General features: G+C 48.8%; 8 protein-coding genes and 1 long non-coding RNA gene across 30 annotated transcripts in view; 3 read left to right on the top strand and 6 right to left on the bottom strand.

Moving 5' to 3' along the window:
- BPIFB3 (BPI fold containing family B member 3) overlaps positions 1 to 167 on the bottom strand; it is a 16,661-nt gene extending 16,494 nt beyond the window's left edge. Inside the window, exon 1 of the mRNA XM_058686364.1 lies at positions 50 to 167. Coding sequence (XP_058542347.1) covers positions 50 to 164 — 115 coding nt within the window. The 5' untranslated portion in view covers positions 165 to 167. The remainder of the gene's footprint in view (positions 1 to 49) is intronic.
- A 6,562-nt stretch (positions 168 to 6,729) lies between these two features.
- BPIFB6 (BPI fold containing family B member 6) lies at positions 6,730 to 19,570 on the bottom strand. Its single transcript, XM_058686363.1, has 15 exons — positions 19,413 to 19,570; positions 17,781 to 17,880; positions 16,634 to 16,738; positions 16,012 to 16,161; positions 15,790 to 15,853; positions 15,301 to 15,361; positions 14,412 to 14,503; positions 13,444 to 13,620; positions 12,342 to 12,395; positions 11,541 to 11,714; positions 10,718 to 10,785; positions 9,245 to 9,290; positions 8,061 to 8,124; positions 7,554 to 7,630; positions 6,730 to 6,942 (listed from the first exon to the last, which is right to left on the bottom strand). Exons 1-15 carry the CDS (start codon positions 19,507 to 19,509, stop codon positions 6,904 to 6,906), a joined length of 1,368 nt encoding a protein of 455 aa, XP_058542346.1. The 5' UTR covers positions 19,510 to 19,570; the 3' UTR covers positions 6,730 to 6,903.
- Positions 19,571 to 26,454: 6,884 nt separating this feature from the next.
- BPIFB2 (BPI fold containing family B member 2) lies at positions 26,455 to 45,003 on the bottom strand. Its single transcript, XM_058685304.1, has 15 exons — positions 44,861 to 45,003; positions 42,273 to 42,366; positions 40,341 to 40,445; positions 39,346 to 39,492; positions 37,486 to 37,546; positions 36,091 to 36,151; positions 32,058 to 32,149; positions 31,626 to 31,811; positions 31,350 to 31,403; positions 30,666 to 30,836; positions 29,764 to 29,831; positions 29,531 to 29,576; positions 28,712 to 28,775; positions 28,322 to 28,398; positions 26,455 to 26,799 (listed from the first exon to the last, which is right to left on the bottom strand). The coding sequence occupies exons 1-15, from the start codon at positions 44,967 to 44,969 to the stop codon at positions 26,758 to 26,760; spliced, it is 1,377 nt and encodes a 458-aa protein (XP_058541287.1). The 5' UTR covers positions 44,970 to 45,003; the 3' UTR covers positions 26,455 to 26,757.
- On the top strand, positions 31,825 to 36,054 carry LOC131485625 (uncharacterized). The gene is made up of 4 exons (XR_009248944.1): positions 31,825 to 32,262; positions 34,087 to 34,123; positions 34,333 to 34,539; positions 35,504 to 36,054. It is a non-coding gene; the product is annotated as an uncharacterized LOC131485625 (long non-coding RNA).
- A 3,440-nt stretch (positions 45,004 to 48,443) lies between the features above and the next one.
- On the top strand, positions 48,444 to 63,578 carry SUN5 (Sad1 and UNC84 domain containing 5). The gene is given in 14 exon segments (XM_058685303.1): positions 48,444 to 48,637; positions 50,162 to 50,220; positions 50,412 to 50,486; positions 51,473 to 51,539; positions 52,458 to 52,519; positions 53,396 to 53,445; positions 54,751 to 54,785; positions 55,346 to 55,454; positions 60,001 to 60,079; positions 60,982 to 61,097; positions 61,606 to 61,773; positions 62,270 to 62,356; positions 63,413 to 63,535; positions 63,537 to 63,578. Coding segments are annotated over 14 exon segments (1,137 nt in total). The 5' UTR covers positions 48,444 to 48,572.
- Positions 63,579 to 85,222: 21,644 nt separating this feature from the next.
- EFCAB8 (EF-hand calcium binding domain 8) lies at positions 85,223 to 160,368 on the bottom strand. 10 transcript variants are annotated; one of them, XM_058685291.1, is made up of 28 exons: positions 153,013 to 160,368; positions 150,704 to 152,602; positions 148,904 to 148,955; positions 146,306 to 146,474; positions 138,379 to 138,497; positions 137,576 to 137,679; positions 135,106 to 135,241; positions 132,247 to 132,352; positions 131,944 to 132,028; positions 131,280 to 131,404; positions 128,540 to 128,613; positions 125,238 to 125,368; positions 118,043 to 118,110; positions 117,567 to 117,718; positions 116,009 to 116,146; positions 115,440 to 115,553; positions 114,030 to 114,257; positions 113,190 to 113,260; positions 111,999 to 112,203; positions 110,925 to 111,137; positions 109,668 to 109,802; positions 100,651 to 100,872; positions 99,952 to 100,089; positions 93,829 to 93,997; positions 88,309 to 88,441; positions 86,932 to 87,136; positions 86,748 to 86,846; positions 85,223 to 85,809 (listed from the first exon to the last, which is right to left on the bottom strand). In XM_058685291.1, exons 2-28 carry the CDS (start codon positions 150,832 to 150,834, stop codon positions 85,384 to 85,386), a joined length of 3,948 nt encoding a protein of 1,315 aa, XP_058541274.1. In that variant the 5' UTR covers positions 150,835 to 152,602; positions 153,013 to 160,368; the 3' UTR covers positions 85,223 to 85,383. The 10 variants fall into 10 exon arrangements, with proteins under 10 accessions (XP_058541274.1, XP_058541278.1, XP_058541281.1 ...); XM_058685295.1 differs by having other exon boundaries at positions 148,904 to 150,754; positions 152,534 to 152,602; XM_058685298.1 differs by lacking the exon at positions 153,013 to 160,368 and having other exon boundaries at positions 146,306 to 146,459; positions 150,704 to 150,754; positions 152,534 to 152,839.
- A 146-nt stretch (positions 160,369 to 160,514) lies between these two features.
- On the bottom strand, positions 160,515 to 191,467 carry MAPRE1 (microtubule associated protein RP/EB family member 1). Its single transcript, XM_058685302.1, has 7 exons — positions 191,340 to 191,467; positions 185,023 to 185,146; positions 173,807 to 173,952; positions 171,260 to 171,467; positions 168,623 to 168,744; positions 163,860 to 164,012; positions 160,515 to 162,259 (listed from the first exon to the last, which is right to left on the bottom strand). The coding sequence occupies exons 2-7, from the start codon at positions 185,141 to 185,143 to the stop codon at positions 162,203 to 162,205; spliced, it is 807 nt and encodes a 268-aa protein (XP_058541285.1). The 5' UTR covers positions 185,144 to 185,146; positions 191,340 to 191,467; the 3' UTR covers positions 160,515 to 162,202.
- Positions 191,468 to 195,478: 4,011 nt separating this feature from the next.
- DNMT3B (DNA methyltransferase 3 beta) lies at positions 195,479 to 237,720 on the bottom strand. 11 transcript variants are annotated; one of them, XM_058685281.1, is made up of 24 exons: positions 237,396 to 237,720; positions 233,312 to 233,417; positions 231,918 to 232,063; positions 222,306 to 222,468; positions 221,269 to 221,330; positions 219,423 to 219,530; positions 218,324 to 218,449; positions 217,455 to 217,664; positions 216,136 to 216,294; positions 213,264 to 213,371; positions 212,231 to 212,375; positions 210,054 to 210,179; positions 209,850 to 209,894; positions 208,382 to 208,461; positions 207,967 to 208,079; positions 207,152 to 207,335; positions 206,504 to 206,588; positions 205,370 to 205,515; positions 204,274 to 204,364; positions 203,811 to 203,959; positions 202,654 to 202,739; positions 199,535 to 199,604; positions 198,661 to 198,779; positions 195,479 to 197,075 (listed from the first exon to the last, which is right to left on the bottom strand). In XM_058685281.1, the coding sequence occupies exons 4-24, from the start codon at positions 222,460 to 222,462 to the stop codon at positions 196,934 to 196,936; spliced, it is 2,511 nt and encodes an 836-aa protein (XP_058541264.1). In that variant the 5' UTR covers positions 222,463 to 222,468; positions 231,918 to 232,063; positions 233,312 to 233,417; positions 237,396 to 237,720; the 3' UTR covers positions 195,479 to 196,933. The 11 variants fall into 11 exon arrangements, with proteins under 11 accessions (XP_058541264.1, XP_058541265.1, XP_058541266.1 ...); XM_058685282.1 differs by lacking the exon at positions 231,918 to 232,063; XM_058685283.1 differs by lacking the exons at positions 231,918 to 232,063; positions 233,312 to 233,417; positions 237,396 to 237,720 and adding exons at positions 230,561 to 230,680; positions 230,827 to 231,825.
- Positions 237,721 to 255,714: 17,994 nt separating this feature from the next.
- COMMD7 (COMM domain containing 7) lies at positions 255,715 to 275,409 on the top strand. 3 transcript variants are annotated; one of them, XM_058685275.1, is made up of 9 exons: positions 255,715 to 255,901; positions 262,628 to 262,681; positions 262,775 to 262,877; positions 272,444 to 272,500; positions 272,586 to 272,623; positions 273,265 to 273,355; positions 273,664 to 273,713; positions 274,065 to 274,140; positions 274,664 to 275,409. In XM_058685275.1, exons 1-9 carry the CDS (start codon positions 255,818 to 255,820, stop codon positions 274,738 to 274,740), a joined length of 630 nt encoding a protein of 209 aa, XP_058541258.1. In that variant the 5' UTR covers positions 255,715 to 255,817; the 3' UTR covers positions 274,741 to 275,409. The 3 variants fall into 3 exon arrangements, with proteins under 3 accessions (XP_058541258.1, XP_058541260.1, XP_058541259.1); XM_058685277.1 differs by having other exon boundaries at positions 255,716 to 255,901; positions 262,631 to 262,681; positions 274,092 to 274,140; XM_058685276.1 differs by having other exon boundaries at positions 255,720 to 255,901; positions 274,092 to 274,140.
- The last annotated feature ends 8,834 nt before the right edge of the window (positions 275,410 to 284,243 follow it).

Genomic DNA, 284,243 nt, shown 5'->3' with positions numbered 1-284,243 from the left:
TGTCTACACTGCAGCTGGGCCCCTCACAGACCGCCCGTCTTGGGCTCACCTTTGCCAAGTTCATCTTTGTCAATCCGAGCCAGCGTGCCCACCGTCTCAAGTAGCCCCTGGCACGGAGTCGCCAGACCCCAGAGGAGGAGCAAGGACCACATGCCCAACATCATCGATGGCACACCTGTCAGGGGCAGAAGCAGGAACTCTGAGGCACTGCTCGTGCCCAAGACCTCACCTGACCCCCGTGCCGCATCACCAGCCTGGGGCCCTCCCGCCTGCCCGGCGCAGCTCCATCCAGCCTCACTCCCAGGAAAACAGCAGCTCACGTCAGCCCTTTGCGTCTCTGGTGAACATGGACCTGCCAGGCCTCGGAGGGAGAGTGACAGAGGGGCCTTCCTTTCCAGGACAGCAGGATTGGGAGCTTTGTTTCCTGGACCTGCTTTCCCGTTGGCTCATGAGACTGTTTCAGAAGGTGTGGCTGACTGGGGACCCCCCTGCCATTGACAGGCCCCATTTCTCTCCTCCTCCCTGGCCTCTATCCTTCCATGTTGGAAGGAATGAGATGGGAGGTGAGAGCAGGGCTAACTTACTAGTTTCATAGCATGGCACTTGTCTTTGTGGAGTGACTGCTAATGCGGTCACATATCCATCTAACCCCTCATGTAATCTCTGCTTAAACCCCACTTCCCACTGCCCTTGGGATACAACCCAGGCTTCCTGCCATTCCCCACTAGGTCCCTGATTGCCTTTTTGACCTTCTCGGTCTTAAACATGCTAAGCCCCTTTCCACCTCAGGGCCTTTGCACATGCTGTTCTTGCTGTTAAGAAGGCTCTTCCTCTGGTTCTTTGCATGACTGGCTCCTCATCCCAGGTTCTGAATAAATGTTGCCAGCTTGGAGAAGCCTCCCTCCTTTACCTTGTCTAAAGAAGCCTGTTTGCCAAGCATCGCTTGGCGTATTTATTTTAAGGTGCTATTATGCTATCATACATTATGTGTTCGTGTCCTTGTTTGCCATCTCTTTAAGCTCCCCGAGGGCAGAGACTGTATCTAGGGCTTCCGTGCATGATGTGTGCTGGATGGGTGTTTGCTGAGGGGGCAAGAGGGGATGGAAACCCAGCTGCATTTCACTAGCCCACTGTTTGCCCTGGCACAGGCTGTGTCTGCCCAGAGAGGGCGCTCTTCCTCATCTGCGCAAAGGTACATATGGGTGCTATGTGCACCAGGAGCAATCTCAGCAGTGTCTGTCTTCTGTCTCCAAGACTCATCCCAGAGTGGCTCCCTGTAACCTCGGGGTCCCTTGTGGAGGGAAACAGTCCCACAATGGGAAACCAGTTGGTTTCCATGGCTTAGAGAAAAATGCACACCCCTAGAGCCCTGTCCATAGGACATCCCTGCCTTTGCCCCCATCTGAGCCCCAGTTTTCCCATCTGCAAATGGGCTTTTTCTCCCGTCACCCTCCAGGCAGCCCCAGTGCCCTCCTATGGTGAATTCGTTCTGTGCCCATTATTCAGATGGGATAGCCGGGTGGTCGCAGGGTCAATGGTTGGGGATCTGGATGAGGCTAGGGCTGCTGCAGGCTGCCTTACCCACACCTGCAGCTCCACGAGGGGTGGGTGGAGGCTCCCAGCCTCTTGCCGGCTCCTCCACCCTCTTGGGCCCCGGGGCGGCCCTTATATGCCCACATCAGCTCTGGGGACACAAAGGGGCACAGCCGCCAGAAATCCGTCAATGTGTCATGTCAGAAGCAAATTGCGGTTTTTCCTGAGGGCCTGGGCTAAGCCTTCCTTCTGGGGGGAGAGAAGGGGGAGCGGGCGGGGGCTGGGGTTAGTGCCCAGGGGCGGGAGTGAAGGTCTGGGGCTGTGGAGAGAGCCACCTCCTCCCAGAGCTGGGGGCAGGGTGGGGCGTTCTGCCCGCCTATGGAGTCTTCCTCCAAGCTTCTCCAAGGGCCCCCTGATGGCACAGAATCTACCCTGCCTCCCACCTACTCCAACTAAGGCCAGGGAAGAGAAGAAAGGAAGACCCCTGCCACCCCTACCCCAGGCCTGGCATGGAGATGGCCATGGGACCTGGAGAGAGGAACTCTGCACCAACTTGGGGGAGGGGCACCAACTCCCCCCCACTCCCCACCTCCCAAGGCCCCGTGTCCCCCGGGCTCCAGAACAGGCACTTTTCCCCATTCCTGAGGCTGGTGCCAATGATGGTGGAGAGAAATTCATTCATTCATCCACTCATCCATCATCCGTCATCCATCCATCCATCCATCCATCCATTCACTCATCCATTCATTCACACATTCTTCAGCAGGCATTTGTGGAGTAACTACTAAGGAGATGACCAATAGAAATACAAGGCAATTTTAAATGTTCTAGTAGCCACATTTTTAAAAATAAGTATTTATTCATTTTTGAGAGAGTATGAGCTGGGGGTGGGGGAGGGGCAGAGAGAGAGGGAGACTGAGGATTCAAAGAGGGCTCTGCACTGACAGCAGCGAGCCTGATGTGGGGCTCGAGCTCACGAACCTCAAGATCATGACCTGAGCTGAAGTTGGGCACTCAACCGACTGAGCCACCTGGGCACCCTCACTTTCTTTAAAAAAGTAAAAACATACAAGTCCACTAATTTTATTGTTTTTTTAATTTTTTTAACGTTTATTTATTTTTGAGGCAGAGACAGAGCATGAACAGGGGAGGGTCAGAGAGAGAGGGAGACACAGAATCTGAAGCAGGCTCCGAGTCGTCAGCCCAGAGCCCGATGCGGGGCTTGAACTCATGGACCGCGAGATCGTGACCTGAGCCGAAGTGAGCTGCTTAACCGACTGAGCCACCCAGGCGCCCCAAAGTCCACTAATTTTAATAGTACAGTTTATTTAACCCAATATATCCAAAATATTATCGTTTAACATTTAATCAGTATAAAATTATTGATGAGATGATTTATAATCTTTTTCTCATAGTGTATCTATAAAATCTACCAACAGCACGCCGAATTTAGACTCACCACATTTCAAGTGCTAGATTGTCTTTTAGGGATATTGCCACCCTATCGGACAGTGCAGCCCTGGAGGAAACAGATAAACCCGTGATACAGTAAGTCAGAGGCTAATGACAAAAATACAGCAGGGGTGGGATGCAATTTTCAATATGGTGGTCAGAGGAGGGCTCGTACCGGAACAGGCATGACTTTTGACCTGCAGGACGAGAGGGAGTGGGCCCAGGATGTCTGGGGAAGAGCCCACCAGGCACAGAGAAGGGCAAGAACAAAGGGCTGCGATACTGTGTTCCAGGAACACCAGGGAGGCCTGTGCGGTCAAAGGGCAGTGGGGAGCATATGGCCGAGGACACGATGGGGCCCTACAGGCTACTGTATGTACGTAGGGTCTTAGGCTTTTGTGTGCCATTCTTCTCCGGGAACTGGCTTAGGCATCCCCTCCTCCGGGAAGCCTTCCTGACCCCCAAGCTGGCTGTGATCCCACAGCCCCCTGGGATTCCCTCTGTCAGAGTCTGTGACCCGTAGGGCTGTCGCCTTGTTTCTGGGTGTTTGTAGGTCTGTCTCCTGCATGGAGCCCTGAGCCGCTGCCTGGTGAGATGGGAAGGTGGGATAGTATTTGCCTCATTCACCCCATAATCTCAGAACCCCTGCCTGTACAATGTTCATCCTGATGACTTCAGACGCTGAGCCAGGTTACTCAATCACATCACTCTTTAAAAATCAACTTTAGGGGTGCCTGGGTGGTTCAGTCAGTTAAGCGTCTGACTCTTGGTTTCAGCTCAGGTCATGATCTCACCGTTTATGAGTTCGAGCCTCACGTTGGGCTCTGTGCTGACAGCTCGGAGCCTGGAGCCTGCTTCCGATTCTGTGTCTCCCTCTCTCTCTGCCCCTCCCCTACTTGTGCTCTCTCTTTCTCTGTCTCTCAAAAATAAATAAACATTAAAGAACAACAACAACAACCTGAATCAAAGACCTGCTTCCTTCTCTCGCTGTGACCTTGAGCCAATCACACACCTTCTCTGGACTTCGTTTCTTTAAAGGAGGATGATGCATCCTGCTACTGAATGTGGTGTGCGGAGGAAGGAGGAGACTCACACTCGGGCAGACAGGGTTCACGTCCCATTCACACACACGTATGCCCTTGGGCTGCTCACTTCACCCCTCTGAGCTTCCACTTCCTCATCTAGGGCTGGGAGAGTCTTGGAAGGTGAGCCATGCACATGGGTAGAGAACCTCCATCGTTACCTTCCCAGGGGGTGGGGTCACAGCACAGGGCTCCCCTTGCCAGCCCGGCCCCCATGTCTGCCCAGGGTAACTGACCACTCATATGATGTTGAAATCAGAGTGGAGGTGAGAGCATCTGACCCCTCTCTCATTTCCCAGATGGGAAGACTGAGGTCCAGAGAGGAGCTGGCACGCACAACGTGCCCCTGGTCGTACCAGGGTGAGAGCCCAGGCCTCCTGACTCCCACAGATCTGTGCCTTGGTTTCTCCACCTGAGCATGGGCCTGGGGAAGGTGGCAGCGAGGCTCCGGTGGCCATAAGCGTACCGTATGCACATCCAAGGGCGGGACTGGGGGAGTGGAAGGGGCGTCTCTGGCATATCCAGGGAAGAGTATCAGCCACCCCTGGATCACACAGGACTCTGTATCTGCCAGGCCTGCCTCAATGCTGCCATTGTCCCAGCGCTGGGGAAACGGTGGGTGATGGGATTAGGCCTGCGGCAGGAGACAAGAAGACACAGCCCTGGCGTCTGGGCCTGGGCCAGGGAGGACCCCCTCTCCTCCCTCCCCTCTCCTCTCCCTCCTCCCTCCTCTGTGGCAGGCATGGGTTGGGGCCAGGATGGGACAGGATGGACCTGTCCAGGCCCCACAGGCTCCGGGAGTGCTGGCCTCCTGACCAGACTCTGGCCACACCATACCACCCACAGACACCTATGTGTGCCCAGACATGGACCCCCCACCGTCACAGACCCACCCAGACCCCCCACATACAAAGACTCATCCCCGAGAGGGGAGATAAAGAGATTCTAACGGACGCATGCACCAACACCGAGAGATACAGACACATGGCCACCACCCCAGTAATTTCCAGAACTGGAGTACCAACCAATCTCCCCTCATGTACATTTTTTTTCAAAGTTTCAGATTTTTTTTTTTTTACCTTCTAGCAAAAGACACTGATTTTGAGGGTCCACATAGAAGACACTTGTTTTAAAATGTATTGTTCACTTTATTATGTATAAACTACATTTTCTTTTATTTTTTCTTTCTTTCTTTTTTTAATATCTTTTTAAAAAATGTTTATTTATTTATTTTTAAGAGGGAGCACGAGTGGGGGAGAGGCAGAAAGAGAGAGGGAGAGAGAGAGAGAGAGAGAGAGAGAAGAGAGAATCCCAAGCAGCTCCGTGCTGTCAGCACAGAGCCCGACATGGGGCTCGATATCACAAACTGGGAGATCACAACCTGAGCGGAAATCGAGTCGGACACTTAATCGACTGAGCCACCCAGGTGCTCCTTTATTTCTTTATTTTTAGTTGAAATATACTTGGTCTATTGCCTTGTGTAAATTGAAGTGTCCCACATTTGCTATTAAGGGGAGTCGATTTGGAGACTAAGATCAGTGCCAGTCTCGGGAGAGGTGATGGGGCAGATATGACAAATATTGGGAGCCAATCCCCCCACGAGTGTTGTCTGTGAGACGCGGAAATGCCCCCGGCACAGACCGCGTCCACAGGAACACACAGACACACAGACATGGGTGGACAGGACACCGGAGGTCTTTTCACACGCAAACCTCTACAAACGGACCTTCCCGTCTGCACACACGGCTCACACTGCCCCCACCCGTGGGCTCTTCACACACTGACGGGGGCTTGAAAACACACAAGCTGGCACTTGGTTTTGCACAGTTAGCACCCCTTCCCCGACCCTGACCAGACACACCTGTTCACATCTCTTTCAGCCTCAAAAACTCATCTGTGCTGAGCGCTTATTGAGCACTTACTGTGTGCACAAGAACTTTTCATCGCTTGATTCATTTAATCCTCACGACAATGCTGCAGAAGTTAGTACCGTCATCATTCCCATTTTCCAGGTGAGAAAACAGAGAGGGAAGTGACTTGCCCAGGGCACACAGCAGCGAGGAGGCAGAGCCAGGATTTGAACCCAGACAGACAGGTTCAAGAGCCCAAATTCCAATTTGAGCCCTGTCCTGTGACTTGCCAGGTGGCACTGGGCCAGTAGTTCTACTTCTCTGAGCCTCAGTCTCCTCATCTGTGAAATAGGCACAGTCCTCACCTCCCTTAATTGTTGTGAGGATCGGAGGGGGTGACACAGGAGAGCTGGGAACACACTGGGCTTCTGCAGGCTCCCTGTCGTCAGAGCCACCCTCAAGATAAGATTTGGGGCAAGTAGATGAGATGGGCTGCAAAGAGTTTTGCTATTTGCTAAACTCTGTGACCTGGTAAAGGGAGCTGGCCCTGTGCCTCAACTTCCTCGTCTGTAAAGTGGGAATGGCAATGGTTGCCCTTCTCTCATAGGGTTATTGTGTGGATGAAATGAGATAGTACAAGTAAAGCCAGAGCATGGCATTCAGCAGGTTTTCATGAGGGAGCCCGTGCCTGCCCCCCAAGGCCGTGACCAGCATCCCTCGAACTCCAAGCTGGTCTGATACCCCAAAACCCACAGAGGGGGAAGAAAAGGCAGACGTCAATTTATTACAGATAAAGAGATCAAACCATCAGATGTTTGTGAGGATCTTTCTCCTGTTTATTGACAAGACCCAGCCCGGCCTGCCCCGCTTACTCCTCTTCAAAGGAGGTGTCTACTGGTGGGAAGGGGCCAGGCCCACCGGCTCCAATCGGGGGCTCCTCCAGAGGGCACAGCCGGTCGGTGGCATGCGGGCAGACCCTGCCCCCGTCAGTCCAGCTTCAAGTCGAGCACCAGCACCAGGGCATTCTGGCAGGAGGCAAAGGGCCAGGTGGGGATGAGTGGCCGTGGCAGGGGATAGGACCGGTCGGGCTCATGGCCAGGAAATGGATGCCAGGAGCAGAGGCTAAACTAGACCCGCCTGTGGCCCTTCGTGTCTCCGGGTGTCAGTTTTCTCAACGGTCAGGTGGGGACAGCATCCCTCCCTCTCAGAGTGGAGAGATCAAGTAAGAAAAATGTACATTTAATGCCCCAAGCACAATACTTGGCATGTAACGTAAAGCTGGTATTTATTAAGCACTTACTGTATGCCTTTAGGTGAACTATCTCAATAGCTCTCTGATGTGGGTACACCCCTATTATCAATGGAAAGACAGAGGGATAGAGAAAAGTGAAGTAATTTGCCCGAGGTGACGGAGAAGGAAGGCAGCAGAATCCAGGTTCCCTCCTGGGGAGCCCCTGGCCAAAGGGGGCCCAAGTCCTGAGGGGCAGGGTCTTGCTCAAGGGAGTGGCAGGATCATACTGATGGCCACTGCCCTCCTCAAGCCTCCTCCCCCCAGGCTGAGAGAGGAAGGCTTTTGCTCCTGATTCATTGGCCAAACGTATTGACTGACACGGCTTTTCTCAGCTCCTTTCCTCACCTCTACTATGTCCAGCTCCGCCAGGTTGTAATCTATGTCCAGCAAGTCTGGAAGTGGGAACCCGACTTGGAGCACATCTGAGAAACACAGTAAGAGTCATTTCAGCGACTGCTCTGTAGCTGACTACTCCTTAAAGCCACTCCTTGGCTGTCTGGAACAGAGTAGTGGGAAACAGCACGGTGAGTGATGGATGACGTCTGCCAGCCGCACAGGCACAGAGCGCATAAGCCTCACCACCGTGTATTTTCACCCCAGGCCTGGGTCAAGATCGGACCCATGGCATAGGGTCAAGGGGCAAGGGTCCCAAGTTGTGGGAGGGGCCTTTGTCCCCAGGTAGGTGACATTAGACTACATCAGCCTCAAAGACCCAGCAATGACTATTCACTCCCATTTAGCCTCCCTTATCTGGGGTCACTGAAAGGGCCTTGAGAGCACCCAGGTGGCATCCCTTCCTGCTTACAGTGCTTCTTAACAACAAGCAAAATCAAAGCCTACAGGAGCCCTCACCATTGACGACTGGGACATACGCCTCTTGGAGATAATCAGTGATGAAGCCAGTCAACTCCTTCTCCTGGGGGTGAGAGAGGAGAGGGAATACTCACATCCATCGTTCACTTCACTTCAATTCACTTCACTTCACTTCACTTCACTTCACTTCAATTCATCCAGTGTGAGTAACTGGATGGAAAAGTAGGATGTTGAAGTAGGAAAATCTGATGCTCAGATTTTTGCAGCCCTCACCTCGACTGGGTCTGGGGACCACAGGAATGCATATTAGAGACATCAAATAATTTGTCCACCTAGCGTCAAAACTGGGCTGGACCCTGCTTAACTGTAGGCTGATGCCCTATACCTCCACTTGGTCCCTGTTGAGTGACATATGGGCCTGGGGTCATAGTGCAGGAGGAATTCAAGGTGGGTGGGTGACCTGTGGACTTCATTTTGCTCCTACAGAAAACTCAGTAGTTGCAATCAGTCATTCACTCGCCACCACTCTGTACTTCAGTTTCCCCATCTGTGAAAGTGGAATGTAATAGCACCTATGCACAGGGATTCGGCGAGTTTGGGTACAGCCCAGAGCAGAGTGAGGACTCAACAAGTGCTGTTGTTATTATTGTTGACCAGCTGCTCAGCTTCCACCTTGGGCCCTGAGGCTACAAAGACTAATAAAAATGACAGCCGGGCCAACTGAGCCAGCCTCAGGCTGCTGCTATGTATGACAGCGTTATTAAAACCAATCCAGGGAAGGGTGCCTGGGTGGCTCAGTCGGTTGAGCGTCCGACTTTGGCTCAGGTCATGATCTCACGGTCTGTGAGTTCGAGCCCCGCATCGGGCTCTGTGCTGACTTCTCAGAGCCTGGAGCCTGTTTCAGATTCTGTGTCTCCCTCTCTCTCTGACCCTCCCCCGTTCATGCTCTATCTCTCTCTGTCTCAAAAATAAATAAAACGTTAAAAAAAAAAACAACAAAACCAATCCAGGGAGAAGTCCAGAATTTATCCAGAAAAGGAGATGGACTCAGAGAGGCTAAGTGACTTTCCCAGGGTCACACAGCACGTCAGCTGCCCCAAGCCCCACAGTGGTCGCTCTATTCACTCTGCCTCCATTTCAGGGCCCGTCCCCGCAGTGCCGAAGGAGAATAGGCACAGTCTTGCCCCCACACCAGGTCAGGCAGAAGAACTTGAGATACTTACACTGAAGGCACCAATCGAGGAGGACTCCCGTGATAGGCTCAGTAATCTGCATGGGGTGTTGAGGGGGACAAGGAGCAGGCAGCACAGTCAGAGCCACTGCCCCTGGCCATGGATAAAGGGGATCACAAATACCCACAACCCCTCTCTGAGACAGAAGTCCCTGTACAGCCTTCAGACCAGGTGCTCATAAGCCTCTGCTTGGATACTACCTATGACGGGGCACTCATCACCTTTCATCGTAGCCCATATTATTTGCCACAGCTCAAATCACTTCCTCATCTCATCGGTCCTGACTCTTCCCTCTGGGACCCCCAGTCACATCTATTGCTCCTGCCCAAGGCCAGGTATGCAGAGGTTTGCTGCCCAACCAGTCAGCTCCAGATCCTTGCAGGGCACAAGATTAGGACCCTTCACGTGACCTCCTTCCCTGCACAGCCTCCAATAAGCACTAATATATATGATGGCACCAGAACAGGCCACGTGATGGTCGTCTGGGAGCTTTATCTTCCCAAATTCTATTCTTTATTCCAGTAGCAGACCCTCCATTTTCCACTCTCATTCCAAGGCCTGCAGAGTCGCAGCGTGAGCACATGACCCAGACCCGGCCCATCAGAGCATTCCATCTCTGGTGTCAGTGATTAGTTTAGGATTGGCCATGTGGTCCACGCTAAACCAATGAGAAGCAGCCTTGGTAATTTAGTTAGAACTATTGGCTATTGGACAACAGGCCTCTTTTGTTGTTGGCCTCTTTGCCACCACGGGGGGGGGGGGGGGGGGGGGGGGGGGGAGGCTGCCTGAGAATTTAGCCAACAAAGTGGACAGCAAAGGCCAAGGGAGGAGGGAGATCCTGAAGACTTTGGGCACCTAAGATCTAGCCATGCCTGAAATTAAGATCTACCCCTAGAGTCTCCAATCACGTGAGCCCAAAGATTCCCTTTTGGGCTTAAGCCAGTTAAGTTGAAATTGTCTCCTGCACTGAAAGAATCCTGGCCGAATACAAGTCAGATCAAAGATTAAGACAAATATAAAAATTAATGAGTAACTGGATGGAAAACTAGGATGTTGAAGTAGGATAGTGAGTATAATATATGTAGCCACTGCTCCCATATAAATGTTAGCTGTTGCTAGTAGGACAGGCTTCCAGGAGGAGGTGGCATTTGAAGTGGCACAGGGAAAAGTCTATTAAGGAAAAAGGGGACATGGACCCACGATCAGACGTGCTGTGCAAGAGCCTAGTGGGAGCACCGGTGGGAGAATTTGAGAAAGGACTTGAGGGCCAGGCTAAGGTTTGAGACAAGATCATGCAGGTAACAAGCTAGTGAGGATTTCAGGACAGGGGTAGTGACCAGAGCAGCCTGGCAGTGTGGGCCACGCTGGATGGACCAGTGGGAGACTATGGAGCAGAAAACCAAGCACTGGTGGTAATGCCCACGCGGGAATACAGGGACGCCGGCACAGGCAGCAGACTCTTACCTGTCCAGAGAGGTGAGCATCAGCAGCCGGTCCTCACGAACTGAGTACTGGATTTTCAGGTTGAAGTGCTGGTGGGTGGTGGGTGGGGACAAAAGCAGGGAGAAGGCAGTGGTAAAACCAGGGGCCCCACCTTCCCAGTACCATTGCCTTAACAAAGCAGAGGTCTTCCTCTCTGCCCATCTTATCTGCAGGAACTGAATCCAGTAGTCTCCCCTTGCCCCAAGCCCAGGCTCCTTATCTTCTCTGTAGCTGCCCCAGGGCAAGACTCTCAGAATACCTAGCACATTTGTAGGTCCTTGTGCACACCGCATTATTGCTTCAGCCTTTGAACATCCTGTGATCTCTACCTGGAGTGCCCTCCATCACCAGCCTCCCCAGCATCAACCCTTTCCCTGGCCAGCTCCTGCTCAACCTTCAAAACACAGCTCAGGCATCACCTCCTCTGGGAAGTCCTCTGTGATTTCCTCAACTAGATTTGGGTTCTTCCGAGGATCCCATAATCCCCTGGGTGAGCCCTTCTCTGCCTTTGTAGATGCTAATGAAGGGCGGGGGGGGGGGGGGGGAGGAAAGGGGGGGAGAACAAAAGGAGAGAGGAAGGAGAGAGAAAGGAAGGACTGAACTCTTGACCTCAGTTTGTTGATCTTTCTAGCCATTCAAAGGTTTAGTGGCAGAGCCAAGGATCAGATGCCAGGTGACAGTTCCCAGGAGGTTAGGATCACATAAATGACAGTAATTAAGGATTCTTCAATCCATTACTTGGGTATTAACTAAGATCCTACACTCCAGTCTTGAATAGCCACAAGGCTGGGCCTGTTCTACTCACAGTTTCCAGGAGAAAGAGGGATACAGGAGCCTTCCCTCGCCTCCGAGCAGCAAACATCTCCAGGGTGCCATGGAGGTGCAGCAGGCTCTTGCCTGTCTTCATGGTGACCTTGGGAGGCTTGTTTATCCTGATCTGGGTCACCAAGGGCTTCGGCTTGGGATAGGCCTTAGCTACCTACAGAAAGCAGGAAATTCTCCTCAGGGAATGCCACCTCAGACTGGTGGCTTCAGTTGAAACCAGGAGTCCCTCCTGAAATAAGGCGATTTGTACCTTGGACACAGGAAACATGGCATGCAAGGGCTGGAATGTGTTTATCAGGAAATAAACAAAACAGACAGTCTGGCTATTTCTTATTGGACATAGAAAGTAAATCTCACAAAACCTGAGCTGCTTCTATGCTGGACCCAAAGAGCACTTTATGGAGACGTTGGGATGATTTCACATCAGCCAAGGGAAACGTGGCCTTGAAAAGCTGCCTCCCAAGGGTGCCTGAGCAATTCAGTCAGTTAAGTGTCTGACTTCAGCTCAGGTCATGATCTCACAGTTCACGAGTTCAAGCCCTGCATTGGGTTCTGTGCTGACAGCTCAGAGCCTGGAGTCTGATTCAGCTTCTGTATCTCCCTCTCTCTCTGCCTCCCCCTCCACCCCCGACTTGCACTCTGTCTCTCTCAAAAATAAACATTAAACAAAAAAAATTTTTTTTAAGAAAAAAAAGAAAAGATGCCTCTCAAATCCCTTGTCCCTTCAACTGGAAAACAAGGCCAAGTAGGCATGGTAGTCATGGCAGGTCAGGGCACTCACTTTAGGGATGAAGCCAGCCAGTGTCTTAGTGGTTTGTGGGGGCAGCTTACCAATCTACAAAACAAAATCAAGTTTAGGACTACTAAAGCCCTCCCCCACCCTTCCTAACAGACTCTATAAAGTATGCCTTCTGAGGTTCCCTTCATCATAACCTTATTACTCTGTGATTAAGTAGGTAAGGAGACCCTGGCTAGCCCAGACTGTGGCTTATACATCCCAATGCCCATGGCTCTTAGCGTAATGTCAGATGCTGAGAAAATGTTGGATGAATAAGTGGCAGACAGATGGATGGATGTGATGTATGAGAGGGGGTGGGTGGACAACTTTGTGGATGGATAGATGAATGGGAAATGGATAAACAAATGAGTGCTGAATGGATGCATGGATGGATGGATGAACACTTATGTAGAAGAATGAATAATAGATGGGCAGGTGGGGGGTGGATGGAAGGATGAAAGGAATGACGTATGGGAGGAGAGTGGATATGAAGATGTGGAATGGTCTGATAAACAGGTGGGAGAATGGATGATGAATGGATTGATTGGTGGGAGGATGGATGAGAAAGTACATGGATGGATGGTGGTTACATGGATGGGGGGATGAATGCCTCGATCAGTGATGACGGATGAATGGATAGATGAGTAGGAGGATGAATAATGGAGAGTTGGGTGGATAGATGGGTGTTTGGGTGACCAAAGTCAGATACGTGGACTCACTTATTCAGTAGTACCAGACCCTATTCTAGGTATGGATGGCATAAAGGGTGGATGGATACTAGCTGGAAGGCTAGAGTCTACAGCATGAATATATGATAGCGAGATGAATGAATGAGTAGCTGATGACTGGATAAAAAGAAGGTGGATGGATGGCCAGTATATGAGAGTTGTAGGTTGATGGATATATACCTGGCTGTGTCAACAGTTGGATGGACAGATGAGTAGATGGTGGTTACATGGACAGAGAGATGGTAGGTTTGGGGGCAAACTGATGATAGAAACCCAGATCAGTCCTGGCATCTCCCAGTCTTGGTGTTGCCCATGGCCCCAGGATAATTCTCAGAATAGACACACCAGGCAAGGACTGTCATTACAGGGCAGCTCACCTTCATATCCTGGACATTCACATTAAAGGACTTCTGCAGAAGGGCAAGCTCTGTGGTGAGGAAGGTGGCCGAGAGCAGCAACTGTGAAGAGCCTTCAGCATACCCCTCAGGGAACTCGAGGGCCTCCCCGGCATCAGCACGCTGGATGGTGTTGCCCTCTTGCTGCTGCACCACAGGCTGTGGGACAGCGGGGAGAGACATGCTTAACCTTGGCCATGAAGAACTATGGCTGCGGGCAAGGCCCTGTCCTCAAAACTAAATCAGCCTCCAAGTTGGCAAGTCCCTAGATGGGAGAGCCAAGAGCAGGCTACCTTCCCAGTGTACAGATGGGCAAACTGGGACCTGTGAAGATAAGGGAACCAGTCACTAATCGATGGTGGTTGCTGATGGGATTGCTTAAGTAACTTCATTTAGTCTGACTGACCAGTTGGAGCACTCATTGATACAGACCTGCTTTCTGTGTATTCTGAGAAGAGGTAAATAGCAAACAACGTGGGGCCTGGAAGAACCACACTGGAGGGAGACTTCACAGGGAGATGACATTGTGGGATTTTTCTTCCCATTCCTGGAAGAGGCATCTCACCTAGTCACCTGGAGATCTGGAGACCTGAGTGAGGACCCAACTCTGCCACCAGCTCACAGTGAGACCCTAACCAAGTCCTGCCTCCTCCCTGGGCCCCAGTGTTCCCATCTGTACAACTGGGCGGGCCACTCATTGGGAGAAGCAGACAGCCTCGGAGAAGGTGCATGTGTGGGGTCAGTGGTCCTGGAAGTCAGCTCAGGACTAAGGGTTCATGTTGAGAGCAGAAAGAGGGAGAAGCTTTCAGTTTTGGGGAACACTTTCATGGCGGGCCTGGTCTGCCAGGGCCCAAGGAGCCCTCGCACCCTCCACAACCCAGTCCAGCCACCTCCCCTGGCAGAGGCAGGCTGGTGAGAGCCCTGTCCCCTGGTGGCCCCCTGGCACTTACACTGAAGGCTACTTGGAGATAGTTGGCTGTGGTGGTTGGCATGGATGTCAGGACATATTTGACAATGCCCATCTGGCCCACGGGCATGGGAGCTGTGCAAAAGGAGGTTCTACTCAGAGAGGCACCAACTGCGGGCAAGCCATAGAGGCTGGCACCAGTCAGCTGCCACCTGAGCTGGCTTGGGTGCCAGAAATCCTTGCCCTCTGTGTGACCCAAGGCAAGTTACTTGAGCCTCTCGGGGTCTTAGTAATTCCATCTGTAGGAGGGAGGCCGTGGTGGCTGGCCTGGAAATCCTCCTCCCACACACCTCTCTGCAGGCACAGAGCTTGAGAGTTCCCGAGGGGTGTTGTGGCTCAGTTCCCACAATAGACTGGCGTGATTAAGATTATTGGCTCTGTTTTACAGATGAGAAAACTGAGGCTCAGAGGAATGAAATGATTTGTTCCAGGCCACACTACTGAGCACACGAGCCAGTTTTCTTCAGGCCCAGCCATTGGGCTCTCCTCTCACCTGACTAGGGAACCCTATGAATCCTGAGAAAACAGAGGCAGTAAATCCCCTCGACAAAGGAAAGAGTTAGAGGTCACCACTATAGGATTACTATTCAGGGTGTAGGCTTTGTGGATGAGCCTATGATGGCTGCTGTTCTTGGAGTCTAGGGGGTGAGGGGTAGAACACTGGATGGAAGGCGGAGACCAAAAGCCCAGAGTCCCTCAGGGCCTCAGGCCTCCCATCTGGACAGTAGGCAGATGGAGGGACACCATGACCTTAGACCTCCTCAGTCCCAAGCCTGGGCTTGGAGCAGGTGCTTGAATGGAGAACGGGGGTCTCAAAGTCCAGCCATCCTGATGTCCCCATGTGTGAGCGAGGCATGGCTAGGGCTACCCACCATTCAGGTTGGCCCACTTCCTGTTCACATACACCAGGACCGCATCAATGGCTGGACACATCTGGAAGCAGAGAAGGTACTGGGCTGAGGGGGCCCCTGCATGGAAGGCCTCACTTCTCACAGCTGAATGGTACTCCATGGGGAGACCCAAGAGCCCTGGAGGGACAAGGGCTGAAGGGGAAACCGAGTCTACACATCACATGGAAAATCAATGGCAGAACCTGGACTAGAATCCAGAGCTCTTGACCACAGCCTGAAAATCAGTAGACTCATTCCCCAATGAGAGGAATGAGTAATGGAGGCGGGGTGGGGGGGCAGGCTGTGGTGTGTAGTCTGCCATTTTCTCCTTCTGTGCTCATGGCAGACATCACTAGAGACACCAACAGCCTCAGAATCCTCCTCAGCTACCGTCAGTCAGCCAGGGTCACAGCACTCGCCATGGTCTGAGCACACCTATGGATGTGGGTTGACACTTGCCCTGGTACTCACCAGGCTAGGAAGCACTTTGTGTAGGGTGCTGTCCAGGAACTTGTTGACAACCTTAGGCAGCATGCTGGACTCAGAGGATGGGGACAGGGCACAGATGGCAGGAAATTAGGCACAGGACATTCAGGGACACAACAGGGGAAGCGCAGTGGCTCGGGAAGTGGGAAGCTGGGCAGGGGTGGTAGCGTGGACCCCAACTTCCTCCCCAGCCACAGAGCCCCTCACTTGCTAGGCAGGTTGGTCTTCACGCTGACCAGGACGACCTCACAGCCCTCACTCTTGAACGTGGGGAGACCCGTTTTCTCATCCTGCAGAAGCCGGTTGGTGGCTGTGATGTTCAGAACCACGATGATCTCCATGTTCCCACCTATGAAGCTGGAGGAGAGGGCAAGCAGGCATCATGGGCATCTTTGCCACTGTGGCCACTCTCCCTGTCTCCTCTTTGCCCTCAGTCTCAGCAGCTCTGGGAGGAGGAAAGGGTGAGTCACCACCCCCACAGGATAGAAAAGAAGATGGACTTGCCCAAGGTCACAAAATGGGTCTCTCCTGTTCCCTCTTGCTTTGGTAACCTCCTACACATCCTTCAAAACCCTACTCAGCTATCATTATCTCCCCCAAAGCCTTTTCTGATTCCCCTCACGCTGCCAGTGCTTCCTCTGTCCTAGGCTAGTCACTGAGTCTGTGATCATCTGTGCTCAAGTCTGGTTCCCAACAAATGCAGGAACCCAACATGCACTATCTCAGACCACAGTGCCCAGGTGGCTCCCAGTAGGTATGCAATACATGTACATGTAAGAGTAAGACGAGGCCATCTCCCTTCCCTCCCGCCCTCCTCTGCTGTACTCACCTCTTGCCAGTGATGGTCATGCCGGTGGACACACACTGGAAGATGCCCACCCCAGGTAGGAAGCTCAGTGTGATGACAGGCAGCTGCACATCCTTCACCTTCAGACTGGGAGGCGACAGACATCCACAGCAATGAAACCAGGCAGGTGAGAGCCAGGCTCTTAACCCACTCCTCCACCCCCTGGCTGGGGAAGTCTTGCGTTAATCCCCCATCTCATGTCATAGGGAGAAGCCTGCCTGCCCATTGAGAAACGCAAGGGCTGGACACGAACCAGTTTGTACACAGAAGTACTTGTGTACGACTTGGCCGGGTGATCTGGGGCTGCACCCTTCCCCTTGGTGGGCCTCAGTTTCCCCACTGGCAAAATGGGGAGGTTTGCCTGGATCAGGGCTTTTCAACAGTGGCACCGTTGACATGTGGGCAGAATAATTCTTTGCTGTGGGGGGCTGACCTGTGCCTTGCAAGATGGTTAGCTGCATCCCTGGCTTCCACCCCTGGAGGCACCATATGCACCTCCGCCTACCCTCTCCAGCAAGTCGCGATAACCAAAAATGTTTCCGGACATTGCCGAATGTCCCTTGGAGGCAAAACGCCCCTGGCTGAAAACCACCAGTCGAGATCCAGGATAACAAAGACGTGGCCCGTCTAATCCTCCCCTCCATCCCTCCATTCCTGAGCTCTTGGCAGACATTGCTAATTGATCACAGTCTGTGCCACAGAGCCCACCCTCCCCAGCACCTCATTCCAGGCAGCCCCTACCAATGGATCCCACCGAGCACTTGCAATGGAACCAATTTGCCTCATCATTAGATGGTGGTTGATACCTTTCTGGCTCTGTCATTTGAGAAATTTTCCTTCAATTTCACGTGCATTCAGTGAGTCCCGGCTGCATGCAGGGAGCTGGGATTTGACTTCTCAACCTTACTTCCTCCTCCCAATGCTCACAAGAGGCAGGAATTGTCTCCAGTGGATGACTGAGGCCCAGGTAGGAGCAGTGACCTACCCAAGGTCACACAGCAAGCCACCGGCAAAGCAGGGCAGAGGCCCCAGGCCCTGCCTCACCTCTCCCTCCTGCCTTCTCAGGTCCTGGGCACAGCATTCCCCACCACCCTCTCCCTGCCACCCCCAAAGCCCTTCCCCTGCTCACTTGGTGATGCCCTTGATGGGTTTCATTCCCGGCCGCTTCTTGCCCGCCTCAGCCGCCATCTGCTCCAGGATATGGCTCTCATCCATGGCACTCTGTACCTCTGGAAAAGGGGGGTATCCAGAGAGACACTTAGCTGGTCTCCCCGCTACTTTCCTGCCCTGGGCCAACCTCTCAGGCATCCCAGGCACGGGCCACTCACAAGTGACACCACTCTGTGCCCAGAGTCACTGTGCCCCACCCTGGGCTGGGTGATCCAGAGACCCAGAGAGGAATCATCCCTGACCCCTGTCCTCCTCCAGCCTCACAGGGGAGACAGTTGCCAGCAACGGCAGTAACAAGTGACAAGAGCCATAATACACTGGGGCAGCTGGAGGAACCACAGGAGGGGTTTGGGCCAGAAGAGAAGAGGTGGGGAAGGCTTCCAGGAGGCGGTGCCATCTCAGTTGGTCCTGATAGGAGCAGGAAAGATAGGAATTTTCACCAGGAAGCAAAGAGGTAAAGGAGGCCACTGCAGGCAGTGGGCATACAAAATGCAAAGGTGGAGAAGCAGGGAAGAAGGTGGCAGGGTGAGGCAAGGGTGAGAAACCCAGCATGGCTGGAGGGTGGGGAGGGGCATGACGGAGACTAGAACAGTTTGCGGGGGGGGTGTATCAAGAGGGGGCCCTAAACCCCAAGCCAGACTGGTGACTTTATCCTTTGGCCCAGCCACTCTCAAAGCCGGGGGACTAGGGAACTCGTCTGACAGCTTGTTAAAGATGCAGATTCTGCTGGTTCCCCAGGCCAGGAGGCCCCAACCCTGAATGCCACGATGCCAGAAACAAACACCTGCACAATGGTCATAGGCCGATTCCCAGAGAGGGGACAAACACGGAGACGGAGACGGGAGAGCTGTCACCACCTCTTTGCACCTCCGTGCGACTTCATTTCCCTCAAAGTCATGGAGCTGGGAGGTGGGAAGTAAGTTTCACTAAAGCCCCTCCAGGAGGTTTTAATCTCACATTTCATTTCATCTGCCCAAGTAAGGACCGGTCACCCTATTTTACATTTCTTTACATTTTTTTTTTTTAATATATGAAATTTACTGTCAAATTGGTTTCCATACAACACCCAGTGCTCATCCCAAAAGGTGCCCTCCTCAATACCCATCACCCACCCTGCCCTCCCTCCCACCCCCCATCAGCCCTCAGTTTGGTCTCAGTTTTTAACAGTCTCTTACAGAAACCCATGGGGGAGGGGAAGGAAAAAAAAAAAAAGAGGTTACATTTCTTTACATTTTATATTTACAGATGAGCAAACAACACTTTGCCTGAGGTCACACAGCAAATCGGTAGCTGAGCTGGGATTTGGCTCACGTCTGTCTTCCCCACAGCCCTCTTAGGCCACCAGCCCTGCAGTCGGGGCCAGGAGAGGCTCCGGGGAAGCAGGATTTCCTGTTCTGCCTCCAACTTGCGGAGGGACCTGGGCCAAGTCACCCCATTTTCTCTGGGCCTCAGTTTCCTCCTCTGTAAGATGGCAGAGTAATATCATTGCTGCTCACTTTGTTTTGAGGCTCATAGGGTGTTCACGGCCATGCAAACATGAGTGATCGCTACCTGCCCCTCAGCCCCGGCCCCGGGCCCGCCAGCTTACCGCGGTTCATGATGTCCAGGCCCAGCCGCAGCAGCGCCCCGGGGTCAGCTCGTGTGTGGGTCAGCAGGCCACAGAGTGCCAGAAACAGGATCCGCAGCATGGCTCCACCTGTGCCGTGGGGCCTGAATTGGTTCCTAGACCCTGGTCCCCTAGACCCTGTTTCCTCCGGGGACCTCCTGTGCTCCAGAAGACAACAGGCCCCCTGGATGGTCTTGGGGGTCCAGGGGCCTCTGAACTCCAGTTCAGCAAACCTTATTACTGACTTCCAAAGGGGTCAAAGAGTGTCCTGATTGAACACGAGGCCTCTGCGTCACCCCAGGAAGGTCACTTCCCCCTCTAAGCCTCAGTTTCCCCATCGGTCGGCGTGATGCGTGTTCTGACCAGCCCGCGTAAAGGGGGTGGTGGGAGGTTCAGCTGCAGTTTTGCATGAGTCCAAGTGCAGCTCAGTGCCAGGCAATGCTGGGGCCGCAGAGGGGACTGGGAACTCCCAAGGCAGCATGGGAACGGGGGCCCTCTGCTCCCCCGACCCTGACACTACAGCCAATGGCACCCCCACTCCCTCCAGCTCAGTCTCACCTCCAGAAATCTCAACTTACAGCCCCTTAAGACCCCTTGAGATGAGACATTACCACACCAAAAGAGAAACTGAGGCACACACCCACAGTCCCACAGGCAGTGAGTAGACCTCCTACTCCAGGCCCTTCAAGGTGCCCAGAAAAGCCTCACCCCCAACCCTGGGCCCCCAGAAACCCCTCCCTCTCATCTACTGAGACCTGAAATGCTCCCAAGCAGAGGCCAAGTGTTTATTTCAGGTTTGAGCTGTGGCTGAAAAGAATCCAGAAGGGACCGCAGGGCCTGGCCCATGTCAGCCAGAGACGGGAGCTCTAGTTGGACTCCTGCTAACAGCAGGCTCGGCCACTGAGGGCTGCGCGGATCCAGAGAGAGGGGTGCCTACCGGGGCCGCCTCCCCACTCTGAGCCCATCTGCGTTCATTCATTTGCCTCACATTTATTGAGTGCCTACTATGTGCCAGGCAGGCCGGGCTACAAGGTACATGTGGCAGAGAGAGTCCTGCTCCTCCTAAATCTTAAAGAGAAGTGATAGAATGGGATAAAATGCATGAGTTGTGTATGTGTGTGCACGGGGCACGGGGTGGGGTGCTCAGGGAAGGACTCTGAGGAGATATTCAGGCTGAGATCTGAAGGATGAGAAGCAGGCAGCTTTTAAAAAGCCAGGGAGGGGCACCTGGGTGGCTCCGTCAGTTGGGCATCCAACTCTTGACCTCCACTCAGGTCCTGATCTCAGAGTTCGTGAGTTCGAGCCCCACTGCACTGACAGTGTAGAGCCTGCTTGGGGTTCTCTCTCTTCCTCTCTCCCTGCCCCTCCCCCACTCTCTCGTGCATGCTCTCTCTCTCTCTCTCTCTCTCTCTCAAAGTAAATAAACGGTAAAACAACAACAACAACAACAACGACCGCCCCAGGGAGACCATTCAGGCCCATGATCACAATATTTGCTAAATGAAAGTGTGATCTACTTCTCCCTCATCCCATTCAATTTGTAAAGCTCTATCTGGGCTTGAATATAATCACTCTTGGTGTTTTCTTGACCTCTATGGACACACACATTCGTGTGCCACGGGCATGTGCTGGGTACATGCATGCCCAGTGCCAAGTGTCTTTGAAAATCATCCCCAAGGGAACTGTGAAGTTTGGTGTCAGGGTGTCAGAGCTGGTAGGGGCTTGGTGAAGGTCTCCTCCAGCCCCAGCCCCGGCTCCCAGCTGGGGAGACTGAGCCCCAAGAAAGCATCACCTCAGTCTCCACATTCCCAGGCCAGACCTATTGCCAGGCAGTAAGGCTACTCGGGCAGGATTTTTTGCCCTTGGGGTAACAACGTCGCGCAGGTATTTCTAGGACAAACGGCCAATGCCAGGGTTTTGTTTCTGACTTTGCTTGACTTTTGCCTGAGCTGTTCCATCCTCTTAGAATGCCCTCCCCCCACCCATCCACAGCCCGCCTGTCCATCAAGTCTTAATTTCAGTCTTTGCCTCCTCCGCCGGGAAGCCTCCCCTCCATCCCCAACCACCCTCAGTTTCAAAGATCACAGCTTGAACTTGATTGTATTCTTAATCCATCCCACCCAAAATGAGTGTTCCCTGCTGCCCCCACCCCATCCTTTGCTCACACATTTTCCTCTACCTGAAGTCCCTTCCTCCCTCTCTTTGCCTGACAAATGCCTAGCTGCCTGCTCCCTGCCGCTGTTGTCCCAGCTCAGCTGTGAGCTCCTGCAAAGAAGGACCTCCATGGTCTTCCCTCAGCTTCAGATGGAGCCCAGGGAGGCCCCTCAGGTCTTCTGTCTCCTTGATCTTGCCTAAGTCCTGCAGCATCTGAAGATTTCAATGTCCAGTGGCTTCCTGTTAGGTGGGGAGCACTGGGTAGCCGTCAGGACATAGATCCAAGCCCTTGCTGTGTGATCTCAGGCAAGTCCCTTCCCGTCTCTGGGTCCCAGTGTTCTCAACTGTAAAAGACATTCTCTGGGGAGAGTTCCACAGGTGGGGCCTGTCCTTACCTTGCTGAGCCCAAGGATATCCTGCAGATGACCGACCTCTGCCTCCTGACCCAGGAGTGAGAAAGTCCTTATATTCGGGAGCCTGATTAGCTGTTTGGATAATTAAGGGCTTAATAAGGCCCAGATAATTATCTAGAGGTCCAAAGAACAGAGCCCTGATGTTCACGTGATGCTTCAGTCCGTTCCAATGTAAATAGCACAGAGGAGGAGAGTGGCTGGGGAGCCTGGGTGGCTGCATGAGGGTGGGCACTGGGGAGGGGATGCGGTTGCCTTAGCAGGCCACAGGGCTCACGCTGCCCCCTCCCCTGGACTCAGCGCCTCCCACCAGGCTGGACACATAGTGGGCACTCATCTGTTTCTTCCACATTGATTGAGAACCTGCTGCATGCCAGGCCTACTAGGGGTGCTGCAGTGAACAGGGTGTTGGGGCTCCTCATGGAGCCTACAGTGTGAGACGGGCATGTGACAAATCAATAATCATAGAGCCAGGTCTATTCCTGGGGAGGTAAGGGTGGTGGAAGCCGCTGAACCAGGGGGATGGGATAGGAAGGGAAGAAAGGGCTTGACATTAGAGCCAAAGATTCCTGGAGCAGAGGGTGTTGGAGCTGATGCCTGAAGGGTGAGCAAAGCCAGCTCTTCAAGGCAGTGGACAGGTGTCTCAGGCAGGTGCCGGCGATGCAAAGGCCTGGTCAGCATTGCCTGGAGCATCTGAGACTCATACAGGGCACCGGGAGCTAATGGCCCTGTGGGTTATCATCAGAGGGACCCTCCTGGAGGAAATGCCAGGAGCTGGCAAATACCAGGTGAGCTTCTCTCGAGCTCCAAACCTAGAGGACAATGAAGGCAGAGTGATCCCAGGGCCACACGCAGGCTGGCCACAGAGCTGGGGCCGGAACCCAGGCCTTGGGTGTCCAGCCTCTGGTGTGCTTACCATGAGGCCCTCGGGGGGCCTGGCTGGGGGCACCTCGAGAGTGAGGGAGAGTCGCAGGGGGGTGCTGGAGGCCTGAGGTTTTCCTCATCTACCCACAGGGAGCCCATAGGTCTGAACGTTGGAGGATGCTGCTGTGCCCAATGTGCACATGAGGCCACTGAGGCCAGAGGGGGCAAGGGCCTGCCTGAGATCAGCAGGACTGAAGCCAGGTTGGGACAGGAGGAGAGAAGGGCCTGGTCCGGCCCAGCCAGGCTTCACCCTGATCCGAGCCCTGAGCTGGAGGAGTCAGTCTACAGATAGCATCATTTTATCCCTGCTGATCCACCCCCAACAGACAGAGGGACAGACAAGCCTCACCTGCCCTCCCCCTGCAGTGCAAATCCGCCCTGGTGTACCTCAGGTCACCTGGCTTTCCTTGCCTCCCCCTAGGGCCATCCCAGGTACTCTGGGGAGAGCGGGAAGGCTGGAGAAGCCCCCTGCCTAGTGTCAGCGATCTGGGCCCCAGCCCCAGCCACTGTCCCCACAGTGTGGCCTTGGCTGCTGTTTTATTCTCTCTATAATTGTGAGAAGAATAACAAGACGCTTTCCGAGAGGGAAAAGGACCTTCATGTCATCCCCTGTCCCCCCAAGTTCAAAGTAAACTGGTCCTAACTGACTTCCAATGGCCAGGTAGGAGGCAAGCTCCCGAAAAATGAAATTATTGTAAGGAAGCAGAGAGTTTTTCCTGGGGCGCTGGGTCGCCATGTGGCTTCAGGGTTCCCGCGGGGAATACTGGCCCAGCAAGCTTGTGGCTGGACCTCTCAAAGCTGCTCTGACCCAGCTTTCATTCAGCCAATAATAAAAGCAATAAGAGGGCCGTTTACTGCGCTCGTGACCTGCGCCAGGCATCCTGCTAAGTGTTTGATCTGCACTAGAGCATTTAAACCTTAGGACCACCCTATGAGACGAGCACTTTGGCAGTTTTCTCCATTTTACAGATGGAGAAACTGAGGCTCAAGGTCATACAGCAAGTGATGGCACAACCAGGAGTTAAATCTGGATCCAAGGGACTCCAGATCCCAGGCCAAGACCTTCCAAGGCACACCCAAGAAGGCTCCCGCCTGCCCGTCTGACCTCCCTTCCACACACCCCAGGATCGCCCTGCCTGGTCCCCTATAACACCCGCCCACCACTGCTCCAAATTCAGCCTGCTTCCTCCAGGGAATCCTCCCAGCCCCCCTCCTCCCCCTACGTCTCTGACACAGAAGACTGGGCTGGTTCTGAAGTTCGGCGCCATCTTTCCCCTTCCTGGAGATGCTTTGGGGACACAACAAAGGTGGCTCCCCCATTTACCTATGGGGCTTGGTCTCCACGCGGCTTCTTGGGGCTGGGGGTTGGGGCAAGCCCGGACCAAGCATATGCAACGGTCAGCAGCTCACTAACCACACATTTATATGCACCTGCCATGCTAGGCTCTGTGAGGGAAGCCACAGGCCCCAACGACAGTGGTCTGAAATTGAAGCACGTCAGAGTCACCAGGGTGGAGGGGTTTGGGTGTGGCCAGGGGAGACTGCATTTGAGCTGGCGGACAGGGGTAAACTGGTTCAGATTCAGGTGTCCCAGGGGGAGAAAGAGCAACGGCTCAGAGAGAAAGTGTGTGCAAGGTGTGTGTGGGAGGCGGGGGGACGCGACCCGTGAAGGAGCCAGACCAGACCTGAGAGGGCGCAGGCTTGCCTTCTCTGCCCCACGTGTCAGCAGTGACTGTCCCACTGCTCTGCATGCACCCTCCCACACTCAGATTTGTTTCAGCGTTTCCCCTTTAGAGTGAGTGTGCCCTAAGCTGCGGGCATGGGAGGGGCGTGCAAGAGGAAGGGGCTTCCTGCACTTACTTAGTCGTGTGGCTGCGAGACCGTCCAACTGGCCCAGAATGTGACCCCCTCTGCCACCCTGCAGCCTCAGCCTGGGACGGGCTCTCTGCAGCCCTTTCCAAACAAACCAGAGCGCTTACCTCACCCCCCATCCCACCCCTCTGGTGCATCCGATCTGAAAGCCTCTTGCCCGTGCCAGGGCCCAGACTCCCTCTGTAAGCACCCACACGTGTCTGCATGCAGCCGCCACCTCCCCAGTGCTCATCCTTTCCTCTCAAAGGAGCATCTATTATAGAACCAGGCACATAATGGGTACAAACAAAGGCCTATCTGGGTGAGGAAGCTGATTGGATAAATGGGTAGATATGTGGATGGACAGATGGAAGGAAGGAAGGAAGGAAGGAAGGGTTGGATCACTGGACTGGCCACTTAATAGATGGACCCTATATACCGAGCTTACAATCCTTTTCTAAGCTATTAACTTTCTCTCTTGGTTGGGTCTGTATTCTTAAAATTTTTGCCTTTCTCATATTCCAAATCACCTAGCCCTGGACTGAGCCTATTTTAAGTCCAGATAAAAGTAGGATTAATGAATGAATTCACTAAGCAAGCAAATGAAATAACAGCCGTGCTGTCCTGAGCACAATCGTGAGGTTGGATGTTAGGGTCGGGCCCTCCCTTTTCTCAGCGCTGCCCGTGCCCCTCCCTACCACCCAGACCCTGGGGTCGCTCCAAGCCCCTCAGCCTGTCACACTGAGTCGGGATGAACCTGTAACCCTTAGAGGGTGACCTGTTAGTGTCACACTGTACCAAAGGTCCTGGTGGGAATTCAGGCCTTTTCCCGCAGAGAAATAAACAGAATGTGAATCCCGTATATCTAGGCAGGAAGGAACACCCTGTCTGGCTAAGAGCTTAGCTTATCAAGGGAAGAAAATCACATGGCTTTGGCTTGCCAGGGTTCGCGTCCCTTGGTCTTCCCTAGGCCATCTTGTCGTGCGTGAGCCGCTGAGTCTGAAGAGCTTTCAAAGGGAAAGGACTTAGACACACTTGAGACCACAGACCCAGGAGGAGGCAAGTCCCTTCCTTCCAACAGACCCTTACCTGTGTCCCAGTAAGCCAAAGACAGAGACGCCGCCCAAGAAGGCAGTGCACTCCCTGTCACCTGAGGCTTGTGACCCAAGGACATCCCAGATGGGGTGCTGGTGATGGAAGAGGGCACTGGACATCTTATTCCTGGAGTCCTGGAAGGGCCCTGTCCTAGAAGTCTGCCACCATCCCACTCTGCCACTTGCCATGCTCCTCTCCTTGCTGGGCCTCAGTCCCTGCATCTGGCAAATGAAACCCCACAGCCTGCCTGCCTGACTCATGAGGCTCTTCTGAGGTGCTAGGAGCAAGATGGGACTTGACACTGTAGAGGGGAAATGCCACCAGCTGAGGACACAGTGCCTAAAGTCCCACTATGACATTGGTAACTGCCAGCCATCTGTGCTGCTCTCCAGGGTCCCCTTTCAAAATATGAGCTTCCCGGGGCAAGGAGGTTAAGGGAGTCAATAGATACAGTCAGCAGAGATGTGGTCACATCCTCTTCTTCTGCCAGGTGGCTCTGGTGGCTCCGGGGACAAACAGGACCCAATAATTGGACGTAGGCAACTAACCTCAGGTTTGCACAGAGTTCACTGGGTCTGGCTGGAGGTTGCAGCGAGAAAATGTTTAATGCGAGAGGGGACAGGTCTGTACAGCCTGGAGAAATGGTCTGTGCTCACAGGGACGGAGGAGGGAGGCGGGAGGAGGGGAGGGAAGGAGGGCGGGGGAGGGGGAAAGAGGGAGAGGGGAGGGGGGAGGGGAGCTCAGGCACTCAGTGGAGATTAAACAGACTGGCTGGATCATCTGGCTTGCCGGTGATGGCTAAATGTGGCTTTGCCTCAGTTTCCCAAGTGGCTTGAGGTAAGAGAGACCTTGAAGCAGGCAGCTGGCCCACTCTCAGCTCCCCTGGTGGTCCCACCTCAGCGCTGGTATAAGAGTCCGCTGGATATCACGACGTAGCCCTGGAGGGCAAGGAAAACCATGGGCCAGGTCAAAGGCCACACGAGGGCCAGTAGGACCTCCAGCTGCCCCATCAGCCTGGCTTTGAGCTCATGTTCTGCCACTCTTGCTGCGGGTATCCTGAGGGCCGTCTTTCGCCTCTCTGGGACTCAGCTTCCTGTTGTCGCTTGGGAGTGGCCACTCTATAGGCCTACAACAAGGATGCAGCCAGGGCACATGGGCAGAGCCCCCAGCATGGGGTTGGGGCTCAGTGCATGCTTGTGGACGCCGTTGGGACCAGCTCCTCCACATCCGGGTCTCCCCGGGAGAGCCAGACGCCTTCCCTATATCCTCCCTCCCTGCACTGCAGAACTGTGCCCAGGGCCTGCCAGTCATGCAGTCATTCCTTCCACAAATCTTCATTGAGCATCTGCCGCAAGCTGAGCCCTGTTCCACGTGCTGGAGACAAGCCAGACCCAGGCCCTGCCCACCTGTAGCTCATACACGGTCCGGTGCAGTAGCCATTATTAAATTAAAGCCAATTAAAATTACATGAAATTTACAGTTCAGCTTCTTAGTTGTACTGGCCACATTTCAAATGTCCAACAGCCACTTGTGCCCAGGGGCTGAGAGCAGCTACCGTGTTGGACAGTGCAGATTTCCATCCTCACAGAACGTGTTTTTGGACAGTGCTGGTCTAGAGACCTTTGACTTTGGACCAGTTGGCTAGATTGGTGAGCACCCTGGCGGGTGGGTCAGCCACTGACCTTGCCTATCTGGGAGAGTCTCCGGGAAATTTTCACTAATAGCCCAAGTTCCAACATGTGATAGTTGTTCCTTTTTTGGGGGGTGGGGGAGTGGATCACCCAAGTGCCTTCGGACCATAGTTCTAAAGCAACATGGGCATCATCCCTGGGAAAACATCAGTGGTCCCACTCGGAAGATGTGAATAACACACACAGATGTTGGGCTTGAGGGACCTTGGCTAAGCTTTCTGTCCTTTGTACGTCTTGATGAGTGAATAGAAAGAATATTATCATTTATATCTCAGGTGACACGGCAAGAAGTTGTAAGGTCTTACCCTGGGCAGTGAAGATGGAATTTCACCCTGGGCCCACAGTTTCCCAACAGGGAAGGTGATTTTAGAGGGGTCTGGAAGTCCCCGTCCCCCATCCAGCCTATGGAGGTTTGTGTACAAAACCGGAAGAAGCCTGTATGTGTCATCTTCCACAGACACCAAAGAGGTTGTGCCCCCAGCCCAGGGCATAGATCGTGGGATAACTGAGTCCCCTAATGTGGCCTGGCATATTTGTTGAGGACCCTTGTACCAATGTCTCTAAACATCTGAAATTTTCCATCTCGTTACAACCAAGGATTCATGGCATGGTCTTGACAGGAACAGAGGACATCCCAGGCCTGGCTGACCCAGAGACCCCACTGTTCATACTACTGGGAAAGAAGGGTGGGAGGCACCCCTGCCTCGCTGAGCCCAGCCTTCCCCCGAGGGAGGAGGAAGCCCATGTGGTCACATCCAAAGGCTCTCACCTCATAGACAAAGACCTCAGGGTCGACATAGTGGAGGTTGACCACGTTGGGGAGGGCAATCCCCATGCCCAGGAGAGCTGCAGGAGGGGAAGGAGAAACAGGTCAGCCAGGGGGCCGCAAGGGAGCACCACCAGGAGACAGCCCCGTGCTGAAGTTCCCACGTGCCTCGTGACTGAGTCCCACAGACAGCCAGGGAGCGGGAGCCATTATTATTAGACTCATTTTACAGAAGGGACACCTGAGGCTTAGGGAGGGGGAAAAAAACTTAAAAACGCCCACCCTCATAACCTCTGAGCCCTGGCGGTGGGTAGGGGGCTAGAAGGGAACCTGGAGCAGAGGAGGGTCAGCAGGCGACCGTAGGGGCCTACTGGCATGGAGGGCGGGGCTCACCATTGAGGTGATCCAGCAGGGGCTTCTTGAACACGGCGTCCATGAGTGGGTGCACTTGATCTGTCTACAGCCACGTAGTCGGGGAGGCCGTCGGCCCGCTCCAGTGAGGGGCCGAGAGAGATGGACAGATGGGCCACACATGAACACGACGACAGACACAGACAGGCACACAAATGGCAGAGGCACGGGTGCGGGGAGGAGGGCAGGTCACCCCAGTCCTGCCTCCAAGCAGAGCCCAGCTACTCCTGGGGTCAGGACAGCTTTCTGAGCATCTGGCCCCCAGAAACCGCTCTCGGGAGAGGAGACAGACCAGCACCTGGCTGACACTGTGTGCCCAACAGGTGGCTGGCAGACTGCCCGATGCCAGGGGACCGGCTGCCTTATTGGTGCTGGCCAATGGACAGATGGACTGATGGTGGATAGACTGATGGACCGTATTGACTGACAGGCCGGCCAGCAAAAGACAGCGTGGTGGCTAACGACCCGGCCACGGCACATGACTGAAGGAGCAGCCAACCCTGTCCAACGCTGGCTTGTCTGATTACCGACAGACTCAGTGATTCTTGGCCTGACTGGTCATTGACCACCAGGCAGTGACAGGCAAGCTAACTGACGGGCCCCACTGAAGAACCGAGGCTGACGGACCGACTGACCAGCCGACAGACAGCCTGGGCAAGACAGACTGGCCACTGTCCCCAGGCACCCCAGGAGGAAGCTCGATCACGGTGGTTCGTACAGGTGCACTTATGTGCAAGCACACGGCTCAAGGCCTGCCCAACCCAGTGAGGGGGTCTCTGGAGACCCCAGCCCCACACTCACATCAATGAAGCCCACATTGGAAGAGGCCATGGCGAGCTGGATATCCCTGGAAGAGAAGCAGGAGGGTTAGTGCTGGGGCCTAGTCCCCCCCCCCCCCGGCCCCCACCATGTACCACGTGCTGCATTCCAGGCTCCCCTGCCAGACACTGATGGGTGACACTGTGACAAGGGGCTGCAGGCCCATTGCACAGAGGAACACACTGAGGCTGCTGGATCCAAGAGGCCTTCCTTACCCCAGCACAGATGTGGTCCCCCGAAGCTTCAACTTGGACACAGAGAGCTGGAGGCTCAGGTTCACAACCTGGCACGAGGGGAGAGCAAGGTCAAAGAGCACAGAGCCACGTGGGAGTCCTCAGTTGGCCACCAGCTCCCACCCCTTCCCTGACTGATTCAGGTGTTTGTGGAGCCCCCGGAGGTGCCAGGCCCCGCACACAGCCCTGGGACAAACACAGTGTGAACGAGACAGACCAGGTCTCTGCCCTTGGGAACCCTCACAGGCCAGGGGAGGTGAACAATAACCAAAGTAACCAGACAAGGGCCTTGCAGAGAGTGGCAGGTGCTGTGAAGGCAGAGTGGTAGCATGGAGAGGGCTGGTGGGCCTATCTTTCTCACGGTGGTTCAAACAGCCTGCCCTGAAAAGGGCTGAAACTTTAAAAGAAAAAATTTTTTTAATGTTTTTATTTATTTTTGAGACAGAGAGAGACAGAGCATGAGCAGGGGAGGGGCAGAGAGAGAGAGGGAGACACAGAATCTGAAACAGGCTCCAGGCTCTGAGCTGTCAGCACAGAGTCCGATGCGGGGCTTGAACTCACACACCTTGAGATCACAACCTGAGCTGAAGTCGGACGCTTAACTGACTGAGCCACCTAAACGCCCCCAAAAAAGGGTTGCAACTTTTAAGCTGAGACCTGAAAGAGGAGAAGCCAGCCATGCCAAGAGCTAGGGGAAGAGTGTCCTGGGCACAGGGGACAGCACATGCAAAGGTCCTGTGGCAGGAATGTCATGGCATAGTGAAAGAACAGCAAGGAGCCCAGTGTGAACAGAGCAGAGCAGAGCAAGTGAGGAAAGTGGTGCCGAAGTGGGGTCTTGGGTGTCACCACCCTCCCAGCCAGTCCCACCAGCCCACCTCACTCACCATATCAAAGGAGAAGAGGGACCGGAAAGCTGAGTTGGAAGCCACTGCCCGGACCTCCACGAAGGGCTGCAGCTGAAGCGTGGCATTGTGGGTATGGAGTGTGACCACGGGCGTGGCGCCCAGCTGCACCTTGAGCGCCACAGGCATGGGCTTGGGGAGCCAGCGGGCCACCTGGGGACGAGGGGAGGGAGAGAGGGAGGAGGGCACCTAGGGGCAAAGGCCGGGTGGACTCTCCACTCCTCACCCCTCCATCTCTGCTCAGATGTGACTGGGTCTCAGGCCGGCGTCCTCAGGGACACCCCGCCTGAAGGGGTGGTAGCCTTGTGATCTGTGCCAGGAGGGACAGGAATTCAGGGGCCGAGGGAGCTTGAGAAGGCTCCTGGACCAGGCTAGGGGTCGGGGCCTCCCCTAGGAGGTAACCCCAAGCTTGGTCTTGAAGATGAATGAGAGAAAAGGAAGCAGAAAAGGCCTTCTGGGCAGAGGGCAGTGCCTGGATGAGGGCATAGGAGGGAAACAGCATAGGAGCTGGGGGCGCTCCTCAGATAGAGCAGGTGTAGCTACAAGGACAGACACTGAAGGCCGCATGGGACACATACGAGCCAGCAGAGACCCCACAGCCAGAGACTCCCCCACTCCAGTCCCAGCTGGGCCTCAGCCCCCGAAATGATCAAAAATGTCACCAACCTCGGGGATGAGCTGGCCCAGCACAGATGTGTTTAGTAGGTTGTCACCCGACTCCTGAAATCAGTCCCCACATCACGACAGGTTTGAGGGCAGCCACTCCCCAAGCGAGACCAGCTTTTGCCTCCCCGTAACCCCCATTTAACCTTTCCAACAGCCAACCTGTGGCCCCAGATCTCGAGCTGCCCCACCCACAATTTGACCTTTGTGGGGCCTCCCCAGGCTGGGCCACTGGGCGTGCCTGTCCCACGTGCCCTGGGCAGCAGGTCTGACCCTCACCAGCTGCCCTGTGATGTCCAGGTTGAGGGCACCAGCCTTCTGCAGCAGCAGGAGGACAGAGTCAAACAGGTCCCGGGAGAGACCCACGGTTGCCATGGTTCCATTGGCACCCACGTGCAGTGGCAGCACAAAGGGGGTGGCGTCCATGGGCAGGACAATGGGCTTGCCCAGTAGGAAGAGAACGGCCTATGGGGTTGGGGGGTGGTGAGAGGGAGAAAAGCAATGGGGCCTCAGCGGGGTGGTGGCTCCATCACAGAACCTGGGGCTCTGAGATGCCACCCACCCATATGTCACATGCTGTCCAGCCTCACACCTTTGCCCGCATGCCTTGCTCCCACCTGGAAGGCCATTCCAGCTCCTCCTCCCTCCTGTAGACCAAAGACGTCAGAAGCAACAAGCCCAAGGACCCTGGGCTGACAAGGTGGCACTTACATTGATATCCAAGGAAATGTAGTCCTTAGTGATGTTGGGCACACTGATCATGGAGTAGCGAATCTGGGACTCTGGACCCACAGGGTTGAGGCCTAAATGAAAGCGGGATAAAGAAGAAAACATGGCATCCTTAGCCTTACCTACCAATGCCTCACCTATCCAGAAAACTCAATTATCTGACTACCCAGGCCAAGAAGCCGAGGAGGTAAGAAAAAAAAAAAGGTCTCTGAGTAAGTGAACTTATGTCACAAAATGCACGCACCCAAGATTCAGCCGCTTACAACCTGTGGACTCTTACTTTACACACAATTCTAATAGTTTTGGTTTCTCGCTTTCCGAATCAATGGAAGACTAGAGACCCCAAGTTAGAAGGAAAGGGAAGGGTTACTCTAGACACAGTTATCCCCTGAAGAAAGCAAGAAGGGACGGCAGAAAAAGAACGGAGCTCACATGTGTCAAGGTCTGGACATTTGACTTACACTGTCCCATTCAATCCACGAGCCTGTAAGGTTAGGAGACCGTTTTACACACACACACACACACACACACACACACACACACAGTTTGGTGAGCTCAGTTGTGCCCAGGACTGGATACCTGTCTGTCTCTCTCCGCCTGATCACACAGCCTCCAACAGAAAGTCCAAAGGCACATGCCCCTGGGACCATGCGCTGTGGGAGCAGAGCAGTGCTGCTCCCCAAGAGACCCTCAGGGAAACTTTTGTTCCAATTACAGTCCAATTGCTATAAGGCAAGTTCTCCCAAAGCTCAGAATATTGTGACTGGGAAGGTTGCAAAGGGTGAGTCACTCGTGGGAGCCACATCTCTGGACACGGCTAGGCTAGCCGGCGTGGCAGGTGAAGGCTCAACCCTGCGGTCAAGAAAACCCAGCTTTTAGCAATAGGTCCTCCAAGGCTCTGAATGACCAAAGTGTGTGTGTGTTGTGTGTGTGTGCGTGTGTGTGTGTGTCTATCAGATTTTGGTCTGATTTTCTAATGTCTCCTCCGGATTTAATTTTGTTTCCTCAGTATTCTGGAAATTTCTTGTGCATGTAAAAACAATATAGTATGACTCCATTTCTACAGCTCCGTGGCCGTCAGAAGATTGGGGTGGGAGGAGGGGGACAGCCCAGAGGAATCTGCGGGGCTGGCGAGGTGTTCTGTAGCTCAAGTTTGGAGGTGGTTACGCAATTGTATGCATTTGTCAGAACTCAGAGGACTGGACACTTAAAAGAGAAAATTACTATATGTTTTCAAAATGAATAAAAACATTAAAAATGTTTAAATCCTGTACTGTGGACATACAGAAGGGTTTTTTTTTTTTTTGAAAGATGGAAAAAATATAGCCCAGAATCTCAAATTTATTTTTGTCGGTATTTTCTCCTGCAGAGACTAACTCCCTGCCATCTGTCCTCCCCTCAGCAAAGCTGCACTGAAGCCGTGTGTGGCTTTGGGTCCTTCTGTGGTTTCTTTACGGGGTGGCGTTATAGCTTAGTCAAGAGCACGGCTCTCAAGGCAGGCTGCCTCGGTTTCTCCATCTGTAAAACGGAGCTAATAATACTACAGTAAATATTAGCTTTTATTATACTGTATTTTGCCAGGCATGCTGCTGGGTGATTAAACGCCCTTTTAAGCTATGCCTTTTCATGGCTCCTGTCACTCCACGCTGTAGGTGTACGTGACTCGTATAAAGAGTCCCCTAGGGCTGGACGTTTAGATTTCCTTTACCAGATTTTTTTTAATTCCTCAAAGAAAAGGGCAAGAGCTGGTCTTTGCTATGAGCCCAGCCACAAGCATCTTGATGGCGCTAACTCCACGAGGGAGAAGGGAGGGACGAATGTTTGTTGAGCCTACTGCCCGCCAGGCACTTACCCTGTGCTGTCCCATAGCAGCACACGGGAGAAATAGGGATTTTGAGCCCCATTTGTTTGGATTGAACTCGTCAGGCTCAGAGAGGTGGAGTGACTTCCTGAGACCACACAGCATTTGAGCAACAAAGCCAGGATTTAACTTCATGTCCTTTGGTTCCAGGTCCAGTTTCCTTGACGTCTCGGTGCCTCCTGTTAAGGTTAGTATGGGGGTTGGGGGGCTGCAGCAATGAGGGGAGGAGGCCAAATCAAGGACTGTTCCCTGTGGGGACGGTGAGTCGGGCCATGACGTGTGGGCAGAGCAGTGGGTGGACACGTGCGGAGGAGAAAGCCAGGGTGAGCCAGCTTATGGGTGGTTCTAGCACCATGCCGAGGATTTTAGACTCGGAGCCTCCAATTTCCCGTCTAGAAACTGGGGGGACGGAGGCCGCCTCACGGGACTGTTGTTGAACGTTTGCCCAAGAAAGCCAAAGCTACCCTGATACGAAAGTCTTCACTGAAGAACCCACCACAGATAAACATGGACCCTGTCGGCCATCCCTCCGGACCTGACACCAGCATGCCGCCCTGCCTCCTGTCCCCGCACACCTGTCCCACACCGCGTGACAGCTAAGAGGTAAAGCCCTGACTCCCATTGCAAGGCGTATCTGCCGGCAGTCAACGCCTCTGGATTTTACAGAGGCAGCGATGGTGACATGGAGAAGCACTAGAGTCCTGGGCAAAGTGCTCAGATAGAGGAAGGTGTGCTTCCAACAGGAGCATCTTTAAGACAGGTTTGCGGCGAAACGGAGGGAGCCCTGGATTATGCTGAGGCTCAGGAGCACATATAACCCCCAGATCAACAAAGGATGCACTCTTTGACCCGACCGGGGCAGGGCAGGTGATGGCCAGAGTGGGTTTTTTTCTTTTTTAATGTTTATTTACTTTTAAGAGAGAGAGGTGGGGGGAGGGGCAGAGAGACAGGGAGACACAGAACCCTAAGCGGGCTCCAGGCTCCGAGCTGTCAGCACAGAGCCTGATGCAGGGATCGAACCCAGAGCCGTGAGATCATGACCTGAGCCAAAGTCGGACGCTTAACCGACTGAGCCGCACAGACGCCCCACCAGGGCCAGCGTGTCATTAATGCGGATAAACAACCGCTGGAACAAAACGAGGCCTGCCTGCTTTCACAGCTTTTAGCTTTGTGTCGTAAGATCAAGTCCTGACCCAGCCTTGTTCAGGTCACTACTGCAGCCACGCTTCCACGTGGACCATGCACTGTGGCTCCGAGCCCTGGGAGCCCGGCCGTGGTAGCGGAGGCAGGCGTGGGGGGCAGTGGGGATGTGACCGGTGTTGGCAGATGAACACCCCAGCTCTTGTCCCTCGGGCAGGATGCAGGCACGTTGGCCTCGGCCGCCAAGAGCCCCCCGGTGGCATGAGCCCCAGTTGCCCACCATAGCGCCTCTGCTCAAGAATACACCTTCCTTCCCCTCCCACAGGCACCCCTCCCCAACCAGTACCCCTAGGACCCACCCCATTCAGGCCACATAGGCTAGCAGCTTGTCTCAGGGTCTGCTTGGGGGGGGTGGTTATCCCCACAGGCCTTGCTCCTAGTATACTCCCAGTACTCCTGCATATGAAGACCCCTGGAAAAATCAGAGGCCGACAAGCCAGACGGAAGATGGAGAGGAGAGGGAGGCTCGCCTCTGGATGGGTGGATGGCGGCTGAGAAGGCAAGTGGGGGCAGGGGCACTTGGGAGCAGACGAGCTTGAGTTCACGTGCTGAGTCAGAGAAGCCTGCCGGAGAAGGTGTCCAGCGGGAAATAGAATACACGAAGCCCCAAACTGCCAGTGGGGAGAGTCTGGCAAAGAACGTGGGAGATGTGGGAACAAAACCAGGGGACAATGGGGTCTCTGAGTCTCCAGGCAGGGGAGGAGGCAACTGCAGACTGAATGTACTCCCCCACCCCGCCCCCACACGCATGTGCACACTTGCACGCACACGGCAAACATTCGAAGACATGATTCTAGAATTTGGAGATTCCCCAAGTCCATCAATAATTGTTCAGTCATCCTACGGTTGATCTCCCAGAGGTCAGCCCTGACTGGGGGGCCCTTTGAAGGGTCTTAGGGACCCCAGAAGGGGCTCAGAGGCCCCAGTACCCTCCCCCTGGGCCCCAGTTCTTACCAATTAAAGTGCCCAGGTGGACGTTGAGGCCCTGCACCAGGTTGGAGACACTCAGGCACAGCTGTGGCAAGACAGAGGCGGAGGCTGGTTAGGGTGGCACTGGGGCTAGAGGGGTGAGGCGGGGAGGGTCTAGGGTCCCAGTCTGGAAGCCTCCTCTGGCCCACCAAGGTCCGGAATCCTTTCCTTCCTCGGCCACCCAGTGGGCATCTTCTAGCACCTCTCCTGGGCACTGAGGATTCAAAGAAGTTGGGGCCCATGAGCGTCGAGGAAAGAACGGGGGCAGTGGGACACAGCAGGAGGGGACCACAGCTGGTCCCAGACAATCGGGTCAAGGAGCCTGCTGCACTGGGGCCCAGAGGCCAGCTGGGGGATGGGTGCTGCACACGGGGAGGCCAGGCAGTGGTCAGCGAGCAAGTCCAGAGTTCTGGGCACAGTGGGCAGCCCGAGAAGTGTATTAAGCTGGGGTCAGTGTGATAGAAGGTGGGGCAAGGAGAGACCACAAGGCCAAGGGTGGTCACAGCCTGGTCCAGACAGAGCTGCTGGGGCTGGGCCAGGGGAGGTCAGGCGGCAGAGGAGAGGGCCAGGTCGGGCTGTACTGCCTTCAGCCCTTGGGCCTCAGTCTTCCCATCTGCAAGATGGGAACACTGGGGCCCGCCTCTGTTGGGTGTGGGATGGCACCGAGTGGGTTGATTTGGGGTTGTAGGGACCAAATCAGGAGATGGGGTGGCATGGGAAGGGGCAGAGGTGGAGAAGCGGCCCGCCCTTGGCAGTGCGACCCTAGCTCCAGAGGCACTGTCTCTGACGAATGACAAGGGTGGAAATAGCGACAGGAATCACAGCGCTCACTCTGCCAAAACTGTTCGAAGCTCTTCACAGATGTTAATGTGCTCAACTCCACCCTACCTGGCTGGAGAGGGAGGTTTACTCTGTGCTGCGCATGTGGAAATGGGGTCCGAGGGAGGTTCGGTGACTTGTCCGAGTGTCACAGCCGGGAAGGAGGGGACGAGGATTCAAGCCCAGGCCACACCTGGCTCCAGTGCCCATGCTCTTGTCCACCTTCCTTTTGTCTTTTTCATAAGCCCCACGGCCCCTGATAGCACTGCCTCCCCGCCACCCTCCGGCACGGAACTGGGGCTGGCCCAGGAGCAGGGGCCTCCCTTCCCCGCAGCCCCCAAATCCACCCTTATTTCGTCCTCTCTGTCACTGCCCCAGACCTTCCCCTCAGCCTCTTTCCTGCCCTCGTGGGAAAATTGGAGAAGTCCCATGGCCTTCTATTTTAGAAAAAGCACTGACAGTCCCAATGCCCCCATGCTTACAGTCCCCCATTCATGCACCACGCCTTCACGGGGAAGCAATGGCCTGGCCCCGGGGAGATCTGGCAGGAGGTCTATTTACCTTGTTCCGCAGGACAGCTCTGACGTGCTTCTGCACCAGGGCCAGCGGCCCCGGGGCCACGCTGAGGGAGAGTCACAGAAAACGCTCCTGAGCTCCGGGGCACCCATTCCGGCCCGTTTCTCCCGGCCCACAGTCTCAGAGACAAGGGTGTCCCCTGAGCCAGGGGGGGCCAGTGAATCCCATTCTTCACTCCCATGTGCCAGACGCAGTGCTGGCACCATTGTCCCCGCAGATGAGGAAACTGAGCCTCAAAAAAGAGGTCATTGGTTTGGAGGTTCGGAAGTGGCCAAAACGTGATTATGAGGTCAGGCTCAGGGGAGACAGAGAAGACGCTGTGAAAGCCGGACTCAGCCCCGTCCTTGGCCCGCTGGCTTCATGGCCACTCTGAGCCCAGGGAGCTGGGGGTGCTTCCTGCTCAGGCTCCAGTTCTCGGTGACACAGCCAGGAGAGTCCCTTCCTCATTCTGCACCTCAGTTTCCCCTCTGAACAATGGGAGATGGGTCTAAGTTGTTTCTCAGCGGGGATCCATAGGACTATAGTTCTTCGGGGTTTTTTACTTTAAGTTTTTATTTAAATTCCAGTATAGTTAACATACGGTGTCATATTAGTTTCAGGTGTATAAGTTAGTGACTCGACACTTCCGTACATCACCCCGCACTCCTCAAGGCAGGTGCACTCCTTCCTCCCCATCACCTGTTTCCCCCCCACACCCCCTCCCCTCTGGTAACCATCAGTGTTTCTCTATAGTTAAGAGTCTGTTTCTTATTTTGACTCTCTCTCTCTTTTCCCTTTGCTGGTTTGTTTTGTTTGTTAAATTTCACATGTGAGTAAAATCATATGGTATTTGCCTTTCTCTGACTGACTCATTTTGTTTTGCATCCATGTCATTGCAAATGGTAAGATTTCTTTCTTTTTTATGGCTGAGTAATATTCCAGTGTGTGTGTGTGTGTCTGTGTGTGTGTGCGCTATATCTTCTTTATCCATTCATAAATGTTGATCCAAGCCTCAGCCCAAGCTCACTGAACTGCACCTCAAGGGAGGTGGGAGAAGGACAGCTGTGTTTCTAATGTCTTTAACTTCTGGGCTTTCCTCTCCATGAGAAGCCCCTGCCCGCGAGGACGGCGAGGGGTCATGTGTTACACGTGAAGATCATGGGACCCAAGATGGGCGGACTTATGCCCAGCCCCCTCTGGGGGGAGAAAGGCCAATCCCAAATGCCCACCCAGCTCACATGTGAGAAGGTACACATCATGCAGGAGGTGAGTCAGGCTACGGGGGTTTGAACGCACTCCACCGTTTGCTAGCTGTGTTACTTGGACAAGTTACTTAACTGTTCTGGGTCTCCATTTGTTCTCTCATAAAACAAGGGAATACTTATATCTTCCTGGTAGGACTACTGTGACGTCGTGAAGGGCTTAGAACCTGGACAGCACACAGCAGGTGCTCTGGAGGTGGGAGCCCCTGTCAGCTTTAGATGCAGCCCTGACTCACAGTGAGGTTGACGGGTCCCAGCCCCCTGGGCCTCAGAATCCCCATCTCTGCAGGGAGAGACCTCTGAGGTCCCTAAGAGTCACGTCAGGCCAGCATCCTCCCTGAGCAGTATGGTAATGGCTGTGCATCCTCATGTGCTGTGGGTCGGGGGGGAGCGCAGTAGAGGGGACATGGCCTCGCCGTGTGGCCTTGGGCAAGTCCCTTCCCCTCCCTGAGCCTCAGTGTCCTCAGCCATAAAACAGGTGTGATACTGGGGGTCTCTTAAGCCCCTTGGGCAATTGGATGAAAGCTTGAGCAGGAAACTCGAGAAATGGTACCACAGGCTGGGCAGCTGGGACTCTGCAGCCCCGCCCTCACCAGGCACTCACCTGGAACTGCCATCGGACACACTGGCGTTGCTGAAGAGCGGGAAGCAGGCAGAGATGCTGACCACGGGGGTCCCGATGGAGCCCTGGGCCACATGGGCATCGGCCAGCACTACCACGGGCAGCATCAGCTCCAGGGGCTCTGGGACTCTATGGGACACCATTCCTGAGCCCCAGCGGCACCACCCAGCGGAGCCTACCCTACAAACCCCCCCACCCACGGCCCGAGCCCGCCCTCCACTTGACGCAGGCAGGTGTGAGATGGCCCCGCCTGGGGCAGGCTCAGAGCCCTCCACACTCCACTCAAGGTCACAGCCATTGCAGCAGATGGGCTTGAACTCTGGTTCCCCATACCCTCTCACTGCGAGACCCTGGGCCAGTCACTCCCCATACTGAGCCCCAGTTTCCTCTTCTGTGAAATGGACATAGCGTGACGGTACCTATCTCTTAGGGCTGTGCTGAGCTTTCTATAAGGTGGCCATGTGAAAACACCCTGCATGGAGCCTGGCCCACAGCAAGCACTCATACAGTGTTCGTGTCAGCGCAGAGGGGTTGAAATAAGAGATCCCTCTGGATGCCCACGCTGATCGTTTGGAAATCAAACACACATAAAGTGCCTGGGACACGGGGATAATTCTGATAGCTGCATCTACTGAGCACCTGTAGGAGGTGTGATTTTAATTATGGCAACAGATCCGTTCACTGTGTCCCTCACAGTCATCCTGCAGAGTTTCATCCCACTTCACAGAGGAGGAAACTGAGGGCTGCAGGAGTGAAATGGCTTCCCCGGGGACACAGCTGTTGAGCAGGGTCCAGGTTCTCAGAAATTCTCTCATCGTCTCGCTCCCCCACTGGAGGGTGGGAAGGAGCACTGGACAGGAAGTGGAAAGCTTGGGTGCAGGTCCTGGGACTTGCTAACTCCCCTCCCCTCACTCTGCCCCTTGGAGCTTCCCTGAAAATCCTGCTGCCCACCCCTGCCCCCAGGGAGATTCGCTCACCGAAAGACCTTGAAAGTAAAATTAGCTGCTACCAACAATCGCACCCCGAAGTCGGCAACGAATTTCAGGTGGAAGTGAGGCACACGGATGTTCAACGTCTGGATCCTGTAGGGTGGGAGTGGAGGTGATGGGGTGGCCTCATTAAACCTTGGAATCACCTCTGGGGTGGGTGTTCTGAGCCACGCTGCTGATGTTATAAAGAAGGACTTTCTGACTGTGGGAACCATGGCATGAGGAAGAGGTAGTGAGTTCTCCATCCTAGGGGGCATGCAAGTCACTATTGGACAACCAGCTGGTGGGGAAAGGATGCAGAGAGGATTCCCAGCCTTGGGCAAGAAGTGAGTGGGATGATTGTTCGGGTCTTGGAGAGATTTTGGTTTCTGACAGAAGTGGGGAAATCTTGGAAGGTGGGCTCCAGAAGGCAGAAACTCCCCTCCATGGCATTCTAGTCAACAGCTTTGGCTTGTAGCCCTCCAGGGATGGGAAACTCATTCCCTTCAAAGCTGCTTATTCTGATCGCTAAGCAGTTTTCTTTCTTTTTTTTTTTTTTTTTTTTTGAGAGAGAGAGAGCAGGGGTCAGGGCCAGAGAGAGGGAGAGAAAGAATCCCAAGCAGCCTCCACACCCAGTGCAGAGCCTGGGACTTGATCCAGGGACTTGATCTCACAACCGTGAGGTCATGATCTGAGCCGAAATCAAGAGTCAGAAGCTTAACTGACTGAGCCACCCATGTGCCCCCTCTAAGCACTTTCTAGCTATCTTTTCCTTTTTTTCCTAAATGAGTCATGTTTTCCCTTGCACAGTTGGAGGTGGGAATTCAGACAATACAAAATGACATAAATTTTAAAAGTCACATCAAAACTCCACCCGCGAACAGTCTCACTGTTAGCACTTAGCTGACATCTTTCTGTGACTCTCTTTGGGACACAGGCTGACCTAGAACCTGCTTCTTTTCACTTGACATCCGCCTTGGCTGTCTTCCCGCTTCTACAAACAAGGACACGTGTGGCCAACTATAAAACATTAAGGAATCCTTGACTCTTGGGTATTTATGTCGTTCTCAGTTCTCCACTGTAAGCCAAGAGCAGTGCCCCAGGCCTACCCTAAGAGTCTCAAACTGGGGGCCTCCACACCAGCTGTCGTTTTATCGTGTTTTAAAGTTTTAAGTGTTTTTTGGTAAGTTGCTATCATTCAAAATCGATAGATTTTTTTTTTATCAAATTTTTTTTAATGTTTATTCTTGAGAGAGAGAGACAGAGCATGAGCAGGGGAGGGGCAGAGAGAAAGAGGGAGCCACAGAATCTGAAGCAGGCTCCAGGCTCTGAGCTGTCAGCACAGAGCCCGATGCGGGGCTCAAACTCACAGACCGTGAGATCATGACCTGAGCTGAAGTCAGCTGCTTAACCCACTGAGCCACCCAGGCACCTCCAAAATTGATAGATTTTAAATATATATATATATGACTTCTCTTGGGTATCCAGAGATCTGGCAATAGTCAATCTGTTCCCACATGGATGGGGACAGATGGCTCAGCCCCTGGGGGTGTCTGAGCTTGAGATGGCCCCCATCCACCTCTGCCTTTGAGTCTCTATTCATTACAGGAGTGTGGGGGTACTTAGGCTCAGACTTGTGTCTCAACTCAGTGTCTCGCTTTTGGAGGAAGTAGCCAAGGCTCTTGCCAGCCCTGGGGACCCAGAAGCTACAGTCTTGACTCCTGGGGGCAGAAATCTGCTAATTTAGAGGCCCCAGGACCACCCCCACCCCCATGTCTCCACCTTGGTCCCAGCTCCTCAATCATCTTGTGACCACTCACCTGAAGGGTGGGCGTACCTGATGGGGGAAGCCCCCCTCGAGCTGGTAGGGAGCACTCCCCAATATGTGGGGCACTCATCTAGTGGACTGAAGCATTTTTCCCAGGAGGTGGGAGCACTCACCTTGTGGGCTGATGCACCTCTCCATTCCACTCCAGGAAATACGGGACCGTGACGTTCAGGGCCTGCTGGAGCGGGGCTTTCCCAATTTCAGACACTGCAGGGTCAGAGCAGGTGAGGTCAGACTGTCCTCAGGAGCTGCTGAGCAAGACCGCACCACCCACCACCGCCTGCCCCACATCTTGGGCAGAGGGGACTTGGAGACTGGAAGGGTGTCACATTTGCTCACGTGCAGGGAAGGGGTGGGGGATGCAGTTGGGTCCCCATGAGTGTTACTCACACCAGGCCCTGCAAGGCATGCCTTTCCCCTTCTTGCTTCTGCCTTTCGAAATCTTTTTTTTTTTTTAATGTTTATTTAGTTTTGAGAGACAGAAACAGAGAGCGGGGGAGGGGCAGAGAGAGAGAGGGAGACACAGAATCCGAAGCAGGCTCCAGGCTCTGAGCTGTCAACACAGAGCCCGACGCAGGGCTCGAACTCATGGACCGCGAGATCATGACCTGAGCTGAAGTCGGACGCCCAACTGACTGAGCCACCCGGGTGCCCCCTGCCTTTCTAAATCTTGTCTGCCCCACTCCTCATAAACAAGAACATCCTTTGCCCTTCTGCAAGACTCTGATCGAATCCCATCTCTTCTGGAGCTTTCCCCCAAGTCCCCAAGCAGAAGGAGCATTTCCCAGTAGAGTGGGACAGAGAGTGGGGGTGCTGTCCTTGGGGGGCCAGAGGCTGAGGATTCTGGAGTCCCTCAGATTCTGGGTACAAATCCCAGCTCTGCTATCACCACCACTGTGGCTGCTCTGTGCCTCAGTTTCCCCGTCTGTAAATTTGCAATGATTATAAAGGTACCTGTCACACAGCGTCCTTGTAAAGCCTCAATGCACAGTAAATGTTAGCTTTCACTGCTATTTATTTGTATAATAATAATGACTGTCACTTCTCTAGCACCTCTTTTGTGCCCAGCACTGTTCTGAGGGCTTTGCCTCTCCTCACAGTTCCATGACGTAGGTACTACATTGTGCCCGGTTTACTGAGAGTGAGGACATCTGGCAAGGGGATGCTGGATCAGCTGAGGCGTCTGGCCTCCAAGCCCTTGAGCTTCCTCATGCACCTGTGCGGCCAGGCGAGGGAGGTGCTCATTAAACCATCCAACATGAGTGGGATGAAAACGAGAGGTAATGGTGCTGGAAGGGAGCACCAGATGAAGAGTCCAGAGGCCTGGACTTCACTCAGACTCACTGTGGGAACCAGGAAACCACTGTGCCCCTCTGGACCTTGGTTTTCCTTAGACCTGGAGCAGATGGCCAGCGGCCTCTATGTTCTCGATACTCCTCTCCAGCCTGACCTTCTGTGGCTGAGCCAAGACTCACACCCAGGCCCCTAGACTCCACCTACAGTGCTCGCCTGACACAGGTTTGCAAGATGGGATTGGAGAGACACTGTTAAGAAGCCACCCAGTGCCACCTTAGAAAGAGGTGTGTGCGGTCTGAGCCTCCTGCTGGATTTCCACCAAGAGCACACGCAGGTACACCTGGGATGGCTCTCGGGGACAAAGGAGGCTCACACAGGACAGGCAGAGCGATGACGGCCAGCGGAAGGCAGCAGGCCTCATGTCCCTGCCTGTAGTTTCCACGCACGTCTCCATGCCCCAGTGACAGACTAACACGGGTCACTGACCTCTTTCACTGCCTGCCTACCTGCCCGGATACAAGGTCCCGGAAGGCTGTGTGTGTGCCAGGGGCGCTGCTGCCTCCGTGCTTCGTGGCCTGGGCCACTGAAAGTCCCTTCTATTGTCTGACCTGAGTGCCCCATGCTGTAATCTGAATTTGGTCTGGACTTGGGGGAAACGGCTTCTGATTTCTCACCCCTGACCCAGCTCTGGTGGGATCCCGGGGGCAACTGGGAGGTAGCTTTTGTCCCTCCCTGGGCCTACGTCTTCTCATTGTGCCCTCCCCGGGGGGATGAAGCAGGTCTTCGAAGGACGGGCAGAGTCATAGGATAGAGACCTTGCCCGAGAGGGGCCCAGAGCAGCGCTGGTCTTCTTCCTGTGAACCCCACAGAGCTCCAGCTCCGGTTCTGTGCCAGACGTGCCTTCCCCCAGCACACGTGTGTGCACCTACAGCCCACCCTGCACGCACACATGTACATGTGCAGGCCTGGCAGCCACACCTGTATGCTCACACCCAGGCACGTGCGTGGTGCTTGCACGCGTACAAGTCAGTACACGTGCTGACACTCAAGCGCACACATGGGCATTTGTATCTCTATGAACTCTCAGGCTTGCACGCAGACACGCACGAGCAAAAGCAGACACCGACACCAACCCTTGCCCACCTCGCGGGGCCACACGAGTACAGCCGTGCGTGCGCACACGCGTGGCAGACAGGACATATACCCCCACTCGGGCATTAACTTAATAAGCGTTTGCCGAGCCGCACTTCGTCAGCCATTATCTGGGGGCCAGGGACACAGAGGCCCAGGAGATAAAACCCAGGTCCCCGTGCGGCTTTTGAGTTCACAGATCCGCAGGCACGCTTGGGACCATGCCCATGCTCGTGCCCTGTCACACGGGGTAGCCCGGCAGCACGCCTCTTACCGTAGCTCAGCACGGCCCTGTTGAGTCTGACCACGGTGCCCGGCATGGAGGCGCTGACCACAGGCAGCAGCAGGGACAGCAGCAGGCCCACCCTGCGTGCCGGAGCCATGGCTGTCCTGGCCACTGCCTCCCCGAGATCTGTGGGCTGGGGCGGGGACGAGCATCAGAAAGCTTGCCCAGAATGCGTTCCCACCCCGCTGGCCATTTGAACCCCACTCCAGCCCGGAGGTCGCAAGCCCTGGGTGGTGATCGCAGCCCTACCCGAGACCCTCACACGTCCGTTTTGCATCTCTGCATTGGGAGGTATCATCTTCCCAGCCTGCTTCCTCAGGAGCCACAGGGGGATCTGGACTGGAAGCAGGCCCCAAGGCCCAGAGAAGACATGGCTTTGCCTAAGGCCATACAGCAAACTAGGCCTGGCGGTAGGACCCACGCCATGCCAGAGGAGGTGGAGGAGATTCCTGGTTAGGGAGACTGAGAGCAGCCTCCCGCCCCAAGGAGAGAGCCCGGGCCCACCACCCCCAAGCCCAAGGCTGTTCTTCCTGATGCCAGGAGTCCAGCCCAGTGTGACAGCCCATCCTAGTGTCCAGCTGTTCGAACCCAGCCAGGGTGGCTCCTGTCCTCACCTTATCCTGTACCAACTGAGGAGTGTCCTAAATGCAGGCCTCTAGCATGGCCCCAAACCCCTCCAGACCCAGCCCAGCCAAGCGGATGGATCTGTGTCTGACTTAGGAATGAGGGGCCACTGCTGAGATGGGCTAATGGAGGCCCAGCAAGGTGACACTTGCCCAAAGTCCCACCACAAGACCGGGGATAGACCCTTCTGTGGAAGGCGCTTGGAAGTCGTATTCCCGTTAAACAGATGGGGAAGTCGAGGCTCCTCCCCGGAGGGGTGCCAGCCCCATTCCCATTCCTACCTCAGGTGGTTTTCTGGGACGGGTGGATTCTCAGCCCCTAGCAGGTGTGGAAGCTGTTTTATGAGGCTCCCAGGTGTGTGGGGCCCACTGCAAAGGGACCCAGGGAGGGGCAGGTTTGCTTGTGGTTGCGAGTGTTTTCCCTGCAAACACGGCCTGTGCCAAAGTGTTTCATCCTATATGTGGTGGGGCGGCCACGTAACCGGGCTGCTGCCGAGCGCCGCAGGACCCTGAGGATGGGCCACCCTGGGGCCTCCTAGGCCAGGAGATCTCTGGAAAGAGGACCACTCTTCGCGGGGCCCCCTCAGCACTCCAGCCGGGCCTGGCCAGGCCCAAAGTCAGGGACACGACTCACCGACCTCTCAGGCCTGGTAGCTCTAAGCTCTCTCAGAAACGTGGCCCTTTCGGGAGGAGCAAGAGGCTACCTGATCCCTGACCCCAGTCACTGACTGAGCCCTGCTCCTGGCCACACCCTGAACCCTAACTCAAAGGGCAACGGATGAGAGGGTGTGTGGATGACCGAGTCCCTGCTACCTAATACCTCAGGCTCTCTCCGAACGCATATTTCACGCGCCATGGGTGTGGCCCGTCATCTCTTTCCACATTACAAACTCCAGGCCCCACCTGGGCCATCTGGGGCCCGAGGAGCTGTGTGTATACGTGAAGAAGTTTGTATATATGTGTGTATGAGGGCTGTGTGTGTAGTATGTGGTTGTGTGCGTGTAGTCACACACACACATGTGCATTAGGTAATAATCACTAGCATCAGAGGAAAGTGTGTGTGTTGCAAGCGTGTGTGTGTGTGTGTGTGTGTGTGTGTGTATGGGTGAGTAGTTGACTGTTTCCTGGCATTGGGAGGGTGTATACGTGTTTGTGCGTGTACACACACATACGCACGGGAAGTGACAGCACAACCACAAGGCGCCCCTGTGTTCCTCTGCGTGGCTTAGCTGGAGTGTAGGCACAAGGGGACTTGGAGCCTTCCCCCACTCCAGAGCCCTTCATGGCTCCCGCTGACTCCACACCAGCCCAAATACCAGGCCCAAGCCCACCCTGTGCTGGATCCCCACGAGTGCCCCCAGAACTGACAGGGACCACGGACATCAGCAAGCCCTCCCCTGAAAGGACGGGAGCTCCCCTGCCCTATTCTTATGCCAGCCACAAGCTCCCTAACATCCGACTCCTGGCCGCCCGGCCCTCGCGGTAGCCGGGGCAAACAGCTGACAATGGAGAGGGGCACAAATATTGACCAAAGCCACTCTCAGTGTTTGCTCTCAGCACAAACACTTCCTCTTCCTCGACACATCCAGCACGGGGGACACTGACTGACGACCAGTGGATACAAAGGAGGGAGATTCTCACCAGCCCCTCCTCCCTACAGCAATGGCAAGCGTGGGCAGGCGCCTGCTACGTGCACAGTGTAGCATCCTGGGTGATCTAGCCCCTTGACCCTCCTCCCCAGGGATGGGAGCTGGTTCTGCTCACCTCTGCAGCCGGTGCCTGGAACTTACCGGGTGCTCAGTAAATATTTGTGGAACGAATGCATGTATGTACCCTTGGAAGACCCTTGGAACAATTATAGTGGCAGCATTTCAGCACTTCCCCTTCACCGAAAATTCTTAAGAGTACTGTATTAGTTTCCTATTGCTGCTGTAACAAATGACGACAAACGTCGTGACTTTAAACACAAATTTCTTGTCTTATATCGCTGGAAGTCAAAAGTCCAAGAAGTCCAAAATGGATCTCGCTGGGCTGAAGTCAAGGTATTGGCAGAGCTTTGTTCCTTTCCAGAAACTCTAGGGGAGGATTTGTTTCTCTGCCTTTTCCAGCTTCCAGAGGCTGTTTTCACTGCATGCCTTAAAGCCTCTTCCTCCCCCTTCAAACCAGCAAGTAGGGCTGAGGGCTGCTGGTGCAGCCACCCTCTCCCATCTGCCTCCCTCTGCCAGGTACAGGACCCTGATTACACTGGGCCTGCCTGGTGATCTAGGATATTCTCCTACCTCATGGTCAGCTGACTAGCAACCTCAATCCCATCGGCAAGCGTCACATCTTTGTTCTGTAACCTAACACACAAACACATTCTGGTTTTGTATGCCGGACTCCCTGAGGGACCCTTCTTCTGCAGACTGCCAGAACTTAGCCTACAATTTGCTCAACTACCATCAAGGGCCAAAAGTGAGTTCCTTTAAGCTTCACAATCCAAATTGGCTCTCCATTGGCAGGGCTGACGGAAAAAAATATCTACAGCCAGACATTTCCACTCTGCTATGCGTTTATTTTTCTGCAGGAGAAGAACTTGATTAAAGCAACCACATATACATTATTTTGTGTTATGCAAAACCTCCACTAGCGAGAAGACAAGCATTATAAACCTTCACGGACAGCCTAAGCAGGTAGCAAGTCCGGGAAGCTGGAGGCAGGAAGGGGTCTGGGGGCAAGAACAAAGCATGGCCTGGATATGGGAGCCTCGGTTCTCGCCCCTGCCCAGGCCCTGAGATCCTAGCACGGCCCTTCCCGTCCTGGGACCTCAATTTCCTCATCTTATAAGTAGAAAGGGAGTCAGAATGGGCTCATCCAAGGGGAAGTTCTGGGGCCAAGCTGGAGACTGGGCAGAGCCCCCACCCCCACCCCCTGCTCTGTGAGGTCACAGTGCCCACGACTCCACTTGACCCGGCTAGATCCCACATGGCACCTTCCAGGGAACACTAGGAGGTGGCAGCAGTGGTAGTCTCTCCCCCCTTGCCGACGCCCAGAGAGCCCCAGCACCGTTTCCCTAGATTTCCTAGAGAAGGAAATTGATGCCACGGTCCTTGAGGAACCCCAGGGACCCGTGTGACCCGCCTGAGAATGCCAGACCCAGGAGGTGAGGACGGCAGCCCCCCTCTCTGCCCAGTTCTTTGTGGTTTACAAACTGCCTTTGCCCTCTCCTTGGAGGTGAGCGGGCGGTCACCGGCCGCACTTGACAGAGGCAGCTACTGAGGTCAGAGAGGTCTGACTGTGGCTTTCCTAAAGTCTCCCAGCCAAGGGAGACCCTTTCCACATGTGTTTATTGAGCACCTGCTAAGCACTGAGCAGGGGGCTGGGGACACAGGGCCGCGCCAGGCGGAAGTGCTTCCTGCCCCCTCGGAGGTCACAGTCCAGTGAGGGAGACGGTAAATGGGCAAACAAGCACCTCTGCCATCTGTCTGCCCACCTCTGCGCCCCCAAAAGGAGTGTATATCCCAAGAGGGTATACAAACCAGGGGCGCCTGCGTGGTTCAGTTGGTTAAGCCTTCGACTTCAGCCCAGGTCATGATCTCACAGTTTGTGAGTTCGAGCCCCGCATCGGGCTCTGTGCTGACAGCTCGGAGCCTGGAGCCTTCTTCCGATTCTGCGTCTCCCTCGCTCTCTGCCCCTCCCCCACTCACACTCTGTCTCACTCAGAAATAAAATAAAAACATTTTAAAAAATATTTTAAAAAGAGGATATACAAAACAATCTGCTGGGGTGAGGGGACAAATCATCCGAACTTCAGCGTATATTTTTAGCCCACCCTCTTTTAATTTATAGTCCTCAAGAACGTATAAATATTTGAAAAAGTAAATAATATGTTAGCACACTTGGAGCTATGCACATATATATGTATATATGGTATTATATATATAAAATTGCTTCATAAATAAACATAAATACATCAGGGGAGTATGATAATAAATGTTTGGAGACCTTTGCCTTAAGAAATAAAGACAATTTGTTATCTCACATGCCAAGAGGTCCCAAGACGTGTGTGGTTCCAGAGCACGTTAGTTCTGTGGTTCTGCAATGTCCCCTAAGATCCAGGTCCCTGCCACCTTTTTGCTCTTCCTGTCGGCCTCCTCGCTGTCACAGGCCACCAGGGTTCCAGAAGCACGGAGAAGCATGGCTGTATAGGGTGCAAGGAGAGCGGACGTTGCTTCCTGTGGGTCTCATTTTAGCAATGAGAAAGCCTTTCCCCCAAGGCCTCTATACGCAGCCCAGCCCCACACCTCACCCCGTGGGAACTCCCCCCCCGCCCCACTAGAGCCAGTCACAGCAAAGGCACTGGGAGTGTGACAGCAGGGCTTGGAGCGATCGGGATTGTCTAAAATCACATGGGGTAGGAGTGGACGAGGGACCAAAATCAGCCTCCTGCCAGTGACGGGAGCGATTGGCTTTGCGGGGATAACCACCTGTGACTGCCACCGCAAACCGAGTCCTCTCCTCAAAACAGACTTGCGTTTGGGGTCAGTCAGACCTGGTATGTCCCTGATTCGCAGGCTGGTGGTCTTGGGCGAACTTGTCCGCCACTCAGTCTCTCAATCTGGAACGCGGGGACACCACGTTTCTTGAAAAAATTATAAAATGGGATTGTGAATCTTGTTATCCCCAGGGTCGCCCAAAGAGGCCGGAACACCTGCAGGACGGCTCAGGACGCCTTGCCAAACGCGAGTGAGCAGGGAGGGACGAGAGGGGCCCTGGGGTCTTCGTGAACAGCGAGGGCCCGAGGCTCAGAGATGTCAGATGGGCAGCCCGGAGTCACCCAGCAAGGGGCGGGCTAGGGAGCAGGTGTGGCCGCACCACGTTCTGGGTGCTCCCCGTGTCTGTGGGCGCTGACGTGACAGGCCCTGTGCTCTCTGCAGGTGATGCCATAGTGTTGCCCATCCGCATCAACGCCCCGGCCCTGAGCCTGGCCCAGTGCGTGCTGGCCTGTATCTGTACGTATAAAACGAAGAGATGCCCTGGCCGTCAATGTGGGCCTGGGTGGGGGTAAGGCCTGCACTGGGCTGCAGGGGAGGGAGGGAACCCTGGAGGACTTCCCAGCTAAGGTGGCAGGGGCGTCATTCCAGCCAGAGTCTCTTTGGTGGTTGGGGAGAGGGGATAGGAGGCAGACTTGCTGTTTGGAGGGGCTGCCTGTCGGCCCTCCGCTACTCTCCCGCCAGCCTGGCCCCTGGGGCCACTGATGAAGCCACGGAATGGTGTGACGCAGTGTGCCCTCCCTTCGGGCACGGGGTCTGACCACCCCCTAAAGATCAGCCTTCTATGCCAGTGTTCACCCATCCACCCCTCCATTTCCTCATCACTCAGTCATTTCTCCAGCCATCTGTCCTCGTATCCATCTGCTGTAATATCCACGCACCCCCTGGGTTCACTGCATCAGCCATCAGCCACCCGTACCTTGATTTGTTACTACTCACACCCATCCAGTCACCCACCCATCCGTCCTTCCATCCATCCTTCCGTCCGCCCCTCCTCTCAACCGTCTTCCATTTCATCCACCTTCCAAACCATTCTCTTACCATTCTCCTGTCCGTTCACATGTCTCCCACCTACTCATCCATCCTGAACCCCAACTTTTTACCTGGCTCCATGGTGGGCAACACTGGGCACCTGGGGATAAACCAGACAAGGACTCTGCCCTTGAGAAGCCCCCAGTGTCTGGGAATGGGCATCGGCACATCCCAGGCTTCGTGTGCCCCTGAGTCTATGCTAGGTGCCTATTAACTGCCGGTCGCAAGCCGTGCCCACCTCTAGGGCCCGTCCTCCCTCTGAGCGGGTGCTTACCTGTGAGCAGAGCAGGGCTACCCTGGGCTCGATTACAAAATTGAGAGGGTCTCCCAGCAGTAGGACCTCGCCTCCTGCAAGGGTTGGTGGGATAAAAACAAGGGTGTGGCTACTCCCTGCTCTCCTGCCTCCTTTGCAGCCTGGATCACCTGCCTGGCCTGCTTCCTGAGGACTCAGGCTCACCAGATTCTGTTCAACAACTGCAGGTGAGCGGGGGGCAGGTGAGGGGAGGGTGATGGGGGCTGGGAACACGCAGCCCGTTCCTATGGCAGCCCCCTCACTGGTCTGAATGATCCCTTGATCACCGGACCAGACCAGCCATCCCAAACCTGGCTTTTAGCATATTCTCTCACCTCAGAACCCACTGTGGCTCCCCAGGGCTCCAGCACCTCAGCCCGCAACCTTCTGGAATCCTGCCCCACCCTTTCTTTCCATGCTGCTCTCATTCTGCTTCCTGTTGTGGACCCATTGGGCCAGCAAGACTAGGGCTCTCACCCCCTGGGCCCGCCGTTCCTGCTCCCACCTCAGCACCAGGCACAGGCTGTTTTTCTTCCTGGCATGCCTGTCCCTTCCTTTCCCTTCACTCTCCTGTCCCACGCAAACTCCTCCCAAGTGCTGCAAAGCTTTCCCCCTCATTCATCCATTTAGAGCCTGTATCCTAAACATCTTAATGCCTACTCTGGGCCCAGCCTTGACCCTCACCACTCCTGAGCTCCCAGTAGGGGAAGGCAGGCAGACACCAATCCCGGTGTTAAGGGTGAGGGTGGGCAGTGTTGACTCTGAAGGTCGTAGGAGGAGGGGACGTTTGTTTGAGCCGAACCCTGAAGGGTGCGCTCACCAGGACAGAAGGGAGGGAACAGACAGTACGTAGCTGGAGACGGGTGTGAAAAGGACGTGGTGGACCACGGTCAGTGTATCTCTGATGGCCCCAAATGCTGGGGTGAGAGCTTTCTTTCCTCCGTGAGGCTGTGCAGTCACAGAAGGTGGTCAGCATCTTGGAGGGGGTATCACTGCCCAGGGAGGGCCCTGCCCTTCAGGGTTGGAAGAGGACAAGGGCCAGGCCAGGACTTGCTAGCCTATGCAAAACCCCACTTCACCTTGACCTCTGCTTCTCTCTCTTCCAGATGCAGGCTGTTCTTCCAGAAGCTCATGGAAAAGACAGGTGTTCTCATCCTCTGTGCTTTTGGTAAGTCTCCAGGGCCCTGCCCCATCCCAGGTGGAGGTATCCCTGCGCTCTTGCCCAACCTGGGGAGGAAAAGAGTGAAGGCTGTTAATGAGTATTGCTGTGAGGATTAAATTAACTGATGACCAAGAACATGTTTTGAACACTAAGAAAAGCGCTGAAAACTCAAGTTCTCCCCCAACCGTGGTATGATCATTATTACTTGTTTCTGAGCTTCAGCAGATTCCTTCCAACCACTGCTGTCACCTCCCAGGTCACAGCTTTGCTTTCTCGAGCAAAGGAGTCTCCTCCCTCCTCTCGAGTACACTGGCCCAAGGAGGCAGGGCAGTGGGGTGGGGGTGGCAGAAGAATTCATCCAATATTTTACCATTAAGTGTTTTTTAGCTGGGGGATTTTCATAAATGGGCTTTATCAGATTGTGGGAGTTCCATTCTATTCCTGATTTGTTGATTGCTTTATCATTAACAATGAATAGGTTTTAAAGAGCTTTAATAATGGTTTGAATGGTAGGATTTAAGGCAACACAGAGATTATGAAATACAGGGAACATCATCCCATTTTCTTCTCTTCATCGATTATCCCCAGTAGAATTGGAGCCGGGGAGAGAGAGGGGACATGGATTATTTGGTTTATGTGAGACACTCTACATATATGATATCATTTGATCATGAAGTGGATATTACTGTTGGTCCCATTTTAGGAGGAGGAAATTCCCAGAGGAGGAAATTGAGGTATAGAGAGGTTAAGTAAATTCTTCCAAAGTTGTACAATGTTAGTAAGTGCCAAAGCTGGGATTTGAATCTAGATGCCTTAACTCCAGAGCCTAAGCTTTTAACCTTTCATCTTAAATGTCTCACTCTCATTCTCCTGGCCCCACAGGATTCTGGATATTTTCTATGCACGTACCGTCTAAAATGGAAGTCTGGCAGGTAAGTGTGTGCTCTCTTCAGGCCTCAGCACTGACTGGCCGCACCCCAACTAGTCAATGCTGCCTACATCAGCTTCTCTCACTCTCATCACATCTGGAAGCTGATCAGTTCCTGACTCATTCCAGCCCCAAATCTCTGTCTTTGCGATGCCACCCACCTGGAACCCATCTCTCCCACCAAAATGTGGCTTTAAAGACCAGATTCAATAGTCCATCCTACAAAATGGCTCTCCTGCCTCTCCCTCCCAGAGGTGACCTATCTTTCCTTTATCAAATCTCCCTCCTAGAGAACGATAGTGAGAATGGAACACAATTCTCTCTACTCAAGGCAGTTTGTTCTGTTCAAATGAAATGAGATCATTTGCTTTGTGGTTCCTGGGGAGAAAGGAGGAGGAAATCATGGCTATTGCTCCCTGTCAGAGGACAACAAAGAGTCTCAGAATGCTTAAGGAGAAAAGAGATCTGATGAGCTTGTCCTTCCCTCTACTCTTTTCTCCGTATAAACTCCATATACTTCAAGATCCAGCTAAAATGTCACTTCCCCCAGAAATACCGGGTGAAGGTGATGACATTCCCCTTTCCTCCCACAATTTTCTCTAATCATGAAAGCAATCATGACATTTTCCCAACTTTTTTGGGTGCTCTTGAAGGCAGAGCCACGTCTAATTCACTCCAGTGATGTCCACCTCAGGACTGGGCAGAAAGTTGCCACTATCAGTATTGGTTAATTGGATGATCAGATGGAAATGTGGAATGGAGGGAGAATGGATGAGACGATAGAAGTGGTGGATGTAGGGATGTGGGAAAATGGCTGGGAGGATAGATGGATGGATGAATGGAAGACTGAATGGATGAGAAAATGGACAGATGGACAGATAGGAGGGCAGATTAGATATATGGATGGATAAATGGATGGATGGATGGGTGGATGGATGGACAGACAGTTAATGGGAGTTTGGATAGATGGGAGGATGAATTGATTGATGAAAAGGTCAATATATAAGGTAAGTTATATGAATGGGAGGGTGGATAAGAGGGATGAGGCAGGTTGGATAAATGGAGGAGTATATGTGTGAGAAAGGGTGGTTGGATGGGCTGGTGGATAGGTGGAAGGGTGGATGAATGTGGATTTGGATGGATCGACTTAAAATGGAGGATACACTGGATTTTGGATAGATGGAAGAGTAAATGGGAAGGCAGATGAATGGATGGATTTATGGTTGTGGAAGATTGAATGGAGGAAGTTCTATTGGGCCCAGATGAGGCCATCTGAAAAAGATCCCTTGTTTCTGCAACACCCTACCAGGATGACAGCATAAATAGTCCACTGCAGAGCTTGAGGTAAGAAGAATCTGCTAAATAATCTTACTATCACCTAAAAAACAGAACTATATCCAGGACCTGTAAGGTATTGGCTAAGAATGTGGGCTCCACAGTCAGATAAACCTAGGTTTAAATCCCAGCTCCCATACTTCCTACTTGGCTAAACTTTTGCAAGTCACTTCACCTCTCTGGGCCTTCAACTCCTCATTTATGAGATGAGACATAACACCCACCTTGCTCTGGGTAATTATGAACGTTAAAGATGTCAACTGTCCTGAATAAATCACACTCAGCAAGTGGAAGCTGAGAAGAAATTTTAACCAACAGTATACCACCTGGTGGCATCATCCTTAATTGCAAACAAAATAGGAATATTTGGAAGGAATGAGTTAAATTTAAAGGTATTCCAAGTAGGAGGAAGAGACAAGAACCTGCTGGGTAGGGCCAGGGATGGGCCCAGAAGAGTGAGGAAATGTGAAGCTAGTTCTTTGTAGGTTGACTGACACAGATAGAAGCTAAGGGTGACAATAGCAGCATTGTAAATCAGTCACTCCATGTTCTCACTCCTTTCTTGTAAGAATGTACCAGGAGAAGGTGCAGCATCACTCTGGGGAAATCCAGGACCTCCGAGGTAACATGACCCAACTCATTGCCAAGCTCCAGTTGATGGAAGCCATGTCAGATGAGGTGAGATACTGGCCATTCTTCTCCCAAACATCTGACTTCTTTGTTTGATGCCCTTTTTCCTATTTCCCAACTTTTGGTGGAGCACATCCCCCAATAATTTCCTGGGAAAGAGTTAAATAAGAGGCATATTAATTTGCTTAGAACTTGCACACTTGAAAATATCTTTATTCTACCCTTGCATTTGATTGATAGTTTGGCTGGGTATAGAATTCTAGATAGGAAATATTCCCCTGAACATTTTGAAAGAATTCCACTGTTGTGTTCTAGTTATACTGCTGCTTTTGAGAAGTCTATTAGTGCTTTTATTATTGGTCCATTGAGTGTGATCTGTTTTTTTTTTTTATCTCTGGGAGTTTGTATGATGTTCTTTTTATCCACAGTGTTGCATATTTAACCTGCTTGGGATTGGATTGCTGAGCTTATTGGATCTACAGATTTATTTCTTCAATAGTTGCTAAAAATGCTTAGCTATTGTTTCTTAAAATATTGTTTCTTCCCCATTATCTATCTCCTCTCCTAGAACTCCAGTTACATCTATGCTAGACTGTTAGAGTGATGTATTTGATCACCTGATGTGTTTGATTTTCATTCTTTTTCTCCGTGTGCTTGAGTTTTGATATTTTCTATTCACATTTCTTTAAGTTTGCTACTAATCCTGTATTCTGTTCTGTCCAATCTACTGTTAAATTTTTTCATTAAGTTCTTAATTTCATATATTGCATTGTCTTAGAATACATATTTGATTCTTTTTCATAAATTTTTTTTTCAACGTTTTTTATTTATTTTTGGGACAGAGAGAGACAGAGCATGAACGGGGGAGGGGCAGAGAGAGAGGGAGACACAGAATCGGAAACAGGCTCCAGGCTCCGAGCCATCAGCCCAGAGCCTGACGCGGGGCTCGAACTCACGGACCACGAGATCGTGACCTGGCTGAAGTCGGACGCTTAACCGACTGCGCCACCCAGGCGCCCCTCTTTTTCATAAATTTTAATTCTATGGTGAATTAACCATAGATTAACTCTCCAACATCTTACCTATGTCGTCCATTTTTTCTTTCTTTTATTTAATATATTGTTGTAGTAATTTTTATATCCTTATCTTCTAAGTCCAATGTCTGGATCATCTATGATCTTTTTCTATTGTTGTTTTTCTTTGGAGTATCAATCATATGGTATTGTCTTTTCATGTCCAGTACTTTTTTAGTGTTTTTCTGGACATTGTATACAAAAGAACTCTGTGGTCCAGATAGGTATAACTTCAACTAGAGAGAGTTCCCCATTTTCTTTGTAAGGAAGATGAGTACATTTATCACTTCTATGTAGATGTTCATTGAGCTGTTTCAAACCTGGGTGGCAATTTGTGTAAGATTTAGTCAGATTTTTTCAGCTTAACCCTTTAGTGTCCTTCTCATGCAGCTTCAAACTTTTGGTAGATATCTTGATGGGAAAGACTGACCATATGTCTGAGGCTTCTCAAGTCTCCAATTAAAAAAAAATTAAAAAAGTTTTTGTTTGTTTTAAATTTATTTATTTAATATGAGAGAGAAAGGGAGTGAGCACGAACAGAGGAGGGGAGGAGAGAGTAGGAAAGAGAGAATCCCAAGCAGGCTCCACACTGTCAGCAACAGAGCCTGATGCTGGGCTTGAACTCACGCACTCTGAGATCACAACCTGAGCTGAAATCAAGAGTTGGACACTTAATGGACTGAGCCACCCAGGCACCCCTCTCAAGTCTCCAATTTTGTCTCCCAGCCCTGCATGAATGCAAAATCTGCAGCCCTAGTGGTAACCTTCTCTGCCAGGGGCAAGCTTGGATTCTCGGCCTCTAATTGTGCCCATAATTGGTTTAGTGCCTCCAGGTGTGGCTACAGCCTCTCAGTATTGATTCACCACTCCTTCTAGGGCAGCGGTTCTCAAAGTGTGGCTCCCATATCAGGAACATCAGCATTACCTGGGAAGATGTTAGAAATTCAAATTAATGGGCCCCCTCAGACCTACTGAGGATGGGAGCCAATCATGTATGTTTCAACAAGCCCTCCAATGTTTCTGATATATACTAAGAAGATGTTTGTAAGGCTTTAATCTCTTGCTTATTTTGTTTTGGGGTCCCTTCACGGAAAGGGGCTTGGTTTCTAAGCATTATGAGACTGGGAAGTTTTAATATGTCTTTCAGAAGCTTTCAAGTTAGCTCTTTGGCCTCTTCAATAGTTCTGGGTTTCAGTTAACATCTTATGGGGAAAACTGTTCAGGTTTGAGGTTCATCAAGTCTCCAATTTTGTCCTTTTAATCCTGTGTGTCTATTAAAATCTTTGCTGCTTTCTCTTTCACCAATAGCAGCCACTGTCCAGCCTATACCCATGTCTTCAGCCCATGCCCAGAATCATCAAATGCCCCCAGGCATTAAAAAATTGTTCATGAATTTCGGAACGGTTCTCTCCTCTCTAGAATTTTAATACATCTGGTCCTCATTGCTCCCATAGCTCAGTGGTGGCTTTACAATATGATTTCGTAAACTATCTGGTTTTACTAGTTGTTTTTAGTGGGAACATTGATCCTCTGTAACTTACTATATCTTCCCTGGAAGCCCTACATCTCACCTTATATCTTAAATGTCATGATAATTTGCCTATGGGCTAGCTACCCTTGGGGCCCTTTCAATCTGGAAACTCATGCCCTTTAGTCCTAAAAAGTGTTCTTTAATTGTGTGATTAAATGGATGTATCCCCTCCCAGCCATATTTGGTTTATTCTCATTTTTGAAACTCCTATTATTTGGATGTTAAATTCTTGAACTAATCCTCTTTCTCCCATTTCTTCCTGTTTTCTTCTATTTGTTATGATATGAGAAAATAGTCTCAGCTTTATCTTCCAAAACTTCTATTGAGTTTTTCATTTCTGCTAACATAGTCTGAATTCCTAAGAACTTCATTTTTGCTCTCTGGGTGTTCTTTTTCATAGATCCATATTCTTGTTTTATGGATACAACATTTTTTCTTACCGTTTGGAGCTTAGGCAGGTCATCAACCTTTCTGAGTTTCCATATCAACAAATCCCTGCCCTGTGGCACCGTGGCTGGTCTAGGTACTACTGCCACATAGCAAACCACTCCAAAACTTAGTGGTGCAAAACAATTGTTTTATTATGCGCAGAGATTCCATGGGTCAGGGATCCAAACGGAGTGCAGTGGGGATGGTTTGTCACTGTTCCACAATGTCTGAGGCCTCACCTGGGAAGACTTGAAGGCTGGGGGTGACTTGGCATCTGGGTCTGGACCCATCTGGAAGCATCTTCACTCACATGTCTAGAAGTTGACATTGGCTATCAGCTGGGAACTCAGGGCTGTTGACTAATGCAACCATAGGTGGGCGCTCAGTGTTGTGTGGGCTTCCTCACAGCTTGGCAGCTCCAAGAATGAGCCTCCCCATGAAATAGAGCTGTATCCCCTTTTAGACTTAGCCCAGAAGTCACACGGCATCACCTCTGCCATAGCCTCAGGCCCCCCCAGACTTATGGGAGGGAACCTTAGCCCCACCTCTCAATGGGAAGAGTGTCAAAGTCATACTGAAAGAAGGGTGTGGAGTGGGAGACCTGGTTATGGCCACAGGTTTGAAGAGTCTAATAAAAATAATAGCCAGCATTGGGGCGCCTCGGTGGCTCAGTTGGTTAAGCGCCGACTTCGGCTCAGGTCATGATCCCACAGTTCGTGGGTTCGAGCCCCACCTCAGGCTGTGCTGACAGCTCAGAGCATGGAGCCTGCTTCGGATTCTGTGTTTCCCTCTCTGCGTCTGCCCCTCTGCCGCTCGTGCTCTGTTTCTCTCTGTCTCTCAAAAATAAATACACGTTAAAAAAAAAAAATAGTGGCCAGCATTTACTGAGTACCAAGCATGCTAAGTGCTTTGCAGTCTTTATCTGGCAGGAGAGTGTAGTAGCTCAGAGCCCAAACACTGGAACCAAACTGCCTGGCTCTGCCTCTTACCAGCTGTGTGACCTTGGACACCTTACCCTTTTGTGCCCCAGTATTCTCATCTTTAAAATGGAAGTGATAACAGCACATACCTCCTGGGGCTGCTGTGAGGGGATAAGAGTGGACTTATGTGACACTGAGGACAGTCCTGGCACACGGTAGCAGCCTTACAAGCATTAGCTCTAGTCCTCACAGCGGCAGGAGGAGGATGTAATTATCATCCCCATGTTACAGACAACAAGGTCAAGACTCAGAGAGGCGGTAACTAGCCCAAAGCCCCACAGCGGTAAAAGTCTGTCTGACTCCAGACGCCCTGCCCTTAACTTCCCTGAGACTCTGGTCCCACGTGTGACTCTGTCATAGACCCGGTGGGTGGGGTAGCGATGGCACTGTGTCACCCGGGCCTCCTCACAGTGTAGTGACCGGTGGTCTTGTGCCAGGACCAGCCACGGCCTCCACAGGCAGGGGCAAGCAGTTAGGGACACGAGGATATCTGCTGCCACCTGTCACCGGGTGCGAACCCGCACGTGGACAGGATCTATAAGAACACACCGGCACACGGTTTGTGTTTTCTGCCTTCTCAGCAAAAAATGGCCCAGAAAATAATGAAGATGATACAAGGAGATTATATTGAAAAGCCAGACTTTGCCCTAAAGTCTATAGGTAAGCGACTCCCCCTCACCGCCCCCACCCAACAGCCTGCCTCAAGGGTCCTCAGAAACTCTTCAGTGGGTGGATTTCAGTTCTGGTCTGGTATCCTCTGCTCCTGGCAAGTTCACGTTCAGAGCTAGCCTCTGCCCCCAGACGGCTTTTTTTTTGCTACAATTTTCTGTTTTCTCTAAAGGGGGCTGAGGTGGGGATGGGAGGCCCTCCAAGCCCCCCCACCCCGCCCCGCATCTACTCCCCCCCACTCCGCCTGCCCACTCCCCCCCCCCCCTCCAAACCCAGAGGCCGGCAGAGCCGGGGAGACTGACCGTCTAAAAAAACCAACGCAGGCCCAGTTGTAGTTGGGAATCAGTGTTGCGGAAAACCGAAGCAGGTGACTGGCATGGAGGGGACCCGGGCAGAGGCCTGTGCGGAAGGATGTTTGAGTTGAGACCTGGAGAGGAGGGAAAAGTCTTCCAGACCCAGGGGAACCCATGTGAACGGTCCTCCTGCGACAGCGCAGCAGGAGTGTGTGGGGGACACGCGGAAGGAGGAGAGGTGGGGCCGGCCAGGCAGCACCAGCTGACCCAGGCCCAGGGGCACGGGGGGTCAGAGGGCACTGGCTTACGCTCTCGGGGCCTCACTCGACCTCTCAGAGCCAGAGTGCCCTCCTCTGTGAAGCAGGCACAGCAAGAGCCACGGAAATAATAATGAGGCTGGCTGGAAGGACTTTGTTGTATTGACTCACCTCAACCTCACAACAGCCCCGTGAGGTAGGGGGGTGTTATCACGATTACGGCTTCTGTTATTACTCCCATCACCCAGGGAACGTCTGAAGTTTACAGAGGGCCAGTGACTCACCTAAAGTGTTCGCCCGGCACGTGGTCAGTGCCCATTCTGACACCGCCACTCCCACACAGGGGCCTCCATCGACTTTGAGCAAACGTCTGCCACATACAACTACGACAAGGCTCGCTCCTGCTGGAACTGGATCCGGCTATGGAACTACGCGCAGCCCCCGGACGTGATCCTCGAGGCAGGGGGAATGGGGGGACTGGGGGGGGGGGTAGTGTCAGGGTCTTGGGGGCAGGACCTGGAAGCAGACACTGGGGGTGCGCACAAAGTGGGTGGGGGCCCGGTGTGGGGCTAGGGATAGGAACAGGAGACAGAGACGCGATAGGGGCAAGAGGCAAGAATAGACAGCAGGAACCACGGGGGGACTGGGCAGGAGCAGGGGCGGGCGCCGGGCAGGGACAGTCTGCTTTGGCACTGGAAGGGGGCCCTTCAAGACTTGAGGGTCAAGGAACCCTCGCAGCCCCAAGCAGGCCCCTGCCTGCCCTGCACTGGGCTGACGGGAAGGTTCATTCTTACCGTCAGCAATCAGGGGAGCTTCCTGGAGTTGGTGGCGCTGGAGCCAAGCTTTGTAGATGGAGGGATCCGGCTCACCCAGGAGGCAAAGGAGGTCTAGGGGAGCCAGGGTGGGATGAGGAATTCACCTTAACCCACCCACCCAGCATGGCCCCCATCGCACCTGCCCCTTCCAGCCCAACGTGACACCCGGCAACTGCTGGGCCTTCTCGGGTGACCGAGGCCAGGTGACCATCCGAATGGCCCAGAAGGTCTACCTGTCCAACCTGACGCTGCAGCACATCCCCAAGACCATCTCACTGTCGGGCAACCTGGACACTGCTCCCAAGGACTTTGTCATTTACGTGAGCACGCCCCCACAGGAAGCAGTGCCTAACTAAGGAGACAGCCTCGTCTGGCGGGATTCCAGGCACTCTGTCTGCACAACCCAAGCAGGCTAGAGGGGCTGGATGAGGCTTAGTTAAGGCTGAGAATGGCCAGGTTCGGCGTTGATCACAGCCTTTAAGGATAGGAGATAAACAGCCACTTTATTTCAACCCAAGCTTTTCAGAGCCAATTTAGTCTTCAGAGACACTGATAAGGAAACTGAGGTCCAGAAAAGGGTCAGGGAAACACCCAAAACCTACAACTCAGTGGCATAATTAGAAGAGGACCCTCAGCCTTTTGATTCCCAATCCAGTGCTCTTTCCTATCTATTCCTCTGTGCTGCGATGCAGTGGTGCCCAAAGAGGTAGGGAGTTCCCCATCCTGGGAGGTATGCAAGTCTCAGCTGGAGAGGGGCAACACCCTCTGAAGGCCCTGCCCGTACCTGACCCTTTTGCCTCGGTTCTGGTTCCACAGGGCATGGAAGGCTCTCCCAAGGAGGAGGTGTTCCTGGGGGCGTTTCAGTTTCAGCCGGAAAACATCATCCAGATGTTCCCGCTCCAGGTACCTGAGAAAGGCTGCCTACGTTGAGCACACAGCAAACGTGCACCATGTGCAGGGCTTTCCCCGGGAGCCCCATTTCATCCACCGACAGCCTCGCAGTGCACACTTGTCACTAACGCACGTGACAAACGAGGAAACCGAGGCTCAGAGTATGGAGCCACTGCCCAGGGCCAAAAGCGGGACCCGGAGGAGACCTGTCCAGCTTCTAGCAGTTCATTGTCTCCCTGACTTGCCCAGGAGCACTCCCGTTGCAGTTCCTCCCGTGGCAGTTCCTCCTGTGGCAGTTCCTCCCGTGGACAGGAACTCTTGAACAGGGGGACTGCTTTAGCATCTCCGTACTGGGAGGCCCCGTTGTCAGCACCTGATCTAACCACAGCAGGGCAAATTGGGGCCTGAAGGGGAGGGAGTCGGGGACAGGAGCAGGACACAGCAGGGTGGCTGCTAGAATGGCCCTGAGACTCAGCGGAATGTCAACACTTGGGAATCAGTGATACTGCTCCAAATCCTGGTACCACAAATCTACATGATCTTGGGCCATTCCCTTCGTCTCTGCGCCTCAGTCTCCCCTTGTTTAATTCCCTGGAAAGTTAAGAGCATCCAGAGAGATCTCAGAGGCCAAGCCCCAGCTTCTGCACCGGGATCTGTCCCCTCTCAAGGAGGAGGCGTGCTCACCGAGCATCTCCTACAGGCCAGCTAGCTCCAGGACCTGGTCTCATGGGAAGATATTACCGCCCCCCCCCCCCACACCCATCTTACAGAGCGGGGAAACTGAAGCCCCACGAGGGGCAGTGACTTGCCCCGGGGTCCCACAGCCATCTGTCCAGGGCCCCGAGGCTGGGACTCTTTCCCCATCACGGTATACCTGTCTTTCTCACCTCAGTACCTTCCATCCCAACTCCTGAGTACCAACTTCCTGTGCGGCTTCGGGACAGTTCATTCCACTCTCTGAGTCTCAGTTTCTCCACCTGTGAAATAGGAGGGTTCCTTTCCACTCCCAAACACCTCTCTGGACAGGCAGAGTGGAGGCCAATGGCCCCATGTCTGTGACTCTTCCAGAACCAGCCTGTCCGAGCTTTTGGTGCCGTCAAGGTGAAGATCTCAAGCAACTGGGGGAACCCACGCTTCACCTGCCTGTACCGAGTGCGCGTGCACGGCTCCGTGACCCCACCTCGACAGCTCTAGAGAGCAGCCTGCTCAGAGCTCCTACCCAGAGAGAGATTAAAGTTTATTCTTCGCAGCCCAGCCCAAGTCGGAATGTCTTTTTGGCTCCAAAGAGTGAGGGTGGGCTAGCATGTGACGTCTGAGGCCACACTTAGCGATTCTCAGTCTCATCCTGGGTGTCCAGGCACCCTCGCAACAGCCCCATGAGGCCCCATTTCACAGATGGGGACAGTGAAGGCACTGAGCAAAAACTTGCCAGAGGTCACAGCTCACAAAGGGCAGCACCAGGATTCAAACCCAGCCAGTCTCATCCTTGTACATACGTCATCTCCCTGGCTTCGAGTCACGCTCTGCCCCTGACCAGGGGCGACTTTGGGCAAGACCCAGCCCTCTCGGGGCCTCAGTCTCCAGGTGTACGACAGGAACAAGATTATGGCTGTTGTATTAGATGAGGTGGGAGATGAGAGGTCCCACCCTTGCCCAGCACAGAGTGTTTCAACATCACACAGACCATTTACTGGGTGGCATCAGACAGGACACACACCCTCTCTGGACCTCAGTTTTTCCAGGTATACACATATCTATTCCATGTTGTGCCTCCAAAGATAGTATGTAAACAAAGTAAAAAGACAACCCACGGAATGGTAGAAAACATTTCAAATTATATAAGGGATTCACATCCGGAACATATAGACTCCTAAAACTCAACCACCACCACAACAAAAAAATCAATTCAAAAATGGGCAAAGGGGGCGCCTGGGTGGCTCAGTCGGTTAAGCGTCCAACCCTTTATCTTGGCTCAGGTCATGATCTCTTGGTTTGTGAGTTCGAGCCCCACCCTGAGTCGGGCTCTGTGCTGACAGTGCGGAGCCTGCTTGAGATTCTCTCTCTCCCCATTTCTCTCTCTCTCTCTCTCTGCTCCTCCCTTGCACGCTCTTTCTCTTTCTCAAAATAAATAAATAAAATAAACTTAAAAAAAAAATAGAATTACCATACGATCCAGCAATCTCGCTTCTAGGTTTATACCCAAAGGAATTGAAAGCAGAGTCTCAAAGAGGTATTTGAACACCCGCGTTCATCACAACATTGTTCACAACGGCTAAAACATGGAAGCAACCCCAGCGTCCAACAGCAGGTGAACAGATAAAATTTGACATATACATACAACGGAATATTATTCAGCTTTCAAGAGGAAGGACATTCTGGAACATGCTACAACATGGATGAACCTTGAGGACATTATGCCAGATGAAATAAGGCAGTCACAAAAAGACAGACATGGTGTGATTCCACTTACATGAGATCCTTAGCCAAATTCACAGGGACAGGAAGTGGAACGGCTGCCAGAGGCTGGGGGTAGGGGAGAATGGAGAGTTAATTGTCTAGTGGTAGAGAGTTCCCGTTGTACAAAATGGAAAGAGCTGTGGAGATGGCTGGCAGAGACGGATGCACTTTGGTATGAATATAGTTAATACCACTGAACTGTAAATTTTAAAAGTTAAGATGGTAAATTTTATATTGCGTGTATTTTACCACAATAAAAATTTGAAAAAAAAATCTATGAAATACCTTAAATCCTTTAATGGAAAAAATTTGAGATACTTCAGGAACATAAGAAAATCCTATAAATTCTGATAGCACATTCTGTCATTACTGTATACTATTAGAAACGCAGATGTAAATTTTTTTAAGTTGCTGTTCCCTGAAGCCGTCACTCATATTTTGCATGCAATATCTTTGCCTTAGCTGAGTCCCACCTGTTTAGTATTTACTCAAGAGCTTACAGAAATGCTAAACGCAGGGGCGTCTGGGTGACTCAGTTAAGCATCCGACTTCAGCTCGTGGTTCATGAGTTCGAGCCCTGAGTCGGGCTCTGTACTGATGGCTCAGAGCCTGGAGCCTGCTTCAGATTTGTGACTCCGTCTCTCGGCCCCTCCCTGCTCACACTCTGTCTCTCTCTCAAAAATAAAGCATTAAAAAAATTTTTTTAAAAAAGAAATGCTAAAAACTGTACCTACCGTGACTCTGTCCACAGAGCTCTCACACGGAGCATGGCACACAGTAGGTGCTGGGTAAATGATCACCAAGGTAATTGTCAACCTCCATCCCCATGCAGGTGATAGGAGGCCCAGTCCTCTGGGGGGAGAGGGGGTGACACTGCCCCTAAGCAGGGCCCCAGAAGGGGACAGGCTAACCAAACCGGAAAGGGCACAGGGACTGGAGTCTGCAAGGGAGGGAATTCATACGAGAAGGGGCAGGCAGGTGTAAAGGCTGGCAAGGGTCCAGCTGGGCATTAGAAGGATGGATGAATCGGAAATGTGCTTGTCTCTTGGGAGGGCATGCTGGACTGGCACATGCCCTGTGCCAGAATCTGTCCCTCTGGACATCCGCCAGGCTCCTCACTAACACCTGGCCCCAGGACCTGCCATCCAATGGTCTCCATGGTGGGATGGGCTTCAGGGGTCACCTCATAATCCTGCCACTCTCTGGCTGCTACCAGCAATCAGCGGACCAGGGAGAGACAAGTATCCAACCTGGCATTATTTCTGTAGATTTTATGAGAACCATTCTTGTTATTAAAAAGCTATACCGTACCAAGATTTGATGAAAAGCAGAGCCATAGACACCCCACTTCCTCCTCCAAATGCCCCTCCCAGCCTCACTCTGATGTTCTACATGTTTTCTTCCAGTAATTTGTCTTTTAACTTTGTTTAGAGTGTATTTTGTTCAGCAGGGATTTTTGAAAATTTTATGTAGTTAAATCATCTTTTCCTTTATAGATTCTTAGTTGTATGCATTGTCAGGAAGGACCTGCCCAGTTCCAAGATTCTAACAATATACTCCTCCTCTTTCTTCTACTAATCTTATTATAAATATTACATATGTAAGAATAGATATGTGATAGATAGATGATGGATATGCTCTGTGGTGCACACACACAAGGTTCAGATGTATAAAAGCTCTTCAGTGCATCTGGAATTTATTTTTGTGCATGGTGTGAGGTAGGGGTCTAGTTTAATTTTTGCTAAATTACTACCCAAAGGCCACAGTATGGTATCATTATTGAATAGACTATCTTTCTTCCGTAGCTTGGAAACAGAGTCAATGCACAACTCCTGGTCTCTTCTTCACCGAACCCCCCACCTCACCCGCACCAACACCATACCTTTTGAGTTACTCTAGCTTTGGAACACGCGTTGGTGTGTGTGCTTTCATGAGCACCCTGCTCTTTATTTCTGTTTCTCAGACTCTTTCTCTGCCAGGCAAACTTTCCAATCAGCTTGTCAGCCAAGTGGCATTCTTTTTGGGAGAGTAAAGCTCTTGCCCACGTCAGGTCCTCGCTTCCTGGAACATGGAATCTTCTCTCTGTGTCTTCAGATTTTCCTTCGGCGGCTTTAGCAACGTGTCATTGCTTTCTTCGTATGAATTCTGCGCTTTTTTGGTCAGATTTAATCCTGGATGTTTTACCAGTGGTAGGGAGATTGCCAATGGGATCTTTACCCTCGAGGAGGTTTTCTATGGTTAGGGCAGGTGTGGAGGAAACCCCTGCTGTTTGACATTCACGTGGCACTCCTCTCCTCCATGGTCCCCACCCTCTGGAGGATTCCGGTAGATTCTCCCCAGTGTTTTGGAGGGATGTTCATGTCACCCCCACAAACATTCCATGATGCCCAAGTGTGCTCATACCCACCACCTCATCTCGTCCCCACAGCACCCCTGCAGATGAGGAACCGGGCCTAGGAGAGGCAGAGCCACTGCCTCAGGTCACACAATGAGTTATGGCGGGGCTGTGACACCAGCCCAGCCCTCAGGCCCCAGAGCCCTTACTCTTCCTTCAACCCTTCCCACAGTCATTTCAAATTCCAGCACCTTCGGGTGTACCGACCGTGGAACCATGAGTAGAGGCAGGATTCCTGCATTTTGTCCCAGCTGGGCCCCGAGAGCTGCCTGGTCGCCTCATCCCACCCAGGTCCCCCGTGCAATGACACAGATGGCACAGAAAGGCAGTGCCTAAGGCGCTTGATCCACGGGGAGCCTTGCTCTTCGTGAGGGCACCCATGGCTTCAGCCCAGCCCCCCTGCCTGGATGATCAGGCTTCCCTTTATTCACCTGTGTCTCCCCTTCCCCTGCTGCACAGCCCATCCTCCAAGGTCAATGGGCTCTGGGTTGGTACAGTCCACAGTGCACTTAAATGCACAGATAAGGGGACAGGCCCTGAGAGGGACCCAGTCTCATCCAAGACCCACAACAGAAACCCATTAAGCCCAGCAGGGGGCAGGGGCTGTCCCTTCCCTGGAGGGGCTCCTTGCTGTGGCAGCATCCTGCAGGAGAACAAAGGCCACCCCTAGGCTGCATTCCCCCCCACCCTCAGTCCAGGTCCACAATGCACAAGGCTGGCTGCCTGCCCACCACTTGGCCCACCCACGGGACTGGAGCAGAGGAGTGGGCCGCCGGCCAGGGTGAGAGTCAGCTCTCTGCAGCGACCAAGGCAGAACCGGAGGTATAGGGTGCCAAATCACGCCGCTAAGGCCCCCAGAATGGCGCCTCCACCTCCGATAAGCCTAGCTCAAGCCGCAGGATTTGAGCTAATCCCACTAATACCCGGATGCCAGGCTAGGTAGGGCAGATGGGAGGGGCCTCGGTTTCTCCAAGACTCAGAAACCCCTGGACCAGCGATGACACAAAGCCCTGCCCTCACCCCTGCCCTGTGCTCCCTCACTGTGTGACCCGGATGAAGTCACCTTGTTTGCCTCAGTTTCCCCATATGGACCCAGGAGAGGCTAGTCCTCACCTCATCCCAGCCAGAGATGGCCTGAGGCCCCCAAAATGCTGGTTCTCCTTGACCGCGGTGGTGGGTATAAACCCCTCACATACAAAGTGAAGGAAGTAGCACATTACCCTCAAGTCAAATCCGGCTCCAAGCCCCCATACAGTTTTCAGGTCACTGTCACCCTGTCAGGACTCTGGGGATGACTTAACTCAAAAAGGAGGAGTCAATACTGCTAGTCACCGTGCATCATGGTCACAGGCAAGGGTCCGAGAAGGAAGCGCTCCATCTACCCCTCTTCTCACTCACGGGGCCCAAGGGTTTATGGGAAGCTCTGGGAGGCCTGGAAGGCCGGCCTAGACTCTGGGGCCCCCAGCACCCCTACATCCTCCTGGTCTGTGGACACACAGAAGCTGCCCCTTTACCACAATGGTGGCAAACCACCTCCTGGTCTGTTCCGTTCTCAGGGGCAGTTCCAGGGGCTGGGCTCCAGGAGGGTTCAGGCCAGCCTCCTGCCCAGGGTCAGCGAGCTTCTGCCCCCCAACATGCAGCCCTGAGTCCGCTGAGCCCCTCGGCTTTAGCAGTGGGTCTGAGGTGGGAGAGGAGAGGAGGGGGAGGCCTGGTCCGTCCCCAGGGCTCAGAATAGCAAAGCTCCCCAGTGACCTCTCCTTTCTCTCCTTGCCAGCCTGTTCATCAATGCCACCAGCCAGCCATGTGTCTGAGGGAGGGTCTGGACATCCAGAAGGCCCCTCTCGGGTGGGACAGAAGTTCCCAGATGGTCCTTTCCAAACAGCACAGATAAGCCAGGTGGCATCCCAGGAGGCTCTGAGACCCTGGGCTTTGCAAGGGTGGGCGGAGATACAGAGGACAAATGACAAGCACCCTTCATGGAGGGCTGGCCCTCCTGGGCCTGGAGCTGGGCGCCTGCTGCGTATCTTCACGTCCACGTGAGGGAGGTGCCGTTGGAGCAATGGACCGGAAAGTGGCCCGAGTGTGGTCACACAGCTTGTGAGCCGCGGAGCCGGAATTCAAGGCTGGCTGTCTAGCTCTGGAGTCGCTGCTGGAGGCGCTGGGAGGGATCGGGGTCCGTGGCTGTGGGTCCACAGGGAGGGGGAGGCAGGAGGCTCCGGGGCCCCCGCTGCCCCTGTGAGGAACTGAGGGAACACCCCCATCCCACATGGCCCTCCTGGGCAGAGCTGGGCCGGAGCAGGAGGTAGAAGTGGATGCCACCCAAGGAAGGACTTTCTAACAATCCAACCGTGCAGGGACTGAGCCCCCTGTCCCAGGAGGTGTGCACGCCTGTGTGGGGTGGGGTTACTCCGGAGCCCAGAACTCTGTGGATTCTCAGACCTGGTTTTAGAGGTGGCTCCTTCTTCCTCCTCCCTGAGGGGTCCTCAGCCCCGGATGGTGTGTCGAGGGCCACCCATTTGGACGTTGGCATTTCTTATTGGAATCACCAGAAGGGGCTGCTTCACTTTCCAGATGAAGCTGGAAGAGATTTAGCCATAGGATTTAGGCCCATGGTCACCTAGCCAGCTAGGGGCAGAGCCAGGTGTAGGGGTCAGCCTGGCCTGGGTGCAAATCCCACTCTGGCTTCTGTGCTGGGTGGCCTTGGCAAGTCACTTCCCCTCTCTGAGCCTCCACGCTCTTCTATAAAGTGGGAGAAAGACCACCCACCTCTCCAGGAGCTCAGGGGACCTTATGGTGCACAGGGCGTCAGGACAAACACCAGAAATTTGAGTGAGACACCTCCCTTCCCCACACTTCGCTCCTGCAAAGGGGTACAACCGGCCTCCTCCTCCTGAATACCTCCCCACTCCCCTCCCCTCCCCACAGGGCTCCACCTCCCTGGCTCCGCTCCAATCTGACCAAACCCCTCTTACTTGGAGTGACCTCCAGACTCCTCTTTATCCGCAAGGCCCTGCCTGCCTGGCTGACCTCCTCTCCCCACCTGCTTCCCCCCACCCCCCATCCCCCACCCCTGCTGGCGCTGCATCGGCCGCCTTGCTGCTGCTTGAAACTGGCCTCACTCCCGAAGCACTGTGAGGTCTCAGCTGTGCCCCGCCCAAAACTCTCTTCCCCTGAACGTCACCCAGCGGGCTCCTGGGTACTGCAGGTTGCTGCTCAGCTGCTCAGAGAGGCCTTCCCTGATCATGTGTCCAAGTTCACGTTCTGTCACCTCCCACCTCCTCATTGTCTTGCCCACCCCCGGCTTTATTGGCTTCTACATCATTTGATCATTTTTACTCTTCTCTCTCGTTTGCTGCGTGTGAGGCCCGGGTTGGTCTTATCCCTGCTGTGTCCCCGGAGCTAGCACAAAGCCTTTATACGTGGGTGCTCCAGAAACAAAGCCTGCTGGGTGAACCTCACACAGGAGGGGTGCTGACACCACTGAGCTGCGGTGGGCACAGCATAGGCTCAGACTCTGGGAATCCGGGAACAAACAAAGGCATTCACTTGCAACAGAGCACTGGGGTAGCACAAGGCCCATTAAGACGGGCAGGTTTGGCACAGCCTGGCTTCCCCCAAGTCTCAAGGGGACACTCCCTGAGGGTCCTCACCAAGTCTAGGGCCAGGGTCTTGCCAGTAGCATTGCTTGGAGAACGTGGGGCTCACTGCAAACAGGCAGGAGGGAGACAGGTCTGGAAGGTGGAAGGCCTGGGGTCCAGCCACATCTCCCTCTGGACCTCAGTCGCTGCACCTGCAAAGAACATGCTGATTTCTGCCCTCCGGCCACCTCCGGGTGATGAGAGGTAGGAAAGGCCTCTAGAGAGGCAGAGTGCTGTCACTTGTCACCCAGGAGGACTGAGTCACCGCAGGCCAGGGCCCTAAGACAGCCCCGAGCTCCTGCATGCAAGTGGGCCAGGAGTCAGGGGGTGCCCGTGCCCAGGGGGCTCACTTGGATAATCTTCATGGTGACGCCACCATCTCGGTACCCAGGACATGAGCCAGAAGGGTCCCCGGCACCAGGCAGAAGTGCTGGCGGGACCGACTGCCTTGCGGTGCCTTGCACTGCCTGCCCGACACTGCCTTGGCAGTCATAAGAGATGCCGCCCCTGAGACAAGCCACACCTGTCACCTGCTTTATCTCCCCGCCACAGGAAGTCAGTGCTTCTGCTTTACTCCACTTGACAGATGAGGCCACTGAAGGGCAGTAACCTGCCCGTGTCACACAGCAACTCAGGATTTGGACCCAGATCAGTCAGGCACCAAAGCCTGTGTTCTGAAGCCACCGAGGGACACAAAGCTCACCTCCCCCCAAACCCTGTGAGTGGCATCAGGACGGGACCCTGCATTCCTAAGGTGTCTATACCCTGCAGTGGGTAGGGAGGGATCCCCCGTCTCAGCGGGTTTGGAAGAACATGTGGCTTCTCCCAAGTCCCAGCTTCCTGGGGCTCAGGCAATGAAAGGGCAGGCAGGAGGTAGGTCTGGAAGCTGATGTGTCCACGGTGACAGTGAGTTTGCACCCAGAAGCCATACACTTGACTTTGAGGACTGGGTCCTGCAAAGGAGGGTGGGGCAAGGCAAAGAGAGGCTGCCAAGTGATGCCCCGCCCCCCCAGGGCCCTCCCAGCCTCAGTTTCCTGTGGGATGTCCTGTGATCTGCCTAGAAGTACAGCTCCCTGAACCTGCTCTGTGCCGCTCTCAGTCACTCACACCTCAGTGGGGAAGGGTCCAGCAAAGCCTTTCCTAAGGGCCACTGAGGCAGGGATGGTGAGGGAAGGAGCAGGAAGACAGGGTGCCCCTGTGCAGCCCTCACCACCTGGAGTCTAAGCAGCAGGACCGGTGAGCCATTGGCCACTCACTGGCTTCCCAAGGGCCATATCTTCATAATCGCCCATCTCTCCTCCCACACTCTCTGCTCTAGCACCAGGGGCCCCAGGGGAGGGCACGGGTGGCACTGAGGGCCATCCACTGCCGACCTCAGGCTCTATGGGAACCCAGAATCTCTGTTGCCAGGCCACGTCCCCTTCTCCTTCCCTCCAGGGAGTTCAGCCACCAAACATTTATCCTCAGTGTATAAATATGGAAACTGAGCTTCTGGGAGGTTTAGTCACTGGCCTCGGGTCATTCCAGGAAGGAGTAGAGAAGCTAAGATTTGAGCACGAGTTGGTCCGGCTCTGCAGCCCGCATTCTGCAGAGCATCAGCTCAATCCCAAGACACCACCGGCTCCAGGGTCCTTAGGGCACATCCCACTCCCTCACTCCCAGCACCTCTAATGCCTTAGGGAGCCGGACAAAACTACATAACTCCTCAGAGCCTCGGTTTCCTCATCTAAAAATTAGCATAAAAATACCCACGAAGGCAGAGTCCATGTAATATGCTCAGTCAAGGATAACAGGTGGGTTTTCCTCCCCTAATGATGTCCCTTCCTGGACCCTCCCCCCCCCCAAACACACACGCACACTTGAGACTACCTCTCCCACCACTGCCTTCCCCTCTAGACTCCCACAAACCTTTCACCTCTTCCCAGCCTCTCAGGCAGAGCCCCAGGACCCACTTACCAAGGCAGGGAACATCAGAAGATAACTTTCTTAAGTGAGTCACAGTCAGGGTGCTGTTGGGGACAAGCCAGTGTCACTGTCTTCAGGGCCCAGGACCTCCTGGTGCAAACCTACGTCCTGCCCTTTCCCAGACAGGAAGATAGGGTGTCCAAGAGCAAGGACTCCTAGCCCTGGCTAGTGAGATCAGCTAACTCAGTGGCCCCCACTGCAGCCATTCCTTTGGGCAAGTCTGTGAGCTATCTCTCTTCTTGCTAACTCAATAGGTTTTTTTTACATTAACTATTTCCCTCTTTACTTAAATAAATTTGTTTTTAAAGGGAACTGTAGCTGCCTAGTATGAATGGAAAATCAGAATTATTCTCCAGAGATACAAAGCAAACTGGAGTGAATAAACTTTCCCCAAAACGTAATTAAACTGTAGCTGGATGCTAAAGGCCCTGACCTGCTTGCTCTCCCTCTCCCCTTCTCCCCCTCTCCTTCCCTTCCTGCCTCCCTCCACCTCTTTAAAAAGACAAGTAGTGAACATCAGAGCTATTTTTGAAGTATTATCAGCACCACACATAGACTTCCTTTTCAGCTTCATGAGAAGGATTGAAGAAAAATTGAAAACTGATGCCTCTAGCTCTTCTAATCAAGGGGGGAAAAGAGAAGATACAAATTACCAATATAAAAATTTAAATGGGACATCACTACCTATCCTACAAACATTAAAAGGAAAATGAGGGAATATCATGAACAATTTTATGCCAATAAATTCAACAACTTAGATGAAATGGACAAATTTCTTTAACAACATAAATAACCAAAACGAACTCAAGAAGAAATAGAAAATATGAATGGTCATTTATCAAAGAAATTAAATTTCAAGTCCAAATGTTTCCACTGGTGAAATCTATCAGACATTTAAGGAAGAAATATCAGTTCTGACAACATCCACTCATGATGAAAACCCCTCAACAAAGTAAGTTTAAGGGAACATACCTCAACATAATAAAAGCCTTGTTTGAAAACCCACAGCTAACGTCACACTCAATGGTAGAAAATTAAAATCAGAAACGAGACAAGGATGTCCACTCTCACCACTTTAATTCAACATAGTACTGGAAGTTCTAGCCACAGCAATTGGACAAGAAAAAGAAATAAAAGGCATCCAAATTGGTAAGGAAGAAAAAGAAGTAAAACTCACACTACTTGCAGATGACATGATACTATATATAGAAAATCCTAAAGACTCCACCAAAAAACTACTAGAACTTATAAATGAATTCAGTAAAGTTGCAGTATACAAAATCAATGTACAGAAATCTGTTGTATTCCTACACACTAATAATGAAGCAGCAGAAAGTGAAATTAAGAAAACAATCCCATTTATGATTGCCCCAAAAACAATAAAATATCTAGGAATAAACTTAACCAAACAGGTGAAAACTATAAAACACCGATGAAAGAAATTCAAGACGACACAAAGAAATGGAAAGATACTTCATGCTCATGGGTTGGAAAAACAAATACTGGTAAAATGTCTACACTACTCAAAGCAAGCTACAGATTTAATGCAATCCCTATCATAATACCAACAGCATCTTTCACAGAACTAGAACAAATAATCCTAAAAATTTTAGGGAACCACAAAAGACCCTGAAAAGTCAAAACAATATTGAAAAACAACAACAACAACAACAACAACAACAAAACTAGAGGTGTGACAATTCCCAGACTTCAAGTTATATTACAAAGCTATGGTAATAAAAACAATATGGTATTGGCATAAAAATAGACACATAGATCAATGCAACAGAATAGAAAACCCAGAAATAAAGCCGCAATTATATGGTCAATTAATCTTTGAGGCAAGAATATGCAATGGGAGAAAGAGTCTCTTTAACAAATGGTGTTGGGAAAACTGGACAGCTACATGCAAAAGAATGAAACTGGACCACTTTCTTTCACCATATGCAAAAATAAACTCAAAATGACTTGAAGACCTAAGCGTAAGACCTGAAACCATAAAAATTCTAGAAGAGAACACAGGCAGTAATTTCTCTGACATCGGCCATAGCAACATCTTTCTAGATATGCCTCCTGAGGCAAGGGAAACAAAAGCAAAAATAACCTATTGGGACTACATCAAAATAAAAAACTTCTGCACAGCAAAGGAAACAGTCAGCAAAACTAAAAGACAAATGGGAGAAGATATTTGCCAACGACATATCCGATAAAGGGCTAGTATTCAAAATATATCAAGAACTTATACAACCCAACACCCAAAAAAACCAAATAAGCCAATTTAAAAATGGGCAGAACACTTGAACTTACATTTCTCCAAAGAAGATGTACAGATGGCCAACAGACACATGAAAAGATGCTCAACATCACTCATCATCAGGGGAAGAGGTCAAAACTGCAATGAGGTATCACCTCACACTTGTCAAAATGGCTAAAATAAATAACACAAGAGACAAGCGTTGGCGAGGAGAAAAAGCAACCCTTGTGCACTGTTGGTGGGAATGCAAACTTGTGCAGCCACTGTGGAAAACAGTATGGAGGTTCCTCAAAAAGTTAAAAATAGAGCTATTCTATGACCAGTAATTGTACTACTGGGTATTTACCTCAAAATAAAACTTAAAAACACACTAATTCAGAGGGATACATGCACTCCTGTGTTTGTTGCAGCATATTACAACAGCCAAATTATGGAAGCAACCAAAGTGTCCATCGATAGATAAATGGATAAAGAAGATATGATATGGGGCACCTGGGCGGCTCAGTCAGTTACGCATCTGGCTCTTGGTTTCAGCTCAGGTCATGATCTCGCAGTTTGTGGGTTTGAGCTCCACATCGGGATCCACACTGACAGTGCAGAGCCTGATTGGGATTCTCTCTCTCCCTCTCTCTTCCTCTTCCCCACTTTCTCTTTTTCTCTCAAAATAAATAAATTTTAGGGGTGCCTGGGTGGCTCAGTCAGTTGGGCATCCAACTTCATCCCAGGTCATGATCTCACAGTTTCTGAGTTTGAGCCCTGCGTCAGGCTCTGTTTGGACAGCTCAGAGCCTGAAGCCTGCTTCGGATTCTATATTTCCCTCTCTCTGCCCTACCCACCTTGCGCTCTAACTCTCTCTCAAAAATAAACAAATATTTTTTAAAATTTGAAAAAGTAGGGGCGCCTGGGTGGCTCGGTCGGTTAAGCGTCCGACTTCGGCTCAGGTCATGATCTCACGGTCTGTGAGTTCGAGCCCCGCGTCGGGCTCTGTGCTGACAGCTCAGAGCCTGGAGCCCGCTTCGGATTCTGTGTCTCCCTCTCTCTGCCCCTCCCCCGTTCATGCTCTGTCTCTCTCTGTCTCAAAAATAAATAAATGTTAAAAAAAAATTGAAAAAATAATTTTGTTAAAAACTTAAAAAAAAAAAAAAAAAAGATGTATCAAGGCCGCTGGCCAGCTCAGTCAGAAGAACATGTGACTTCTTTTTTAAGTTTATTTATTTACTTTGAGAGAGACAGAGGGAAGGACAGAGAGTGAGGGGGAGAGAGAGAATCCCAATCAGGCTCCACACTGGCAGAGCAGAGTCTTACGCAGGGCTCGAACTCACAAAACCATGAGATCATGACCTGAGACAAAACCAAGAGTCAGTCAGTTGCTCAACCAACTGAGCCACCCAGGTACCCCGAGCATGTGACTCTTGATCTCAGGGTCATGAGTTGAAGCCCCATTTTGGGTGTAGAGATTATTAAAAATAAATAAACTTTAAAAAATATATTTTATTTATTTATTTATTTTTCATTTACATCCAAGTTAGTTAGCATATAGTGAAACAATAATTTCAAGAGTAAATTCCTTAATGCCCCTTACCCATTTAGCCCATCCCACCTCCCACAACCCCTCCTGTAACCCTCTGTTTGTTCTCCATATTTATGAGTCTCTTCTGTTTTGTCCCCCTCCTTGTTTTTACATTCTTTTTGTTTCCCTTCCCTTACGTTCATCTGTTTTGTCTCGTAAAGTCCTCATATGAGTGAAGTCATATGATTTTTGTCTTTCTCTGACTGACTCATTTCACTTAGCATAATACCCTCCAGTTCCATCCACGTCATTGCAAATGGCAAGATTTCATTCTTCTTGATTGCCGAGTAATACTCCATTGTGTATGTATGTGTGTGTGTGTGTGTGTGTGCGTGTGTGTGTATATATATATATATATATATATATATATATATATATATCATATCTTCTTTATCCATTCATCTACTGATGGACATTTGGGCTCTTTCCATACTTTGGCTATTGTGGATAGTGCTGCTATAAACATGGGGGTGCATGTGTCCCTTCGAAACAGCACACCTGTATCCCGTGGATAAATGCCTAGTAGTGCAATTGCTGGGTCGTAGGGTAGTTCTATTTTTAGTTTTTTGAGGAACCTCCATACCGTTTTCCAGAGTGGCTGCCCCAGTTTGCATTCCCACCAGCAGTGTAAAAGGGTTCCTCTTTCTCTGCATCCTCGCCAACAAAAGACAAATTATTTTTAAAAAGAGAAGATATGGTATCTGTATACAATGGAATATTATTCAGCCAGAGAAAAGAGTGAAATCTTGGCATTTTCAACAACATGGATGGAGCTAGAGGGTACAATGCTAAGTGAAATAAGTTGGTCAGAGAAATACAAATACCATTTGATCTCACTCACATGTGAAATTTAAGAAAAACAAATGTGGGAATGCAAGCTGGTGCAGCCACTCTGGAAAACATGGAGTCTCATGTTTTCATAATACATATATATACATATATATATTCATATTCATATATGTATATTCATATATACATGCATATATATACATATTTATACCACACATATATATACATGTATATATATACATATATATATATACATATATATATATACACACACACACACACACAATGGACTATTACTCGGCCATCAAAAAGAATGAAATCTTGCCATTTGCAACGACGTGGATGGAACTGGAGGGTATTATGCTAAGTGAAATTAGTCAGAGAAAGACAAAAATCAGATGACTTCACTCATATGAGGACTTTAAGAGACAAAACAGATGAACGTAAGGGAAGGGAAGCAAAAAGAATATAAAAACAGGGAGGGGGACAAAGCACAAGAGACTCATAAATGTGGAGAATGAACAGAGGGTTGCTGGAGGGGTTGTGGGAGGGGGGATGGGCTAAGTGGGTAAGGGGCACTGGGGAATCGACTCCTGAAATCATTGGCACTAGATGCTAACTAATTTGGATGGAAATTTAAAAAAAAATAAAATTAAGAAAAAGAAACAAAACAAATGAGCAATAGAAAAAAGAGACAACCCAAGAAACAGACTCTCAACTACAGGGAACCAACTGGTGGTCACCAGAGGGGAGGTGGGTGGAGGATGGGGGAAACGGGGTGAAGGGGATTAAAACTATACTTAACCATGATGAGCACTGAGTAATGGATACAATTGTTGAATTACCATATTGTACACCTGAAACTAATGTAACACTGCATGGTAACTATACTGGAATCAAAATAAAAAACTTAATAAAAAAAGAAATACCAATCTATGCAAATCTTTTAAATGAGAAAACTAAAATCAAAATATTTGTTCTAAGTGTACATCGACTGTTATTTAACCCCACATCCACCTAAAATCATCTCACGTACCATATATGGTTCAAGGTCCTCACTTTGAGAAACACAAATCTAATTCAAGCCCCACATGGTAAACTGAGGCTAAGAGAGGCCCAGGGCTCGCCTGAGGACGCCCAGGATGTCTGGCAAAAATGGACATGAAGCCAGACCTCCTTGAGCCTTTCTTCCTGTGATTCTATCGCTGGGATAAAGATTCAAGAAGCTGCAAACTGGACATGCGAGGGCCTAACAGTCAAACCCTGTCTGGGCTTCAATACCAGGAGCTACACCAGAGGCAAGGACCCAGGCCTCTGCGTACCCGTCTCCTGTAAAAGCAGAGTAGCTGTGCCCCATGTTGGATGTGTGAGCATTCCAGTCTGGGGGTAGAAATCAGTGCAGGAAGCCAGAGTGCCATTGGACAAGTCAAACTCCTCTCTGGGCCTCAGTTTCCTAATCCATAAAATGGAGCAGTCATTTTGCCTGGCAAGGGCTGTTCTGAGGCTCAGACAAGACCGCAGCCATTAGGCCGTGTAAAGAGGTACAGTGTTCTCAACAAACATCGGAGGGGCGTTGGCAGGTACCATTTCATGGTGGTGTCACCCATGTGAATTTCCATGTCAGTTTCCTGCCCTCAAGGGTCCAGCTCCGGCAGGTGCCACGTCTCTGTTTATTCTATCTTGATGGAATTCTTTCCAAAAAGGACGTGGCTCCTCCTGGCACATAGAGGAGCTGTTAACCCCTTCCCCACTGAACCATGGAACCATCTTCGGCCTACACACCTGATTCTTTCAGCGTGTCGGTGCCCTGCAGTCGACTTGCCCCTCTCCCCAAGCCTCCAGCCTATACCTGTAATAACAGTGATAGTAATAATAATACAATAAAACAATTACGGGGCAGTAAGTACCTTCAGAGAATCAAGGTGATGTGCTGATCAAAAACACAGCCTATTTAAAAAGAACAGAAAAGGAAAACAAAACAAAACAAAACAAAACACAAAGCAGGCTCTGCAGCCAGGCTTTTTCCCAGGTTCGAACCCCAACCTCACCACTAACCAGGCACATTTCTCTGTGCCTCTCCATGCCTCAGTTTCCTTATGTAGCAGATTTGGATAATATCGGTATCCACTTGTTTAAATTGTGAGGATTAAAAGTAAAGACTTTAGGGTGCCTGGGTGGCTCAATCAGTTGTGTCCGACTTCAGCTCAGGTCATGATCTCGCAGTTCATGGGTTCGAGCCCCGCATCCGGCTCTGTGCTGACAGCTCCAAGCCTGGAGCCTGCTTCAGATTCTATGTCTCCCTTTCTCTCTGCCCCTCCCCTGCTCACATTCTCTCTCTCTCTCTCAAAAATAAACATTAAAAAAATATTTTAGGGGCGCCTGGGTGGCTCAGTTGGTTGAGCATCCGACTTCGGCTCAGGTCATGATCTCGCGGTTTGTGAGTTCGAGCCCCGTGTTGGGCTCTGTGCTGACAGCTCAGAGCCTGGAGCCTGCTTCGGATTCTATGTCCCCCCTCTCTCTCCGCCCCACCCCTGCCTGTGCTGTCTTTCAAAAAGGAATAAACATAGAAAAAAAAATTTTTTTAAAGCTATCATTTCTCTAAAAAAAATTATTTTAAGTAAAGACTTTAGAACATGTAAAGTCTTTTGAACAGTGCCTGGCACATAGTATGTGCTTGATAAATGTGTCATTATTACCACAGATGCAGCATAGAGGGCTGGTTAGGAGTATGGCTACTTCCTAGCTATGTAACCTTAGTCAGTTACCCAACTTCTATGAGTCCTATTGTCATAATGGTTAAATGTGATCACGCCTGGTACAAAGTAACTACTCAATAAAAAGTTGTTACTCTTCCATGCCAGGCACTGTGATAATCTCATCAAATTCCCACTACAGAGGCACATTCTATCCTACTTCAGCAGGGACTGAATTCTAATTGCCCATAGCGGTAATGTGCTTTATTTTCTGGCTTCCTGTCTCTCTAAACAGAGACACCCATGAACTGACTTCAGAGTAAAACTAACCTCTTGCAGGGGGATTGGGCAGCTGGGATAACTGAGTTGAATCTCAAGTGCCAGCTGGGATCGATTGGAAGGGGCTGCCTAGGAAAGGAGTTTGAAGTCATATGCGGGCTCTGCAAGAAAGTGCATGATCCAGTGGTGTTGTCTTCCAAGGGCAAGAGTGGGGCTGGGAGGAGGTTGTCTTCCAAGGGCAAGAGGGGGGAGGGAGGGGCTACAACACATGCCACCTATTCATGCCCACCCATCACCCTGAAACAAATAAAATCAAGAGGTCCCAGGGGACTTAATTCTGTGTGTGAAGAAGTAAAGACTGAGAGAATGTTGGGAGAAGATGACATTTCTGTCCAGTTGTGCTGGCTCCTGTGATGGAGTGGGCAAGGAGAACATTGAGGCTGGATGGGCCAGATGGGTTGGACACTCCCTTTCCTGACCTTTGACCTTGCCTGCCACAGGAGGTGGAGGTCTCCTGTCATAAGGAATCTTTCCACCACTTTTCTGTCTCCAGTGTCCAAGGGATGCCCCACCCAAAGGCAGCACCCCCAAATCCTGAGCATCTTGGCCCAGAAACGGCAGAAACACCTAAAATCCCTGGTTGGAAACCTAGCTGTGACGTTTCCTGGTTAGGTGGCCCTGGGCAACTCATCCTGTGTGAGCCTCCGTTTTCTCATCTGTATAATGGGGATAGATGATCTACGACATAGGAACCTTGCGAGAAACTGTGTGTAAAACATCTGGCGAATTGGAAAGTTACTTCGCCCCCCCTCCCCGCCCCGTCGCATCCCTTCAACAGCCTCCAAGGAGAACTACAGGTTCCCCACCTCCCTCACTCCCCGCCACGCCACTAGCCCGACTCCTCTCCCCGGGAAAGAATGAATCCCCTCCTCCGCGCCTCTGAACCGGCCGGGGGCTGTAACCGCATCTCGCTCCACCAGGGGGCGCTCCCTCCCCAGCAGGCGTGCCCTCACCGCCTTGTTCGTATCGAAGTCGTACCAGCTTTCCAAGCGGGGGAAAAAATCATTGAATTATGAGACACATCCCAACTTCTGAAACCTTAAAAACCTTGTTTTTAATACAATTTTAAAATTATGTCTGAGAATTGAGGAAATACGATAGTTTTTAAAAGCTCTTGAAGTCGAAAGGGGGGAGAAAAGGGTTTTGAAGGAAAAGCAGCCCAGAGCAGCCCAGAGCTCCTCTCCTGCACAACTCAGAGGCTCCCACAGTCAGCTCCTGGCCATGAGAGTCTGCCACCCTCTCGTCCAGGCCACCCATGGTGCCTGCCTGCCCCCACCCCGGTCTCCCAGAACCACTCCTGCCCCCACAGTCCATCACCACTAGGCAGCCAGAGGGGGCTTTTCAAAACACCAGTGAGACTGTGTTGCACCTTTTATTAAAATGCCCTCAGGATTCCCAAGAGAAAAAAGCCCCGTGTCACTGGCCCCTTAGGGTCTCTCCCCACAGCCCCTCCCTCCTTCCGTTCACTCTACTGAGCCACACTGGCCTCCAAAAATGCCAATTCGTTCCCACCTGGGGCTTCTTCCCTGGCTGTTCTCTCTGCTGGAAGGCCCCCTCTCTACCGCCCCCACTGGCACTGGTCTGGAAACAGGTCACAAAGCCCAGACAGCACCGCTCAACAGGAAAGGGCCCGGTGACCCCGGGCAAAGATGCACCCTCCCTGGGCCCCCGGCTGCCTCTCATGTGCTAGACACATGATGGATGTGGTGCATGTCCAGGACGTGGGCGACACGCCGTTCCACATCTGCACTTCGTTCCCCGGCCCAGGACACAGCGGGCGCCATGTCCGTGGTGAACTTGGCACCCTGAACACCCGGCCTCGGTCGGGCCTTCAGAACAACGAGACCCCCAGCCCGGCTCCCAGACTCTCCTCGTTGCCCCACTCCCAGGCCTTCGCCCCGGCAGTTTCCCTTGACTGGCACCACCACCAGCCGGTCCAAGACCTGCCTCCCCTCCCCGACCTCAGTCAGGATCCACTCAGCATCGAATCCAGAAAGAAGCCCAGATACCAGAACCGGGCAGGACCTCAAGGCCCCGGTCCTCTGCTCCTTCCCAGCAGCCCCTTGGGGCTCACAGACAGGGTCTGTCACTGGGGAGGGACGCTCCACAGTCCATCCAGGGCTAGCAAATAGGGGACACCCGGGCCCAGAGGAGAGAAAACCAGGGTGAGAGCAATCTCAGGGGACCTCCTGGTAGGTAGACTTTGAGATAGATTTTGAACTAATAGTAGACAGTTATCCAAGGCCTGCTGTGCACCAAGTACGGGGCCAGGTATGGGAACAAGATAGACATGGCCCTGCCCTGGGGGCGGGGGTACTGTGGTGAGAATAAAGTGGTGGGGGGGGGGGGGTAAAAAGTCCAGGGGTACCAGGCCCTGAAGCGATATTTGAGGAGGGCATAAAGGAGAGGCCATTTGATGGGCCAGAAGCCCTTCTCAGGCAGAGCAGACAGCAAACACAAAGGTCCTGGCTGGCTCTGGGCTAAAGGCCCCCTCCCCCAGGAAGCCACTTCAGATTGCTTCTCTTGGTCCCCACTGCATCTGTACACTGTCCCACGAGCTCCGCCTGCCTCCCCCTGGATGCCCAATCCTTGCGCTCAGTAAGAGAATCTATTGGATACACTAATGAGAAGGTGCATCCACGCTACACAGGCGTGGTCTGTGTCCCCAGTAGGCCGAGGCTGAGCGCTCCTCATTCTGGTGTCCCCGGTGTCCAGCGCAGTGCCTGGCACACCGCAGGTGCTCAATAAGTGTTGAACAAGTGTGAAACAGGGAAGCGATGCCGGAAAACAAGGTCAAGGATGGCTTTTCTGAGGGCAAGGCTGTCTCCAAGCCCCTCGGTGCTCTCTCGTGCCCCATCTGCTGGTGGAAGGACGCCCACCCTCAGTCTACCATTGAGGTCATGACCCCTCAGGCCAGCCGGGCCCAGGAAAACGTTTCTGTTCCACTGGAGACAAATGTCTGTTCCTTTGTCGGACTGTTAGCGGTACATCGTGAGGGGGCGCACAGGAGGCACGTGCCTTCCTGCCTCTTTCAAGAGCAGTGTGGCGGTAGCCCTAGATCCTGAAGAAAGCGACCCAGAGCAGGGCTGAATGCAGCCATCACTGGCGAGGGTCGCGAGGAATTACAGCAACACAGCGATGTCATTTGCTCATCCTGTGAGAAAGGCTGCATTCAAAGCCGGGATGCCAAGGTTACGGGCCGTGTGGGTGTGAGCATATGAGGAGGGAGTGAGCGGGAATCGAGGCTGGGGGCACACGTGTGCGTAAAGACAGAAAAACATCTAGAGGAAAATGCACCAAACTGATCTCTGGGAAATAGAATCCAGATGGTTTTTATTGGCTCTTACGCTTTTCGGTATTTTCTTGATTTTTCTATACTCAGCCTCTGCTACTTTTAGAATCAGAGGAGAGCTAAATATAAATAGTTTTTTAAGGCCATTGATGCAGAAGGCAGAGAACAGGCAGAGAGGAGACTGGTGTGGCTGTGTAGACACCTGGGCCTGGTGAAGGTGAAGAGGGGCGCTCAGGGAAGCACAGATGACCAGGAGACAGGACACTGGGCCACCAACCCAGCTTCCTCACTCACCAACTCCAGTGTGACACTGGCCTCCAGTTCTGGGCTCCCAGCATCTGGGCTCTAAGCTCCATCTGACCCTGATGCTCCAGAATTATCTGTCCCATATCCCACCTGGGGTTTGGGCCAGGAGAGGCTGGGTGGGAACAGCAGGAGAGACAAAGCATCACTCACATCACTGTAGGTAGAACTCAGCCCCGCCGTGCCTTCTGGGCCTGGGGTTCTGTATCGTGGGTGCCTGCCAGTTGGAGGGACGGCCAGCAAGCCCCTGTGGCCAGACATAAATCCCCACGGGCAGCAGCAGCTAGGGTAGGAGTGGAGACTCAGACTATTATTTTCTTAAGTGCCTACAATGAAACACGTGGGCAAAGGCAGTAAAATGTTGTAAGGGGCTGGGTCCTACTGAGAGGAGGATTCACCGAGCCCCAGAGTCTCGCGGAAGTCTTCCCCTGAGGCTGACCTGTCCTGACCCCTAGTGTCCAGCCAGATGGCCCCTAAGTCAGGATCTGAGGTCCGAGAGGGGACCCCGAACCTCCCTCCAGGTGAGGGATGTGCACGGGCCTTTAAGAAAATTCCCCGAGGCCTGGTAATTGCCACATCCCATCCCTACCCCTCAGTACCCTCCTCCCCCCATGTCCTTCCCTCCACCTCTGGGCAGAGGCCTTGACCCTGCCACGGCTTTTACCACCGCCCTGAGTTCTCCACCCAAGATGCCGCCCAGAGCAGCACACAGCAGAAGGATCAAGGGGCTTTGGTTCAGAAAAACCTGGGTCCAAAGGGACAGTCACAGAGCCAGGCCAGGATGCCCCTCCACCATCCTTGAGGGGCAGGACAGTTTGTAAACACAGAGTTCCCTGGGGTGGAGTACCTGGTGGTGGGGGGGAACAGGCACAAGGCAGGGCAGGAGACAAACCACCTCCGGATGGCTGCGGGGCCTCACTCCAGCCATGAAGCTGAACCAACTTTCAGATGCAAACCACTCACCCAGGTGGCATGACCCACTGACCACAACACCAAGGAACCTCCGAGGCCCTGTCCCTATGCTTCACCTGCTGGACAGCTGGGCCAGGTGTCTCGGGGGAGGGGATTCTCGCTGCATCCAGCCAGGGCCTCATCAGGGGAACGCGGCCAATCTCCAAGACAGCCTGGCGCTTAAGGGGGTAAAGGGACACACAGCCTGACCTCCCGGCCTGGAGGCCTCTGATATCTGCAAATATTTATTTTCTTCTCCGGGACTCTAGTGAAGAAGGAGGTCAATAGAAGGAGGTCTGTATCCTCTGGGTCTGGCAGGGGTGAGCCAGGGACAGACAGGACCCCCATGGGCCTGGTCACTGTGCTGGACGACTGGAGACACGGTGGGCCACCTCAGAACCCGATGCGGGAAGTTTTCATGGAGGACAGAAGGGTGGTATTCGGGGGTCTTGAGAGCTGCTTGACGGACGAGGCAACAGGCATGGGTGTGGCCGACCTCTGCACGATGTACCTGGATGCCTGGGACAAGACCGAGGGGGAGGACTGGAGGTACGGGGAGGTGGACAGGCCAGACTCCAGGAACCTGAAGCCTGAGGCTGTCCAGGAGAGGGAGTCGCTGGGAGAGAGGGAGGCAGTGGGCGAGCTGGTCGTGGTGTTGGGCATGGTCTCCCTGTCAGCATCCGGGTCCTTCTGGCGGTTGTGGGTCACCGGGTGGGTGCGCTGGCCCTGCTGCCCCAGGACGTTGTGCAACACGAGGTCAGACATGTGGGTGGGTGACAGGTTGTTGAAGTGCAGGCTTTGGTAGATCTGAGGTGAAATCTGTGGGGAACAGAGCAGGGGAGTTTGAGGGGTTCACCCAGGACCAAGAGCAGGCTCACAGGGAGGATGGGCCAAGTCTCCAGAGTACCGTGGTTGTCACTGATGTCCACAGCCTTCCGGAACTGCAAGCCCACTGTGCTCCAGGCCCGGCAGCCAGCCCTTCTCCTGGGGTTGGCAACAACGCTTTGAGGTCAGCACTGGACCGTCCCCATCTTAGAGTGAGGCCTCAAGCTGGGCCTGATTGAGGCTCAGGTGGGAGGAGTCCCCCAGACAAGCTCCCACCTCTCCTGTCAGCACTCACCAAGCTGCGCTTTGAGGCCCATCTCCAGAAGGCAGGGATGTGGCCTCCCTTCGCACTGACCTCTCCCAGCCCGGGACAGAGGGGTTCTCTCACACCACTCGGTGCCCATCACAGAGGGAGGAAGTTCTCATAAATGCCCCTATGGCAGATGCCTCTGAAAGAGGCTGGAGTCTGCCCAAGCAAGAGGCTTGCTTAGATGGGGCTCAAAGCTGTCTTGCAAAGTCCCCGGCTCTCTCTTTCTTTCCCCAAGCAGAGCCCCCCACCTTCCATTCCCTCTGTCTCTCACATGGCACCGGGAGACCCCGTGTCTGCTCTAGAGCAGCCCACAGTACGGAGACTAACAACCAACCAAACGCACAGCCACAGACTTTGGGAAATTCTTTGAAGGCTATCAAAGTCCCAGGTCCACAGAGAACCTCCTCCCATAGGCCCGATGAGGTGTGTCCTCAAGGACAAAACCTGTGTCCGTGGCCTTGGCAAACAAATCAACCCAACCAGCTTCATCCCAGAATTCTGTTAAAGGGCTGGTGCTTCCCTCGCCCCCACGAGAGGGCCCTGTGGGCTCAAGGGAGGCTGCTAATGGAACTGGGGTCCCCAGCCTCCAGCATCTCAGGGAGCGAGCCCCACCCTGCTTCACCTGGTACTTCATCCAGCCATACTGCACGTTGGTGGACCAGAGTCCAGGACTCCGTGACCGGTCCTTAGGCTTGTACGCGGCTCCCACAACTTTGCTCTCCTGCAGGAGTCACGGGCAAGACTGAGGCCTCAGGGCTGACAGCGGAGGGCCCCTCTATGCCCCCGGGTCCCCCACCCAGCCTCACCTGCTTGCCCTTGGACTCCCACTTGCACCAGCTGCTCTCGACGTCTTCCTGGGAGCGCTCTCCAGCCCACGGGGACGTCTGGGTTATCTTCTGCAGGTTGGCCCAAGCTTCAGCCTCCGTGTCTGGCTTCCCATTCAGGAGAGCCACGAGTGCCACCTCCTCCTGCCGCTGGTACACCAGGGCCTCAGCCAGAGCCCGCTCCTCCCTGATGGAAGGCGCTTTCCTTCATAAGATGCCCTCACACCACAAGCAGCCTTCCCGGGGAGCACAACGGGTTTCTCCCGCCTGGGCCCCGATCCTCTTCTACCTCCTTATCTCTCTCCTGAGGTCATACTGCCCAGGACCAACACTAAACCGGTGTCCAATTAACATCAGCAAAGACTAGATTAAACGGACCCCCAACAAGTCCTGAGACCTTTCCTAGCACCCTGAGCTCTTCCCATGGAGGTCTAATACCCCATCTTGATCTTACCTGGTCCCCCCAAATGTGGAATATTTAAACACCCTCTCCCTTCCAAGGAAACCCTACCTCTACCTTGTTTGATAACCCCACACAGGACCGTAAAGAGGTATGCCTTGACAAGAGACTAGGAGCCACAAGGACTGTATGGGTGCCTGGAAAACTCCTACTGACATATCAAAACCCAGTTCCAGAATCTCTTCTCTTATGAAGCTTCCCTTTTACTTGATCCACCCAATGAGGTGATTGTCCTCTGAGCCATTCCTATTCTTAATAGTCTCATCACTTATCAGATAAAACAACAACCATGAGTTTGTGTGCCAATCTCCCCAAGTGGACTCTGAGTTCTCTGAGGCAGGACTTGTATCTGGACCTCTAGAACCTAACACAGAGTCTGGAAGTCAGCAGGACCTGGGTAAATATTTTTTGGGGATGACCCCAAATTATCTGAGACTTGGTCAGGAATAAGAGTGGAACATGGATGGAGAAAGAACCTGTAGAGGAAAGAAGCAGCAAGCAGCCTGACTTTCCTGTGGATCAGGGAAATAACACAAGTGTGTGTTCAGGACCAGAGCTCTGGGCACTGTCCTACCAGGGACCTCTAGCCACATAGAAATGGCCCCAGCAGGGAAGCCAGCCCTGGCAAATCTGAACCGGGCTCTGGGGCAGAGGCCCATCTAACGGCTTGCCTTTCTATACTTTCTGCTGATTTGTACCACTCAAACTTTCAGCGGACCTGGGCTCTTAGGCCATAGCTGCCACCTGTAGAGTCAAGTTGCCTGCAAGTCCCAAACCTTTGGCCTTTACCAAATATGCCCAGTGCTACCCAACCCAGATGAGGCTGCCTGGGACCTGGGGAGGCTCCCAGCCTCCCCCTCCTTGGGCCAGCAAATACCAGCTGGGCTGTGATAACTCACTGCAGCTCTGAATGGAAGGCCTTCTGGGCAGCAACTACAGTGTCATCCTCCTCCTTTGAGTTTCTTCTCAGTTCAGGATCACCAACCATCTGAATATCCCGCAGCCTTTTCCAGACGCTCAGGCCGAACGTCCCTGTGATTTAACCAGAACCAACTCAGTCACAAGAAGTGGCCTACCTCCCTTTCTCTGAACCTGCTACCCCTCACCCTCCACCCTCAAGACTCAGCTAGCAACCCCTTACCCTTGGCCCATACTTCATGATGCTTACCACATGCCAGGCATTATGCCGGCTACTTAACAAATACCTGAGGGAACTAGCCTTAGTCCTACAATACACTTGGAGCTCAGGCCAAAGCATCCTGCCCCACATGTAGGCTGAGATGGAAAGACCTCGATGGCAATGACTGAGTGATCTTCAGTTGGGCTTAAGCAGCTCATGTGTAAAGTAGCAATGACATAAAGTGATCAGGCACCCACCAGACATGAGATTGGGGTGGCACCAGAGAGGAGAAAGGCTGGAGGAGAAAGCAGGTAGTAAGAACAGAGAAACATGAGTCCTGCTTTGGGGCAGGGCGTGGTGAGTAGTAGGCAACTGCCCTGCTGCAGAATTTCTAAAAATTAAAAAATATAGTTAAAAAGTCATATTTTAAAAACTCTTGGGGAGCTGTAGAAGCAAAAACAGAGTAGATGAACTAGGGGTGCCAGGGTGGCTCAGTCAGATGAACATCCGACCTTGATTTCAGCTCAGGTCATGATCTCACAGTCTTGAGATTGAGCCCCGTGTCAGGCTCCGCACTGGGTGCAGAGCCTGCTTGGGATCCCATCTCTCCCTCTTCCTCTGCTCCTCCCCCACTCGTGCACATTCTCTCTCTCTCTCTCTCTCTCTCACTCTCTCAAAAAAAATAGATTAACTAAAATTACAGAAAGGGGGATGGTGCCTGAGTGGCTCAGTTGGTTAAGGGTTTGACTTCAGCTCTGGTCATGATCTCACATTTCATGAGTTCAAGCCCTGCATTGGGCTCTCTGATGTCAGCACAGAATCCACTTCAGATCCTCTGTCCCCCCTCTCTCTCTGCCCCTTCCCTGCTTGCTCTCTCTCTCTCTCAAAATAAATAAACATTTAAAAATTTTTAATAAATAAAAAAATAAAATTATAGAAAGGGAAGAATCCTTCCAAGAAGAACTGAAATTGAGATCTGATTCCTTCTCTGGGAGTCTGGGCACAGGCTGAGTGAGAATCAGGCTCTGCTTAGGCAGAAGGAAGCTCCTGGAAGCAAAAGAAACCATCGGAGCTTCTGCCAGCCATTCTGGCTGGCAGGATGGGATCAAGTCTAGTGAAGTCCCAAATGCATAGACGTGTTTTCCATAGGACATTTGCTGAGCACTAGGGGAGCTGAGGGCCTGGAATTTGGGTTAGACAGATAGAATGAGGTTGTTGGGAGACAAAGTCCCACTGGAGGAAAAAACCTTTGACAAACACAACAGACTTCACCCTTGAGACGATTGCACAATGGAAGATGGAAGAAAACCAAGTCTTCCTAAAGCTGCAACCCAGACCCAATCCAGCTCAGTTCCTGACAGCAATGAGATGAGCAGCCTTGTACAGAGCAACGAGCACATGTGCTGGAGGAAAATCCATCAACTTCTGTCTCTGTGGTTCTTTTATACAAAGTCTAGAAAAGTCTTGGCTTTGGTTTGAGGAGGGGTTGTTTCATTTTGGGGGGTTTTGGAGAGGTAGGTTTTTTATGCATTTAACATATAAAAAGACAGAAAAGTCCAACCAATAATAAAGAGAAGAAATAGGCATTAGAAATAGACCCACAGATAATCCTGACACAGGAGTTAGCAGATAAAACTTTATTGCAAATAGTTACATAAAATGAAGGAAAATATGAACAAAATGAAGGGAAAGAAGGAGAATTTCAACAGTGAATTGTATTCTACAGGAAAGAACCAAATCGGTATTCGAGAACTAAAAAAAATATGAAATTAAGAATTAACTGAATGGATTTAATACCAGGCTGCATACAGAAGGAGACAGGACTAACGAATTGGAAGGCAGGTCATCAGAAAATATCCAAACTAGAAGGCAGAGATAAAAAACAGACAAAAACAAAAAAGAAACAAACAAAAAAACCCAGAAAGAACAGAACAGAGCATAATAGCCATATGGGACAAAGTCAAATGTTCTAACATATATGTAAATTGGAACTCCATAATGGGAGGAGAGAGAGAATGGGCAAAAGCAGTATTGAAGAGATAATATTTGACAACTTTTCAAAACTGGTGAAAAATACCAACCCCCAGATTTAAAAAGATCAGTGAACTCCAAGTGGGATGAATACAAATAAAAGCACACTAGGAACATCGTAGTCAAACTGTTGAAAACCAGAGAGAAAAGAAAAATTGCTTTCAAAGTAACTTACAGTTGACTTAAAAAAATTCTTTTTTACATTTATTTATTTTTGAGAGACAGGGTGAGACAGAGCACAAGCGGAGGAGGGGCAGAGAGAGAAGGAGACACAGAATCTGAAGCAGGCTCCAGGCTCTGAGCAAGAGTTCAGCACAGAGCCCGGCGCAGGGCTTGAACCCATGGACTGCAAGATCATGACCTGAGCCAAAGTCAAACACTTAACTGACTGAGCCACCCAGGCACCCCTACAGTTGACTTTTTGAGAGAAAATATGGAAGCCAAAGACGATAGAAAAGTCTCTTTTTCAATATTGAAAGAAAATTAACTTCCAGCTGAGATTTCTATGCCCAGTAAAAGAGTCTTAACATTTTAAGACAAAATAAATATGTTTTCAGATACAGAAAGCTTAAAGGATCAGTACAGATGGACTCTATAAGAAATAATAAAGGAACTTCTTCAGACTTAAGGAAAATGATAGCAGACAGAACCCCAGTATTACAAGAAGGAATAAAGAGCATCAGAAATGGTAAATATGGGTAAATATAAAAAGAAATAGGCTGCTTACAGTAACATTAATAACAGTGCCTTGTGGGAAGACATAACATATTTGAAATAAAATATATGCTAGAGATAGCATAAACAGTGGGGAGAAGAAAGTAAGATTCTTGCACAAGAAGTGGTATCAGGTCAAGAGTGTATATTATAACCTCTAAAGAATCTCTAAAGAACACTGAAGAATAATATAAAAACCTACAACTAAAAAGTTAATAAAGGAATAAAACAAGATAATTGATTTTTTAAGTTTATTTATTTATCTTTGAGAAAGGAAAGCACAAGCAGGGGAGGGAAAGAGAGAGATACACATGGAATCCCAAGCAGTCTCCAGGCTCTGAGCTGTCAGCACAGAGCCCAACACAGGGCTCAAACTCATGACCCACGAGATCATGACCTGAGCTGAAGTCAGATGCTCAACCGACAGAGCCACCCAGGTGCCCCGATAATTGTTTTCAAATACTTGATTAATGCAAAAGAAGAAAGAAAAAGAAGAATAAAGGAACAAAGAATAGAAAAACAGTATCAAGATGATAGACTGAAACCATATAAGTAATTCCATTAATATTTGAACGGACTAAATATACAATTAGAAGGCAAATATTGTCAGGATGAAAAAAATAAAACTAAATACAATGCTGTTTAAAAGAGGCACATATAAATATAAGGACAGAGATAGGTTGAAAAGTCATGTTGGCAAATGTAATGAACTTCCAGTGGTCAGATGAATAAATTCTGGGGATCTAATGTATAACATGGCAACTATAGTTAACAATACTATATTGTATACTTTAAATTTGCTAAGAGAGTAGATATTAAGAACTCTTACCTTGCACAAATACTATGTGAGGTGATAGATGTATTAATTATCCTGATTGTGGTGATCATTTCACAGTGTATGCATATACCAAATCATCATGTTATACACACAAAACACCAGCTTACTCAGTCTTTTTTTTCTATATTTCTATTATTATGTCTTCATAGTCAGTAATCCCTTCTTCTGTAGTGTCTAATTTGCTATTAATCCCATCCAGTGTATGGTTATCTCAGACACTGTTATTTTTAATTTCTAATTTCAATTTGGGTCTTTATATATATATATATATATATATATATATATATATATATATTCATTCGAGTTCTCTCCTTAACATTTTGATGTTTTCTTCTACCTTTTGTAACACATGAAGTATATTCATAATATTATAGATTTACTTATATTATATATTATAATATTATATCTATATTTCATATAATACAGATGTAATTTATAATATTACAAATATATACAATACATACTAGTATATTATGTATAAATTATAATACCTCAGGGATTACTATTCTTTGCTGCCTGCTGTCTAATGTCTGGAAACTGTCACATATACTTTGTTCATGTTTTTAGTTGTTTAAAGCGAGAATGTAAATCCAGTCCTTGTTAGTCTATCATGTCTGGAACCAACAGAAACGATAGGCAATAGAAACAGACCCAGAAGTGAACCAGATATTAGAGTTATCAAAGACTTTAAAATAGCATTGGCAATATGTTCAAGGATATAAACTATAAAATGAGGAATTCCATCCAAGGACAGGAATAAAATAAAAATAATCAAAGAGTTTTTTACCCATATAAGAGCTGAAAATGTGAGGAAAGGAATAAATCTTTGATAAGAGACAAGAGACCAAGGCTGCTTTCAGCCCTGACAGAGTAATGAGAGGAGGATAAGCCCAGATAAGTGCTTAGTGAACTTTGAACAGCCTCACATGGCATGACATACTATAATCCAGGATGTTCAAGCCACAGGGCAAGTCTGTAGCTACCCACCAACTCTTTCCCTCAGGCCTTCACAGGGTACATAGTGGCAGTCCAGTGAAGGCTGGGGGCAGGGCAGAAGAGCTGAGACATACACCATGCAAGTATCAAGTGCAAGAAAGCATACGGTGCTTTTTCTGTGATGGCTATAAGGATATATGTATACTTTCTGAAAATTCATCAAGCTGAACCCTTTTGGTTTGTGTGCTTTACCTTATATAGGTTATAACACAACAATTAAGTTTATTTTTTTATTATTTGAGAGAGAGGGAGAGAGTGCACATGAGTGTGCAGGAGAGGTAGAGAGAGAGAATCTCAAGCAGACTCTGCTGTCAGCACAGAGCCCGACATGGGCTCGAACTCACAAAGTGTGAGATCAGGACCTGAGCCAAAATCAAGAGCCAGACACTTAACCAACTGAGCCACCCAGGCACCCCAAGTTTATTTTTAAAAAGAGAAAGGAATGTGCCTTCTCAGATACGTGATTTGCAAAAATATACACAGACAAATAATGTTGGGTGGATGGGTGGGGGGTTAGATGGACAGCTGATGGATGAATGGACACACTGCTGAATGGACAATTGGAAAGGCACATATCCTGTGATACTATTTGAGCAAAGGCAGCTGCTATGGCTTGAAACTCCACCCCATAGGATATAAGGTTTATGCCAGTTTATGCTCTAACAGGGACAGGACCACAATGGGCCATGTGGCACGGCTGAGCTTCAGTAGGACCCATACCAACGGTGTCACCGGAGAGTTTCCGAGCCTTGACATTACAGTCCTGGCCAGCACTGATAACCAGCTGGAAGGCATCTACATACAGGATGTCTGCCACACTGTCCAAATGGTCCTTCCAGGTATTCAGAAGCTTGGGAGGAACCAAGGAAATGGTCTGGCCAGCCACAACCTACAGGGGACAACACAGGAGAACTACTTATCCCAAGACACAGGTTCACCAGAGGGCACATGACACTGGAGGCAGCAGAGCCCTTTGGAAGGATCCTGGGACACAGTCCCTTGGCCCACGTCCCAGGGTCCTAGTTCTAGATATGTTCCCACATTAGCTTTCTGGTGACTTCAGGTAAATCCTGGTACTTCTCTGGCCCTCACTGGTCTCTGGTAAAATCATAAAAAAGCATTCGCATATTGCTATATTGTTTACCAGATGTGTCTATACAGATTATTCCATTTGAATGTCATAACAACCTTACAGGATGTGTATGAGTCTCACCATTTCGTAGAGGAGAGAACTGAGCCCAGAGCCACATAGTGGTGAGGCTAGGACAAGAAAAATGAACAAAGGATGTGAACAGACAATTCCTAAAAGTATACATGGCCAATAAAATAAGGAAAGATGTCAACATCACTAATAAGCAAAGATAGCTTCATTAAAATCAAAGGAAACCATTTGTATCTAAAAATCAGCCAAAGGTTTGTTTCACTTCGAACATTTATTTATTGAATGCCTTCTCTAAGCAAGGCACTCTGATAGACCCAGGGAACACTCACTCGGATGAATACCGCTAATAATAAATACTTTATGTTGGCAAGGATAAAGCAGAATAGGCTAATAATGTGCAAAACTCTATAAACTTTCTGGAGTGTAGTTTGGCGGTACACATTAAAAGCCTTGGAAAGATTTATGCTTTCTCCCCATATTATTTCCATGAGTTAAATTACCAGATGCACGAACAACTACAAATAAACAAAAAAAGATTTGTGAAAAGGAAAAATTGTTCTACAATTTTTCTACCTTTTAAACACAGTTTTATTGAGATATAATTCACAATTCACCCATTTGAAGTGCTCGCTTCAGTCATTTTTAGTATATTCACAGAGTTTGCAACCACCATCACGTTCAATTTTAGACCATTCCATCACTCCACAGTTGGTATAAATGGAATCATGCAATATGTGGTCTGTTATGACTGGCTCCTTTCACTTAGCATAATGTTTTCAAGATACATCATGTTGTAGCGTGGATGAGCACATCATTCCTTTATGTATCTGTTCAACAGTTGTGGACATTTAGGTTGTTTTTACTTCTAGGCTATTGTAAATAATGTTGCTATAAACACTCGTATATAAGGTTCTGTGTGGACACCTCTTCATTTCCCTTGGGTGTATATTTAGAGGTGGAATTCTTGGGTCATATGGTAACCCTATGTTGAACTTTCTGAGAAACTTAAATCGTTTTCCAAAGTGGCTGTACCACCTTACGTTCTTACCAGCAATGTATGAGAGTTTCAATTTGCCCACAACTTAGCCAACATTTATTATCTACAGCTATCCTAATGAGTGTGAACGGGGATCTCATTATGGTTTTGATATACATTCCCCTAATGGCTAATGATGTTTGGCATCTTTTCATATACTTATTGCTGATTTGTGTATCTTCTTGAAGAAATGTCTATTTAGATTCTTTGCCCATTTTTAACTGGGTAATTTGTCTTTTTATTGTTGATGTGTAAGATTTCTTTGAATATTCTGGATACTAGTGTCTTATCATGTACATTATTTGCAAATATTTTCTCCCATTCTATATGTCATCTTTTCACTTTCTTATATGGTGTCTTTTGTAGGCCAAAAGTTTTTAAATTTGACAAAATTCAATTTATTTGTTTGTTTTGTTGTTTGTGTTTTTGATGTCATATTTGAGAAATATTGGGCACCTGGGTGGCTCAGTCGGTTAAGTGTCTGACTTCGGCTCAGGTCATGATCTCGCGGTCCGTGAGTTCGAGCCCCGCGTCGGGCTCTGTGCTGACAGCTCAGAGCCTGGAGCCTGTTTCAGATTCTGTGTCTCCCCCTCTCTCTCTGGCCCTCCCCCGTTCATGCTGTCTCTCTCTGTCTCAAAAATAAAATAAAAGTTAAAAAAAAATTTTTTAAAAAGAAATATTGCCTAACCCTTGCACCTGGGTGGCTCAGTCAGTTAAGCCTCTGACTTAGCCTCAGGTCATGATCTCATGGCTCTTTCAGCCCCACAATGGGCTCTGTGCTGACAGCTCAGAAGCTGCAGCCCACTTCGAATTCTGTGTCTCCTCTCTCTGCCCCTCCTCTCCTCTCTCTCCCTCTCTCTCTCAAATAAACATTAAAAAAAATTAAAAATATATTGCCTAACCCAGAGTCATGCAGATATCTCCCTATGCTTTCTTCTAAGAGTCTTATAATTTTAACTCTTCCATTTAGGTCCATGAACACTGAAAGTTAATTTATGAAGTAAAGTATGTTTTCCTTTATGTTGTGTGTTCATTCTTTGCTGTGGATATCCGGTTTTCCCAGCACCATTTGTTTAAAAAGATTATTCTTTCTGGGGCCCCTGGGTGGCTCAGTCGGTTAAGCATCCAACTCTTGATTGTAGCTCAGGTCATGATCTCACTGTTCGTGAATTTGAGCCCCACATCAGGCCCTGCACTGACAGCATGGAGCCTGTCTGTGATTTTGTCTCCTGTCTCCCTCTCTCTTTGCTCCTCCCCTGCTATCTCTCTCTCTCTCTCTCTCTCTCAAAAATAGATTTTAAAACATTTAAACAATTATTCTTTCCTTCATTTGATTGTTTTGGTACCTCTGTCAAAAATAAATTGATCAGAAATTTGACAGTTTATTTTTCCACTCTTAATTCTATTTTATTGACCTATATGTCTATGCTAATGCTAGCACCACACTATTTTCACTGTAGCTTTGCAGTAAGTTTTGAAATTGGGAGATGTGAGTTTTCCAACTCTGTCTTTTTTTCAAGATTTTTGGACTATTCTAGGACATTTGCATTTCTGTATGAATTTTAGGATCAGCTTGTCAATTTCTGCAAAATAAGGAGTGGGGATTGATAGATTACACTGAATTAGTTTGGAAAATATTGTTATATTAACAAGATTAAATCTTCCAATCCATGAACATGGGATATCTTTCCATTTATTTAGGTTGTCTTCGATTTCTTTCAGCAGTGTTTTGTAGTTTTAATAGTACAAGTTTTGTACTACTTTTGTAAATTCATTCCTAAATATTTTATTCTTTTTGATGCTATTATAAGCTGGATGCCTTTTATTTCATTTTCTTGCCTATTTGCCCTTCCAGTAAAACATTAGTAGTTGAGGAAGTTCCCTTCTACTCCTTGTTAATTGAGCGCTTTTATCAGGAAAGGGTGTTGGATTTTGTCAAATGCTGTTTCTGTATTTATTGAGATGATTATGTGTCTTTTGTTCTTTATTCACTTAATATGGTGTATTACATTAATTGATTTTGGATATTAAACCAACCTTGCATTCCTGGGATAAGCCTCACTTGGTCATGATGTGTAATCCTTTTCATATGTTGCTGGATTCAATTTGCTAGTGTTTTATTGATGGCATTTGCATCTGTATTCATAAGACATATTGGCCTATAGTTTTATTTTCTTGTGATGTCCTTGTCTGGTTAGGTTATCAAGGTAACAGTGGCCTCATAGAAAACTCTTTGGCAAGAATTCTTGAAGAATTGACATTAATTCTTCTTTAATTATTTGGTAGAGTTCACCAGTAAAGTCATCTGTACCTGGGCTTTTCTTTGTGGAAAGTTTTATTACTAGTTCGATCTCTTGTGATATTCAAGTTTTCTATTTCTTTAAATTTTCTATTTCATTTTGAGCCCATTCTGGTAGTTCATATCTAAGGATTTATCCATTTTCTATCATTTTTTTGATAATGAAAAATTAAAAACTGTTCTAATGTCTGACAATAAGTTAAATAAATGATTGTACCTCTATACAGTGAAATATTACTTCATCATTAGAAAGTCTGATTTTCAAGAATGTTTGATAATATAGAAAATTCTAGTTACATACAGTATAATCCCAATTTGTTTAAAATATATCATTATAACACTAAGTGCAGATGGTCGGGAGCACAGATTCTGGAGTCAGACTTGAGTTTACGCCCAGGTCCAACACTGGCAGTTGTGTGAACTTAGGTCCCTCCAGCTCTTCAGTTTTATCTTCCCCATCTGAAAAGTAGCATCTCTCTCCCAGAGCAATTATGGAGAATCAGTGAGAGAACACATAAAAGCACTTATCACAATTCTTGAAACACATTAAGCAGTAAATAAATGACACACATTGTTGTTAATATAACGATTATATTAACATTACAGATTCCTCATATAATGAACCCATGGGTGACTTACTCCCAACCGATTTGAATGCAGTGACATTTTCTTCTTACTAAAACCAGACTAGACATAATATCTTTGTGCAGAGATTCAAAAAGCACCTAAGACTGCGAGATGGCTATCAGAACTGCAAATGCATACAACCCTTTAATCTAGAAATCCCACTTCCAGGAATTTATCCTTCAGGCATATTTTTCACACATATGAAACAACATTCACTCTTCACTTCTGTTAAGAACAAAAGATTGAAAACAACCTCAATTTCCCTTCAAAGGGAATTATATCAATAACATGTCCTATGGTTTACTATACAGCTATAAAGAATAATGTACTCATATGCAAAGATCTCCAAGATATATTATGGAATAAGAAAAACAAGGTGAGCACCAGTGTGTATGACATGCTACCTTCATGGTAGAGGTGAGAAGGAGAGTTCCACAAGGAGAGAACTTTACACATTTCTGTTTGCATAAATAAACACTGGAAGAATAACCAAAAATCAGCAGAAGTGGAACAAGAAGTTTTTCTTGGTTTTGGGCAGCAGGGAATAGGTGTAGGACTAAGAGTCCTTACTACAGGCCTTTTGCCACCCTGAGTTTTTAAAATCTTCACTAGTGTATAACATACATATAGAAAAGTGTACATATCATAAATGTAACGAATAAACTTTCACAAACTGAACACAGCTGTATGACCAGACCCAGATTATGAAACAGAACATTGTCCATCCACCAGAAGTCTCCCTCATGGCTCCTTCCGACCAATCCATGCCCACACAAAGATAATCACTTCTAATAGGGTGTGTTTGTTTTGTCTGTTTTCGTACTTAATATAGATCGAACTATAAAACTTACAATATATACTCTTTCATGTCTGACTTCTTTAACCTACTTTGTTCAAATAATTACCCACTTTGTAATCAATAGTTACAAACCATTCATTTCTAATGCTGGGTATTATTCTATATGGTGTGTATAGCACAATTTATATTTCACTCTACACTGATGGGCATTTGGGTTGTTTCAAATGCAGAGTTATTGCAAATGGTAATTATATCAATGTTCTTATTCATTATCTTTTAGAGCACAGGCTTCTCTTGGATATAAACCTAGCAGTGGAATTGCTGGATCATAGTGTAGACACATATTCAGTTCTAGTGGGAACTACCAAACAGTTCCCCAAAGTGATTACACCAATCTACATTCCTGCCAGCAATGGAAATTCCAGTTGATCTACATCCTTGCCAACATTTGGTATTGCCTGTCTTTTTAGTTTTAGTCATCCTGGTAGGTATATCGTGGTATCACATTGTGGTTTTAATTTGCATTTTCTTGATAACTAAGGAAAAGGTTCTCAGCTTCATTAATCATTAGGGAAATATCAAGTGATTTTTGACTATGTAAATATATTACCTACTCAAGAAAATACATAAACATTTTCATTATCTTAAAACGAATTCATGAGTCCAGGGCCTTCATCACAAAGATTAAAGCCCATAGAAGTGGTGTGTGTGTGTGTGTGTGTGTGTGTGTGTGTGTGCGCATGTGTATGCAGGTATGTATACTTGTGTTTGACTGGTTCATGGTGACTTCTGGCTAACAAAAATGTTTCCACATCAACCAGACAACATTGAACAAGAAACACGAAAGACTCAGAATCTCAGGAAGAGAGCCATGGGCCCAGATCATTAGTGGGGTTCAGAGTCCCCCAGAGTCTTCCTACCTCCTTCTCCTTCAAGGGGATGTAGTGTGGAAGGTTGATCTGGACCCGTTCAGGAATTAAGAACTGGAACTTGCTTGTTCCATTGGGTTGAAGTGGACACTTGTCACTGAATGTGCAATAATCTTTGATGTCCCAGATCTAGGCACAAAATGTGGGTTAGTGGCCCAGCATCCCTTGACACCAACACCAGCTCATGCTGTGGGCCCCTCCCAAACTACTTGTCTTCACTCTGAGGTGTGAGTGGGGCAGTTCTCACTTACACCTCTGAGATACCCAGACACTCAGGTCAGAAGGGGTCCAAGGGAACTTGTAGGCCAGACCTATTAGCCGGCAGGCAGAGAGGGTGTGACTGGCCCAAGGACAAGACATTGTTGCCCCATGGCTCACCATAAATTACGAAGTTGGCTGCTGAGACCCCTGTTCATAGAGAGATGCACAGCTGGGGGGTGAGGGAGTTGTAGGAAGAGAACGATGGAATAGGGGACCCACCGGGAGAGGCTTCTTGGAGGGCCTTTTGGAACCACATCCTCACTCATTTCCTGGGCACACCAGAGCAGAAGAGGACTTTTACTGCCCACTGTTTCACAAATGAAACCAGTACCCAGAGGGAGCAGAGACTAGGCTAGAGCCACATTTAGTGAAGAGGTGGCCGGAGCTTGGCTGACGCCGCCCCTCAATCTCAAGCCAGTTCCTCCTCACCTTGATGTATCCTTTACAATCCCCTGTGACGAGGATCAAGTCTTTTTCATCAGTGGCCATGGCGCCCACAACCACATCCCCCTTGTCTTCGAAGTCCACAGGGAACTTCCCGAGCAGACCTCCGCGTCCATGGATGGACCAGGCATAGATGTGGCCATCCACGCAGCTGCTCAGCAGGGTGGCTATGTGTGGCAGGCGAGGCCTGGTCTGCAGGAAGATGATCTGTGCGAGAGAGGCGGGCCAGCTCAGCAGTGCTGTGAGCCGGGACTCACCCTGGCCACTGTTACACGGTGCTGAGGGGCTCAGGCAAGTCACCCCGCCCCTGCTCCCCCAATTTCCTAGATGCCCAGTGAGGATGGTGATGATCCACCACTCTTCCTACGAAGCTGGTAACGAATATTGGCTGCACTGTGAGCTCCTTGAGGGGAGGAATTCGTGTCTTTTTTGTTCACTCTTTTATCTTTAGCAACTACAGTCGAGTCTGACACATGCTACATGATCAATGAAGATTTGTTGAATGAAGACATACAAATCTGATGCATCCCAAGACTCAAAGAAGAGTTTCTAAGACCTGTAACTCCACTCAAAGCGATTTGAAGAACACAGTCGTTCTCCTTCATATACGTCTATGGTAAGATGCCATATTTTCCAGCCAACTGCCAAGAAAGCATCTTAACCAAATTCTCACTCAAGTCTTGTTGTGATCATGCCTTTTGTTAATTCCCCCCTCTGCTCACTTTCACCTTACATGTCACTCTGTGGCCCAGGCAGGGGTGATGGGGGCAGACAGCTATCATGCATGGCTGGCATGAGAAGAGAGCTGCTCTCCTGGCCCCCATCCTACGTGAGGCAGAGAGCACAGGCGGTAGAGTGAATCGGACCAGACGGGGGAAATTGGAGGCTATATCAGAATTCCTGCTATATCAGAAATTACAGTGTGGTGGCTTATGTGTCCCCAAAACACGTCACCGACAGCAAAAATTCTGAAATATCCTGATTGTCACACATGTCCAAAACAAAATGCTTAACCTACTTCCTGTTGGCCCAAATGCCAGGGTCACAGAACCAGGAGTCCCTAAACCAAAGACAAAGGACAAGCATTTCCCCCATTTTATGCAAGTGTACTTGCACGCAGTACAAAACGTGGACGGCACAAATGAGAAGAAACTTAAATCACCCACAAAATGCCAATATCCAGAAATAATCACCATGACGATTTTAATGCAATGTCTCTTTTTTTAATGTTTTTATTTTATTTTTTTGAGAGAGAGAGAGAGAGAGAGAGAGAGAGAACATGAGTGGGGAAGAGGCAGAGAGAGGGAAACACAGAATCCGAAGCAGGCTCCAGCCTCTGAGCTGTCAGCACAGAGCCCGACGTGGGGCTTGAACTCATGGACGGTGCGATCATGACCTGAGCCTAAGTTGGACACTTCACTGACTGAGCCACCCAGGCACCCCTAATGCATCGTCTGTAAAGACTTTCATTATATTTTTTAATTATTAAATATACATGCAAGAATAGACGAAAATACCAATGGAAGAAGAGAGATCCCAGAAATAGACTATAGAAGACTCTAATATTATATAAGAATGATAGAATTTCAAGCCAGTGGAGAAAAGATAAACTATGCAATAAATGGCATTTGAACAACTGGCTATCAATTTAGAAAAACATTTTTAGATTCATGTATCACACCATACACAAAACTACTTAGATGGGACAAGAAGATGACTAAATAAATATATAATTATAAATGTCTAGAAGAAAATATAGCAAATGTTTCTGTGATCTTGGGATAAACAATGCCTTTCTCTCTTGTCACAAAGGAAAATAACAAAGATGGCTAGATAAAGACTAAAACCTCAGTGTGATATCACAAAGACAGATGAGGTGAAAATATCTGCAATACACAACAGCAAAGGATTCACTTTCCAAAGCACATCTAAGGAGCTCTAATAAATTAATGCAAAAAAGAATAGACAAGGGATATAAATGGATGTTTAATTCATGGAAGAAATACAAATGTCTAACGAACATATAGAAAGCTCAATATTACGAATAATCAAAAGAACTTTTTTAATTTCCACCCTCCAGACTGGCAGGAATTAAGAAAAGGCTAATATCGGGGCGCCTGGGTGGCGCAGTCGGTTAAGCGTCCGACTTCAGCCAGGTCACGATCTCGCGGTCCGTGAGTTCGAGCCCCGCGTCAGGCTCTGGGCTGATGGCTCGGAGCCTGGAGCCTGTTTCCGACTCTGTGTCTCCCTCTCTCTCTGCCCCTCCCCTGTTCATGCTCTGTCTCTCTCTGTCCCAGAAATAAATAAAAAACGTTGAAAAAAAAAAATTTAAAAAAAAAAAAAAAAAGAAAAGGCTAATATCCATTCCTGGCTTAGTGTAAGAACAAAGGCAGACTCACACACTGTTGGAGGGAAGTCTTCTTGGAGAGCAAAATGGCTTCGTCCATTGAAATGTAAACTGTGCTCACTCGGTGAGCCATCAACCATACTTATGGAAAATCTAGCATAACTGCACAGATAAATCTATAAGGATTTCAATCACACCTTTGTTTATAATAGCAAAAAACTAGGAACAACTTAAATGTCTAATCAACTGGGCATTCATTAAATAAATTATAGTGAATCCAAAGAAATATACCGCAGCCAGGGGCAGATTTACCAGTGAAGTTTATAAAGCTTAAGGCAAAGTTCAAGGTCAGGTTCAAGGCCCTTCCAAGGTCCTGGGAAGAATTAGCAACTTGTGGAGACTGACTTATAATTGTCAGCTGTAAGTTTTAAAATTCATTGTCCTTTCTCATCCAGATGGCTAACAGACACATGAAAAAAATGTTCCACATCACTCATCATCAGGGCAATACAAATCAAAACCAGTGAGATACCACCTCACACCTGTCAGAATGGCTAACATTAACAACTCGGACAACAACAGATGTTGACGAATCACTAAATTTTTTTAAGGTATTTGGTTTTTTGTTAATGTTTATTTTTGAGAGAGAGAGAAACAGAGCACAAGTGGGGGAGGGGCAGAAACAGAGGGAGACACAAAATCCGAAGCAGGCTCCAGGCTCTGAGCTGTCAGCACAGAGCCCCATGTGCGGCTCGAACTCACAAGCCGTGAGATCATGACCTGAGCCGAAGTTGGACTCTTAATCAACTGAGCAACCCAGGTGCCCCATGAATTGCTAAATTCTATTCTTGAAATCATTATTATAATATATCTTAACTAACTTAGATTCAAAGAAAGAAAGAAAGAAAAATTTCTAAATAAAATGTAACCACATTGATCTCTATATCAAGAAATAGTAATAATAATAATAATAATAATAATAGTTCTAGGAATAATTTTTTAAAAAGTATCTCCTCTGAAAGACTTTACATACACAAATCTATAAATGACTAAATGATGTAAATATTTCGGAGTTTCATGAACTTGAGAGTAAATTTTAAAAATCTTATCACAGCTCCCTGCTGCTGTATTTCCAGACTGGAGGAGGGAGGACATAGGGTAAAGAAGGAAATAAAAAGTATTCAAGGTGCGGCCTCTCAAAAAAAGAAAAAAAGAAAAAGAAAATTTGTCATTTCTTTTCTCATTTTAAGTAAATTTTCACTTTTGTATCTCATTTTTTATTCATAATTTTGTGTTATTTTCCATAAATGTGCCAACCAAATTGTGTAAGTTTTAGGCTCAAAAAAGCATAGATTGGCCTTCTCTATGAAGCCATTAACAAGAATGAAGTAGATGGATTTATATGTATTGACAGCAAAGGTTGTCCACTCTACATTGTTAGATTAAAAAAAAAAAAAATCCAACAGCTGAACTACAGTCTCAAATGCTCCCAGTCTTGTTTAAGAAAAACAAAACCAGGGGGCGCTGTTTGGCTCAGTCGGTTAAGCGTTCAACTCTTGATTTCAGCTCAGGTCATGATCTCGCGGTTTGTGTGTTCGAGCCCCAGATCCGGCTCTACCCTGACGATGTGGAGTCTGCTTGGCATTATGTCTCCCTCTTTCTCTGCCCATCCCCCGCTTGCACCATACCTCTGTGTGTGTGTGTGTGTGTGTGTGTGTGTGTGTGTGTGTGTGTCTATAGCGGGATAGATCTATCAATAGATCGAGATATAGGCATATAAAAATAAATCTTGGAGTGCTTGGGTGGCTCAGTTAAGTGTCCGACTTCGGTTCAGGTCACAATCTCACTGTTTGAGCTCTGTGTCAGGCTCTCTGCTGACAGCTTCTGACAGCTCAGAGCCTGGGGCCTATTTCAGATTCTGTGTTTCCCTCTCTCTCTGCCCCTTCCCTGTTTGTGCACACTCTCTCTAAATAAATAAATACAATAAATAAATAAACAAACATTTTTTAAAAATCTCAAAGATGCACACTTAATTTTTTTATCATTGTCATTATCACTGTTAAAGTAAATTTTGTCATACTCTAGATCAAGTATTCTCTTAAAATGTGACTCCTCATAGCTACACAGGATTCACCAAAATGAGGTGCCACAAAGATCTCCCATTTCTGAACTGGGGAAAACTGAAGCTTCCTTCCCAATCCTTTCTGCACCAGCCCTGGGACAGCTTGAATGGGCAGGCTGAAGGTGCGTGATGGGGAGGGACCTTTGCAGGCTCAGAGAGGGCCGTGGGCCTGAGAGAGCACACAGTTGGGGCTGTGCAGCCAGTGATCAGGAGTGGGCACAGTGAAGAGGGGCACAGTAGGATACCCCACCCTGGACAGGATGGAGCGGGATCCGTGTGGTCGGAAGGCAGGTAACCAACACTATGCCTTTTGCACTCTGTACCTGGCCCCTGAAGCCTCAAAGATAGTCTCCTGCCCACTTTGGAAAGAGCTTCCGGACTGAGGTTGGACATTCCAGTCTCACTCCACCCAGTGGTCTCAGACAGTTCTCAAGTGCAGGGGGACTAAAGGTCTGCCCGGAGACCCCTTCAGAAGAAGCTGAAGCTACCCATGTCTTTCAGAGGGATTTGCTACTCCCCACCTATCTGGTCCTTTACCACTAAGGAAAGGGCCAAGGACTGGGGTTCATCCACAGATGGTAAGAGACACGGCTGTGCCTGGATCTATTTCCTGTCTCCTTCCACGTGCCCTTATCTGCCATACCCCACAGTCTTCGGACATGGCCAGACAGAAAGAGTGGCAAAGGAGACCTGACAGGTAAGACTCCCCCAGGAGTCCTTGCCCCAGTCCACCCTCTCTCTCATCCTAAGGAAAGAGGATGAGGAAAGGCTGGGACTGAGGGTGACCTAGGAGCTCTGGACCCTCTCCAGGACACCATCCTGAGAAGTTCCACGGTCTACCACCCAGTAACCCAGAGGGAAAGGACTTTGCTGCTTAGGAAACAATGGGGGTGGAAGACAGAGTATTTGGAAGCCAGGAAGGAGAGTCAGCATCAGGAAACAATAGATGCTGGCGAGGACGTGGAGAAATGGGAAGCCTCTTGCACTGTTGGTGAGAATGCAAACTGGTGCAGCCACTCTGGAAAACAGTGTGGAGATTCCTCAAAAACTTAAAAATAGAACTACCCTACGACCCAGGAATAGCACTGCTAGGAATTTACCCAAGGGATACAGGAGTGCTGATGCATAAGGACACTTGTACCCCAATGTTTATAGCAGTACTTTCAACCACAGCCAAATTATGGAAAGAGCCTAAATGTCCATCAACTGACGAATGGATAAAGAAGATGTGGTTTATATGTACAATGGAACACTACTTGGCAATGAGAAAGAATGAAATCCTGCCATTTGCAGCAACATGGATGCAACTGGAGGGTATTATGCTAAGTGAAGTAAGTCAGCCAGAGAAAGACAGATATCATATGTTTTCACTCATATGTGGATCTTGAGAAACTTAACAGAAGACCATGGGGGAAGGGAAGGGGAAAAAATAGTTACAAACAGAGAGGGAGGGAGGCAAACCATAAGAGCCTCTTAAATACAGAGAACAAACTGAGGGTTGAAGGGGGTTAGGGGAGAGGGGAAAATGGGCGATGGGTATTGAGGAGAAGGGCACTTGTTGGATGAGTACTGGGTGTTGTATGTAAGTGATAAACCATGGGAATCTACCCCAAAAACCAAGAGCACACTTTACACTCTGTACATTAGCCAATTTTACAATAAATTATATTAAAAAAAGAAGAAGCAGGCCAGCCTTAGACATGACTGCCAGCCCCCCCGCCCCCTCCCACACACACACCAGCCATAGTACCTGGAATTTCACCAATAGACATTCAGTCCTTTGCATATAATCTCCAAAGATCCTGTCAAGATTCATGATACAAATCCTATTACACTCAGATCACCAGGCCAGATTACAAAAAGCCAAGGAATTGCCAACAGTAACAACACAAATAGTCAAGGATGCAGACTTTGCAAACAAAGAGATCTGGAATCAGGCCTTGGCTCAGCCGTTTTCTGACCGTGAGAATCTTGGGCAGGTCACTTCACCTCATTGAGCCCCAGTCTCTTTATCCACAAAATGGAAATAATAATAGTACATGCCCACCCGGGCTGTTTGAGAGAGAGAAAAATAATTCATGTAAATGTTGAGGCTCACATCTAGCAGATACTAAGAGCTCAGTAAGTATTAACTACTCTGATATTATTAATAGGCTGGAATATAACACAACGTATCAAAAGCTTCCTAAGAGTGCATTTCTAATCCTGGGAAATAGACAAGAGAGCTAACAAATTCGTGTACAAAGATGTCCATGGCAATGTGAGCTATAAAGGCAAAACCTAGCAATCTAACCTTCTACCAGCGAGAGCAGGCCAGCTGGATAGGTACCACATACACCAAAATACCACGCGGCTGCTAAGAGAGGGGCCGTGGCCTCCCAACCACTGGCAGGGAGAGATGCCATGAGGTGTTGGGTGAAAAAGAGCAAATGGCAGAGTAGTGTATGTATAATCTGATGCTATTTGGTGAAAAAATATTTAGAGGTACATATACACATTCGTACATGTATATACTTGCGTATGCACAGAAAAATGTCTACAAGGCTACAACACACCTTAACACTAGTTACCCCTGGAGACGGGGGAAGAAGGTAAGTCATTGTTTTACTTTAGACACCCCTATAAGGCTTGAATTTTTCATTTTAAGTGAAGGACATGTACCACTTCCTAATTAGAGAGAGAGAAGTGCTCTTTCTTGAACATTCCAAATAAGCTCTTCTCTGAGGGCCTTTGTGCCTGCTGCTCCCTCTGCCAGGGTCACCATCCTTCCAAATGACAGCAGGCTTCAAGCTCTGTGAAAATGTCCCCTCCTCTGTGAAGCCTTCCCTGATCCCCCTATGTAAATAGCTATGCCCTCTCTACCTCCCATGCCACCCCCTACCGTCGCCTTGGTTTTCTGGGTTCTCTGCTGCACTTGCTCACCCTGTGACCTACCATTTATTTTGCTAGCTAGTTAATCGTCTGTCTCACCCCACTACAATGTCAGTTCCATGAGGGCACAGGTTTTCGTTTCTGTTGTTATTCACTGCTGCCTGCCCAGGGCCTGGCACATGGAAAACACTCAATGAATAACCGTCTGGGCCCTGATGGGACCAGGTCACAGTCAAAGGTTGGGCTTTGAGTCATCTACTTCGGTCAGACTCAGAGGCTGAAAGGGATGGGATCTTTTGAGCGACCCTGGTTCCAGGAATCCACCCTTTCAATTCACTCGCACAAGCGCATAGGGGCATCTGCACAAGGATTTTCCGTGCAGAGCTGCTCAAAGTTAAAAACTGGAACCAACCAACATGTCTATCAAGAGAAGGCTGGCTTAAGAGTCTGTGATACATGCAAATTATGGGGCACTATGCAACTGTTAACAAAAAAGAAAAAAAAAAGATAAGTTAACAAAAGAATAAGCTGGATCTAAATTACTGATACAGAAACATATCCATGCCATGTAGTTAAATTTTTAAAAAGCAAATGGCAGGACATAGCTATAATTTTACATCACTGGTCTAAAAATAAAAAGGATGTGAGCATGTAGACAAATTTAACACTGAAGAAGAAAAAAAAAAAAGAGGAAGGCTAAACCAATCTACCAATTCGAGCGGTGACTAGGGCTGCTACTTTTGGGTAATGTGTGGCTGCTGCCTCTTTTTTTTTTTTTTTTTAACCAGCTAGGATTGCTACTTTTAAAAGGTTTTTTAAAAAAAGGTTTTTGAAAAGTAATCTCTACACCCAACGTGGGGCTCGAACTCACAACCCCAAGATCACGAGTCACATGCTCTAAGCCAGCCAGGTGCCCCTAAGGCACTTTTTTAAAAGAGGGGGAAAGCACATTTGCAACCTGGAGGAGAGACTGTCCAGCTGCTCGCAGCTCTCCACTCCGCCACCGCAGGACCCAGCCCTGCCGGCACTGCCCCCCTATTCCCAAGTCCCTGGCGCCCTGGAGCTGGGGAAGGGGACGGTGCTGCCACACCTTAACACAACTATGATTTGGGTTTTCACTGGGCCCCTGGTAGGGTCTTAGGAAACCCGAAGAGCCTCCAAATTACCTTATGTTTGCACATCAAAGCTAGAAGGGGCCTGAGTGGTCACTTCATCTAGTGGTGACGGCACAGTGAGGGGCGTCCAGGGTCAGAAGGGGAAAAGGTGCAGGAGGAAGGGAGAAGAACAAAGATGACCCAAACCCTACTCACATATTGTATGAAACACCCTCCCAGAGCACAGGAGGACATTTTAACAGTGGCTTCTGACAATGCTGCTTCTCCTACATCCCAGGGCAGCCCACCAACCGGGGGGGGGGGGGGGGGGGAGCCCTGCACCCTCCTCCATGCATACACTCAAGGAGCTTCCCCCAGACACAGTGGCCCTGAAGCCGGAGTCCTGAGTGGTACCTTCACCTCCACCATGCCTCTCCAGGTCCCGGGGAGAACGAGGTTGGCCCGTTAGGCTCATAGGCCCTCCCCTTCCAGCCCATCCTGATTGATCCCAGACCCACCCACCCCCAACCCCAGCTCATACCCCAGACCCTGCCTGAGCGTGGCCCACCTTCTCCACCGATGCATTGGATTGCAGCAGAACCTTCTTCTGGAACTCCCCTCCTCTCCTTTGAGCATCTCTGAGAACTGACTGTCTGCCATAGGGTATTCTAAACAGCTTAGGGCTTTCAGCACTGAGAGGTTTCTGGAAAGCAAAATGGGCCTCCCAAGTCATCATGCGGGCGGCGGGGGCGGCGGGGGGAGACCAGAGGCAGATGCTGAAAGAACGAGCACCCCAGCCCCCCGTCAGTAAACACACCGACCTGTGAAAGGGACAGCCAAGTGTCTAATGGATCCTGCAATAAAGACACGCCCACGCTGGGGAGTCTCCATTTTGAGTAACCAGGAGCTTCCTCTGTCGGGGCAGAGACTTCAGTCTGCCTTTGGGGAAACCCTCTCCTTGTCCTGGAAGAGATACCCTGGCCAAAGGGGAGGACTGGGGAGCGCATACTCATGGTTCTGGAAAGTGTGCGTGCGGTGGCGCAACCCTGACACTCCAGAGGTGGTCCGAGCGTCCCTGTAGGAACACACAGTGCGTGCGTCTTACAGCAGAGCGGGCCACGTGGGATCTAGGTCTGCACTGCTTACGCCGGACAGGCATCGCGTGGAGACTGTCTCGAAGGTGGAGCTTCTCTCTCAAGCCTCAGTTCCCAGGAACAGGAATCGGACTTCAATCGCTGAAGTATTCTGACCCCAGACCCACACGAGAGATACCGTATCCACTGCTGAGAGTCAGAGGCCAAACCACCCTGCTCTATCTCCTTACTCCCCCAAAATGAGAGCATCAGTCAAGCCTGGGAGGGTGAAGCTCTGCTCTCTCCTGGAGCAGAGAGGAGGGCTCAGAGAAGTAGTCTGCCTCTGCTGAGGCCTCAGACCTCTGGAGCTTGGTCTCCAGGGAGATGAGGCTTGGGTGGGGAGGCTGGCGGGCCCCAGTGGCTCATCTCTGCAGGACACACACGCTGGAGGACCGAGAAAGTAGCCCAGGATCGAGCCTGTGACTCTAGGTTCCCTGGATTGTCTTCCCTCCAGGTCCTGCCCCCAAGCTTGTAGACACTGGGGTCCGGTATTGGCCATGCTCTGGGAAGGGACTGTGCCCAGGCTGGAGGCAGCAGAGGGCGATGGATGAAGTGAACCTAACCAGGGAGGTGGCCCGCCTGGCTGCAGTGCTCAGAAGGAGCCGAGGGACCTAAAGGGGCTCTGGAAAAAGTGCCTCCGTATAAGAAAACACACACACAGCGAAGCCACCTGGTTCGGCTCCCGCTCCTACCTGCAGGGGCACGGGCTTCTCTGGCTCCCTGTCTCTGGGGCGTTTCATCACTGGGGGAGCTGACATCACATTCCGCTGTAGGTGAGCGTTGGCCGCAGTCTTGGCCCTGGGGCCCGGGGGCTGTGTGGGGGCTTTGTGTGCCCACTTCTTGGGCTCCGCATAGGTCCTGCTGGACCTGAAACCCTCTGCCGGGGAGTTGTCCACTTCTTGGATCTGTGCCAGGGAGATAACTGCCCTCAGGGCACTGCAGTGTCCCAGAGGGAAATGCAGGGCTTCCTGGGCCTAATGCTAACACTGCAGGGCCCTCCAGGCACCCCAGGACTTGCTCCCTAGAAACCGAGTACCCTTAGGGGCATCAAACCAGAGCTTATAACCCTGTCCCTGGGCCAACCGCGAACGCCGAGTACCCACAGGCAGGAGACTGCTCCCGTGAGGGACTCAGTCTCCCCATCTGTAAAATGGACAGTGGATTCCAAACATTTTGGAGGGTTTTTTTAATCTTAAGGGAAGCTCCGAAGTGTAAAATAGATAAAAAGCTGAACTGCTTTAGGAGCCACTGCAGTAGCCTCAGAGAATTTCTCCATGGCATGTTTGGAAAATTCTTGGATGAGGTGACCCCAAAGTCCCCTTGTAGCTTTGATCTACAAAGATAGGGTAATTCTGAGATGGTGTGGGTTTCCTAAGTCCCTACCATGAGCCTGGTGAGCCCAGAGTGGTAATGTGTAATAGTGATGGGTAAGATGTGAGCCGCCTTCAAGAAGAGAGTCATCTACTAGACAGAACAGGACCAGCAGTCCACAGGCTCTGCAGTCAGACTACCTGGGTCCAGACCTATCCCTTCTTGGCTGCGCAACCTCAGGCAAGATGCTTAACCTCTCTGTGCCTCACTTTCCTTGTCTGTCAAATGAGGATAATTATAGAAACTAGCACCCACTTACCCAGCTCCCAACCTCCTGCAAAAGAAGTCATCCCATCCCTTCTCCTTCCTGGGGGTCCTTCCTACCCCCCTGGGCCCTACAGCTAACTCTGGCCCACCGCTGAGAGAGAGTGGGGGGTGCCCCCTGTTGACCATACCTTCTTGGGCAGCAAAGGCAAGGGGCTCTTAGAGGCGTTGAAATTGAGGATGGGCTTGAACAGGTTGGCGTTCCAGAGGAGGACGTCCCCGTTGTAGGAGGAGGTCCCGAGGAACTGGTTCTGGTACTTGGCCATGCTCAGGACATCTTCCTTGTGGAAGTTCTGCCAGTGGTGGCACCGAAGCATCGGCTTGGTCTCGTGGAGCCTGCACACAGGGCCAGAGGCGGGAGGGCAGAGCGCTCGGCCTTAGTGCCGCCCCGGGTCGGGGGATCACCGAGGCCTTTAGATTCCGGGAGGCGACTCAGAAGAGGACACTCAGGTGGAAGCTCTGCCCCGCTGAGCTCATTCACTAAGCACCCACCATGTATCTACTACAAAGGCCCTGTCCTAGGGGCTTGACATCAACTAATCTTACAGATTCGCCCCATTCAGACAGCTGAGTAAGGATTAAAGCAGGGCAGCCATGGCCCTGGAAAGGCCCTCTGAAGAGGAAGAGGACTTGCACATTCTGTTCCCTCTGCCTGGAATGTTCCTCCCACCCCAAGTCCCTTGCTGCTTCATTGAGAAGATCCCACTCCACCCACAACAGCTTCAGATGAGCGTTTCCTGACTGCCCCTGAGACTAAATCCGATTTCCCTTCCCTTCCCATAGAAACCTATACTTTTGGGGTGCCTGGGTGGCTCAGTTGGTTAAGCATCCGACTTCAGCTCAGCTCACGATCTCGCGGCTTGTGAGTTCAAGCCCCACATCAGGCTCTGTGCTGTCAGCAAGGAGCCCACTTCAGAACCTCTGTTCCCCTCTCTCTGCCCCTCCCCTACTCACTCTGCCTTTCTCTCTCTCAAAAATAAATATTAAAAAAAAACAAACCGGTACTTCTTCCTGCCCACAGCACTCAACAGACTTTACCATTATAAATGAAGTTATTTGGTTAGCATCTGCCTCCCTCTAGGAAGATGGGGACACATTCTTGCTTATACCCACCCCCAGCATGTAGCACAAAGCCTAGGACATGTTATACTCAAGGAACGGTGGACAAACGGATGGATGAGCAAATGAAGCAAGGGACATTACCCACCATGAATTTCTTGCTTGACTTCCAAAGCGAGTGAAGCTAGGAATAGGGGAACCCACCCAAAGCAGAGAGAACCGTCAGCCGCCCTTAGCTCCCCACACACACCCTTGCCACTCACGTGAAACAAGTGATTCTCTTACTCCATCCTGTCACGTAGAACACCTTGTTCATGTGGACAATCCCGCTAACCTGTTGACAATAAAAGAAAACAGAGCCCTAAGGTGCCTCAGAGAAAATGGCCCTGGGCCCCCAATATCTTCTTAATCATACCGAGCAAGAAGTCAACCCTCTCCACAATGATAAGAGTTCTCTGGTGATACCACCATACGTTTTTCAGAGCGCTCTCACATCACATGATTTCACTTGATAGACTCGGAGGAGGTAGACAGGGTAGGAATCCATGGCCATTCAACAGGGGGATAACTGGGAAGGTCAAATAACTGATAGGATCTGCACCAGTACTCAGATCCCTGGCTACTTGGCCAAATGCTCCTTCTGAGTTGGTTCAAGGATTTTCATAAGAGTTAGTAGTGGGCTCATGTCCCAAAGTGAGACTGCTGGCTTTGCTCCATGCCACACCCACAGACTGTCTTTATAATCCTGTCCCTTTGACCCAGCATTTCCCAGACAGGAGTGAGCATGGGGCTCACCGGGCCCCACTGTTGGAAATGCCATCCAAAGCTCTCATACCTGGGGTGAGGAGTGCCAACAAATTAAAAGAACAAGGGTAGCCAGCCCTCGTAGAATCCTTATTAAGGACAGACACTGTTCCCTACCTTCACCTTACAGGCAAGAACACAAAGGCTCAGGGAGGCAAGAAGCCAGGCCGTCTATATGCACAGCCTTAAAAAGAGGCATAAAAAGATAGTGCGCCCCCAGGGTCATGAGAGGTGCGCTTTGCTTCTCACAAGGCACCCCCCCCCCTCCCCCCCGGGCACCGCTGACACACCACACCGACCTCCAGCTGGTCCGGGTTGGGGAAGGTCATCAGGCATTCACCAACGGCATAGTTCCACATCTTTATGGTGCCGTCGCACAAACCCGTAAGGAGGCGCCGCTCTGATTCATCCAGGCACATGGTGGTCAGCTCCACGTGCTGGTCCCCAGTCACACAGAACTCCATCATCCTCCTGCCCGTCGTGATCTCCCACACTGTCACCAAGCTGTTCAGGCAGCCGCTCACCACCTGTGGGGGAGCACACGGCTGGGGCTCCTGGAGAACAGAGTGTCCCCACTCTGAAGGGTGGCCTCCCCGTCATGGCTGGGGCCAGCCCAGCCCCCCACTTCCCCGCTATGCACTGAGAAGACAGGCATTCAAGGCGTTCCTGCTGCTGGATAAGCCCCTCTTGAAAACAGGCCTTCCTCTGCTCTGGAACACAGGCCAGTGCAAACTGGCACAACTCTTTTAGAAGGAACCACATTGGTGAAATCCCCTTTAACTCAGAATCTATCCAGAGAAAATAATCTCTAAGTCAGAAAAGATGTTTACTGAAGCATCATTAATGGTGGGGGGAGAAAACAACAGGAAACACACTAACTGCTCCCTAAGAAAGGAAATACTGAGAACAAAGGATAGTCACTCCACTTCAATGCAACAGTAGCAGGTGAGCCTGTTTCAGACCAACCCTCCTGCTGAGAACAATCTAGAAAAACTGGGGATTTTTTTGTTTAACTGTTGGAAGGCATCAAAGGGCCCTAAGGTGTGTGGGATGGTGGTGCCGGGAACCAGCCTGAGAGAGAAGTGCAGAGAGGTGAACGATGGCCTCGTGCAGCCAAAGGCTATCTCTGCAGCAGATACAGCCTGTCTTGCTCAGAGCCCAGGCCAGAAAAGGGGTCCCAGTGGAAGTGGGAAGAGGGCCTGGGAGCCCTTTCTGTCCCCACCCCTCAAAAACTATATGCCCAGTTGCTCTGCTCCACCCAGAGATCTCTACTCGGGATGAGGGTGCTAGACTTCCCTGGACTTCCCTTCCCTGGACTGGCTTTCTTGGATAATGACACCCAGGAACAGCACCCCCCTGGGGAACCTTGCAGAGCGGCCCACACCTAGTGTTCCACCTCATACTCCGCGTCCAGAGGTGGCGCGTCCAGAGCTGACCTGCGGCAGTGGCCAGGGGCTTGCAGGCTGGGGGGAATGAGGTGATCCACTGACCAAGTGGTAGAGCCCCTGCCCCCCTCAGGCCGCCGACCCCTCTTCGGGGTTGCTTCTCACACCCAAGCAGCTGTCCCACACCACCATCAATGCTATGAATTCCACCCCACCCCACCGCTGTGCTGACCGCTCTCCGGGCACGGCAGGAGGTCTGGGTCCTGCCCTGCGTCACCCGGCACTCCTGCCAGCCCGAGAGACGGCCGGCCCCAGCCCGCTCACCTGCTTAAAAATCTTACTGTAGAGGATGGCACACAGGGGTGTGCTGTAAGTCGAGGTCTTCTGCCCTGCTTTCCCAGGCCCCTTGGTCTCCAAGTACCCTTTTAGGATCCCAATCTGCAGGTGAGGAGAGGGGCAGGCAACTGGGCACTGGGTTCTGCCCTCAGTGACTGGCCCCAGGGGAACACTTCCAATTAATTGCAACATTAAGACATCCTGACTGTGCACAGGCCTGAGCCCAGCAAGGCCTCCTGATTCCTCAGCATGCTTGCCGATACCTCTCACCCCTACTCTGGGGGAGTCCCAACGTCCCTCATAACTTCTAGGAAGCAAAAAGCATCAATCTGGTGTCTCCTCCTCCGGGGAGCCTTCCCTGACTATGCCCTGCCTCAGGCTAGGCTAAGGACCCTTTCTCTATGCTCCAAGAAGCACCAGACATAAATCTCCATCACCACGCGGAGCATTTTCTGCGGGCATTCTCTGCTCTTCTACATCATAGGTTCCTTGAGGGATGGGCGGGGTCGGATTAACGTAGTCTCTGCTCCTGGCCTCCCTCCCCGCGCAGCACTCACTGAGTAGGTGGTGCAGATGAGGCTGTCTTTGTTCTCGTGGAAGTAGGCGCTGGTGATGGGGCAGTTGCCCAGGGCAAAGAGCTTCCCACAAAAGGACTGAAGGCATATGTAGTCTTGCATGTCCCACACGCGGATATTCTGGGGGGTGGGAAGCAGGCAGAGGCCGAGAGTGGGCCCTGGGGGACACGGCCGGCCCCTGAGGCCTGGGATGTGAGCAGGGCCAGCCGCGCGCAGTGTAAGCACTTCCCGTACGCGCCCGCTGCACGGATCCCGACCGCGTAACAGAGTTGCCATTCTTACGCTCAGATGAGAAAGTTGGGGCAACCGCCCCCCGCCCCGAGGCCTCTTCCCCCCATGGCCTCCCCTCAATGGCTGAGGATGAAGACCAAGCAAGACGGCACATGCCCCTGCAGACCCTCACAGGCTCCACTCCAGCCGACCTCGGCTAACGCCAGGCAGGACACACAGTGGCTACCAACGTAGTTGCCGAAAAAGCCCACCTGTCTCCAGGGCAGCCCGTCGAGTTCATCGCAAGTGAAGGAGCCGTCCCTAGAGAGGCCCCACGAAGTCCCTCCGGGACACACGTTGCTTGGAGACACCAGCAGTAAGTAGGGAAGGGCAGGGACTGGGACCGACCGGACTCCAGTCCATATCCTGGCTCTGCCCATCACTACTGTGAGGACTGGGGCCCGCCCGCCCCTGCCGCCTGCCCCTCCAGCCTCAGATCCTTCAGCATAGGCCATGATGCCCGGTTCTGGGGGCTGCCGGGAAGATGCCAGACAACAGCCAGTGTGGGCCGTGTTAGGGAGGGTGGCCTGGCTGACCCAAGGGTCCCGCCAATTCTCAGTCTCCTGAGTCCCAGAAGACACAAACTTGTGCCCGGATGGAGGGCACCTGGAGCCATTGGCCTTCATCCCCACACTGACCAGAACACCCGGCAGCCCAGCAGATGGGGGGTACTCTGAACCAATCGATGCGGGGCAGCAAAGGGACAGGCCCTGAGCGAGGGAGCCCCAGGCACTGGAGAAGTTCCAGTCAGGCCCTGAGAGCCAGGGCAGCCGAGAAGGGGTCACTAGGAGAGCTAAGGTGTGAGCCTGGGTCCGGGGACAGAGGGAGGGCGAGGGAATGGCTCCCACGTATCGCGCACCTACTATGCGCCAGACATGACACCGCGGCTTTACCACCAGCTCTTCTCCTCTAACTCCCAACAACCCATCCTGTGGATGAGGGGACGGAGGCTCAGGAAAGGGAAGGGCCTGGCCCAGGACCACAGAGTAAGAAGCCAGGCTGGGCCACACGGGAACCCAGCTCTGGCGGACCGCTCAGAGCGGGCGCAGGCCTCTGGCGGGGCCTCTCAGAGACCCATGGCCCCTTCTTGGTGATTCTACCTGGGGCCTCTCCCTCTACGCCCTAGCCTAGGTGTGCAGCCACAGGCAGGGAGGTCACACCACTCCCCTGGGCCCCGGCTGGCCAAGCTAGATCAGCATCCCTGGGCCAGCGTCCTTGCCGGGGAACAGGGACCAGTGGGTGTAAGAGCCATGCTCCACGAGGACAGCACCTTGTCCTTGGAGATGCTGAAGAGGATGCTGCTGTTCTTGCTGTTCATGAGGATGTGCGTCACGGAGGTCTGATGCCCCTTCATCAGCCACATGGGCCTTTTTGAGAAGAAGGGGTTCCACAGGCGGATGAGGGGGTCATAGCCGCCAGTCACTGGGGTCAAAAAATGGGCGTTAACCACTGGGGTCCTATGCTGAGAACTTCTCCTGGGACCATGCCTTGGACCCCAGGCAGGTGCAGCAGATGGGGGGGGGGAGGGGGTGGTCGTGACAGTCCGCCCCCCTGCTGCCCCATCATGCCAAGCAGAGACTGAGTCACCACCCCACCCCAGGTGCCCACAGGTGGGGACCAGAGCAGCAGGAGAGGAACCCGGGCCCTGCAAGCCCTCCTCCTCAGCTCTGATAGTCCCCACGCCCCCAGCAGCCTCACTCCAGTTCCACCAGGCCAGCGGCTTCGTGTGCTGTGAAGATTACTTACCCACCAAGTTCTTGTCTGGGCAATAATCAAAGCAAAGAATCCCTTTTCTTAAGTTCAGCACTGAAAACCTACAACAGCAAAGGGGGAAGGCTGCAGGCTGGGAGCCAGAGCCCCAGGGAGTCTCTGAGGCTGGGGTGGAGGGGAGCTGGAGGCAGGGCTGCAGGGAGGCCAGGGAGAAGTCATCACCTCTCCCACGAAGGGCAGGAGCAGCCTCAGAGACCCTGTCCAGGGCTCACCCTGCAGCCAAGTCGGGGCTGAGCGCTGTAGCCAGAGCGGCTGCCGTGGGTCTCATGGAGGAGGTGCCCACCCCTCACCTGTAGGGGAAGCAACCCCAGGGCACAAGCAACAACTCAGTGCTGGGACACATCTGCCTCGTTCCAAGGGCAAACCTAACATGATCCTCGCTCCAACCGTACTGAGACGGGTGTTCCCCCAACCCGTGATAAAAATTTTTAAAAAGAAGGGGATTCCATGGGGCACCTGGGGAGGGCTCAGTTGGTTAAGCATCCGACTCTTGATTTCGGCTCAGGTCATGATCTCACGGTTCACGAGTTCGAGCCCCGCGTCGGGCTCTGTGCTGACAGTGTGGAGCCTGGAGCCTGCTTCAGATTCTGTGTCTCATTCTCTCTCTGCCCCTCACCCACCCATAGTCTCTCTCTCTCTCTCTCTCTCTCTCAAATAAATAAACACTAAAAATAAATAAATAAATAAATAAATAAATAAATAAATAAATAAGAAAAGAAAAAGAAGGAGGAGGAGGAGGAGGATATTCCAAGGGCCGAGGGACGGGAAGAAAGCTACTGAGAGCTGTGCCCCTACCTGATCTGTGCTTGTTCCTGTTTCGTGTATCACCCGCACCCCTCACATAATCCTAGAAAGCGTCATCAGCCCTGTACCGTGTCATGAGGACACAGAAAGCAGAAAGTAAGGAGTTTGCCTAAGGCCACAAGGCTGGCAAGGTGGGGGCATCAGGATTCAGACCCAGGGTGAGTGTGGCAGGAAAGGAAGAGGGCAGCAGGGCTGGATGGGGCTCAGGAGGGCCAGGGTGAGGCAGGCAAGAGTTTCAGGAAGACCAGGCCCCAGAGTACTTTGCATCTGCTATTCCCTCCTACCCATCCATCCCACTCTGCCACCTCCTTCTACTCAAACTCTCCCTTCTAATGAACTCAACTCAGAGGCCCCCATCGAACGGTACACCAGCCCCGTAACACAGCACGCCCTCCTTGAACCTGCCCTTCAACTGGTTCCTTTGACACTCCCCAGGGCTCTAACCCGGTTGCCTGGGGGTCATCCTGCAGGCTCCCTCTCCAGCATTCCCATCATCCAGCTGGGCCCTAAACCCTCATGGCCCACATCCCACCATCGCCCCGGCCTTTGCTTAGTTCAGGCCTCCTCCATTTCTGTGCAGCCTCCCAGCGCGTCTCTTGACCTCTAGTCCTGCTCCCCCTCCAAACCTGCTCTCCTTTCTACTGCCAGAAGGATTGCTCGAAAAATTGAAACTTCAAGAGGAACATAACAAATAAACATATTTCATTTGTTGTCAAACCAGATACATCTCCCTGTGTGCATATACACACAGAGAAACCTTCTGGAAGAACGGCCACTAGAAATTATTTCAGGCTGACTCACTCACTGGTGCAACAAAGATTTGCTGGCTCCTGTGCCCTTCCAGGATTACCGGGGACATAGATGTGATGGCCCTGCCTTCGTGGAGCTTTCCTTCCAGAGAGAAACAGCAGGAGCAAATAAATGAACAGAGACAGGGAGATGGACATTCACAAATCATGGTAAGTCCTGCAGGGAAATAAACAGGTGGCTTTGATAGGTGAGCCGAGGGAGACCAGTCTGCAGATGGCTGCTGGGCAGAGAAGGGACTGGAAGCTCAGAGGGGATGCAGGGAAGAAGGCCATGGCAAGCAGCTCAGGTGGCTTCAATTAGGTGGCGGTGCAGAAGTGAGAGAAGAAGGAGGGGAAGCAGGGGAGACGCTGTGGGCCGGTCCACACGCTCGGCTACACGCTCCCTCGGGCTCCACCAGGGCTCCTCCACTCAGATTCACTGCTGGCTGCAAGCACCTCAAGAACTCAGCTCAGGCTGGCTGCCAGGGAGCCAAGCTCTCAGGCCCACACTGCCTCGGAAGCTGAGGCTTTTTCGGTTTTTTTCAGGGAATTAGAAAACAGTTAATTTTTTTTTAATATGAAATTTACTGTCAAATTGGTTTCCATACAACACCCAGTGCTCATCCCAACAGGCGCCCTCCTCAATGCCCACCTCCCACCCCCCTATCAACCCTCAGTTTTATTCTCAGTTTTTAAGAGTCTCTTATGGTTTGCCTCCCTCCCTCTCTTTTTTTTTCCTTCCCCTCCCCCATGGCCTTCTGTTAAGTTTCTCAGGATCCACATGAGAGTGAACACATATGGTACCTGTCTTTCTCTGGGTGACTTATTTCACTTACCATAACCCTCTCCAGTTCCATCCACGTTGCTACAAAAGGCCATATTTCATTCTTTCTCATTGCCACGTAGTATTCCATTGTGTATATAAACCACAATTTCTTTATCCATTCATCAGTTGATGGGCATTTAGGCTCTTTCCATAATTTGGCTATCGTTGAGAGTGCTGCTATAAACATTGAGGTACAAGTGCCCCTATGCATCAGCACTCCTGTATCCCTTGGGTAAATTCCTAGCAGTGCTATTGCTGGGTCATAGGGTAGATCTATTTTTAATTTTTTGAGGAACCTCCACACTGTTTTCCAAAGCGGCTGCACCAGTTTGCATTCCCACCGACAGTGCAAGAGGGTTCCCGTTTCTCCACATCCTCTCCAGCATCTATAGTCTCCTGATTTGTTCATTTTGGCCACTCTGACTGGCGTGAGGTGATATCTGAGTGTGGTTTTGATTTGTATTTCCCTGATGAGGAGCGACGTTGAGCATCTTTTCATGTGCCTGTTGGCCATCTGGATGTCTTCTTTAGAGAAGTGTCTATTCATGTTTTCTGCCCATTTCTTCACCGGGTTATTTGTTTTTCGGGTGTGGAGTTTGGTGACTTCTTTATAGATTTTGGATACTAGCCCTTTGTCTGATATGTCATTTGCAAATATCTTTTCCCAGTCCATCGGTTGCCTTTTAGTTTTGTTGATTGTTTCCTTTGCAGTGCAGAAGCTTTTTATCTCCATGAGGTCCCAATAGTTCATTTTTGCTTTTAATTTCCTTGCCTTTAGGGATGCGTCAAGTAAGAAATTGCTGCAGCTGAGATCAGAGAGATTTTTTTCTTGCTTTCTCCTCTAGGGTTTTGATGGTTTCCTGTCTCACATTCAGGTCCTTTATCCATTTTGAGTTTATTTTTGTGAATGGTATAAGAAAGTGGTCTAGTTTCATTCTTCTGCATGTTGCTGTCCAGTTCTCCCAGCACCATTTGTTAAAGAGACTGGTTTTTTTTCCATTGGACATTCTTTCCTTCTTTGTCAAAGATTAGTTGGTCATATGTTTGTGGGTCCAATTCTGGAGTCTCTATTCTATTCCATTGGTCTGTGTGTCTGTTTTTGTGTCAGTACCATGCTGTCTTGATGATTACAGATTTGTAGTAGAAGCTAAAGTCTAGGATCGTGATGCCTCCTGCTTTGGTCTTCTTCAATATTACTTTGGCTATTTGGGGTCTTTTGTGGTTCCATACAAATTTTAGGATTGCTTGTTCTAGCTTCGAGAAGAAAGCTGGTGCAATTTTGATTGGGATTGCATTGAATGTGTAGATTGCTTTGGGTAGTATTGACTTAGAGGCAGAGTTTGGTGACAGTGCCAGACCCCACCTGCGGAGGCCACGCCCCAAGAGGTCCTCGCCTGGAACTCAAGACCAGCAAGCAGTCAATGGTGCCACCTGCTGGCTGACATGTGTACTGCATGCAGACAACCAGAAGCACAGGGGCAGGTTTGTGTATAAATACATTCTCCAACCTGCCCCCAAAATACATCTCAGATCTCTCTGTCTCCTCTCCATCGCCCGATTCCAGGCCATCACCATGTAGCTGAATTATTACAATGGCGTCGCCACTGGAGTCCCCATCTCCACGCCTGCTCACTTCACTTGCAACAGAGCGGCCCAAAGGATGCCGGTATGCATCAGACCTCACCGTTCCTGTGCTCAAGATCTAGAAACTTGTTTATATCTCTTTCCAAATAATTGTAAAAAGACACGTTTGAGATAAATGGGAGAAGATTAACTTGGACTAGGTACTAGTGATATTAAAGCATTATACTATTTTCTCTACTTTGGTGTGTGTTTGGAATTTTTAGTAATGAAACGTTTAAAAAAACAAAAAAAAACCCCACACAACAAAAAACAAGGGCGGGGCGCCTGGGTGGCTCAGTCAGTTACGTGTCTGACTCTTGGTTTCAGTTCAGGTCATGATCTCACGGTTGGTGAGTTCCAGCCCCACATCAGGCTCCGTGCTGACAGTGTGGAGCCTGCTTGAGATTCTCTCTCTCCCTCTCTTTCTGCCCCTCCCCCATTCACTCTGTCTCTCTCAAAAATAAATAAACTTAAAAACAACAACAACAACAACAACAACAAAAAAAAACCAAGGGTATACCAGGCAGAGAGAAGCAATTCAAAGGCCCCGGGGTAGGGGCGCCTGGGTGGCGCAGTCGGTTAAGCGTCCGACTTCAGCCAGATCACGATCTCGCGGTCTGTGAGTTCGAGCCCCGCGTCAGGCTCTGGGCTGATGGCTCGCAGCCTGGAGCCTGTTTCCGATTCTGTGTCTCCCTCTCTCTCTGCCCCTCCCCCGTTCATGCTCTGTCTCTCTCTGTCCCAAAAAATAAATAAAAAACGTTGAAAAACAAAACAAAACAAAGGCCCCGGGGACAGGGAACGGCTGAACCACAAGGGATCCCCGTGTAGCTGTTGAAAAACAAAACAAAACAAAACAAAGGCCCCGGGGACAGGGAACGGCTGAACCACAAGGGATCCCCGTGTAGCTGGAGTGGGAAGGTAGAAGGGGTGAGGTTAGGGAGGCAGCAGGGACAGACCACGGATGCCTTCATGGCCAGGGTGAGGTAATCCTGTGATATCCACCTGCCATTTAGACCCAATAAAATAAGAAGCTGAATGAAACACATATCACAGGCATGAGGTAATACTTCCATCAAAGCAAAGATGAGCCTCTGCTGGAAAACAGCTCCAAGTGGAACCCCACCACACTGCCCCACTCCAAGCACAGAAGCCAAGACCGAAACTTCCCCACCACATCAGCCTTCTCCGAGGCCCCCTCCCCCAAGCAGCAGTTAGCTCCAGGGCTCGGGTGGGGATATGCACAGAGTACTCTGGTTAACAGGACACTGGGCATACAGTGAGGCCTGGAACACGTCCCCCGCTCAGACGTCAGCTCCAACACAAATCACTTCCTCCCCCTGAGTCTCAAGTTTCCAATCTATAGAATGAGGAGTTCAGATTAAATTAGCCTTACCATCCCACCTTACCATCCCAGGATTGAATTTCCCTCTGGCAAACAACGAGGACAGGAAGGGACAGAGATGGGGCCTAAATGGCCCTCCATCTTCCTGCTGTGCCTCACCCAGCTGCTCCCCCCAACACAGGCCTTGAATCTCCTGCTACTCCCCCCAGGGAGACGGGGCTGCCCTTCATGGTTCCACCTGCCCAGGAGCAAAATGTCACAGACCTGAAGGGTCCAAGGAGTAAAGACGTGCAGCAGGAAGAAAACAGCAGAGGCAAGAGGGGGAAAAAAAACCCTCAGGGGAAAAAAAACCTACTGCAAAATGCACAGTGAGAGGTACACACGAAAATGATAGAGGTGAGACATTTGAGAGCAGAGTGAGACAGTGGGGACTGAGCAAGGATAGGATTGCAGCTTTATTTATAATGTTTTTACTTTTTTACAGGGACACATAGGTACATAGACTTGTGTGACTAATCACTATTGTGAAGGAAGGAAGGAAGGAAGGAAGGAAGGAAGGAAGGAAGGAAGGAAGGAAGGAAGGAAGGAAGGGGAAAGAAAGAAAGAGAAAGAAAGAGAGAAAGAAAGAAAGAAAGAAAGAAAGAAAGAAAGAAAGAAAGAAAGAGAAAGAAAGAAAGAAAAGGAAGGGAGGGAATAGAGGAGGGAAGGAATAGAGGGAGGGAGGGAGGGAGAAGAGAAAAGGAAGGAAGGAAGGAAGGAAGGAAGGAAGGAAGGAAGGAAGGAAGGAAGGAAAGAAAGAAAGAAAGAAAGAGAAAGAAAGAAAGAAAGAAAGAAAGAAAGAAAGAAAGAAGAAAAGAAAGAAAGGGAAAGAAAGAAAGAAAGAAAGAAAGAAAGAAAGAAAGAAAGAAAGAAAGAAAGAAAAAATGAAGGGAGGGAATAGAGGAGGGAAGGAATAGAGGAAGGCAGGGAGAAGAGAAAAGGAAGGAAGGGAGGGGCAGAGGAAAGGAAAAGGAAAAGGAAAAAAAAAAGAAAAGAAAGAAAAGAAAAAAGAAAAGAAAAGAATTGACTCTGGGGTAGAGGAACTTAGAACAAAGGAACTAGATTAGAACCATCTCCAAAGGGTGAGTGCTGCCAATCAATGACCATATACCACCAACAGCAGTCATTCCACTAAGCCTCGAGACTTAGACTAAGACTAAGGGAAAGAAGTGGGGCCATCACCGCCTTCTACGGACGGGGGCACCGAGTGAGGAGCACGAGGTAAAGCAACTCACAGTCACTCCTTCATTGAGAAAATATTTTCCTGCCACCTGCTCACACTATGTGCCAGCTTCTGCGCTGACTGTTGTGTATAAACTGGTGGATAAAAGAAACCTATCACGTTTTTGCTGCTGACAGTGAAACCAGACTCCATAAAAGTTCTTGTAGCGGGAAAAACAATTGTAACTGTGTGCTAATTGTGGTGATCGTTTCCCGATATATACAAATACCAAATCATTCTGTGGTACACCCGAAACTAACATAATGTCATATGTCAGTTACATCTTAATTTAAAAAATAATACACCGTAGAGCCCAACTGCTAACCGCCATACCCCACTGTTGGCCCACAGGACACGCGCTGCTTCCTCAGACCCAGCAAGATCCGTGGGATGCCACCATCCTAGGGGCGGGCCCACTCTCAGCAGGGATGGCCACATGTGGCTGAGGCGAAGCTAGACCCTCGAGGCACCATCACACCACCCCCTCCCAGCCCCACCGCCCCAGCCTGGAGAGAGATGCTCCTTACTTGGGGCTCTCTAGACCTTTGGACGGCAATAAGGTCAGCACCAGAGAGGACTTCTCAATGGCTGAGCAGGAGGCCACCATGTTCAGCTGGGGGATGAACTTGACCTGCTGGCACCAGTTGGGATGAAGAGCCTAGAAAGAGAGTGGCAGTGGTAGGGGCTGGAAGGGCCAGGAAGTCACCACGTCTAATACCCTCTAGTGATCACAGCTCTGACACAGCAACATGGCCCCAGGATCCCAGCCTAGTCCTGTGGCATCACTTGGTCAGTGAGACAGGTGAAAAGCGCCCAAATTTATAAGTTAGAGGACAGGCAAGGTCAGGCCCATGTGACATCACTGTCACCGCATCCCACGCAGGAGAGAGAAGGGATTGGAGTCAGCCAAGCCCTCAGTCCCTCTTATCCACAGGGAGCCTTGGATGCTTCCCCGTGGGAATGTTATCTGGTGCAAGTTAGGCAACGAAAGGCTGAGACCCACAATCCAGGGGGCAGCCTTGATGGCACAGGCTCAGAGTTCTCTACCTTTGGCTCTGCGGGTCAGCCCTATGCTTGGCCTCTGCATTGGGGATCTCCCTCTTCAGAACAACATGGAGGGGGCTGCGGGCACTGGGCTAGGTTTTGCATATGCTGCCTCACTGAGCATCTATCATGGCGAGGGTGCCAAATCCAGGGCACCAGACAGAATGTGGGACACTCAGCAACTGGGACAGAAAACCAAGCCCAAGATGAGACTCCCACAGAAGACAGAAAAGACAGTATTTGTGGGTGACTCTCCCTGATAGGGTCCCAGGGCCTGAGGGATCCAACCTGCCAGAAAAGAAGCATTTAGGAGCCTGGGACCACACAACTCAGTCTGCCCCTAGTGTCAGATTCATTCATTCATTCGTTTGTTCATCTGTTCAACAAATGTACAGGGAGCCCACTAAGGCCCAGCCCTTTTAGGCACTGGAGATAGGACAACAGGCCAAGTGCCTGTCCTTAGGAGCTGTCAATCCCGAGAGGGTAACAGGATGAGAAACGAATGGGTGGACAATACAAAGTTGGAAGGTGGTAAGCTGTGATACCGTGATTTGTAATAAATATGTATTTGGGGGCGCCTGGGTGGCTCAGTCGGTTAAGCATCCGACTACAGTCATGATCTCACTGTTCGTGAGTTTGAGCCCCGCACTGGGTGAGCTCAAGCCCTGCTCCGGCTCCGCACTCTCTCTCCCTCTCCCTCTGCACCTCATGGGATTTTCTCTCTCTCTCTCTTTCTCTCTCTCTCTCTCCCTCTGCACCTCATGGGATTCTTTCTCCCTCTCTCTGCCCCTCAATTGCACGCTCTCTCTCAAAAATAAATAAATTTAAAAAAAATTTTTTTTAACGTTTATTTATTTTTGAGACAGAGAGAGACAGAGCATGAACGGGGGAGGGTCAGAGAGAGGGAGACACAGAATCTGAAACAGGCTCCAGGCTCTGAGCTGTCAGCACAGAGCCCGACGCGGGGCTCGAACTCACGGGCCGCGAGATCATGACCTGAGCTGAAGTCGGCCGCTCAACCGACTGAGCCACCCAGGCGCCCCTACATTTTTAAAAAAAGAAGTATATATTTGGTCTTCATGCCCATTTCTGGCACAGAACTCCTAAATCCCTCGGAACTTCCTAAGAGGTAAGAAAGTGTTCCTACTCATAACAAACCCGTGTCAACCACACTTGAGTTTACATTAATGAGATGACTTTTGGAAAGCCCTTGAGGATGGGGACTGGTTGCCAGGGAAACCGAGCAGGAGATGGGAGGGTTGGAACTTTCAGCCCCACCCCCCTGGCCCCTGGGGAGAGGAGAGGAGCTGGAGGATGAATTGGTCGTCAGTGGCAATGATGTGATCAATCTCATACCTATGTGATTAAACTCCAAAAAAACCCCAAAAGGACAGGGCCCAGAGAGCTTCTGGGCTGGTGAACATGTGGAGGTGTGGGGTGAGGCTTGTGCCCAGAGATGGCAGAGAAGCCCCAGGCCCCCGTTCCCCACACCTTGCCCTCCGCATCTCTTCAATCTCGCTATTCCTAAGTTGTATCCTTTTCTAATAAAGCGGTGCTCTAGTAAGTAAAATGTCTCTCCAAGTCCCGTGAGCCACTCTAGCCATTTAATCAAACCCAAAGAGTGAAGGGAAGCTCTGATTTATAACCAGTGGGTCAGAAACACAGGTGACAACCTGAGCTTGTAAGTGGTCTCTGAAGTGGAGGGCGGTCTCGTGGGACTGACCCTTAACCTGTAGGGTCTGACGCTCTCTCCAGGTAGAGAATTGTAGGCCACCCAGCTGATGTCTGAGAATTGCATGGTGGTTTGGGAAAAACACATTGCAGTTGGTGTCAGAATCGTATCAATGCTGCAGCGGGAAGGGCCAAGGGCAGAGGCAGGCAGCAGGGCTGTTCCGGGCTGGCTGGTTAGGGCCCTGAAGGGAGAAGAGAAAGGAGCAAACAGGGACCTAAGGGAGAACCTAGCAGTCTGAGGGATAGAGCGTGGCAAGGCCCTGAGGCGGGAAAAGGCTTGGCGTGTTCAGAGAACAGCAGGATTGCCTGTGTCTCTGTGGCTGAGTAAATGGGAAAAAGAAAGGTAGAAAGCAAGATGGGGGGCAGGCAGGGGCCAGGTCACCTTGTGTCCTGATAGTCATGGTAAGCACTTGAGATTCTGTTTGAACGTGATGAGAAGCGATGGGGGATTATTTTTTAATGTTTTTTTTTTTAACTTTTTAAATGTTTTCTTATTTATTTTTGAGAGAGAGAGAGAGAAAGGGACAGAGCGCGAGCAGGGGAGGGGGCAGAGAGAGAGGGAGACACAGAATCTGAAGCAGGTTCCAGGCTCTGAGCTGTCAGCACAGAGCCTGACGCGGGGCTCGAACTCAGGAACGGTGAGATCATGACCTGAGCTGAAGTCGGACGCTTAACCTAGGCGCCTACTGGGGGATTTTGAGCAAAGGAGTGACATGGCTGGTTCTAGCTCATAATTCCTCTGGCTGCTGAATGGAGTAAAGCACTGCATGGAGAAAGGAAGGTAGAGACAGCTAGAAGCCACTGCAGCCATCCAGGAGAGAGGCGGTATCTGCCAGGACCAGGCTTGAGCACTGGAGGTGGCGAGAGAGACAAGCCACACTGGGGACACCTATGTTCTCTGCACAGAGAGCTGCAGGACCCGACAGCTGCCTTCGTCCTCCCAGTGACCAAGCCTCAAGGCTTAAGACTGAACCCAGCAGGCGAATCCATTTTTGAGTGGCACATGGGTACAGATAATCACCATGGTAACAGGCCAAGGAAAGCGATGACTTACTTTCAGCCAGTAACTTCTATACAAAGGGGACTTTTCATTTAGGAGCTTCCGTGCGGAAACGTTGGTCCAGTGATCTGGTAGGAGAGAAAACCGAGGTCCACATCACCAGCTCCCCACCTTGCCAGACCAGCAAAAACCCCAGAGAACACCTCGAGTTGGTTTGCCACTCCTGTATGTCTCAAAACTTTTCCATCCAAATGCTCATTCCAGCCTTACTGTGTCCTGGTGAGTTCAGTGGGATGAACTCGACACAGAACACAGACACAGGCAGGTAGACACTGTTGCCCAGAGCCCTATGCCAGGGCTCACAGAGCTGGCCTCACATCTCGGGCCTTCTCCCTCTCCCCACATGCTGCAATCTAAATGAGGTGATTCTCTCTTTTTTTTTTTAGTTTTTATATATTCATTTATGTTTTAAAGTTTGTTTATTTTGAGAGAGAGAGAGAATGCGCAAGTGAGGGAGGGGCAGAGAGAGAGGGAAGGGGAGAATCCCAAGCAGGCTCCATGCTATCAGCATGGAGCCTGATGCGGGCCCAATCTCACGAACTGAACTGTGAGATCATGACCTGAGCCGAAATCGAGAGTCGGACGTTCAACCGACTGAGCCGCAGCAGGCGGCCCCCAAGGTGATTCTCATTTAGGGAGCTCCAAGTCTGCTGGAGTGGAGAACAAATTGAGACCCTAGGCTCTATTCATTCTGAAAAGGATCATTTGGAAGTCTACCATCAGGCTTCAAACTACATGCCCTGCCTTGTCTTGCAAACACAAGTTCCAAGGGGGGCACCCAGCAAGTGTGCCTGGAGCAATCACACTGAGCACAGCCTGGCCCGCATGGCGGCGTTCAGGGTCTCCTGGCCCCCGCAACCTCCCATGGCCAGCCGGCGGCCTGGGAGCCTCCAAGGAAAGGCCCCGGGTGCAGGCAGATGGGGCTAGCAGTGATGGGACAAGCACGGGTCTCCCTGTAGAGCAGGCTTTAAGGAGGTGGGTCCCAAAGTCTGGGACAATCTGGGCTCAAGTCTGAGAGAAACTCCCAGGTTTCTGGGAGAGAAGGGGACCTGGCGGCTTATGCCAAGCATCTTATGCTGCAAAGTCACCAGCCCCATCTTGCAAGGGCAGGAGGAAGCTTGAAAAGGAAGTCCCAAGGGGTGGAGTGTTGCAGAAGTGGGGCAGGCACGGGAAGGCAGAAGCTTAGCCAGGGGCCTCACTTCTAGTGTCTGCCTCGACCACGAGGCTGGGAGAGCCCCGGGAGGTCAGGAGAGGGAGTCCCCCTGTCCTTACTGTGCACCTCACCCCAGATGCCCTCCTCCCACCTTATAGGAAAGCCATGAATTGAGTATGCTCATCCCTGTTTTAAAGGGAACTGAGGTACAGAGAGGTCAAGCAACTGGTTCCAGCTCACACAGAGCTGGTCTGTCCAACTCCTCCCAAGTCAACACACGGGTGAGCCCACCTTCATGTTCCTCCCCAGCCTTCAGGCAGCGTGTGGCATGGAAGGACTCCTATCCTACACTCCAGCTTCATCCGTACCCACTCCGATCTCCCATTTAGCACAGCTCCACGACTACCACAACTTCCCACGCCATTTCCCAGGGTGCCACAGCGTGACCACGGCCGGGCAGGGCAGGCACCAGGAGCAGAGGCTGATGAGGCAAGGATATAGGAGGGTGCCAGCCCACTGCTGTATCCAGGGCGGGATCTATCTTCCATCCGGCCAGTGGGGGGAGTGGGTCACCAAGGCCGGGGAGCCCTTGCAGGGCGTCCGGCTCAGAAACTCTGACTGGAAGCCCTAGGGACTGCTCTGGTGTCCTGGATGGAAGGGGAGTCAGTGTCCCCATGGGCTGGTGCCCCTGGTGGCCCGGGGCCTCCTCTAGATGGATATGAAGCAGACTGGAGGCCTGACACCACGCACCGAGGGCTTGATCCTGGACAGGATCCAGTTCAGGCGCGTCCCTGATAGTCCCAGGCCCCAGAGCCTTGGGCCCTAGTGCCCCTGGCAGAACAGCCCTGAACAGCGTCCTTCAGTGTTTAGTGAGTTTACGGTATAGCCCAGCAAGGGGTTAAGGTGCAGACTCGGGCAGACTGCCTGCTTCGGGACACTTACCCTGTGGGGCCTACACAAGTCCTTCACCCCCCGAACCTCCATTCCTCCTCTCTTCATGGGCTGTAACAGCAGCAGCTCCCTGCTGGCCATGGGCAGGGGGAGGGCCATAGGAGGCGATGTGCCCAAACCACTCGGCACGCAAATGCACAGTAAGTGTCACTGTGCTTATTCAGGTTTATGGCCATGCTGAGCCAGGCTTTCCCCCAGGCCCCACTGAGCCCACCTCCAGGGCAGCCCTCCTGCCCCACCCCCACCCCCCCACCAAAGGCGGCTCCCAGCTGAGAGCAGAACCCTCCTCACGACCTTGGAGAAAGTTAGTGCTGGCATCCCAAGACCCGGGAGGGGTGAGTGACTTCCACAGGGTCACACAGCTGGCACAGGTTGGTCCTTGCTGGGATGAGGTGGGTCCGGAAGCCTCTCCCCTCCACCTTCACCTGTGCAACCTCCCACCTTCAGAGAGATTGCCCCGCTTCTCAGCCCCCTCTGGCTCTTGCGGTCACCTCCCCACCCCACGTCCCACGGGCCACTCTGAGCTGAGCCTACAGGTGTACTCCTCAGCTGAGCTGAAGTAGCCAGAGGCTCCTGAGCTGGGAGGAAGGGCCATCTCCCCACCCGCACATTCCCCAGCATCTTAGCTACCCCATTTGGAGGTCCTGGGGAGGATTCGGGGGTTGAACAGCCCGTGGGTCACATTGCTGGAGGTGAAGACGATGACATTGCCTTTGGTGTCCCCATAGCAGAACACACCTCTGTGACAGTCAGACCTGAGGGAAGGTGGAGACAGAAGAGGTGGGGCTGGGCGCAGGGCTGTAAGCCTCCACCTTCCCGGCCCCCATCAGCCTCCCTGCACCTGGGAACGAGGGGCAGTTCCCACACGACTTGCCAGCTTTGCCCTCAATGGCTGACAAACATGGGCCCAGCCGCCCAGACCCAGATCACCGGTGAACTGGGGCCAAAAGAAATCAGTAATTTTTTTTGAACGCTAAAACAAACGAATCCCTGGTCCTCCAGCTGCTTGTTACCAGCTCACCATCCTGCGGATGGACCACGGCATTCCCAGAGCCCTCAGTCACGGCGGGACAAGCCCCTGCTGGGGTTCGATGGCTGACTTGGTCAGGCAGTGGGAGGAAGAGGGGCAGACGACTGAGTAACCCCCAAGGCGGGGCAGCTTGGCGAGGAGGACACAGGCACACAGGGTGGGAATCATTCCGGGGCTGTTTCCAGAGAGGCTTTCTGGGAGTCCCAACCGCACCGAGTGATGCGGCTCCTGCCAAGACTGTACCTGTCTCCCCCCGAGACTCACCAGTAGTCTATGGTCAGGACACAACTGTCCAGATCAGTGAAGGTGAAGGCCCGGGCACAGTTGTGGTTGCTGATATCAAAGAACTCTGGGGGAGAGACGGAGGGGGAGGGCATGCATGGAGCCCAGGCCCACGTCCCAGGCCTCGGGGGCCTCTGGGGACGACACGCAGCCTCTGCTTACCAGCCACAGCACCCCCAGAGGGCTCTAACCCACGCCCACAGTTGGCCCGGTGACGGGTCCCCAAGCGCAGACGCACACCTTCCAACGGCTGACGGCAGGCCCGGGGCGCCGTCAGGGACTCACCTATCTTCTGGTCGGTAGATGCAATCGCTATCAGGTTCATGTTGTGGAGACAGACCATGTCGATGACCCACATCGGCTGGTGGTGGGGCTGCTGGATCTGGTTAAGCTGGCCAGGGGAAGAGCAGAGGCGACCGAGCTGGGGAGGCTTGCCTGGCAGAGCGCACCAAGGCGCAGGGTCCCGTGAACCCTCTCCCGCCACCCGAGGCCCTGGAGGGGGCAGCAGAGCTGGTTTGGAGCCCAGCACCCCTACCAGCTACTGATAGGGCCTTGGACAAGTTCCCTAGCCCGAGCCTCGGTTTCCACATCCGCGAAATGGGCTTAAAGAACACCCGTCCTCACAACCCCTTTCTAGAGCCACTTGACAAGCTTCCTCAGAGTTTTAACTGTGCATGACTTGTGATCCCGGGATCTATCTCCAGGACACATCTGCAGATGTGTTCACACATACTCACAGAGAAGCGTGTGTGAGGGCAGGCCCCGCCACACCGCTGTGATAGCAACAGGCCACAGACCACTTGGAAAGGAGAGCGGATACAAATCCACACCACAGGACACCACCCAGACATTACAACGAAGGGGACTGTGCACACGCCATACAGAAGAGTGTCCAGGATCTATTAGCAAATGAAAAGGCAAGGGGGAAAGGAGCACTATCGTGTGTTACTATGCGCATATTTAAAAAGAAAGGGGTGCGGAGGGTGCATGTACAGGCTAACCGTGAAGAGTGCCCCAAAACTGGTCACAGCGGTTGCCTCCAGGAGAGAATTCGGGTGTGGGAGAGGGAGAATGACTTTCCACTGACTGCCCCTCTGCAGGTCTGGCTCTGTCCCCCACCCCAGTTTTACTGAGATATAACGAACATGTGACATGGTATTAGTTGTTGCTTGTTTGTTCTGTCTGCACTTTGTTTACCATCTGCAGATGTCCCCCGGCTCAAGTGGCTTATTGACAAGAAATCACCCAGCCGGGCTGTGAGGTGCCAGCCTCACGTAACACTCAGGCAGACGGAATTCGAGCGGGCCCTCAAGGTACGGGACACCACACACAAAGTCATGTCCGCAGAAAGGGGCTTTGGAGTCCAGAGAAAAGAGGAGGCCGGCCTGACAGGCTCAGGGTCAGGGAGGATGAGAGATGAGTTAGGGGTGGTCAGCTAAGGCATTTGTAGTTTACTCCCTGTAAGAAGGCCACAAACTCTGGACTGGAGAAAGCAGACAGCAGTACAGACTGAAACAGAAGAGAGGGCGGAGAATTAAGGCAGTTCCTCTAGGTGGCTGTGCAGAAGGGATGGCGAAGGCAGGGGCAAGAAGTGGACCGTTCCATCACAACTCAGAGACACCAAGAGCAGAGAGGTCCCTGCTGGCGGCTGGGCAGTGAGGACAGGGGGCCAGGCCCCCTGGGGTCTCTAACCCACACGCAACAGATGGAATGCCCATCACCTCCACGTTCCTTCGAGAAACCCCGAGCCCTTAGGGAGTTCCAGTGACTTGCCCAAAGTCGAACAGCTGGGAAGTAAAGCCCAGCCCCCCCTCCCACCCCAAACTCCAGGGCTTTCCATCCACATGACCATGGATGGCATGCAGTGGGTTTCACGGATGGTGCTTAGTGGATCAGTCTTGCCAACATCTACTTTCCCGAGCAGCCCCTCAAAGAGGAATGCTGGGCCTTCCGGGGAGCCTCCCTCTGTCCTCCTCATCCCTCCCAGACTTGGCCTCTGAAGGATGCTGAGGTGACCGAGTAGCAGCCACAACCAGGAGCTCAGGCTATAATGTGCCCTCTCACACACAACAAAATAAACACACAGAGAAAAAGGGTGGAAGGTGCCGGAAACCCCAGCCTCAGGAACTCGGGTGTGAGTCACCCCTGGTCCTGAGCTACCAAGTACTCAAGAGTCACTTGACCTCCACAGACCTCAGCTGCCTCCAGAACCCTCCAGCCCCAAGGGATGACCCCTGAGGCACCTGTGAAACACTCTTCTCTTTCACGGGCTTAGGAAAGCCTTCATGCTGCCGGCAACGTTCTCAGTAAGCCTTTCTTCTCGGGAGAGCTGCGCCTTCCTCATTTGCTGGAGGATTCTGGACTGGCCTGGCAACACTAAGTACACAGCCAGCTTTCCTGAGTGTTTTCTCACTCGCTGCCCTCGGCCAGGAGCTGACAGCACAGACAATGATGAGGTCAGCTTGTATTTGTCGGCACTTGCTGTGTGCCTTGCCCTACTCTGAGGACCATATATGTATCAAGTCATTAAATCCTCCCAGCAGCCTGAGGGGGTAACTGCGACCCCACTTGGCAGATGAGGAAACTGAGGCACAGGGAGCTATCTACGAAGTGTCCACAGTCACAGAGCTGGAAGGTGGTACAGTCAGGTTCTAAGTTGGACTCCAGAGCCCACACAACCACTGCGATTTCCTGCCTGGTCCAGGTAAAGGATTTGAGTCAGTAACACTTGGTGACAGAGGGGACATGACAGGGAAAGGAAAGGTAGCTGACTGCTAACACGGGAACCTTGGTAGATAGCAACACCATTCACTGAGATGAAGCACAGGAGAAGTAAGCCTGGTGGCCAGGGAGAGCTACAGTGACATTCTATTTGGACAGACTGGGTGTGAGGTGTCTGGCTGTTGGACATCCAAGTCGAATGGACATCCAGATGCAGTCCTGCTTACAGAAGAGAAATGCGAGGGTCGTGGTCCCACGTGAAGCAGAGCCTGGCCCCAGGAGCAGTGACTCCACGTGCAGGCTGCTTAGACTGTGAACCCCCAAATGAGCCCACTCTGGGCCCAGGTCACCTTCATTATTGGGGTACAAAGGCAAAGGCTCTCCGACCACCCTGTGTGTGCTCCACGTGTGGGTCCCCCTCACCCTAAAGGAGTTAATCAGCGAGAAGGTCTCAGACCAGATCTGCAAGATCCCGTCCTTGGTGACAGTCAGGAGATGCCCAATCTTCTTGAACTGCTGGATTAAAATCTGCACCTTCACAATCTCACATCCATGGTTCCTGTGGAAGGTGACAGGACAGAGAAGGACCCAAACAAAACCAGAATGAAAAGCACAGAGGAGGAAGGGCAAAGCAAGACACACACACACACACACACACACACACACACACACACACCACCAAGAAACTCAAGCTGGCTCCTCCAGAGGTGGGGCTCTGCTAGGCGGGCTTCTACCATTATCAGCCATGGCCGAAAGAAAATGACCCAAGTAGGCCGCTGGTATGAGATAGGGCTCCACAAGCAGTGGGCTCTCCTTTCAAACAACCAGCTGGCTTCCTCGTGATGGGATGGGGTCAGAAGGCAGAGAACAGAGGTCTTTTGCAAACCTTCCTTTATAAGAAAAAGAGTCTACGGGTGGTGAGTGGAGGGGGGATTGTGACTGAAACCTTCAAAATAACAGTTTTCGGCATCTCAGGGTAGAGAAGGGAATATAAGCCAAGCATGAGATAGAAGTGGATGAGGGGACAACATATCCAATAGAGCCCCACATACCCAACTCCTCATCTCCAAGGTCATGTGCTGAGCACAGCAAACAGCTCCTGCGGCAGGCCGGGACTCAGGTAGCCACCATGAAGCCTTCCCAGCAAGCTACAGTCATGCCTTCCAATGCCTTCTGTCCTGCCCCAAGTTGGCTAAGCTGGCTCTCTGGCTACTAAAGGGCACCGCCATTTTAACTTCTGGACATGGCTCAGCACACACTCCTGGTGCTCCCATGCCTCCAGGCCCCAGCAGGGCAGGAAATGTCACCTCACCTCACAGGGACCCAGGGATAAGCATTTTCCTGGAGTTATGTCCTGGCTATGGGCAGAGCTTCAACTAGAACGTAGGCACCTCGATCCCTACTCCAGCCAGAGTCTTTCCAAAAAGGTTGCTGTGGACACCGTGTGACCTGTGGCTGAAGGCGAACCCACACTGAAATTCTACCTCAAAACATTCTCAGCAGAAGAGAGGGCAATGGTGTGTCTGGATATGGCTCTTTTCTCTCCTACCCGCAGCCCCCAGCTCTGCCCAGTCTGCCCTCCATCACTCCCAGTGCCACCTCTGGCATCAGGCCCACGAGACTCAGGGGTAGATGCAACAGGTGAGAGCCATGAGAAGGGAGGGGAGCCCTCGGGAGGCGTTATCCCACGAGGCCAGCACCCAGGAGACGGGTGTTTGGTGAGCTTGGTCCAGGCTGAGGAAAGGGGAGCCAACTTTTAAGGTGACTCTTTCATGAAAATAACTAAATATGATTTGGCTATTTTCTCTGTCAAGCTGGAAATACTCTCTGGGAACAAATAAATAGGGGAAAATAGGGACAGACTTCTTGATGTTTTTGGTTCTGGCCCTTTAAGCACCTTGGGAATCCAAATGCCCCAAGGAAACAAAGATCCTTGAAGGTTTGGCTGTCTCTAGCAAAGTTTTAGGTCAAGACATATGGTTATAAAATCCTTCATTATTCATATTTGCTGACTATTCAATTACATTTTGACCAAAATTTTTTTAGTTGCCCGTTCATGGTTTTCATTACCATCCTTCTGAATCTCCAGGTGCTCCAGGGCAGAGACTGCCTCTGGTTCATGGTCTTCCCCACGGCCTGCTCCGGGGGCAGTCCCCTGAGGACCACAGCCCCTCCTAAGCAGGCCACAAATGCACATCACCAAGCGTTGGACCACAGGACCCAGATCCCTGGCCCTGGCCACCAACACGAGGCAGGAGGTGTGCAAACCCAAGGTGGGTTACGGGAAGAGGCCTGGGCCATTGGCCAGAGCCACTGGAGGGCTCCTCTTTCTTGGGGAGTTCAGAGGGGAGGGGGCAGACAGGGCCATGGCACAGAAAGATGAGGTGAAGGTCCAGAGGGCACAGTGTACAGGAGCCAGAAGGAGGAGCAAGCAGGCAGGGTCGAGGAAGTCAAGGCATGGACAGAGCCACGTGCTCCAGGAGTGACCAACGGCCCATCTGGAGGCCTGGTGTGGCCTCCAGGAGCAGTCTCCTATGATGGCTTTTACTCCCTGCCCTGTGAGCCATCTGTGCCCTGACCCACTGGGCTGCAGGGTGGGGGAAAGCAGGAGGAGTAGCATATGCTGCAGGGACAGGGAAGGCCGAACACAGCAACCCCATCACCGTCCTTCGACCTCTCTGAACCTTTGTTACCTTGTCTGTAAAGTGGGGACACATCACCTACCTTCATGCTCAGGCTCGCCTGCAGGGTTGAGGGGCTGAAATGAGCCCAGTCCCAGACCCTTGGTGGCCCCACAGAGAGTGGCTCAGGTATCTAGGGAGGGGCGCTCACAGCAGGGCCAGTCCCCACCCTGTTCACACACACCCCTTCGGTCAGGGGAGAGACTCCTTACAGGGGGATGATCCTCATGGGGAGGTGGAAGCGCAGGCGGTACTGGCTTGTCCTCATCATCTCCTTTCTCTGGAACTCACGCATCACGTAATCCACGTACTTCTGCTGCCTCAGGAAGAAACGAAGGCAGGACAGCGCTGGCCAAACGCTCGGTGCACTGGGCTTCGGGAACCCACACCCGGCTTCTGGTTCCTCCCCCATCTTTACCAGCCCCTTCCAAGGGACTCTGGTTGATGCTTCCCGAGGGTGGCCAAGGAGAGTAGCCAAGCCAACTGAGCTGTTCTGGAATCTGGGACGTGTGAAGGGCCTATTAGTAGGTACATAGCCACACCTCCCTCCTTAATGAGATCCTGTAATGCTAAATGTATCTCCGCATCACCCCCACGTTCAGCATCCTGTTTGAATCTCTTTATTCATCCCCACTTTATGGATAAATAAGACTGAGGCTCCTAACAGTAGAGATGAATTGTCTCAGCTCATATAAGATGTTAACAGCAACGGAAGACCCCGAAGCCAGGTCACTAGGGCAATTCTAGAATCTATTAACCAGCCTCATGAAGGCCAAAGTAGGCCACCATACACCATAAACTATATAAGAAAGAGGGAGTTATTAAGAATGATAATTGTGTAGATAGAGGAGAATTCTGGAAACACATTTATTGTAGGATATTAAGAGAAATGAAAAAACAACCACAAAAATCAAAAATTTTGATCAAAAACCAACCAGAATGTACACATAAGCCAAGGGGGAGGGATGACAGAGCAGTTAAGCCACGACTCCTGAAGCAGGGGCCCCTTCCTCACCCAGGTGATGGAGCCATTACAGTTTGTGTCCACCTTCAAAAACAGCGCCTCCAGCATCTCATCCGACACATTGCTCAGAATCTTCTTCGTGGCCTTAATGAAAGCCTTCATGCCCAGGGCTTCAAAAGAGAAGAAAGAACATCATCCACTGCACAGCTAGTCACTGGCCCCGTCAGCAGCCGCGGCGGTGTCCTGGGTGTCTGGGCGCTGAGGGAGGGCACACGGAGAATCCTGTTTGCGGGCTTGTCTTCTGCATCCCACGTGTTCAGCATTCAGCCAGCCCACAGACAGTGGCCACACACCTTCCACGCCAGAGCAATGTGATGGCCCCACAGCACCACTCTGTGAGAAAAGATCAGATCCCAGTTCTGAACAAGTAAGACGGGCCAGGCACTGAGACAAAGGAAACAGATGAAAACTCAAAAAAAAAAAAAAAGAAAAGAAAAAAACTCATAATGGCAACAAAGAAACATAAGTTAATTCAAATACACAGAGGGAGAGGTGAAGTCTTTTAAAGGCAGTTAAAACGCAAACTTTGGCTGGAGGGCAAGATGGGGAGAGGAGGGGAGCAGACGGGAGGGATAAAATGTTCTCCCCCTGCTGGATTTTGTGACTATAAGGGAATCTGGCTGCCTATGGGCCAATATCACTGCCTAGATTTTCTTTCTTTTTTTTTTTTATAGTCACAGTCTATAAAAAGTGCTTCTGAAGTCCCCAACAAGTATCTGGAATCCTCGCCAGAGCATGAAGGCTGTGCATTTTCTGGCTCCTCTCAGACCTCACCTCCCACTGCTGTCTCCTTCATTCTCGACTCCAACCGTAATGTCCCCAGGCCATTTCTCACACCACCTAGTGTACTCCCACCTCAAGGCCTTTATACCATCTGGTCCCCTCCACAGGGAAGCCTTCCTGGGTACTATCTAGGGAGGCCCCCACCCCCATCACCCGACTTCACTGTCCCTCCCCTGCCATGACCTTCCTTGTTATCACCCTAGGCCATGGGCTCTGTGAGGGCAGGGGGAGCCTGTGCCCTCTGTGACTGCTTGGCCAACAGCAGATGCTTGTTCCCCAGGTGTTGCTGTTGACCCTGGGATGTGCACGAGATGATACTGGGTGCTTCTCTGTGTTTATTCACACTGACCATTTAATGAGAGGGGCTCGTGAGGAAAGTGTGGCACGCAGTGGTGAGCTCATGTGCCCAAGGTCACGGGGTGGTGCCCAAGGCTGACCCCGGCAATCTGGTCCTTCTGTGTGCGGATTGGGCATCCGTCAGATGGCAGTCCGTAACACAGAGCCTTCCACATGGGAGGGAGCCAGGGACCAGAGAGCCTTTGTGCAGTGTTGAGTGAACAAATGCCCCTTGAGAGCACCACAGGTGCCAGCCCCTCTCTCAGGTGTCTAAGAAGCCGTATATACTGTTCCCCACCAAGTTATTTTATTTTTTATTTTTATTTTTTCTTTAATGTTTATTTATTTTTGAGAGAGAGAGAGAATGAACAGGGGAGGAGCAGAGAGAGAGGGAGACAGAATCAGAAGCAGGCTCCAGGCTCTGGGCTGTCAGCATAGAGCCCGACGTGGGGCTCGAACTCACAAGCCATGAGATCATGACCTGAGCTGAAGTCTGACACTTAACCGGCTGAGCTACCCACACGCCCCCCCCCCGCCAAGTTATTTTAATACACTTCTTATAAACAGTTTACCAGACAGTTTTTTGAGAATAACAATAGACGCAAAGATACTCTGGAAAGGAAACGTACACTGTGGGGTCCAGGCAGGGCCCCCTTTCCCCTCTAAAAAACAGCTCTCACCCACCTCAAGCCACATGATTAATTGGTCAAAACTTGCATGTGAAAATACCATTTCCCTGGGGAGGAGGGTCACCACTAGAACCAGGCAGGACACTTTGTGGGGGGCAGAAAATGTTCCATAGCTTGATCTGGGTGGTAGTTACGTGAATGTATGCACATGAAGGACTCCTTGAGCTGGATGGACCCTAAGACCCGTGCATTTTGTGGCAAGTGTAAAGATGCATGTATTTCACTTCTGAACTGCACTCCGTGAAATCTCTCACCGCCCTTCCCTGCGCCTCCAACCTTAGCCAGCTCTTCCCCCTTGCCACCCCTTCCAGCTCAGAAGACGAGGGGGTGTTATGACAGCCAACTCTCCCCAACCTGGGCGGTCCTGGGACCTTTCCTCGGGGGAGGGTCCACCCTCACTCCCACCCTCCCAACTTATACCTATGCCCCACTGGCACGTTCCCTCCAGCGCCCAGCACTGGACACCCCCTCTATCCACCACTTCCTGACTTGTACCCACTCACTCTCCTGAGCCACCAGTGACCTTGGAGCACACCTGATGGGGCCCTTCCTTGCCTTAGGGGCCTCCTGCCTTCAAGCAGCAACCCCACTGGTCACTCTCGTCTCCTCCAGGCTCCACTGTCTGCCCTGCCCTGTCATTTGGCATCTGCCTCCGCTCTTCTCATCACTGTCCCCTTGCTTTTCTGACACTCTCCAGCGACCTCACCTATTCACCCATCTCTGCATCTCAGGAGAGAATGTCTCTCCCATGTCTCTGACTCTCTTCCCAAGTGTCCCCCTGACCCGTTCAACTCAGCATGTTTAAAATCCAGTTTAGGGGCGCCTGGGTGGCTCAGTCAGTTAAGCATCCAACTTCAGCTCAGGTCATGATCTCATGATTCATGAGTTCAGGCTCTGTGAGGACAACTCAGAGCCTGAAGCCTGCTTCGGATTCTGTGTCTCCCTCTCTCTCTGCCCCTCCCCACTCGTGCTCTATCTCTGTCTCTCGAAAATAAATGTTAAAAAAAGAATTTTAATAAATAAATAAAATAATAAAAAATCCAGTTTATTATCTTTATCCCAACACACTCTCGCCTTTCCTGCGTTTGCCATCTTTGCAAACGGCGTCACCTCCGGCTAGTTACCCGGGCTGGAGACTCGAGGGGGGCACGCAGCGCCCTCCCTCCTGAATCCTCACAAGAATCCCATGGTCCTAGAGGGTAGGTACTGACGTTCTCCCCATCTTGCAGGTGAGGACACAGAGGCACAGAGACATTCTGGGTTTACTCAAGGACACATAATGGCGCTGGGAGGATGTGAAACCAAAAGCCTTCCCTCACCTCCATCGTAATGTCCACTACCTTCTGTAGGGTGGTCATGGGAGGAGCCAATCCCCTGCCTCCCACGTCCCTCCGAGTCGCTGGCAGAGACTCTTGTCCTTCTCCAGCAGCTCCAGACGTGTCACCTCCCTGTCAGATCGCTGCTGGGGCTCAGGGCCCCTCCTGACCTGAGTGCACCCATGTCCTCTGTGGCTGCCTCCCTCCCAGCCTTGCCCCCAGGACACCCCTCACTGCCCCCCAGCACAGCAACACCCCTATACCTCTCCTCCACCGTTCCCTGCTGAGAACTGCCCTCCCCCCATCTCCTGGGAAACTCCCACTTGACCTTTCTCTTTCTTTTTTTATGATGCCAAGAGGCAGGATTATGAACTGTTTACCTCTATTTTTTTTTATATATTCATAAGCATTTTTAAAAATAAATGCTGTATTTAAAATATTTAAGAAAATGTCTTCTAGCCTCCCCTCTGCTGTTCAGGGGGGAGTACGTATGTGCCCCACAGCGCTTGCGTTCCTGGAACACGGTCACCAAGCACGAGCACTGCATGGTCATACCCCCTGGCTCTCCTGGGAAAGGGACTTCCTTCACTTACTTTGGTATCTGAAGTGCTACACTCAGTATGGGGTGCCCACGGGAGCAGTTTCCATGTCAGGGCACCCAGGCCACTGCATTTGGGCCTGTCATCAGTGTCTGGCCCCTCCTGTGTAAAGTCATAAGGAAAGTCACAGGGTTTCGTGACAACTGAATCAAATCTGACAGATGGCCTGGTAACCCAGGTAGCTCTGTACCAACACTAATTCTTTTTTTTAAAGTATTCTTTTAGGGGCGCCTGGGTGGCTCAGCCGGTTGAACGTCTGGCTTCGGCTCAGGTCATGATCTCACAGTTCACGAGTCTGAGCCTCGTGTTCGGCTCACTGCTGTCAGTGCAGAGCCCACTTTGGTTCCTCTGTCTCCCTCTCTTTCTCCCTCTCCCTCTCTCCCTCTCTCTCTCTCTCTCTCTCTCTGCCCCTCCCCCACTCGTGTGTACCCACATGTGCTCTCTCTAAAAAAAACTTTTAAAAAATTTTAAAAAAACGCATTTTTAAAGTTTATTTTTTAAAGTAATCTCTACACCCAACATGGGACTTGAACTCACAACCCAAGATCAAGAGTTGCACCCTCTACTGACTGAGCCAGCCAGGACCCCTCAACACTAATTCTTACCGTGCCTGGCAGTGCTTGATGAAATGTCTGTTGGCGAAAGTGGAGGCACACTCAGCTTGTGTGCCACCCATGTCCCCCCAGGAGCACCTGTATGCAAGGTCAGTGCCACACCGGCTCACAGGCTCAGGGCTGCAGGACCGCCAGCTCAATGGCTTTCCCTCGATCCCCACCCACCCCCAGCAGCCCACAGCCTCCCCCAGGCAGGCCCCAGAGGCGAGGGTCAAGGGCACATGGACACTCTGAAGACCTCCTGGGAGATGCATGGGACTCCCCCTTAAGAACCACGGACCTTCAGGGCGCCTGGCTGGCTCAGCCATGGAGTGTGCAACTCTTGGTCTCACGGGTGTGAGTTCAAGCCCCACATTGGGTATGGAGATTACTTAAAAACAAAATCTTAAAAATAAATAAATAAATAAATAAATAAACCACCAACCCTTCTCAAAGACCTCCAATCAACAAATAAAAAAACTAAGGCCCCAAAAGGGAACCTGCAGAACAGAGAGCAGAACCCCAGTATCTCCCCTTTTCCCTCTGACACAGTCACTTATGGTTAGGGTTCCTAAGAAAGGCTTTGGAGCCCTTGTTTATAATCCACCTTTTTATTTTATTTTTTTTTTATTTTTTTAACGTTTATTTATTTTTGAGACAGAGAGAGACAGAGCATGACTGGGGGAGGGTCAGAGAGAGGGAGACACAGAATCTGAAACAGGCTCCAGGCTCTGAGCTGTCAGCACAGAGCCCGATGCGGGGCTCGAACTCACGGACCGCGAGATCATGACCTGAGCCGAAGTCGGCCGCTTAACCGACTGAGCCACCCAGGCGCCCCTATAATCCACCTTTTTGAAAGACTTTTGAAAGAGAAAAATGATCTTATTTTCTTTTACCCTATATCAACAAAAGGTGAATTTCCTTTCCTCCATTTAAAACATGGCCATTTTTGTTTTGTTTTGTTTTTTTTATGCAGAAGTTCTTTTTACATTGATATGAAAAGATTTCTTTTTTTTTTTTTAACGTTTATTTATTTTTGAGACAGAGAGAGAGAGAGAGAGAGAGAGAGAGAGAGAGAGCGCGCATGAACGGGGGAGGGGCAGAGAGAGAGGGAGACACAGAATCGGAAGCAGGCTCCAGGCTCTGAGCCATCAGCCCAGAGCCCGACGCGGGGCTCGAACTCACGGACCGCGAGATCGTGACCTGAGCTGAAGTCGGACGCTTAACCGACTGAGCCACCCAGGCGTCCCGATATGAAAAGATTTCAAGACACATTAGGTAAAAAGCAATAGGGGGAACTTTATAAAAGTTATTTTTTTTTTTTTTTTTTTTAATTTTTTTTTTTTTTCAACATTTTTTTTTTTATTTATTTTTGGGACAGAGAGAGACAGAGCATGAACGGGGGAGGGGCAGAGAGAGAGGGAGACACAGAATCGGAAGCAGGCTCCAGGCTCCGAGCCATCGGCCCAGAGCCTGACGCGGGGCTCGAACTCACGGACCGCGAGATCGTGACCTGGCTGAAGTCGGACGCTTAACCGACTGCGCCACCCAGGCGCCCCTAAAAGTTATTTTTTAAAAAAAAAACAGGAGTAGACAATTGGGGAGATCCTTTCTCAATACATACAGATATCGGGGCGCCTGGGTGGCGCAGTCGGTTAAGCGTCCGACTTCAGCCAGGTCACGATCTCGCGGTCCGTGAGTTCGAGCCCCGCGTCAGGCTCTGGGCTGATGGCTCAGAGCCTGGAGCCTGTTTCCGCTTCTGTGTCTCCCTCTGTCTCTGCCCCTCCCCCGTTCATGCTCTGTCTCTCTCTGTCCCAAAAAAAATAAAAAATTAAAAAAAAAAAAAAAAAAAAAAAAAAAAAAAAAAAAAGAATACATACAGATATCGAATCAGCATGGTGTGCACTTCAAATATATTAAATTTATGTCAACTACAGCTCAATAAAGCAGAAATTTAAAAAAGCAAGGCGTAGAACAGCATGGACAATAGGCTGCCACTGCGTAAAAAAGCGGGGGAGTGACTACCTGAACTTCTGTGCCTCCACCGGTCACAGGAAACCGAGAACAGTAACCAACTGAGGGAACAGAACTGGGCAGCTGAGGGCCGGGCCCAGGGTATCATGGGAAAAGCACCTTTTGACTTGTGAACTGCATGGATATATTGCCTGCTCAAGACAAACACAAACACAATAAAAATCGTGACCAAAGTTGGCACCCTCGGGGTCCTCCAGGCACAGTGGTGGCAACTCCCAGCTGCCAAACACGGACACCAAAGAGCTCCAATGAGGAACCACGTCATCTTCAGGGCAGACACTCACCATCCCTCCCTGCCCCTCACTTTTTGTTCATTTGTACACTGGGCGTTTGTTACCCTTTCCCGCCCACATCGCAGTATGGCTGTAAAACTCGAGTTGACGGGGCAAGGAGCTATGCCCCCAGAGTTGGTACTCAGAGTCTAGTGGATATGAACAAAGATGCCCTTTAAGTATTCCTATTATTGACCTTGATGCGTATCATCCCAAGGAGAAAAATGAAGCTCCAAAGAGAGAAAAAGTTTGATGCACAAAGGATGTTCTTAACAATGTTATGTAAATTCAATGAAAGCTAGATGTCCAACTACAGGGGAATGGCTTAGTCCACCAGTAGAACGTGTGTATTCATTAGTAATGATGGTTTGGAAGACGACACAGCAGTATGTAAAAGCCCTTAAGGTGTTACACACTAAGAGAAAAAGAGGGGTCTGAAGTTACATACGTGGTATAATTACAGACACGTGAAAGCACACGTAGCCATCTGTGGCAGAGATACTTAAGGTGACCCCAGGACGCCCACCTCCCGGTGTTCATGCCCTCCCGTGATCCTCTCGAGTAAGACAGAACCCATGACTCGCTGCCAACCAACAGAATATGGCAGAGGTGACAGATGTACGGGGCCATGTGTACACGACTGCACACTTACAAGACCGTAGCACACATCTTGCTGGAGTTGTGAGCTCCCTGGCTACCCTGAGCCTTGAACTCTGCCATGTCGGTGAGTCCCACATGGCCAGGAATAGAGGGCAGCTGTAGGAGCTGAAAGCAGTTGCCGGCCAATAGCCAGGAAGAAACAGAAGCCCTCGGTTCTGCAGCTGCGAAGAACTGAATCCTGCCAACAACCTGAGTGAACTGGGAAGCGGATCCTTTCCCCGTCAAGCCCCAGATGATACCACAGCCCCAGGCTAGTGAGCAGAGGAGCCAGCAAAGCCATGCCCAGACTCCTGACCCACCGAAACTGTGAGACAATAAATGCGTGGTTTACACCTCTCGGTTTGTGGGAATACTGTTACACAGCAATAAAAAATAAACCATACATGTGAAACTGTTTGGAAGAAAATACACCAAAATGCTGACAGTTGGTTACACTTGGGTGCTTGGATTGGGGGTATTTCTTTTTTTCTAGATACGAAATAGCCTCCAATGTGCTTATAATACTTACATAATGACAAGGTTTTAAAGGAGACACTGAATGCAACAACTGCTTGTCAAATCTGAACCCTCCACACACCCAGGTATGGGTCCCACCCTGTGCAAACACCAGAGACTGAGTCCACAAGGCGGCTTTACCTCCGGTTGAGTCAACATCCTCCTCAAACATCTTCTCCATCTTGGCCATGGGTAGCTGGGTAAACAGTTGAGACTCATGTTGGCTAAGAGTGATGGATGACGCTGGGGAGCTAAGAACCTCCTCGCTCTTCTGGAATCCACCTGGGGTGGGTGCCTGGAACAAACATGACTACAAGAACCAGGGACTGAGAAGGTTGATCTCCTGAGCTGAACATTTCTAAGCACATCATATTGAAAGAGAGACTCTGGGGAAGGACAGGGTATGAAGGGTTATAGAGAGGCCGTCAAATAAATCCTAACCACTTTAGACCTAAGAAGACCAAGAAAGATCTAGATTGTCTCTCCTGACTTTGGGGAGTTCACTACTGTTTCCGTTTTGCAGATGCCATGACTGAGGCTCGGCGGCGTTAGTGGACAGAGCCAGGTCTCTCACTTCACTCATACCAGGACTCCAATTTGTAACGCTTCTGTTCAGTGACTATATTGTTTCAATCTTCAGTGCTTAGAATTCAAGACCTCGAGGAATCCAGCTGCATCTGCCCCAGCCAATCTGATTTGGTCCTGAGCATCCCAGACACCTGCCTGGGTCAGGGTCAGATCAGATCGTCTGCACGCACACCAGGGCTCTAGCAGACACCCCTGATGGGGGGCCTTCAGCTTCCTCCTCCCACTTGCTTCCCCAAGTCCCCACATAGCTGATCCCACCCCTTCAGTCCTCAACAATGAATGCCTCTTCTCTGCAGGACTCATTTTGACAAGCTAGCACAATGCTTCAGGTCACAAAAGGCTTAGGTCATCAAAGGCCGTTTCCCCCAAAAGACTCCAAGAGTGGACAATTAACCACTGAGTGTTTCTTGTTCACTGAAATGCACTGTTTTGGGTCTTGGGCTTTCAAGAAGCCTGGTTTGGTTCAAAAAGCCAAAAGACAAGATGTAAATTAGATGGCTCATTCTCCCTACACCAACCCTACCAAACGAGCAAACGTGCTCATCCTCCTGTGTAATTCCATTCATTCCCTCATGGTCTACACACATTTGTTGAGTGCCAGGCACCTGGATACACGAGCGAACAGAGTAAAAGACCTGCTTTCGTGGAGCCCAACCAATGAGCTCGTTAAGACTCCTACAGCCATGCAGGCCCTATATTAGACATCTCAGCACTATCTTTGGCTCGTCCCTTCCCCTATACGTTCGTACTGTCCCCCGTTCTTACTGTGATTCTTCTCCTACACGTAAGTCCTCCTCCCCCACATCCCTGGCTTATCCCAGACACTGGTCTTGTGCTGGGGACAAGTACAATGATGTCCCCTAACTGGGACAAGAGTTTGGCCTTCCTTTCCAATCCACCTGCCAACACTGGCATCAGTCGTCTTTCTGGAAGGCAGAGCTGATTATGACTTTACTCCTGGCTCTGACACTTTCCAGGCAACCACCACCACCACCCGCTGCTGAGTGTGCCATTCAAAGCCCCTTGCATCGCAGCCCTGACCGGTCTTTCTAGTTTCGATGCACACACCATGGTCCAGGCACACCAACTGCTCCCCACCATCCCCAGACACAACAAACAATCTACTTTTACTCACATGTTCCCTCTATGCAACGCAGACCATCTCCCCTGGATATGAACTCCTACTCATTGTTCAAAGCCTGGCTCAAATGACGCCTCTTCCAAGGAGTTTTTCCACAGCTTTCAGGTGACATTCATCACTGCCACCTCCACGCTCCCAAACTGTTCCTCTCTGCCATGCATGCATGATGCTTTGCATGTCTGTCTGACCATGCAGACAGCAAGGTGTGATGGGAAACACACGGCTGTAGCGTCCCAGAGCTCTGGGTTCAAATTCTGCCTGACTCTCCACTTCCCAGCTAATTTATCTCAGGCAGATCACATCACTTCTCTGAGCCACACACCTCTCATCAGCAAAACGGATCTGCAGCGCCCAACGTGCAGGGCTGTGGTGAGATCTAAACGGCCCCCAAACGTCTTGGAAGGCTCGGCAAACTGTAGTTACACAAGAAATGACAGCTCCTCCTGTTTCAGATTCTGTGTGTCTCCCTCTCTCTCTGCCCCTCCCCTGTTCATGCTCTGTCTCTCTCTGTCTCAAAAATAAATAAACGTTAAAAAAAAAAAAAAAAAGAAAAGAAATGACAGCTCCTGTTATTACTCCTGTCTCCCAGTGAGCTCTTTGAAGGCAACGGCCTATTTAATTTATCTTAATTTAATCTTAATTCGTACTAATTATCTCCCTATTCCCCAGCCCCAAGCACACAATAGATGCTAAATACTTATCTGGCTTGATAGTAATTTGTACAGCCTATTCCACCGTTGCCACAACTTGGCTGGACAAAAGGAAGGATAGTCCGTACACAGACTGAATTGGTAGCCTCAGATCTGTTGCATTTGGCCAATACAACCCTTTTAAAAGGGAAAACAAGCCTGCAGCAGTGGCCAGATAAGTTACCTACATGGCCTTGTGAATATCGGAGTTTGCTACCCTGGTGCCGAGATGGGTAACTGGTAGACCTCTGTGCTGATGAGCAATGTCTGGGCAGCTCTGGAACACCCCTCCCCTTTATCAACCTCTGATGGTCTTCTTACCTTTTGAGACTGAGAGTTCTCTCTTAGGTCCTCAGAAGACACTGGCTTTGACCTAGAATAAGGAATCATGGTCACTTTAACTTTGTAAGACCATGTGGGGGGCTGACCTAGCCAGGTCACAAGAGGGTGGAAAAGGAGTCAGGGCCAGGGTGGAGGGTGCTGCCCTGTACCCATAGACACCCCCAGCACACATTTGGTGAGCATCCCTTTCCCCACGGGAGCTTCTCCGGCAGGAAGCTGTTCCCAAGCTTATGCCTGCAAGCTTTCTTTCCCCTGATGGGAATGAGTCATCTTATTGAAGCTCTACGGTTTCCCAAGTGAGTGCCAGAGGCTTTCTAAAGCAGGCCACACTTTCCAGAGGGAGAAGGGGCTTGGGAGGCCTGCAGTTAGACCATGTAGACTAACTACAATTCACATGTCAGGAAGATAAGCTCCAGGGATGGGCATCTGTCCAAAGGGTCAAACATGCTCTGGAGGTAGGGAGGGATTAGGATGGGCCCGCTTGCCACTGCATGTAACCCCCCGCCCCCCATCTGCCCTCCAGTGTGCCTGGAGACAGGACTTCTTTGGGAGAATGGACAGAACTCTCCTCACTGCAACATGGGCTCACACGAGCGTGTGGGTGCAGTCCAGTCCAGAGTTCCGCTCCGAAAATATGAAGGGCATATTTCCACAGGGTCAGTGGCTCCTCCACGTATGATGGGAGAGAGCACTTTGTTAGGATTATTAGAGTGTCAGTCTGCCTCGCCAGCTAGACTCGAAGAGCGCTTTAGGATGGCAGGGGAATGAACGGCCAGGAAAGAGTCAAGCCGCAGACATGCTCAGGGGACACAGCTCAAGAGCCAGCCTGGCTTGACAAAGGGCTCTGGGGGCTGAGGGGAAGGGAGGCACAGTGGGAGGGAAGAGAGAAAAGAAAAATGGAAGCAGAATGCAGAACCTGCAGTATTTCACCGGGGAGTCTGAGCAGGATGAGGGGCAACTGTGGAAATTCATCAGCGTACGTGGAGGGAAGATTGAAGACTGGCCAACAGAGTCTCAACCTAAACTGTGTTGGCGACAACTCAGATTTAAAAACCAAAGGAGAGATAACAGCCAAAGGAAAGGAGATGTGGAAGCCAAGAACCAGGGTAACTGAGGGAAATGCCAGGAACATTTCCAGGAAAGGAAGCAAGTAGGGAAAGTGGCTTCATGCCAATGACGTTGGGTTGTCCAATTAGAAATGAAAAACAAATACCTGGAGATATGAGGCCTGAAACTGAGAATTGGCTACACTTAAGGGATAGAAAGAGGAGGGGAAACACACAAAAGACAGGAGGAAGGGATGCCACAGACGGGACCAAGATGGTAAGAAAAAGACAAGGCCACTGAACAGGGCCATTTAAAGGTCACCGAGGAAAAAAGCTGCAGAAGTGTTATTTAGAAGTCCACTTCTGTCAAGAATATTAGGTATGTATATGTTGGCACATGCACAGAAAGAGAGCCTGGAAAAATATACTCCAAATTTAATGGTGGTTATCTCTGGCAGGTGGGTTATGGACGATTTCTGTAGTCTAAATCATGCATTTCTCTATTTTTAATTCAAAAAATTTCACAGCAATCTTTAGGATTTATTGCAGTGGAGTGGGTCAAGTGGTGGATAGTGATTTACGTGACTCATCTGCGAAAGACCACTGGAGTGGAGTAGGAGTGGTTGCTGCAGCATTTTTGATAGTGACAAGAAAAATAAGGTGAATGGCTATGGAAGAGGCATGGCTGAGTAAATCCATACACCTGCGCTCAGAACATCCCCAACGTACTCACAAGGATGAATCTGGCCTTCGGCAGACAACCAGCAGGGATTTCCATGAGATACTAATAAGTAAGATGCAAAAAACAGAACACACAATGCCACTTTTTATAAAAGAATGACAAATAGGCATGTATTTACACATACAAGAACACGTGTTGATGTATATACACACATTTGTAAACAACTACCCTTAACAGTTATGGGACCGAGGGCAAAAGAACAAATATAGGTCCACATAGCAAGTCTTTTTAAGTGCTTAGAAATCAAGTTACTGTACTACCTTCATAACAACCTGGCAAACCTGGTTCAAATTTAGAATTCTTCCTCAAGAAACTAAAAACAGAACTACCCTACAATCCAGCAATTGTACTATTAGGTGTTTACCCAAAGGATACAAAAATACAGATTCAAAGAGATACATGCACCCTAATGTTTATAGCAGCATTATCAACAATAACCAAACTATGGAGAGAGCCCAAATGTCCATTCACTGATGAATAAAGATGTGTGTGTATGTATATATATATTTATAGATATACATACATACATACAATGGAATATTACTCAGCCATCAAAAAGAATGAAATCTTACCATTTGCAATGACATGGATGGAGCTAGAATGTATCATGCTAAGTAAAATAAGTCAATCAGAGAAAGACAAGTACCGTACGGTAACATTCATATCTGGAATTAAAGAAACAAGACAGACCAACATATGGGAAGGGGGAGAAAAGAGAGGGAAACAAACCACAAGAGACTCTTAATGATAGAGAACAAACTATGGGTTGAGAGGGAGGTGGGTGGGAGATGGGCTAGATGGATGACGGGCACTAAGGAGAGCATTTGTTGTGATGATGAGCATGGGGTGTTGTATGTAAGTGATGAATCACTGAATTCTACTCCTGAAACCAAAACTGCCCTGTATGTTAACTAAAATTTAAATTAAAAAAAAAAAAATTAGAATTCTTTAACTCCTCAGCTAAGTGCCAGAATTTGGCCGTGTGGAGACAGCCAGCCTCCAAGACCTCTGTGCACCTACCATGCCCAACCTATCCTGACAAGGGGCTTCTGCATGGTGGCATGTGGGACGGACACCTCAGCCCACATGCAGGCCACACCTCACCACTACTGCCCCACGGTTACCTTAAACCTAGGGGGCTGCCTTCAAAAGTTGATGCACTGGGGAACAGGCCCACAAAGAATCAGATTCAAAGCACTTTGGGCAGAGAATTCCAGTATTTAGAGCTGGGGGGCTGGGGGGGGTTCTAAGGGCCATGAATAGGTCCACTGGTGAAATGTGAACATTTGAAATTTGAACACTATCTATATTCTTAGATAATGACCAAGTTAATGTTGTTTCCTGCTTTTGACTACTGTACTGTGGTTACAAAAGAGAATGTCCTTGTTCTTATGAACTACACATTTGAGTATAGTATAAGGGGCACAGTGTAATTTATTCTCAAATGTTCAACAAACATATACAATGATAAAGCAAAATGTTCACAGTCTGGACAAAGGGGGAGTTCTTGATACCATTCTTCTAACTATTTAAATATTTTTAATTATTTCAAATTACTAAAAGTTTCATTAAGAGAAAAGTATGTGTCTGACCAAAACACACTGTTCTGTGTATGTCTGTGGACGGAAACAAGGGAAAAACACTGGTTGAAGGCAAGAGACCTCGAAGAGAAAAGGTCAAGGGTAAGACTAAGAAGCAGAGAGAAGTACTAGTCCTCTAATACTGGAGGAAGAAAAATCGAGATAGAGAATTTTCTATTTGGAATTAGAGAACAGCTATGATCAGGAAAAGCCATCCCCACAACTACACCCTCACAGTTACCTGTTCTAGGGCAAGTGGCGGGGTGGGGCACGGCACACACCTGGAAACGAAGAGAGGATGGAGTAGCCACTAGGGGAGGGAAGGGAAGAGAAACATTGGTTTGCTGAATTCGTTTTTAATTCATAGGGGCAGAGGCACCTGGGCAGCTCAGCCGGTTGGGTTGAGTGTCTGACTCTTCATTTCTGCTTAGGACATGATCCCAGGGTTGTGGGATCAAGCCCTGCATCGGGCTCCACATTGAGCATGGAGCCTGTTTGGGATTCTCTCTCTCTCCCTCTGTCCCTTTCCCCGGCTCATGCTCTAAAAAAAAAAAAAAAAAAATCATAGGGGCAGATGACTTAAGGCCAAAAGCAGTTACAGCTGCCCTGGAAACAGCTAGGAGATGCCCTCTTGTTCAGCTTTCAGTTGCTGGCAAACGCATCTTAGGGCCCAGGTGTCTGATCTTTGGGAGACAACTTCAGTCCCAAACCCTCACTCACCCTGACCCAATTTGTTCTCCCCAGGTAACCTTGCTGGCTATTTTTGACAGAGGTATATTGGTTTTCGACTTCCATTTCAACTGAGACATCTTGGCAGCTGTCCCCGAGTCCAACGTAGCTCCTCTATGAAGTCATCGTGGAACTCCGAGGGCTTCCACCTGACTCCACCAGAGTCAGCTGGCCACGTTTCGAAAGAACCAGGAAGAGGAGACAATTCCATGTACAGAACACGAAATGGAACATCAGACTCCATCCCACAAACCATACCACACAGCCATCTGTCATCCAATGTGAGACATTCTTTTTATTGACAAAGTTGAACTTACAACAATGACAGGAGCTACAGCACACACAGCCAGGACGAGTATGAGTACAAAATGACCCATAGGACATATACACAGCACAGTGCCCACCTGTCACAGAAACTGTGGAAAACGCCAGGGAGCCTGATGATCAAGCAGGATTCACCAAAACCAAAAGGCTAACTGACCCCCACAGTTGGGACACTGGAAGGCACAGCAGCTCTCTACACTGTCCTCTGCATGAGCTCCAATGCTTTGGAAAGAGGAAGGCCACAAGGGCATTGTGGATGGGGGTCCTTCAGTCAGCCTGAGAGAGGCCTGGACTAGATGCAGCAGTGTTCAATCTTGGTCCAGGGCACAACACAACAGGGTGACTCGGCCAAAGGTAGATCTCGTGGGAAGATCCCACTCAGGGACATGGATTCCAGGTTTAAAGATACCCAGCTAAATCGCATTTCATTACCGAGATGTTACCAAAATGTTACTTTACCACCAAACAAGACCTTCTCCCGAGACCTACACCACGAAGATAACACCAACAGACAAAAAGTCTGCTCCCATTTCATCAATAATGGAAACACAATTTTGTCACAACGGAGAACATCAAAAGTAAAGTGGTTCAAGGAAAGGTCATAAAAGGTGCACGAGGTCTTTAAAATCAGAGTTTTATTGAACTAGATATTAATAAACTAAAAGGATTTATTGAAGAAAAAAAAAAGAAAACATGGCTAATGCCCCCACATTTAACTGCTTCCCACTCATTTTGGGGGGAATTTTCATTTTTCAGTCCAATGTCCCATTTCTACTCACAGCAGCTCCTGCACTTACCAATGTTTCCATATGGGACTAAAATATGCTAAATTCTGTCATAATAAATATATTTCTCCTTCCCTGGGAAGAAACAGGAGAAAAATGGAGAAATATTAAGATGAATTTCTCTTTTTAGGTAAAGAAAGTTCAGAAAACTTCTACCTAAAAAGAGTAAAAATATGATCATCAGTAACTCAGGTTAAACAAAAGACCAAACAAAACAAAGCAAAACCCAAAAAACCAAAAACAGAAATGGGAAGGAAGATGTTTAGAAGTAAAATCTTCTAGATCAATCTCTGCACAAAAACGAATTCTGGAAAAAGCTACCTGAGACTAGCTCGGGCATCCCCCGCCAATCCGAAGGAGACAGTGGTTCCCTACAGCAGAGATGCCAGGGTGCTGCCGGAAGGAGCAACTCCCAGGTCACCAGGGCTGGGGTGACGGACGCAAGAACCCACTGCAGGGGTGGTACCTCTGCTCCACTGAGTAGCGGTGTCAACACCGTCCTTCCGGCTCTACCACTGTAGAGCTTCTAGACATCAAAACCTGTGTCCTAATTATGTGTGTCAATTATTCCTCGACAGACTTTAAAACAAACAAAAACTTGTTTTCTTCTCTGCTTTATATAATTTGTCAACAATTTTCAGATACAACCTGATATCCAAGGAGAGAGGCTTTTCCTTTTCGAACGTGCATAAATGAGAGGGAAGTCAGTGACTGCTGGAACTGGAGGGGACCCTGAAGATTAGTATCAAGTTCAAGATCACACCTTAGTTGAGGTCAACAACTGTACCCACTCGCATGACATTTAAAACCATGCTCTTCCTCTCCACACCAGTGCCAAACTCAGGTTCAAATGCCAGAGACTTCAAAGTACCATGATGCAAGAAAAAAGGCAGATTCTCAATGTGGTTCAGTAACTACTTACCCACCTCCTCCCCCAAAAAAGAAAAACACTCCTTAAAGACTGGGGGGGGGGGGGGGAGAGAGAATATTAAGTCACAGAATTAGAAATTCTTAGGAAAATTGTTTTAATTATTTTTATTTCATTCGACATTATTTCTTCTCTCAGCCTTTAAAATTAATAGGGAGGGAGGTGCACACAGAAGCAAGCTGGGATAGCCTAGAGTTACCTGTAAAAAACACAGTTTATTCCATTCAACCATGCAGGATTTAAATTTCAAACTAAAAACAGCACTCATATATAATCATACGTTTTAACTCTCACATCATTTTGTAGAAAAACATAAAATACAAAAAAAAAAAAAAAAGGCGGATATTGGGTTAGAAACCTTTAGAATGTTAAAATCCAAACGACCATGAGGTGTGACAGACCTTAAAACCACTAGAACTACTTCAAAATCTATCAACGGGCCCCAATGCAAGAAATGCAAATACGAACACGATAAAACAACTGCCAAGACAGCGACAGAGGAAAGGAACCTGAAGGCAACTCATGCCCACTAGGATGAGCCATGGCAGGTCCTGGGTGTGGGCTGTTTAGATTCTTGTACTACACAGGGCGATTCAGGGACAGGCACACAGCAGTCCCCCTTCATCCACGGTTCCCTCTCTGCAGCCCCCGCCACCCACAGTCAACTGCGTCCTCCTCCTGACATACCCTCAGAAGGTCAATAGTAGCCTAATGCTACGTCACAGCCCCTGCGTCGTCCCCCTGACTTCATTTCACCACGTGGGCAGTTCATCATCTCACATCGTCACCAGATGGGTAAGTACGGTACACAAAGATACTCTGAGACCACGTACCTTTAACTTTTATTACAGCATACTTTTCCAACTGTTCTATTACTAGTTGTTGCTAATCTCTTACTGTGCCTAGTTTGTAAATTATTCCATCATAAGTATATCTGTACAGGAAAAAAACATAGTATACATGGGGACCAGTACTAGCCACGGTTTCAGGCAGCCCCTGGGGTCTTGGAAATGCATCCTCTGAGGACAAGGAGGGACCTGCTGTATTACTGGCAAAGCTCTTCCTGCAGCTTGCAGTCAAACACGTGTTGTTGAACCACTTATTACTTCTGTCAAAGCTCCTTCTTTTAGAGTCAAAACTTGCATTAAAACACAGAAGTTGTACACTTTACAATTTCATTGTCAGTGAGATTTTTTTCAAGATTTCACATGCTGAAGACATCCAGATGGTCAACAGGCACATGAAAAGATGCTCAACGTCGCTCCTCATCAGGGAAATACAAATCAAAACCACACTCAGATACCACCTCACGCCAGTCAGAGTGGCCAAAATGAACAAATCAGGAGACTACAGATGCTGGAGAGGATGTGGAGAAACGGGAACCCTCTTGCACTGTCGGTGGGAATGCAAATTGGTGCAGCCACTCTGGAAAACAGTGTGGAGGTTCCTCAAAAAATTAAAAATAGATCTACCCTATGTCCCAGCAATAGCACTGCTAGGAACTTACCCAAGGGATACAGGAGTACTGATGCATAGGGGCACTTGTACCCCAATCTTTATAGCAGCACTCTCAACAATAGCCAAATTATGGAAAGAGCCTAAATGTCCATCAACTGATGAATGGATAAAGAAATTGTGGTTTATATACACAATGGAATACTATGTGGCAATGAGAAAGAATGAAATATGGCCTTTTGTAGCAACGTGAATGGAACTGGAAAGTATTATGCTAAGTGAAATAAGTCATACAGAGAAAGACAGATACCGTATGTTTTCATTCTTATGTGGATCCTGAGAAACTTAACAGAAGGCCACGGGGAAGGAGAAGGGGGAAAAAAAAAAGAGAGAAACGGAGGGAGGGAGCCAAACCATAAGAGACTCTTGAAAACTGAGAACAATCTGAGGGTTGATGCGGGATGGGAGGGAGGGGTGGGTGGGTGATGGGTATTGAGGAGGGCACCTGTTGGGATGAGCACTGGGTGTTGTATGGAAACCAATTTGACAATAAATTTCGTATTTAAAAAAAATAATTTCACATGCAAAATGTAGGTAGCTGATGCTGAGAAACATTGTGCTTTTGTCTGAAAAAATCCTATACTTCTCCTGATGAAAACTGGACTTCAGGGGCAATATCTGCCGGAACTTAGGCATTCTTCCATTCTTTTCTGCTCCAGTACCCTATCAGCTTTTTACAGACCTAAGTTAACTCTCTCCTGGCCCAGAAGAGATCTTGGGGAAACCATCCTTGCTCCACTCCTCACTGAGCCAGTGGAAAGCTCTGCTCTGCAGACCCGGGATGCAGGGCCCTGGAGAAGGGCTGTGGTCTCTCAGCTCCTGGTCCCTGGCCTCCTGGCCAAAGCACTGACTCCCTCATTCATTTTGGTAAAGGTCAGAGAAGGACTCTAGCCACACACTCCCTTTATATATTCAGTCTACCCACTTGTATGCTTGACCTTGGACTTAACTTTAATAGTCTACCCTGCAATTTGTGAATCATCCATTAAGGCTGCATCTTAGAAACTCACCTCTGCCCCCACTGGAAACTAGTAAGAACCATCCAGCTCTGTTAGAACTTACGCAGATGGGCTGAATCACACCTACCAACTTCCCAAATCTCATTCTACAACCAGAACTGAAAGTTAAAGACATCAGTAAATGTAATAAATTCTTCTTCCTCCTCGTTCCTCATACCTGCATCCAGCCTATCCCCACCAACAATTCCTGCAGACTGGGAAAAACATTCAAAATAAACCAGGAAAAAGGAGGATTTTTTTTTTTTTTTTTTTTAAAGACAGACATCAGACAGAACTGCAAACCAGTGACATCACTTTGCAATACTAAATCTCTCTCGATACCATCTACAAAGTTCTAAGCTTTGGCAGCTAACCTGGTTTGCTTACAAACAGTCACAGGACAAAGATTTGCCTCTCCCTACCTGCAGAAACTGGTCTGTGCAGGCTATTTTCATTTTACATTTCAGTACCTCAAAGCCTCCAGTATAAATACAGGTTATTTAGATTTTAATTTTTATGGTCCTGACTTAAAGGTCTTGGATTAAGGGGCCTACAAAAGCCAACTCTAAGGGTAGACCTGCTTATCTACATAACCAGTTTAACGAAACTACCCTAACCACCTCAACTGAGCGCCTCTGTGTTCCAAGGACTAAGATAACATTTCTTTCCAATTCAGATTCGGCCAAAAGGGAAACAGACCTACAACAGTTGTAACTGCATAACAATCCGGCTGAAGTCATCTGGGTTAATGGTTCTAACCACAGACAAGCGCTGCATGTGTTAAGTACAGAATCCCTCCATGGACTTTCTTTCAGACAAAAGACCCTGTACTCGGTTATATCCTCAAATGTTAAAACAGTAAGAAAAAATCAAGTATCAGAACTAAATATGAACTCATCTGATCTTAAAATTTTATAACTGCAATGTGTGAATTCGAAAGTATGACACAGTCCTACTTCTAAGTCAACACTGACCACAGGCTCGGCTTCAATGTGGTTCAACTTCCACTCTCTCTGCTGACACTGGTCAGATTTGGGTCACCCACACGCTACCTAGCAAGCTAATCTGATTAGGTTCATCAGGCTTAAAGCCTAGGTTTTGTTTGTGGACTGTGGTGAACTGGGGTCAACATCACAAAAGGAGCTCCTCATACCAAACCTTATAAAATTCTTACAGAAAAACTTCTCTAGAGTCACTCTGATTATAGCAGAAGAGAACTGCTTCCTTTCCCAAACCACATTACATTCTAGAGAGTACACCTTGAAGAAAATACAAGTTTTTTAAATCCATGAATCTGAATGACTGAATCACCGAATCTTTATTTAAAAGAAAATAGTGAAATGTGTGTTTAGACTTCACTGTCACTTGGGGAAAACAGGATCAAAATCACTGTCTGAAAACCTAAAGGAGCTGGACTCCTCAATACCACCACCAAGCTGAACAAGAAACAGTAAAAGAACTTGTTACTTATTTTACAAAGTATTCCAAGCCTATCTTAAGCAATGCCCTCCTGGATTTTCAGGATACAAAAACCCTCTCCAAGCTTTTCTCATCTAAAAATTCTAGAGAATGTGAGCTGGAGCTGAAGAACCTATGTAGGGCTTTCTTAGGTTGGGGCTGCTTTTTCTGTCAGCTCATTCTGATCCCCACAAGAGGCCGGTGAGGGAGGCATTTCGGCCAACCTATCATCATCCCCATTTTGCAGGTCAGAACAAGAGAGATCCATTAACTCAGAAGTCACAAAGCTAAGAGGGGCCTGCAAGGACTCAAACCTGATGTTCCCCCCTGTCAGACTTAGACTTGAACTTGCAGGCACATACGTAAGGCCAAAGTGCAAGTCTGAGGGCTGCATCAAACCCGGGTCACCTGAGGTACACAGTAAGATTTTCAATCTTCCAACTCAGAATTTCTGGAGATGGACTTCAGAAACACGTTATGTCAGCCAAGTTTCCCGGATGATTCTGAAGCCCATCCGTTTGAGGACCACCAGCCTGAGTGAATCCTAAAGCCAAATCCAGCCAGAGGACCCGTCTGTTTACCTATCCTCAAACAACACAGAACTTGCCAAGCAAACCAAGCAGCTTATTCGAGTTAACTGCACCAGTGACCTAACCTGAACCAGTCAGATCAAAAGACTTCACAGTCCTCAGCCGAAAGGACGAGGTCAAAAGACTTAGGTCAGAGGTGCAGGCAGTAGCAGCTTCACTCCTTCCAGGGTAACTTCTCAGCGCACCTTACCCAACAGTATCTTCACAAACTCTAAGCATGCCTGGAGGCATCTTCTTGTAGATTACCAACACATGGGGTATCAAATTCCTTCTGAAGGCGCATACTCTTAACTTCTAGAGGAAGTAATATGGATTTAACCCTACGCAAAATCATCAAGTTGGGTTTACAGAGCATCCATGATTGTGGCAGGCACCCTAAAGACCACACAGAAAATTACCTCCTACCCATTTATTTCATACTGAAAATGGCAGCAAGTCTCCTTCTGAACTCACTTCTTCTGGCACAGAATTTTTAAAAAGGAGGGAAAAATGATGACAATTTCAGGTTATTTCATAGATTCAGACTGTGTCCACTGCCTTTGAAACATACTTTCAGGGGGGAAAAAGCTATCTCCCCATGGTATCCAGCAAGCACTATCCAGCAGTACGTTTCTCAGGTGGAATCCGCCTGAAAAGACTTCAAGGCAGATGGGCCAAGCCTTGGACTTCTCAAAAAACCTCTCACAGTAACATGAGAATGTCTAACAGCAGGAAGCCGAGAAATGTAATGTCAAGAACAGAGAAAAAAGGAACAGGCTTAGAAATCAGCACATTTGAAAAAAACAGTGAAAGATTTGAAAAGATCAGTCCAAATTTAAGAAAGAAGAATTGGCCCCTTACCATTTGAACCTAAAAGAATATACCCAGGGCAAGACAAACTTCAGAAGACATGACACTCTTGAAATACAGAATTTTATTTAGAAACTGTTTAAAGTAGAAAAAAACCCTGTCAAGAAAGACCAGGTGGAAAATGGGTTCCCAATAAAATGGAATTTTAGGGCAACAAAAGTCTAAAAGGCCACAAAAGAGAAATAGCACCACTGTTATTTGAACAATGGCTAGTTACTTGCATTTTTTGGCATTGTTAAATCACTGAATCTGGGTTTTCCTCTGAATCCCACACAGAGCATGCACTACACAACAATTTTATCATAAAATATCTGCTTTCTACACACATTTTAGGACAAGCTACCACCAGAAACAAATCAATACAAATACATCAGGGGCTGAACAATCTTCAGTAGTGGGTGACACACATTTTGCAGAATTCTGCCAAACAAAGGAACTGAATAGGCTAGGGGTAAAGCAAATGAGGAAGAGTTAAGGAATGAAATATTTTAAATATTAATAATTAATTCAGACACGGCACTGTATTTTCTGCAAAAGAAAATTAACATTTAGTAACACGCTAACGAATTTTATCTCCAAAGAGATTAGTGCACTGGCAAAGTATTCCGATAACAGTGGAGGGCTGTGGACAGCAGGTACCAAGAACACCCAGCCTTGCAGAGCCCAAGGTAGCGATGGCCTTCACTGGTCACTCCCTTTGCCAGAGGTCCAGAAAGAACTTGCAGCGTGACCACCTGCCTGCTGAACTTACACTCTAAGCAGCAAACTTTAAGGAGCCAAAGAGGAGTCCCCAGTGGGCAAGGGGAGCAGAGAAGAGAAACATGTTCAATGTAAACTTAAAAGACAGTAAAATGGGACACGACCCCCATTCAAATCCCAGAGATGTGGGCAAGTCCCCAAAAGTAGTTGTTAGATTTAAAAACTGGACACACCTCATTTCCCAAAAAACACAATACATAGAAATTTCAGGGATAACTGGAAAAATGGTCAGAGAAATGTTCACTGAAATTGAAGCTCTACAACTCAAACATGTCAGGGCTGAAACACACCCTCTGTTCGTCCAGGCAACAATGCCTCTTGCTTCTCAGGGCAGGGATACAACTGGTCAAGGACACCAAATGGCTTTACAGAGCAACTTTTTAAACTTTCCTTCTGGGCCAAGGTGTAGGCCTTTGCAGATTCAAACAGCCCTGCAAGGCCTGTGAACAGCAGATACCAAAGGTCCAGAGGTCTGGCCCTTCCTTCCCAGACACAATGTCAAACACGTAAATCTGTCACGTTCCATTTTATATTTTGAAATATGGAAGCATATTTTAAATACTCTTAAGGCATTTATTTATTAAAACGTTCTCTGCCAAGATTTCACATTAGCTTAAAATTCAAATCAGTCTTTACATTTCTCTACTGAGGTCTCCACCTCAGTGCATTACATAAAAACACCGTCTCCAGCAATCAGTGTTACCAGCGTCCACACGGGGAGCCCCATGGTCGGCCTCTCTGCTCCCTAGGTGAGCCAGCTAGGTGTTAATACTGCTCCGCTACAAGGTGAAAGCTCCTAACTCAAACTCATTGGAAAAAGAGTGAAACTTCTGCAAAGTGCACTTTAAGAAGAGGTACTTTTTGCTCATGAAAAGAAACCAGTGAGTCCTCTAAGAATAATAAAAGGGAATATTTTACAGTTAAGCACATGATTTGGAGTGAAGAATTCGGATGTTGCTCTGCTGGTCCAGGCTGTTAATACTCTTCTTGCTCCTCCTGTGGGCCCCCTTCATCAGGGATCACAAAGCCTTCCTAAAATGGGAAAATGAGAGGGGAAAGCTATTACTCAGCACCAAGCAAACCATCAGTTTCTACTGTGGGGTCTCTTTCCTCATACTGAAAGCCTCTCAAAGTCTACGGCTCTTCCTGTCTCTACCACACACTTGACATTTAATAGCACAAGGCCACTGACCACTACTTTGCTTAGACAGTAGAAACAATCTCACAAAAGGCAAAAAAACTGAGCACAAATTTACTCTCAAAAGTTGATTTCTTGATTCTGGCGATGATTTCACACATCAAGTTGTACTTAAATGTGTACGGTTCGTTATGTCAATTATACCTCAATAAGGTTGTTTTAAAAAAAAGAAAATTTACCCTCAAAAATCCCTGAAGTCATGATGGAGTTCAATATAACGCCATCTCCCGTCAGTAAGCTGTCCCACAGCCTGCTTTTCCTTTCCGCATGCTTTTGATCACACTTGGGAACCACTCATGCAACTGCAGGTGCTGTGGGTTCACCCGAGACACTCCCAATACCCACAAGAGCGGTTAAGACCGACTCCACCTCAGTGGCATGGGAAAACAGCAGATTCACGGCTCCCGCCTCACACTGGCTCCGGGCATTCTGGCATGTGACAGTGGCTACACCACCGTAAAAATCCGACTTCCCCTTCAACCACCATCTTTTTTTTTTCTTTTTAAACTAAATCTCTACAGCTGGACTTACCTAAGATATGACACCACTAAAATAATACTCAGACTAGCCCAAGGACCCCTATATCTTCGTCACCTCTGTTTTCATTAGCTGCCCAGAGCAAGCCCAGAATAAGGATTTATTGAACAAAGTATTTTTTTCATCATGTCTCGATCCCCCCCAAATTCACTTGATATGTTTAGAGAACAGTGTTAATGACAATACTGATATTACCTTATGTTTGTATACTGCTATACCATAAAACACTCAGATATACACTGCAGCTTGATCCTACAGACCTTGCTAGGTATGCAGATTCACACAAAAGTAAAGCCAGTCAACAGTGAACATAGCAAGATAGCAAATCCTAAATCTAGGGAAAATCAGTCTTCCATGATCAGCTAATGTGTCATGATTAATATCAGCAGCTTCAGTTGTGTAATAATACACACGGATCCCAAGAAACTGGCCCATAAAGTACTGGGAGGAAATGGGAACCAAGCACAAAGATACAATCGGACAGGTGTGGGCAGGGAACATCAAAAAGGGGCCAGCACCTGGTTCCCAGGTCATGATAAAATGGAGCTAGCACCTCAGGCTGAGGGGTCCAAGCCGTAGGGGGTGGAGTGGGGATGGTGGCGTTATGAGCATTTTGTAGCACTCATCGCCTGTCAGGGGCCATGAACTACAGAAGCAGGGCAAGCCAGCCACCTCCATGTCCTTTTCCTGACTCAAAGGCTCACAGACCTCAAGGCAGAGGCAGAGGTTGAGCAGAGGTGTTCTCTAGCTGACTCTGAGGGGTCAAAGTTCAAGTCTTTTGATAATTGATACGCTGGAACATACAAGCATCAGCACTGAGTTGGCTGACACCAACCAGATGAAATTTATTTTCTCTGGTGGCAAATGGCAAGAAAACATCCTCATGTCAACACGTACGTCTGTGGCGTAGAGAATGTCCACGATCCTCTGCAATACAGGGTTGTTTTCCCCCTCGTTCTCCTGGCAAATCAATTCAATGTTCCTTAGCTTTCCAAAGTAGAAATCTCTCTCTTTCTCCAAGTCTTCAACAGTAAGTTTCAATACGTTGACCTGCGTAAGACATCGAAAAGGGTGAGATACTTGGCATTTATATACCAGTAACATATCACACCACCTGCTAACCCAGAAGAAGAGGTGGCCTTCCATCAAACTCTCTAACAGGGACAAACACCCACTTTAGTTTAATATCGGTTTTCTTCATCTCCAAAGAAATAATGTGGGCCTGTTCGTGGCCATCTTGACTCTAACAACCCCAAGGAAAAGGCAGGCCACACCATGAAACATGAGGGAACTTCTCAGGGACTGAGAAAAGATCAAGGAGAAAAAACGATGGGATCCAGAGACAAATACAGAAGCAGAGTCCACAACCCAGCAAAGCAAGGTGGCCAACAATCATAAACTGTGTGCTTATCAGGGCACTGGTCAGTCAAATCCAAGTCTTTCTGCATGTGAAGGTCAATGGAAAGAGACAGTCTGGTCCAGAGAATCAGGATAGAAATGGTGAGCCAGGAGGGGAAGACTAAAGATGACTACTGCTAGTCAAACACAGCTACAAGTGACAGAGGCCTGGGCATGGAAAACTCAATGGTTCTTACCGGGCTGCCGTATGTTGGGGACGGGGGAAGCGATCCATGACTCAAAAGAAGAGGAGAGGATCCTGGCACCTGTCTCTCTCCCAAGAGAGTTTCAAAAGGGAGACAGGACACGGAAGCAAGGAGCAGACCCACCATGTTCCACAGCTAGCTCCACTGAGCATCCCATCGGCTCACCATGCGTGCTGCAGAATCCTCCAGGCGCCCTGCTGAGGGGCTCTCATTCCCCCCAAAAGGTCCATGAAGAAATAAATTGCAGTGCTTAGGCCAGGTCTATCCAACCAAGAGCAATAAAAGTCGTAACAACTCTCAGGGCCCTTTGCGTATTTGAAGCACGATACATATCTTCATTCCAGTGTATTCAAATCCATGACATGTGAATTTGATTTAACTCTCACGACATGCAAATTAAAAGGCATACCACGCAGCACAAAATCCTCACAGGACACACAGGCCGGGGCCACAGGGAAGGTCAAGCCAGGAAATCAAAGGTGCAGCTGCGGAGAACAATTGGGTAGCAGGGAATTCTGAGAGCCAGAAAGGCACTGCAGAAATCTCGTCCAACCTTCTGAACTGGCTGGAATCTGAAGCAAACCACTTCTTTAGATTCCCCATGACCTCACAAAGCAGCCAGCTACAGTCAAAGGGATCAAGTCCTGTCCCAGGGTGGAAGAAAACTCCCCCTTCAGAAGCTGCCATCACGAAGCCTCCAGAGATGAGGAGCAGGTGACAAGAACCACCAGGACCATTCTGTCAATTACTTAATTTCAATGTTCATCATCAAAGGCCTGAACAGACCAACCCGAATCAAGGTTCTAAACAGTCTTTCGCTCATCCTTTATCAACCACAGAAATCACTTCACTGCTGCTTGTTGCTTTCTTTAAACTATCAGCCCCAAAGCAGAACATGCCAGGGGATAGCAGGGCAAGAACTGACCAACCCCACCAGTAGGAAGCTGCCTTAAATCCTCAGTTCCAAGATCCAAGAGCCAGGGAAGAGGCCTTCTAATCACATCAGTGACAGGATGAAAAGGAAGTCAAAATGGCTTCAAAAGGTATGCTATACTTTGGAGTCTACCACTCACGATTCACTAGTGCCTCACCCACAAACCCACTCAAACCTCCTCAGGCCTACAAATCATCAAGGGCACCAGAACCCAGCCTTCTGGGCCCTACCTGTGGGGCCAACGCAGCACTCCTCCAGGATATCACTCAGTAACTATGTATCCACAAGAAACACACACGAAATACTCAGTATACACTAATAAGTCACTGGCTTTCACTCCCCACTCCTCTAAATGCTTACTAATGAGGTTATTAAAACTCTGTGGCAAGTCATCAATGCCACTCTCAAACCTTCTCTTGTAGTTAAGTAATAGCCATAATCTAGGAAACCCAAGGAGAATGCTTTGGACCTACACTGGCCACTATGGTAGCTGGGGGCCACAAGTAGTTACTTGGGCACTTGAAATGTGGCCAATGCAATTGAGACCGGCTGTAAATATTAAATACACACTGGATTTCAAAGACCTAGTACAGTCTTCAAACATAAAATATCTCATTGATAATTATTTGTAATGATTACATGTTAAAATGATAACACTTTGGATAGATTCGGTAATGGGTCATGAGAAGAAATTTCATGTGTTTCTTTTCACTTTTTTAAATGTAGCTACTAGAATATTTTAAATTATAGATATGCCTCACATTTCTGGTTTGCATTCTCCTTCTTTCGAACAGTGCTGCTTTAGACTCAACCAAAAGTAAATTTCTCCAGGATGCCTTAAGAAGGTGCAATCACTGCAGCTCTCCTAAGGAAATGAACACTACGAGGAAATCTGAGAAGAATACACTGTTGTCCTCTTATCGTAAGAAGCGCATCTTGCTCTATTTCCCACATCAGTCACGTTCCCCAGACCTCTTCACCTTCATCAAGGGGCACAAATTCAAATACTTCCAAGGGGCCAGACAGATCATGTAAATGAGCCAAGGGATCAGTGACAGAGTATTACAGGTAAGGACTCTGGCAACCTGGAGAGAATCTAAAAAATCCTTCACATTAAAAAAAAATTAAAATGGAAACCCCGTGCAAGCCAAAGTACTTCTGAGGCAGGCGTGAGGCAGCTGGCTCAAACCCCAGCGCAGGACCCGTAACCTCCCCAGGCACACTGTCCTGGTCTGCGAGGCCTCACAGGACTAACACAAAAGTGCAAAAGTGAAACTGAAGCACTCGGGAGAGCAATGGCAAACCGCTCTCAAAACGTCAGCTATTTTTGTTTTTATCATTAACATCTGTATATTTCACCAAGACAATCGGGCTCCTGTGAACTTTTAAGAAAGACAATTCAGGGGCGCCTGAGTGGCTCAGCCGGTTGAGCGTCCGACTTCGGCTCAGGTCACGATCTCAGTCTGTGAGTTCGAGCCCCGCATCGGGCTCCGTGCTGACAGCTCAGAGCCTGGAGCCTGTTTCAGATTCTGTGTCTCCCTCTCTCTCTGACCCTCCCCCGTTCATGCTCTGTCTCTCTCTGTCTCAAAAATAAATAAACGTTAAAAAAAAAAAAAAAAAAAAAAAAAGACAGACAATTCAGAATCTATTTCACTCTATCAAGACCACAGACAACAGCCATAATAATTACAATGGTCTCTTATCCACTGCCATTTTCCCCATTTATCCCAAATCCCACCCTAAGAACCTGACAGCACATCAGCTCATGTGGCCCGCTCAACTACCATGAGCAAAATATTAGCCCCACCTCACACAACACACAGTCAGTTCAGAGAGGTTAACTGACCCCAAGAAGTTAAATGGCAGAGTCAGGAAAATCCCCAAATGTATAGAACCCAAAGCCTGTGCCCCATCACACAGGACACGAGCTGAGTGAGCCAAGAGCAGCAGTCTCACAGAAGCCGCTGTGTCTTCTCCTACACAGTACAAGATCAACCCTGTGCTGGCCACCCAGCTTTGGCCTCAGCAACACTGCTTTTCTCTGAGATTGCTTCCTGTGTACATCCTTGCCTGAAAACCAACAGTTTCAGGGAAGTCTTTTTCTCCAGGACTTCTGTACTTCACAGTGACCACGCCCAGTGGGCACTCAAGGCAGCCACACTAATGGGGACGGTGACCCAGTCACCTTGACATTCCCATGGCACCTAGGAGCACAGGGCATGCAGAAATCGAAGACTGAAACAAAGCAAAACAAAACGAAACAAAACGAAACAAAACAAAACAAAACGAAACAAAAAACTGTGATCTCTTGGCAGGTTCTTACGTCCTGAACTCCAAGGAGCAGGGTTGGGGTCACGAGAGGTTCCAGGTCAAAGTGAGGCCATTGCCTCTAGGTTTTAAGACTTGGCTTTTAGGAAAGTGAAAGGATTCAATCTCAAACTCACAGGAATCATAGAGCATCCCTGACTTTAAAACTGGAATTAATCAAGAGAATCATCCAAAAGCAAGCCAACAAACAAAACTCTACGGACTGGTGAGAAAACACGGAAAAGCCTAAACTTTGTTCAGATCCACAGAGACCTCTGACAAGTACCTTCAGGACATCTAACTAATCCTGAAGTATGCATTTCAAATCACTGAACTGATTAAGAACAAAAGAGCAACAGCGGGCTTTCCATACCAGTTCCACCGTAACTTGGATCTCTAGTGACCCAGGATTTCAGCAGAGAGCCCGTGCAGTCTTCTTTTTAATTACAATTTAGAAAGGAACTCTCCTTCATCTTTTGTCAGAGCCAAAATTCAAGAGACACTCTCTGAATCCCACAGAACCCTAACAGTTCCAGAAACCTTCAACAGGGTTCTAGCGTAGGGGTGGGCTTCCAAAGACATCGGTCTCCGTCACACTAACAGATCTTAGAAACGCCTGACCCCTCTCTTCCACCTCCACCTGCACACTCACAGTCCTCACACAGCACCCAAAGTGCTCACATGTCACGAGGACTGCTTCAGCAGGGGGACGAGGCAGGTCTTTCTACAAGAGCACCGACAGCCCTCCCGTGGTCAGTGCTGCCAAGAGTCCGTCCCCCGAAGTGACTTCCGTCTTGGACAGAGGAGGTGCCTACCTGCTGCATCAATTCAGCTGCTTCGTCATCCCCGTTGCCCACACCAGGATTCTTTCGCACCACACCTGGGCCAGCCTTAGGGGTTGCAGTAGTTCTGTGGGTCGCAATGGGCCTCTGTGGAGCTGAGAGAGGAGCAGAGCTTTTTTTAAGAGGAGAAATTTCAAGACCAAAAGAACGGACGGCGCAAGAGGAGGCTGTGAACAACTGCCCTCCACAGCTGTGTAGTGAAGGGACCCAACGTAGAGAGCCCAGCATGCAAGACAGCACTCCCACGTTTGTCCAAGGTGGTTTTTATCTTGGCAGCAGAGTCAAGTACCGACTTTAGCCACCATCTTTGGTGCTGGGAATGAGTCCCTCTGTGAGGTCTTTCTTCCACTGGGGTTAAGAGGACTATCACCTGAAAGAGACACAGTCATTCTGACGCATACAGACGGTCCACCTTAACCTAGCTCCAACCAAATCCACTAACAGGGACAACTCCATGGAGCAAAGGCAAACTTCATGCCAGGAGTGAGCTCACAGCCCCAGCTGCTGTCAGGTGCCCAAGGTTCCCCATCTGGGAAGTCAGATGCCCTCTACCTTAGAACCTCAAGCTTCTTGGCTTGGGAAGGGGAGGGTGGTAGAGACTGCTGTTACCGCTAATTACCTCAAAACCTGCACCTTGTTCACTTTTAGAAGGTGTTTAGGAGGGTTATGAGAGAAAAGCAACACCCTGACTAGGATTTACAGACTTCTCTGTACATAGAGCCAAAAAAGGTAGTGAAGTTAAAACATGGAAAGAGCAGTCAAGTTAAAACAATCAAGGATGGGCTACCTTGAGGTATTTATCACCCATGATTTTAATCATGTATTCAGCAACTATTTTGTAAAGCTGCACATTATGCCAGGCTTAAAAATATCTGATCTTCCTGATACCCCAAACTATTCAGTAACCATAAGGCCTTTCACCCACAGGTACAGGCATTCCTCTGGATGATTTCTAGTCTGCGTTCATCCCCAAGATTGAATGCTTACTACAAGTCTCCACTTGCCTGTTACCAGCACCTGAAATACGAAATGTACAGGGTTACCTACACAAATCCCTACTCTAAGAAGCTAACACCCAGTATTTGGAGAAATCAGAACCTTCATACACTCTGCTGATGGGAATGTAAAACGCTGCAGCCACTTGGAAAATAGGTAGTTCTGCAAAAGGTCAGAGTAACCACATGACCCAAGAATTGTGTTCCACAAGTATATACCTTTGGATATATGCCAAGAGAAATGAAAACATAGGCCCACACAGAAACCTATATAGGAGTGTTCAAAGCAGCACTACTGATAACAGCTCAAGAGTGGAAGCAACCCAAATGATCATCAAGTGGTGAACAGATACATGGTACGTGGTACAGCCGTACAATGCAGTATAACTTAGCCATTAAAAACCACCAAGTACTGCCACGTGCTACAACGTGGATGAATCTGGGAAACATTATGCTAAATGAAAGAAGCCAGATACAAAGACCACATACTCTATGATCCTCTTTATGTGAAATGTCCAGAATGGGTAAATCCACAGACAACGCAGATCAGTGGTTGCCTGGGGTTGAGGGGAAGGGAAGAGCTAGGGGAAAACGGGAAGTGACCGCGACAGGGCACACACGAGGTTTCTTTTTGGGAGTAATAAAAATATTCTAAAATTGGATGTGGTGATAGTTGAACTTATCTACAGATATACTAAAAAGAACTCAAGTGTCTATTTTAAATGGATGAATTGTACGGCAAGTGAATCACATCTTAATAAAGTTGTATATCCATAAAGCTATGAAAATTAAGAGTACTCAATGTCCCTCTCTATCTACCAGATGGATCAGCCTCTCTCTCAAGGTACTATGGGATCTTAACTAATATTCTTGCTACCTTCTGGAAAAGGAGGAGTTAGCATTTGTAGAACACCTGCCCTGTCCCAAAGCGTATGTGTGTTTTATGAATACACTACAGGTTTTGGGAAACCTACCAGGCCAAAACCTTCTAGAGAAGGTCTCTAAAAACTGCCTCCCAGATTCTGCTGGCATCACAGCAAGCCAAAGCCACTAAGCAGCTCAAATTTTAGGGAGGACAGGGAAGCCTGAAGTAAGCACAGGAAGCTGGTCTGCAGACAGAATGATGATGCAGAGAGCCAAGCACAGTCCCTAAGAGACCTAGGAAACTCCTTCAGTTCCTAGGTATTCACATCTGGCTGTAACTTCCCATCCTAGGGTCCTGTGAAATGTCCTCATGTTCAAACTAAAGCTCTCTTCTATGTGAGCTGACCTGAAGAATTTCTACCCCACACAAGTAAACAGTGTTGACAAAATTAAATTCATTGAATTCATTCAGGCCTCAAGAATAACCCTCTGGGGCAAGTACTGAAATTCCCACTTTATACACAAAGAAACTGTGGGGCAGAGATGAAGTGGCTTAAACAGGGCGACAGTGACCCAAGAACAAACACAGGTCTGCTTGGTGCCACAACCCATGCTCATACCACATGGCTGGGAGTGAGCTGCTTAATCTCCCAAAGCCAACAGCTGCTCAAGAGATTCTGACTGAAGGCTGAATGAATGAATACTTGGAATACTATTATTTGGAAATGGTGTTTTTGTTTTGTTGTTTTACCTGCACTGCTAGAGCTGAGAGGTTTCTTCGGTTTGTTCAGAGCTGGAGCAACAAGGGAGGGAGCCACTGCAGTTTCTTGACCTTGTCTGGCAGCTACGGGGTCATAGTCTTTTCCATCATAGTTTGCATCAAAAAACTTCTTGAACCACTGAACAAATTCAAAATTGTCCTGAAACTTTCCTTTTACTAATTTGTCCACAGGAATTATCTGCAGAGAAATATCAAGACTATTTAGCCCAAAGCAAGAGGCTTTTGGCAAGCATCAAACATGTCCATGCATCAAATCAGTATAAAGCTCTGCCAAAAGGAGAAAAAAAAATTTTTAGAGGCAAGAACTTAGTGCTAAGTAAGCCCCTGAAAGTTTATAGAGCAAGTTTAATTCAGTTTGCCTTCCACAAAGTACTTAGACCTGGCAACCACCCTCCCAGTCCATCAAAAGGAATTAGAAAGGCAAAAGAATAAGCATCATTTGTATCATATGGAAGTCACATACACATATCCAAAGGCATCGTAAGACATGTCACTGCACTGTAAGGAGTAAATCTCCTATGCAACCTGCACGGCCACAGTGCCTATCACAAAGTATGAAACCTAGAGCACAAACCAACCACCGGTACCTACAATGAACTGTTAAAGAAAATTCTGTCATGTCAACCATATCTCAGTAAAACTGGGAAAAAAAAAAAAAAAAAAATTCATCCAGAAAAAAAAGAAAGGGGGAAAAAAATTCTGTCTTAAAAACCGCTCAAGGTACATAATCAGTCCCAGAACAGATTTCTACAAAACGGTTATGTTTTTCAAGTAATTCCAATCCTATTAAAATATACTTTAAGGGCCCTGTAAACTTTTTTATTGTACAAGGATCGTGTTATCAGTTATGACCTCAAATTGTTGGACCGTTGGCCAGAGTGTAATTATCTTTTAACTCTTCAAGGATTCCAGTGGCAATTGTATTTTTATAAAGAAGAATGTATGTAATAATCTGAACCATATCTACCCCTCTAAGCAAATAAATACAATTTTAAGAAATTACTTTGTATGATACTGAAGCATTTACAAACAAAATGTTACATGTGGAACTCACTTCTCAATACTCCCTGACTACAGCAGGTGGGGTAAAGGTATATCTGAAACAAACTGGCCATGATTTGATAATTGCTGAAGATCATGAGGGATCATCGTACTATTCGCTCTACTTTTGTATGCTTTAGAAATTTTCCTTGTTGAAAAAAATAAAGCATAGGGATGTATGGGTGGCTCAGTTGGTTAAGTGTCCGACTTTGGCTCAGGCCATGATCTTGCAGTTCATGGGTTTAACCCCCGCATCGGGCTCTATGGACAGCTCAGAGCCTGGAGCTGCTTCAGATTCTGTGTCTCCCTCTCTCTCTGCCCCTCCCCTACTCATGCTCTGTCTCTCTCAAAAAATAAAATAAACATTAGAAACATTTAATAAATAGAATAAAATAAAATAGAACTCTATGAAAAGAAAAATGACTGCATATAATCAGCTACACCTAGTTTAAACTATGCCTGGTAACAAAATGATTTTCATTCAATACAAATGTATGTTCTATGTATTCTATAGAGACAAAACTAAAATAAAAATAAGACTGATTTCATAGTAAATACAGACCAGAGACACCAGCAAGATAATGAGTGATTACAAGTTTTACTAAAAAAATTTTTTCCCCAAAAATGACTTAAAAGAATAAACCATTCTAGGGGAGCCTGGGTAGCTCAGTTGGTTGAGTGTCTGACTCTGGCTCAGGTCATGATCTCATGGTCTGTGGGTTCAAGCCCTGCAACAGGCTCTGTGCTGACAGCTCAGAGCCTGGAGCCTGCTTCGGATTCTGTGTCTCCCTCTCTCTCTGCCCTTCCCCCACTCAGTCTACCTCTCTCTCTCTCTCAAAACTAAACATTAAAAAAATTTTAATAAAAAATTTAAAAAAATAAAAGAACAAACCATTCTAATGAGGGGGGAGGGGAGAAACATTAATTTTGCAATAATACATTATCTATTAAAACAGAGATAACATTTGTCCTTAATGAAGTCTGGTGGACTGTGTTTCTGGTACCTTCAAACATCACTGGGGGCAAAAGGGAACTTGCCAGCACCCACAAGGGATCTTCCCTATACCCTGCTATAAAAAGCAAGTATTTCTAGAATCTTCTCTATTAGAACTACTTATTCTACCATATGTTATGCTTTACAGATGTAAATCCAGGGATAAAAAGGATTAGATCTCAGACTAATAAAGATTAAACAGTATTATTAAAAAAAAAAAAAATCATGAGGACAGATTTACAGGTTGATTCCTCCAAACGCTAGTAACTTCAAAATAAAGGAGAAAAACAACAGGAGAACCAAGGATAGGAGGGTAGAGGGAAGCTTTGCTCCCAGTAAATTCTATGTTAACTGGAGAAAAGATAACTATATGAATTGGGCTGGGGGAGGGGGGAAGGGGAGCAAATGTCCACTGGTAACAATTACTAGTTAAGAAACAACCTAAAAAGAAAAATCTAAATCAAAGAATAAAATTTACTTACTTTGTCAACACCCATTCTCTTAAAACCTGCTTGTAGTATTTTGAAGTTCTGGATGTATTCGTGTTCTAGCTTAGCCTGGAATTTCACTTTTTTCAGGGCAATGGAGCCAGGGAACAGCATGTCCATAAACTGACAATAGGCAGCCCCTGAATGAACAACAAGAGAATAAAATACACACTTAGGTCATTAAATGCTATGATTAAAAAAGCAGGATGAACTTTTACTCAGACCTATTTAACCCATGTACAATTCAAAAAATTGTTAATTGGACCCTACTGGGGTGCCTGGCTGGCTCCATTGATAGAGCATGCCACTCTTGATCTTGGTGTCGTGAGTTTGAGCCCCACATTGGGGGTAGAGTTTACTTCAAAAAAATTAATTAAAAAAATAACAAGGTAGATCTATAAAACCCAAAAGCTTCATTACCACATGACTTCAAAGTCAATTTCTCAAAATCAGTAACAAGACTGGTTTCACCTAAGTTCTAACACACTTGCAATGCAGAAGCCTGTGATGAGGAGAAAAGAAATTTCTATGAAATTTTAAAACTATTCTTTGTAACAAACCAGCATGACAATAAAATGACCACTATAAAGAAAAATTAACCCTAGTGGCACATAGGTGGCTCAGCTGGTTAAGTCCAACTTCAGCTCAGGTCAGGATCTCAGGGTGTGAGTTCAAGCCCCACATCGGGCTCTGCACTGACCCTGTGGAGGCTGTTTGGGATTCTGTCTCTGTCTCTCTCTGCCCCTCCCCCAATCACGTGTGCTCTCTTTAAAAACAACTTAAAAAAAAAAAAGAAAAGAAAAAGAAAACGAATGCCTAGAAGAGCAAAAACAGAAAGAGAGGTGACTCTGGTTTTTTGCAAGGACATACCCTCCTCTCCACTAGCAAGAGTAGGGATTTCCCAAGTACTTTAAAGATCCATCCTCTGCCCTAGGTTAAATAAATATTTTTCTAAGATGACTGTCTCCCTGAGGTTTTACATCTCTACATAAACTTAACCCAACAGTTTATAAAGAAAGTTAAATAGAAGACATTTTTGTGTTCTCCCATTTAATTTTTTTAAAGTAACTACAGACAATCATTACACAGATTTCATCCCATTTGCTTTCCAATTTCATTCCTTCCCCCCACTTTCCCATTTTTTCCCATCACCACCCCCAAAAATATTTCCTTGGTGCTTAAAATGTCCATGAATGTCACTCCTCTGATGCCTACCAGACCACACTCTCCTCAGACAGGGAAGGGTTCCCAGTGCACTGAATTGTCCCTGCAGGGCTAAAGGTTAAAGGGGCCAAAGGAGCCAACCAGGGGTAGGGACAAGAAACCCAGGGACGAACCAAGGGGCATTCTGCAGAGCGAGACTGCTGTAATACACACTGTCAACTTACTTTAAATCAGGCCAATCTGGCTCCCGGCCAGTTCTAGCATAAGAGTGCCATTATCATCATTTTTGGAAAGAAGATGCAAAGGGCAGAAGCACTTCAGTGACCACAGTGACAGTCTGAGTAGAAACAAGCATCAGAAAGTGAAACCCTGGTTTTCGAGGTGCCAGATTTACTTTCTTGTCCAACAAAAATATACTGAAGGAATTCTAGGTCTAGGGACTCAATTAGCAGTATTTATATTTTTAAACTAGGGACACCAAGAGCTTCCTACATTCTAGAGGACAATGACCAAGTGTCTTTAACAAACTAAGAGCATAAAGAAGGGTAATCTGTTACATTTAAAAAGAGTCACAATTTGGGGCGCCTGGGTGGCTCAGTCGGTTGAGCGTCCGACTTCGGCTCAGGTCATGATCTCACGGCTCGTGGGTTCGAGCCCCACGTCGGGCTCTGTGCTGACAGCTCAAGAGCCTGGAGCCTGCTTCTGCTTCTGCTTCTGTGTCTCCCTCTCTCTCTGCTCCTAACCCACTCACATTCTGTCTCTGTCTCTCTCAAAAATAAACATTAAAAAAAAAAAATAAAAAGAATCACAATTTACTAATTGTAATGTAAACGTGATGCATAAAAATCAGCTTAAAAAGCGCATGCACATAAACCCCCCCCCCACACACACACACAGAAAATAATGTATTAAGCATCTATACCCACAGCACTGCTCTACACATGAAAGGAAATTTTCTGAAACAGCAAAATAATGTGCATTTACTAAATGCACACTATTCTCAAGCCATCCATGAACTTCTGGCTAAAGTCAACCAAAACCACTTAAAAGCAGTAGTCATATGCTTCTCAGAAAAAACCTGTTTGATGAACTATCACAGTTCCTTATTTTAGAGCCAGAAGAATCCTTAGAGCCATCATAAATTTAAAAACTGAGGACGAAAAACTGTGGCCAAGACCACAGAGGCCAGAGAGCAAGCTTAGAACCAGACCCCAGGTATCCTGAACTCCCCGCCCACCGTTCTTTTGCACAGTACCATCATCTTACATCCTCTGAGAACAACTTATAGTTGAATAAAGAAGCATTTCCTAGATGGGGAGAAAAGATATACCATGCTGCTACACTATAGCTGGCTGAAGCAGAGAAATGATACATAAAAAAAAACATTAACACCTCATAAAAATGGACAAGGTAATTGGACAATTCACAAAAGAAATATAAACACATCCGGGGGTCCAGTCGAAGGCAGTTAATTAAAAAAAGAAAAAAAATAGGGCAAAGATTCACTTACAAAACTATGCTAACTTTATTCACGGGTGTTAAAAAAAAAAAACGGAAGCAACCTTTATGTCCAACAGTAAGAGCAATCAATTAGCACACCATCTTCCTGAGAAATTATGCAAGTATCCAAAATACATTTTTTTTTTTTTTCAACGTTTTTTATTTATTTTTGGGACAGAGAGAGACAGAGCATGAACGGGGGAGGGGCAGAGAGAGAGGGAGACACAGAATCGGAAACAGGCTCCAGGCTCCGAGCCATCAGCCCAGAGCCTGACGCGGGGCTCGAACTCACGGACCGCGAGATCGTGACCTGGCTGAAGTCGGATGCTTAACCGACTGCGCCACCCAGGCGCCCCCAAAATACATTTTTTGGGGGGTGCCTGGGTGGCTCAGTACGTTGGGTGTCTGACTTCGGCTCGGGTCACGATCTCGTGGTTGGTGGGTTTGAGCCCCGCGTCTGGCTCTGTGCTGACAACTTGAAGCTGGAGCCTGCTTTGGAGTCTGTGTCTCCCTCTCTCTCTCTCTCTGCTCTTCCCCTGCTCACACTCTCTCTCTCTCAAAACATAAATAAACTATAAAAAAATTTTTTTTAAATACATTTTTTTATTTTGGGGGGGAACTCAAGATTTAATATTAAAAGAAAGAGCAAGATACAAAAAACTTATCTACAAAATATCTTCATATATATAAATAGTCATCTAATACATATGTATAGAAAAACAACTAGAAGAAAATACAACCTATCAGGTTAAACCATATGAAATTACTGTTTTTTAGATCAAAAATGACTAAATAGTGGCCATCTCTGGGGGATGGTACTGGATGCATTCTATCTTTTAAATATTCAAGTATGTACTATGGTAAATATTACTTTAAAAATTTTTTTTGTTTTTAAGTAAACTCTACACCCAACATGGGGCTTGAACTCACAACCCTGAGATCAAGAGTCACACCCTCCACTGACTGAGCTGGCCAGGAGCCCCAGTAAATATTACTTCTATAATTAGAACACACAAAAAAAGAAGGTAAATGTTTGAAAGAAAAAAATTTATCAGCTGCCTTTCACAAAAGGGCTGAAAACTCCTGGCCTAGAAATGTCTCGACTGGATACAGAACAGGTTAAAAGGAGCCTGCAGTCCAGTCTGCCTTAAGAACAAAGGCTGGCAACACAAGCAGGGCCCCTCTCAGATGGCTGCTGACCCAGCGATCTGTGGCAGGAGAACAGGCCCACATAATCTGTGGCCTGAAGATGTAGACGGACTTAGGGCAGAACCAGCTTATGTCACTGAGTCAACCACGAGTCTCACCAACTGCTACGGCACCCCCCTACCAAGATCTGTGCTGCAAGCAGAGAACACGAAACAGTGCAACCCCTACTCCAAAAGCCTGCGAGATCTCAAGTGCACTGGTCCTCAATCCTTTCGGGTGCGAAGAGCCCTGAAGCATGAGATGAAAGCTGTAGCCAACATTCCACGCGAGAGATGCTTGTCTATCAGAAGACTCCAGATGAAGAGCTCCCAAGGTTCTAACACATCACACAGAAAACACACTAACTACTAAATGTAAGCATGTTCAGACTTTAGAGAATAGGTGAGGCATCAGTCATCTTAAAGGAGGAATAAAATTTGGAAAAAGAGGGCTATGAGGAGCCATTAATGCAGACATTAAAAACAGCCTTGGGCGCCTGGGTGGCCCAGATGGTTAATCGTCCAACTCTTGATTTCTGCTCAGGTCATTATGGGTTCAAGCCCCATGTGAGGTTCTGTGCAGATGGTGCAGAGCCTGCTTGGGATTCCCTTCCTCACTCTGCCCCCTTCTGTCTCCCTCTTTCTCCCACTCCCTCCCCCCCTCTCTCAAAATAAATAAATAAACTTAAAAAAAAAAAAAAAATCAGCCTCAAGGGGCCCCTGGGTGGCTCAGTTGGTTGAACATTCGACTCTTGATTTTGACTCAGGTCATGATCCCAGCTTCATGTCGGGCTCCGCGCTGAGCACGGACGCTGCTTAAGATAGTCTCATTCTCTCTCTCCCTCCCCCTCTCCCTCCCCCCCCCCCAAAAATGAACATTAAAAAAAAAAACTTTCTCTCTGCCCCTCTACCCCACTCACATGCACTCTCTCTAAAAAACAAAAAAATTTAAAAATTAAAAAAAAAAAAATCAGGCTCAAGATATTTTAACATGGGAAAAATAATCCTATTTTGATTTTAAAAGCAGGAAACAAAACTGTCCAACACATACATGCGCTTGTACTTGTTATTTAATTTAAGGGTCTGTAAGAACAAGAGACTGGAAAGAAACCAAATGTCCACTGACAGGGGACTGCTCTGAGGAAACTAGGTCTTACACAGACAAAAAGAAAGCAAAGTGGCATCAGCTATATGGATATGAAACACTTTGGAATATATAATGTGATTACACATGCTACCATCTGTGTAAAAAGGAGGAAAAGAGAACACACACTCATAAAATATGGATGGATGTTTCTGCCTGTACATATACCCTCTCTCTGGAGCAAAAATGGGAGTGACTAGTTGACAGAGTTAGAAGGAAACTTTTCAGTTTATCTTTTTTTATCTTTATCTTTTTGTTCCTTTTGAATTTTAAACCACTTTGAAACCTTCAGTTATTCAAAAAATAAAAACTATATATACAGTGTATGTCGATTACGTTTAATGCTTATAGGAAAGTACTGAAAGTACAGCTAAAATGAATGACTTTGGGCAAGTTGCTTAACTATGCCTCAGTTTCTCCACATATAAAATGGCGATGACAGTCCTTATCTCCCAGGTTATATGTGTAAAGCACTCTGGAAAGTGTCTGGCCTATTGTAAGTGCTCAATAAATAAAGCCATAATTAAGGGGGAAAATACATCTAAAAGATAACAATGACTATCACTAATTGTGACATTACAGCAAATTATGGTTTTCTTAATGTTCCATAAGGAAGACCTAAATTACTTATATTAGAAAAAAATTTCTTGGGGCGCCTGGGTGGCGCAGTCGGTTAAGCGTCCGACTTCAGCCAGGTCACGATCTCGCGGTCCGCGAGTTTGAGCCCCGCGTCAGGCTCTGGGCTGATGGCTCGGAGCCTGGAGCCTGTTTCCGATTCTGTGTCTCCCTCTCTCTGCACCTCCCCTGTTCATGCTCTGTCTCTCTCTGTCCCAAAAATAAAATAAAAAACGTTGAAAAAAAAAAAAAAATTAAAAAAAAAAAAAATTTCTTGAGGCATCTGGGTGGCTCAGTCAGCTGAATGCCCAACTTGGGCTCAGGTCACGATCTCACAGTTCATGAGTTCAAACCCGGCATTGGGTTCTGTGCTGCCAGCTTGGGGCCCGCTTCAGATCCTGTCTCCCTCTCTCTCTGCCTCTCCCCCGTGCACGTGCAAACACACGCACACTCCCCCCCTCTCAAAAATAAACATTTTAGGGGCGCCTGGGTGGCGCAGTCGGTTAAGCGTCTGACTTCAGCCAGGTCACGATCTTGCGGTCCGTGAGTTCGAGCCCCGCGTCAGGCTCTGGGCTGATGGCTTGGAGCCTGGAGCCTGTTTCCGATTCTGTGTCTCCCTCTCTCTCTGACCCTCCCCCGTTCATGCTCTGTCTCTCTCTGTCCCAAAAATAAATAAAATTAAAAAAATAAATTAAAAAAAAAAATAAATAAACATTTTAAAAAAAAGAAAAAACTCTATCAAGGAGGTACTTGAAGAGTCAGGCAAAAAATTGGAAGAGATACTTTCTTGAACAGAGTCGTGACTCAATAAACATGGTTTCAGGGCACCTGGGTGGCTCAGTCAGTTAAACCACCAACTCTTGACTTCAGCTCAGGTCATGATTCCAGGGTTGGGCTCTGCACTGAGCATGGAGGCTGCTTAAGATTCTCTCTCTCCCTCTCCCTCTGCCTCTAGCCCCCACTCAGGCACACTCTCTCTCTTAAAAAAGAAGAAGGGGCGGCTGGGGTCTCTGAGAAAGGCTGTGGACCACTGTAGTATGAGAGAGTGGGGGCAGGGGAACCCGAGGGGAACGTGTGCCTAGCTAGGCCACTGTGGCAGCACTAAGCAAACTGAAAAGGGGCGGGATCCAAAGCATCCCTCAGAAGACATACTGCACTTGGTGAATTAGCCTCTTTTGAGGCCTGAAACACTAGAAGAACAGTGGAATCGTGGCTCCAAATGAGTGTCTGGAAAACCTGAGGAGAAAAAGTGGAGGAGGCCTGGCTAGGGGCGTGGTCACACTCGGAGCAGCATGAGCAAGCTTGACAGGCTGTTTAGAGAAACTCGAGGGCTCCTGCAACCAGCTGAGGAAAAAGGAAATCTAGCATTTGCCAGGGACTGTCTGCACACCTCACACCTTTCCTGTTCTGTGCAGCACAGGAACCATGGAGGAGGCCAGGCTAAAGAACAGAAGACAATCCGAGAAAGCGGAGACGAGAACATTCAGTGAGGGCCACTCTACAGGTTCAAAGCACCACGCTGGACCCTTGGAAACATGCAGACGGGCCTGAATATGGAACAGAGGACTGGTTGACAAAAAGCAACCAGCATCCCCTCTCTGACACAAGCAATCCCTCATCCAAATTATTCTCTGTGATTAGGGGTTTTTCCTTGATGGCTGTTCTTCCAAAATACTTGATGACTAGCTCTCAAAAACAGGGAGACTATGAAATGGAAATACATCTTGAAACAACCTGACAACTCTGTCTCTGAAAGTTATCCTCGCCTTACCTCACAAGAGCCAAGCAAGGCTTGTTTCACTGCTGGGACGGGGAGGAGGGTGGGGGGTTCACAATGCTGACAAAACTTGGCCATTTCACAGGCAACCGGCACATTAGTTGTGTAGGAACTCAGAGCTTTGCCCTCTCCAGAGAAAAACCTATCCCTACCCTTCTAGGCTTGTATTTGAAAGAAAATGCCAGTCAGCTTGATGCTATGCTTATCAGAGGTGAGACCAGGAGGGACCAGGCACCAGCTTTGGTTAAAGGCTACTAGGAGGCTGCTTAGGCCTTGGGAAATTCAAGAGTCTGAGGAAGCTCACTTTATGACTCCAATCCCCTGGCAGCAGGCCTTCTCCAGGGACATGGTTTCTGCAGCTCATCCTGTTTGGTCTCATACTGAAAGCCGAGACCCGGTTTTCTAAGCATCAGGGTGAAACACAATGCAAACATCTGCATACTTGGAGAGAACTCCTAAACAGCTCTCCAGAGGAAAACTAGCTACGCATGAATAAAAGTTTGTTTACAAGTCACGGTTAAGTGTCCTGCACTTAGCACTTTCTGCTAGGGAAAAGCACTTTATCTAGGGTAAGAAAAACGGCAGGCAGCTCACAAAGTGGAAATTCTTCACAGGGGTTTTTAATGACATAGTATCACTGTAATTAATGATATGTAATTCACATTTGTTTAACTCTCTTCCAAATGCTTCTTTTTAAAAAAACTATCACGTATGCAGCAGAGTGTAGGCTCTGTGGTCAGAAAGATGTGGGTTCAAAACCAGGCTCTGTAATGCATAAGCTGTGCCCCACGGGCAGTCTCCTCTCTAAGACAAGCATGCACCCTCCCCAGAGAGATCTACACTCACCTCCAGAATCTGGCAAGAATCAGTATCTGAGAGCTATTTTTACAGACGAGCCTCAGAACAGCCCAATAGGTGGGCCTGGTCCTACTTCCCTAGTTTACAGATGAGGAACTAGAACATAGAGGGACATGTCCAAAATCACATGGCTCAGAGCAGACTGAAGCCTCTTCATGCCCAGTCCTGACTATCCACAACAGCTCCCTGTCTGAATGAGATAAATCTGGAGCCAGATCATATATGTACCACTTATCTACACATGAAAAGAGTTCTCATTTTCCAACTGAGTAAGTGAAATATACCTCAGAGTATATATATGGAAAGAGATAAATTTTAGGGAGAAATTGCTGGTGAAAAAGCTGGCCCCAATGAAAATTAGGATGACCTCATCCCCACATTAGTCACAAATCACGGGGCAAACAAGTGCTTTAAGAGCCTCAAACAAATGGGGATGCGGTGATGGGACTGAGGAAGTGAACGGAAACCAGGGGAAAGGCAGCACAGATCTAAGGCTGACAACCTGTGCCCGCACCCAACCTGTGCCCACTACGACTGAGAAACAAGCATGACTCATAGGCACCATTTCACTACAGAACTTTACATGAAGCCTTCCTCTGACCACCTGTAAAACCCAGATTAAACATCCCAGGGGATATAATAAGCCAAGCAAGTGAAACCAAGAGCAAGACTAGAACCTAGCTATAAAATAAGGAAGTACAGAAGCTGAATTCATTTAAAAAAAAAAAAAACACATAAATGAAAGCAGTCATTTTTAATGTTTATTTTTGAGAGAGACAGACAGACAGAGTGTGAGCGGGGGAGGGGCAGAGAGAGAGGGGACACAGAATCCGAAGAAGGCTCCAGGCTCTGAGCTGTCCACACAGAGCCTGACACAAGGCTCAGACTCACGGACCGAGAGATCATGACCTGATCTAAAGTCAGACGCTTAACCAACTGAACACCCAGGTGCTCCTGAAACCAGTCAGTTTAAATCAATACAAATGGCACCAGTAAAGGAAAAGTCCGGAGAGCAAGGAGGGCATAGGAGCTGAAGAACATCGGCTCTTGATTTAAACAAAGGTTCAAGTCTCATTTCTGTTCTTGGTTGTATAACTGGGGACTTATCACCCAATTTCTCTAAGCCCATTTCCTCATCTGTAAACTGAGCTTAATAAACATCTCTACCTCATGAAAGTATAGTGAGAGTTACACGAAGAGATATTGGAAAAACATTTACATGACCCTGGCACGTAAGCGTTCAATTAAAGGACCGCTACTGTTACTACCATGAGAAGCTGAGGGTTCTAATTCTCTACCCCACAAACAAGATTAACAACTGAAGGAGCAGCAGAATACACCTCTCATCCTTCTGGCATATTTTTGACCCCACCTCCTATCTGTAGTAGATCCAGTTTTGGTAACCCCAACACAATCCTTATCATGTCAGGACAGTCAGGAGCAGGTAGCACAACCCTCAAAAGGTGAGACAGAAAGTCTTCAGGGGACATAGAAACCAATAACACCTTCATGAAAAATAATTACCAAGAGCCTGAAGTTCATACCCTTTAATCTAGTAATTCCATTTCTAGAAATCACTATGGAAAAATTAGAAACCACCTAAATGTCCCCAGTCAGGAAGATGTTAAACAACTCCAGCATATCCAAAGAAATAGTACGTAGCCATTAAATTTTTTTTTTTAATGTTTATTTATTTTTGACAGAGAGAGAGACAGAGCATGAGCGGGGGAAGGACAGAGAGAGAGGGAGACACAGAATCCGAAGCAGGCTCCAGGCTCTGAGCTGTCAGCACAGAGCCCCACGTGGGGCTCAAACTCACAGACTGTGAGATCATGACCTGAGCCGCAGTCGGACACTCAACTGACTGAGCCACCCAGGCGCCCTGTACATAGCCATTAAAAATAAGTCATTTTTCAGAGCACCTGGGGGCGCTCAACTGGATAAGCATCAGACTTCAGCTCTGGTCATGATCTCATGATTCATGAGTTCAAGCCCCACATCAGGCTCTGTGCTATCAGCACAGAGCCTGCTTCGGATCCTCTGTCCCCCTCTCTCTGTCCCTCCCCCACTTGTCCTCATTTTCTCTCAAAAATAAACGTTTTAAAAAAAAAAATAAGTCATCTCTTGGGGTACCTGGCTCAGCTGGTTAAGCAGATGGCTCTTGGTTTGGGCTCAGGTCATGCTCTCACGGTTTGTGAGTTCAAGCCCTGGGTCGGGCTCTGTGCTGACAGTGCGGAGCCTGCTTGGGATTCTCTCTCTGCCCTTCCCATACTCATGTGTGCATGCATGCTTTCTCTCTTTCTCAAAATAAATAAATAAACTTTAAACAACAAAGTCATTTTTATGACAGTGAATGACACCAGAGAACATTCACAACATACTTAACTGAAAAAAGCTGGGACATATACAAACATATATATGTGCACAGAAAAGTGAAAGCAAACCCCAAGGGCAGTTTTCTCTGAATACTGAAACTATGGACATTTTTTATTTTCTTCTTTTCAGTTTTCTAAATGTCAATTAGTATACACAAAAACAAAACACGTTTTTGTTCTTGTTTTAAATCATTACCTCTCCGCGAAATCCTTGTTAAACAACAGTTCCATAAAACTGTGGTTGAGATGGCATTTGCAGGTCTTTGGTCTTGTGCTACTTGGGAATAAGAAATGCCACTGATAAAATATAAAACTAGAACAATTATAATTTCCATCTTCAAATAAAATATTTCAAATCTGGACGCACAAGCGTGCAGATGGAAGCCGGGCTAGGCAACAGGCGGCAGGATGTAGAGATGGTGGCACGCGGGCCAGAAGCACGCTCTCAGCTCAGTTCCTTCTAGAAGTGGAACTAGGGCAGGGTTGACACAGAACCTGAACCAGTGGCCTCTGCAGTCAGATACAGGCCTGTGCACTCCTAAAGGACCTGCAGGCTTTCCTGGAAAAATGGCGTAGTGGACTTCTCTTACCTGAACACAACTGTTCGATCTTTGTCAGATTCAGCTGCAGAGACTCATTGATCCAGGCCAGCATGTCATGTCGACTTAGGTTATCACTGGTGACGGACGTTGAGTATACGTTCACTGCCATCTTCTACAGGTGAGGAAGCAGGTGAGGAAAAGAGAAGGGCTCACGTTATTAGGCATGCAAGGGAGAGCAAGCCATTTCCTAGAGAGTCACCCAAACCTGTAGTACACAATTTTTAAGCTTCGCATTCTTCCCCAAGAGGCCAAATCAAACACTACGATTCCACCCCAGCTTGGAGTGCCACACATAAGCATGACCCTGGATGAACTGCCCAACACCCACCAGCCTAAAAGTGAGGCCCCATTCTAATGTGATTTGTATAAAATTTGAAGATAACAAAGACACTATATAAAGAGATGATTAAATGCTTTATGAAGGAAGGCTAATGCATGAACAAGAATGTTCTCTGTTCAGAAAATGTCAGTCCAGGGGATCCTGGGTGGCTCAGTCGGTTAAGCATCCGACTATTAATTTCGGCTTGAATCATGATCTCACAATTCATGGGTTTGAGCCCCGCATGGGGCTCTGTGCTGACAGTGCAAAACCTGCTTGGGATTCTGTCCCCCCCCTCTCTCTGCCCCTCCCCCTGCTCGCATGCTCCCTTGTTCACTCGCTCTCACTCTCTATCCCCAAATAAGAAAGAAAGAAAGAAAGAAAGAAAGAAAGAAAGAAAGAAAGAAAGAAAGAAAGAAAGAAAGAAAGAAAGAAAAAGAAAATGTCAGTCCAAACTTACCCATTACCATATCAAAATGTTCACAGAAGCTTCCTTCAGAGTGGGCTTTTCTCTTTTAATGTTTATTTATTTATTTTGAGAGAGAGAGAGAGAGAGAGAGAGAGAGAGAAAGCACATGCTTGAGCAGAGGAGGGGTAGAGAGAGAAAGAGAGTGAGAGAGAGAATCCCAAACAGGCTCTGAGCTGTAAGCACAGAGCCCAATGTGGGGCTGGATCCCACGAACTATGAGATCATGACTTGAGCCGAAATCAAGAGTCAGACGCTTAACTGACTGAGCCACCCAGGCACCCCCAGATGGTGGGCTTTTATTAATTCCTCTTTTTGGTTTTCACTATTTTCCATATTTTCTTTAAAGACTATATCCACTTTTCTAATCAAAACAGTAAATAAAACTTTTCAAAACCCTAAGTACTACAAACATGTTGGGAAATAACCTTACAGTAAAGAGACCTTGCTGCTATTCTCTGCTAGACCACCTGGGGACAGGAAGACATCTAAGGAGCTTCACAGACACTTGTCATTTACCCCGACAACTCTCTGCAAGGTTCACCTCGTTCTCCTCATGTTACAGATGAGGAGAGAGGCTCAACATAGAAACCCTGGGAAGGGCAGCCAAACCTGTCCAGCCCCACCATCCACATTCTCTCCCAGCCACTAGAAAATGCTGCCCCTCAACCTTCTGCTAGGCTTTCGGGTGCAAAACAACAAACACACAGAAACACAGTAACTTAAAATGCTATTAAATGTGGATGCCATCATCATCCTCATTCAGTCAACAAATGTACACCAAGCACTGTTCAAGGGCCAAAGAAATGGAAAAGCAAGAGAAACAAGTTGCCTGCCCACCGGTAGTTCACACTCTAGTGGTGGAAGTCTGACACAGACCAAACCCACAAACAAATGTCATTTCCTATCAACCATTTAGGAAATAAGGGTGGTGGGGAATGTAGTCAGGGAAAGCCTCTCTGATTTGATGTTTGAGCTTAAGATTCAGAAGGACACAGCCACACTGAGATGTGAAAGGTGGCTGTGGCCCAGCAAGCCAGAAGGAGAGCAGGAACAGAAGAGGAAAAAGAAATTAAGACGCCAGATCACGTCAGGACTCCACAGGCCAAGGTAAGGAGTTTCGATTTTATTCTGTAATTGTTAAAGAATCCATTGTGGGGATTTAAACAGGGTAGAATCACACTCTCATTTAAGTCTGTGAAGGGGTTCAGGGCAGCCCCCCCACCCCACGCCCCCAGAACGTGCCACTTTGGCATGTGGATTATTTTGAGCTGAAGGCACTTGAGACCCCGTGTGCACAAAAAACTTTTGTCCCTTCCTTAATCACACAGAAGAATCTAAACTGGGGGTCTTTCCCAGGAAAAAGGGTTATTGGCAGAGATAAATGAGTGACCCATCTGTATGGTAGGGCAAACATCTAATTACCTGCTCTTATCGCCCTGTGAAGTGCATTCCTTTCCTCTGAAATCCCAGACCCCTCCTTAGAGGAACATATAGACCTCATTTTGCCTGTCTTTGGAATTCCCATGACGATGCAAATTCTCCATATATACACCTACTAAATTTGATTTTCTCCTGTTAATCTGTCTCATGTCAATTTGATTCTTAGTCCAGCTAGAAGAACCTTGAAGGGGACAAGAATTCTCATTCCCCGACATGTGAAAAAGACCAAATGACTTAACTGCTGGTAGAGGACTGTGGGAAAGGAAAACTCAAGCAATGTGAGTTAAGGTCAGGTTAATCCAGACCCAATGAAATCTCTGGGCAATTACCAGGAGGACACACAACGAACTATAAAGGACTGGATTTCATAGTGACCTTGACACTTAGAATTTCTCTCATTTCCTGAGACATCAATATTACCAACTGGGGAAACAAAAACTCAAAGCAAATTTGGAACCATCATGAGACCTCATGCTCTCTCGTGGCACTTCCTTCCATCCACCTCGTGCCTACTACATGAGCTGGTTTTCCCACACCGGTTTTCTGCAAGCCTCATGAGTCATACAGCTACCGAATGAGAGGGCTAGAAGAGACAGTGATCTACCCAACCAATCTCCTCTTTATGAGCAGGGGTGACTAAGGGTTGGCAGGATAAATAACTCATCAGGTCTGTGCTCTCACATCCCCCATTCACCTATCCCCCACAGCACTTGGCACAGTGCCTTGCACACAGCAGGCACGCAATAAATGCTATTTGTTTTCAGGTGGGCAGGACAGTGTCAAAGACAGAAAACTGTATCCATGTACACTTTTTTCAGAAAGCAAACCGTCAACACTCTTGAGCTTTTAAATTCAGACGATAAAACCATTTTATACAGGAAGCCAACACAATTTAATTCCTGACTCCACTGGGAAATTAATTCCTGATCCCACAGTACTTCATTCAAATCTCTATGATAGGTATTATTACATTGGATTGTCATTATCTCTTCATTTCTGAATCATTTCAGATTTGGGCCAGGAGGCAATATGCTCTATGAAAAGAGCTGAGGATTTCCAGCTAAGAAGAGCCGGGTTTGAGTGGGAGGCTGTCACTCTTTCCCTGTATGACCCAGGGCAAGGTACTTAACTTCAGTACACCTCAGTTACCTTACGAGGGAATGCCACCTATCTAAAAATTACGATGTGAGGTTTAAATGAGGTAAGGTACATAAAATACTCGGTGTGGTATCTGACACATACCAGGTATTAAACAAACAAGATCCAGGCAGGGAGGGGCCTTGTCTCACTCATCCTCCTACCTGCAGTGCCAAAAACAGTGCCCAAGACCTGCCCCACTATCTCTTATCCCGATTCACTGCAGCAGCCTTCAAATTAGTCTCACTGCTTCAATCTGTCCTTACACAGCAGCCACAAAGAATTTTCTGAATCATAAATCGGATCAAGTGTCTCCCCCGTTTAAAATCCCTGAATGAATAAATGTAACGCATATTGTGTGCAAAACACTATTACCAAGGACCAAGGAGAGATAGATCCAAACAAAAAGCACGGTCACAGGCTAAGCACTTGTAATCTATTTTGGCCACATTCATACACACTGCGGGTATTGTATGTGTCATGCTACCATAAAATGTAAGCAGCTGGTTAAGCCACGTGTGTCTCCTGACCACACCCCAGCTCAGAAAACGTTAATGGCCTTTCATCATCATATAATTTAAAACTCTTTCATTAGCAGTACATTAATACCTGGTCCCATGTGCTCCGCAAACTCTGCAGCCACTAAATACATGGGGTCAGGCACCCTGTGGACATGCAATAAACATCCACTGACTCAACCAATTAATTGGCTCTTCCAGGCAGTCAAAACAGAGCCTAGTTCTCAGAGCTACAGCTACCTACAGCTTCCCCCGTAAGAATTCCATTGCTTGGCTTCAATGGCACACCCCATGACCATCATGCAAGCCTCACCTTTAGAAGGCTCCATGATCCAGGTTTCAACTGCCTTGAAAAAGCTCTTTAACCTCCCCAGGTATCTGTCCTCCTTCACAGTTCTCCTTGCAGGTTCTGAAACCCATTCTGATTGGATGCTGGCTGAGGAGCACCCTATTACTTCCAAGGCACCATAGTGAGCCCTATGGAAAGGGGGAGGGAAGGTGCCACCGGACAAAAGCCATGTGACCCTTTCTGGATCACAAATGGCTCACCTGTGAACGGTGAACAATACATTCTGCACAAGGTGGTGGTGAGGATTACATGAGATCTAAGTGAAAACACTTCAGTGAAAAGCACATCATGTCTTGAGCTTCTCTGTGTGCCAGAAACTATGCCAGGCACTTTGACACACCACCATAAGGGGCACATTGGTATGAAACACACTAGCTCTCAGGGAGGTAGCATAATATAGGTGTTGAGAGCCTCGACTCTTGCATCACAGATGTGGCTTCGGTCAATTGCTGGACAGTATAAAGCAAATCACTTGACCTCTCAGAGTCTCAGTCCCTTATTTGTAGAAAGGAACACGGGATTGGGGAGCCTGGGTGGCTCAGTCGGTTCAGCACCCAACTCGTGGTTTCAGCTCAGGTCATGATCTCACGGTTCATGAGTTCCAGCCCCGGGTCAGGGCTCCGTGCTGACAGTGAAGAACCTGCTCAGGATGCTCTCTCCCCCTCTCTCTGCCCCTTCCCCGTGCGCACATGTGCTCGTGCTCTCTCTCTCTCTCTCAAAATAAAAAAACTTAAAAAAAAAAAAAAATGAACACGGGGGCCTGGGTAGTTCAGTTGGTTAAGCTCTGACTTCAGCTCAGGTGATGGTCTCACAGTTTGTGAGTCTGAGCCCCACATTGGGCTCTGCTGACAGCTCAGAGCCTGGTGCCTGCTTGGGATTCTTTGTCTCCCTCTCTCTCTGCCTCTGTCTCCCTCCCACTCAAACTGTCTCTCTCGCTCTCTCTCAAAAATAAACATTAAAAGATTTTAAAAAATGAACATAGGATCTCTTAGAGATAGTGTGATATTAAATGATACAATGCCACAGCAAGCACTTAACACAATACCTGGCATATAGCAGATGCCCAACTAGCAAATAGCTATTATTATCAAATTCTATCGCTTCTTGGCCTTTTGGCTAAGATCAAGTGTATTATTATCACAATTCTTTCAGCACCCCAACAGGAAGTGAACGCCAGGTTTAGTGTACCTTCCCTTCAATGGGCCTCAGGATCTTCATCTTCAAAATGGGGCAGAGGGTGAACTCTGACCTGAAGCACCTCAGGGCAGCTGTGAAGCAGGGACTGGAAAAGCACTGTTCCTATCACCCTGTTATACTGTCTTCATAGTAATTATATGAAATTATCCCGAAATTATCTTGTCCATATATTCATTTTCTTATTTCCTATCTGTCTCCCCACCACAAGGCAGACGCCTTTGCCTCCTGCTCCCGGGTTATAACCAACGCTCAGCACAACACCTAGTACTTAGTAGGCGCTCAACAAATACCGCATGAAGAAAGGAAGGAGTCCACTGAGCTGGCCTACTTCTTGCCCCATAATGTGATAAAAGATTTCTGTAGTCTTATCACTGTCCCCGTTTTACAGATCAGGAAACTAAGGCCGTGAGGTTCCAGCACCTGCCCAAGGTCGCACCGCAAGGAATGGAACCCAGGTCTGAATTCAAAACCGAACGCTTGACCACCAGGCGACAGCTTCCTACAGTGGGGGTCCCCAGAGCTCCTAGCAGGATTCACTTCAACCACACACACCCCCTTACCCGGACTGGCCAACCCGGAACCGCCCGCTACCGCTGTCCCGGTCCCACACCTAGGCCGCGGCCCAGAAGCCCCCACGCTACCGAGGGGCAGCCCCCACTTCCGGCCCGAGGCCCCGCCCATGGCAGAACTCGGCGCGCGCCCCTAGCCCAGTCCGCGCGCGCCGGGTCACGGCCCCGCCCTTCCCCCACCCGACCCGATCTGCACGGCCTCGAGGAGCGGCCCAGGCATTGCCCGCAAGGCCCGCCGGTGCCTGCCCGGCCCGAAGCCCACCCGGCCACCCCCTGGCCGCCGCCCCGTGCCCGCTAGCCGGCTCACCGGCTCTCGGCGGGACCGCGTCCACTGCCTGTGCCCGGCTTCGGTTCCGTCTTCGTCTCGTTCAAACCGCCCGACCCCGCCCGCCCGCCCGCGCGATGACCTCACACGCACCCCCCGCCCCGTTACGCGCAGACGTACAGGCTCGTCAGTACCCGCCGGCTCCTTTTATAGAGAGGGACTGAGCCGCGCGCCAGGGGCGGGGCCCGGCCAGTGATAGACTGCTCGGGCGCCCCGGGGGAGGGACGCCGGCTGCCAGGGCAATCAGCCACGTGGTCTGCCGAAGCCAATGAGATCCCGCCCCAGTCCGGGTTTGCCTGCCTAGTGGGAAGAATCCAGTTACAAATTCTCCACCCCAGGAGCCAAAAAAAAAAAAAAAAAAAAAAAAAAAAATCGGTATTACAATGAATTTCTACAAAAATGGGCTATTGGATAATAAAGATACTTGGTAGGAGCTTTGAGGAAAGACTTAAAAGTCACCTCAGAGACACATCCTGCGAACACTCTGTTATGACCCTGTGATCTCATCATCCGTTTATTTTCCTCTCAGTGCCTATGAAGTCCTCGTGTTTATTCGTTTATGCCTTTGTCTGCCTTTCCCTAAGTTCCACAAAAGCAAGGATCTTCTCAGTCTGTGTCCCACTGCCTGACATTGCTGAAAGAATGAGTTACACCCACTTTAAAGAAGAGGAAGCTGAGGCTCGGAGATTGACTTGCCCAGCATCACAGAAGCTGACCCAGGTTTTGAGCTGGGTTTTGTCTAGGTATCATTTATTCATGTGTCCCACAAATATTTTTTTCTGACCAATCAGGCCCTAGGTATTTCATAGTAAGCAAAAACCAGACATAGCCTCTGAGCTTTTAGTTGTGACTTTTTTTTTTTTTTAAGTAAGCTCTATGGGGGCGCCTGGGTGGCTCACTCGGTTAAGCTTCAGACTTCGGCTCAGGTCGTGATCTCACGTTGTTAAGTTCCAGCACAGCCTGGCGCTCTTTGTTCAGAGCGTGGAGCCTGCTTGAGATTCTGTGTCTCCCCCTCTCTGTGCCCCTCCCCCTGATTGTGCTGTCTTTCTCTCTCTCTCTCTCTCTCAAAGATAAATATATATAAAAAAAAAAAAAATTGAGGTATGTAAGCTCTAGGCCCAAAGAGGGGCTCAAACTCTTGACCCAAGTTAAAAAGTCCCAGGCTCTACCAACTGAGCCAGCCAGACGCCCCTAGCCTCTGAGTTTTTTGTTGTTGTTTTATTTTTTTTTAATGTTTATTTATTTTGAGAGAGAAATAGAACAAGCCAGGGAGGGGCAGAGAGAGAGAGAAATTCTAAGCAGGCTCTACACTGTCAGTGCAGAGCCTGATGTGGGGCTCGAACTCACGAACTGTGAGATCATGAGCTGAAAACAAGAGTAGAATGTTTAACTGACTGAGCCACCCAAGTGCCCCTAGCCTCTGGGCTTTTAAAAGTTTCCAGTCTGAGTGTTACTCAGGAGGGTGCTAGCCAAGATTATCTGGGTCAGATTAAGCCTTGACTGCAAAAGGGCAGAGAATAGGAAAAAAAAAAAAAAAGTTTCTCTCCAGCAGGAAAAATAGCTTTGAAGACTTCAACATGGGTTTTTAAGCAATTATTTTAACGTGGGAATGATCTCTTTATTGCAGGTAGAATATGTGAGTCCCCTCTCCAAAAACAAAACAAAAAGTATGACTTCAAGGCCTAAGCTTTCCAAACATATGACAAGTTTACTGAGCTAAAAACTGGTGTTGGGAGGTCTCGGCTGCTTTAGGCACTTCACAAGCTCAAGGGAGAGAAGACTACAAAACTAAGTTTTAATACAGTGTGCTTTGTGCTAAGATAAATTCTCCTATCTATCCACAGGGAAGGAGGACTCAGATCAGGAAAGGGCTTCTAATCCTGCCTTGAATGGGGGCAAAGAAGGCTTCCTGGGAGAGTAAGAACTGGAGGACTAGTTTGGCAAGGAGGCTGTTCCGGACAGCATGTGCAAAGACTCAGAGTAAATATCACCAACTCCAGTAATGCCCACCTGTTTCCCTTCTGCGATGCTGAGACCTCAGGATGAACCAAGGCTCAGAGAGGACACTAGGTTATAAGGCCTGAAACACTGGGATTTATGCATGGCTCTGTATATTTCACAAGTTTCAAAAATAAATAACCAAGGGCAATGCATGGTTCTAGAATGGATACTGGATCAGAAAATATATTTCTGCAAGATCCCTTCCACGGGACTCTGGGGTGCCAGATCCCAAAGCCACCCCCGTCAATTCTCCCTAACAAGGAGCAAGGGGACCCTAACATGATCGAGGGGTGGGGGGGGGGTGATGAACACAACTTGAACACAAGATGTTGTTGCATCATCAGCCCAGCACCCGGGGGGTTATTGCCCTGCTCTTCCTTAAGACTTTAATACACGAATACCGGATGTCACCATCACTACCAGCACCCAGGCATTAACACTGCGTTGACTAGTGGCTTTTGTTATCACAAAGCCATCCAGTACACATGAGGGCTTACTACATGTCAGGCACCAGACAAAGCTCTTTACCCAGATCATGCCCTTGAACACTCACAGCAGCCCTAGGAAGTGGACAGGATTTATGCTCCTTACCTGCTAAAGATGTTATCTTCCTGGATAGAGCTCCAGACAACTGGAAGACTGTTCCAGAAAAGGCCTACAGGTAACACGAGGTCCAACCCCTTCCCCAGATCAGAATGTTCGTCGCATTTTCCCCCTTGCCATTGGGCCAGGGATCATGTAGACACCAACCTAGCCCCCCCATCTCGTTTAAAGAACAGCTCCTCCAGGGGCGCCTGGGTGGCGCAGTCGGTTAAGCGTCCGACTTCAGCCAGGTCACGATCTCGCGGTCCGTGAGTTCGAGCCCCGCGTCAGGCTCTGGGCTGATGGCTCGGAGCCTGGAGCCTGTTTCCGATTCTGTGTCTCCCTCTCTCTCTGCCCCTCCCCCGTTCATGCTCTGTCTCTCTCTGTCCCAAAAATAAATAAAAAATGTTGGGAAAAAAAAAAAAAAAAAAAAAGAACAGCTCCTCCAAAGCCAACCCCCAACCTGCCCCACAAATGGCCCAGGCCACCCAAGAGCCCCTCACCTGGAGGGCTAGTCCACCTCCTCTCTTGGGGATTCGAGGCCGGGGCTGTTTATTTTGCTTCATTCTGCCCTGGTACTCGGTGCAGCACTGCACACGAACCCGGCTTAATAGGGCAGCCGAGGCCCCTGGGACCTCAACACCTCAGGAGTGCCAGCCCGCTTGCTAATTGCCAACTGTCTCACCATGGTGTCTTGCAAAACGTTTCTCATCCCCCATTCCAACAGTGGCCTTAATAAGGCCCACAACGACAGTCATGGAGGTGGCCAGGACTAGAACACTTTTTATAGGAAGAGGCTTATAGTTGCCACGTGCAGCTGATGTTCAATTGACTCATTGCATGTGCAGCCGTTTACAAACCTTTTTCCCTCGGCAGGCATCAGCTGACCAAGATGAACCTCGGGAGAGGCACTGAAATTTTTCACTGGCTCCTAGTCCCTGACCAAAGGCTAGATCTAGTAGCTCTAGTGATAGGACTAAGGCATGATGGGCTGGGGTATTGGGACACCTGGCTGGCCGGCTGGGAAAGTCCTGCAGAGCAATGGGGATACTCTACCCAAAGAGGTGCGGCCACAGGTTAGATTCGTAGGGCCATTACAGTGAGTCCTGTGACTGAACAGGGACAGGACAACTTGGGAGTAGTGCGTCCGGGTGCAAGGGATTCCAACCAAGGTGTAGAGAACTGGGAGAAGCAGTCTTCGGATTCTGGAGTCCTTAATCATCTTGATCAGCTACCCAAGAGCTATAAGAAACAGCCTGGAGGGGTGCTTGGGTGTCTCAGTCCATTGAGTGTGACTGTTGACTTTGGCTCAGGTCATGATCCCAGAGTACTGGGACTGGGCCCGGCATCAGCAACAGGCTTGAGTGTGGAGCCTGCTTAGGATTCTCTCTCCCACTCTCCCCGGCTTGCATTCACTCTCACTTCTACACTGTGCTTGCTACGTGAACCAAGGGCCTACTTCGACTCCCACCTATTCCACTGGAATCAGGCCCTCCCACGTCCCACCCATCTGACCTGCAAAAGAAGGGACACCAGACTGTTAGAGAAATACTGATTTTAATTCAACATAAGGTAAACTCTAGGCATCTGTCATTTTTCAGCCTAAAAATTAGCAAGACTGTTGAAACAAGGCACAATTTTCCCCCATACTTGTTACGTGGCTCCAGTTACAAAAAAAAACTTTTTATGAAAATGTTAAAACATAAAAATAGAAGTCTGTGATTTTAAAAAAAAGTGTATAAAAAAATTCCCACAAAACCTGTCAACGTTGTTCCTTATTCTACAAAATAGCACCAGTAAGAAGAGTAAAAGGTGTTAAAAACCATTACGACAGCATTTCTGAAATGCAGCTTTCCCGACCTCCCATTCCCCCTAAAAACAACTTCTCATGGAATACAAAAGGACTTTAAAATCTCTGGAAGGAGGGTCGAGCTTTTATTGCAGTTTCCCCCTGCAATCTCTTAGATGAGGGGAGGGTGCAGGGAATGTGCTTGTGCCCCGGCTGTCATTGCTTCTCAGTTTAGAAAAAGGCTGAGGAATTGGGGTATCCTACTTCTAATGTGGAGACCTGTGCCTGCAGAGTAGTCTGGAAGGGTGCATTTTGGGGGTGGGCAGGGATGTCTTACCTAAGCCTACTCCTTGGTTCCCTTCTAGTGGGGAAGAGGGAGAGAGCGAGAAGCCATACCTGTCCGCATAGTATGTGGCAATTTATACCCAGCCCACCCCTTCCTGAGCTCCCCAGAGGGTTCTATTGCAGTCACTGGGAGGGATATCGCTAAGGGTGGTCCTCCCTGTGGGTCTGTGGGGGGGAAAATAGCCCTGAATGTGATGATGAGGTCATCCCTGCTGAAATCATCATCATTACAGAAAATACTCTACACGGGCCCTGACAGCGGGTCCCAGCCCTTTATACTGAGGCCAGGGGAATGTGCTAGGGAAAATTCAAGAACGACATAGACATCATCTCCTCTTCTGCTAGCCCTAGGAAGAAAAACATCCAGGGCCCTTAAAATGTCCCTTAGCTACATGTCTACCACTGCAGTCCTGGGAAACAAGGAGCCGCAGATGTTTTTTAAAAATCATAGTCTTGGCATAACTGTCTTGGGTGATTTTTCAGCATTAACCTGAGTATTGGAGGGCTGTTGGCACTGTGGTTTTGGTATCTTAGCCATTGTTTCTCTGAGCGGTAAACCCGGGAGGGGAAAAAAAAACAAAAACCCATCTTACTACCTACTTCAAGTTTTAAAAATTTTAGAAGACAAAATGAGCACCGTGTTTGGCCACTCCTAGCAGCCAGGTCTGAATTGTGCACAAGGAGGCAGCACCTCAGGCTTTCCCTGACAGGAGGGGGTCGCACGGCTCTGCTCCTGCCAAGGATAGGTGGCGCAACCCCACAACGCGGAGCAGAGGAAGGGCAGAGCTGAGGCTGTACCTCCTGGGTCCTGGCTCTGCCCCACATGCCCCAGTGCTCCTGGGCTCAGGGTGCCTGGGGGCTATTCACAGGCAAAGTAGTCCTTCAGGGGGGCGAAGAGGTGTCGGATGACAGGCACACTCCAGGACCTCCCAAGCAGCTTCTGGCGGGCACCACGGCCCATGTTGGACACATCCGTGTAGTGTACAGGAAAGCCGAAGATCCTGGCGGGAGGCACCAGAGTACAAAGACAGGGAATCAGAAGCGCCCCCCTCCACCATGCTTAGCACGTCTGGAAGATCTTAAACGTGAACAGTATGGCACTGTTCTTTCTGCCCTTTATCCCATCAGGCCAACCAGGCCTGCACATGAGCCCTCTCTTGACCCCCAGAGGTCAGGCCCACCGGTTCTTCAGCACACGAGGGCAGGGTTCCTCTATGAGGATGTCTGTTTTGTGCATACCCAAGCCTTAGCACTGTGCTCCTGGTGCACAGCTGGTGCTCAGTGGACCTTTCCCATAAGAATGAGTGAAAAAATGAATGGATGGATGAGTGAATGCATGCCAAGAAAGCCAGACAGCAAGCAAAGAGACATGTATCTGCCTTCAAACCACAAGATGAGAAAAGTTAGGCAATCTCCCTAATAAGAAATAAGGACACTTGCAGAAATGGATCAGCATGTGCTCAAATAATTAACCGTGACTACATTGACTTATCCTGCATTTTCTTTCTCTCTTCAAAGCCAGTTGTTAGATCAGGGTCCAAGCTGGACGTAACGCAGATGGCAACCAAATATACCAAGAGCTTCCTCTATGGGATTCTACCAGGCCTGGTGAGAGGCTACAGATACACTGGACCTCAGTCTTTCCTGGCTTTACAAATTAACACCTTTAGTGTGCACACCAATGGGCCAATGGCTGAATGGGTTTTAAGAAACCTGCCAGAGATGTTAACACCTTAGGCTTCTGTCTTGTTTAGCCTATAAACGACAGCCATCTGCACCAGCCCCCGTATCACAGAGCCAGCCCAGCATGTTAGGTTTAGGTCTCAAAATACACAATAACCCACGAGATGAATGGCAAGAATACCCACCAGTTTCTTTCTACAAATCAGAACTTAACTTTAATACTAAGAAAACTATTGTTAAATCAAATCAGAAATAAAACCAGCTGTAGGACTGAACTAACTGGAATAAAAGTACTCTTATCAAATCCTTGAGACACAGCCAAAAATGTAAAAAGGAATATTCACAGCCCTTCCTACATTTTGAATAAGGGAAAACAAAAGAAAAAAAAATTGAAACCAGAATAGGAGAATTGAAATCCAAGAGCTAGTTTTTTGAATCAAAATAGTTTAACTACCAACTTAGCCAAGTAAATGGAAGAAGATGACAGACTGTGGCTAAGTAGGAATCAGCTTTAGAACCAACAACTTGGCCGAAGGGATCTTCTCAGAAAGACCAATGGCAAGTCAATGGGGTTTTCTTTAGCTGGTTCCTCATACATTCTGGAACCCCAACGTGTTGGGGGAGGTAAATGCCAGGGCAGCACAGCCAGAACACAGAGAGATGGTGCCGTCTAATGACCTCATGTTTCAGATTCCTCACCACCACCACCCTTCTGTCATTTCTACCAGGAAAATCAGCACTAACGCTGAAAAGGTATTATTCCCAGCCCCAGGAACATAGGTCAGGGAGACCGTGCAGAAGTAAGGCAAGCACCTGGCCATTTGTCCTGCCATCCTTAACCACGTATTCTTCCCCTTTCTCTCTGCCTGTGGGATTTCCCTCTTCACGTGCAGTCCTGCTCACCTTTCTAGCTCAGTGCACCACAAAACATCTTCTTTGCCATTCATGACAACAGGGAAAAGTTGGTTTTTCCCCTGTCTGATCGAGTTCGACTTGGTGGTTATTGTCTGTACTTTCTTTAACTGGAGAACAAAACGACATCATGGAGTGAGCACAGAATGAAGGATTGGGGTCAAGTCAAGGCTCAAAAGCACCTAGGGAAGATGCAGGAGGGAAGGCAGGTGTGGGAGAGAGGGGGGCAGGGATGGGCTCACAGACGGAATGAGAAAAGGAGAGCTGGAAGGGCAAGAACATTGTGTTTCCCACAAACACCAAGAAGTTAATGAACATGAAGGACCAGCCTCACAGAGAACAGCAGATAAACAAAACAGTGACCATGAATGAGATCACATGGGGGCCATGAAAACACCAGAGTTATTGACCAAGCAGGATTAAGCAAAAGTAAAAAACCCACCCAGATTGTAGAGAATGGCCCACTGGGTTTTGAAGGAATGAAACTTAGCTTGATATAAACATTACATTTATGGAGGTCTTGTAATTAACTATGACTTAACAGCAGACATTTCTTTTTTTTTTGGCAAAGGTAGGATTAGTTGTTACTAGGAGGACGAGCTGAAATAATCTGTGTCTCTATTCACAATTGGAAAGTCTAGTTGCCTTTTCTCATGGTGATTATTTGTTTATCAAGAACCTCTCCTACCCTTGTGCTTAAAGTCGGGAGAGAGCAATGTGACGTGGTGAAAGAGGCCCAGCACCAGGGAGTCATGTGGGGGGCGGGAGGGGAGGGGTGGCAGGAACAAACTGGACACCACAGGTCAAGTCCTCGCTTGGAGGTCACCAAGTGTGTTTCCAGAGACCATTTGTTAGAACATCTTACCTTTGCTGTCCTATTGAACTCCAAGCAGTCCTGCAGCTCGAGTTTATCATTCTTTGATGCTATCACGGGCCTGGGAACATCCAAAACCCATTACTTTCTACCAACTATAAAGGGGCCTCGGCTAGGCGCTCCCCAAGGTGGGAGTGAGGGCCAAAGACTGCAAAATGAGCTCTGGCAGTGAACTTGCTACAAATTCCTGATAAAAAAATGAGTCTCACAAGAGCACATGACTCTGCAACAAAGCTATGGACAGACTAGCCCCTTGAAGAGGCAGCCCAATGTCCCAGAGCAAATGCTCCCCACTTCTAAATTTTAATATTAGGCAGAGCTCTCCCCTGAGAGCAAGATGAGGGAAAGCACACTGGAAAAAGTCAGGAAACCCTTCCAGTCCAGCCCCAACTGTTCACTGGCTGAGTGACCTTGAGCAAGTTAGGCCCCCTCTCTGGGCTTCATCAGGAACTTGGGTTAGGTCTTTGTGGGTCTACTCGTTACAACTAGCACATCGAACCCATGATTTGGTGGCTTACACTGGGGGGTGGTTGGGGCCTCCAGAAACTTTCATGGCTAAAAGGAAGTACAAGTAAGAGACAGGAGGTGGGTTCACAATACTACCAATTACTCTTTTAACTTTTACCATTGAAACCTGCGAGTGGAGAAAGGCAGACCGATGCCTGAGAAGGGGAAGGGCTAGAAATTGAGGAACCAAGGGGTTAAGCAGTTCCAGAGCAGAAAACCAGCAGAAGGTCTGAATGCACAGAGTTCGCGAACACCACAGCAACCCCTGTGTTAGGAACTTTAAGGCCAAAAGGCAATCAGATGTAAGAATGAATCTGGTGCCCATAGGAGGGGCCTCTGAATCACACAAAACATTCCCCTAGATTCTGTCAGAGATTCCCTTGACCTCGCCTTCCAAGCTTCAAAATGCCTGCCTACCTGAATCTTGAGTCTTCCATGAGCCCAAGGGAGTGAAGGCAGCTTGGGCTCTACACAACCAAGGTGTGCAGACTAATGGCTGGATTTGGGTCTGTGATCACCAGGTGATGGCTGGGTCACCCCTCCTCCAGCCCTGCACAGCACAGCTGTAGCCATTCAGTTCTCACAATTGGGCAGAAAGCTGTGGAGACCGCAGACTCCTTTCATCTGATACCCTACACCCAATGGGTCGGCAAATTCTGTTAGTCCCACCCTCACATTACCCGCAATCTGATCCATCCGTCCTGCCAAATTCCACAGGACTCCACCACCACCCCCCACCCACAGCCATACTCGCATTGTGTTGAGCATGTATGGGTGGTGCCTCCTGGGGCCCTCCTCTGAACACCCACCCTCACTGGTCTCCCCATTGCTGCCCTCATCCTGCTATTGTCTATCCTTCTATGAGCAAGTACCATGAACATGAGATCCAACTCTCACCTGCTTAAAACAGTTCACGAATTCCTATGCGATGACCCAGAAGGGCCACATAACTTGGCCCATACTTCTGAGTCCTTTGCCTTACTGCCCCAGCCACTCTGGCCCCTGGAACAGTTCTCTGAGCCGGTCTTCCAATGCATGCTCCAACATCGCCCCTTCCCCTATTCCTTCTTCCCGGAATGTTTGTCTTTCCCTCTAATAGCCGCGTGGCTCTATTCTTTCATTTAACGCCCTGCCGGAAGGAGAAGCGTCCCCACTGGTTCCTACGATGCCCCCACCTCCAGCCATGACCGCAAAATTATTTACTGTCTTCTCTACCCATCTGCCATGAGCATGTCAACTCCATAAGAGCCGCGACTGACATCTAATGTGCATACCACTAAGCTGGCAGCACATAAAGCAGTGGCTGGCACAGAGGGCTCAAGTGTTGAGTGAAAGAGCCCACTTCAGGGGCGCCTGGGTGGCTCAGTCGGTTAAGTGTCTGACTTCGGCTCAGGTCGTGATCTCACAGTTCGTGAGTTCAAGCCCCGCGTCGGGCTCTGTGCTGACAGCTCAGAGCCTGGAGCCTGTTTCAGATTCTGTGTCTCCCCCTCTCTGCCCCTCCCCCATTCATGCTGTCTCTCTCTGTCTCAAAAATAAATAAACATTAAAAAAAAAAAGAAAGAGGGGCGCCTGGGTGGCGCAGTCGGTTAAGCGTCCGACTTCAGCCAGGTCACGATGTCGCGGTCCGTGAGTTCGAGCCCCGCGTCGGGCTCTGGGCTGATGGCTCGGAGCCTGGAGCCTGTTTCCGATTCTGTGTCTCCCTCTCTCTCTGCCCCTCCCCCGTTCATGCTCTGTCTCTCTGTCCCAAAAATAAATAAAAAACGTTGGAAAAAAAAAAAAAAGAAAGAAAGAAAGAAAGAAAGAAAGAGCTCACTTCATCCAGACATGGACATTTTCCATTTCACTGGCTGATCAGCCGAACAAAAACACAGCATACCCAACAGAAATCCTACAAGCTATTCCAGCACCTTCTCCCCTCTGTTCACACTTTGCTAAATGCCTGAAAGTTATTACGCTTTCAGTCCTTCTTTCTAAAGGAGAAATTTTTTTAAGCTCAACTCATTTGCAAGTCTGGGATGTCACATTAACCATCACATTGTGTGTCTTAATCAGCAGGTTGTTCTCCTGGAAACCACATATAGGAGATAACGAATCCTCAGCAATGCCGTTTACTTTGTGGCTTTGAACATGAAAAGGTTGATAAAAAGTTGTGAAAACTCTTGATTAAGAACATCCAAGGGAGACAGGTTAGCGCGGTTCTGCCACCTGGCTGGTCACCACAGGCCTCATCCAGGGATCACTTCATCTAACAATTTACTTTTATTTCCCAATTGGATACCAACTGGGAGAACAGGTGGGGCATTAGCACTCTGCTCTATCCCAGCTCCAGGCACTCTTAAGAACCTGCCCCGTGGGCAGAGTGGGAACAAGTCAGAGAAGACTAAGGAATCCTGGCCTCCGATTTCCATGTGGTTGCTGTACTTGCCACCAGGCATCAACCACGACACCAGTCTGAATCCCAGCTGGGGCCATTTCTCAGCAGATTCGGTGCTTTCTAGAAGGTTTGAATGATTCTCTGGGTCACAAGACTTCACAGTTAGGGCTCACACCATTAGTTACATTTAACTCGGCCGTTACCTGACCCGGCTTGAGCCCCTTGTTACCTGTTCATTCCAGGCAGGTTGCCCCAGAAGTAGCGGGCCCTGTGAGCAGCAGACACTTTGATGGCATCGATCATCACTGGGTTACACTGCAGAGAGAAGGGCAGCAGCTGGGAGCTCATGTCAGTATTCAGGTGTAAGCCAGGGTGGGGCTTGACCGGGGCGGGTGACAGGGCAGCCTCTGCTACAGAAGAGGCATGGTTCCCCTCAGCAAGAGGAAAGACCAATTCCCATCAAGAATCTAGCTGGGTGCACCTGGGTGGTTCAGTCTATTAAAAGTCTGACTCTTGATTTCAGCTCAGGTCTTGATCTCACAGTTGTGGGATCGAGCCCCGCATCAGGCTCCATGCTGATAGCATGGAGTCTGCTTGGGATTCCTTCTCTCCCCCTCTCCGTCCCTCCCCTGCTCGCGCGCTCTCTCTCTCTCAAGATAAATAAACATTAAAAAAATGGTAAGAATCTGGCTGGAAGACAGAAGTGCCCAGATATTAATGGTGGCAAGAGACACCCGACCGGACCTGCAGGTTCTAAGAGAGGATATACCCTCGGACAAGCCAGATAATTACAGAATGTGCTATGTGTAAATTAGCTCAAAATTGAAATCTGTCAAGTTGGAAGGTGGGTGCAGGAATGCAGTTTTGGCAAAATATGGCTTCCGTCGGCCCTCTGCCAGGTTCACACACCATGAGGGAACTAAGGAGCCAGTTCTATAAACTCTCCAGCTGACCACAAGCTATAAAGTTTTGGAGAAAAGGAATTAAATGCATAAAAAGCATTTACTATAATGCTTGATGTTATTGTGTCAATGAACTGCTGGCAGCCCCTTAAAACAGCAGTTCTCAGAACAGGGAGGAGAAAAATGACCCCAGAGTGAAAAACAAAGTTTAGTCAAATCCCCTGAGGCTTCCAAAAGTAGGGAGATGAGGATTTCACCATCAGACTTCAGGGGGATTCAGGGTGAGGTCGAGATCAAATTGTCTTCCATGTACTAAAAAGAATCAACTCACCTGACTCCATTAGTTTTAGATTTTTGGATTTAGCCATGTCCTCCATCTAGAACCCAAAGTCATTCCCCAAAGTGGAAACACCCAACCACCCCCAATGCCAGCAGGACTCACCCACCCATGCACTCTGGATACTCAGGACCCCAGGTCCCTTACCTCTAGGAAACGAGAGATGTCCCTCTTGTCACCGACCTTCATGGCTACCACATTCTCAAACATCCAGAAGAAGGGCCGGTCGTCACCCTCCTTGGGGCGTGTGTAATTCAGCAGGTGGTAGAACTCAAAGAAGAGCCGGCCGGTGCCCTCTGAACCCACAGAACAAGATGGCAGAGCCAGGTTCAAATCCTTCAGCCCACCCCTCCATAGTGAGACCAGTGGGTTCCCCAGGGATCACCTGACTACAGCTGGTACCCCACAGTCTTCCTACCTGCAGTCTTTTGGAATGACTAAGGACTTGGGCATCGGCAGTGCAGTATTTACTGGCATCTCTGGGGGACAGGATTTACTACGGACAAGGGAAGAGCCAAGAGGTAAGGTTGGCCAGAAACAAATAGTTCTTTCTTAGACCACTCCTCCTGGACCAGCACTCAGGTGACATAGGGTCAGCTGGGATGCTCACCGTACAGGCCTTTCCTGGCTGGGTTCACATTTGAGAGATCATTGCATGGGCTTCCACCAATCACCAAGTCAAAGGGGCCCCATTCTTCAATCTGTGAAAGAAAAACACTCTTAGGGTAGGGATAGAGGCGACGATGGAAGGATGCAGCCTAGGTTCCAAGCAACTATCAAGAAAACCCATTTTTTTTTAAAGTTTATTTATTTTGAGAAAGAAAAGGGCAGAGAGGAAGAAGTAGAGACAGAATTCTAAGCAGACTCCCTGCTGTCAGCACAGACCTGATTTGGGACTCGAACTCATAAACCATGAGATCATGATGTGAGCCACGATCAAGAGTCAGATGCTTAACTGACAGCATCACCCAGGTGCCCTGAGAAAACCCACTTCTAGGGGCACCAGGCTGGCTCAGTCAGTGGAATATGCGATTCTTGATCTCAGGCCTGTGGGTTCAAGCCCCACAAAGGGTGTGGAGCCTACAAGAAAGAAAGAAAAGAAAAAAAAAGAAAAGAAAAGAAAAGAAAAGAAAAGAAAAGAAAAGAAAGAAAGAAAGAAAGAAAGAAAGAAAGAAAGAAAGAAAGAAAGAAAGAAAGAAGGGAGGGAAGCAAAGAGAAAGAAAGAAAGAAAGAAAGAAAGAAAGAAAGAAAGAAAGAAAGAAAGAAAGAAAAAAAAGAAAGGAGGGAGGGAGGGAAGAAAGAAAAAGAAAGGAAGAGAGAAAGAAAGAAAGAAAGAAAGAAAGAAAGAAAGAAAGAAAGAAAGAAAGAAAGAAAGAAAGAAAGGAAGAAAGAAAGAAAAAGAAAAAGAAAGGAAAGGAAGGAAGGAAACCACTACTAGAATCTTGTTTGGTCATTTATGTCCCCCAACTCCATTAATGACGCAGGAAGACCTAATGCTCCAGACACGCTAAGATCTAAATCTTTATGAATAATTTCCAACTTGTGGATCTTGGTACTAGAGCTTGACGTAAGCCCAGGTTCTCTCTTCTACCATAGCCCTGGGCATGGAGAAGCGGACCACATAGCCATAAGGACTTGTGGGGCTCAGTGCGGAAGGAGGAAGAGGGGGTGGGGCAGAGCCCAGCAGGGGTGCAGGCAGCCCTCACGTTTCTCTTTGTGATGTTCCTGACGTCATTCACATATTTGATGTTGCCCTCATGCTTGACAGTTCCAACAGCGATGGATTCTTCACACACTTCGGAGGCGACGTACTTCTCCACTTTGATGCCCAATTCTTTCAGGACCAAGTACCCTACAGGGCGTCAGGGACAGAAACCGCATTAGGGTTGTCCTCCACGGGGCCCTCCCTGAAGTGATTCTAAGCCATCTCTAGAGCTCAGACCAGACCCGGCAAGGACATGGCTGTCCTCGAGAACTCGGGCGGAGGGCACAGAAACCACACACTGGCCACACCAGGCTCCCTGGTTTGTGGAGTTTCATGAAGAAAATGTATGGATAACTGGCGTAGCCCACCGGCAGGATCTAGCCAAGACTCCAGCACCTATCACCCAGCACAGTCAAACACAGACACACGGACAGGAATCCTCACCAAAACCATGTTCAGAAAACTCTTAAGGTCTGGTGGCATGGCCAAGGCTCAGTCCTACTATGGGTTATCTGTGCCGACACAAACAAGTCTTTATAAGGCCCAACAGAGTGGAGAAAAGCTACCAGTAATGACCGGACCCAGTCATTAAAAGCTGTCGCTGAGTGAGGAATCTGGACACCAATGTACACACATTAAGTACAAAGGATGCGAACTGCACAGCAGCTCATTTCTACTTCTTCCTGCTCTGGTAATATGGAGATGTTCCTAACAATGCATCGCAGGGTGGCTTTGAGGATTAAATGAGTTAAATTGGGCCAACCTTCCAGGACCAACACGCACGTTGGCTTGTGCTCATTCTATACTTGGGCAACCTGGGGATGTGGAAGGGAACCAAGACTACAGATACTCAGAACTGCCTAATTCACCTCCAACAGATCTATGCTTATGGAATGGAAAATCACTGTCCAAGATACTTGTGCATAATACAAAATACAACACAGCTAAGATATACTTGTCTTTGAAAGGCCCAAAGGAGAGCCAGGTAGGTGAAATGGTGGGAGAGGTTTGAGGAGAGAAACAAAGAGTCAGTGGCTTTCTGAGAACAAGTGACCAACAGGTCATCCCAGGGGGTTTTCTTAGATGACGGGACACCTGGAGCAGGTGAGCATCCCTAGGTGAACTCCAAACTCACCTGTTGCAATTCCATCAAACAGGGATAAGACTCGAATGGGCCGCCTTCGGGCTGCGGGAATCGCAGGGTATAACTTGGGGGCTTCCTGCCAGGTTAAAGAAGGAGGTCATGGAGGTCAAGGTGCAGGGGGAAGACTCAACCTCTGGTGGAGGGGAGGGCTGACCTTCCTCTGAGAGTCACAAGCCCTGTGCTCTGTCTGCAGCTTCTTAGCTGGGATCCCCTCGGGAGCTCTGGCACAGAATGGCCACTCTACCCTTAGACATGAACACAGATGTGACTTTGGTACAGATACACACACACACAGAAACACGTTACCCTATCCAGGAATGACCTGGAGCCTCCCTCCATGGACTGCAGAAAGGAGCCCAGTTCCACTAAGACTTAAGAGTAAGTCACAGGCTTCCCTTCCCTCTTCAGTTCCACTAAGGCTAAGGCTTGGTTGGTTCTATAACCATTCCTTCAATCAATGAGAGGCCACAGAGGAGGGGAGAGAGAGCCGTAGAGAAGCTCGAGAACTGTGCAGAGGATGTGGTCTGAGGCTCTCAAACGCTCGTCCAGACAACGCATCTTTTCCATTAACTCTTGCCGACAGACTTCCAGAGCGCGCTTGGGGTGGGTTGGTGCTGGGGGAAGAAGCCTGTGGCTTACGTATTCGAGCCCCGTGTCGCTGGTGAAGAAGGCCTGCAGGCGCATGTTCCAGTCCTTCCGGCGCCGCAGGACGCCGTGACAGCGCTGTGGGAGGCACATGTAGCAGCTCCAGGGCTCCTGCAGCTTCGCATCTGCTGCCGTGCCTGTGCCCACCAGCACCTCCAGGCACTCCACACAGAAGCACCTGTGCCAGGTAGCCAAGGGGGGGGGGGGGGCGCCTTAGCCACCGGGCAGCCCTGCTACATACCCCACCTTCCCTAGAGAGAGCAACAGACTGCCTGAAACCTTCCTGGGGCCCCAGTTGTGCCTCCCTGTGGGTTAGAAGGCACAGGGTCATGATCTGGGCTGCACTAACCTCTTCCTTGGATGCCCATGCAACCTCAGCCCACAGCTTCTTTGCACAGAAAAGCTCCCCACCAGAAATGGCCCATCTCCAGGGGGCCATGCCCACCTTCACAGACCTATGTTTCTTTTCTTTTTAAGGTTTGTTTATACTTGAGGGAGAGACAGCACGTGAGTGGGGGTGGGGGAGGGGCAGAGAGAGGGAGACCCAGAACCCGAAGCAGGCTGACTACACGGGGCTTGAACTCGCGAGCTGTGGGATCATGACCTGAGCCAAAGATAGACGCCCAATTGACTGAGCCACCCAGGCGCCCCCTCACAGATCTATGTTTCTAAAGCCCATGCCTACACCCCAGTTCTACTTCCAGGACACGATGACCATGGCCCTGTGGGATACCGGCTTGGGCCCAGCACCATGGCCTCGGATCCCTCAGGGCCACAGACCAGGCCCGCAGCCCATGGCCCATGCTCACCGGCAGCAGCTCGTGTTGCTGCACAGAAGCAGCTCGCGGCCCTCACAGCACACAGTGCAGTAGGACTGATAGCCATCATCGTCGTACATGTAGAACAGCTCGAGGAACCGGTCCTGGCGGCCGGAGAGAAACGCCCATGAATTCAGAGATCAGGGACCACCAGGTCCCGCTGGCTCACTGGCTGAGGCCCTAGGACGCAGCCACAGAACAGATGATGGGTGGCTTGGTGTCCTGTCCAGGGACCCCAGCAGGGGTCTGCGTGCCGCTGCAGGATGGCCTCCTCTGCAGCACCTAATGCTCAGAGCAGGGTTTGCACCAGAGGCTTCTCTATTGCCAACACGTGGGTGCTTTCCTCTGGGCCAGTACAGGGAAGTGCAGTGGGGAAGGGGCAGGAAAGCCCCAGGTGAGGACTTACCCGGCATGTCTGGCAGAGCCCACCCTCAAAGAGAGGGTGAAAGGACACAGGGTTTTTCCTACCGCAGGACAGACAGCTATCTGTAAGAAAGACAGGGATGCAGCTTTTGGCAAGTAGGGTCACAACAGCACAGTGGAAGCCTGGAGTCTAACCGCTCTTGTTACGTACTCCATGCTAGCTAAGTAACTCCTCACGCTTTGTTCCTTTCGGCAACACTTCAAAGTCACAGCGCCCACAGTCCCCATTCCAGAGATGGGGAGAGGCCAGAACCATAGCCCCAGGCAGGAAGTCCCGTGAGACGGGCAGAGGCAAGGCCCAAATGGAAGACCTGAGGCAGGACCCCGAGCAGGGGCCACTCCAGCAGTGGGATGTTCTTGGGAGGGCCTGGCCTGAAAACTCCCGAGACTCTTTAAAGAGGAACGTGAGGGGCTCTTGGGTGGCTCAATCGGGTAAGCATCTTTTCATTTGGGCTTAGGTCATGATCTCATGGTTTGCGAGATCGACCCTGCGTTGGGCTCAGGCTGGGCACCGACAGCATGGAGTCTGCTTGGGATTCTCTCTCCCTCTGATCCCCTCTCCCAGTTGTGCACGCTCTCTCTGCCCGCTCTCTCTGCCCTCTCTCTCTCTCTCTCTCTCAAAATGAATAATCTTTTAAAAAAAAAATGCCCATTGCTTGTCATCTGGTCATGATTTCAGGACATTGGTCCCTTCCCATTAGGATATTCTGCCTTCCCCTCATTTCAGCAGGTCAGGAATGGCCCACATCACTGACCATGTGGGCAGGGTCATTAAAATGCCTGAGACCAAGCATCCCCAGCCAGGAAGCACAGATGGGTGACAGAGTGTTGGGGGATAGGAGGATTACGGGTGGAGGTTTCCGGGACTGTCAGGGACTGCTCCAAACCTGAGCTCTCCCCAGAGCGCTGTGGGTCAGGAGCGGTTGTTTTCATACCCAGCACTGAAGGAACCACTCAAAAAGTTATTTGCTGACTAATGGACATCAGGCTGAGGAAGCAAGGAGAAGAGTCCATCCATCCTCACACATTCTGAATTCCTTCAGATACATTCTGGGCAATTCCAGGAGCTCGTTCCCAGCCAGGACAAATGGACCAGAGTTAGCTTGAGAGAGTGATGGTGGTGAAGTCTGTCTGCATTTTACCTCAAATCCCATTCTGGCTTTTCGCTGAGAAAGACTAAAGATGTCATAGATCATGGTTTCGTTTGGAGTTTCCTGAGGACAAACTGCCAACCCACCCCTTCCTACATACTCAAGGGGGCAGGATCAGTCTCTGTGAAAGTCAGACAATTCACTGCATTAAATGTAGCAACTAAGATGTCTGCACCCCAGCCCAAGGTCAAGGCACAGAGCGCTGGGTTAAACTCCCACAGGGCAGATAAACAGGCCAGGGTACGTCCTGAGCACTACTCAGGGCAAAAAGGAAGACCACTACAAAGGAGAGTACATTACCTTCCAGGCTACCCTTGTTGTTGCTAACATCCAAAGCCATTTGTTCTGTTGAGAAAAAGAGCAGATGGGACACGGCGTCAGGTAGCCTCTTACTCATCAGCTAAACCACACTCGCTTGCCGAACGGCCCTCCGTACTGTCCCCACCCCCACCCCCCACAGTGGGTGAGCTCAGGCCGCCGGCCTCCTCACCGCCCCACAGTCACCTCGACTCTGGTCCTCCTCTCCTCGGTCTTTTCCATTGTTATAGCAGTTTGTCTTGAGGCGCTTGGGTGGGGGGCAGTAGTCAGAGGTGGCCGAGTCATCGGCTGTGCGTCTTCGGGTCTTGTTCTCTGGGAAAGGTGAGGAGATGGCAGCCGTGGCTGGGGTGTGCGGGCGAAGGGGGGTGCGGGGAAACTGTGACCCCAGGACAGGACCATGCCTGGGTGCCAGCCGCACCTGGGCCATGACATGGGTCCACACTGCGTGCCCTACCACCCCTCTATGGACAAGTCAGAGGAATTCAAAATCCCTCACTCTGTATTTATTTACAGGGGTTTAAGCAGCCAGGAGTATAAGAGAATACATCCTCATAGACCCAGCACCGGGAACATCAGACAAAGCCTGGCCTCTGATGTGCAGCACGCTGGCTAACAGCCACAGGTAGTGACTGAGCACTTGAGATGTGACTTGTGCTGACTCAGCAAAGGCATTTTATACTTAATTTTGATGTAAATTTAACAACTGCCCATTGAAGGAGCCTGGCTGGCTCAGTAGGAAGGGCACTCTTGATCTCGGGGTCATGGAATCAAGTCCCACACGGGGTGAGAATACTTACATAAGTAACTTAAAAAAAAAAAAAAAAAAAAAAACCTGCTCAATTAAGCTAACCAAACAGCTCATTTGGAACTCGGACATCTCTAAAAAATATTTCACTTATTTCTAATGAAAAATTCAGCACGAAAATTGAGATATCATAAGACATGTAAAAATATAGATTTAGAAAAATCCAAACTCATAATTTTTATATTGACTTAGAAATGCCAAAATGTTGGAAATATTAGATTAAGTACATGATTTATATTAATTTCACCTGTTTCTTGTATTCTCTCCAACGTTGCTACCAGAACAAATTTAAATTATATTATATGGCCATTGTTTCTGTTTCTATACATTCCTTTTATATTTTTATTCAACCTGTAAATATCTATAAGGAGCGTGGTAAAGGAAAATTATAGTCATCAGAAATCGTAAGAACCCTTTAGTGACAAAATTACATTTGACGGTGCACATACCATTAGAGTTGAGAAATTAAGGGAAAGCAGGAATCCAACTAGTGTATAGAAAAGTCTGGGAGGGTGTGCACACCCAACAACGTTAACCTGGAGGGCAGTTGTGAGGGATGGGAGTGAAGGGGTAGGTGTGAGCTCAGGTTGACTTTTTAACAGATTGGATTCGTTCCCAGTGACCACTGTATATGCAAGAAATTGAAAGAAAGTGCAGAGAAAACAGTGCATAGTCAAAATACGGGGAGTACCGTGTTTCCTCGATTCTAACTTCCCACTGCCTGCACGACGCACCTTCGACTTATTAACCACTTATTTGTGGGGAGAGGGAAACAAAACAAAACAGAAAATACTATGTTAAACGTATGGATTGTTAAGACAAATAAAATCCTGGATTTCAGACATCTGGGATTCCTGGGAGTGACAATGTGAAACCACACCTAGAGAGGAAATACGGTGCCGGTCAAACCTTTAGCATGGATGACGCTGCTTTCTGAATGGAGGTGGCTTGTGGGGTTTGGGGAAGGGTTAAGTCTTCCCAAGTTTTCTCCAGTAAGCATAGCTTAATTATTGTTTTCCTTTTTAAACAAAAGGGCACTAATGGGGCAACTAGGTGGCTCAAATAGTTAAACACCCATTTTGGTATCAGCTCAGGTCACCATCTCAGTTTGTGACATGAAGCCCCAAATGGGGCTCTGTGCTGCCGACAGAGCGGAGCCTGCTTGGGATTCTCTCTCCCTCTCTCTCTGCCCCTCTCACTCTCGCAAGTGTGCTCTCTCTCTCTCAAAATAAATACGCAAAAACTTGTAAGAGAAATTTATAAAAGGGCATCAGTGACAATTCTGTCTTGGCCTTCTATTTACTCAAGTTTCTGCAATGGACTCAATCCCAATTACGCATACTTGACCTTTAGCAAGAAGGGTAACCAGGGAAGCTGGAAAAGGCTGGCCTATTCACTTTTCCAGCTTCCCTGGCGGTTCACAGGGTGAAAGCGCTCCAGGGCTGCCAGCTCGCTGGGAAGCCGGGGTAGGGTAGGTGGCAGCAAGGGGTGACTGCATCTCCCAAGACTGTCCCCACCAGCAGCTGATGGTGGGTGCTGCCCAGGGACCCAATCCCACCTGGTTGCTTGTTGTTGGGTTTGAGGCCCTCGATCCCAGTGGGCTTAAAACCCCCGTGGGCCCACTCCAACATGGGCTTCAGCTGGTCCTCCAAGGAGTCACCAGGATTGCTGGGGAAGGTTTTGCCAGCCCGCACCCTGGCTTTCTGTGGAGATAAAGAAGCGGGATGAACAGGAGGGGTGGATGCTCGCCAGGCCACACCCAGGGATTCACCCAGCGGGGGCCTGCATTCCTCTTCACACTGGCCCCTTTCATAGCCTAGCAGCTGTCCTGGGCTATGGTATGTGACGGGGGGGGGGGGGGGGGGGGGGGTTATGCCTGTGTACGGAGACAGGCAGGAGGCCATGCAGAGAATGAAGTCTCTCCATGCAGTCACCAAAGAGCATCTCTTCCCCATTGGGCTGAGTGGTCAGCTCCCTCTCAAAGGCCAGAGGATCAGAATTAGCTCTGTCACTTTTAGATACAGGAGAGGCATCAGCCACAGCACAGTCTCATTGCCTCTGAGAAAGCTCCAGATTTCTTGTGTTTTTTTTTCCCCCAACGAAGCTGGGGAGACCTCAAGTGTTAAGTCCTATTACAGAAACACTATGACGTTTTACATGTCTAATTAAGCACAAAGCCTGGCTCACAAATGCTGGACCGAGGCCACTGCCCATTTTCTTTCCACGTCAAGGTAAAGGGAATGACAGCCTGATGGATCCCCCACAGACAAGGGGAAGAGACCTCAGCTGCTCTCCAGCAGCTTTTGAGGCTCTGGAAAAGCTTGACAGATAGGAATATGGTGTCCCACCTCCCAGTGCTCTTCCCCCCTCTAGCAGTACACGGAGAAGGGGGCATAGCTCCGGGAAGGCACGGAAGTCTCAAATCCCTTCCTTTTCTTCTCAATCATCAGGCTACTGTCATATTTGCACGCACTTCATGTGTCCCCTCCATGCTAGCACTGGCTATGCTGTGGCCTGAGCTGGCTTTCTGTACGTCACTTGCTTTAACTCTGCTCTTGGGTCCAGACCCCCACCATCGACTACCATGTTACCTCCAGAGCATGGTACATGGCCTTCCTGTAAGACACCAGCTTATTGAAGGTCGCCAGGTTAAAGTGCTGGCTGAACAGCCCCAGGGCCACTAGCTTATCTGCAGACACCTGAAAGAGAAAGCCATCATCAACACCCGTCTGCAGCCTGTGTCTCTCCCAGGCTTATTCCTGGGGATCATGTTCACAGACTGAAAAGGAGGTTAGAGAAAGTAGAAAACAGAATTGGTACACAGCCTCTGACACACCCTATAGCCAGAAGCACAGTGAACATGACACTCCAAATGGGAGAAAGTAGGATTCTCCAAATGGAGGATGCGCCCTGTATTTGTGTTATGTTCTGAGACCAAATGACCCACAGGTCCCTGGTGTGGGCCCCATCTCAGTGTTGACACGCACAGTGGACGTTCCAATATTGGTGCTTTTGTACATGTCCTTCCCTCCTTCATGAGCATGACAAATGACAGCTGAGATTAACTATTTAGCCTTTTATTAAGGGAATTTAGTGTACATGTTTAGAGAATAGTGTTGACAAAAGTAAGCACTTTCTAATTATGCTGATTTGTTGATATGGGCCTTCCATTGGGGCTAAATACCCATATATTCCCCAAGTCTCCAGGGCCTGCATGAACTAATCAGGCCACCAAAGGGAGGGGATGAAACTCCTGTCCCGGGATGCTGATTAGCACTGAAAGACAGGTGATTTCTGGTTCCCCACAGCGCATGCTCTCTTTCGTGCCAACTTCCGTTTTGCGCTTGTACCTCTAATCCTGACCTTCCATGACAGGGAATTGCCACCACGTATAAAAAACTGGCCGGGGGGCGGGGGCCGGGGAGTGGGGGGGAGGCTGCTGAGTGGATCAGTCGCCTAAGCGTCCTATTCTTGATTTGGGCTCAGGTCACGATGTCAGTTTTTGAGTTGAGTTCCGAGTCAGGCTCTGTGCTTACACTGCAGAACCTGTTTATGATTCTCTCACCATCTCTCTTTCTGCCCCTCCCCACTTGAGTTCTCTCTCTGTCGCAAAATAAGCTTTCAAAAAAAAGCATTTAAGGGGTGCCTGGGTGGCTCAGTCGGTTGGGCGGCCGACTTCAGCTCGGGTCATGATCTCGCAGTCCGTGAGTTCGAGCCCCGCATCAGGCTCTGTGCTGACAGCTCGGAGCCTGGAGCCTGTTTCCGATTCTGTGTCTCCCTCTCTCTGCCCCTGCCCCATTCATGCTCTGTCTCTCTCTGTCTCAAAAATAAATAAACGTTAAAAAAAAAATTAAAAAAAAAAAAAGCATTTAAAAGAAACTAGGGGTCAGTGTGATTGTACATTGAAAACACCAGTGCTGTTCCCAGTCCTGAACTGCTCTATTGCATGCAATGTGTACCCCAAACACCAAGACGTGCACTGCAACCCTATCCTATAATGCTAGTAGTCCCCCCACATCATCTTACTAACATCAGACCAGCCTTGCAAAGCTCAATCTGTGTTTCACTGGGCCAAAGCAGTTACAAACAATCCTTGCTGCTTCATTTCACAGAACTCATAGTCCACATCCTTCAGTTAGAGGCTTCAGGGAGAGCACAAGCCCAGGACATTTGTTGACCTGCTCCCTCTGCTGGTCAAACAGAGTATCTACGTGTATTCTGCCTACCAGGGGGACTCCAAATCCTCCTTGTCCTGCCTATTGGGAATTTCAATGTGTTTATGGCAAATGATCCCGAGGAAGCCCGAATCGTGGGAAAAAACAGAACCTCAACTTGATGCTGAATCACACAGATGTACTGAATGGCCCTCCATTACCACATCTGCCTCCATCCCAGCCCAGCTTGTTGTTGTTCCTCATCTAACCTCTGGACGTGCTGAAGGTTGGACTAACATTTTGAAAAGAGACCATCACAGGCAAAGTACTGCCTACACTATTCTCATCAAAACCTGAGATCTCATAGTGTGCTTTGGACAGGTAAGAAATCAAAAGTGGCTGATTCATGCTCAACACAGCTATTGTCCCACAGACTCTCATCAAGAAAGAACATAAAATGGTTAATGTCAGCAACAACAGAGGCGTCTGTGTGGCTCCGTCGGTTAAGCATCCGAGTTCCGCTCAGGTCGTGATCTCGCGGTTCGTGGGTTCGAGCCTGTGTCAAGTTCTGCGCTGACAGCTCAGAACCTGGAGCCTGCTTCAGAATCTGCGTCTCCCTCTCTCTCTGCCCCTCCCCTGTTCCCACTCTATCTCTCTATCTCTCAAAAATAAAATAAACATTAGGTATATATATCAGCAACAAAAAGAACATAATCATGTTAATCATATCAAAATTAGATATATATATATAATCTATATATATAAAACATTAGATGATATATATATCATCAGCAACAAAAAGAACATAATCAACAAACTCTGAAGTCGGTACTCTGAGTTGAACTTTTTCAGAACTGTCACCAGGTGACCCTAGGCCCAGCCAGACATGCTCCTCCCCACATGCCTCCAGGGCTAAATGATGCTCAGAGGCAGAGACCACCCTTCCTGTCTCTTCTAAGCTTCTCCAAAGATCTTTGAGGGTGCTTACCCAAGTGGCCATTCCCAATTCCACAGGAATCCATAAAAAGTAAAAAAGAGAGCACAAGTGGCCACAAGTGGATTCAGAGAACATTCCAGCTTTTTGTCTCCTAGAAGAGCACACAGAGCTCTAAGCCCCATGAGACCCTCAATATGTGTTTATGCTATTTAACAAGAAATTTTTATCCTTCCTAGACATACTGAGTCAAATAGCCTCATCCATCTGGAGAAAGCAATCACGGGCCTTTTATCGTAAAACATCAAGTGTACAAGGAAGGGAGGAAAACACTGCAGGTCTGTGGCCCGGGAGCCTACCTTGCACTGGACTCACCTCGGAGAATTTGCCGTCACCAAACCACTGGACCCACCGCATGCCGGACATGGCCTGTCGCTTAGAGGTGGCCTTCCATGACACCACCATAGCAGGCCACCAGGAGAAGCCCTTGATCTTTCCCCACACAAGGTCCCCTATTCCAAACTCCTTCCCATCCTAGAAGGGAAAACCACAAGAAAGAATCCCAATGAGACAGATTGCCTGGGCCAAGGAAAAGTCCTGCCCCCCCCACTGACCCCAATGGCCACTGCCTGAGGGACCAACTTGGGGCTCCCTCCAAAGTGCCCACAATGGGGGCCCCTGGGAGCCTAGGTACAACCTCGGCTCAGGTCATGATCTCCATCTCCTGGTGATTTGGAGCCCCGCAGGCTCTCTGCTGTCAGCGTGGAGCCCACTTTAGATCCTCTGTCCCCCTCTCCCTGCCTCTTCCCCCATGCTCTCATGGGGTCTCTCTCAAAAATAAATATTAAAAAAACAAGTGCCCAGCTGAGAGGCGCTTGATCTTGAGGCTGTGAGTTTGAACCCCACATTGGTTGCAAGGATTACTTTAAAAAAATTAAAACTATGAGTTTGAACCCCTTGAAAATAAGGGACCAGTTTGGTTATTTGATAGGAACATGGGATTATATTAGATTTACAACATTTCACAAATACATTTAACCTAGTATCTAGGAATGAAAGTTGCCGACTGAAAACTCACAGAACATAACATTAGAGTAAATAATGACAATCACTGGGTATTCCCACCACAGGCCATTACACAGGTTATTACAAAGGCATTGAAATGCAAAAAAAAAATTATGGACGCTTGCACATAAAAAGCTTACCATGAAATGTGAGATGCCCATGAAAACAAGTTATGAAAATATACCTATAGTCTGATATACATAAAAAAAAAAGGTTGTCTACATGATATATGCAGACACGTACGTATATATGCAGCAATGCTGGAATGAAATAATTGAGCCCAACTGGTTAATTATGAACTATACACTAGATGGGTTATAGACAAGAAAGTGAGACAACTCCAGTTCCTAATAAGTGAAAATGGCTGGTCTCCAATTGTACATAAAACAGGACAAACAGAAGCATGTACAAACAGGGTACACTTATTTGGGGGTACAAATGTGATGTTCGGGAAATCAATTAGGTGTTTGAATTATGTCTGGCAGATAAATAGGGTGAAGGAAGGACCGGTGCATATGGAAAAGAAAGTCAAATATTAGAACAGATGTGACAAAAAAAAGACACGTGGGAGTAGGCTCCTCTGGGTGAGTGGCTGCCCTTCCCTACTACGTAGGCCTTCCCAGTGGTACCTGATACTCGGTGTTGTCGGCATCTGTCCCCTCCGCGTCCACCTGCGGGGACTCCAAGCTCTCCTGCTGGCTGTCCTGGGCCAGGCGGGCGTAGGGGGTACTGCTGCTCTGGGGCATCACGTCATCATCTGTGAGGTCAATGGTGAGGTAGGGGCTGGCGGGGGACGGCCACGGTGTGCCTGCCAAGGATACTGTCCGCCGCCTCAGGGACTGTGGACAGAAGGACACAGATCTTGGGCCACAGCAAACCAGGCAGGTGACCGGAGACCAGTGGTCCCCCCAGTTGGATCCCGGGCAAGCCTGAAGCGTGAAGGTGTGAGTTGAGAACAGACACCACCAAGGTTGGTTTTCCAGGAACGAGTGAGCACCCCTTGAGTGGTGGGAAAAAGCGACCTCCATGAGAACAGGGACAGAATCATGACACATAGGACAAAGGCAGAGTAAGCATGAGTGACGTCTAGAGACTCCAGAGCCAAGCTCAGAGAGGGCCACTGGTTTCCTTAAATGCTTATTGTGTGCCCAGCCTTGTAACAGGAGTGGAGAATTGTTGTGACCACTGGGGTTGCCTCAAGACAGTCAGTGAAGATACTAGCGAGACAGAACAGTTCTGGAGTCAGTGGAGCTGAACTCATTCCCAAGGAGGAGCAAGAACCCAGTCAACAGGGAATTCTCACATTCCACCAGGGTTCCATCCAGGATCAGGCCAGGAGAGAAGCTTACCCAGCACCCGGGAGCGAAAGGAAAGGCAAGACCCTGAAAAGGTGCTGAGTGTGAGGAACAGATATAGGTTAAACGCTGGCTGCTTTCAGTGGCACAGTGACAGAGGCGGATCTTCCACTTAAGAGACTGGGGGTGTCCGGGGAACCAACCCTGGTAGCTGAGAACTCCACGGGGGACTCATCCACGTGACTGCGGCCCTGCCGGCCTCGGGTGGAGCGTGGGGAGGGCCTGTGCCTCTCACGGCTGGAGGCATTGTTGTTATTTCGGGTTCGGACCTGGAAGCAAGAGAGGATAAGCAGGAGGCCTTTGGTGACTACAGGCATGGAGTTTCGGACTTGAGGGGTCGCCTCAAGTCCCCAGAAGTGAAGAGGTGGGTAAGCAGGGAAGGACTCTGGGCTGAAAGGATCTCCCCCAGAAACTCCCCTGTTACTGGGGGAAGGGGTAGGGTGCCAGCAGGGCTGCCGATGGTCCACAGCAGATCCCGCACTGCCCGTCAGAGGCAACTGGCACCTGCAGATTGAATGGAAAATAACATCCAGTTTACCCCAAACCAAACATTTTGTCCCCCCAAAGCATTAGAGTGACTGTTGTCTTCTTCTGGAAGGTAGTGGATCAAGCAGCTGGGTGAAAAGCCCTTAGGCTCCTTTCTCAAAGTGGCATGAACTTGGGTGGTGCACTCCTGTATTCGAATCCTGCACGCAAGAATCAATGTTTAACCTTGGGTTAGTTACCAGATCCTTCTGTCCTCTGTAATGGGGATGACCTCCATCATATGCTGGGGGAGATTGTAAACTAGACCCGCCACGGTCCTCGAGCGTCAGCCTGTTCTCTAATGGGGTGGGAGGCCACCAGCAACGATCGCCTACCCGTTTCCACACCAGACACTAAGTCACAGACTCCGCTTACGGAAATGAGTCCCAGAGGGAATAGGCATTTGAGCCAGTCACCTACAAACTAGCAGTCTCGGGCACTTGCAGCCAGGAGAGTCCGAAAAGAGCTGAAACACCTGAAACACTACCACGGGAGAGAAGACCTTCACTGACTATCCGTGAGCCTTGCTGTCTGTCATTCTCCACTTTCAAAACATGTATTCACCTCTCTCTCCAAAGTTCTCTCTGGAGGATGCAAGACCATTTTTTGGTTTTGTGTGTGTGTGTGTGTGTGTGTGTGTGTGTGTGTGTGTGTGTGTGTGTTTATGCAGGCCTGTGTCTGGTTGGAAGTGCCTGGGCTCAGAAGTGGGGGACTTACAGCTGGGCTTTCAGACCGAGTCCTGGTTTCACGGAAGAGTTTTGGCATCACTGGGGTGTCAGAGCCATCCCCGTCTTCCCCTTCGCCATCTCCATCACCCGTCAGATCCTTTATGAATGAAAGCATTATGAACTTTAAATGTTATCAAAAGGTGACAAAACCCCAAACAGTTTAAGAATGAAAAGTCAATCATAGTGGCCCAAGTTACCTGAAAATATTTTCAAAATATTTTGTTCCTATAAGACATTACAGTGGCTTACCCTGGGGATCACAAATTCAAGACATGATCAAAAAAGAAAACCCCTGGGGCGCCTGGGTGGCTCGGATGGTTGAGTGTCTGACTTCAGCTCAGGTCATGATCTCACGGTCCGTGAGTTCAAGCCCCGCGTCGGGCTCTGTGCTGACAGCTCAGAGCCTGGAGCTTGCTTCAGATTCTCCATCTCCCTCTCTCTCTCTGCCCCTCCCCCCTCTTCTCAAAAATAAATACACACTAAAAACACACACACACACACACACAAAACAGCGGAATCAGAAAATCTAAGACACAGTATGAATGCAATCTGGATCTGCACCTTGGGGAGACTGATTTGGCTATGACTAACAGGGAGAGCTGGTCAATTTGCACAATTAAGTGGGAGAAATCAAAGGCTCAAAGGAGATGCGTCCTGATACAAGGACCAGGAAGAAATGGCACCAATGAACCAATGAAGAACCCCTAGAACATGTCCCATGCTGCACAGCAAAACCCAAAAACCTGTGCACTGGTAAGCAGCCTGAGTTTTGGATATAATAGTAAGAACTTGATTTTTTCACTTCGCTTGCCCATTGAGGCCTTGAGTGAGTCCATTTCACTCTTTAAAACTGTAACAGTACTTTTCTTACAGCACAACAGGAATATAAAGAGAATCAAGCAACGCAGGCCTCACTCAAGGCCAGACTCAGAGGACATGCTCAGGCCGGAGGTTCCATTGCCACTCCTGCTGATGGTCCACCGGAGCTAAAACAGGTGTCCTGAGCATCCAGTCCCAAATATCCACACAGCTCTTATGCTCATCACCTGGGCGTCCACTGGTTGCCCTCCAGCAGAACAGAAGCCGTGCGAATGTGAATTTACACTTGTCCGTAACTTTGTTCCCAATGCTGGACACCAGCTCTTTCAAAAAAGTAACCAAATTGGAAAAAAACAAAACAAAACTCTACTATGATTAATAAGAACAAGAAAGGCATAAATGATGTCGGGAATAAAAAAAAAAAAAATTACGGGAAGACTCTAAGGTGGAAAAAAAATTGATCAAGTAGAAACCTTGACTTTGCAGCAGCCGTTAAAAGACATTGCAATGATTGTTAGAAGTCCCCTAAGGCAAGTTCTTTCCAACGTGAGGGGAAAAAAAATCCTTGAGGCCACATAACCCTGAGATCAAAACCAGACACAAATATATTCCAAGAAATAAAAAAAAATCACACATCCACTTTATTCATGAATAGATGTGAAAGGAAATCAGATTGAAAACACACCACAAACAAGTTGGGCTCATTCCAGGAATAAAAGGAGCGATTTTACTACATTAAAACTTTATCAATGTAATTGGATCCTCCGGACTGGGAAAATGAGAATTTCAGAAATATGCTGGGAAGCATTTAGTAAAAAAACTTTAAAATGGACTAAAATTAATGTTTATGATTAAAAAAAAAGACTTGGCATGTAGCAGAAAATGCCTTCATGCATGAGGTTGTTCAAAGCCCTCTGTGTGCTTAGCAGTTTTCAAATCCGTCACTCAACAAGTATTTACTGGATGCCACTCAAGGGAATTCCCGAATCCTGCACAAGGGACATGAGGACACATACCTGAGTATAACTTAGCAGACTGGAGACCTCCCTCTTGGACAGTCGTGAGCTTGATCTTCGGCCTGGAGAAAAGAACCGGTCTTGTCTTTTGTGGAAGGGCCAGCCTCCGGGCCAGGGGGCAGCCGTGTCTTCCCTCGCTGACCTGCTGTCCCCTGTAGTCTCCTCTCTGGGTTGGGGGCAGAGATCCCTCTAGACCCACTGGCATCCTCAGAGGGTTAACTGAGCCCCTCAGGATCTGATTTCCCTTCAATGTATTCATAAGGCAACAGGGCACAGGGCCAGGCACATAATAGGACCCAAAACAATGACTGAAGGTACTCAGCAGGAAAGGCATCAATTTCCTTCCAGAATTATGGCCACCAACTGCAAGTAATGAACAGTCCAGTGCCTGCCATATCGGCCACATTTCAAGTGCTCGCATGTGGCTAGGGGCTATTCTAGCGCACCACGCCGAAACAGAACACTTGCACCGTTGCAGAGTGTCCTATTGGACAGCACAGCTCTAGAGGATTTCAACAACAGGATGGGACAATACAGGCGTTTCCAAACCAGCTGGGTCAGGAAATCTCAGTGGGGTGGATCCCAGGTGATGTGATCCAGAACTGTGGAGGGGAGGGGCAGGGAGGGCAGGACGGCAAAGGAAGCAAGCCTCAGATCCTCCCCCACATATGTGGCGAGTGTCTTCTTGCCACATAATCACCTGCAACGGGAGAGGGGTCCCTCTGCAGAAGAGCCAAAGACCCCAGGCTATATGCTGCAAATTTCCCCCCATCATGACTGGAAAAGGACAGGGGTCATCACCCCGGGGTTACCTCCTCAGAGTCCCAGCTGAGGGGAGAGGAGAAGGGGGGCAAGGGCTGTGGGCAGGAATGAGAAACGGGCTGGGCTCTGCCTCCATCCATTTCTCTTTCCTGGGAGATGTGGCGGGGCTTGTCAGAGACCAGAGCCTCTCCCCACAACCTGCCTCGAGCCTGCTCGGAGGCTCATGTCCCAGCTGCAGGGCCTGTCCCACCCCTCCTCCCCGCTAGCCCGGCCACCTCTGATCTCCGGGGTGCTGATAGCCTCCAGGATGGGGGGTGAGGGCGCATCCTTGGAGTCAGAAGACTGGTCGCTGCAGCCCCCGTTAGTGATGATGGAGTCTTCCCTCCCGCTGGCGTCCTCCTCTCTGTTGAGTTGTCTGGTGTCTCCCTTCATTGTTTCCTGCAGGAGGGCCAGAATAGGTAGGGTAGCAGGGAAACAAGGGCACAAGGGGGCAGCACACCCCAAACCTCCCACCAATGGCTCTACGTCCTCAGGCCAAGGGAGGCCCCTTGACATATTCTCCGGGTGATACTCCTACCCAAGGACCCCACCCAGGCTGCCCCCACCCCACCCCGTAGCCTGCCCCCCTCACCAAACTCGGAGGCTCAGGACTTGGTTCCATGTGGCCAGGCGGCCCGAAGGCTCAGACACCAGCACCCAGGACAGAGGAGGGGGCTGGGCTGTGGTCTGAGGCTTAGGCTGTTCTGTGCAATTAGCCGGCCACTTCAAACAATGCCATTTAGGACCCGCCTGCCCGGGTCTGCCTGCAGCCAGCCTTGGTCCCCTCTGCCCCTGGCCCCCTCTCCCTGCCCAGCCTCCGCAGGGCCTCAGGAAGCCAGTGCATTATTTTCCCTCCTGACCCCTTTGTTTGCTCTCTCCCTTCCCCTCAATCTCCAGGTCCTCTTCCCACCCGCCCCCTCCTCCCCCACAGAACAGCTTCTCTCCTCTCCATGGCAGCACAAGCCCCGCCCCACCCCAACCTCAGGGGCCCATTGGTCTGCTGGCCTGTCGCTCACTCCCCTCCTCCCTCACCAGCTGGGGCTCAGAGTCCCAAGTTCCCAAGAAGGGAAAGGATGGAGGAGCACAGGCGAAGGACTGGGGCAGTTAACAAGGGGCATGCTCCCCATCTGCTCCAGCCTCACCCCACCTCTGGGCCTTTGTCTCCCCACTGCTGCCCGTCCTGGTAACTGCATCATCACCAGGCTATTCAGCTCAGACCAGCTCAGGCCAGGTCCTCGCTGAAGGTTTGAAGGGCTGTGCGACCTTCATCCTGGTCTTCAACAGATGTTGGCTGCAAGAGCGTGCACCTTTCATTTACGCCTATTAATGTGATTATGCGCCCATTTTATAGAAAAGGAAAACTGACACACAGACAGGATTAGTCTCCAAGGCCAAAAATCACACCTAAGAGGTAGGGCATCAAGGCAAAACTAGAACCTAGGTAGTAGATGAGGCCCCCAGACACCCATTCCTTACTTTCCCCCCAAACTACTCCAGAGGTATTTGCCACCACACCCTATTGCTCTGGACTGAAAAGCTTCCTGAGCTCTTGGGAAAAGCTTCCTGAACAAAAGGCTGCTCATCAGCACTGAGCACTCCCAACCCCTGTGCCCCATCTTGGGGACTCACCGCACCGTACTAGATGACGCACACTAGCCTCCCAGGGTACCTTCTAGAAACATCCTCTAGGCTACAGGGCGGTGGACTGTAATAGTGATGTGGCACCACATCCACCAGGGGGCGATGTGGGGAGCGGTCTGAATTGGCCTGCAGCGCCCCCAGGTGGATGGGCGGTGTGCCCTGGGGTCCCAAAGCCATCCTCTGCACCTGTCCATCCCCCAGGCCAGGGCATGGGGCAACTAGACCCCTGCTGTATTTCCCATAAGGCCCAGGGAGCAGCACCTCTGGAAATCACTGGGAGCTGGTCAGAGCTGCAAAATCTCAGGCACTGGCCCTAGACCTACTAAGTCAAGACCAACATGTTCGAAAGACCCCTGGGTGATTATGTGCAAGTTAGAGAAGCATTGTTCTGGTTCTAAATGTACACTGATCCATAGCCACCCACGTGGTCCAGGGTGTACAGGGTCACACTTCTTGGTCTGTTTTCTCTTGATACATGTTAAGGAACCTCACCAGCCCCACGGAAACAGAGGAATGCCTGACCTGGTCTGATCAGCTGCTCCTCACCCCCATTCACTGCCAAGCCCTGACCCGGAAGAACAGGTTGGCTGACCTACGGCCAGTTCCTGTGAGGCCAAGCTGCCAAAATCTGAGGAAAACGGCTGGAGTGTAGTTCCAAGTAATAATTAATTCCCAGCGTCTTACCCTTGGCCAAGCCAGTGAACTAAATAACCTAGGTAGCCTGACACCAGGAGGGCGTCTGCGTCATGGGGTGTAAGACACTAAAGGGTACACAGAAGCTTGGGAAGGGGGGGAGGGCAGCGAGGCCTTCCAGTCAGAAGCTGGTAACAAGCAGGTCAGAGGCTGAAATTGAGGGCCATTGCTTCCCTCTCATCCAGGGCCCAAGATTCCCTCAGACGGCCCTTTACTGTGTCAGTCAGGAGGCTCCCTCCTAGATAGGCCCAGGTGGAGCCTGCAGCCAGGAGTGGACAATGATTAACTACCTCGGGCCTTCCCCCAGGACCTCAGCAGCGCCAACCTGTCCCCCAGTCTACCAAGCAGACATGTGAGCAGAGCACCCTTCCCAAAGCCGCATGCCAACATTCAGGAAAAAATCTCCTGCCCCTATAAACTAGGCACATGAGGACTGGAGGAAGGTTCAGGGAAGGACACCAACCAGCTCTAAGGGTCCTCAGCTACCTGGGCTAGCCCGGGAAAGCTGTTTTAAGTTTATTTTTGAGAGAAAGAGACAGAGCGTGAACAGGAGAGGGGCAGAGCGAGAGGGAGGCACAGAATCGGAACCGGGCGCCAGGCTCTGAGCTGTCAGCACAGAGCCGGACGCGGGACTCGAACTCACGAACCGTGAGTTCATGACCTGAGCTGAAGTCAGAGGCTTAACTGACTTCACCCAGGCGCCCCAGCGGGGAAGCTATTTTAAAATACTCGCCCCCCCCCCATGTATAATTCAATTATGTGAGTTGCATCACCCCGGGTGTGCATTGACATGAACTTCCCTTGCTGTCTTACTGTCACAACACACACTGGCGTCCAGAACCTGCGCAGGCTGAAAGGTGCCCAGCTCAGTGTCTCTCCCTGACCAATTCTACACACCGGATGAATGAAGCGCGCCTCCAGGCATGTGCTACAGCTGCCTCCTCAGCCTGGAAGCCCTCCCCATCTCTCTCTACCACATACCTCCCTGTTGTTCAGACTCCAAAACCACATCGTGACAGTCGGGAAGGCTTCTCCCAGTACTCCTGGCTCCAAAAAGTAATAACCTGGCCCTCCTCACACAAATCCTCTCACCTAAAGCTACAGTAATTTTCTTTCAGCGTTTACTATCCTATATGCAACACCCTCTTCGGTGCTCTAGCTGCATCAACTCATTTAATCCTTCACTGTGGTGCATAGTATCCCTATTTTACAGATGGACAAACTGAGGCACAGATTAAGCAACAAAACAGGTACTTGTTGAGCAACATAATACACACGTGACCAGTGTGACTTGTTAACGTGCTCAAGTCCAGGAAAAGTTAGAGAAGAACACATAAACTTAACCACATGCTCTTGAGAACAGGAAGAAATTAGTACCAGAGACCGGCGTGTAACGAATGGTAGAGACAAATCACCGTCATCTCTTCCCACCACCTCTTGGATAATGTGGCCCCCAAGACAAGCCAAGTGCTTTACCTAGTGTGATCTTTCTAGCGCTGGAGGATAGCCTGGCTGGGTTACCACCCTGAACGAGATGGCACCTTCCGGAGGGATTTTTCCAGAGTACTTGCTGTGCTAGCCGAACAACCGTGCCTTGCCACCCCACTGTTGTAACAGGGCCCAGGTCCCGACCGTAAAAGCTAAAGGTGGTACAAACCGCTCTCTCAGCCCCCACCAGATCCCGAGGCAGGTCTTGTTATCAACCTGCTTTGGACAGGCTCAGATGAATTAATTAAGTCACCCATCAAGGTGGCAATGCCAAGACTCATGCCTAGGCAGTCCAGGGCACGTGCCTGTAACTGCCGTGCCAAGACATGGCGGCCCGAGAATTCTAGTCAGGGACACTGCCTCACCCATCCCAGAGACTGTGGGGAACTTTAGGGCTGAGGGACAGGACCCACCGTGATGCCTGGTGAACTCTGACCCTTTCCCAGAAGCTGGGGCCCAGCACATGATTTGGGGGCGGGCAGCAGCACAGGGTGGGCTCACCCGCAAGGTTCTCCCTGCAAGGCTCTGCCTCATTAGTGCAGGGTGCCTGTGTCCCAACTGAACCAGGTCAGACGTGTCCAAATGCAATGTGGCAGACAGAAGGGTGGGTGGCACCCCCAATTAGACTCAGGGAGGAGGCTCAGGGACTCGTCCCCCCACCGACCCAGCTATAAGGCTGAGGAGTGATGTCATTCACTTCCTCCAGGCTGGCACCAGGAGCAGTTACTTCACAGCATCTTGTAAATGTTAATTGCATTAATTAAGTGCACAATACAGGAAGGGGGTTGGATGGTGGACATGATGGAGAAGTAGGTAGAAGGCGGGGCCACTTGGGCATCCCTGCCCCACATGAGTCCCCCCAGGGGTTAGAGATCACGTGAAGTAAAAGGGAGGTTGAAAGATATTCCCATTCACCTTTTTAAGAAATTTCGTCTTCTCCACAGCCCCTGGGAGGGAAATCTAGACTCCTGTATCCTCCCCCTCAGCCGCCCGAGTCTTTCTTAGCTGCTTCCCTTGTCGGAGATAACAAAATAGTTGAGATGGAATAATTACTATGTATCTCGCCGAAAAAAGAGAGAGAGCTTACTCTTATGATGCCCCATTTTGCAGATGAGTAAACTGAAGCTCAGAGGTAACAGATGGGCAGATTCCTTGCCCAGGCTTGCACAGCAGCTAAGTGATAGAGATTTAGACTTCACTCAGGAGCCAGATCTTAAAGACATTTTAAAACCAATATGCTAAGTATAGTTACAAAAGTGAAACCTGGGTAGGGACACCTCACCCAGGTGAGCAGAGAGAAGGAGGGAAGTGGGAACAATAAGTACAACAGTGAGAGGCTGGAAACAGGCTGCCCACCTGGCTGGTGGCAGAGTATGAGGTCAGACTTCAAGGTCTTTACCTGACTTTTAGGAAATCCTTGCTAAATTCCAGAAATTACCAGATCCATGGAAAGCTGGAATGAAAAAGCCCTCAATGGCTTTCTCAAACCCCAGTTTTATCATTTGTGAAATGAGATGACCTCCCCTAACTCCCTGGGTGGTTGGTGCTAGGGACCCCCAACATAGAGGATGAAACCTTGAGAAGAACACGGGGCTTACACATTTCCATGTGCCATCCTGCCAGACTTTCCAGCTCTGCCTCACAAAAGCATCCCTTCATTCTGGGGCATTCAGAAGGAATGTGGACAACTGCTCCATGCCTCTAGGCCATGGCTGCAAACACCACTTTCATTGTACAGTAAAAACTGAACTTTGGTATATTGATCAGAATTATTAAAATAATTGATCCCAGCAGGGGTCAAATTAGACAAATGCAAAAAAAAAGTGGCTATAGGAACATGTTCCTTGCAGTACTGCTCATATTAGCAAAATACTCACAAACATCTAGATGTTCTTCAGTGGATGGGAATTATATACCAATACCCTTATAGATAATTCACAGAAAAAGAAAAAACTGGGGCTCCTGGTTGGCTCAGTCCGTGGAGTGTGTGACTTTTCAACTCAGGGTTGTGAGTTTGAGCCCCACTTTGGGTGTAGAAATTCCTTAAAAATAAAATCTTAAAATAAAGAGAGAAAACACAAGGAATATACAGAAAGATCTGCAAAGATAAGGCAACTTAAAGCGGAGTTTCGAGTCAAGCTTTTTACCCTATAAACAAACGCAGCCCTCTTCCCCTACAATTATTTGGGAAACCCTTGGAAGGGTGTGCAAATGTGGAGCGGAAACCAATGGTTAACTCTGACAATGATGGGTGGGAAGCAAAGGAGCAAAGGATTCTGGGAGCTGCAGTGCTCACTCCTATAGTCATGTGTCCCTTAGCAAAGCCAGAGTGGAAGAGCCCACTGCCCTCTCCCCTAAGGGGTAAGTGAAGACCAAATTTCTATAAAGCCACCACCTTGGGTCTGCCCCTCACAGTAGTCTGCTCCTGCTGCCACACAGCCAATGCCTTAAATCTCAACTGTCCTCTTATGGAGGCAATGGGGATAGAGTGAGCCTTTGAGATGGCAAACTGACAATACCTAAAAATGCCAAATGTTCCATATTCTGTTACACAGGACTCTTCTGCTACAGATCAACCCAGCCCAAAGCTCTTACCAAGACCTGAGTGCAAGCATGGTCACTGCTGTCCCGTTTATCATAGCAAAAGCTCCAAACAAATGACTGCCTAAATCCCATGCAGCCATAGTGGGGGATGGTAGTGAGAGGCAATGAATGAGGGAATGACGAGAAGATGAAGCTTTGTCAAGTGACAGTCTGTGCAACACAGTCTCAGTTAATACGCTAGCATATGCATTAAGCCATGTTCCTCCAGCATTTTGTTCTCTAACTGTAAAAAGTCAGGTCTCCTGGGAGGGTAGTTTGTGAGTGAACTACCATATCCTCATGTTACTTTTACAGTCAGATACTGTCCAAGAAACATTTCTTTCTTTGAACATGGCCATTCAAGGGGCATCTGGATGGCTGAGTTGGTTACATGTCTGACTTCAGCTCAGGTCATCATCTTGCAGTTCATGAGTTCAAGCACCAAGTCAGGCTCTGTGCTGACAGCTCACAGCCTGGAGCCTGCTTCCGGTTCTCTCTCTCTCTCTCTCTCTCTCTCTCTCTCTCTCTCTCTCTCCCCCTTCCTTGCTCGCACTGTCTCTATCTCTCAAAAATAAACATTAAAAAAAAAGAAGAAAAGAAAATGGCCATACAAGGGGCACCTGGGTGGCTCAGTAAGTTAAGCTTCTGGCTGGCTATTTCAGCTCAGGTCTTGATCCTGGGGTCATAGAATCAAGCCCAGTATCGGGCTCCACACTGGGCAAAGAGCCAGCTTGGGATTCTCTCTCTGTCTCTCTCTCCCCCCCCCATACCCCCCCCGCACCACTACTCCTCTCCCTTGTTGTGCGCTCTCTCTCTCAAAAAAAAACCAAACTCTAATGAAAATGGCCATTCAAGTTTAAACAATCTAAATTTACTTGTGTATGGTATGAGGTAGGGATCTCATTCTTCCCTATAAGGAAAGCCAAACACACGTAATGATAAGCATGTCCCAACTCCTCTTCTTTTATAAAGTTCCCCCCCATGTATGTAGGATGTTTCTGGACTGACTTTTCCCTTTGGCATTTATCCCTTGCCACCCCTTTTAATCATCATAGCTTTACTAATAAGCGCTCCTATGCTAGGGCAAGCCTGCCAACCTTACCGAAAATTTTTGCCAGTTTTCTCCCTAAAGGTCTTGCACATCCCTTAGTTTACATTTTCTTATTTCTGGTTCCCTCTTCTAGTTAGTCCCCAGGGGATTTTTCTAGGGAGCTTAGCTCTGCACACAAATTTACACAGCATTTCTAGTTGATTCAACATGGGAGGACTTACAGATTACTGCTACCATAAGCAGAAAGTCCTAATATTTATATGTGTGTGTGTTGTGTGTATGTATGTATGTATGTATGTATGTATGTATGTATTCATTCTTTTAGTATATTTTTTAAGACAAAATTTTGGGAGCACCTGGCTGGCTCAGTCAGATGAGTATGTGCCTCCTGATTTCAGGGTTGTGAATTTGAGCCCCATGTTTGGCGTAGAGATGACTTAAAGATGGTCAAAAGGTACAAATAAATCCCTGGGAAGTAATATACAGCACGGCAACTAAAATATTATATTGTATGTTTGAAAGTTGCTAAGACAGCAAACCTTAAAAGTTCTCTGCACAAGAAAAAAAGTATAGGGGCGCCTGGGTGGCTCAGTTAAGCCTCCCACTTCAGCTCGGATCATGATCTCGTGGTTCACTAGTTCAAGCCCCCATAGGCCTCTGCGCTGACACTCGGAGCCTGGAGCCTGCTTCAGATTCTGTGTCTCGCTCGCTCTCGGCCCCTCCCCCACTCCCGCTCTGCCTCTCTCTCTCAAAAATAAACATTAAAAGAAATTTTACGGGTGCCTGGGTGGCTCAGTCAGTTGAGCAACTGACCTCAGCTCAAGTTATCATCTCAGGGTTCATGAGCTCAAGCCCCATGTCCAGCTCTGTGCTCTCAGCTCAGAGCTAGCTTTGGATCCTCTGTCTCCCTCTCTGCCCCTCCTGTGCAGGCACTGCTTGCTCTCTGGCAAAAATAAACATTAAAAAAAAAAAAAAAAAAAAAAAAAGCCTACGTCCCACATAAACCACTTTTTTTCAAAAACTAGCTACAATTACCTGGTATGGGCAAGGGTCTGCCAGTCTCAACAGTGATGAAGCAGGCCTGCAGGCAAAGAGCGGGCTCTAGCGGGCACTCCTGAGTATCTTAACCCGACACATCTGTGCATCCTGCCAGTTCTGTGGGTCCAAGCCAGGTGGGGACAAAGGTCTCAAAGAAATGCAACAGCATTGCCATGCACATTCTACTCCCTGCTAGCTGTGTGGCCTTAGGTAATGGTGACAATCAAGCTTAATATTGAGCAATCACTCTGTCCGGCGCTTACACAGAACTTCCCAAGACAGAGCAGCACGCTGGCAAAGGCCACTCTCCCACAAGCGTCAGACAGGAACTCCCCCGGGCTTCAGGAGCCATGCTCGGCACTGAGAAGCACAGGCAGACATCGGCCAACAGCCCATCCTCACGGAGCCCACAGCTGGTTCAGGAGAGGGTGGTAGGACAAAGCCAGGTGGTGGAGGACACAATAACAAGGCTGGTTCACCCCAAAATCTACACTGCTCTCCCAATATAATTAAGACCCTTTTACAAGAGCACAACAGGACAGATTTTGCCCACACCTCTATGCAGATTTGCTCAGAGTTTTCCAAACCCTTCCACCCAGTGTCACACAGCCTCTTGCATAACCCAGAACGACCCAGAAGATTTTTGTCACAGCACCTGCCTGTTCAGGCTTCTAGCCTAGTTAATACTGTTTCTCACCACATCCCGGGTGAGCCAGCTTCCTTCTGCTTCTTTCTGCTCCTCTCTCCTCTAGATTCTAGTGCTGCAGCCACAAAGCTCAGGCAGAGCAATGCTTCAGTCAAGCCGAACAGCGCACATTCATGGAGCCAGGGGCCCAACACTGTGCTGGCTGCTGGGAACACCAACTGACCGAGAAAGCATCGTCCCTTCTCCTAGAGCTGGAAGCCTGGGTTCCAGCCCCAGCTGGGGCCCAAGTGTGTCCACTTCCAACAGCAAACAAATGCTGCTTAGGAATAGACCCAATTAGCCTCAGAAGATGGGACTGCAGGGTGGATGGTAAAGAAATATTTTGGTATCCCCCTGGGTCAGCCTGTTCTGTAGGCCATGCTCCTCCTCCAGCCAGAGGCTTACACAGGATCCCTGAGACTGAGAGCCACATTCTCTGCAGCCAGGCCTGTGCCTCTCAGGCAGGACACTAGGAGATCCCTCTCCTCTGGTGACAGACCCAAGGGCAGAGAACATCGTTCCTATTTGGGGAGACCCATAGGGATGTGCAAGTCATTGTCCCACAGAGAAATAAATGCTCCGGTTCAAGTCTCAGATGACTTTCGTCCTTCTCAATCATGAAGATCAAGCTCAAAACTTAAATATTAAAAATGAAAACCGTAGGGGCACCTGGGTGGCTCAGTCGGTTGAGCACCTGGCTTCTGCTCAGGTCATGATCTTGCGTTTCTGGAGTTCAAGCCCCACACTGGGCTCGCTGTTGTCAGCAGAGTCCGCTTCAGATCCTCTGTCTCCCTCTCTCTCGGCCTCTTCCCCGCCTGCACTCTCACAAAGGAGAAAAGAGGAGAGGAGAGAAGAGAAGAGAAAAGGGGTGCCTGGGTGGCTCAGTGGGTTAAGTGTCCGACTTCTGCTCAGGTCATGATCTTGTAGTGAGTTGGAGTCCCGGGTCGGGCTCTGTGATTACAGCTCAGATCCTAGAGCCTACTTTGGATTCTGTGTCTCCCTCTCTCTGTCCCTCCCCTGCTTGCTCTGTCTCTGCCTCTCTCTCAAAAATAATAAACATTAAAAAAAAAAGCCTTTAAAAAAAAGAAAAGAAAAAGTAAACAGAAAAAACCCTCAGAAATAAATATTGGAAGGAGCACTAAACAGAAAACAATACTCTCAGGGAGATAAAAGATGGATGAGGACTCCATTACACATGGAATTTCTGGGACAAGAACACTTCAAAACAAAAGACAAAAGTTAAAATATTAGGGCTTGGAAGCTGAGGACCATCTCCCAAAAAGCAGAACATAAGAACAAATGGTCAAAGAAAATTCCACCAGGCCAGGAGACTTAAGAGTTATAGAATGAGAGGAGAAAAAAACTAGGGAGGTGATGATCCAAGAAATGTATTCCCTCAACCTTAGGAGCCCCCAGCCACCTTGGGCCTCTTCCCATCCCACACCTGCTCAGTATCCACCTGCCCCCAAAAGGAAATGTATTGGTTAAGAACCTTTATCCACTGACAACTGTTTACTCTCCCACCCATCAATTCTTGGTCATTTTTGAAAGTGCATTTCTAAATCTCCTGTAGTCTTTCTATGGCTACCGCTCTTCACACATTTCAAAGGCTATAAAAAGACAATTTTCTGGAAAAGTGGAGTTTGATCCCTGAGTCACAGAACTAAAGCAGACAGAGAGAAGGTAGAGGGCACACAGGGGTTTGAGCTAGGGCAGAGCCCACAGACCACAGTTTTAATGAATGAAATCTCTGTGGGTGAAGTGACAGGCAACTTTGATCAGGCAAGCTAATAATAAACACAAAATTAAAAAAACAAACAAACAAACAGAAGCCAATGGTGGCAGATTCCAGAGACTCTGCTCCCCCTGATCCCCAAAACTATTCTCCATCTGCTTGCAAAGGCCAGCCCCAACGGTGACCACAGTGCCCTCTAAGTCCTTCACCAACTGAGCCACCTTTCCTTGCCAGTCTGTACTCCTTGGATCCAGGTCCCTTAGAAAGGCCTCCTGGTCCTATCTACATAGAAATGGAGGCCCCCAAATAAAAGCAAAACATTGATTACCTTGGCATTGTGAAAGTACAGGTGATGACTAGTTTCTTCTTGGCATCTGAAGACGGTAAATTTGATTTTCACTTGTATGAAGCATTTTTTGAAGTACTTCCATTCCCTACACAAAACAGGTCCTCCTAAATCTTTGCTTATTCCCTGGAAGAAAACTGAGGAGACTGTGCGAACTGGGACTGTGTTTCCCTCCTAGAGTAAAGAATAACCACTTGCCAATATTTGAGTGTTTACTACATAACATGCATTTTTTCAAGTTTATTTTTTAAGTAGTCTCTACACCCAACATGGGCCTTAAACTCACAAACCGGGATTAAGAGCCGCATGTTCTTCCAACTGAGCCATCCGGGGGCCCCCATAACATGCAACATTTACTCAATTTTTTAAGCTATAGCAACTCAACAGACTTAAACATCCCCTGCAATTAGCCAACCATTCTTGGACTATTTTACAGATGGAGAAATTGAGGCTCAAGCCAGTGACTTATAAATGGAGTGAACAGGTATATAAATCCAGACTTGATTCTAATGCCCAGGCCCCTTTATTGCCTCAGACTAATAATATGACCCAATGGATGACAGGCTTTTTTACAATACAGTTGACCCTGAAAAATGTGGGCTTGAACTAAAGGTGTCATATATGCTGATTTTTTTCAAGAAATATATTGAAAAAAAGTTTGGAAATGTACAACAATTTGAAAAAAAAAGATTTAACTGCATAACCTAGCAATACTAGGGAAAAAATTAAATTTTTTACATTTATTTATTTTAAGAGACAGAAAGGACCAGTGGGGGAGGGGCAGAGGGGGGGACAGAGGATCCAGAGCAGGCTCTGTGCCACAGCAGATGGTGACCTGAGCCGAAGTCTAACACTTAAGCAACTGAGCCACCTAGGTGCCCTGAAAAAACTTAAGTTAGGTATTATTGGAAGAATAAATTATACAATACATGTAACAAAGTATGTGTCAATAGACTGTTTATGTTCTCAGTAAGGTTTCCCATCAACAGTAGGCGATTAAGTTTTGGAGGAGTCAAGTTATACATGGATTTTCCAGTGCATGGAGGCAGAGGGGTCAGTGCCCATAACCCCTGGTCCCATCAGCTACAAAAGGGATCTGATGAGATCAGCCCCCACAAAAAGTTAGACAAATCAGCCCCCCACTTTGCAAAGATAAGAATGGTCTGAAAATACAATGAGGAATTCTGCACTTCTCTGATCCAGCAACCTGAATTCACAATTAAAAAATAACTCACAAGAACGGGCCAGAGCTGAGGCCCTGTACCTATCAAGTGCTGGAGGAAGGTGGGGGCGTTTGTCATGATATAGGACCCAGGAGGAGTTAGAGATTTAAAATGGACTAGCCCAGGGTGGCTCAGTCAGTTAAGCGTCCCCCTTGGGCTCAGGTCATGATCTCAAAGTTGATGGGTTCGAGGCCCTGCGTTGGGCTCTACATTAACAGTGCAGAGCCTGCTTTGGATCTTCTGTCTCCCTATTTCTGCTCCTCCCCAGCTCTCACTTTCTCTCAAAAATAAAATTAAAACCATAAAAATAAAATAAAATAAAATACAATAAAATAATAAAATGCACCACCTCAGATGAAATTGGAAAAGGTGTCTGAGCAAGATGGCTTGCATGAGAGCTGGTCTGAGACAAAGGAATCACAAGGTAAGTTTTCCTGGAAAAACTTTCCCAAATCGGAAACGGGTCCCTGGGGCTGCAATGAGGGGTGACAGGCACCGTTGGGTCGCAGGCCCCACGTGGCTGAAGGAAGGCAAGGTACTTCCCCCAGCCCTACCTCCCTTGCTCCTCCCTTTCACCCCCTGCAGCTCCCAGATACTCTCCTCCCCTTCTAGGGTTTGAAGGAGGGGCAGGTAATGCCTATGCTTTAGGCGCATGATGCAGCCAGGCCCAACCCCTTTGTCTTGGCCCTCTTTACCCCAAGGAGGAAAGGTAAAGGATCTCTCTTAGCTCTGCAATTATGCCTCCAAGGTAGGCCTCAAACTTTTGGGGGACGGATGGTAAAAGCGGCCCCAACCCGTCAAAAACCCTGGCTCCTTTCAAAAAGTAACAAAGGCGTTCCTTCCTGCCAACTCCCAACAGGAGTTGGAAAAGCTTTGGAAGGATTTGGAAAAGCTTTCCTAACTGAAAGGAATAGGGTACCTTGGTGGAATACAGGATAGGTAGGGCCAGCAGAGGTCCCTCCCTTCATCCCCATTTCTCATTAGTGGCTGCCCTAAGAAGAGGGGCTATTGGTTAACTATTTCAGATGTCAACATTCATCACCCGCTATGCCAAGCACTGTCTCATCGAGCCCTTTCCCCAAGCCCAGTGTGGAAGGAGCTATTGACACCCATCAGACATCTAAGGAACACAGAGGGTTAAATGTCAAATCATGCATAAAACTGGTTTCATTCTTACACAACCTAGGGTTATTAGTAACACTGTTCCTATTTCACAGATGTAATAACTAAGGCACAGAGGGAAATGGAGTTGCTGGAACAGATTTAAATGCATGCCAAAGACTTTCGTGTGCCGCTAAAGAGGGCAGCCAGCTTACCCCACATGCTAGCTAAGGATGCCAACAGTGGCAGACTTTTATTGAGTAACTACTGTATACCAGCCCTATAAAATAGGTATCATCAATTCAACCCTGGAAAAATAGAGGCAGTCTTGGAATCCAATGGTGGGGGCGCAAGAAGCCAGAGCAGGTGTTGGGGAGGAGGGCAGGGGTAGGTCAGTGTTCTGAGCCCTCCACCTGAGAGCGGCAGAAGGGTTACCCCTCCTCGGGAAAATTTCCGCCAGTCTAAACCCACAGCATCCAGAAATCAGGAAGCTGTCCAAATTCACTGTCCGTAATTCTAATTAATGCATGCACTCTCTCAGCTGGGGGCGGGGGTAGGGCGTGGGGGGGGGGGGCGCGTTGGGGAGGGGGGGAGGCGCGAGGGAAGTGGGGAGATGGGGAAACACAGGAGCCCAGTCTCTCAGGCCAGAGGATAAGGGGAAAGGGCAGACTGGAGTCACAGGCCTGGGGCTGGGCCCAGAAAGGCTGCCCTTCTTTGCCACAGGTGAGTAAATCCAGCAGGGAAGCCCGAGCCCAAGAGCGGCTCCCTGTTGCTAACTTGCTAAGTCCACCCCGCAGTCTTTCCTGGTTTCCACTTTCTCTCCTACCAAGTGGGACGCAACACCTACTCTCCCTCGTCGAACAATCACACTAGCAGGGAAGCCGGTATCCGGGAGGTGCTAAAGGTTTTGAGACCTCGGTTTGCGGAGTTTGGGAAGTGGGACCGGCTTCATCCCGGAAGAGGGGAAAAATGGAAAGTGAGCCCCCAGGGCAGGCAGCGTGGCCAGGGCAGGGTGGCGCCGCCCCAGCCGGGCTCCTCCCCGGCCAGGTGTGCAAAGGGGAGAGGGCAGCCCCTCCCGAGGACGTCCCGGCAGTCCCGCTGTGCCTCGCCCCGGTGGCTCATCTAGAGAGGACCTCGGGAGGCCACCCCCTGGTGCACACCCTGGCCCACCTGCTCGCCCGCACCCACACCCATTACTTTTCTTCCATCCCTGCGAGGGGGTTAAACGGGTTTCGCCCGAAACCCTCTAGTCCAAGTCTTAAGGGACGGACGCCCACCTTCCTGGCTGAACTCTCTCCTCTTTCCCCCGCCCCTAATGAGGCTCCCTCTGAAGCCGAGGCCAGGTAAGGACTCCCCCTCCTGATGACCAAGACCTCTTCTTGCTCCACTTTTCTCCGGAGGAACACGTCCTCCCTTCCAGTCTAGACCCCAGGAAGGCCACCCCATCTTCCCTCCCTGAAGACAAACCTCTCTCCCCGGGGTCTTGGGACTACAGCAAGATTATCCCTGCAAGACATAGCACCCCCCGCCCTATTTTTCCTTCTTGTTCCAGGTGGTCCAGTGGTCCTCTCCTCCCCTACCAAGCCGGGTCTCTAGACGGATGGGAGCCGCTCCCCCGGACGTCCCGGAGAGAGGGTCCCTCCTGCCAGTCCCGGGACCCCTCTGTTGTCTCTTCCCTCCCCCCACCCCAGCCCCCGGAGCCCCCGGACTGGCGAGCCTCCCCCGGACCACGGGGCGCTCACCTGCCGAGAGCCTGGCTCGGGCGCCGCTCCGCGGTCGAACCGCGGGTCGGGACAGGCTGGCGGGAGGCCGGCGGGCGGCCGCGCAGGGCGCTCGGCTCGCGAATCTCCGGCGCCGATCACCGAGCTACGTTTACTTGGGCCACTTAACCCCCGCGCTGCCGGCCGGGCGCGGCGGCCGCCCGCTCGCCGGCCTGCCAGTGGGCCGGTGGCGTCCGTCGGGGGGCGCTAGGGGCGTCCACGCGGGCCGGGTCCGCGGGGCTGGGGGGCGGCTGCGGCGCGGAGGCAGCGCAGGCCGGACCAGGCAGCTGGAGTGGGTGGGGAGGGGGCGGTGCCGAGGCCCCTTGTAACCCTGGCCCGGCGCTCGCCCCGCCCCCGCCCGGGGGCGCCCCCGCCGCAGCCACTCAGAGCGGGCCCCGGGCGCGAGCGGGGGGAGCCGGGGGTGGGGACGAGGGAAATTTGAAATCACTCCGGAGCCTCCCCTCCGCCCCTCCTCCACAGGCACCGCCTCCTGTTCCCCCCCACCTTACCCCCGGCCTGTTAAATTACCCACCCCTCGAACCGGCCCTGATGGGGAGCTCGCAGGCATCCCCCCAACTCCGGGGCTCCACCGGGGACCCTGCTTCCCCGCCCCCCCCCCCTCCCACCCCAAGCTGGCACGCGCCGGTCTGGATGCAGGGCCCAGAGAGGGAAGCGCCCCCACTGGAGTCACACAGCAGTTGAGTCTTCCCTCTACCCCCACCTCAGCCCCAATGCTACCAGGGCGCTCCCTTGCCCCCGCCAGTCAGTCACCCCCTCTGGACCCTCGGACCAGTCCTTCCTTCCTTCCTCCCACCCTGCTGGGCCTTTGTCAGCCATCTTGAGGGGAGGGGAGGGGAGGGGAGGGGAGAGGAGAGCAGACAGGGAAGGCAGGCAGGTCCTTAGCTGCCTGTGTTCTCTGGTCCCGCAGGACTCACCAGCAGAAGGAGAAGCCCCACTCTGTTAGGTTTTACCACTGCCTCTGCCCTTAAAGGGCGTTGAACTTTTGGAAAACAGCTCTCTTACTAACATTTATCGCACCCTGGTATTTATATTCATATATTTATTTGTCTGCTTATTGTGCGTGTCTCTCCACACTTTAGACTGTGAGGGCAGGATGGATCTCCGGGTATCTTAGCACACAGTAGATGCTTAATAAATATGTATTGAATGAATGAGTGAAAGAACAAATGGATGATAACATGATGGCCTGCAAGGCCCTATAGGAGCTGGCTCCTGCCTGCCTTTCCCTGCATCTCCTATCCTCCTCACCCACCCCCACCACCCCCTTTAGGCAGCCTTCTCACCACTCTGCTCTGAGACGCATAGAGCATGTTCCTGGACATTCCTTGTCCAGAGATCTCTACATGGCCAGTCTTTCACCCTTCTGTTCTCTGCCAAAAGGTCATCTTCTAGAGAGACCTTCCCACTCTGCCACCGATCACCCCACATAACAGTCCCCCCTCTCCATCCCTCCTATTTCATTCCCTAGATAGCACTCTGAGCTCTTTCACATTGTTTTGCCAACTTCCTTGTTTACATCTTTCTTTTTCTTGTTTTCTTCTTGTGACACAGGGACTATAAACTATCCTCCATGAGGGCAGAAACCACATCTATCTTGCTCCAAGCTGGATGTCTAGTGCCCACAGGAGACATTCAGTGCAAGTTTGTTGAATGAATGAATGAACACAGGTTTCCAGCCTCCAGGGCTCCAGATCTCTGAGTAAAACCACAGCTTTCTCCCTTCATCTCTTACCAGGCCTTTGCAAATTACTACATGGCAAACTCCGTAGAAGCTACAAACGTTTCTAAACCTATTGGATCTCGTTCTGCCTAGGAACCTGGATGGAGGTTGAGGAAATATGAAAGTGAAATGGGAGAGCCTCCCGTGAAGGAGCAGCAAGATCTTCTTGGCCTCTGGCACAAACATCCAAAATTGGCTTCCAGTCAGTTGGTGTAGGAAGAATGGGATCTCTCAAAGGACCTGGGGCTTGGCCCCCATCTGAGGTATGCCGTTAGTGGAAAGAAATACATAAGCTGGTGGGCCTTTGGGGAGGGCTGGTGGGCCCATTTTCTGATCCGTAAACCAAGATCTGCCACATGGAAAAAGATACAGACGTACAGACGTACCACCAGGAGTGCCTGGGAGGCCTAGGTGAGATGCCAAAGGGGTGGTTTTCCGGAACATGCAGACATCTCTGGCAAAAGCAAACCACCTAACTTCAGAAAAAAAGTAGAGGATCCGAATGAGCAAGTGTTGAGTCCTATCTTCTGGAAAGGAAAGAATGCCAGAATGGGCGAAAGAAAAAGGGCAGGACGTCTCCCTAGGGCACAGCACTTTATAATTTGCAAAGCTCATTGGTCATAGTCACCACCTCATTTGAACTTCACAGCCACTCCATGAGGAGTCAGGGCAAGGAGAATCAGGCACCCCATTCCAGATGAGGGGTCTGAGGCCCAGAGAAGAGATGGACTTGTGCAGCCTGACCTTGACTGAGCACCTGCTATGCGGCAGGTGGCTGGCTAGGAATTGAGACAAGAAAGCCCATAGCTTACCTGCTGGGTAGAGAGTATCAGAAAATGAACACATATAAGGAAATAAGAGAATAAGATCAATCTGGGAAGAAGAAAAAATGGAGACAAGACTGATGTAGCCAGGGGAAGACCTAGGTCAGGATCCAGCTTGTGGATAGCATGTGGTAGGGACAAGCAGGACACCAGTGTGGCCAGAGCTGAGGGAGTGAGGAGGGGAGAAATAATAGGGGGCCAGGTCTCGTGGGACCTAGTAAGCCATGGCAGGGAATTTGGATGTCACCATTTGAGCCATGATCTGACTCAGATGTTTAAAACACATCCAGGTGGGGAGATGGACAGGGAAGGGACCTGGTCTGGAAAACTGAGGATGGTGGCCTGGACCACGGTGGGAGCAGAGGAGGTGGAGAGAAGGGACTGAATTTGGGATAGATTGTGGGGATTGGGGCAAGTAGTGCTGATGGCTCCAGGGGGCAGAGGAAAGGATGGCTTCACGGAGGGCCCCTAGAATTTTAGCCTGAGCACCTGGGTGAAGGGTGGTGCATTTACCTAAAGGAGGAAGGTTTACATAATGTGGATTTGCGAGGGAGCTCAGCAAGTCTGCCTTGGCCTTGGCTGCACGGGTGTGGAGTCACACTGTGGTCTGGGCTGCCACCCAGGTCCCCTGACTGTGTGCAGTGCTCCTCTCACTGTCTGAGTGGTAGGGCATCCCAGGCCACACCCCTCCTCCAGGGTGGTGGACCCCTTCTCAGAAGGATGGACCCACGTGTCCTAGAAAGGGATTTTTCATCACACACTGTGGTTTGAATCCCACCTCCAAAGTTGCCTGAATCTGATAAATCACCCTGAGCCTCGGTTTCCACAGCACAGCCAGAGAGAGAAAACACTTCATTGGCACAGGGAGCATTAAATGACCTTAAATGAAAACATTGATGCTGGATTACCCAGTTGGGCAGACAAGGCTCCAGGCCCCAAAGAAATATTTTTATGAAAGATTTTTCTTTCTTCCCCCAGACTCCCCAAGATTCTGCTTTTTGATGTTTAAAAAACCATGTAGCTAGGGTGCCTGGCTGGCTCAGTCGGTGGAGCATTTGAATCTTAATCTCTGGTTGTGGGTTCGAGCCCCACATTGGGTATAGAGATTACTTAAGAATAAAATCTCTAAGGGGCTCCTGGGTGGCTCAGTTGGTTAAGCAACAGACTCTTGATTTCAGCTCAGGTCATGATCTCACGGTTTGAGCCTTACGAGGGCTGCACGCTGACAGGATCAGCACAGAGCCTGCTTTGGATTCTCTCTCTCCCTCCCTCTCTCTGTCCCTCCCCTGCTCACTTGCTCTCTCTCTGTCTCAAAATAAATACATAAACTTTAAAAAAATATCTTTAAAAATAGGGGCGCCTGTGTGGGTCAGTCGGTTAAGTGTCTGACTTCAGCTCAGGTCATGATCTCATGGTTCGTGGGTTCGAGCCCCGTGACAGGCTCTGTGCTGACAGCTCAGAGCCTGGAGCCTGTTTCAGATTTTGTGTCTCCCTCTCTCCCTGCCCTTCCCCCACTCACGCTCTGTCTCTCTCTGTCTCAAAAATAAATAAACATTAAAAAAAATTTTAATTTTTAAAAATAGTAATAAGAATAAAAAAATAAAATCTTTAAAAATAAATAGTAAGTAAAAATAAAAATTTATCTAAGCAGATCACAATTATACTCACGATGGTAATCAATGTTTATAAGGAAACAACAAAAATTCTGTGATTAAAGGTCATTTGTTTCGTCATCTGAAAAAACACATAGATAAGGGAATGTCCTTGCTCTTAGGAAATAAACACTAAAGTATTTAGAGGTAAAGGGGCACAATATCACCAATTTGCTCTTAGATGGTTCAGAAACAATAATATGCGTGTATATATGGGAGGGGGAGAGGGTAAAGCAAATGGAGCAAAATGTAAACAAATGGAAAATCTAGCTAAGGCATTCATCCATGAGTTCCTTGTACTAGTCTTACAACTCTTCTGTAAACTAGAGCTTATGCAAATAAAAAGATGCCCCCCAAAAATTAACGTTAAAAAAATGAACCAGGGATGCCTGGGTGGCTCAGTTGGTTACGGATCTAACTGCAGCTCAGGTGAGGTCAAGCCCCGCACTGGGTGAGCTCCAGTCCGTTTTGGGCTCCTTACTGTGCAGAGCCTGCTTGGGATTCTCTCTCTCTCTCCCTCTCCCTCTCTGCCCCTTATGGGATTCTCTCTCTCTTCCTCTCTCTCTGCCCCTCACTCACTCATGCTCTCTCTCTCTCAAAAATTAATTAATTTAAATTACATTAAAAACTAAAATATAAAAAGAAACCACACAGGGGCACCTGGCTGGCTCAGTGGGTAGAGCGTGTGACTCCAGATCTAGGGGCCTTGAGGTCAAGCCCCACACTGGGTGTAGAGATTACTTAAATAATTTTTTTTAAAAACCACACACAAAGGGGCCCCTAGGTGGCTAAGTCGGATGAGCATCCGACTTCGGCTCAGGTCATGATCTCTGTGTTTGTGGGTTCGAGTTCTGCGTCGGGCTCTGTGCTGACAGCTCGGAGCCTGGAGCCTGTTTCGGATTCTGTGTCTCCCTCTCTGTGTCCCTACCCCACTCATGCTCTGTGTCTCTCTCTGTCTCTCAAAATAAATAAACAATGAAAAAAAAAATTTTTAAAGCACACGTAAATATCATGCTAATCAACACATTGATGGGTTTACACTTAAGTTGTGGTTAAATATGGTACTTGTGTTGAATTCTACCACTGTTTTCTCAACTCTCAAAGCAGCTACAGGCTTTTAATAACATACAAAGTGCTAAGCACTGTGCTTGTTGCATAATAGGTTTTTCACATGTGGTAGGTATTTTTATGAGCAAGTGACTTCATCTCTCTATGCCTCGATTTCATCATCTATAAAATGGAAGTAATAAGAGCACTTACTTCATAGGATTGTCGTGAGAATCATATAAGTTAATATATAGAGGGCATTTTGAACCATAACAACCATAAACATGCTTAGTAAATTTAAAAAATACATTGTTATTTTTTTCATGTTTATTTTTACTTTTGAGAGGCAGGGGAGGGACAGAGAGAGAGGGAGACAGAGGATCTCAAGCCGGCTCCACGCCGACAGCAGAGAGCCTGATGCGGGGCTCAAACCCACGAACCCATGGGATCACGACCTGAGCCGAAATCACGCTTAACCAACTGAGCCACCCAGGCGCCTCCCAAAATACAGGAATTCATGCTGCTCCTCTCCCCTGCTGTCCCAGCTCTTGGCAGGTGCAGAGAAAAAAAAAGCTCTCACTGCCTCCCCAGCATCACATAGCCCTGTCCCTTGGGTTCCAGGCTGCCAAGGCAAACCCAGTTCACCGCTGGATCCACAGGCAGTGGCTAGTATGATGAGCCCCATATAATAGTTGAGGAAACTGAGGCTGTGCAAGGTAAGGAGGTTTGCCTGAAAGCCATAACTGGCCAGTGGCAGAGCTGGAACTAGACTCCCAGCTCAACCCCCACCCTGTGGGCCGCCCCCCCCCCCCCACCTTGTGTGCTATGCTAAGGAGTTTGAGCCTCAGTCAACTCCCAGTCTGATTGGAATAATAATAATAGTAATGACTGCTTCCTGGAGTGACTGCCGGCATTCTCTGAGCCCAGGTATGTGAAAGAACTCTATTGTAAACTACTCAGTCTCAATTGTAGTGTCATTAAAGGCCACCTTCATTTGCAAAGTGGGTTCCTCACCTTTCATTTTCTGCTGGAACACCCAGATTTCTCTCTGCCCCAGTCGACCCACAGAAGGAATTCTTTCATGCCTTTCAAACCTAAAAATGGGCCATTGAAATATCTGCTTTAAATATACCTGCCTAGACAGGTACACAGAGTCTGGCCAGGTATTATTCATTAGTTATTATTAACTAAGCATGCTAGTCGCAGCCATCAAGGGAATAACCCTGCGCCAGGCACTGGGCTGAGTGTTTTACACATATTATTACACACTGATGCTTGCGTCCCCTTTACGAGGTAGAAAGCGGTGTTATCTCCATGTGACACACGGGGAAACTGAGGGCCACAGAGGCAGAATAATTATTCCAGGTCATACTGCCAGGAAGTGTGCTGAGAGCCGAGATTAAATTCTAAGCCGTGGTCTTAACCACTTTGCTACCCTGTAAAAGTTTTAGCATGATGCCTATGAGGTGGCACTGGTGAGCAGGTGAAGGGACCCTGCCTGCATCTCCCGAACCTGCACAACCCCATTGACTTTCCTTTGCCCGGGGAAGTGAGTCCGCCCTTGCCTTCTCAGCCAGGGAAACTCTGTCCTGAGGCTCTGCTCCTGGCATCTTCCTTCTCCTCCTCCTTTCCCTCCTTCAAAACAGAGAAATGCCCTGGGGTGGGCATGGAAGTTAGGATAGGAAGTAGGCCACTCTTCCTCTCTCCATTCCCTACAGAAGCAGTTCTCTCCTCGCTGCTGTCACTGAGGAGGATGCCTTGGTGGAGGAGGGTGTAGATATCTATGGAATGGGTGGGAAGGGCTGGGGGCAAAGCACACAACAAAAACGGACTCAGTCCTGGTTCTGCCCTCCTGGAGCTTACAACCAAGTAGGGAAACAGACACTAATTCAATTTATCTCATAAACAATTATGAGGTTACAGCTGTGTTAAATGCTAAGAAGACAAAGACACGGTGAATAAGAGGAAACGTTTTAGGTTTTAGGGCCTGAGAAATCTTCCCTGAGAAAGTGATGGTCCAACAGCGCTCTGAGGGGATGCAGGCTACAAGGTGGAGGGAAATGTGTGTGTGTTCTGGGCACTGGGAGTAGCACTTGCTAAGATCCTGGAACACAGAGAACTGAGAGGAGGCCGTATGTGGCTCGAGCTAGCAACTGGAGAGAAAGAATCCGGTGAAGAGGGCAGGGCTAGATCACGAGACCTTAAGCAATGAAATCATTGGAGGGTTTTCAGCAGACAGATTAGTAATGTGATCAGATGTAAATAGAGCATTTTGCATCGTGTCTGGCACAATGGTAGCTAATAGAAAGCAAAAAAGCCCTCCCTTCATTCTGCAAGTTTCTGTTCCTGTAGATAACATTTTATCCCAATTTCTCCAGACATCAAATGAATGAATGCTCAAGTTATTTATCATCATTATTATTCATAGTGGTAACAATATTACTCCTAATTTGCTTCCCCTGAATTGCCTAAGGAGACGATTTTTTAAAAGGTATGAGACACAGTTAGGAGAACACAGCCCTGGGGCACCTGGCTGGCTCAGTCAGGAGAGCAAGTGACTCTTGATCTCGGAGTTGTGAGTTGCAGCCCCATACTGGCTGTAGAGGCTACATACGTACCCATGGATGTACATACATACACAAACTTGAAAAAAAAGAAAAGCAAAGAAAACACAACACTATTGCCCACCACTGCCCTGAAACACACCCCTCAGAATGGCCCTTTTAAGAAGAGGCCCCACTGCACAATAGTCCATGATCCGTTTTTGGCTTTTGACCTGGGTCCCAGGTGTGAACCACGTACTGCTTTCCCCATCCTGAGCCTTAAAACAGACAGCATGCCTTACTTTTGAGAGAACGTCCCTTCCATTTTTTGTGACGATCATGAAATAAGGTATTCACCCATACTTGATGGGTTTCTAACTTTTGGAAGTTCTTTGAGTAAGTCTTGCTTCTGCCCCTTGTTACCCAGCAGAGCCACCTCGCCTGGCTGAGCTTTACCGTCTCCATCTGTAACGTGTGGGATGCTGAGTGTTGAAAGGAATGACGCATGCCCTCATGTCTGTCCTCGTGCACATTGGCACAGACTTGAGCCTGGAGATTTTCCCGAAGACACATCAGCTGGGCTGGTGGTAGAGATAGTGACAGGGAAATCCAGGTGCCCAGTAACCAGGCCATGTTTACCTTTACAAGTTTTAGGCCCCAGGCCCACCCCAGTTCTGTTTCTGTTCTCAGGGCCTCCGAGAGACCTCAGTCCACCTTCCAGGTTTCAGGGTTCCACCTGAAGTTCTTGTCTGTTACTCCCAGGTGGATGCCTAAAGGATCTTACATTATAAGGTCTTTTTCATCCCCCTACTCCAGTGCCCTCAAGCTTCTGCTTAAAACCCTGACACAGGTCACTCTTTTTTTTTTTTTAATTTTTTTTAACGTTTATTTATTTTTGAGACAGAGAGAGACAGAGCATGAACGAGGGAGGGTCAGAGAGAGGGAGACCCAGAATCTGAAACAGGCTCCAGGCTCTGAGCTGTCAGCACAGAGCCCGACGCGGGGCTCGAACTCACGGACCGCGAGATCATGACCTGAGCCGAAGTCGGCCGCTTAACCGACTGAGCCACCCAGGCACCCCTGACAGGTCACTCTTGATGCAAAACCCAGAGTCCTGGAGGTAGGATTGAGGCCACATAATGTTTATGTGTGTAACATCTTGTCCTTTCCTCGGCCAATCCATATGGACAAAATGTCCATGTCAACACATATGACTGTCATTCTTTGTAACTGCTTCACAGAACCCCACAGGATGAATGAACTGCAGGTTATTTCACAACGGATCCTGCTCACAGACAATTCATCTGTTTACAAGTTTTTCCCATTACAATCCTGGTTACCAAGAACATTCCTCTATATTTCCTCTTCATATGTATATACACTTCTAGTTTTATAGTTACTGTTCAATTGTCCAAGATGACTATGGAACAATTTATTAGTTACTTTTATAATTTTCCAACATTTTATTATGGAAAATATTCTAACATTCGGCAAAGTTGAAAGAATTTATGGGGAACACTCTTATACCTCCACCCAGATTTTGCTGTTAACATTTTATCCATCCAGCCATCCATCTTACTTTTTGAAGCATTTCAAAGTAAGTTGCAGACATCAGTACACTTCCTTCTAAACATTTCAAAATGCATTTCATTAACTAGAGTTTAACATTTGTTTACACTTTTTTGTCTTCAAGGTAAGATTTGCATAAAAGACAGGAACACATCTTAAGTGCACATTCCTTGAACACTTATATGCACATATACACAGGTGTGTGCTTGTGTAACCCAAACCCCTATGAAGATACAGAACATCATCATCACCTTGGAAAGTTCTTTTGTCCTTTCCAGGCAATCTCTGCCCCAACTCTTGCAGAGACCATCGGTGTTCTAATTTTTTCCACCACTGATTGCCTGTTCTAGGTCTTTATGTTTTTTAATGAGTGTGGGGATGGGGGGAACACTCCCTACCTACAATTTTTTTCTTCCTTTTATTTTAATGGGAGAAAAAAAGTATCTCACCTCCTCTCCAACACCTAAAGGAATTTCTTCCTGGTCAGATAAGTTCTATTCCTTCTTTGAGTTCCAATAAGCAATTAACTTCTCATTCCCTGGGACACATGTATTTAGGCTCTGAGCTACCCTAGTGTAGGGACCACAGTTACCCGACAACAGGTGCTCAATAAACGTTTCTTCCCTTGAAACCCTAACTTATTTTTCTCTTACTTTCAAACACACCATGAAGTACCTGTGGGTTTTCCTTTATTTCTGGAAGCTCAGGTTTGACTCCTGAGGGGGGTAGGATGGTAAAGGGAAGAAGGTCAGCGGCCTGGTCTCATTCTTCCATCAACCCACTGAGTGACCCTGTGCAAATGTTTTCCCCAGGCTGGGCACTGGCTTCCCACACTGTCAAACAAGGAAGCTGGGACGGTGTGGAATGGGGCCAAAAACCTTAGTGTCATTCTTCACACCCTTCTCTCATGTTTCCACGCAGGATCTACCAGCATATCTGACAGTTTTTCCTTCAGCTCTGATACCAAATCTGACCCTCACCACTCTTCAGTGCCAGCACCGTGGTACAAGCTACGGTCCTCACTCCACCAGAATCCTGCACCGAGCCTACTCACTGAGTCCCCAGCTTCCACCCTTGCCCACTCCTGTCTGCTCTTCCAGAGCAGCCAGGCCGGTCTTTGTCCAAAGCCCTCCTGTGACTCCCCATCCCACTGGGAGCAAAAGCCAAAGTCTTTCCAAGGGCCCCCATGACCTTGACCCAATCCCACCTCCTACCATCTTCAGTTCTCACCACACTGACCTCTGCTTTTCCTTGAGCATGCCAAGCATACTCTGACCTCAGGGCCTTTGCATTTACTTTTCCCTCTACCTGGAATTCTTCCCCCCAGATACTTTCATGGCTCATTTCTTCACTACCTTCAGGTCTTTGCTCAAATGACACTTTATTAAAGATGCCTTCACTCACCTGCCTATTAAAGAGCAAGCCTTTGCCTTCTTCCTCCAGCACTCCCCATCTCCACTTACCATCGTCCAATGTGCTATGTATTTACTTACTTATTACTGCCTGTCTACCTGACTCGAATGTAAGCTCCATGAGGGACAGCTTATTTATCTGTTTTGACCACTGCTATATTTTGTTCACTGTGCACCTAGAAGAGGGCCTAGTTCATAGTAGGTGCTCAGTAAATATGTGGGGGAGTCAGGGAACATGGGTTTGGGACTTACCTCTAGCAATGATCTTTTCTAAGGCTTGGATTCTTCCCTTTAAAAAGGTTCTCAATGTTTTCCTCGTTGTGTTGTTGTGAAATATAACATGTGTTTCCATGTTATAGAGTGCTGCCTAATTAAGAGTGAAGAGGCCTTATGACTTAGGGCACTGGCTTCCAACACCAGGTCACTCAGCTTCCCTGGCCCTTCTAGTACTTGCTTCAGAAGTTTCCTGAGGGTTTATACAAGAAGCCACGAGGAAAGTGCTTAACACAGTGTCTGATATAGTAATAATAACAACCGTCCTTGTTGAGGGGCTGGAAAAGAAGGATTCTAGTTCCCGGGATTTGCTCTGGATCTGGACTCTGTCTCCTCCTTTGTTTTGGGATAAACAGACCTGTCCAGACCCGTCCTTATCTCCTCTGGGCAGGCCCTCTCTCCCTCCAAGCTTCAGGAAGTCCATATACACAGACTACAGATAACCCTGCCTGCAGGCTGGGCTTTGGAAAGTGCTTACTGAGTCATGCTGACCTGGGGAGGAGCGGGAGAAGGCAGGGTGGCAAGCCCCAAACCCTAGGGTTGCCCCCCTTGGTTGTTAGGTTTATGCCCACGGCCAGTCAGAGGTGGAGGACTTAGTCGCCTTAACCTCCATTCGTCTTTCAGGTCTACCCACAGATGGCTTTTACCCCCACGGACGCTTCACCCCCATCGAACCTGCTCACAGCCTCCGCTCCTTCCTAGAATGTACCGCTTTGCAATGTCTTTGAGCGACTTTCTAAATGCAGTGGGTCTCTCCCATCAGATTGTGAGCTGCTGGGGGGAAGGGGGAAGGGGGGCGGGGCAGTAATCTGTCTGGGTCACCACCGTGTCCCCAGCACCTAGCACAGGGCCTGGGACACAGAAAGTATTCCGTAAATACCTGCTGCCAGAATGACTGAGTGGACTTCTCCATCTTTCAGATGAGAAAGACGGTCTAGAAGCGAAAGTTCCCCTGGTAACTCCTCCAAGGTTACACCCAGGCAGTGTTCTCGGCACCCTGCGGCCATTTGCATTGCAGTCCTACCTCAGGCGAGGCCAGGCATTCATTTTATAATTGTCCTGAGGAGAAAAACAAAACAGACAATAGAGATCCGAGGCCTCATTTTCTCAGGCAAAGAGATTCCAACCATGAATTTGAAATAAGGGGTGAGATTCTCCTAAGGTGGAGGCATTATCACCCCCACCCTCAAAACTAGGAACTTCCCAAGGGTCCTTTAAAAAGCAAATTTCTAAAAAGAAAAAGAAAAAAAAATACACACACATGTATATACATATATATATGTACACGTATATATATATGTACACATATATATATATAAAATAAATAAAAAGCACATTTCTAGAAGGAACCGTTTTAAAAGTCCATTGGAGCTTAGGCCAAGGGTCTTAAAAAGGCTTCACCTTTATCCTAGGAGTTCCACTTCTAAAATTTACGTCAAAGAAAAATCTTGAGATTCAGGGAGGTTTTCGAACAGGTGAGCAACTTCTCTACATCCTATTCAAAAATCGGAATTGGAACTGTCCTAGAAGTCCAACAACAGAGGAATGTTTACATTAATGTGCAAGTATAAGGATAGAAAGCTAAAAAGGAAATGACCCCTCTCCCCACAGCTTTCAGCAAGCTCAGAGCCAATTTGAAGCCTAGTCAATAATCTCTCTACTGCTCCACATGTTGGTGAGTTTGCACCCTACCTGGTCCTGATTTATGTGGGGTTTTTTTGTTTTTTGTTTTTGTTTTTTTTTGGTTTTGGGGTTGTTGTTTTTTTTAACCCTCCTACTTTAAGTGGCTCATTTCTTCAGCCAGTAACAGCCTCCCAACAGGGGAGTTTTGTCTGGTTCACTGCTCTGTCCCAGCACCCAGCATGATTCTCAGTAAAGACATGTTGCATGAATGGACAAATACATCCACAGGGTTGACTTCAAATCTTGGGCAATTTCGCAACTCCTACCCGAATGAAAGGGGCCAACCCAGCAATTCCATTGTAAGACCCAGGAATACCATTCATAAGATATCTGTTTGCATGGATACCTCTGTATATGAAAAGGCAAGATGCTGAAGAGTGTAGTAGTGTATATAGGAGTCCATGGTGCGAACCAAAAATAATAACTCAGAGAAAGAAGTCTCAGCCATTCTAGAATGATCCTAAAAGCACTTTTGGGAAGTTCAGATCTCAGTCCTGCCCCTAACCAGCGTGGGACCTTGGATAGCACCTTTCCTCCCTAGGCCCCAACCCCCTGCCCCCAAAAAACAAGGATAAGAGTTAAGACCTCCTGGTGGGGTTACTGAGAGGATTAAGGAAGAAAATGCAGGTAAACGCCCAGCGCCTCTCCCGGAGTGAGTACTCAGATATATTAGTTAAAGTAGAAATTTATTTCCCTTGTGACAGGAGGGGAACAAAGATCATTTAACTTCTTTTCACTCCTTTAAAAATGTATTCTGTAAATAAGTTCAAATTGATGAAAGAGTTTCAAGAATACAAAGACTACCCATACACCCTACCCAGAGTCAACAACTGTTTATCTTTGCCATATTTGTGCTTTTAACCGCCTCTCCGGGTTTTTTTCTTGAACCATTTCATCCCTCTGTACCTTACTTTCAGCATGTAATTCTGAAGAACAAAAACATTCTCCTACATAACCAAAGTACAAAGGAAGTTGAACATGGATACGATAGGATTATCTAGTTTAAAATCATCTTCAAATTTCATCAATTGTCCCCATAATGTCCTCTTTTAAATTTGTGGTTAAAAAAAAAAATAAAACCTGCATAATATAAAATTGACCATCTTAACCTTTCTAAGCATACAGTTCGGTAATGTTAAGTATATTCACGTTGTTGTGCCAATAACATATTTTATGGCAATTGCTTACCTCCATCCAAGACCACACATTGGATTTAGTTGTCTTGTCTTGTCTTTTTTTTTTTTTTTTTTCTTTTAATCTGGAACAATTCCCCAACATTCCTTTTTTGATGACTTTCATGACATAGGTGTTTTGAAGAGTCTAGGCCAACTCTAATTTTGCATTCCGTTATGTGCTTTTATAATAAAGGAGCTAGTATTGGAGGTCTGATGAGTATAATAACAAATGGAAACACGAAAATGTCCATAGTACTTTTCTTCCCCAGTTTTTGGTAGGAGGAGGACCTGGAGTCTATCCCTTCTGTTATAAGGCCCTTGGGTGACATGCCAGATCCTAATGGTGATGGAAATGTTCTGCATCTCCTACCAGTGTTAGTATTTTGCTTTAGAAGATAGGATCTGTACGTGGAGGGAAGCTGGGTGAAGGTATGATGGACCTATTGTTTCTTACAACTGTACATAAATCTACAATTGTCACAGAATTAAAAATTTAATTTTTTAAAAATGCTCTTTGGCATTTCAGAGCAGGAAGGGTCAACCCTTCTCCCTGGAAGAACCTGGCCCTGTGGTGGAATTCCCAGCGGGAATCCTCGTGCCTGAGAAAGGACTTCTTAATGAGCTCCTTTCACTTGCAGGGGTAGGGGGAGGGCGCCTCCTTTTTGCCCTCCACAGGGACATTTTAAAGTGAATGAAGGGAGCAAGGTCTCTCATTAAGGCTGAAATGGGAGCTGCTGGGGGCGGGGGTTTTCTAGAAAGGAGGCCTGGCCCCAGGTCTGCATTTCCTGCGACAAAGTTATGGCATTAACAATAATCACCACTCCTGCAACCAAGAATGGACTGTGAAGGGTAACATTTGGAAAGGCCGTTTTACCTATTATTTTCATTCACTGCCAAGTACTTAATAAAATTGAAAAATTGTAAAGCCCTAAGTAGGCATCCTTGGGGATTAGTTGTGAGCATTATATTCTCGCTCAGAAGAATAGTAGGCAGCATCTAATAGCATTTATAGTTGAAGCCAAGAATGGCATTGTCTGAGATTTTGAGGTTTTTTTTAGACGATTTGGAATTTTCCTCAAGGCTGAGGGAAGCTGGGTTGGAAGAAGAGCGAGATGCTCTTAAGAGCATCATCAGGGAAACAAAACTACCCCCAGATCCCTGTTTAGGGTGAAATGCTAATTTCTGAGATCAGTCATGGTCTCTCCCTACCTAGAAAATTTGGCCATTTTCTTGCTGTTTAGAACCCAGAAAGTCTGAACATAACATTCCTTGACCCTCATAGGAATTTCTCATAAATAAATCATCAGAGGTGGGGGAAAATGCTTATTGCCATATTTCCATAAGATTAAAAAATTGGAATAATAATAACAAGCATTTGTTGAGCACCTACCATGGGCCAGTTGCTGTGCTGTTTCATGAACGTTGTCTCATTTCATTCTTTCAAGTAGGTTCTATTTTTGTCTCCATTCTTACAAATGAAAAAAGACATGGAGGCACAAAAAGGTTAGTATTTTGCCCAAGACAACATTATTAGTAAGTGAGGGAGACAGATGTGCAAATGACAGCAATAATGCAACGTGATAAACTTTAAAATAGAAACAATATGAGCGACTATACGTAGACGATGTTACGTGTTGTCCACTCAGGTGTTTCAGGTAAAGCCTAGCACATGGTAAGCATCTAAAAATGGTTGTTATTATTTATACTTCAAACTTGAATGTGCACAGGAATCACCTGGAGATCTTGTTAAAATGCAGATCCTGAATCTGCAGCAGGTCTGGGGCTGGGGGACGGGTGCTAAGAGTCTGCATTTCTAACAAATTCCCAGATGGCGTCCATGTCATTCAAGGATCACACTTTGACTATCAGAGAGTAAATAGGTTGGGGAAGTGGGAAGCGCTGAATATTTAAAAACAAAACAAATCACAGAAACCCCAAGGACCTGTGATGTGGGAGAAAACTGGAAAGTAAGACAGTCATTGTGTTACTACAGTGTTGGACAGCAGCTTTGAGTGGATTTCTTCCCCTCTATTTTCTTTTCTTTTCTTTATTTACTTTGAGGGAGAGAGAGAGCACGCATGTGAAAGGGGTAGAGAGACAAGGAGAGAGAGAGAGTCCCAAGCAGGCTCCGCACTGTCAGCTCAGAGCCCAAGGCAGGGCTTAAACCCAGACACTGTGAGATCATGAGGTAAGCTGAAATCAAGAGTTGGATGCTTAACTGATGGAGGCACTCAGGTGTCCCCCCCTTTTGTCTATTTTCAGTCACATGGGTTAATTCAATTCCATAAATATTTATTGAGTGCTTCAGCACCAGTCACTGTGGGAGCAGAAATGAAAGAAATCCAATGGTTTCCTTAAGAATTTTTTTTAAGTTAAAAAATAATTTAGGGGTGCCTGGGTGGCTGGCTCAGTCAGTTAAACATCTGACTTTGGCCCAGGTCATGATACCACAGTTTGTGAGTCGGGCTCCATGCTGACAGCTCAGAGCTTGGAGCCTGCTTCGGATTCTGTGTCTCCCTCTCTCTCTGCCCCTACCCCACTCATGCACTGTCTCTCTCTCTCTGAAATATAAATAAACATCAGGGGCGCCTGGGTGGCTCAGTCGGTTAAGCGTCCGACTTCAGCTCAGGTCATGATCTCATGGTTTGTGGGTTTGAGCCCCACATCAGGCTCTGTGCTGACAGCTCAGAGCCTGGAGCCTGCTTCAGATTCTGTGTCTCCCTCTCTGCCCCTCCCCTGCTCATGCTCTGTCTCTGTCTCAAAAATAAATAAAAACATTAATTTTTAAAAAATAAACATTAAAATTTTTTTTAATAAATAATTTAAAGAAACATACTTAAAAGCACATTTCATTGTATGTAAATTATACCTCAACAAAGTTGATTTAACACTTAAAGATATGAATAAATATCTGGGACATACGAATAATGCTAGGGCATTATATTTACTCAGGGATATTTCTTAAAAGGTTAAAAATATTTTAATCTAAAAATTCCTGGAGGGTGAGTCAGGGGGCTTGAGTTCAGTTCCTATCTGCCCGTAACTTGAAGGTTTACTCTCTTCCAGGTAACTTGGAGTTGGACAAGTGCTCTGCATATATTTTCAAAGCACTTTGTGCTTCTTGGCATCAGTTAACAATTTCATGCACATGTCAGTTTCCCATGTGTGTGTCTGCTATCCTGGGTAAACTCTGACTTGTCCCAAGTCAGGCTCTGCATGCATCTGGTTGCAGTGTGGTATCCCAGCACCTGTCACGGCATCTACTCCACAGTGGACACCGGATATTATCTAATGAATGAGTACATGAGTGAAATAATGACTAAAGGGGAGGTGCTTGGCCTCTAGGTAGAAGGCATTTTGTTCATACCCTTCCAGAGGGTATTTAGTAAAAGGTAGAGAAGAAAGCCTGGTAGGGAAAGCCAGCCAATCCTTTCCACGGTCCCCCATTCCACGTTTCTAGGCACCACCTCCCTACCCTCAAAGTTGAGTGCAAGGGTAGGTGAAGAGGCTCTTGGACTTGGGAGTCCTGTCCTAGGTTCCAGGGAGCCTCTCTCAGTTTTCTTCTCTGTCCAATGGAGATCAGGGTAAAAGTTACTTGGGGCTGTGGGAGGTCCTTGGGAAGAGACAGACTGGGGGTTAAAGTGTTTCAGGGGCTGCAGTAATTATCACTGTCATAATAATCTCACTTCATGGACCTGACCACCACCACCCATTCTGGTATTATCACAGTCTTAGCACTTCTTTGGGGCAGTGTCCTCCACTCCAGAGGTTCTCAAAGCGTGGCCCCTAAGTACTTGCTGGAAATCCAAGTTCTCAGGCTCCACACTAGACCCTTCCAGATGAGATGCTTTGGGGGTGGGGCCCAGCAATCTGGCTTTACAAGACCTCCAGAAGATGCTGACCTTACTGCTCTGCTCTGATGTAAGCTCTCCTAGGGACACTGGGCCTGCACTGCTCACTTCTCTATCCGCGGGGCCTGGCACGGTCAGCGTGCAATTAATATCTGCTGAATGCATAATAACTATCATAATGATAGCCACTAACCATTGATTGAGGGCCTCCTTTGTGCCAGGCTATGTTCTGAACGTTTTAGGAGGATTAGCTCAGTTAAGCAGCCGTCGCTGGGATCACGTTACAGATAGGGAAACTGAGGCTCAGGGAGGCCAAGGGTATTGAGGTGTTCTGGGGTCACCTAGCGGGAGATCCGGCATGGAATCCCGAGTTTCGTAGCTGGGCTCCTCCGGGCTCTCCAGGGGTCTCAGCGGCCGCACGCTCCTGCTGCTCAGCCAGGGCGCCCTGCCCCGCCCCGGGGCCCGCGCGTGTCCGCGGCTCCGCGAGTGCCCCGCCCCGAGGCCGGCCGGGGGAGGAGCGCGGCGGCGGCCGGAGGGCCCGTGGCGAAAGTGCGGCTGCGGAAGCTCGGCGAGGCGGACGGCGGCGAGGGAGGAAGCTGGGAGGCGGCGGGCGCTGCGAGGCCGGGCCGACGCCATGGGCCGCCTGCACTGCACGCAGGACCCGGTGCCCGAGGCCGTGGGCGGCGACATGCAGCAGCTGAACCAGCTGGGCGCGCAGGTGGGCAGGGCGGCCGGGGCGCGGGCCCGCGACGGTCCCGAGGGCCGAGGGAGGGGAGGGGTGTGGGCCGAGGGCCGCCTGGGGGCGGGGAGAGTCCGGGGCGCGGTGTGGCCTTAGGGACATTCAGCGGCGGGCTGAGAGGGAAATTGGGGTCTGAGGGCAGTTCGGGGGGCCGAGGGCTCTAAGGAGGCCTTAGGGCCAGCTGAGGGGTCCCGGGGGCGTGGGGACTCAGACGTGGGACTTCCGGGAGGCGTGAGAACGGGGAGGGATCTCGGAAGAGGAATTGAGGGGAGCCTCGATGAGGCTGAAAGCATTGTGGGGAACCGAGGGAACAGACTGGGGTGTCGGGAGGCCTAGGGAGTCTGGGGAGTTGTGGAATTTGAGACGTTCAGTAGGGAGGCCAACTGCGGAGACTGAGGGTCTTTGCATCCTCTGGGAGCCCGGGGGTGGGGGTGGGGGAGCCTGGAGTAGGGGCAGGTAATCCGGGGTCGCATGTGGGTTTGGGTAATGGCCAGGCCAGGGTGGGACTGTCCTACCTCCCAATTAAGAGGAATACCTGGCAGTCCTCAAAGAAAGAAGCCATATAGTCTACCCAGTGGAGGACCCCTCCCCCGCCCCCCACCTTGATAGTGGAAGTGGGGAGGCTGATTTTTGCCTGTTCGGGCAGCAAATGCCAGCCAGCCGACTTCCTGTCCTTGTGCTGGCCGGATGCCCTTTTCAAAGCACCAAGGCAGCGAAAATAAATAGGTTAAAATGACACTTCTCACCACCATTGTAAAGGTGCATCTGTTTCCCCCTACCAAGTCTTAACTTCCCAGGAGATGGGGTTCCCTGTCCTTCATCTCAGCATCCCCTACAACCTACTGTTTTCTCCTAAAGTAATTGCAATGCCAGACATATTCTGAAGCCCCTTTGTCCAACAGAAATAAATTGCGAGCCACAGGTCTAATTTTACATTTTCTAGCAGTCACATGTAAAAATTAAAAAGAAGGTGCCTGGCTGTGACTCTTGATCTCAGGATTGTGTGTTCAAGTCCCACATTGGGAGTAGAGATTACTTGACAATAAAATCTTTAATAAATAAGTAAAGAAATAAACAGAAAGCTGATTTAATGTTTTCTTTAATCCAGTCTATTAAAATACTATCATTTCAACATCTAATCCACATAAAAAATATCAATGGGGGATATTTTACTTTTTAGTACTAATTTTTCTGATTCTGGTGTGCGTTTCACATTTACAGCATATCTCAAAGTAGACTAGCCTTTTTCTTTTTAATAGGGTTTTGAGTTTTTTTCTTTATTTTAGAGAGAGAGCCCAAGCTGGGGAGAGGGGGAGAGAGAGAAAGAATGAATCTCAAGCAGGCTCCATGCTCAGCGTGAGCCCAACAAAAGACTGAATCCTGCCACCCTGGGATCATGACCTGAGCTGACATCAAGATGCTCAACCAACTGAGCCACCCAGATGTCCCTAGACTAGCCTTTTTCAAGTGTTTAATAGCTACATGTGGCTGGTGGCCACTGTTTATCATACAGCACTTCTAAGTGCTTTTATGTGTATTAAGTCATTGAGTCTTTACAGACACCCTAGGCAGTAGGTTTTATTATCATCCCCATTTTACAGATTAAGGAAACTGGATCACAGAGTGGTTGAACAAAAATAGCTGTCATTTATGGAGCATGTACCATGTGGCAGGCACTGTTTTCATTGCTTTATGTGTAGCAACTCTAAAAGGTAGGTGCTGTTATAATTCCCATTTTACAGATAAGAAAAACGGTTCAGGGAAAGAAATTGACCTGTTTTTTTTGTTTTTTTTTTAATGTTTATTTATTTACTTTTGAGAGAGAAGCAGGGGAGGGATAGAGAAAGGGAGACACAGAATCTGAAGCAGGCTCCAGGCTCCAAGCTGTCAGCACAGAACCCGACGCAGGGCTTGAACGCCTGAAATGTGAGATCATGACCCAAGCTGAAGTCTGACACTTAACTGACTGAGCCACCCAGACACCCCAGAAATTGACCTGTTTAATTAAGGTCAGGCACTGGGGGTGGTAGAGCCCGGAATTCAGGACCTGATGCTCGATTTTAGATTCCGGGGAATTAAATATACAGAACAGAGCTTTCCAGATGACCTCCCTACCCAGGTTGCTTAGCTTTTACTTGTATGTGTGGCAGGATTTTCTGGAAGACTTCCATGTGGAGAATAAAAAAGATTCTGCTGCTAAAAAACTTTTTTGAAGCTACAGGATGCTATGACGCCTAAGGTTACCTCCTCCAATTTGGTATTCATGGAAAAATATAAACCACGTCCTTTAAAACCAGAGCTTGCTTTTTACTCATTCTAACCTTAAACTACACTCTGGACCTTTCACCCTTTTCTCTTAAGTTTATTTATTAATTTTAGTAATGTCTACACCCAGTGTGGGGCTCAGACTCACAACCCCGAGAGATCAAGAAGTGCGTGCTCTTCTGGCTGAGCCAGCCAGGTGCCCCTTCACCTTGGTTTTTAACACAGAAAGCTTCTTCCTGATGAGCAACTTAGCAGAGTCCTTTCCCTGCCTTTTGTTGGGTGATCAGATTTCCCCAAGTACCCACTCTATTAGCCAAATTTATTTTGAAGTCTGAGGCCTAGATATCAAGGAGAAAAAGAATCATTGTATTAATGTGGGCATCACCATTTGTTGTTCACTCTGTGGGTATTTATCTGAATGCCCTACTGTGCCCAAATAGCCACTAAACACAGTGAGGTGTGCAAAGGGTTGATGGACACAGCCTCTTATGCTGGGGAAATTTTGATTTGCTAGGGCAGGTCAGAAAATGGAGACAAAGTACAGTGCTGAGTTCACCTAGATACATCCTGTAATGCCTTGGGCCAGTCCTAGGTAATGTGGAGCCTTAAGAATATGATTTTAAAAATCATAATTTTGGGGGCACCTGGGTGGCTCCGTCGGTGAAGCGTCCAACTTTCACTCAGGTCGTGATCTCACGGTCTTTGAGTTCGAGCTCCTCAAGCTGTGCTGACAGCTCAGAGCCTGGAACCTGCTTGGGATTCTGTGTCTCCCTCTCTCTCTGTCCCTCCCCTGCTCACTCTCTCTCTCTCTCTCTCTCTCTCTCTCTCAAAAATAAATAAACATTAAAAAACATTTTAAAAATAAAATAATTTTTAGAATGGTTATTTGAGAGGAAAATCAGAAAAATATAAAGAAGAATGAGGCGCCTAGGTGGCTCAGTTGGTTGAGTGTCCGACTCTTGATATCAGCTCAGGTCGTAATCTTGCAGTCTTGGGATCGAGTGGAGTGTCAAATGGACTCTTGCGTGGGGAGCCTGCTTGGGATTCTCTCTCTCCCTCCCTTCCCCCATCCCCCCTACTCCCACCTCCCCACTGTCCCCCTCACGTGGGCATGTGTGCACTCTCTCAAATTAAATAAATGAACATTAGGAAAAAAAGAAATGGTCTGTAATCCTCTCTAGCTACAAATGAAAGCAACACATGCAGTTAGAAAATTTAAACAGTATTCAAGGTATAAAGTTAAAATACCTGTTTCTCTTCTCTGCAGAAATTGACGTTTTAATAGTTTCTTGTGTATCTTTGGAGAAAAAAAAGTCTGCCTCTGCCTGTATATATATGGGTAGCCTTTACAACATTTTCTTTTTTACACAAGAGATTAGACTAGCCTCTTTCTCTTTTGCATGATATTCTTTGAAATGCATCTACCGTAATTTGTTTAACTAGCCCTCTGTTAATAGACACTTCAGTTGCTGTCAGTCTTTTGTTTTTCTGAACAGTGCTGCCGATGAACTGCTTTGTGTAAATGTGGCTGGGTTTACCTTTGGGAACATATCTGAAGGGTGTTCTTCCTGCAATCAATTACTAGGTCAAGAGATATGAGCATTTAAACATTAGATATGACTATCAGGGCGCCCGGGTGGCTCAGTTGGTTAAGCGTCCCACTTCAGCTCAGGTAATGATCTCATGGTTCGAGCCCCACATGGGGCTCACTGCCATCAGTGTGGAGCCCACTTCAGATCCTCTGTCTCCCTCTCTCTCTGCCTTTCTCCCCACTCGCACTGTCTCTCAAAAATAAACGTTTTTTAAAAATAAATTAAAAAATAAAAATTAGATATGACTATCAAATTGCTGTCTGGGAAGGTTGCCCCAGTTTGTCCTCTCATCAGCAGTGGGAGCACATCTGTTTCCTGGCACTTACTTGCATCAGCACTGGTGTCATCAGACCTTTATTTTTGAAGATTTGATAAGTAAAGCAGTGGCATTTCCTTATTTTGCTCATTTGCATTTCTCATCTGGAATGATCTGGAGCATCTTTCCATGTATTCGCTAGTGAGAACAGTTAAGATTTTGATTTCTCGGATGGTGATGGGCAGGTGAGCATTCCAGAGGGAGACAGCTATGCAGATACAAAAAGGCAAAGAATGAGGAAAGTGTTTAGGGAGATTTATTCAACAAATACTTAACTATGCACTTTCATTAACTAAGGCTCTGTGACCATACAAACGTATACAAGGAACCTTCTCTGCTAAGACAAGTCTTTTCTTATCAAGATTTAACATTCTAAGTGCCCTCAGGCAAGGTTCCAAGAGGGAGCCTTAGAAGTTAAGAATCTGGGTAGGTCACTTTCTCCTTGGGAGGGTCATTGTGTCTTGGCAGAGCATTGAAGGATAAAGGAGGGTTTGGAAAAGTGGAGATAGGGATGGGGGTCAGCATGTCCTGCAAACCAGATTAAGTTGAGGCTCCCCTTGAGAGGAGACATGGGGGAATGAGGCCTCACAGGGAGGTTGAGCCTGAATGCTAGGCTGAGGCCTGGAAATAGAAAAGCTGCTGGAGGGCTTCACAGCTGCTCTCTTTCTTAAAAGGCTCAGGGTGGCAAAGGGTCAGCCAAAGATCTGATGGTCCACAGATTCAGAGCTGAAAAAAAAAAAAAATTAAATAAAGGAAAACTCACAGTTTGAGGACACTGTCTGAAGCTTGTCCCTGACTTTTTTTGTTTTTACTATATAGAATCAGCAGTTAGGCAAAGCTATTATCATAAATACCACAGAAAGACAACCCCTGGGTCAGCATTGGTTAAAATGTTTCCAGGGAATATCTATGAAGTTTTGAGAAGGTAGATACTTATGTGCCATTGGCTGGTGGAAATGTAAATCCATGCAACTTCTTTGCAAGGCAACTTGGCACCATTTTACACAGAATTTAAAATGCACATATTATTTGACCTAAGAAATTTTTAACAAGTATTTTGTAGACACGTGTGTCAAAAAAATATGTGGGAGGATATTCATTGCAGCATTGCAGTAACATCAACGAAGCACATGTGCACACACACGCACACACACACACACACACACACACACTAATGTTCATCCCTAGGGAGCTAAATTATACTGTCTATGCAGTTGAATACCATGCACTTGTTAAAAGAACTGGGTAGAGGGGCACCTGACTGGCTCAGTCGGTGGAGCGTGTGTCTCTTGATCTCCAGGTTGTGAGTTCAAGCCCCCTGTTGGGTGTAGAGATTACTTAAAAATAAACTCTTGGGGGGAAAAACTGGGTAGAATTATATCTACTGACAAGATCAATCTCTAAGATATAATTGAATGTAAAAAGGCAAGATGCAGTGTGTGGGTTCACTTACATCCCATTTGTATTTATTTAAATTTTTTTTAAGTTTATTTATTTATTTCGAGAGACAGAGAGGGAGTGCAAGTGGGAGAGGGACAGAGAGAGAGGAGAGAGAGAATCCCAAGCAGGGTCCACACTCAGCACAGAGCTCAATGCAGGGCTTGAACTCATGAACAGTGACATCATGACCTGAGACAAAGTCGAGAGTCAGACACTTAACTGAGCCATCCAGGCTCCACTAAAATAAAATCTTTAAAAAAAAAAAAAAAGAATAAGAGTGTGTTCTAAGACAGTGTATAAGGAAGTATACATTTTACTGTTTTGTTATATACATAATAATGTTTATTGTGGGGGAAGAAATCCAGAAAATATGGATAGAGAAAACAGAAGAAAATAAAAATCACCCAAATTCTCACTCCACAGAAATAACTGCTTTAAAAAACAAGGTAGAGGGACACCTGGGTGGCTCAGTCAGTTGAGCACCCGACTTCGACTCAGGTCATGATCTCATGGTTTGTGAGTTCAAGCCCCGCGTAAGGTTCACTGTTGTCCGTGAAGAGCCCACTTCAGATCTGTCCCCCTCTCTCTGCCCCTCCCCCACTTGCGTTCTCTCAAAAAAAAAAAAAAACAGATAGAGAAAAAGTTTATGAAGTATGTTAACATTTGTGTGGGGCAGAATAAGAAATTATATATTTGGATTGGCTTATGTTTGAATAATAAGTATGTGGAAATATAAACAAAACAACTGCTATTAATCTTCCAATGATTTTCCTTTCAGGCTGTGTGTGTGTGTGTGTGTGTGTGTGTGTTTGGACCCTTGAGATGTGCATGTGCATGTGTGTGCATACACTCACAGTCTCTCAATACATATCTCCCAGGTGTTCCACTAAGATATACAAGTTTTCCAGACAATATGGTGATACTGATATATTGACACTGGGTAGTGGGTATTGTGAATATTTGAACTATAAGATGATCAGACAGGTGTCAGCACCTGTGTCTTCTCTCCAAAGGGTCTATACGTGGATGAGATGTGGGAACACTGACCCAGGAGTAGAATTTTGCTGATGTTCTGTGTTATTCTCTTCACAGCAGTTCTCAGCCTTGACAGAAGTGCTTTTCCACTTCCTAACTGAGCCAAAAGAGGTAAAGTACCTTGTGATAAGGAGAGTGCTGAGTGTGGGTCTACAGCCCTGAGATGCTTAGAAAGTGAAGGCCTGGCTTGTTCCCTCTCTGCAGGTGGAAAGGTTTCTGGCTCAGCTCTCTGAGTTTGCCACCACCAATCAGATCAGCCTTGGCCCTCTCAGAAGCATTGTGAAAAGCCTCCTTCTGGTTCCAAATGGTGAGTAGCCTCTCTTAGCAGCTGAGGCCAGAGACGTTCTTTGAACAGTGTTTCAGACCACGGAGTTGGCAAGCATGCTTTGGGCGCTGAGCCAGTGCATTCAATGGAGAACCAGACGTGGGTGGGACTCAGTCTAGGAGGGAAGCCAGGTACACAGATCACCGCAGTAGAGTGAACTAGAGGTACAGCTAAAAGTGCAGTCTGTATCCCAGCTTCCATCCCCAAACTGCTCTCTGGTCCCCTGCACAGTGTGTAGAAATCGAGAGTAGGCAGTTAGCTTCCTTTTGCGAAATTAGAGCAATCTGGCAAAATATTTTGAATTTACTGATTTTTAAAATGGGGCTTATCTCTATATATTTTTAAAGATTTTATTTTTGGGGGGCGCCTGGGTGGCTCAGTTGGTTAAGTGTCCAACTTAAGCTCCGGTCATGATCTCAGGGTTTGTGAGTTCAAGTCCCACGTCAGGCTCTGTGCTGACAGCTAGACCCTGGAGCCTGCTTCCGATTCTGTGTCTTCCTCACTCTCTCCCTTCCCCGCTCATGCTCTGTCTCTTTCTCTCTCTCTCTCTCTCTCAAAAAATAAATAAACATTAAACATCCAACGTGGGACTTGAACTCACAACCCGGAGATCAAAAGTCACATGTTCTACTGATTGAGCCAGTCAGACAGGCACCCCACGGGCTTGTATTTTTTTTTTTTTAATGTGGTAAAATATGCATAATGTAAAATTTACCATTTTAACCATTTGGGGCTTATATTTTGTATGTGGTTTTTCGTTTCAGATTTCTGGAAATTAATTTTCGTTGTTGGTTTTTTTTTTTTTTTCCAAAAATATTAGTCCACAATGGATTCAAAATAGAAAAGGTCTTCCATGACAGATGGTTTCAGAGGTAGAGTTTGCCTAGAGCAATCAGGAAAAGTTTCTAGCCAGGAGGGAGGCGATCACAAAGGTTTAGCTGTAGAGATATCCATTACAGCACTGTTTTGATGGTCTAGAACAATTAGAAACCAATAGCCCAATAGTTGGAGATTAGTATAATGTGCTGTTTCTACAGGGGAACATCATGGGGGTCAAAAATTCATGTTCTGGGGCGCCTGGGTGGCGCAGTCGGTTAAGCGTCCGACTTCAGCCAGGTCACGATCTCGCAGTCCGTGAGTTCGAGCCCCGCGTCGGGCTCTGGGCTGATGGCTCAGAGCCTGGAGCCTGTTTCTGATTCTGTGTCTCCCTCTCTCTCTGCCCCTCCCCCGTTCATGCTCTGTCTCTCTCTGTCCCAAAAATAAATAAAAAACGTTGAAAAAAAAATTTTTTTGAAAAAAAAAAAAAAAATTCATGTTCTGAGTTAGGTAGACGTGGGCCTGTCACTCGATAAGTAGTGTGACTTTGTCCAAGTACCCTATGTCTCCCAACCCCAAGCAGCAGCCCCTCTCTCACGTTTTCCCCCCAGTCTGAGCTTTTTCTTGGTGTGTGGAGGGGGCTTGTTTTGAAGACTGAGATAATATAAAACATATGCTTAACATAGTACCTCAGTAAAAGGTTGCTCTAATTTTTGAAATTCTGTAATAATTTAAAAAGCTATCAAGGAAATGTAATGATATGGAAAATCTTTCGCAGTATAATAGTTTAATAAAAATAACAGTTTATAAAACTGTTTAATAAAAATAATAGCTTATAAAACTACCACAGTCCTACTTTTGTAACAAAAACAAAAAAGAATGCTAACTGTGACTATATTATCTGGGTGGAGGGTCAGCAGGTTGTCTTGTTTATTGTTGGCTATGTTTTGCCTAAAAAGTTGCTAGAATTTGACAACTTAATTAAAAGTTCATTTTATGTAAAGAGAGGGGCGACATTTGAGCCCAGTCTCAAAGAATGAGTCGATGCTGACCCGGCTGAAAGTGGGTGAAACAGCATCCCCGGTTTGCACGTTTTACAAATTAGTAACGGGCTGATGTTCCCCAGGCTCTCAGCCGGGGTGCTGCTGCGCTGAAAGTTGGGCGCCCTCCCATGTCTCTGTGCAGGTCCTTTCCTTTGCCTGTCATAGGTTCCTGATGTTCTGGGGGCTCGAATCAGAACCTCCCAATGTTTCCAACTGTGACATTTTCTCATCCTCTGTGTGTGTGGTTCTCGCATTTTTTGCTCTCGTGGCGGGTTAAAGGCACGTGAACCAAAGGCTGTAGGAGAATGTGCGGTCTTTTGTAACGCGGGCATACTTTTTTCACTGCATACCTACAACAGTGCGGAGCTGTTGGAGAGTCAGAAGGGAGAGATCCCCTTTGACCCTCATGCTGCTCTTGTCTGCAGACACCATCGCAATTTAATTTTGCTGTGTATCCTTTTATATTTTCACACGCGTGTGCATTCATGTTCTGTTTGCCGTAAATGGTGGTAAACCATAAAAGTGCTCGTGCAGCTTGTATTTTGTCATACCTGTTACGTCATGGGGACCTGTCCATGTGAACCTCATTCTTCTCAGGGCTGTATGTGCCGTGGACTGGATGTATCTTTTAGCCATCTGTCTCCTGCGGCCAGACATTTTAGTTCTAGCCCTTCACTCTTAGAAACAGTGCCGTGGTGAACATCCTTAGGACATTGTGCCCGCCCGAGTGTGAGCGTTAGGATAGCTGCCCGGCATGCAGATCTTCTTTCTCATTCTCTAGCCTACATCTGTGGGAGTGGGTTTGTCTGCAGGTGGGGACCTGTCCACCCAACAGCTGTTGTGGACACTGATTTTTCAGGCGACCTCTGTCTTCTGGCGTCCCTGCCTCCCTCCTTTGCTGTCTTCCTTAGCTCTGCTCCCCATACCCCTCAGCCCTGTCAGACTGCCTTCACCCCTCCCCAGCCCGGGAACTCCCACCAGAAAGCCTTCCTAAACCACTTCAGTCTGCAGTGACCTCCCTTCCTCTCAGCTCCCGAGAGATGGTATTTATCTACAGTTACCATTTTGGGCCACAATCACTTACAGTTTTCTATTGTTCATGCTGTTTTACATGTGTCTGTTTTGTGGCTTCGACAGAGAGCTTGTTCTTTGAAGTCAGAGGAAGATCTCGTACTTCTTTCCTGAGCCAAGGTTACAAGTAAAGTGATGACATGAAGCGATGCTCAGTATATGCTGCGTGAGTTGAACTGAACTTGGGGGATCCTGTCGCCTCCCAGGGGATGTCGGGCGTACGTTTTTCAGGCAAGATTGGTTGTCATTGTTTACAGCAGATCATTTTCTATAGGTGCAGAGAACCCCAAGGAACTCAGCATACCAATCAAGAGATGGGCTTTGCAGTCTCACGTGGATTTGAGGGTCGATCACATCACCTATGTAGCTATTCAGCCTTGGGCAAATCAACCTCAGTTTCACATCTGAAAAATGGAGCGATAAGAGCAGTTTATGGTGGTGGCATTAGGAACGAATGAGTTAATATACGCAAAGCACTTAATTCGGTGCTTGCTAAGCTTCGCTTTATGTATTGTAGTTGGTTTCGGTCCTATGACTCCTCAGACTATGAAGACTGAGCAGCTGAGAGAGTGTGACTTATAAGTCACTTGTCCTTTTCCTCAGCCCGGAATAAGTTCTTAGTCCTTCGTGCCTTCTTGTGGCAGTGGCGTCTCCAACGGGGCTCTTCCATCCCAGGTTCCAGCCTGGCCTGGAGTACGGTCTGCAGCACAGCGGGGGTCACGCTGCACCTCTGAACTGTTTGCTTCACATGATGACATCTGTAGCCCTCAGAGTGGCGTTCAAGGCCTTTCCCAATCTCATCTGAAATACAAGGGCCTCGAGGTCCTCACCTCCTTCCTCATCCCGGGCCTGCCTTGCAGTAAGACCTCCTTGTTAGAGCTGGAGGAGCCTCAACCCTCCAGATCAGTTGTCCCCAACTTGGTGTTTTCATCCAGAAAAGGCTTATGTGGTCAGCTAGAAGCAGGAAATACTGTCCCCTCCCACTCCCCCAGCCTTGGAACCTTGAAGAGACACACACATTAACATATCTTGGGCTCTGAAAAGTCCTGCAATAAAGAAACCTGCTTATCCGGTATCTGAGAAACAGTTAACCATGAAACCCTCCTTCTCCTTCTCCTTCCCCTCCTCCTCCTCCTCCTCCTCCTCCTCCTCCTCCTCCTCCTCCTCCTCCTTGTAGGGGGAGGGTCAAGTAAAACCTTTTTGTAAAGGCTGATCTGGTGTAATCTTTGTCTTGTAGATAGAGACAGAGCCCTAGAGAGAAGTGACTTGCTTAGGATCTTACAGTAGAAAAGCTGGGGCTACTACCTCCCTTGGTTGGTGTAAAGCCCAGTGGTTTGTGTGTGTGTGTTTTAATGTTTTTCTTTTACTAACTAGTGTGTAATTCTTAAAAAAACACCTGACTTCAGGGACACCTGGGTGGCTCAGTCGGTTAGGTGTCTGACTTCAGCGCAGGTCATGACTTTGCAGTTTGTGAGTTGGAGCCCATGGAGCGTCGGGCTCTGTGCTGACAGCTCAGAGCCTGGAGCCTGCTTTGGATTCTGTGTCTCCCTCTCTCTGCCCCTTGCCCGCTCACGCTCTGTCTCTCTCTCTCTCTAAAAAAAATAAATGAACATTAAAAAAATTAAAAAAAAAAAACACCTGACTTCAATAGTTATCAGCCCATAGCCAGACTGTTTCACGTACAACCCGTCCACTTCTCACTGCTCTCCAAACTGGATTCTTTTAAAGCAAGTCTCAGGTCATATCATTTCATTTCTGAATACCCAATTACCATCTCTAAAAAAATAATTTTTTTTTTTAACGTTTATTTATTTTTGAGACAGAGAGAGACAGAGCATGAACCGGGGAGGGTCACAGAGAGAGGGAGACACAGAATCTGAAACAGGCTCCAGGCTCTGAGCTGTCCGCACAGAGCCCGACGCGGGGCTCGAACTCACGGACCGTGAGATCGTGACCTGAGCCGAAGTCGGACGCTTAACCGACCAAGCCACCCAGGTGCCCCAAAAAATAAATTTTTTTTCCCCTTATCAAACCACAGTGCCATTATCTAAAGTTAAAATATGCAGTCAGTGTTCTAGTGTCCCTATTGTCTCACACATTTTATTTGTCTATAGTTGGTTGCTTTCGTCAGGATCCAGGGAAGGCCCCACATTGCATTTGGTTGCTGGATGTCCCCTCATATGCTTACTTGTCACCATGGCTACTTAACAGCTTTGAGATCTTGAGCCAAGTTACTGAACCTCTCTGAAAATCTGTTTTCTTCAGAAAACAGAGCTCCTAATAGTAGCTCGTATATCATTATATGAATAAAGATAATAACTGTAAAATCCTTCAGTAAGCGGTGGCTGCACTGTTGCTAATATTATGATTGTTGTTATCATTACGAGTTGTCTCCCAGACAGAGGGAGCTCCCAGATTACAGATTACTTGGCTGTAGGGCTACTACTGAAGCCTGGTTTTATTTTTTTATTAAAAAAATTTTTTTTTAACTTTTTTTGTTTTTTACTTTTATTTTAAAATTTTTGAGAGACAGAGCATGAATGGGGAAGGAGCAGAGAGAGAGGGAGACACAGAACTTGAAGCAGGCTCCAGGCTCTGAGCTGTCAACACAGAGCCTGATGCGGGGCTCGAACTCACAGACCACGAGATCATGACCTGGGCTGAAGTCAGACATTTAACCGACTGAGCCACCCAGGTGCCCCTATTAAGAAAAAATTTTTTAATGTTTACTTATTTTTGAGAGAGACACACAGTGTGAATGGGGGAGGGACAGAGAGAGAGGGAGATACAGAATCTGAAGCAGCCTCCAGGCTCTGAGCTGTCAGCACAGAGCCCAATGCAGGGCTCGAACCCACGAACTGTGAGATGGTGACCTGAGCCAAAGTCAGATGTGCAACTGACTGGGCCACCCAGGCACCCCAAAGCCTGGTCTTATTTTAATACGTAGCAAGGTATGTGGCCCTTGTGGACACTCAGTAACTGGTTTTTTTTAGGAAAAGTTGATAACTCCCCTTCATTTGTCCCAAAGGAGTTCTTTCTGGCTGGGCAAAAATAGAGTAAACAACAATGAACAATAGTCACAAATGGTATTAAACAGCTGTAGAACTAAGTTCCCCAGGACTCCCAACCTCACTTCCCTCTATTACTTCTTTCTATGGCACTTTTTAGTCATATTCTATATGGCTTCCTTACTTGTTACATTATTGTTATGGTCTTTCTCTTCCTGATAGAATGTAAGCCTCACGACGACAGACATTGATGTTTACCAGCATCTAGCATCGTGCTGGCACTAGTAGGTGCTCAGTAAATGCATGCACAGTGACTATGACTTCTGTCCTTCCGTGAACTTCAGGGAAGTGGATTCAGCTGGTCAGCCTTCAGGGTCAGTGACAGCTCACTGAATGTGGCTTACCGTCATCTCCCATCTGCTTCCTTCTCCTGGAGTTTTAACCAAGGCTTAGTTCTTTTCCTTGAGTTTCCTTTATTACACAGAATAAGCCTATGTAGATTTTTGGCTAGTAGAACAATTCGCTAATTTCCCAACTGTTTCCTGGCAAAACTGAAACTGTCCCCCTGGGCATACACTTCTGTGTTGTCCCCCATACTGTTTGATGGCAATAAGGGTTTACCAAGGCAACTGTTGAGTGACAATTGGTGCTCAAGGATTTTATAAACCATCTCAGATGGTTATATGTGTGTTTTTTTTAATGTTTATTTTTGGAAGCGAGAAAGAGTATGAATGGGGGAAGGGAAGAGAGAGAGGGAGACACAGAATCCGAAGCAGCCTCCAAGCTCTGGACACAGAGCCCGACGTGGGGCTTGAACTCATGAACTGTGAGATCATGACCTTGAGGCGAAGTCGGACGCTTAACCGACTGAGCACCCAGGCGCCCCTGGTTAGATGTGTTTAAAGATGGACATTCTCAGATTTCCCCAAGTGGCATGTTCTGGGGACTCCAGCTCTGGATTTTTACAGTTTTCTTTCTGTCTGACATAGAGTCAAGGCTTCAGGCCTGTCTTGTGCTTAGGACAAAGGTATCACCAAAGGAGAAAGCTGAAAAAGAAGTTAAGAGCTATAGTCAACAATTCTGTATTATAAACTTCAAAATTGCTCAGAGGCTAGATCTTAGAGTTTCTAACCACAGAAGGGAAGTGATAATTATGTGATAGAGGTATTAGCTAATGCTACAGTGGCAGTCATATTGCCATATATGAATGTATCAAATCAACAGATTGTAAACCTTTAACTTACACAACGTTATAGGTCAATTATATCTTAATAAAAAGAAAGGAAGATTAATTAAGGGCTTGAGGCCTAGCATGATGCAAATATATATAGGTGTGTGTGTATGCACACATGTGTATATTTTTTAAGATTTCTTTTTTTTATTTAAATTTTTTTGAATGTTTGTTTATTTTGAGAGAGAGAGAGAGAGAGAGAGCACATGCAGGGAAGGAGCAGAGAGAGAGGGAGAGAATCCCAAGCAGGCTCTGAGCTGTCAGTGCAGAGCCCGATGCGGGGCCCCATCTCATGAACTGGAAAATCATGACCCGAGCGGAAACCATGAGTCAGATGCTTAACCCACTGAGCAGCCACCCAGGCGCCCTGCAAATATTTTTTTTTTTTTAATTTTTTTTTTTTCAACGTTTTTTTATTTATTTTGGGGACAGAGAGAGACAGAGCATGAACGGGGGAGGGGCAGAGAGAGAGGGAGACACAGAATCGGAAACAGGCTCCAGGCTCTGAGCCATCAGCCCAGAGCCCGACGCGGGGCTCGAACTCACGGACCGTGAGATCGTGACCTGGCTGAAGTCGGACGCTTAACCGACTGCGCCACCCAGGCGCCCCTGCAAATATATTTTTAAAGTACGACGTGGGCCACAACAGTGGGCACAACGGACCAAGTCTTTAGTCTCATCAAACAGACATTCTAGTGGAAAAATTGACAATAAATATGTAACATGAAACTGGGTGGTTATAAATGCAATGCAGAAAAGCGTAGCAGTAGGAGGGTGCCAGTGAAGAGCGGCTCCGCCTGAAATGGAGGGGGGATGTTCAGGGAGAGGCCGGAATGACTGTGTGCAGATTTGAGGAGGAGTGTCCCCAGCAGAGGGAACTGCAAAGGCAAATGCCAGGAGGTAGGAACCTGCCTGGCATGTTGTAGAAAAAGCTGAGTGAGCAAGGGAGAGAAGAGCTTAGGGGTTCTAGAGGTGGCCAGCTGCTGCCACACGTGTATTTCAGTGTACTTTGGGGAGTGTATCTGTTGGGTGACTTCTTGGCAGTGCAGTTGTTGACTATGTGCCTTTGCCAGATTTTCTCCCCCAAAGCTTAATCTTTCTGATCTTTAGTTTTCCTGGTAAATTAAAGGCTTTGATAGCAATCCCCCACTTCAGACTACTTTGGGATCATCAAGCAAAATATTGGATTTGAGCTAGGTATACACTAAGGGGCTGTACATGTGGTAGTTATGAATTAATTGAATTGGCTAGGAAGTGGCCTTTTTCTAGGGCCTTTATGGCCAGGGTTTCCTGGTGTCTTGCCTTTTTTATTTCCCTATGGCTTCCTTGCTCAGTCTGATTTTGACGATAAAAGATTTCCGCCCTTTGTTTACATGATTTATTTTGCTGCGGACAGGCTTTAGGATTGTTTTTCTGGAGTAAGATGGGGGTGGGGAGTTGGGTTTAGGGTATTACTTCAGGGCCCTCCCTGGATGGTGGTGGATATCTTCTTATTCTTTAATTAGTCATCTTCTGGAAGACTAAGAAGTGGAAAATTTTAAAGTGGTTTCCAAATTGTGACTCTAGGCTGTAGTCTGAGGTTAAACACTGAGAAGCCCAGGTTGCTGGCGACACTTTGTTTTCAGGAATTGGAGCTCGCAAGCAGAACAAAGCAGCCCCCACAGGGGAGTGATCGCAGGGCTTGTGAGGAGCTTTGCCCGGCCCCTCTGGAAGTAACTTGTGAATCATAGAGGCCAACTGTTTAGTCTATCTTGGTTTACGTCCTGAAAGCAGGTTCTCTATGGCAGCGCTGGCCAGTGCAACTATCTAGGTAGACGGAGATGGTCTCTGATCTGTGCTGTCCAGTACCGTGGCCACTGGACCCATGTGGCTGTCGAGGACTCAGAACAGCTAGTGCAACTGAGGAACAGAATTTTAAATTTTGTTTAGTTTTAATTAATGAAAACCTAAGAGGGTGCTGGGAGAAAGAAAGAAAGAAACTTTAAATAGCCACACATCTTTATGGTTACGTATTGCCCAGCGCAGTTCTAGGCTGTTGCCCTTACGCCCAGCCTGATGTCGAGCTCCCCGATGTTGCTCTAGGAATCTGAGGCCTTACTCTTGCCTCTGATCAGGGACCCCCAGCCCCAAGTCCATAAAGTCCTTTCTGTTGTCTCTAGTTTCCTTCGTACTTTCTGGAGGGGTGAACACCCGTGTTGTACAATAAATAGAACCTGCTGTCACGTTCTCCAGTCGTTTCCTTTCTGCATCTTCTCCGCAGCCGGGTTGAGATCTTCCTGGAACCGGCCACGTCTTTGTGTATCCCTTTTGTCCGTTGATGCCTACTGCCAATTGATTACTGATTTGTCCTTTTTAACTGCTTTCTCCCCTGTTTCCCAGGTGCCTTGAAGAAGAGTCTCACAGCTGATCAGGTCCGGGCTGATTACATAACTCTGGGTAGGTCATCACCGAGGGAGGTTGCTCAGGGTGACAGGCCCAGTGGCTCTTTATGATGTTAAAATCTCCTTCTCTTCTCTTATAGGTCTTAGTGAGGAGAAAGCCACTTACTTTTCTGAAAAGGTATCATAATTCCTCTTAATCAAGGTTAATTAAGATTGTTTGCTTTTATTTCATGAATAGAAACAAATGAGAAATGCCGACTAAGGAGAAACCACTCATCATTATGTGTCATTTCCCCAGCTTACTGGTTTTCATTTGATTTCATGCAAATAACATACATACAGCATTTAAACGGCACTATTTGGTGCATCTCTAATTTTTTGCCTCTGATTTGTCTGACTTTAATTGTCATACAGTTTTTGTTCCAATTTGGAACAAATCTTGGAATGAAAGAAAACATTTAGGGGCACCTGGGTGGCTCAGTTGGTTGAGTTTCCGACTTTAGCTCAGGTCATGATCTCGTGGTTCGTGAGTTCGAGCCCTGTGTCGGCTCTCTTCTGTCAGCATGGAGCCTGCTTTGGATCCTCTGTCCCCCTCTGCCTCTCAAAAGTAAATAAAACATTAAAAGAAGAAAAACATTTATATCGTCTTCTGCCCCTCTTTGCTTCCCACATCCCCCAGATCTGTGCCTATAGGCCAGGCCCTTAGTTCTGCATTCTTCGCCTTGTCTGTATAAATAAATACATTGCCATGTTGGGGGCAGAATGAAGAAGGGGGATTTTCCCCATTGTTATGACTTTGGCTTTTTGCTTTTGTTTCAGTGGAAGCAGAATGCCCCCACCCTTGCTCGATGGGCCATAGGACAGACTCTGATGATTAACCAGCTTATAGATATGGAGTGGAAATTTGGAGGTAACTAGTTAGAGCCAGTCCTGGGTCATTTGGGGGATGTAGGGCGGGGGTGCAGAGGCTTTCAGATAGCTTCCAGGGGGAGGACAGGTCCTCAGTCCTCAGACGATTGGGGCCAGCGGCGGCTGCTCTGTATTGCCATTGGGCAGCTGTTTCTATCCATGGCTCTCAGTAAGTTGACTTCCTGAAGAGCACATTTTGCTGTCCTCATACTCGTCCCCACACGGCTTCTGCTGGACAGCCTGCAAGATTGGGGTGTTCAGAGTCCGTTGTCAACCCATCACTTATTACTTTTCTCTCTTGTGTCACAGTGACATCCGGGAGCAGTGAACTGGAAAAAGTGGGAAGTATTTTTTTACAAGTAAGTTTCCTGATCTGTGAAAATGGGTAGATTTTTGACTTGGTTAATAATTATAAAATCGACATTGGATTTTTTTTAATACCCAATTTGGATGTGGAGGTCCTGTGTATCTCCGAGCAGTATTGTCAGCCAAAAATGTGGCCACTGACACGCCTACTCTCGGATTAATAGGATCCTGACATTGTTCTTAAAAGCTCGATTGTTCTGTAATCATGCAAATTGTTAGAAGTTTCAGTGATAGACGCCCAGACCGCTCCCGTCTGACTCTCAAGTCCAAAGCTGGATGCTTTGATATTTAAGTGGAAGGATTTCAAGAATTTCTTTGCCCAGTTGTCATCATTTTAATTTCAGCTTTTTATTTCTTCTTTTTTTAATCAGTTAAAGTTGGTGGTTAAGAAAGGAAATCAAACTGAAAACTTGTACATAGGTGAGTCCAAATTCCCATTTGAGCCTTTTCACTTTTCCCGCGTTCTCTTCAGTCTGTGGGCTCCTGAAGCACCACAAATCATTTCTTCTAGCACAAAGTCATAACCGAGCTGTGGAGTAGCCATTCCGCTGCCTCTCCTCTCGTAAATAATAAGCCGTCGGCAGGTTGGAGACCCCACAGTTGAAGGGCCTCTTTGAAAAAGGGAAAGCGCAGGGAGAAGGGACGGCAAGACTGAAGAGCAAGCAGCCCTTGCGTCAGAAGTCGCGTTGAGCGTCCTGACTAATGCCCTTTCATCTCTTTGTGCTGTGGAGTTAGGCCGCTTTTAAATTCTGTATGGAGCTGAGAGAACCCTTCTCTGTTCAAGGCTCTCAGTTCTTTATTATGGTCAATTACCCATCAAGAGCTGCTTAGATGTACTAAGTCAAAAAAGAAACAGAAAAAACTCTTTGGGTGGAAATTCGTTTTCTCAGATGATTCTGTGGAGTTGGAAACATGTACCTGAAGCTGAATTTTCTCTCCCCAGAATTAACCTTGCCCCAGTTCTACAGCTTCCTGCACGAGATGGAGCGGGTCAGAGCCAGCATGGAGTGTTTCAGCTGATGTCTGGCCCCCTTCCCTGCCCCCTCCCCTTCCATGGGTGGCTGCTCTGAGAGGCGCCTCACCCACAGGCCTGTGGGGTGCTGATAACAGCCCTGCTTGCTTCTCGGGAGCCCAGGTGCAAAGGTTTCTGGAAAACAACAGGATTAAGTACTTAAAGAGCCCTACACGATTACTCTGTGAATCCTTTGTGAAGGGAACCTCCAGCACCTATATCTCCCAGGACACTTTTTAGGTATTCAGACAGGCTATTGCTTCTCAGATTCAGGGGAGGAAATAAGTTGTCACTTCCCCATCAAAGTTTCAGAGTAAACAGATGGTGCCATCACTCAAGATGCCCGCTGATCACCCTCCCCTCCAAAAAGCAAGGGCTTATTTATGGCTGAGGAAGAGGCGGACTCGATGGCTGACACACGTGGGGAGCCCCAGCAATCTGTGCGCACCCTGCCTCGGTGGTGGTGGCGGTGGTGGTGGTGCATGGCTAATCAGTTTTGAACGGGGCACCTGTGTATAAATACTTGCTTCGTCTGCTCAGAAAAGAACCGAGGCCAACCTCTGTCCTCGTTTCGGGTTGTGCCCTGTTGTGTTGTAATGAGGCTATTTTAGCTTGTTTTGGTTCAGGCTGACCTTCTCTGTTGGTTAGATGTTGAATAAAAAAGGTTCTGAAGAAAAGGTGTGAATCCAGTTGTCTCTGTGCATGGATGAAAGAGTCATCTGCCTCGCAGAACACTGTTGCTCTAATCTGCAACGTTTATTTTCCCAGTTTTGGGGAAGGCCCTGCGTCTTCTGTGAAACTGTTGTCCAAAGTTGGAATCTGTAAGAGCAGTTCAGGGGAGATTCAGGTTAAAAACATTACAAAGATCGTAGCGTATGAATGCTTTGTGTTCCCCTGACTCTGGGCTCCCACCTCGTATGTGATTTCTCCCCTCCTGCCTCATCCCTTCTTGGGAATTTTTTTAAATTGAGCATAGATGATCCATGGCCGTGATCGTGTAGTGGTTAGTACTCTGCGTTGTGAGTAGATCATACGTGCCCGTGGTTCAGAAGGTACATTGTGAAGTAATTTGTGCCTCACGCCCATTCCCTAGTTCCCTGTTGCCTTTCCCCAGAGGTAACCACTGTTACAGTTTATTCTGTGCCCTTCTGGACTCTTTTCTTGCGTTTGCAAATACACAGGCATAGGGTCTGATTTTCTTCCCACACAAGTGGGAAGTACACACGGCATCCTGCGTCTTGCTTTTTTTTCTACTTACCCTGGAAATCGTTCCACATCAGAACAGAGAGAGCAGTCCTCTGTAACAAATGCACCGTGTTTCTTCACATGGATGATTTATTTAACCGGTTTCCTGCTGGTAGGTGTTTAGGTTGGTTCCATTCTTTTTCTCATATTAATGATGCTGCATCTGAATATTTTTATAGGTATGTCATTTTGCATGTGTGGAAGTGTATTTATAAGGTAAACAAATGGGTGTGGAATTGCTGGGTCAAAGAATATGTGCATGTATCAAAGAGTATGAAAAGGAATAAAACAAAAAGTTCTTCTGCCTTATCCCATTTACTCAGTTTCCCTACTACTCTCCTCCAACAGATAATCCCTGCTGTTAGTTTCTTTTTTGTTTTTAATTTTTTTAATGTTTTATTTTATTTTTGAGAGAGAAAGACAGAGAGAACACGAACGAGTTGGGGAGGGGCAGAGAGAGAGGGAGGCACAGAATCTGAAGCAGGCTCTGAGCTGTCAGCACAGAGCCATGAGATCGTGATCTAAGCCAATGTCAGACATCAGTTTAACCAGCTGAGCCACCCAGGCGCCCCATGCTGTTAGTTTCTTAAGTGTCCTTCCAGAGGGTTTTTCCCCAACATATAACCAATGAGAATTTAAATGTTTACTCTTTTTGTTTTATATACAGATGATTATACACTATATGTACTATCCTTAATATATCTTGGAGAACTTTCCATGTCAGTATATAAAGTGCATTCTTTCCTGTGGCTGTAGCATATTCACAGAACCGTAGACAGACAGATTGATTGACTTTCAAGGATTGGCTCACATGATTGGGGAGATTTGGTAAAGTCTGCAGGATAGGGGTATCTGGGTGGCTCAGTTGGAAGAGCATGAGACCCTTGACCTTGGGGTCGTGAGTTCGAGCCCCACATTAGGTGTAGAGATTACTAGAAAAATAAATAAACTTTAAAAATATATAAAGTAAAAAATAAAATCTGCGGGATAGGCTGGAAGAATTTCTTCTTGCTGGGGGAGGTAGGGATATCCGTCTTTTTTTATTTCTTTTTTTAATGTTTATTTATTTATTTATTTTTTTTTTTTTTCAACGTTTTTTATTTATTTTTTTTGGGACAGAGAGAGACAGAGCATGAACGGGGGAGGGGCAGAGAGAGAGGGAGACACAGAATCGGAAACAGGCTCCAGGCTCCGAGCCATCAGCCCAGAGCCTGACGCGGGGCTCGAACTCACGGACCGCGAGATCGTGACCTGGCTGAAGTCGGACGCTTAACCGACTGCGCCACCCAGGCGCCCCTGTTTATTTATTTTTGAGAGAGAGCATGAGCAGATGAGGGGCAGAGAGAGAGGGAGACAGAATTTGAAGCAGGGTCCAGGCTCTGAGCTGTAGGCACAGAGCCCGATGCAGAGCTCAAACCCACAAACCACAAGATCATGACCTGAGCCAAAGTCACGCTGTACCTACTGAGCAACCCAGGCACCCCTGGGGAATCAGTCTTTGTTCTATTAAAGCCTTCAACTGATTGGATGAGGCCCACCCACACTATGGAGGAGAATCTGCTTTACTCTCATATAAAAGTCCACCAATTTAAATGTTAATCTCATTAAAAAAAAAAAAAAAACAGTTTCACAGAAACATTCAGAATAATGTTTGACCAAATATTTGGCCGTAGCAGGCCAACCAAGTTAATACATAAAATTAACCATTACGGTGCCAAACTGACATATAGAGATGGTTCCAATGTATGCAAGATTACCAAATTAATCTTACAAATACCAAAGAAGGCCAAATTGGTGCCTTTGGACAATGTCCAAATGTGTCTGTGAGATTTCTGGGGGCCTCATATGCCTGAAACCATGAAAATCTAACGTAAAAAGAATTCACAGAATGTCAGAACAGGAAGACACCCTAAATATACATACAATCTAGTTAAATCCACTCATATTTACAAATGGGGAAGTGGAGTCCTAGAGACTGAAACTGGTCACTGGCTAAAGGTGAGCCCTGTGAGCCATGGGTGACCTGCTTAGTTCAGAAATGCAATCCTGAGAGACGTGAAGGGGATTCAGCCTGGCAAGTGCTAGTCTCAGTCAGGATACTCCGTAACGGTTGCACCCAGCTGGCCACTGGACAGATTCTGACCAAGGAGCTCCTTGGCCCTGCCCAATTCAAGCCTTCCGGCCCCACCTGGATCGCAACAGTGGCTTCCTGATGGCCCCACCCCAGGCTTCAACCTCACAGCTTCTGCTATCTGGCCTGTTTCCTGTGTGAGCATTCTTGTGGGCAAGTCTCATGTCAGTAGACAGATCCAAATGCTCATGACTCTGCATGGTATCCAGGGGAAAGTCCAAACTCCTTAGCACACCAACCCCCCACAGTCTGGTCCTGCCTATATCTTCCACCCCTCCATCCCCCTTGCCTCCTGGCACGTGTCCTGTAGAGGAGTGTCTGGTCTACCAGCCTACTGACAGCTGACAAGCCATGAAGCCATCTGCCTCTTTTCCCCTTGGGCCCACAGTGCTTGCCAATGCTTCGAGATGTAGCATCCAGGGCACTTCAGAGGGCCTCCTCTGACGTCTCCGGGCCATAATAAGGAGAACTCTGGTCTCCGCCAACACTTCCACTACAGGGGACACCTGGGTGGCTCGGTTGGGCATCTGGCTCTTGATTTCAGCTTGGGCTCTGCGATTCTCTCTCTCCCTGTCTCTGAAACCCCCCACCCCCATAAATAAGTTGACATTAAAAAAATACTTCCCCGGGGTGCCTGGGTGGCTCAGTTGGTTGGGCGTCCGACTTCGGCTCGGGTCATGATCTCACAGTCCGTGAGTTCGAGCCCCACGTCGGGCTCTGTGCTGACAGCTCAGAGCCTGGAGCCTGTTTCAGATTCTGTGTCTCCCTCAGGCCAGCTCCTAACCTCTCAGAACTTTAGTTTCCACATTTGTGAAACAGGTATAGTTCTCGCCTCACAGGGTTATCGGGTGGCTCATAATGCCTGCTCAACTAACGGTGAGCTCTTCATTATCAACTTATTGTAATTATTTGTTTCCAGGATTCTCTTCCCCACTAGCCTGTGAGCTCCTTGATAAGACTTGTTTTCGGCTCAGGAACCCTAACACTTGGCATCCCAACCCCCACCTGGTCACAGGTCCTGTTGTCAGTCGAAATGAAATGAGGCTGTGTGCAGATCCTCTGTGGTAGGACTGTTAAACAGGCCTGGCTTGATCATTGGTTAGTTTTAACATAGATCATAGATAAGTCTTAGTACAAGGCAACCTGCCAGGCTGGGTGCCCCCCTTCCAAGGGCCTTCTTCCAGGAGCCGTTGAACACCTTGCTCCATGATCCCACCAACGTTCTTGGAGCGCCTCCTGTGGGCCAGGGCTCCCCTGGTCCCTGTGGACAATAAGCTGTCTACACCGGTAACTGGCAGTTTGTCTTTTCAGTGCCTCTAGTTCTATGCAAGAGGAGGTTATATCCTCACTCCCAATTGTTCTAGTGCAGATTTCATTATGAACCCCAGGAGCTCCTCCAGTCACTTTATCGACTGGAATTTCATTCCAAATATCATCTATCGAATCAGGGGCATTGATCAGAGGGCCTGTAGACTGTTAGGTAGAGATTCTGCTGCAGTGCTGGGGCCTCTGAGCAGGGTCTTTCTCACTGTTAGCACTTCATCTTTGCATTGATTCACTCTTGTTCCTATTCTGCTTAAAAATCTGCTATCCGTTCACCTAGTCTTTGGTTACAGATTCTTCTTATTTTATATCTTATTTACTTTTGGAGCACAGCGTTTCTTAAGACGGCAATAGTCAGGCCAAAAGATCAATCAGCAATACCTGTCTTCTTTCCCTGGAGGAAAAAGGACTGCCCTGGTTGGGGTGGAGGAAACATTCACTGTTCAGTTCTGACACAGAATTAATTTTACTCTGGTGATTTAAAAAAGAAAAAAAAAACCAAACAAACAAAAAAACCCAAAACGTGATGACAAGGAAAATCCCCAAACAGTTCAAGTGGTCAGCTGCTCCACTGTGGGACCAGCTGCCTCACACACGAGCATTTGCTGGGGTGTCAAAATGACCTTTCGAAAAGGCAGATAGCCGAACAACACATATCTTCCTGAAACATATTTGGTCTTTTCTGGATTGTATTTTTTTTTACATTTGTTATATTTCACAAAGATATTTCGGAACTGTGAAAAGCATTACAGATAATGTCTGATGGATGATACCCTGTATTTGGATGGCACTATAGTTTTTTGGTTTTTTTGAGAGAAGTCAGATTTGTTAAGGCATAACTCATGTGCAATACAATTCACTTTTTTTAAGTATACAGCTTAATGAGGTTTTTTAAATGTTTTTTAAATTTACTTTTGAGAGAGAGAGCACAAGGGAGGGGCAGAGAGAGAAGAGGACAGATGATTTGAAGCAGGCTCTACACTGACAACAGTGAACCTGATGTGGGACTCGAACTCACAAACCATGAGATCATGACCTGAGCCGAAGTAGGATGCTCAACTGACTGAGCCACTGAGGTGCACACAGCTCAATGAGTAGGTGTATGTAGTCATGTAACTATTACCACAATCAAGATACAGAATATTTCCATCACCCCAAAAAGTTCCCTCCTATTCTTTATAGGCAATCCTCTCCTCTTACCCCCAGTTCTGGTAACCACTGACCTGATTGCTGTCCCTATAGTTTCACCTTTTCCAGAATGTAAGTGGAATCATTCAATATGCACCCTTTTGTGCCCAGTTTCTTCCACTTAGCATGTTTTTCAGATTCATCTATGTTATTGACACATCAGTAGTTTATTCCTTTTTATGCCTGGCTTACATTCCGTGGTATGGATACACCTCAGGTGTTTTGTTTGGTTTTTATCTATTCACTGCTAACCAATGGAATGGGTTGTTCCCTGCATTGGTGATTATGAATAAAGAACAGTAATATAGTTTTTTCAGTATTCATTCTTTCACATCCCTCATCTTCTGAAGCTCAGGACACCCTCAGAGTTGGGAGTTGTTATATCAGGTCAGAGAAAAAGGACACACCAAGGGTTATGCTTACATGGGGTCACCGGGCAATATTTGGAGCCTTGGTCATCCAACTCCCAAATAGAAAGGGTTTTTGTTTGTTTTTTATTGAGAGATAATCCACATTCCATAAAATTCTATAAAATTGGAAAGGTATTAACAGAATTACATAAACTAGGAAGTATTATACAATCTAATCCCCACTGAAACATCTCCAAGAATATTTTATTTCTTATTCTGTGCTAAGACAGGAAGAATCTTAAAACATCATTTAAAAAAAAACTCGAGAGAGAGTGTGCAAGCAGGGGAGACAGGCAAGAGAGAGAGAGAGAGAGAGAGAGAGAAAGAGAGAATCTCAAGCAGGTCCACACTCAGCGTGGAGCCCGGACACAGGACTTGATCCCAAGACCCTGACATCATGACCCGAGCCAAAATCGAGAGTTGGAAATTCAACTGATTGAGCTACCCCAGGCACCCTAAACCATTTTTTGATCCAGATTGGGCTCTTTTTGAATCATGAGTGATCCAATGATGACTTAAAGGTAGTAGTCTAAAAATAAACATTTGTAATAGCAACTAATTGAGAGCAATCTAGTATTAGGTAATCGGAGATTTGTTGTATACATTACATATAGGTATAGAATGGGATAGCATGCAGCCACTGAAGCTGATACTGAAGAAGACAGTGTGTGAAAGGGATCATGGTCATGGTGTATAGGCAAAAAAAAAAAACCAGGTTATCAAAACAGGTCAAAGCGAACCCACTCTTGTAAAAAATGTTTACATAGAAATGTAATTTTTAATTTAAAAATAATTTTAATTAATTTTAATTTTTTCTTTTGCTTATCTGTAGTTTCTAAATTTTCAATATGAGCATATGATTCATTTATAGAGATAATACATGAAAGGTGCACAATCAAAAGTTCAAACAGAACTGAAAATGATGAAAAGTGAAAACAACCTCCTTCCCTGCCCCTCAGATTGCTAAGAACAGCTATTATTTTTGTAAAAACTTTTTCAACCAAAACAGTTGAACTTCCTCCACACCAACGACCTGAATTATTTCTGTCCCTAACATTTCTGCCCGGTCCCTAAAAAGGCCATCATGTGGCTGATGTGGGCTCATAACCTGGGAGTCCATTCTTCTAGCTGGTGGCCCCACTTCTCTCCCACAGCCCCTCTGGAGCCAGCTCTGTACTGTGTCTTTTCATTCTTGTGCCCCTAGATCCAGCCCTGAGCATCTTGACGGTATATTTAATTCAGAAAAACTTTCAGGTATCTCTACTCTTATAAAATCAAGAAGGAAAGAAGGAAGGGAGGGAAAGAGAAAAAGAGAAAAAGGAATAGAGGAAGAGAGGGGCGCCTGGGTGGCTCAGTCCGTTAAGCCTCTGACTTGATTTCAGCTCCGGTCATGATCTCGAGGTTCATGGGCTCAAGCCCCAAGTCAGGTTTCTTGTAGGCCTCCTTGGGATTCTCTCTCTTCCTCTCTCTCTGTCTCTGCTCCTCCCTTGAGCCCATGCGCGCGTGCACACACAGTCTCAAAATAAGTAAGTAAACAAACAAACAAACAAAAAAAAGACAAAGAAGCGTTAGTCCTTAGTCCTCGCCTCCCAGAACTTGCATGACTTTTAATGCTTCCCGCTGATGTGGTAGAATGAGTTTGAGCTTTGGAATCAGGCTTGGGTTCAAATTTGCCTCCTACCAGCTGTGTTCCTGGATACGCTTGTTCCATGAGAATACGTTGGCCACCTGATGTGCACCAGCTCAGATGCTAAGCTGCATGTGACTTTGAAGAGGTTCGCCTCACCACTGTGCACCTTTGGGTTCATCTGTAGAATTGAGTGGCTGCCTTATATACAGTGTGATTGTAAGGACCGACGGAGGTGACCTCTGCCCGGTGCAAAGCCCAGGGCCTGCTCCAGAGGGGTTGGCGCATTGTCACTGCTGTCACCCATCTTTGGGTTGTTGGTAAAGAGAAAAAGGGAAATACAATCATTGGTACTGGGTAACTGCACCCCTTCCCTAAAATTTTCACCCCAGGACTGAAGGAATGGTTAGACCTGTGGTTCTCAAAGTGTGGTCCCTAGACCAATAGCATCAGCATTCCCTGGAAACTTGCTAGAAATACAAATTCTTCTGCCCCCGCTCTAGACCTACTGAGTCAGGAACTCTGGGTTGGGACCCAGTCATCTGTGTTTTAACCAAGCCTCTGAGGGTGATTGTGGTATATGCTCCAATCTGAGAACTCCTATATTACATACACCATCCCCTGCCTTTGAGAGACCCCGAACACATCTTTAATAAACACAGAATATGACCAGGCCAAGGGGGACCCTGCTAAGATTCTACCTCTGACAGAGATGCCTCTGAAGCATGGGTTGAGGAGCCTTGAAATTTAGAGACATCCCTTCAAACACGTTGGCTTCCCCCAGGAGCACTTCATGATGAACTCACCCTTGAATTTAGTAAAGAGTTTCATCTAGTGGATTAGGTTGTTCTTCAATTTTTTTTTTTTGTTTGTTTTTTTCATCCTGCTGTACAAAACAGGGCAGGTTTGAGACTTGTGGAGTGCTTTGTCTGGATATCAGAGAGAAGGGAAGACAGATTCTTCCCGTTATACTTTTTTTTTTAAAGTTGATTTGTTTTTGAGAGAGAGAGAGCGAGAGGGCATACACACAGGGGACGGGCAGGGAGAGAGAGGGAGACCCAGAGTCTGAAGCAGCCTCTGTAAGCACAGAGCCCGACGTGGGGCCTGAACTCACAAACCATGAGATCATGACCTGAGCCAAAGTCAGATGCTTAACTGAGCCACCCAGGCACCCCCTGTTATACTCTTATATGTTCCCTTCAATCAATGGTTTTTTGAGCTGTTTGCTGTGTATATGGCAGCCCCAGTTTCACAATTCTTTCCCCTTGTCCCTTTGAGAACCCTTAAGCTTGTGAGATTTTTTCCATAGGTTTTTGGTTTGGAAGTAATAGTCCCTGTAACCGTGTACGAGGCATGGTGCTGGTGTGGCAGGGGGGGTGGGGGGGGGTCGCAGAGTGAATTAGGATATCTGGCTTCTCATCATCAAGGAACTTGAAATCAAGTTCAAGAAACTCAGGCAACACACCGGAAATGGTAAATCTGTGTGGACAGGCTGTGCACGGTGGACAAGGAGGAGCACCGGCCAGGGAGGAGAGGGGGTGAGTGGTTGTGGAGGCCTCACTGCAGGCTGGTCCAGAGTCAGGAGCT

Source organism: Neofelis nebulosa, chromosome 9 (assembly GCF_028018385.1).
Source record: "Neofelis nebulosa isolate mNeoNeb1 chromosome 9, mNeoNeb1.pri, whole genome shotgun sequence".
NCBI classification, from domain to species: Eukaryota; Metazoa; Chordata; class Mammalia; order Carnivora; family Felidae; genus Neofelis; species Neofelis nebulosa.
This window is presented reverse-complemented; position numbering and strand designations above follow the sequence as displayed.

Bases quoted from the DNA above. Each gene is read 5' to 3' on its own strand.
- BPIFB6 (XM_058686363.1), bottom strand. From the start codon at position 19,509: ATGCTGCGGATCCTGTTTCTGGCACTCTGTGGCCTGCTGACCCACACA. The intron at 8,125-9,244 runs GTAAGTATCTCA...TCTCACCCCCAG, and splicing joins CCTCGATTGGTGCCTTCAGT to GAGAAGGAGTTGACTGGCTT. The intron at 7,631-8,060 runs GTGAGGGCTCCT...TGTGTTTCTCAG, and splicing joins GTATGTCCCAGTCGTCAATG to ATGTGCTCCAAGTCGGGTTC.
- BPIFB2 (XM_058685304.1), bottom strand. From the start codon at position 44,969: ATGGCTCCGGCACGCAGGGTGGGCCTGCTGCTGTCCCTGCTGCTGCCT. The intron at 42,367-44,860 runs GTAAGAGGCGTG...CTGACCCTGCAG, and splicing joins CAGGGCCGTGCTGAGCTACG to TGTCTGAAATTGGGAAAGCC. The intron at 29,577-29,763 runs GTAAGGAAGGCC...CTTCTCTTCCAG, and splicing joins GGGACCACATCTGTGCTGGG to GGATATCCAGCTCGCCATGG.
- EFCAB8 (XM_058685291.1), bottom strand. From the start codon at position 150,834: ATGTGTAAATACATGCCTATTTGTCATTCTTTTATAAAAAGTGGCATT. The intron at 115,554-116,008 runs GTGAGTGCTGCG...CCTCACCTGCAG, and splicing joins TCATCTGCACCACCTACTCA to ATTGGGATCCTAAAAGGGTA. The intron at 93,998-99,951 runs GTAGGAAGACTC...TGTCCCCTGTAG, and splicing joins TCCCCTTGAAGGAGAAGGAG to GTTGTGGCTGGCCAGACCAT.
- MAPRE1 (XM_058685302.1), bottom strand. From the start codon at position 185,143: ATGGCAGTGAACGTATACTCAACGTCCGTCACCAGTGATAACCTAAGT. The intron at 171,468-173,806 runs GTAAGTAAATTT...ATTTCTCTGCAG, and splicing joins AGAGAATGGGTGTTGACAAA to ATAATTCCTGTGGACAAATT. The intron at 164,013-168,622 runs GTAGGCACCTCC...TGTCTTACGCAG, and splicing joins CAGCTGAATTGATGCAGCAG to GTCAACGTATTGAAACTTAC.
- DNMT3B (XM_058685279.1), bottom strand. From the start codon at position 222,691: ATGGAACCAAGTCCTGAGCCTCCGAGTTTG. The intron at 218,450-219,422 runs GTAAGTCCCCCA...TCTTGCTTCCAG, and splicing joins CTCGGTCTGAAAGCCCAGCT to GTCCGAACCCGAAATAACAA. The intron at 209,895-210,053 runs GTGACTGTGGGG...TTTTCTCAACAG, and splicing joins AGAGGAGGACCAGAGTCGAG to AACAAATGGCTTTGGATGTT.
- COMMD7 (XM_058685275.1), top strand. From the start codon at position 255,818: ATGGGCCGCCTGCACTGCACGCAGGACCCGGTGCCCGAGGCCGTGGGC. The intron at 273,356-273,663 runs GTAACTAGTTAG...CTTGTGTCACAG, and splicing joins TATGGAGTGGAAATTTGGAG to TGACATCCGGGAGCAGTGAA. The intron at 274,141-274,663 runs GTGAGTCCAAAT...TTCTCTCCCCAG, and splicing joins AACTGAAAACTTGTACATAG to AATTAACCTTGCCCCAGTTC.